This window comes from Dendropsophus ebraccatus, chromosome 3, assembly GCF_027789765.1.
Source record: "Dendropsophus ebraccatus isolate aDenEbr1 chromosome 3, aDenEbr1.pat, whole genome shotgun sequence".
Classification (NCBI taxonomy): Eukaryota; Metazoa; Chordata; class Amphibia; order Anura; family Hylidae; genus Dendropsophus; species Dendropsophus ebraccatus.
Genome location: NC_091456.1, coordinates 11,107,751 through 11,383,949, shown reverse-complemented (window position 1 = coordinate 11,383,949; position 276,199 = coordinate 11,107,751). Strand labels below are relative to the sequence as shown.

The window sequence follows — 276,199 nt, the reverse complement described above, 5'->3', positions numbered from 1 at the left end:
AGTCATAGTAACCCAACTGGTTACACCCTATACATAGGATAGGGAATGACTATCTGGTCAGGTCTGACCCTCAGGACTCCTCCACAAATGTCCAGAACAAGAACCCATGCGTCTTGCAGGACACACGCCTACACTTCCTACTAGTGACAGCAATCCGGCCAGTTCCCCAGCTCCTGCAGAACATTGCATAACACTAGCAGCTGTATTCTGCTCCTCTGCCAACACATCTCATTCTTCCCTAAATGCCCCCCTACCTATGTATAGGGTGGGGATCCTTGGCTTTCCAGCTGTTGCAAAACAGCAACTCCCAACTTTGGCTGTCCAGACATGATGGGAGTTGTAGTTTTGCAACAGCTGGAGAGCCAAGGTTCCCTACCCCTGAGCGAAAGATATCGATGACCAACAGCAGGCAGACGAGAATTAAGTTGCAATTTCTATAGCTAAAAGCAGACCGTGCTTTGAAAGCTTTGGCTGTGCAGGCATGATGGGAGTTGTAGTTTTGCAACAGTTGGAGGGCCAAGGTTTGCTTTGAAACATCATGCAAATCCCTAGAGGCGACGCCTTGGGTCTGACTACAGCTGCGGTTATGCAACAAGACTGCAACTGGGCTCCTCTGGAATACTGATCAGCATCGGCTCTCTGCCGCTGAGCACAGGTTACCAGCTTACATAGTCAGGATTAGGGCAAGACGGCCAGGCCGCTCAGATATGAACATGAAAAGCTCATCAGGCTTCTATAGGTTTAAAATTCTTCTCTGCCACGTGAACGCAGAGCATCGCACCGATGGGTACACGGCAAACATACAAAACATATTCAATTCCAGCTTACCCTGCAGCACATACAGAAAAAGCTCATCTTGGGGGGGGGGGGGGGGGGGGAAGGGGTTCTTTTCTATTCTGACAAAGAGCATCTCATTTCTACTTAGGATTCAGCGAGAGATGGAAGCAGAAATTGCCCATTCATCCATGACTCGCTTAACAAGGCGAAGCACCACAGGCGCTCCTGACTGGCGAGATGATGAAGGCTGAAGTCTCTTATCCTGCCAGAGGAACACGATGTCTCGCTCACATTCAAGGTGACATTGATAAAGCAAGCAAAATGTTACCGTCATGCTCCTGCCACATAAAACCGTAAGAAACGTCTGTATTACCACGGCATAAGAGTCTACTGATACACTGCTCAACAGAACAGCACAACCGAACCACTTGTAATGGGGTTAAAGGGGTATTCCACTGAAACATAACTTTTGATATGTTGCTGCCCATGGTGAGACTAACACTTCATTCCATACTTATCTATTCAGTCTTCTTCCACAAGTTCTGAGCTGCTGCTTTCTGTTTAAGACACAAGAATCTGTGTGTGAGCTTTTCTCTGTCTCCCCCCTACCTAGAAACGGCTGTTGTAAACAAGTCCCTGGCAGGCTTTATCTGTAACATTGCAGCTTCTTTGTTATGCTGGTAGATATAATCACAGTAAGTTCATTAACAACTTAACCTCGGATCAACCCTCCTCGCATTACAAAGAAGCTACAATGTTGCAGATACAGACTGCCAGGGACTTGTTTACATCAGCTGTCTCAGAAAGGAGGGGGGAGGAAGGAGAGACAGGGAAAAAGCTCTCACAGATTTGTGTCTTCAGCAGAAAGTCGCAGCTCAGAACTGGGGGAAGGAGACTTCATAGATAACAAGTAGGGAAGGAATCGTTAGTCTCACCATGGGCAGCAATATATTAAAAGTTATGTATAATTAGAAGGCTCCCTAGCAATACCCCCCCCCCTTTTTTTCTTTTTTTTTTTTTTATATATAGTTGTGAATTGATGAATTTAACACTAAATGAAGGAATAATGTATATAATGTAAATATCGTAATATAAATGAGTCAGTTATACATAGAAAACACTTTTTATAAGATGGTTAAAATTCATAAACACATATGCAGCTGTAAACATATACTTCCTAAGACAAACGTGAGTTTGTATGTTATAGTTCTTAATGCAGACAGGGTAAGTTTGTACTTCATAAAGTAGGACTTTGGTCCGTATGCGACTTTGCAGGGCCCTTGCAAGTCGCTATGATTTATGACCGCTCTGCTTGCTAGTTCTGACCACTGTGTTTGCATTATAATGGTAACGAGGAATGATTACCATTATAACGCAAGCACAGTGGTCAGAACTAGTATAACCTAAGCAGAGCGGTCATAAATCATAGCGACTTGCAAGGGCCCTGCAAAGTCGCATACGGACCAAAGTCCTACTTTATGAAGTACAAACTTACCCTGTCTGCATTAAGAACTATAACATACAAACTCACGTTTGTCTTAGGAAGTATATGTTTACAGCTGCATATGTGTTTATGAATTTTAACCATCTTATAAAAAGTGTTTTCTATGTATAACTGACTCATTTATATTACGATATTTACATTATTCCTTCATTTAGTTTTAAATTAATCAATTCACAACTATATCTAAAAAAAAAAAGAAAGGGGGGGGGGGGGGTATTGCTAGAGAGCCTACTAATTATACATTTACCTATTATTTTCGGTTTGGTGCCAACCAAGTAGTGCACTCGCCATACACCACCACCATAACTGTACTATTAGGTCAAGTTCCTACACTAGAATTTGTATATTAAAAGTTATGTTTGAGTGGAATACCCCTTTAAAGGTGTATTTGCTGGGACTACATGCAGATTCTGGCTGTGAGTTGCATAAATAAAGATCATCGTTCTGCACTGTATCACAGACGAGGAAAGTCAGGTGTCACACACACACACACACACACACAAAGTGGCAGCAAACACAACCTGACAGTCACAGGAAATCCAAGATGGAAGTAACAGTCGTGGCCAGTCGCAATGTGACCCTATTCACAGACATTAGGTGTGACACTATGCAAACAAAGTGCAAAAGGATAATCTCTGGTCACACAAACCCTATAACAAAATTGCTATAGCGCCATTCTAACTCCATCTTAAAGGGGCACCCCATTTTCAATGAACATGTGATGATACTTGCTTTGTCACCTCTCCATTAAAATCAATCGTATTCTAGAAATTCTGTGATCTCATTTGCTCCCTTTAAGACTTATATTTCTACAGCACAGCTAGCACCACAACTTCTTAAAGGGGTACAAGGAAATTTTTTTTTTTTCATATTAACTGGTGCCAGAAAGTTACACAGATTTGTAATTTACTTCTGTTTAAAAACCTCCAGACTTCTAGTACTTATCAGCTGCTGTATGTCCTGCAGGAAGTGGTGTATTCTCTCCAGTCTCACACAGTGCTCTCTGCTGACACCTCTGTCCATGTCAGGAACTGTCCAGAGCAGGAGAGGTTTTCTATGGGGATTTGCTGCTGCTCTGGACAGTTCCTGACATGGACAGAGGTGGCAGCAGAGAGCACTGTCTGAGACCGGACATACAGCAGCTGATAAGTACTTAAAGAGTCACTGTCGTATTTTATTTTTTTGCAGAAATCAATAGTCCAGGCGATTTTAAGAAACTTTGTAATTGGGTTTATTAGCCAAATCTGCCATTATCTGCATGTAAAAAGCCTTTTCCCAGGTCCCCCCCCTCCTTCCTCTTTTTCATCCACTCTGAAAAATCTGAAAATTGTGACTTGTTGCAGGAGACGTCCCCTGTCTGCTCTAGGGAGAGGGGAGGGGGGAGGAGGAAGGAGGGAGTTAGCCGGCAGCAGAAAGCAGATAACAGAGGATTACAGGCACGGAGCTGGGTGACAGCTGTAATCCGAGCTCAGACAGGTCACTGGTGACTGTCACAGGAGATATCCCGTGAGGGATTTGTAGATTAACTCTTTGTTGTCCTGTTTTGGTCTTTTCTTTAGCTCTCTCCATAGGAGAACAATGAAGACAGGGGGGAGAGCTTCAAACTGCTTTTTCATGATAAAAATGCATTTTTCGGATAATAAACCCAATTACAAAGTTTCTTAAAATCGCCTGGACTATTGATTTCTGCAAAAAAAATAAAAAAATTCACGACAGTGACACTTTAAAGACTTCAGATTTTAAATAGAAGTCATTTACAAAATCTATGTAAACTTTCTGAAACCAGTTGATCTGAAATAATAACTTAAAAAAAAAAATCACTGGAGTACCCCTTTAAGTCTCAGCCATTATCTTAACACATCCATCAATTCAGAGCTATTTTTGTAAAAGCCCCTTCTACTTTACTGATCACTGAACACATTTCCTCAAAGGTAAAAGGATGATGTGGTTTCTTACCCTACAGACTGACATCTGGTTAGTGGTTAGGGTACCGGTCTTGTCGGAGCAGATAACCGATGTACAGCCCAATGTTTCCACTGACGGCAAGCTCCTGACTATTGCATTTTTCTTTGCCATTCTTCTTGTACCCAAAGCCAAACAAGTGGTGATAACCGCAGGCAAACCCTCCGGAATAGCAGCAACGGCCAAGGCAACAGCAATTTTAAAATAGTATATGGCTCCTCTTATCCAGGAGCCCCCGTGCACAGGATCATTGAAGTGTCCGATGTTTATGATCCACACAGCGATGCAAATCAAGGAGATGACTTTAGAGAGCTGCTCCCCAAACTCATCCAGCTTCTGCTGCAGAGGAGTCCTCTCCTGTTCTGTAGCCACCATTTCATCACGAATCTTGCCAATTTCGGTGTTGACGCCAGTCGCCACTACTACACCGATGGCTTTACCAGCAGCAATATTTGTACCCTGATAGTGGGGGAAAAATAAAATCATTAGGAACTAGTACACAGGATTAAAAAGGGAACTCCAGCTAAATATTTTTTCTTTCAAATGAACTGTCATTTATACAGATTTGTAATTTACTTCTAATTCAAAAATTTCAAGTTTTCTAGTACTTATCAGCTGCTGTATGTCCTGCACAAAGTGGTGTATTCGTTCCAGTCTGACATGGTGCTCTCTACTGCCACCTCTGTCCATGTCAGGAACTGTCCAGAGCAGCAGCAAATCCACATAAAAAAAAAATCTCTTGCTCTGGACAGTTCCTGACATGGACAGAGGTGGCAGCAAAGAGCACTGTGTCAGACTGGAATGAATACACCACTTCCTGCAGGACATACAGCAGCTGATAACTACTGGAAGACAGGATATTTTTTAATGGAATTACACTGGTAACTTTCTGAAACCAGTTGATCTGAAAGTAAAAAAGTTTCGCCGGAGTACCCCTTTAAGGATTTTAGGACTGAACCATGTAAAAGGTTTACTTACAGAAAACAGCATGTTCTTTTTATCCTGATTTACAGCTCGAGGATCAGGAACCGGGTCAGTGTGCTTGATGACGGACACAGACTCCCCTAAAAAATAACCAGCGGGCATTGGACCAAGATTACACCATATAACTAAATATATAAAATACTAAAGGAGCTGCATTTATCATTAAAAGGGGTCACCCCACTTCTGGTATAAGTGGCGTTTTCTGCCTGTATTTACAGTAACCCCACAAATCTACCACAATGTCACACTGTTTCCATTGACTTTCTTATATCATGGACAGCTGCCTAACAAATTTTCCCTTGAAGGGGTGGTGTCACGAAACAAAGAAGCTAAAATTACATGTGTACCACATACATATATGTAAAAGGAGAACAAGCATGCTGTTTTTAGTAAAGTAACTTGCATCTCTGTACCATTTTTCTTCCCCATGGATCTATTCAGTCCCTGGTTTCCTCTCTGTAAAGTGAAAACCAACAGCCAGTACTAATGGGACAGATGATGTGACTGCGATTGAATTGGGCATGAGTTACCCAAGACAGTCGATGCCTGGCAGGACGTTACCAAGGGCAATGGGTAATTAAACAAAGCAGCACATGGGGGATTAGCAACTCTATCAACAAATACATTTTAAGAAATGCTTCTAAAATCGGATATATGTTTCACTTTAAACAGTATCTTATTTTTGTACCACGTAACCCATTTACACTGTATGATACATACCGGTGAGGATTGACTGGTCTACTCTCAGGGTTGTAGACTTGATAGAAGTTAGCCGGATGTCTGCTGGGACTTTGTCTCCAACTAGAACAACATAATAACACATTAATAACACAAAGTAAAGGGACTGCAACATCTAAACACAGATTGAAAGTGAATTTTAATACTGCAATTACGGTGGTATGCAAGCATAAAAAATAAAATTAATAAAAATAATAATAAAAATATTAATAATAAATTATATATATATACATACACACATACACATATATACATGCAGCCCAGTCTCTGTACAGACCAGGGGTAGGGAACCATGGCCCTCCAACTGTTGCGAAACTACAACTCCCATTATGCCTGGATGATGAGAGCTAAAGCTTTGGCTGTCCAGGCATGATGGGAGTTGTAGTTTTGCAACAGCTGGAGAGCCATGGTTCCCTACCCCTGGTCTATACAATACTGTTAGACTCAACCTCATATTAGCAAGGACACTCACACAGCTTAAAGTTCCAGTGAACGTTTCAGGGCCATCACATTTTAAAGCGAACATGTCACCTAAATTTCATTTTACCGATTGGAATCAGATACTAAAAATTGTTCTTTTATTCTAATCTGTTTCTATTTTATGACTAACTTTTATTTATTTCACATTTTGTACATTGTTATGGGGACTGCCATATGGCCTGCTTTACAGTAAGACTCATGGACATAGATGACAATAGAGACTGTCCCCTGAATGTGAAACATTACTGAGCACGCTCTGTGACCTGTGAAGAAGTCATTCCACAGGGAGCTGCTATTATCTACTGGTGTCACATGACTGCAATGCTGTCTCAGCTTAGTTTTAGCACCAGTGGTGAAAAGAAAAATGCAAGATTTCAGGATTATTTTATACTACAGCAGAAAAATGGAAAATTAGAAAAAAAACATTACCAACAATTCTTAAAAATAATATGCCTAACATAAAAACTTTATTTAAACAAAAAGTCATTTTCTAATGACACTGTCCCTTTAAGGGCCATTGGTTTCTGACGTTTGCCTGTATGCAGAAACTGATGGGTCACCCATTACCTATGTCACTGGTCCATTAATTAGCAATGGCAAGTCTGGGGTCCTTTGTTATCGCCACAGACTAAAGCACCTTAAGGGTTAAACCAAGAGCGGCACCCTCTCCAGTCACAGCCAGGCTCCGGTGTGATCGCTGTATACAGCTACGTTGTGCAGTCAGAGTGATGTACGTGCATGGTTTTCCTCAATGTGGGGGGGGGGGGGGGGGGCATTTATCACAATTACTGGAATATTAACCTTTCATCTTTACACAACTTTCCCTCCAGTTTTAACTGTGCGGCAGAAACAAAAAGGCTGGCATGGTGAATGTAAGGCGGCTGCACCATAGGGAGCTGCCTGTGCTGGCGGTCCCTGCTGGGAGTCCTTATGCAATTAGAAGTAATAGCTTGTTTTCAGGTTTACCTTCTTACCAGGTTAAATAAAACACCTACGAGGCAACTAGATGACAGTGGATCTTGTATAAATATTCAGAGGGAAAACAAACGTCAGCCGGGGTCATGTGACCGACAAGGCGACTTTAAGGGTCCATCCACGCGTACAGGATCCGCTGCAGATAGCAATGTAACTAAATGATGGAACACAGAATCAGATCGGCTGCGGATCCTGGACAATGTGAATGAACTCCAAAGGGTTAAAGAATACAAGTCCTCAGAATCAATAGAACAGTGCGATCTTATTCTGGAATATGCGCTGTACTGAGGTCACCGGGTAAAAGGCAAGAACATCTCCAAGGGCGTGCAAGGACTGACGTCTTTCCATATGCAAGATTTTACAACATACAGAACATTAAAACCACCAAATTAAAATGGTGTGGGACCACTTGATGTCACCAAACAGCTCTAACCTGTTAAAGGGGAACTCTGGTTAAGAAAGATTCAACCCTGTTCAATCCCAACCCGTAATCTAAGCTTGTGTGTAATAGGTTTTTATTACATGAATTAATCTGTGTCTGCAGCACATCCTGACTCACTTCCCGGTTCACTCTGTCTCCACTCCTCTGTCTTCCCCCTCCCTTCTGAGACAGAGGTCACATGATCTTCTGTTACCAGGACAGCTGTAACACATCTGTAATCCCTCAGAGTGATCACCTGGCCAATGGCAGGGAAACAACAGCCTCTCCTGAGTAGTATAGGGGAAAGGAGATACTTTATCTATGTAGATAGATCCAAAGATAGATAGAGATACTGTGTAAAGCAGAGGCAAATGGAGACAGTGTTGAGCAGATACTACAAGACGTGGGGGGGGGGGGATAAAGGCTGAAGGTTTCAAGCAATTGGTGGAGGATAGTTGAGTGCACTTTTTAGTGCATTTTTTTAATGGTATCACTGGAATAAGGCTAGGTCCACCCTACGTTTTTGCAATCCATTTTTTTTATCCATTTTTGGAGAAAAAAATGAAGGGCTGAAAAACAGATGCAGTTGTGTGCATGAGTTTTTCCATTGACTTCAAGTATAAAAAAAAATTGATCAAAACGTTTTTTTTTTTTTTTAAATGTACACAAAAGTATGGTCAGCCACGCTTTTGTGTAATTAAAAAAAAAACCATCTGTTTTTTTATTTTTTTATAATGGAAGTCAATAGAAAAACGGATGCACACAACTGCATCAGTTTTTTCCATCGGTTTGCAAAAACGTAGTGTGGACCCAGCCTAACCCTTTAAAAAGGTATGGAGTAAAAATATATTAAAAAAAATAATTATATCTATATATCATGGGTTCTATGGCACCAAAATGTTAGCCTGTAAGTTGTGAGATGCCACCTCAATAGATCAGATTGGTTTCTCTAACTTATCTCACAGATACTGGACTAGGTTGAATTGGGCCAAGTCATATTGCTCTCCCACTCCAGAGTCCTCTCTGCAGCGTGGCAGGACACATTATCCGCTGCCATGAAAGGATGCATTTTGTTGGCAACAATGTTCAGGTGGGTGGTAAGTAATTTCCACATGAGTGAATGCCAGGACCCAAGGTTCCTTAGCAGAATATTTCCCAGAGAATGACAATGTCTCTGCCTGCCCAGTGACGCAGATGCACCTGGATCTTCAAATAAGGTTAAATGAAAGGTGATTCACCAGGTTAGGTTACCGCTGCTCTATGGGCCAGTTCTGAGGCTCATATGCCCATCGTAGGCAACATCGCTAAAATTGTGATATAGTAATAGGTCAGTGAGGGTGGACCAGATGGGCAAAGCTTCCCAGTAGCTGCTCTGCCAGCTGTCCTTCCTCTTGGTAGGTTGCAGCCAGAGTATTCTAAAAACACCCCACAAGATTTGCCATTTTGGAGATACAGTAAATAGCTGTCGCCATCACTATTTTTAACTCTACACATCCCCTTTTTCCCAGCACATCAACTTTAAATTGGTACTCCAGCAAAAAAAAATTTCCCTATAAATCTACTGGTGCCAGAAATTTGTAATTTACTTCCGTTAAAAATAATCTCCAGCCTTCCAGTACTTATCAGCTGCTGTATGTCCTGCAGGAAGTGGTGTATTCTTTCCAGTCTGACACAGTGCTCTCTGCTACCACCTCTGTCCATGTCAGGAACTGTCTAGAGTTGCAGCAAGTCCCCATAATCTCTCCTGCTCTCCAGACAGGAAAGAATACACAACTTCCTGCAGGACATTCAGCAGCTGATAAGTAAAGGAAGACTTGAGACTTTAAAATTACAAATCTCTGGCGCTTTCTGCTACCAGTTGATTTGAATGATTTTTTTTTTGTAAACTACCCTGTACTGGGAGACGAGATTTTTTTAATAGAAGTAAATTACAAATCTCTGGCACGTAGTGGTGTCAATTGATCTGAATTTTTTAATGTATTTTTTTTTTGCTGGAGTACGCCTTTAATAATAATAATTCATGTTTGCTTCACCTCTCAGAGTGTTTTTAATGTTATGGCTGATGTTTGAAAGTGATCGGTTTATGAAGTTTGTTTGAAATGTTAAAAAAAATAAATTCACACAAAAGACCCAACAATGTAACAATTGTAGAAACATCCAAGGCAACAAGGACTTCACATTTATGTAAATGGTAACAGGGTCCAGGATGGTCGGCAGAATGGACATGGCAGGAGCCATCTATCACAGTCAGTCAGTTTCATCGCTGTCACAAAAGGCAAACTTGTTTCGACACACAAATGTCATTGGCATAGGGCCTAGAATTCCATTTGGAGATATGCATCCCGGTGTGAAGTGCTCCAACTCCCTACATGGACATCTCTCTACAAATTCTATGGCAAAGTCCATACAATACTAAACAGGAGGGATGTAAGGAACAGGCTCCGCATACATCAGCTACGTAACATGAGTGCTGTAGACCTACCATAAACTGCTCCTAAAAGCTATCTGACATTTATAGACACATAAAACCTTGTAACACAGCAAAATCATCAATGGAAAACATACGCTGCATGCTCTGCCCCGAGCCAATAATCACGGCTACAGATGGGACGATGCAAACAACGGCCATTTCACTGGACTGAAACCCATCACATCAGTATTAACGGGGTAGTTAACCAAAATGTTTTTTTCTTTCAAATCTGGTGCCAGAAATTTGTAATTTACTTCTATTTAAAAAAAATCTCCATGTTTCCAGTACTTATCAGCTGCTGTATGTCCTGCAGGAAGAGGTGTATTCTTTCCAGTCTGACACAGTGCTCTCTGCTGCCCCTTCTGTCCATGTCAGGAACTGTCCAGAGCAGCAGCAAATCCCCATAGAAAACCTCTCCAGCTCTGGACAGTTATTGACATGGACAGAGGTGTCAGCAGAGGCAACTGTGCCAGACTGGAAAGAATACACCACTTACTGCAGGACATACAGCAGCTTTTAAGTACTGGAAGATTTACTAGAATTACAAATTTCTGACTTTCTGGCACCAGTTGATTTGAAGGAAAAAAAACAAAAAAGGTGGACTACCCCCCTTTGTCAAGTCAAACAACTGTAAATCACTTTGTTTACGAAAAAAGAAATCTTAACCCTAGAGGTGGGGAGAGAGAGAACACTAATTTTGTCCACGCTGCATCCTACATCTCTGCTATATACTGTGTGTGTGTTACTAGGCCAATTCTGTCTCCAGTAACAGGCAGGACACAGGTGGGTGCAGGGCTTACCCACTGCCAAGTATGAGACTGGGCTGAGTACATGTAAGCTGCAAATTTGCTTGCCTTCTCCAAAAGAACTACACTTTCACTGAAAGGTAAATCAAGGCTTCCCTCTCATCTTGGCAGCAGTTCAAGCCTTGCTATAATCCCTTCCCTGCTTTGATGCTGCCGTATCATTTGTGCTCACACAGCACCCTGCAAACCAGTTTGTGTTTAACACGTACATCTATACCATTGTACTGTAAATCACATCCACTGTGACAGCACTTTCACCAACACTAAGCCACAGCATAGAGAGGTTCAAGTGCTGTGCTTTAATTGGCCAGACAACTAAAGGAAATGAAGCACCTGTGCAAGCACTACAGGCACAAAGACCAGCTCTGAAGTCACCCCTGAAATGGCGAGAATACAAAAATACCTGTGCACCATGGACAGTAACAGTAAAAAGAGAGCACCTTGTTCCCTTAGGCGGCATGCCCATATCTGTAATATACGGGCCGCAAGCTGACTGTATATCACGGACTGCACTCTTCACCTCTAATGGAACTCTCAGCAGGAGGATTTATTATGATGCCGGGAGCTCCAAGCTCCTGTACTGACACAGCCCCATCAGTTCAGCAGCACAGCACTATTGCTGTTACTCTAAATAAATCATGATGCAGAGAGTTCCATAAGAGGTCTAGAACGCAGTCCGTGACATACAGTCAGCTTGCAGGTTCTGGTAAAATGACAGGTACAGGTGAACAGATGACAAACAACCAACTTACCGGCAACTTCCACAATGTCACCAGGGACAATATCTCTGGCTTTAATCCTCTGGACACTTTTCCGGTCCTGTCGGTAAACTTTGCCCATTTCGGGCTCATACTCTTTGAGCGCTTCTATGGCATTTTCAGCATTTCTTTCCTGTTAAGGAAAAAAACAGATGACTGCAGCAAAGTGACATTTTAAAGTGAAAGATTTTTTAAGATTTAGCCTAAAAATAACCACTGTAAAACTAAACTATCCTCTTCTTTTCCTTCTTGAATGCAGGATTTCCTCCTTCGAGGGAAGGTATTCTCAGTAACACATTCTTACATACCTAAAACATCTACTAAACCCTTATCTTTCCTGGATTTAAATTGCTTGTGCATTACTACAGTCTAATGGTTTTGTACTGGGAGATTTAAAGGGGTACTCTGGAAAATTCCCCCACCCCAAATTTACTGGTGTAAGAAAGTTAGACAGATTTTTAAATTACTTCTATTTAAAAAATCTACAGTCTTCCAGTACTCATCAGCTGCTGTATGTCCTGCATGAAGTTGTGTGGCAGCAGAGAGCACTGTGTCAGACTGGACAGCATTCTACTGCTCCACTACTACTGCACCACTTCCTGCAAGACATACAGTAGCTGATAAGTACTGGAAGACTGGAGATCTTAAGGCTAAATTCACACAGGCGGATCCACCGGGAGTCTCACGTACGAAATCCGCAATACACGTATTAATAATAAGAAGAAGAATAAGTGTACGGCGGATTTTGTGTGTGAGACTCCCTGCGGATCCGCCCATGTGAATTTACTCTTAAAGGGGTTATCCAACGCTACAAAAACATGGTCACTTTCCCCCTACTGTTGTCTCCAGTTTGGGTGGGGTTTTGAAACTCAGTTCCATTGAAGTAAATGGAGCTTAAGTGCAAACCGCACCTGAACTGGAGACAACAGTAGGGGGAAAAGTGGCCATGATTTTGTAGCGCTGGATAACCTCTTTAAATAGAAGTAATTTACAAGCCTCACTGACAAATATACCATACTGTCAACAGAATATTTTTTATTTTTTTAACACCAAGGCAGACAGGCTTTAGTCACAGTCGCAATAATTTTGGCATGACCTACATCCAAAGACTTTAGGTAAACCTCTGCTATAGAACCCAGTGTAAAGCACTTATGACTAATGGATGACAGTATATTGGTAGAAGAAAAAAAAAATCTTTAAAAAAAGAAAAATTATAAGCTGGTTTGTGTACACCAAGGATGGGGAACCTCATCCCTCCAACCTGGAAAGCCACAAGCATGATGGGAATTATAGTTGTGCAACAGCTGGAGGGCAGAAGGTTCCCAATCCCTGGTGCACACAAACCCAGTAGCCTCTTACCTCCTTTTACTGGTGCCGGTCTTGTTACACCTTTAAGTTTCGCCATTTTTAAGAATATTCAAACTTATAAAATTAGGAGTGCAATCCCCCCCCCCCAGAGCTCCGTTTAGCCCGCACCCCAGTTCAGATGCTCACACCTACTTATCCATAAGCAGCAGGCTGTAATATGCTTGAGGGCCATCGGGTACTCTGGGGGGTCAAGGAACGGTCCCAGTGATCCCAACCAGTTAATTTGCACATTTTTATAAGATTCAATATCCCTAAACAGCAGCACGTATAAATATAAGACGAACGATGCCAGAAAAAGGTGATTAAGCGGCCACAGGGTTCATATACGTGAACCTGCTGATTTCAACAGTGTGTGAACATAGGCTTTCTGTGTTTGCAATCCACTCCTGGTTTTGGTAAAAAATACTGTGTGGGAACATAGGCTTACAGCAAAGATGGAAGAGAAGAAATGATTGCAAGAGAAGAAACAGGAACACGCTATACTGAAAACTCCAGATCTGCTGAGTCAGCATCAAGCACCATCTGTCACAACATTATGGCAGGATTCAGTCACTCCAATGTGAGAGATAACAAACCCAAGTCATGATTTTTTTATTCCCAATTCACATGTCGGGTTATTTGGGGTTACTGGTACTTAAAGAAAAAAATATATATATAAATTTCAGTATATAAGTTGCAAATCATAGTTTCATTTAGAATGGCCTGACAAATGCCAGAAATACAGAGGCATCTATGAATTAGGGCACATCATATAACCCTATATACTGCATATTAATTAAGAAGTAGTTACGGTTTATACCTGCATGTAGTGCAGCATATGGACTTGTGCAATCTCTCTAGGATAGGGATTACTTTCTATACATACTTTAATAAAAGAATTGTCTATGTGAAATCTACCGCTGCCATTCAGCATTATTCACTCCAATAAGGATGGAGTTGCAATATTGGACAAAGGAAGTGGTGGGGATTTGGCATTAAAATGCACACCACATTGCGTAATGGAACAGAATATACAGTATAATAACCTTGTTTAAGACACCAGGGATCATGGATATGTTGGCTGATTGCAAAACTAAGACTTGTGCAATAGGAAATTGCAGCAATTGCCACAAGGCACTCGGTACACTGACCAGCTTTACTGCACTTTATACCGGTGTAGAATAGATTCCCAGGAAAAGAGACAAGCATACAAACATACATACGTCAGTGTGCTGAAAGTAGTGCAGACCTGTATCCGCTACAGACCTGTTTAGTTAAAGTGTACCCATCATATGGAAATCTGCACAGATCAGTGTGCAGCAGATATTAGAACATGGCATTGCTGTGGATATGTCCCACGCCAACCGAGTTCCGTGCATGAGACACCTCAATCAGAATAAGGCTCATGCACAGGACTCCTCCAGTACTTATCACCTGCTGTAAGTCCTGCAGGAAGTGGTATATTCTTTCTAGTCTGACTCAGTGCTCTCTGCTGCCTCCTCTGTCCATGTCAGGAACTGCCCAGGGCAGGAGAGTGTTTTCTATGGGGATTTGCTACTGTTCTGGACAGTTCCTGACATGGACAGAGGTGGCAGCAAAGAGCACCGTGTCAGACGGGAAAGAAAACATCACTTCCTACAGGGCATACAGCTGCTGATAAGTACTGGAAGACTGGAGATTTTTAAATAGAAGTAAATGACAAATCTTTATAAGTTTCTGACAAAGCTTGATATGAAAAGAAAAAGATTTTCGCCGGATAACCCCTTAAACACGGTCGTCAGATTTGTGTTATGAGGAGTAGAGATGAGTGAATCTCGAGCATGAACCCGAATGCTCTGCATTTGATTACTGGTAGCTGAAGTAGTTGGATGCCACTCTAAGGAATCCTGGAAAACATGGATACAACCTATGACTGTGTTCAAGTTTACCAGGCTGCATCCAACTTGTTCAGCCGCTGGTTACTAAAATGCAAAAACGTTTGGGTCTGGACGAACCAGAGCATGCTGGAGACTGGCTCATGTCTAGTTAGAAGTAAAGGTTCATCCAAATATTAAGTATGGAAATGCAAAGAACTATGGGAAAAAATGCAAAGAGTTTCTGCTGCACAGTACTGTGCCCTGTAAGAGAGCTTGTGTATGTAGCATCCCAAGACTGTAAGCCTGCCACATGTACTAATGAAGCAAATGGTACAGAAAGGTGACCACCACTAGCCCACACATTCACTTACCTGCCACACACCCACAATGGCGTTGGCTACTAATATAAGGAGAATTACAAAAGGCTCTACAAAGGCTGTGATTGTTTCTTCACCTTCCTCAAACCAAGCCAATACCTGCAAAAAAAGAGGAAAATTCATGGTAAACAATGCCCAGACAGTCATCATAAGTCATCTCATACTTCTGCAGTTAAAGGGGTATCCCAGAGACTTTTTTTTCTCAAATCAACTGGTAACAGAAAGTTATACAGACCTGTACATTACTTGTATTAAAAAAACACAATCCACCCTTCCAGTACTTATTAGCTGCTGTATGTCCTGCAGGAAATGGTGTATTCTTTCCAGTCTGACAGTGCTCTCTGCTGCCACCTCTGTCCATGTCAGGAACTGTCCAGAACAGGAGAGGATTTCTATGGGGATTTGCTGCTGCTCTGGACAGTTCCTGACATGGACAGAGGTGGCAGCAGAGAGCACTATGTCAGACTGGAAAAAATACACCATTTCCTGCAGGACATACAGCAGCTGTTAAATACTGTAAGACCTAAGATTTTTAAATAGAAGTGATTTACAAATCTTGACACCAATTAATTTGACAACAATTTTCCCCCCCTCCAGTGTACCCCTTTAAGCGTCTCGGTTCATTAACTAATACATGAGACCACAGGGACAACTAAACTCAGAGGCAAACATGGGAAAAATCGTTATGGCCGGGCCAATATGGAGGGTGGAATAAATAAATTAGCGCTCTACAGTAAGTGGTCTGCCCTTCGGGGAGAGACAGCTGCAAAGGGCTCCAAAATATAGGAGCTGTAACAATGCAGGAATGGAGCTGTGTTATGTACACAAGATCATAACAAACATGTCCTCAAGTATAAAGTAACTGTGCTTCCCGACGTACAACGCTCCGCTACAGCAAACATTATCAAGGGTTATGGAGGAACTGGAGAAGAAATGCTAAACATGAGAGTGGCGTGCCAAAGGCATCCCCCCCCCCCCCCCCCGCATCTCATCTAGCGGGGACGGAATCCTCACACAGGCCTATGAGAACATGAGCCGGGACGGACTAAACAAGCCAACAACATCCTATAAATTATCCTAGACAGGACGACAGGCCGCACTTCTGTCTATACACAAGGATGAGATACATACATTTCACAGAGTTCCCATGTCCACAATCCATACGTTCCCACCATTAACTAAGCAAGAACACTATAGGTTCCCTGGGGGAAGACAAATATATAAGAGGAAACACAATGTGCCTCGTTGCTCCGGCTCCATGTTTCCGGAATTCTCAAGGACAACGATCTCTAGAAAAGACGACAGCTAAAGGATCCCCATATACTTTGGGCTTTGATTGGCAAAACCCGTCGGTCACGGCTGATTCGGCTGTTAATATAAGGTGTATGGGGCCCATCTAGAACCAACATGTCAGTGGTGATGGGGGTCATCCGTGACGGAAAAATTATCGCTGACCCCCTTAGTTAACAGCTACTTAATGGAAAGGGCTGCATGAAGCTCTGACCACTGGATTATTGAGGCATGTAGTCTATCAGATCGGCACTCGTTTACAGTGTGGATTGAGCCATATAATCCGGCCTTAAAGGAGAAGTTGACCAAAAATTAGTTTCTTTAAAATCCACTAGTGCCAGAGATTAGTGTTTTACTACTATTTAAAAAAAAAAATCTCAAGTTTTTCTAGTAGTTATCAGCTGCTGTATGTCCTGCAGGAAGTGGTCTATTCCTTCCAGTCTTGAGAGCATTAAGGGTTTTCTATGGGGATTTTCTTCTGCTCTGAACACAGATTGGACAGAATACACCACTTCCTGGAGGACATACAGCAGCTGATAAGTACTGGAAGACTGGAGATTTTTTTTTTTTAGAAGAAGTAAATTCCAATCATCTGGAGCTTTATGGTACCAGTTGATTTAGAAGGAAAAAAATATGGTGAACTACCCCTTTAAAGGACACAGATAAATAACTAGCTGAATACGGTCAGGTGTGCAGAACTGATCACATATAGAGGAAGGAAGGGGAGACACTGGCAGACATCTCCAGCACTGTGCATTGAGTGAGATATAATGAAGATCTACTGAGGAATCAAAAGACAATGGAATAAAACACAATGGGGTCAATCCTCTTTTGTCCCAAGAATGGACAGCTGGTGATCTTGACCCCATCCCCCCCCCTACAGATGGCTAACAAAAGCCCCGCACCCCCATCAGGAGCATCTATGCTGACTGCCTAAGGTACTGTACAGAAATAATCCAGGATACTGGCTATCTCCATGGATTAGGAATACCCTCACAATAACCATGTGGCAATTCATCCCACTTTTAGTCTTATCCTGTAAGAGTCACTGACTTCTAAGAACAGGTCGTAGCACCGGTTACACTGTATGCATGAGCTCAAACCGTGTCTGATATGCTGTGGGGTCCCTGCCCAATGGTGATCATGTGTCATTTTTTAGAAAAAGGAATAAAGCTCCTTCCTTTACAAGTGCTGGATCCCCCTGAAATACGAGGGCACCGTGGGACATACAACTTCTCAGGTTATCCATAGTATGCACTAGACATAGCTGGATGGAAAGTTAAAGGGGTTTAAACCATGGCCACTTTCTTCCAGGGACAGCACTGCTTTTGTCTCCAGTTCAGGTCTGATTTGCAATTAAGCTTCAATGGAACGAAGTTGCAAAACCTGCACCCAAACTAGAGACAAAAGTGATGCTGTCTCTGGAAGAAAGTGGCTACGTTTTTCCAAAGCTGGATAACCGCTTTAAAAACTGCAACTGTGATGCGAGATATCCCCTCGTCCATCCTACAGAACAGGCAGCATGTTACAGTCGGCATCCAGGGAGCCTTGCATCTGCTCGGGCTATTCCTCTAGATCCTGCGGCCACAGAGTAACAGGAATACAAATACTGCAGCTTCCATCCAGAGTGCAGAAGCATCCAGAAATATTTGTGCCCGTCACAGCACAACCAAACAAGGCCCCACATCAGGAATAAGTAACTAGTGCTGCTCCACCACTACAGCTACTTATCCATTTTGGTAAGAAAATAAAACTGCAATGAAGAAGAAACGCATGCTGTCCTGTTCATAGGAGGCAGACGCAACGTTCCTCTCTGTGTGCTAAATTTCTTGAGAAGTTGCTTATTGCTCAAAGCCATTTCATTTCCAATGGGCAGGGATACATTACAGAATACCATATTATTGGGGGGAATGATCAGAGGCAATGTGAGTAAATATGACTTTACTAAAAGAGTAGTAGATACTTGGAAGAAACTCCCAGCAGATGTGGTTGGTAAATCTACAATAACAGAATGTAACCTGCCTGGTATATACATATATCTATCCTAAAATAATAATAATAATAATAATAAGGGAAATACTAACAGGGCGACTAGATGGAGCAGGGTTTTTTTTAAAATATTGTATGTTTCTAGGTGTTTCCAAACAATCTGTCATCCTGCTGATTGGGGATAACTTTCAAGTTGGGGGATAGCCCTTTCAATGGAAGGTAAAGTTAACACTAGATCTATTGTTCCCCACGAACAATTCCCTCTGGGTAAATAAGAGCTGCAGCAAGTGATCCTCAGGCGTGCTGCAAAGCATAGTAAGTATATCCTTAGACAACCATAAAGCAGTACCGATCCAGAAAGCCAATATGCAGTATCTGAAGATGCCTGAAATCTACAAGAACTGAAGCACTGTACACAATCCGATCACAAACTATTGTGAAATCTTTTAAGCAATGTGCTCGAACAACAACTAGGAACTTTTACACTCCGCACTCCTGCCCTGTCAGTAAGATGTATAACTGTTTACATTACAACACAAGCCGACCTGTTTGCCTAGTGTGACCCGGCTGCATGCTGCGCGCTCTGTTGGGGCAGCCTGCAGGTAGCTACAGCCGTTGGGACGGAGGGATAAAAGCCTTACATGACTGCAGCATATTATCCGTGCCATGTCTGGTAACAGATGCTATCTCTTCTGGGCCCAGGAGGAATATATTATTCCAAATCTCCCCTTCATTAAAGGTCAGTTACTAAATTTGGTCAAGAACTGAGTCACCTCTGCCACCAATTGTCATTCGACTTGGAGCCACTGGGAAAAGAGTATTACGTAGAGAAAGGACAAGAGAGTCAGGGTCACATTAGTTCTCCATGCTTTCACAGCTGGCCTTAAAGGGGTACTCCGTTTTTTTTTCTTCTTTCAAATCAACTGGTGTCAGAAAATATAGATTTGTAAAATGCTTCTATTTATCTTCCAGTACTTATCAGCTACTGTATATCCTGCAGGAAGTGGTGTATTCTTTCCAGTCTGACATAGTGCTCTCTGCTGCCACCTCTGTCCATGTCAGGAACTGTCCAGAGCTGCAGCAAATCCGCATAGAAATCCTTTCCTGCTCTGGACAGTTACTGACATCGACAGAGGTGGCAGCAGAGAGCACTGCGTCAGACTGGAAAGAATACACTACTTCCTGCAGGACATACAGCAGCTGATAAGTACTTGAAGGCTTGAGATTTTTTTAAGTAAATTACAAATCCATAACACTCTCTGACACCAGTTGCTTCAAAAGGAGGCACGCAACTTCTAGATCAGGGTTGTCAAACTTGGGCCCTCCAGCTGTCGCTAAACTACGATTCCCATCATGCCTGGAAAACCAAAGCTTTAGCTGTCCAAGCATGATGGGAATTGTAGGTTTGACACATTTGTTCTAGATCAATAGTGACCACCAACTGATGTATTCTGCCCATCCTTCCACATACAGATTATCTGCACTATCCACACTTCATCTACACAATATATACTAAACCGGCTTTAGATGTGCAGTACATCTTCTATCAGTCACTTCAGGCTGTAGTAACATTCAACATAATAAAATCCCTGGTCCCTATCTTATATCTCCATCTTTAGTGTAAAGTTGCAAAACTACAACTCTCATCATGCCTGCACAGCCAAAGCTAAAGCTTTGGCTGTCCAGGCATGATGGGAGTTGTAGTTTTGGAACAGTTAAAGAGCCAAGGTTCCCTACCCCTGGTGTAAAGGATAACAACTCTAAAACATGTACTGTATATACACCGCTCTATAAATGTCCCAAATACAAGACTAATAATAGGATTCAGTATATACTTACAAATGATATACAGGCAGCAAGTAACAAGATTCTAACTAGTAAGTCTTCAAACTGTTCAATCACCAATTCCCATAGTGTTTTCCCTAAGGAAAGAGAAAGGAAAACTTGTCACATTGAGTGGCACAAATACAGGGAGGTCTGGTCGGACATCACAAGGGGCACGTACCTTCTTCTGCAGGTAATTCTGATGTGGTCGGTGATCCAGGAGCATGTGCGGAGAGAGGAGGGAGGGAGAGAAGAGGAAACCATTAGTATCAAATGTTTATATAAAACACAAGACAGTTGTGTAAATATTCCAAGGTAGGGAAGCGATCCTGACAGCGCCGCGCCAAAGAAATCCACTCCCATGACTCAGCGCCGGCCTACAACTACAAGCAGCACTGCTGCCATGCTGGATGGATCCTGCTGCCCTGCACTTACTCTACATGCCCGGCTCTAGAGACGCAGTCCAGGGATGTTAGTCATAGGGACAGGCTGACGCCAGGGATGGATTCTGTATGTCAGATCTGCTGATCTCTTTAGGGGTAACACACACACCACTGGGATCAGTATGATCAGCCAGAACAGGAATGGGTCAAAGACACAGAAAAGGGGGAGATTTTTCCACTACATTCCTGGCGCAGTCTCTCCTGGTTTTGGTTAATGCTACAGACCAAACCCTGTGTGTGAGAACCCCAAACTACAGCCCGAGCCGTGTGCGAGAACCCAAACTACAGCCCGAGCCGTGTGCGAGAACCCCAAACTACAGCCCGAGCCGTGTGTGTGTGTGTGTGTGTACCCCAAACTACAGCCCGAGCAGTGTGTGTGTGTGTGTGTACCCCAAACTACAGCCCGAGCAGTGTGTGTGTACCCCAAACTACAGCCCGAGCCCTGTGTGTGTGTGTACCCCAAACTACAGCCCGAGCCCTGTGTGTGTGTACCCCAAACTACAGCCCGAGCCCTGTGTGTGTGAACCCCAAACTACAGCCCGAGCCCTGTGTGTGAACCCCAAACTACAGCCCGAGCCCTGTGTGTGTGTACCCCAAACTACAGCCCGAGCCCTGTGTGTGTGTACCCCAAACTACAGCCCGAGCCCTGTGTGTGTGTACCCCAAACTACAGCCCGAGCCCTGTGTGTGTGTACCCCAAACTACAGCCCGAGCCCTGTGTGTGTGTGTACCCCAAACTACAGCCCGAGCCCTGTGTGTGTGTGTACCCCAAACTACAGCCCGAGCCCTGTGTGTGTGTACCCCAAACTACAGCCCGAGCCCTGTGTGTGTGTACCCCAAACTACAGCCCGAGCCCTGTGTGTGTGTACCCCAAACTACAGCCCGAGCCCTGTGTGTGTACCCCAAGCTACAGCCCGAGCCCTGTGTGTGTACCCCAAACTACAGCCCGAGCCCTGTGTGTGTGTACCCCAAACTACAGCCCGAGCCCTGTGTGTGTACCCCAAACTACAGCCCGAGCCCTGTGTGTGAACCCCAAACTACAGAAAAAACCCTGCACATGAACCCCAAACTACAGTCCGAGCCTTGCATGTGAACCCCAAACTACAGCCAGAGCCCTGCGTGTGAACCCCAAACTACAGACCAAACCCTGTGCGTGAACCCCAGCATAATAAAACGACAGACCAAACCTTGTCCGTCTGTGAACCCCAACTTAAGGGCTTGTTAAACAAACAACAAAAATTTATATTTGACACTTCCCAAATCCACAGTTTCACCTAAAGTCATCACCCCTGTATATTCTCCAATGTTTAGTAAAACAAAGTCGCAACATCTGACTACACTGCAATTCCACATTGTCAATCGAAGCCTCATAAAAATCAGCACCAAAATCCCCTCTGGTTTCCGTGCTGGTTTTGAGGTGTTTTTTCCTGCTCTTACCTATAAGTGATGGAGCCGTCTCCTGTCCATACCAGGATTACATCGGCCCCCTCTGTCTGTCTCTCTTGTACATCTACTTTGCACCCACCCCGCAGAACGCAGTCTTTACTTCAGGTTAAAAATCAGATACTAAACTCCTACAACCACCCCAAAAATTCATTTAAAGGGAATCTGTCACCATGAAAACATGTAATCACCATCATGTTATAGAGCAGGAACTACTGAACGCATAGATATATATCATTATGCGAAAATATTGAGTCTAACTTATAATTTATTCCTTGAAAAAGTCTAGTCCATGAGTGACTCCGCCCACTGGACTCTTAAGGCCCTATTACACCAACAGATCTGACGACAGATTATCTGCCAAAGATTTGAAGCCAAATCCAGGAACAGACTATAAACAGAGAACAGATCATAAAGGAAAGACTGGATTTCGCCTTTTTTTCAAATCCACTCCTGGCTTTGGCTTCAAATCTTTGGCAGATAATCTGTCGTCAGATCTGTTGGTGGAATAGGGCCTTTAAATACACAATGATCAGGGATTTTAATTAAGTTATACTGAATCTTTTCCTATGATATATATCAACAAGCTCAGCTCTTCCCGCTCTATAACATGACGGCGATAACTTGTGCGTTTACACGAAACGATCATCATTCAAATTTTGGCAATAACTATGGCATCTGAGCGATAATCGGCCAACGATCAAGCAAAAAAGCGTTCATTGTGATCTTTCATCACGTTCTCAAATAGTCGTTGGTTGTTCGCTAAAAATTCGCAGATCGCTTTGTGTAAACAGTCTTTCAACGATTCCCCCCATGTGCGAGATGGGCTTAACGGGGTACTCTGGGCCGGGGGGGGGATCGCCGGGGGAGGGGGTGAAAATTGAAGCCGGAGGTCACTTACCTCCCCGGTTCCAGCACCTACCCGGATCGTGCCGCCCCGTACTCTCATCCTGCGGCCGCTACCTGGTTAGAGCTGCGGCATGAGACGTGACGTCTCAAGGCAGCTCTTCCATTCAGCGGCCGAGGCTACGACCGCTGAATGGCAGAGCTGCCTTGAGACGTCACGTCCTATGCCGCAGCCTTAACCAGGAAGTGGCCGCGGGATGGGAGTACAGTGCGGCACGATCCGGGACCAGGTCCTGGAACCCCAATATACCCTTGGCCCGGAGTACCCCTTTAAGCGATCTTAAAAACGATCGCAATAATGTCTTTTCTAACAATTTATTCTTATTCGTTCTAAAATCGATTAAACGATCAAATGGGCGAATTATCGCTTTGTGTAAACGGACCGTTAGACAACACTGTCTTGGCGAGAGTAACAAAAATGGCGCATAGAAGAGAACGTAACATGCCGCCATACAACAAAACGTATGATTTACTAAGGCTGACGGACTATAACTCCCAGCAAGCCCTAAGAGGCTTTGGTCGTCACCCTCAACCTGTTGCATAGCTACAAGCATAATAGGGGCTGTAGTTGTGGAAAAGGTGGGAATAACCCAGGGATAGGGAACCTTTGGCTCTCCAGTTGATGCAAAACTACAACTCCCATCATGCCTGGACAGCCTTCGGCTGTCCAGGCATGATGGGAATTGTAGTTTTGCAACAGCTGTAAGGCCGAAGGTTCCCCATCCCTGGTCTATATAAGTAGATGGCCAAACATAAGTAACCCCCGGTGTGAGGTGTGGATGAGGCAGCACACGCGGTTGCCTCCGGGCCGCCATCTTCTGCGGGCCCCCGTGCTGCCGGCTAGGCTCAGGCCCTGACAGGAAGTGGCGCCTTCCCGGGCACATACCGTTGGGGCCCCATCGCTCCTTCTGCTTCTTGACCTGCTCCAGGCCCAGCCCCGTGCTCTCGTTCACGTTGAAGTGCGCCAGCACCTCCTCCACCGTCTTGGTGTGTGCGTTCTCCATGGCGGCCGGGTCGGTGCCCCCGTCGTCGTCGTCGTCGCTCGCTCAGTGCAGTCAGAGCGCACAATAGGCCGGCGGTGTCCCCCCTCACAGCAGCTCTCTGCCCATACGGGTGTCTGTCAGCAGCCGGGCGGGGATGATGGCCGCTTATTCTTCATCCGCCGCTGCCGGTTCCCTGATATCGATCGCTGGCCGGCCGGGGCTGTTTGTGGAGTGTTCCTCCGGTGTGTGTGCTCAGTCCCGGGCCGGTTCCCTTAGTGCGGCCTCCCTTTTGTTGTGTATATGGCTTCCTCCCTTGTGTCCGCCGCCGCCCGGGCTGCTGTGTTCCCGTATCTCCTCCGCCGCCGCTTCTAGTGGCAGAGCCGTCCAGCCGCTATAGCATTTTATTCTGAGGCTGCTCCGGGCTCGCGATCGCTGCATGTGGACGACTCTGATTGGTCGAGCTCCGCGTCATCACGCCACGCCCCGTCTCCCCTCCTCCTCCTCCCCGGCAGGATCCCGGATCATGATGACGTAGCGCGAAGTGTCCCAGTGGGGGAGCTCGGCCTGCGCTCAGCTGAGGTTGTAGTGGGCGGAGCTCTCACTGGGCGCCTCGTGTGTCCCGGCCCCGGCTACACTGCTACTGATGGGTGACCTAACCGGGGTGTAATGTAGTGTGCCGCACTCCGTAACCCGGGAATACAGCAAGCGGATGAGGGAGGAACAGGCCAAGAAATAATACTGCCATCTCATGAGAATTATCTGACTGGTATATACCCCTATATATAATACTGCCATCTCATGAGAATTATCTGACTGGTATATACCCCTATATATAATACTGCCATCTCATGAGAATTATCTGACTGGTATATACCCCTATATATAATACTGCCATCTCATGAGAATTATCTGACTGGTATATACCTATATATAATAATTATCTGACTGGTATATACCCCTATATATAATACTGCCATCTCATGAGAATTATCTGACTGGTATATACCCCTATATATAATACTGCCATCTCATGAGAATTATCTGACTGGTATATACCCCTATATATAATAATTATCTGACTGGTATATACCCCTATATATAATACTGCCATCTCATGAGAATTATCTGACTGGTATATACCTATATATATAATAATTATCTGACTGGTATATACCCCTATATATAATAATTATCTGACTGGTATATACCCCTATATATAATAATTATCTGACTGGTATATACCCCTATATATAATACTGCCATCTCATGATAATTATCTGACTGGTATATACCTATATATAATACTGCCATCTCATGATAATTATCTGACTGGTATATACCTATATATAATACTGCCATCTCATGATAATTATCTGACTGGTATATACCCCTATATATAATACTGCCATCTCATGATAATTATCTGACTGGTATATACCCCTATATATAATACTGCCATCTCATGATAATTATCTGACTGGTATATACCCCTATATATAATACTGCCATCTCATGATAATTATCTGACTGGTATATACCTATATATAATACTGCCATCTCATGATAATTATCTGACTGGTATATACCTATATATAATACTGCCATCTCATGATAATTATCTGACTGGTATATACCCCTATATATAATACTGCCATCTCATGATAATTATCTGACTGGTATATACCTATATATAATACTGCCATCTCATGATAATTATCTGACTGGTATATACCCAGTGGCGGTCTTTGGCACCAAGCACCCCAAGCGATCGCTTGGGGCCCCCAACATCCAAGGGGGCCCCCATGCCCCGCTCTTGTGCTCAAGACGGCTGGACAGGGCCGCTGCCCCGCTCGCTCATAGTTACATGCTGCAGCACTGACAGGGCGGGAACCATTGGCTCCCTTCCTGTCAGTCACTCTTGTGGCCGCAGGAAGGGTTTTCCCTGCGGTCACAAGTGGCAGCTTTGTCCTTGTGGTGTCGGTGCTCCAGTGACATCACTGGAGCATCGGTGCCAGGACAACGGGAGTGCGGCATCTTGTGATCACAGGGAAAACCCTTCCTGCGGCCACAAGAGTGAAGAGAAGAGGAGACGCCCGGACCCAGGTGAGTATAAGTGTTTGTTTTATTGTGTTATATACTATATGGGAGGGGGAGCACACAGGGGGGCTATATAACAGGTGGAGCACACAGGGGGGGCTATATATAACTGGGGGAGCACACAGAGGGGCTATAGACTACTAGGGCTTCACAGAGGGGTCTATATACTACTGGGAGCAGCACACAGGGGGTCTATATACTACTTGGGGCAGCAGAATGGGGTCTATATACAACTTGGAGAGCACACAGGAGGTCTATATTCAAGTGGGGGAGCACACGGGGGGCTATATACTACTGGGGGAGAACACAGGGGGTCTATATACTACTGGGGGAGCACACAGGGGGTCTATATACTACTGGGGGAGCACACAGGGGGTCTATATACTACTGGTGGGGCACACAGGGGGTCTATATACTACTGGGGGAACATACAGTGGGTCTATATACTGCTGGGGGCAGCACACGGGGTCTATATATAACTGGGGGAGTACACAGGGGTCTGTATACTACTGAGGCAGGACTCAAGGGGTCTATATAATACTGGTGGGGCACACAGGGGGTCTATATACTACTGGGGGAACCACACAGAGGGTTTATATACAACTGGAGGAGCACACAGGGGTCTATATCCAAGTGGGGGAGCACATAGGAGGTCTATATCCAAGTGGGGGAGCACACAAGGGGGCTAAATACCCCTGAGGGAGCACACAGGGGGGCTATATACTAGTGGGGGAGAACACAGGGGGTATATACACAACTGGGGGCAGCACACAGTGGGTATATACGACTGGGGGCAGCACACAGGGGGTCTATATACAACTGGGGCAGCACACAGAAGGTCTATATACTTCTGGGGGAGCACACGGGGGGGGCCATATATAAATAAGTGAACACACAGGGGTCTATATACTACTGGGGGAAGCACACAAGGGGTATATACTACTGGGGGCAGGATACAAGGGGTATATACTATTGGGGGGCTGCACACGAGGAGTATATATTACTGGCGGTAGTGCACGAGGGGTATATACTACTGGGGGCAGCACACAGCGGTCTATTGTTGTGGAGCGTGTGTTGAGGGGGGGGGGGGGGGGGAGGCCAGACATAACTTCGCTTGGGGCCCCAGAAATGCCAAGACCGCCCCTGTATATACCTATATATAATACTGCCATCTCATGATAATTATCTGACTGGTATATACCCCTATATATAATAATTATCTGACTGGTATATACCTATATATAATACTGCCATCCAGGGCCGTAGCTAGGGGTTCAGCCTAGGGGGGGTGAGTGAGTCTGAGTCGGCCCCCAACCAACCTTACCCATAGGGAACCTCAGCAGGTGACAAGGCTTCTGAATAATAAAGGGAATATTCTTCTACATTCCTCATAGTGGATATAGAGCAGTGTAAGAAGCTTCTGTACATTTCATATATAGAACCACAAAAAAATCTAAAGTGCTTAAGATTAGAAAAATATAGCTGCCTTCTTCCACAGACGGCACCGCTCTTGTCCTCAGTTTGTGTGGTTTTCAACTGAAGTGAATAGTGCCAAGCTGTGATACCACACACAACCTAAGAGCAGGGGTGGCGCTGTTTTGGACGAAAGAAACTATGTTTTTTTTTTCTTAATTCTGGAGAACCCTTTTAACCAGATTATCTTTGCCTAAAAATAATAGTGGTATAGGTAATAAGTTTTTAGACATTAAGGCTATGTTCACACTGCGTATGAGTCCGGCCGCATTTCGTACGCCGGCGTACATGTGCTGCTGAAACTACGGGCGCGGGAAAAATCGACATGCGACAGATACGTACGAACCGCGAACATACGCCCGCAGTACAGTTATGCTTCCCTAGCTTGTTTCGAAGCGATCTGAGGCAGGTCATTTACTTGGAAATCTTCGCCCAGCCCAATAAACCACACAGAACCTTTTGGATCGAAAAATCAAGTTCAATTTGGCTGAAATAAGTTCTCCGTACGGGACCGCATGGAAATCCACGGCCGTGAGTACAAACATTTCCGTCCTCAAACAATGGTCTTGTTCATTTTTCACGGCGCCGTATACGATCCAGCCGTAAGCTCATACGTAGTGTGCACTGTGCGGGCGTATATCGTATACTTTCAAGCGAACGCATCAACCTCAAAACTACGTGCAGAAACATATGCAGTGTGAACATAGCCTCAAAGGGGTGAGCTGGTTGTGATCATACATGTACAATCCAAGATATGTGATGAGCTGCTAGATATCCATTTCCTATCTATCTATCTATCTATCTATCTATCTATCTATTAATCTATCTATCTATCTATCTATCTATCTCCTATCTATCTATCTATCTATCTATCTATCTATCTATCTATCTATCTATCTATCTATCTATCTATCACCTATATATTATCTATATTATCTATCTATCTATATATCTATCTACTATCTCCTATCTATCTATCTATCTATCTATCTATCTATCTATCTATCTATCTATCTATCTCCTATCTATCTCCTATCTATCTATCTCCTATCTATCTATCTCCTATCTATCTATCTCCTATCTATCTATCTCCTATCTATCTATCTCCTATCTATCTATCTCCTATCTATCTATCTCCTATCTATCTATCTATCTATCTATCTCCTATCTATCTATCTATCTATCTATCTATCTCCTATCTATCTATCTCCTATCTATCTATCTATCTATCTATCTATCTATCTATCTATCTATCTATCTATCTATCACATTACAGGAGATATAAGAGGACAATGATCACATGTCCTTCATGCATCAGCATCTTCTCAGCCCCGCCCCCTCATGACGTCACCACAGGTCTTTCCTCACTCTGCAGGCTGTCTGCAAAAGAAATAGCTTTTGCAGACAGCATTAAGCCTCTGAGACCTCAGTGGGCCCCTGCCAGTGTGGGCCCAGGAGCCACTGCCCCCCCCAAATTTCGCTTATGCTGCCATCTCATGATAATTATCTGACTGGTATATAACTATATATATATATATATATATATATATATATATATATATATATATATAATCTGCCATCTCATGATAATTATCTGACTGGTATATAACTATATATATATATATATAATCTGCCATCTCATGACAATTATGTGACTGATATACAGTGGCGGTCTTTGGCACCAAGCAACCCAAGCGATCGCTTGGGGCCCCCAACGTCCAGGGGGGCCCCCAAGCCCCGCTCTTATGCTCAAGACCGCTGGACAGGGCCTCTGCCCCGCTCGCTGCTGCCATCTCAACTGTAACTATGAGCACTCGTAATGAGCGCTCATAGTTACATGCAGCAGCAGCACTGACAGGGCGGGAGACATTGGCTCCCTTCCTGTCAGTCACTCTTGTGGCCGCAGGAAGGGTTTTCCCTGTGGTCACAAGTGGCCGCTCTGTCCTTGTGGTGTCGGTGCTCCAGTGACATCACTGGAGCATCGGCGCCAGGACAAGGGGAGTGCGGCCTCTTGTGATCGCAGGGAAAACCCTTCCTGCGGCCACAAGAGTGAAGAGAAGAGGAGACGCCCGGACCCAGGTGAGTATAAGTGTTTGTTTTATTGTTATATACTATATGGGAGGGGGAGCACACAGGGGTCTGTTTAACTGGGGGAGCGCACATCGGGGGTCTATATAAATGGGGGCATCACTCAGGGGGGCTATATAACAGGGGGAGCACACAGGGGGGCTATAGACTACTGGGGCTTCACAGAGGGGTCTATATACTACTGGGGGCAGCACACAGGGGGTCTATATACTACTTGGGGCAGCAGAATGGGGTCTATATACAACTTGGAGAGCAAACAGGAGGTGTATATCCAAGTGGGAGAGCACACAGGGGGGCTATATTCTACTGGGGGAGCACACAGGGGTCTATATACTACTGGCGGGGCACACAGGGGGTCTATATACTACTAAGGCAACAAACAGGGGGTCTATATGCTACTTGTGAGGCACACAGGTGGTCTATATATAACTGGGGGAGCACACAGGGGTCTGTATACAAATGGGGCAGCACACAGGGGGTCTATATACTACTGGGGAAACCACACAGGGGGTTTATATACTACTGGAGGAGCACACAGGGGTCTATATCCAAGTGGGGGAGTACACAGGAGGTCTATATCCAAGTGGGGGAGCACACAGGGGGGCTAAATACCCCTGAGAGAGCACACAGGGGGCCTATATACTAGTGGGGGAGCACACAGGGGGTATATACAACTGGGGGCAGCACACAGGGGGTCTATATACAACTGGGGCAGCACACAGGAGGTCTATATACTTCTGGGGGAGCACAAGGGGGGCTATATATAACTGGGGGAACACACAGGGGTCTATATACTACTGGGGGAAGCAAACAAGGGGTATATACTACTGGGGGCAGCACACAAGGAGTATATATTACTGGCGGTAGCGCACAAGGGGTATATACTACTGGGGGCAACACACAGCGGTCTATTGTTTTGGAACGTGTGTCGCGGGGGGGGGCCCAGACATAACTTCGCTTGGGGCCCCAGAAATGCCAAGACCGCCCCTGCTGATATATACCTTTATTTAATTCAGGCATCTCATAATAATTATCTGACTAATATATATATATATACAGTGGTACCTTGGTTTAAGAGTAACTTGGTTTAAGAGCTCACAGTTTTTTTAAAATTGTGACTTGGTGTAAGAGCATTGCTTTGGTGTAAGAGCTCCCTGTTCTGGGTGGGAGAGGGAGTGGGGGAGGGGGATGGTCTGCATAGTGTGGTCTACAGCCCTGTACTCTGGCCCAGGAAGTCTCCCTCACCTTCCAAATCATAGCAGATCCCCTTCAAGCTGGGGCTTACATCAGGGGACAGGACTGTGGAGGTAATCTCTCCATAGCTGTAACCCCTCTCTCCCCGGACAGAGAGCGCTGCATGTATGTGCCCACATATGTACTGCTCACTCTTTCATACTCCCTGCAGTCTCTGTCGGCCCTTGTGTTTCCCATCCCCTCCATTACTGTACAGTAACTTATAATATCACAGATTCTGCTGTTTCTGAATGTTTGTTTCATCTGTTTTACATGTTATTCAGAATAATAAATCATTATTTTGGGGGGGTGGAACCAGTTGTTTGCATTTCTATGATTTCTTATAGGAACATTTGCTTTGGTTTAAGAGTGGATTTGTATTACAAGCACAGTGCTGGAACGAATTATGTTAGTAATCCAAGGCACCACTATATATATATATATATATATATATATATATATATATATATATATATATATAATACTGCCATCTCATTCTATGTGACTGGTATATACCTCTATATATAAATAATACTGCCATCTCATGATAATTATGTGACTGGTATACTTCTCTCTCTCTAATACTGCCTTCTCATTACACTTATGTGACTGGTATGTACCTACATATAAATAATAGTGCCATCTCATTGTACTTATATGACTGGTATACCCCTTTCTCTCTATCTATCTAGCAAATAGATAATCCACGGCACTCACAGGGTTAAACGGTGAAAAAAGTAAGTGATTTATTGCAGCATTCCAAAACAAGGCACAACGTTTCGGTAACCTCACGTTACCATCCTCAAGTGTGACACTTGAGGATGGTAACGTGAGGTTACCGAAACGTTGTGCCTTGTTTTGGAATGCTGCAATAAATCACTTACTTTTTTCACCGTTTAACCCTGTGAGTGCCGTGGATTATCTATTTGCTATTTGGGAACGATCTGTGGTCAGGATCCAGGACCGCTGGCACCCGAATATTTTTGAGCAGTGCTGGTTAGATTTTCTGTTACATATCTATCTATCTATTTATGCAGATCCCCATAATGCAGTAGCGTAGTACAACAGGCTAGAATAGAGAAGCAGGGCTGCTGTCAGAGGTCTGTGTGGTCACATGACAGCAATGGGGGAGGGGTGTGTGTTCAGCATGGACCAATCAGGAAGTGAGATTCACCGAGCTCTGCTGGAGGACAGAGACAGAAACTTTATATACAGCAGTGTGTATAGCTGAGTGTAAGTGCAGGATCATTATAGCAGCAGTGTGTATAGCTGAGTGTAAGTGCAGGATCATTATAGCAGCAGTGTGTATAGCTGAGTGTAAGTGCAGGATCATTATAGCAGCAGTGTGTATAGCTGAGTGTAAGTGCAGGATCATTATAGCATCAGTGTGTATAGCTGAGTGTAAGTGCAGGCACTTTGTAGCAGGGATAGAGAGGATGGAAAACACAAGGACTGACAGAGACTGCAGGGAGCATGAAGGAATGAGCAGGACAGATGTGGGCACAGTATAACAGCACTGTCTGTCCGGGGAGAGAGGGGTTACAGCTATGGAGAGATTACCTCCACAGTCCTGTCCCCTGATGTAAGCCCCAGCCTGAAGTGAATCTGCTATGATTTGGAAGGTGAGGGAGACTTCCTGGGTCAGAGTACAGGGCTGTAGACCCTGCTATACAGACCATGCCCCTCCCCCTCCCACACAGTACAGGGAGCTCTTACACCAAAGCAATGCTCTTAATCCAAGTTACAATTTTGAAAAACTGTGAGCTCTTCTGGCAAAACGCTCTTGATCCAGGTTACTCTTAAACCAAGGTACCAGTGTATATATAAGCCAAAATACATCCCATATTTGCAGCACGGATCCATATTGTCAATGAAGGGGTTTGTGCTAGCACGGACAGGTTACGGACAGCTATAGATGTGTGAATCTGGCCATACTTTATATATAAATAATATTGCCATCTAAAGGTAACTATGTCAATTGAATAACCTGATGTATAAATAATACTGCCATCTCATGATAAAGAAGCATATGGCAGGATAATTAGGTAGATAACATAACTGTAAATATAAAAAAAATACTGCCATCTCTTGATAATAAAGAGTATAACACACGTTTATATAAATATTATTGCCATCTGACAAAAAAAATTGGTGTACACCATACTACGGTATATAAATAATACCACCATCTCATGATATGTGTGTGCAAGCACGATTTCTCCTCTCCAAGAAGACACAAGGGTTATAGGAGCAGGTTAAAAATAGGAGGATCAAGTAATACTAAAACAGATTTATGCATAAAAATACGTATAAAAACAGTACATGTTACTCATCTGACAGACAAAATTTTAGGCTCCTTACTCCAGCGTCATCATTATCCTCCACATCTGTATTGCCCTTCAGTACCCTCATATAGTAGTTAGGCCACTCTGTTTCTCCATATACTAGTGAGGCTCTCTCTGCCCCCATATAGTAGTTAGGCCACTCTGTTTCTCCATATACTAGTTAGGCTTTCTCTGCCCCCATATAATAGTTAGGCCACTCCTCCATATACTAGTTAGGCCCTCTCTGCCCCCATATAGTAGTTAGGCCACTCAGTTTCTCCATATACTAGTTAGGCCCTCTCTGCCCCCATATAGTAGTTAGGGCACTCTGTTTCTTCATATACTAGTTAGGCCTTCTCTGCACCCATATAGTAGTTAGGCCACTCTGTTTCTCCATATACTAGTTAGGCCTTCCATGCACCCATATAGTAGTTAGGCCAATCCTCCATATACTAGTTAGGCCCTCTCTGCCCCCATATAGTAGTTAGGCCACTCTGTTTCTTCATATACTAGTTAGGCTTTCTCTGCCCCCATATAATAGTTAGGCCACTCCTCCATATACTAGTTAGGCCCTCTCTGCCCCCATATAGTAGTTAGGCCACTCAGTTTCTCCATATACTAGTTAGGCCCTCTCTGCACCCATATAGTAGTTAGGCCACTCAGTTTCTCCATATACTAGTTAGGCCCTCTCTGCATCCATATAGTAGTTAGGCGACTCTGTTTCTCCATATACTAGTTACGCCCTCCCTGCCCCCATATAGTAGCTAGGCCACTCTGTTTCTCCATATACTAGTTAGGGTCACTCTGCCCTCATATAGTAGTTAGGCCACTCTGTTTCTCTATATACTAGTTAGGCCCTCTCTTATATATAGTAGTTATATTAGTTATATAGTAGTTAAGCCTCTCTGCATTTATATTACAGTTATGCCTCAGTACAGGTAGGCCTCCAAGTAGTCAGTATCTTACCAAGCACCCCCCCCCCCCCCCCCCCCCCGCCAGTCAGGTTGGCACTCCCCCACCCCCAGTAGGCATCCCCCTGTGGTAGCTATCAGTCCTGTTACTCTCTGTGTTGCCTAACTCCCTGAAATCCCTTATCAGTTGCTGTATGTTATGGAGGAAGTGGTGTATTCTTTCCTGCCTGGAGAGCAGGAGGAGATTTCTATGGGGATTTGCTGCTGCTCTGGGCAATTCCTGACATGGACAGAGGTGGCAGCAGAGAGCACTGTGTCAGACTGGAAAGAATACACCACTTCCTGAAGGACATACAGCAGGTGATAAGTACTGGGAGATTTTTTTATTAGAAATAAATTACAAACCTCTGGCAATTCATAGCACCAGTTGATTTGAAAGAATTGTTTTTGTGAACTACCCCTTTAAATGTGGTTTCATTAGGTTCGTCCTAATAGTCACTAGAACGGTGATCCTTGTGAATGGAAACGTACACAACCTCCCGCTTTGTCATAATGGTTTCGCAGAGATTTGTCGCCTTTAAAGAATGGAGAGACATGACACCTCCCGCTCTCACCTGTAGGATAAGGTTGGGCACCCCTGGGCTTCCCCTGCAGACTCTCCTGCACTTTTCAAAATTTTTTGTCAGATACATCACACTTTTTCTAAGAATGAATACTTTTCCAATTCTTTGAGGCATCTGTGAAAACATGTAAGGGCCATGTTCACACCAGGGCTGTGGAATAGGTAAGCCGCAGCTCCTAAATTTTATCAGGACCGACTCCGACTCCTGCTCCTTCATAAATGGCCGGTCATATACCAGGGGAGTTATTTATCACACTGGCTCAGCAGCTTCTCCCTAATCTCCTACATGATCCTGGGGCGACTTCTGAGGGAATAAAGGAATACTGTATATACAGCAGCTTCTCCTGTGTGTGCAGTGGATGCAGCCAGTCTCCAGCCTCCATGTCCTGAACTACTCACAACTAGACTAAAAGGAGCAGGTGGTCATTTCCTGCTGACAGTCTTCTATGTTTCTAACTAAATATTCACCATACACACAGAAACACTGCTAACAATGCCAGATACCTGTAATATAGATGTCAGCCATAGTGATATAGAAGGGTCACACATAGTGATACAGAGAAGTCACACGTAGTGATATAGAGGGGTCACACATAGTGATAGAGAGGTCACTGTGGGGGCATGCGATAGCACACACACACAGCCTGCTGCAGATATAGTACACTCACACACACAGCCTGCTGCAGCCATAGCACACTCACCGCCTGCTGCAGCCATAGCACACACACACACACACACCACCTGCTGCAGCCATAGCATACACACACACACACACACAGCCTGCTGCAGCGATAGCACGCGCAGGGCCGGCCTTAGGGGTGTGCGAGCAGTGCGGCCGCACAGGGCGCTGTGCACTCCCGGCAGGAGGGGGGCGCCACCTGCATCCCTGAGGCCATATATCCGTCCCCTGCCTCAGCACAGCAGCCGAGGAAGCCCTTCTCCCTGGACATGTGACTGCAGCCTGGCCCCCATCCCCCGCCCCCCACAGCGTCTCCCAGCTCACAGAGGCCCATAACCCCGCCCCCTCCCCCGACGGAGACATCAGCAGTGTGATCCTCGGCTCTACCTGCTTCTCCTCATGGGCAGAGACATCCTCCACTACTACTGCAGTGTGACTGTGAGTATATCTATCTATCTCTGTCTGTGTGTGTTAGTGGAGTTTGTGTGTGCTCTGTGTGGTAGGACAACATCTCCCAGCATGCCCCTGTGTGGTAGGACAACAACTCCCAGCATACTCCTATGTGGCTCTGTGTGGTAGGACAACTCCCAGCATACTCCTATGTGGCTCTGTGTGGTAGGACAACAACTCCCAGCATACTCCTATGTGGCTCTGTGTGGTAGGACAACAACTCCCAGCATACTCCTGTGTGGCTCTGTGTGGTGGGACAACAACTCCCAGCATACTCCTATGTGGCTCTCTGTGGTGAGACAACTCCCAGCATACTCCTATGTGGCTCTGTGTGGTAGGACAACAACTCCCAGCATACTCCTATGTGGCTCTGTGTGGTAGGACAACAACTCCCAGCATACTCCTGTGTGGCTCTGTGTGGTGGGACAACAACTCCCAGCATACTCCTATGTGGCTCTCTGTGGTGAGACAACTCCCAGCATACTCCTATGTGGCTCTGTGTGGTAGGACAACAACTCCCAGCATACTCCTATGTGGCTCTGTGTGGTAGGACAACAACTCCCAGCATACTCCTATGTGGCTCTGTGTGGTAGGACAACAACTCCCAGCATACTCCTGTGTGGCTCTGTGTGGTAGGACAACAACTCCCAACATGATCCTGTGTGGCTCTGTGTGGTGGGACAACAACTCCCAGCATACTCCTATGTGGCTCTGTGTGGTAGGACAACAACTCCCAGCATACTCCTATGTGGCTCTGTGTGGTAGGACAACAACTCCCAGCATACTCCTGTGTGGCTCTGTGTGGTAGGACAACAACTCCCAGCATACTCCTATGTGGCTCTGTGTGGTAGGACAACAACTCCCAGCATACTCCTGTGTGGCTCTGTGTGGTAGGACAACAACTCCCAGAATACTCTTATGTAGCTCTGTGTGGTAGGACATCTCCCAGCATACTCCTATGTGGTAGGACAACAACTCCCAGCATACTCCTATATGGCTCTGTGTGGTGGGACAACAACTCCCAGCATACTCCTGTGTGGCTCTGAGTGGTAGGAAATCTCCCAGCATGCCCCTGTGTGGCTCTGTGTGGTAGGACAACAACTCCCAGCATACTCCTGTGTGGCTCTGTGTGGTGGGACAACAACTCCCAGCATACTCCTATGTGGCTCTGTGTGGTAGGACAACAACTCCCAGAATACTCTTATGTAGCTCTGTGTGGTAGGACATCTCCCAGCATGCCCCTGTGTGGTAGGACAACAACTCCCAGCATACTCCTATATGGCTCTGTGTGGTGGGACAACAACTCCCAGCATACTCCTGTGTGGCTCTGAGTGGTAGGAAATCTCTTAGCATGCCCCTGTGTGGCTCTGTGTGGTAGGACAACAACTCCCAGCATACTCCTGTGTGGCTCTGTGTGGTGGGACAACAACTCCCAGCATACTCCTGTGTGGTGGGACAACAACTCCCAGCATACTCCTATGTGGCTCTCTGTGGTGGGAGAACAACTCCCAGCATACTCCTATGTGGCTCTGTGCGGTAGGACAACAACTCCCAGTATACTCCTGTGTGGCTCTGTGTGGTAGGACAACAACTCCCAGCATACTCCTATGTGGCTCTGTGTGGTAGGACAACAACTCCCAGCATACTCCTGTGTGGCTTTGTGTGGTAGGACAACAACTCCCAGCATACTCTTATGTGGCTCTGTGTGGTAGGACAACAACTCCCAGCATACTCCTATGTGGCTCTGTGTGGTAGGACAACAACTCCCAGCATACTCCTGTGTGGCTCTGTGTGGTAGGACAACTCCCAGCATACTCCTGTGTGGCTCTGTGTGGTAGGACAACAACTCCCAGCATAATCCTGTGTGGCTCTGAGTGGTAGGACATCTCCCAGCATGCCCCTGTGTGGTAGGACAACAACTCCCAGCATACTCCTATGTGGCTCTGTGTGGTGGGACAACAACTCCCAGCATACTCCTGTGTGGCTCTGTGTGGTGGGACAACAACTCCCAGCATACTCCTATGTGGCTCTGTGTGGTGGGACAACAACTCCCAGCATACTCCTCTGTGGCTCTGTGTGGTGGGACAACAACTCCCAGCATACTCCTGTGTGGTAGGACATCTTCCAGCATGCCCCTGTGTGGCTCTATGTGGTAGGACAACAACTCCCAGCATGCTCCTGTGTGGCTCTGTGTGGTAGGACAACAACTCCCAGCATGCTCCTGTGTGGCTCTGTGTGGTAGGAGAACAACAACTCCCAGTGGTGGGTATGTGTGGTGTGTATGTGTATATGTGACTGTATGTGTGTCTGTGTTTGCAGGATATATATACTGTGCGTCTGTGTAAGCAGTATAAACACTGTGGGAGAGGTTCATCAAACATGGTGTAAAGTGAAACTGGCTCAGTTGCCCCTAGCAACCAAAGAGTCTGTGAGGAATGAAAGGTGGAATCTGATTGGTTGCTAGGGGCAACTGAGCCAGTTTCACTTTACACCATGTTTGATGAACCTCCCCCGTGCGTCTGTATGTGTATATGTGACTGTATCTGTCCGTGTAAGCAGTATATACAGTGTGTGTCTCCAAGAGATAGGCTTGGGATGGGCTACAATCAGCCGGGGGGGGGGGGGGGGCGCCAAAAGAGTATTCTGCACAGGGCGCCATCTACCCTAAGGCCGGCCCTGAGCACGCGCACACAGCCTGCTGCAGCCATAACACACACACACACAGCTGCTGCCATAGAACACTGAAGAAAAATGCACAATCTTCTCCCAGAGAGAAAACACCACGCTGAGGACAGAGGTTACAGCTACACTACTTATGTCTTCTCCTCCTCCTCTATATTACACAGGATATCTTCATATTACACTGCTGCTCATATACAGTCATCCAGCATCCAGGAAGAGAACAGCACAGATCTCCCCCCACACAATGGACTCTTCCAGCTCAGAAACAAGCTTCCAAATAGTGAACAACAACTTTTCCCCGACCACCCTTACCTAATAGGGCCAGTGTCCTATTACTGATATATTCTCCGACCACCCTTATGTAATAGGGCCAGTGTCCTATTACTGATATATTCCCCGACCACCCTTATGTAATAGGGCAAGTGTCCTATTACTGATATATTTCCCGACCACACTTATGTAATAGGGCCAGTGTCCTATTACTGATATATTCCCCGACCACCCTTATGTAATAGGGCCAGTGTCCTATTACTGATATATTCCCCGACCACACTTATGTAATAGGGCTGGTGTCTTATTACTGATCTATTCCCCGGCCACCCTTATGTAATAGGGCCAGTGTCCTATTAGAATGTTACTCATAATATATATTAATGAGCAAAACTTATAAAATTCATATCAAAATTCAATTCTACATTTTTTAAAGATTTTTTTAAAGCTGGAGTCAAAGTGGGTAAATTTTTTCTGACTCCGACTACAGCCAAAACTAGTTCCGACTCCACAGCCCTGGTTCACACAACGTATGTCTCCGTCGGGACTCCGAAATATATAGCGATGGCACTCCATATACCCCTACTACAAATAACGAGTATTTTATTGGCCCTCAATAAATAGCAGAACAAAGCGGTGCGCAGGTCATGAAATTTATCGCTCACTGATTAGTCCTCTCAAAATACGAGCACCCCCGGTTGGAGGACAGAATGGTGTCTGCTGTCTGTGCTTTTTATTTGGGGGGCAATAATATTGGCACTTTAAATTGGGCGAGGTGCAATGGCATTTTACTGCACTTTCTTTACATTTTTAATAATTTTAAATGTCCTTAAAGCGAATGTACCACTTTACAGGCTATATCAAGTGCTACATACCATCGGATGCGCAGTCAGCCGCCATACTGTATGTCCCTCTGCTGTTAGGCCCCTATACTGTAAGTTCCCCTGTAGTTAGGCCTCCATATTGTGTACCCCCCCTCTGTATATATCCCCCTCTGCAGTAAGGCCACCCATACTGTATATCTCCCTCCCCCCAATGTAGTTGCTTCCCACCCATACTGTATACCTCCCCCCTCTGCAGGTAGTTCCCATACTATATACCTCCCCCCCCCTATGTAGTTCTTCCCCCATACTGTATACATCCCTCCTCTGCAGGTAGTCCCCATGTGTTGTCTTACCACAGGTGTTGCTGTTATATACACCCTTTGTAAAAGCCTGTACTAATTGTACTTGTGTGCTGATGAAAGTAGTGATAAAGTTTTGCCACTAGATGTTGCTGTTATAGAAGTATGTGTTCAGGTGCTGCACAGCTGAAGTGTGTAAAGGGTTATTATTTGTTTGTATGTCACATGGATCTGTGAGCCTAAGAGAATCTTGTTTTCTTCTGTCCTATCACCTCTCCCTCTACTTCTATTGCACTCTTCACCCACTCACAGAGCACATTAGTTATGCTGAGGGAGGAAGTCACGTGGGAGACAGAAAGAGTAGGTCAGTCTTAGTCAGAACCTCGTATGGGTAGGATGTCAGACAGGACACCCCTAACAGTTTTCTTCTCAGTAACACTATACAACACTATACAGTGTCAATCCCCTTTCAAGAGAGGACAAGTTAGAGACAACCTCAACCCACACCGTGGACTAGGAGTGTCAGAGAGCAGGACAGTATCAACAGACAGCAGTAAGCTAGGAACTGATCCGGATAGAGCAAAGTTGTGCAAAGCCTAGGAACTCTATCTCGCAGCGCGGTTGTCAGCAGGGAACCATCAGCATTCCCCTCACCCCAGGTAACAAGGTCTGGGGCCTGTGTCACCCTCTAGGATGGTTCAGCCAAATCTAGGGAAAAGGGTACAACCAGCCTTTATAAAATAAAAGCAGGCGTGCCATCACATTATTGGAGTAGGGCTTATTATTGGAGTAGGGCTTATATTTCAAGTCTACTCCAAAAAGCCTGCAGAATGAAGCCAGGTCTTATCTTTGGAGAAACACAGTAGCAACGCTCCTGGCCGATAATCAGCCTGTGTAAAAGGCCCTATACATTGATGCTCTATATATCATCTGCGGAATAAGGGCAATGCGGATTAGGGAAACAGAGAAATCTAATTCTTGTAGTATGTGCCGTGCGCTGTAAGTGCATTATACAACCCAGATGTCTCTGAGCAGCCTTTTTAATTTCCCTTTAATCCTCCCACAATAGTAGACGGAAGAGCAGGAGCCATTATTATTATTCACAGCGCAGCAGTTATGCAACCCCGACAAAGAGGAAACCTTTGCACTCACTAAACTGAAGCTATGCAGAGTGCTGCCCCGAGCGGAAAGGTCACATGGAACTAAGTAATGGAGGACGAGGACTCTGCCACACAATAGTAATGGCTACTCGTCCAATGTAAAACAGGAAATAAGTATACGGCTATACAAAGCTATGATGCACTTAAGAAAAAAAGCTGTGACATAGTCATATATAATACAAAGAGTACAATGCATGGGCTGTATGGTGGATCCACGTGGTACAGATCTCTATAGGTAACTGTAGTGCTCTATGGTGGGTACATATGGCACCTCAGATTTTATCTGTTTATTCTATAAGGATCTTTGACAGAATATGGCTAGGTTCACACTTTGTAAAAATGGGGTCCATCTTTCATAATAACGGTCGATAATGTGCAAATAACGACAGTGTTTTAAAAAACTAACGGTTGTTATTTACCCAATGACAGACGTTATTTTGAAAGACGGACGTCACTTTTACACACCGTGAACCCACAAATGTTTATGTTTACACAAAGTATCTTTTGTAATAATCATGACCGTGATTAATACTAAAGATACATTGCATAGAAGTCAGGAATCCTGCCCAGAGTTTATGTTTAAAAACATTAGGGCATACTGGGCATCAATACAGACACCTGAGAAACAAGGTAAGGTCACATCTGGGTCTATTGCTGCCCAGTATGTCCAAATGTTTTTAAAAATGCACGAAATTGGCTCAGTCGCCCCTAGCAACCAATCAGATTCCACCTTTTATTCCTCACAGATTCTTTGGAAAATGAAAGGTGGAATCTGATTGGTTGCTAGGGGCAACTGAGCCAGTTTCACTTTACACCATGTTTGATAAATCTCCCTCATAGTATACGATCCGGCCAACCGGCTGCACAAAAAACTGACATGTTAGTTTTCTGCGGCTGCTATTCATTGAATATCCGCCGCACAGACATGTCAGTCCACACAATGGAGAATTGGGATGCGGACACACGCAGGTGCACCCACATCCCAATTCAACATAAGATTAAGATTTGACCAGTACTGCAGTATCGGCGGGGATGATCTTCACTGACACGGCCAGTGTCTTACGTAGTGTGGACCCGGCCTTCTCGGGAGGTCTGGTGCTTGCTGCCTAGGGAGATCACGGGGTTGTCTGGGATGGGCCAATATGGCGATTTGGACACAAGCCGAGCAGAGTTAGTGATTACGAGGGCGCGCGCTCCTTTGCTGTATGTCACTTCTTTGAGCGGAGAGCGGCGGCTGCGGAGGAGCGCACGCTCACCCATAGACTGGCTTTGGGACACTGAGACAGGCGGGATTCTGCGGCGGAAAGTTCTGGTACAGGACACTGCACTGATTGGCTGAGCGAGATGTCCAGACGCTGGGATTCCCCCAGAAGCAAGCCAGAATGCGTACCCAGTAATGTATCTACCAGGCCGCAGGGGGTTAAGGGGTGGGGAGCCACAGTGACTAGTCACAACTCTTTGCCTGTCATATGCAGTGTGGGGATGATTGACAGGCAGAGAGCCATGACTAGTCACAGACAGCTCCCCACCCAGATGACTAGTTGCTGGCCCTCTCCCGACCTCGCACAGTGTAATAAAACATCTTTTTCCCCTTTTTAAAGCTACTGCTGCAGCCGCGGCCAGATACTCCATGAGCTGCCCAGTAAATCTATACTCTGCTGCTGGGAACCATATCAATCCCTTTAAATGTTTTTGCCAATAGTTTAGCAAACTTGTATCCTTCTTCTGATATGCTGCTCTTCTCCTCCCATTGTTTACAGCTTGCTGTCTAGGTTACTGACCACCACTCTGCTCTATACTATGATAGTATACTTATATACCCTATACTGTATATGTATACATCTTTATTATAGCTATATATACACCAGCCAGGCCACTGCTTTTAGAGAAGGGTGGTGGTCAGTAACCTAGACAGCAAGCTGTCCACAATGGGAGGAAAAGAACAGATTTAAAGATTTTTAAATAGAAGTAAATTACAAATCTATATAACTTTGTGAAACCAGTTCATTTGAAAGAAAAATATTTTTGCTGAAGTACCTCTTTAAATGGAAACTTTAAATAAAATGGTTTGGTGCACTGGGGGCAGGAAGGGGTTGGCAGGGAAGATCGGTGTACTGGGGGCAGGAAGGGGTTGGCAGGGAAGATCGTGCACTGGGGGCAGGAAGGGGTTGGCAGGGAAGATCGGTGCACTGGGGGCAGGAAGGGGTTGGCAGGGCAGATCGGTGCACTGGGGGCAGGAAGGGGTTGGCAGGGAAGATCGGTGTACTGGGGGCAGGAAGGGGTTGGCAGGGAAGATCGGTGTACTGGGGGCAGGAAGGGGTTGGCAGGGAAGATCGGTGTACTGGGGCAGGAAGGGGTTGGCAGGGAAGATCGGTGCACTGGGGGCAGGAAGGGGTTGGCAGGGAAGATCGGTGTACTGGGGGCAGGAAGGGGTTGGCAGGGAAGATCGGTGTACTGGGGGCAGGAAGGGGTTGGCAGGGAAGATCGGTGCACTGGGGGCAGGAAGGGGTTGGCAGGGCAGATCGGTGCACAAGGGGGGGGGGGGAAGAAGAGGTTGGCAGGGCAGATTGGTTCACTGGGGGCAGAAAGGGGTTGGCAGGGCAGATCGGTGCACTGGGGGCAGGAAGGGGTTGGCAGGGCAGATCGGTGCACAAAGGGGGGGGGGCAGGAAGGGGTTGGCAGGGCAGATCGGTGCACAAGGGGGGGCAGGAAAAGATTGGCAAGGCAGATCGGTGCACTGGTGGCAGGAAGGGGTTGGCAGGGCAGATCGGTGCACAAGGGGGGGACAGGAAGAGGTTGGCAGGGCAAATCGGTGCACTGGGGACAGGAAGGGGTTGGCAGGGCAGATCGGTGCACTGGGGACGGGAAGAGGTTGGCAGGGCAGATCGGTGCACTGGGGGCAGGAAGGGGTTGGCAGGGCAGATCGGTACACTGGGGGCAGGAAGGGGTTGGCAGGGCAGATCGGTGCACTGGGGGCAGGAAGGGGTTGGCAGGGCAGATCGGTGCACACGGGGGGCAGGAAGAGGTTGGCAGGGCAGATTGGTGCACTGGGGGCAGGAAGGGGTTGGCAGGGCAGATCGGTGCACAAGGGGGGGGCAGGAAGGGGTTGGCAGGACAGATCAGTGCACAAGGGGGGGGCAGGAAGGAGTTGGCAGGGCAGATCAGTGCACAAGGGGGGGCAGGAAGAGGTTGGCAGGGCAGATCGGTGTACTGGGGGCAGGAAGGGGGTATGCAGGGCAGATTGGTGCACTGGGGGCAGTAGTCCCACACCCAGTGCACCAAACCACCTTATTAGCATAGCAATTTAACTTCATAGTGCATGGAAATGGTGCGGAGGATGAAGGAAAGAAGCTTATCCTCATCCTCAGCGCCCTATGTGCTGTAGGGAGATATCAGCAGGTTAGATTTATCTAACCTGCTGATAGTTTCCCTTTAGATATGTTAGTTGAGATGGGAGTACACCTTTAAATGCTTTGTTCCAAGGGATCATTTAGGGGGTCGTGTTCTGTGCCATATGACATTGCGAGTTACATAATACATAGGGATTCTAGTGATAATGTTACACTCCAGTAATCCCTGAAAGGAATAAAAAATAAATCCACAAGTCTTCTCCTTTCCACTATGCCGCACATTCACAGTGACTTTTAGTGTAGATGACACTATCCAGGGATATGGATATATAAGATGTGGGCGGCAAGAACAACACTTGCATTTACTTGGCAGATTGTAGAAGGAGAGAACAGAGCAGATTTAACCAAATAAGGATAAGACAAACTCTGTCAATGCTGTTTCATCATAGACTGGAAGATTGAACTGCTCATCCATTGATAACATCCGTCACATAAGATAAAGGAAAATAAAGTAATATTAAAGGGGAACTATCAGCAGGTTAGACGACTCTAACCTGCTGATATGTCCTTATTGCACAGAAGATGCAGAGGAGAAGGGTATGTCTCTTACCTTCATCCTCGGTGTCATTCGGGTGCAGTTAGGGTTCTATTACACAGAGCCATTTTTAACGACTAACGATCGCAAATGAGATTGTTTATCGTTAACCTAAAATCGTTCACCATATTACACAGAACGATGGCCGTTAGCTATGATCATTTACTCCTTCTGATCCCAGCAAAACAATGCACAATGTGCAATTACACTGAACGAATAGTGAACAAATGCGGAACTTGAGTGAACGAATGTGGAATTACAGCAAACGATTAACGATAAATTTAGGTTCAGATCTAAATCAACGACACACAAACAATTTTTCGATAGTTGTCTGCAGTTCCACAGAACGATTATCGTTTAAATTCGAACGATATAACGATTTTTCACATGAAAATTGGCCCATGTAATAAGGCCCTTAGGGCCCTATTCCACGGGGCGATTATCGTTCGGATAATCGTTAAATCGTTCGGAACAAATCGATAATCGTTCAGTTGAATAGCAGTTAACGATTAAACGGCGAACGAGAAATCTTTCATCGGTTAATAAGACCTGGACCTATTTTTATCGCTGCTCATTCGCAAATCATAAAAAAGACGTCATTTGGTTGTTCGCAGTATCGACAAACGCAATAGCGACGACAAGGCGACCGCACAAACGATCCTAAGTAACTATAATTGTTCCGTGTAAATGGGTGAACGATTTAAGGTTGTTCGCAATTGCGGTCGTTTGAGATCGTTTATCGTTAATGATTAGGCGATAATCGCGTGGAATAGGGCCCTTAGTCTTTTGCTCCATGGTCTGGACCGTTACAAGCACTGCCCGCCCCCCCATAGCGCCAATCTGGCTCACCCCCATCCGGCCTGCTCCATTCATCAACATTAGAAAGGGGCGGGCCGGCTAGGGGCAGGGCAGTGCTCCTTAGGGTACTATTACACCAAGCGATTTTTCGACGATTACCAATAAACAATGTCAAATGACCACTATGGTGAATGGCCTCAAACTGTTCACCCTATTACACGGAACGATCATAGTTACTTATGATTGTTCTTGCGGTCGTCCTGTTGTCGCTATGACGACCCAATGAGGTCTTATTACACTGAACGATGTGCAAACGTTTCGCAAACGATAAACCATTAAAATAAGTCTAAATTCTTTCAAACGATCAACGAATTCTCATTGGTCGTTCAATCCTTGCCTGCCGTTGCACAAAATGATTATCGTTCTTTTCCGAACGATTTAACGGTTTTTCAAACGATAATCGTCCTGTGTAATACGGCCCAATCAGTCTCACCGGACCGTGGAGCAAACGACTAACTGCACCAGAGGAGGAAGGTGAGCGACATATCTTCCTCCTCAGCGTCTCCTGCGCAATAGGGACATATGGGATGGTTAGATTTGTCTAATCTGCTGATAGTTCCCCTTTAAGAAACTATAATCAAGAAGGACTAGAGTGAGACAACAGAGAATTTTGGAAACTATGGGGGAGATTTATAAAAACATGGGGGGAGATTTATCAAACATGGTGTAAAGTGAAACTGGCTCAGTTGCCCCTAGCAACCAATCAGATTCCACCTTTCATTCCTCACAGACTCTTTGAAAAATAAAAGGTGGACTCTGATTGGTTGCTAGGGGCAACTGAGCCAGTTTCACTTTACACCATGTTTGATAAATCTCCCCCATGGTGTAAAGTGAAACTGGCTCAGTTGCCCCTAGCAACCAATCAGATTCCACCTTTCATTTCCAAAGAGTCTGTGAGGAATGATAGGTGGAATCTGATTGGTTGCTAGGGGCAACTGAGCCAGTTTCACTTTACACCATGTTTGATAAATCTCCCCCTATGTTCTTTGCTATCCCGGCAGATACTTAGTATGCCACAAGGATGACAATGTGTTTGCTCGAAATAAGAGCCTAATTCCTCCCCGAGAAATGAAAGTACGCCTTCTGCTATTGTTGCAAGCGGTAAATGACTGAAATTGACTGTTTTCTTCATCCTCATCTCGGAGCAGTCACACTTGAGGGAGTCGGTAAAGAGGATAATTATAAAACAATGACAAAGCCCTACTTGGATGTACCATGTCGTAATAAGTTATCAGTTTTCATTTATTGCTTTAAAAGGACTTGAATCTGTTCATATTAGTATTTGATCTGTTACATAGCACAACCTGCTCAGTGCTTACAGTGCTAATAAGGTCCCTTTACGTGCGACAAATTGGCGGCCACAAACAAACATCGCCACTCGGTTGCAGTGTCTTTACATGGCACAACAAATCGAGCGGCTGGGCTGCATGAATGATCCTGGTATCTCTCATGCAGTTATGGAAACTGACAGCACAGATATACATATATCTGCGCTGTCAGTTTCCGGATCACACAGCAGTACATACTTACCTAGGGCACTGCTGCTATGATCCAGCATCCTTTTCTCCAACTCTCCCGTGTAGCTGCTTTGTCTTCAGACTCGCATCCTCCAGCTGTCAATCATTCTGGAGGAGGCGGGGTCTGGAGACACAGCAGCTGGATGGGAATGCCAGATCAAAGCAGTAGCACACTAGGTAAGTATGTAATGGTGTGTGATCTGCAAACTGAGAGCACGGATATATGTATAATTTATACATATAATTCCAATATCAAGGACAAGGAAAACTTTATAAAGTTTATGACAAATCTTACATTAGCTGGTCATCTTCTGGATGGATACATGTTTCATTACAGTGCCAGCAAGCAAATATCTAGAAAATGAGAGGCAAACAGGTCATGTAACAGGGCTGGATTAGGGGAACAGGTCATGGAACAGGGCTGGATTAGGGGAACAGGTCATGTAACAGGGCTGAATTAGGGAAACAGGTCATGTAACAGGTCCGGATTAGGAGAACGGGTCATGTAACAGGGCTGGATTAGGGGAACGGGTCATGTAGCAGGGCTGGATTAGGGGAACGGGTCATGTAGCAGGGCTGGATTAGGGGAACGGGTCATGTAGCAGGGCTGGATTAGGGGAACAGGTCATGTAACAGGGCTGGATTAGGAGAACGGGTCATGTAACAGGGCTGGATTAGGGGAACGGGTCATGTAGCAGGGCTGGATTAGGGGAACGGGTCATGTAGCAGGGCTGGATTAGGGAAACGGGTCATGTAGCAGGGCTGGATTAGGGGAACAGGTCATGTAACAGGGCTGGATTAGGGGGACAGGTCATGTAGCAGGGCTGGATTAGGGGAACAGGTCATGTAACAGGGCTGGATTAGGGGAACAGGTCATGTAACAGGTCCGGATTAGGGGAACAGGTCATGTAAACAGGTCCGGACTAGGGGAACAGGTCATGTAACAGGGCTGGATTAGGGGAACAGGTCATGTAACAGGTCCGGATTAGGGGAACAGGTCATGTCACAGGGCTGGATTAGGGGAACAGGTCATGTAGCAGGGCTGGATTAGGGGAACAGGTCATGTAGCAGGGCTGGATTAGGGGAACAGGTCATGTAACAGGGCTGGATTAGGGGAACAGGTCATGGAACAGGGCTGGATTAGGGAAACAGGTCATGTAGGAACAGGAGTGTTAGAGACCCCACCCCCCAAATAATTTCTTTTAAAGCAACCATACCAGGCTATATTAAAATCGCTGTTTCTCCAACTTGGAAGCCACAGTCAGTCCTATTGGTGGCTGAGTAAGAGACGTGGGTGCACAGTGATGAAGCCAGCCGCATTCTCTCCTGTACTTAATCTGTACTTCCGTCTGTTCAGCGCTCTTCTTCTCTGTAGGCTGAATAGCTGCCCCTCTGGTGTGATGTGCTTCAGTGATGAAAAAATAATGGTGCTGCACGTACTATAACGGTGCTGCACATACTATACCGGTGCTGCACATACTATACCGGTGCTGCACGTACTATACCGGTGCTGCACGTACTATACCGGTGCTGCACATGCTATAATGGTGCTGCACATACTATACCGGTGCTGCACATACTATAACGGTGCTGCACATACTATAATGGTGCTGCACATACTATACCGGTGCTGCACATACTATAATGGTGCCGCACATACTATATTGGTGCCGCACATACTATAATGGTGCCGCACATACTATAATGGTGCTGTACATACTATAATGATGCTGTACATACTATAATGGTGCTGCACATACTATACCGGTGCTGCACATACTATACCGGTGCTGCACATACTATAACGGTGCTGCACATACTATAATGGTGCTGCACATACTATACCGGTGCTGCACATACTATAATGGTGCTGCACATACTATATTGGTGCCGCACATACTATAATGGTGCCGCACATACTATAATGGTGCTGTACATACTATAATGATGCTGTACATACTATACCGGTGCTGCACATACTATACCGGTGCTGCACATACTATAACGGTGCTGCACATACTATAATGGTGCTGCACATACTATACCGGTGCTGCACATACTATAATGGTGCCGCACATACTATATTGGTGCCGCACATACTATAATGGTGCCGCACATACTATAATGGTGCTGTACATACTATAATGATGCTGTACATACTATAATGGTGCTGCACATACTATACCGGTGCTGCACGTACTATAACGGTGCTGCACATACTATACCGGTTCTGCACATACTATAATGGTGCCGCACATACTATAATGGTGCCGCACATACTATAATGGTGCCGCACATACTATAATGATGCTGTACATACTATAATGGTGCTGCACATACTATAATGGTGCTGCACATACTATACCGGTGCTGCACGTACTATAACGGTGCTGCACATACTATACCGGTTCTGCACATACTATAATGGTGCTGTACATACTATACCGGTGCTGCACATACTATAATGGTGCCGCACATACTATAATGGTGCCGCACATACTATAATGGTGCCGCACATACTATAATGGTGCTATACATACTATAATGGTGCTGCACATACTATAATGGTGCTGCACATACTATAACGGTGCTGCACATACTATAATGGTGCCGCACATACTATAATGGTGCTGTACATACTATAATGGTGCTGCACATACTATAATGGTGCTGCACATACTATACCGGTGCTGCACGTACTATAACGGTGCTGCACATACTATACCGGTTCTGCACATACTATAATGGTGCTGTACATACTATACCGGTGCTGCACATACTATAATGGTGCCGCACATACTATAATGGTGCCGCACATACTATAATGGTGCCGCACATACTATAATGGTGCTATACATACTATAATGGTGCTGCACATACTATAATGGTGCTGCACATACTATAACGGTGCTGCACATACTATAATGGTGCCGCACATACTATAATGGTGCCGCACATACTATAATGGTGCTGTACATACTATAATGGTGCTGCACATACTATAATGGTGCTGCACATACTATAATGGTGCCGCACATACTATAATGGTGCTGCACATACTATAATGGTGCTGCACATACTATAATGGTGCCGCACATACTATAATGGTGCTATACATACTATAATGGTGCTGCACATACTATAATGGTGCTGTACATACTATAATGGTGCCGCACATACTATAATGGTGCTGTACATACTATAATGGTGCTGCACATACTATAATGGTGCCGCACATACTATAATGGTGCTATACATACTATAATGGTGCCGCACATACTATAATGGTGCTGTACATACTATAATGGTGCTGCACATACTATAATGGTGCTGCACATACTATAAGGGTGCTATACCTACTATAACGGTGCTATACATACTATAATGGTGCTGCACATACTATAATGGTGCTGCACATACTATAATGGTGCTGCACATACTATAATGGTGCCGCACATACTATAATGGTGCTGTACATACTATAATGGTGCTGCACATACTATAATGGTGCCGCACATACTATAATGGTGCTATACATACTATAATGGTGCCGCACATACTATAATGGTGCTGTACATACTATAATGGTGCTGCACATACTATAATGGTGCTGCACATACTATAAGGGTGCTGTACATACTATAATGGTGCTGCACATACTATAATGGTGCTGCACATACTATAATGGTGCTGCACATGCTATAATGGTGCTGTACATACTATAATGGTGCTGCACATACTATAATGGTGCTGCACATACTATAATGGTGCTGCACATACTATAATGGTGCTGCACATGCTATAATGGTGCTGTACATACTATAATGGTGCTGCACATACTATAATGGTGCCGTTCATACTATAACGGTGCTGCACATACTATAATGGTGCTGCACATACTATAATAAAATATATAATTATATAATAAATAAAAGAATAAAATGTATAATTTTTGGGGGACAAAGGGACCATATAACGGAATGTTATTTCGGGATTTTGCGATGGAGAGCTCAGTCGTGGAATTCCGCCAATTTTACTCTGTGTGAACTGACCCTAAAAGTGTAAAATAATAAACTTTATACTTACCTGCCCAAGCTCCCTGGTGTCCTTATAACTTCTGAACGCTCCTCACAACCGCCGCTGGCCCTTCTGGGCCGGCCTCTGAAATGACAGGCCAATCACTGGCCGAGGAGGGACAGTGCCACAGCCAGTGTTTGGCTTAGCTGCCATCCCTTCAGAGACCGGCTCAGAAGTGCCAGCGGCGGCTGTGGCGAGTGGCCAGAAGCTAGAAGGACACCGGGTAGAATGGATATTTAAGTATAAAGTTTATTTTATCATCAGTGGCAGATGATTTTTAAGCTAGTTTAAAGCTGACCAGCTGTTGATCATCTCTTTGACTGATTGTTGTCTTTTAGAGATGAGCGAACCGGGTTCGGGTTTGAGTCCATCCGAACCCGAACGTTGGGTATTTGATTAGCTGGGGCTGCTGAACTTGGATAAAGCTCTAAGGTTGTCTGGAAAACATGGATACAGCCAATGACTATATCCATGATTTCCACATAGCCTTAGGACTTTATCCAACTTCAGCAGCCACCGCTAATCAAATGCCGAAAGTTCGGGTTCGGATCGACTCGAGCATGCTCCAGGTTCTCTCATCTCTATTGTCTTTAATACACAGCTAAAGTTTTGGCTGTCCAGGCATGATGGGAGTTGTAGTTTTGCAACAGCTGGAGGGTCCCTACCCCTGATATAGGGCAATCAGATTCCAAATCATTTCATTATCTTTAGTAATTTAGGAACTTCTGACCAATTTTTAGGGTCCTATTACACTGAGCGATTTTTAACGATTAACGATCGCAAACGAGATTGTTTATAGTTAACCTGAAATCGTTCACCATATTACACAGAACGATAATCGTTAGTTACGATCGTTACTACAATCGTTATTGCGATCGTTATTATGATCGTTTATTCCTTCTGATCCCCGAAAAACAATGAACAATGTGCGATTACACTGAACGATTAGTGAACAAAGGCGGAACTTGAGCGAACAAATGTGGAATTACAGCGAACGATTAACGACAATTTTAGTTTCAGATCTAAATCAACGATCAACGACATACGAACGATTTTTCGATCGTTGCCTGCAATTACACAGAACGATTATCGTTTAAATTCGAACGATTTAACGATTTTTCGCACGATAATTGTCCTGTGTAATAGGGCCCTTACGGCTGCTATTTATTATGTCCAAGCAGACACTTACCAGGCGTATGAGCTTTGTGTCTTCTCACTGGCCATGAACGGTCTTTTATCATTGACATTTTTCCCATCTGTGTACTGCGCCTTTGTACGTCGCTCTAGCCTGGTCTGACCCCACAGTTAACATCAAATGCTCCGGCCTAGCTTGTGGAAAATAAATCTATATGCAAATAAGGGCCATGCCATCCGCTTTGTTACCAACCTGAAGGGGACGTGTATATTCTATAGACTTTTATTACACAAGCTGACCCGCCCTTTGCAACTTTTGTGTCTTCAAAGTTCTTTCCACTTAAGTGTTGTTTTCATTTGCTAATGAATGGCTATCATGGCTCCAAACGCTTCAGGGTCCAGGTATGCAGGGATCTGAACACTTCTATTGAAATTGATTGTACAGCCACCTGTATAAACAGTGACCATTGGTATTAGCTAGGCACAAAACAATGGCACGCTGCCTACTTGAAAGGACTAGCAGTGTGAATGGATTATTCTACTGAAAACTAAAGGCCCTATTACACGGGGCAATTATGTGGCAATCAGGCCGACTCACCTTGTGTACCAATCAGGCTGACTCACCTTGTGTACCAATCAGGCCGACTCACCTTGTGTACCAATCAGGCCGACTCACCTTGTGTACCAATCAGGCCGACTCACCTTGTGTACCAATCAGGCCGACTCACCTTGTGTACCAATCAGGCCGACTCACCTTGTGTACCAATCAGGCCGACTTACCTTGTGTACCAATCAGGCCAACTTACCTTGTGTACCAATCAGACCGACTCACCTTGTGTACCAATCAGGCCGACTCACCTTGTGTACCAATCAGGCCGACTCACCTTGTGTACCAATCAGGCCGACTCACCTTGGGTACCAATCAGGCCGACTTACCTTGTGTACCAATCAGGCCGACTTACCTTGTGTACCAATCAGGCCAACTTACCTTGTGTACCAATCAGACCGACTCACCTTGTGTACCAATCAGGCCGACTCACCTTGTGTACCAATCAGGCCGACTAATGGTGCGTTTACACAAAACGATAATTGGCCCGATCGTACGATTAACGATGTCGGAGTAACAATTTTTTTTTCATAACTATCAGCGTTTATACGGTACAATATATCGTACGGAAAATTCGTTTTGCGATCGCTTAAGCCTATCTCACACATTGGTTAAGTCGGCGAACGACTGTTCACACGGAACGATCTGCGAATTTTTTGCGAATGACGAACGACGATTTGATAACATGTTGAAAGATCAAAATGAACGATTTCTCGTTCGTCGCTTGATCGTTCGCTGCGTTTGCACGTACGATTATCGTTCAAATTCGATCGTTATCGCGCAAATTCACGCGATAATCGTTATGTGTAAACGCACCTTTATAAGGCTGGGTTCACACTATGTATATTTCAGGCAGTATTTGGTCCTCATGTCAGGTCCTCATAGCAACCAAAACCAGGAGTGGATTGAAAACACAGAAAGGATCTGTTCACATAATGTTGAAATTGAGTGGATGGCCGTCATATAACGGTAAATAACTGCCATTATTTCAATATAACAGCCGTTGTTTTAAAATGACAGCAAAAATTTGCCATTAAATGACGGCCATCCACTCAATTACAACATTATGTGAACATAGCCTTTCTGTGTTTTCAATCCACTCCTGGTTTTGGTTGCTATACAGCCTCACAAATACAGCCTCAAATATACATAGTGTGAACCCAGCCTAATTACCTTGTGTACCAATCAGGCCGACTCACCTTGTGTACCAATCAGGCCGACTCACCTTGTCTACCAATCAGGCCGACTCACCTTGTGTACCAATCAGGCCGACTCACCTTGTGTACCAATCAGACCGACTCACCTTGTGTACCAATCAGGCCGACTCACCTTGTGTAAAAAAGACAACAATAGGCTTCTCGGCTGATCGTTGTCTATCAACATGTTGCACATAGCTACGTGTAATAGGAGGTGAGCTGTCAGCAGCCGATTAAAGTATATAGTAAATAGTAAACGTATATACTTACCTGCCCTCCCCGATGTCCACTTGTCTCTTCCCAGCAGACCTGGTTTGCAGTAGCAAGTCCCACCATTGAAAATCTCTCTGGACAGTTCCTGACATGGACAGAGGTGGCAGCAAAGAGCACTGCTACTAATAGTAATTTGCAAATCTCTGGCACTTTCTGACACCAGTTGATTTGAAAGATGTTTTTTTTTATTGCTGGAGTAGCCTTTTAACTATACAGCATTGGATACTGTGGAGGTGTCTAATAATCAGCAAAATAATGGATTTACTGGGAGTGCCACTTAAAAGTGCCACCCAAAAATTTTTTTGTGAAACTCAATATTCAAAGAAAACATTTTTTTCTTAATCTTTTTTTATAGCCAATAATGCATCCTGGAAAGTGGCAAAATGTATATTGGGGGTCTGGGAGGGTTTTTTCTGGATGTATACATTGTTCTCTGTTAGTAGCCATTATCACAGCCTGTCCGGTATAGGCATACAAACTCAGGTTTCCAAGAGAAGGTTTTTCACAAAAGTACTTAAAGTAGAAGTCCAGTGAAAATTTTTGAAGTATTGTATTGTCCCCCCAAACACAAATCCCCAATATACACTTATTACTGGAAATGCTTATAAAGTGCTTTTTTCCCTGCACTTACTACTGCATCAAGGCTTCACTTCCTGGATAACATGGTGATGTCACTTCCTGGATAACATGGTGATGTCACTTCCTGGATAACATGGTGATGTCACTTCCTGGATAACATGGTGATGTCACTTCCTGGATAACACGGGGACGCCACTTTCTGGATAGCATGGTGATGTCACTTCCTGGATAACATGGTGATGTCACTTCCTGGATAACATGGTCATGTCACCTCCTGGATAACATGATGATGTCACTTCCTGGATAACATGGGGATGTCACGCCCTGACTCCCAGAGCTGTGCGAGCTGTGGCTGCTGGAGAGGATGATGGCAGGGGGATGCTCAGTGACCCTCCAGTGCTCTGTGTCCCTCTGCCATCATCCTCTCCAGCAGCCACAGCCCGCACAGCTCTGGGAGTCGGGTTTTGACATCACCATGTTATCCAGGAAGTGACATCACCATGTTATCCAGGAAGTGACATTGCCATGTTATCCAGGAAGTGACATCACCATGTTATCCAGGAAGTGACATCACCGTGTTATCCAGGAAGTGACATTACCATGTTATCCAGGAAGTGACCTCACCATGTTATTCAGGAAGTGACATCACCATGTTATCCAGGAAGTGACATCAACGTGTTATCCAGGAAGTGACATCACCGTGTTATCCAGGAAGTGACATCACCATGTTATCCAGGAAGTGAAGCCTTGATGCAGTAGGAAGTGCAGGGAAAAAAACACTTCATGTGCATTTCCTGTAATAAGTGTATATTGGTGATTTTGTATAACTTTTTGGGGCAATACAATACTTAAATAAAACTTTTCGCTGGACTTCTCCTATAAAGTTTGCATCCAGCTTCCCCTGGCATAAGGCTGGGTTCACACTACGTTTTTTCTAATCCATTTTCTCATCTGTTTTAATAAAAAAACGGATGCATTTGTGTGCATCAGTTTTGATCATTTTTTTTACATTGTCTTTCATTATAAAAAAAAAATGGGATCAACCACATTTTTGTGTACAATAAAAAAACAGATGCGTGTTATATAATTGAAGCCAATGGAAAAATGGATTAAAATGGATGCACACAAATGCATCCGTTTTCCATCCGTTTTTTGTAAAAACGAATGGAAAAAAGAAAAGGAAGGAAAAAAACGTAGTGTGAACCCAGCCTAAGGGCCCTATTCCACTGGACGATTATCATTCAGATTATCGTTAAATCGTTCAAATCTAAACCATAATCATTTGGTTGAAATGCAGTTAACGATTAATGACAGAACCAGAAATCGTTGATGGCTTTATAAGACCTGGTTCTATTTTTATCGTTGCTTGTTCGCAAAACGTTCGCCAATCGTTTGCATTATATAAGATGTCTTTCGGTCGTTCGCAGTAGATACGAACGCAATTGCAAAGAAATAGCGAAGAAAAAACTATCGCAAATACGATCATAAGTAACGATTATCGTTCCATGGAAATGAGTGAACGTTTTCAGGTCTTTCGCAATAGCGGTCGTTTGAGATCATTAATCGTTAACGATTATGTGAACGATAATCGTCCGGTGGAATAGGGCCCTAACCCAATAAATTACCACCTCCCTTATTTGCTCCTCCCTCTGCTTCTTCTCTGCCATCTTTTGTTCCTGGATGTGTTCCCGTTGCAATCCTCCTGGGCCTGGTGGTATTCTCGGTCAGGGAAGAAACAGACAGTGGACTCTGCACTTGTCCTGGCACACTTGCCTCAATCAGCCCTAAATGGCTGCGGACAACCACGGTGACGGTCCCTAACTTATATAGGGTGATACACAAAACGTAGACAAGACAGACAAACACATGATCCAACGAGAAGTCCAAAAATGAGATCCAACAAGAATAGTCAAGTCACAGCACAAGTCACAAGTCAAGATCAGGGCAGGCGGAAAACCAGGATAGTCCGGGTACAGGTGCAGGTGTTAGCTAGCCAAAGTAAAGGGCCTATTACATGGAGCAATTATTGTTTCAAAATTTTGTATAACGATCGAAAATGAGCAAGCTAAAAATCATTCACTTTTGTCTTTCAACATGTTCATATATTATCGTTGTTAGTTCGCCGATTGTTCGCATATCTGTTTGTGTAATAAGTCGTTCACCAATAAAACATGTTGTGTGGGTTGTCCTGAGGAACGATTAGCGACCATATAACGACGTAAAAACGGTCGTCCATAACAGTAATCGGTGAAAGTGATAACCTCACAATCGCCCAGTAGATCTATACTCTGCTGCCGGGAACCGTATCAGCACAATCATTCTGATTGGTTCCCTTTAAAGTGGAAGTCCGGCCGGGGGGGGGGGGGGATAATTTATTACAGGCAGTGGGAGTTCACCTTTAAGGCAAATTTCATGGCTCAAATAGGGTTAAAGGGGTTGTCCAGCGAAAATCTTTTTCCTTCAAATCAACTGATATCAGAAAGTTATATAAATTTGTAATTAACGTGTATTAAAAAAATCGCAAGTCTTCCCATACTTATCAGCTGCTGTATGTCCTGCAGGAAATTTTCTTTTCTTTTTAGTCTGACACAGTGCTCTCTGCTGACATCTCTGGCCGAGACAGGAACTCTGTCTCGGTTTTCTATGAATCCCCATAGAAAACCTCTCCTGCTCTGGACAGTTCCTGTCTCGGCCAGAGATGTCAGCAGAGAGCAGTGTGTCAGATTGAAAATAAAACAACACATCCTGCAAGACATACAGCAGTTGATAAGTATGGGAAGACTTGAGATTTTTAAATAAAAATAAATTACCAATCTATATAACTTTCTCACCCCAGTTGATTTGAAAGTAAAAGATTTTCGCTGGACAACCCCTTTAATCTGGCGCTTTCCTGTCCAGCTTTGTTTTTTTTTTATTATCAGAGGACCATTTTGTCCTTAGGGCCATGTACACAAAATCTCATTAAATAATAGAAGTAATGAGTTATAGCATATTCATTATCATTTTTATTGCTACTTGAAGTTTAGCCAATCGGAGTTACCATAGCAGCAGTATCTTATATTGGCACTGACGGGCATGGCTCCAAATGAAAGCTCTTTGGTGGAATTTGGGGTCAGACACCCTTGAGTCACAATGATTACTTTAGTATTGAGAGTACGGTACAGTGCCAGGATAATGCAGAGCTGCCTAGACTCTAAATACTGCGCCCATTATAGCATACAGTCTTCTAGGTTGCGGCTAGCATACAGTAACATTACAGATATATAATTGTGTTTACTCCACAGTCACTATTATGTGTAGTTAAAGGGGAACTCCAATGCCCCCCACCACCCCCCAAATTAACTGGTGTCACAAAGTTATATAGATTTGGAATTTACTTCTATTAAAAATATCTCCAGTCTTCCAGTACTTATCAGCTGCTGTATGTCCTGCAGGAAGTGGTGTATTCTTTCCACAGTCTTACACAGTGCTCTCTGCTGCCACCTCTGTCCATGTCAGGAACTGTCCAGAGGAGGAGAGGTTTTCTATAGGAACTTGTTAATGCCCTGGACAGTTCCAGACATGGACAGAGGTGGCAGCAGAGAGAACGGTGTTAAACAGAAAATTTCTTGCAGGACATACAGCAGCTGATAAGTATGTGAATTTTTTTTAAATAGAATTGAATTACAAATCTATATAACTTTCTAAAACCAGCTGATTTGAAAGAAAAAGTTTTTTTTGCTGGAGTACCCCTTTAAGCTATTGAGAGCTACTGAGTGTATGCAGCACCTCTGCTCTTGATTCGTCCTTGCTACGCTGCATTCACACACATCATTTGTTCTACATCCTGTTATAAAAATGGCAGAAATTGTATACCGTATAATGGAGATATTTGTATTATGGAGATATATTAGCTCCGCATTGAAGCAGTTTTTTTTTTTCCTGGAAGCTTTATACAGAATTGAACAATCCAGATTCCTCGGGTAAGATCCTAGCTATGTTGTAATCAGCCGTATTTATAATATTTAGATGATTAAAGGGATTTTAGAGCGTATACAGTAGATAGCAGGAATCTGTATGTACATAATCGCCAGATGGTGCCACCATAGTTCACAAGTAGTTGATTTGCATTTTCATTATCTTGCTCAGGTCTGTGCAGCTGTTGACTTGCTGAGAGTTTAATAAACCGCTGTTATCTGTTCTGGTAAGTAATACATGACAATGCAATAACCATGGGGGCACAACCTGCAGCTCACCACCCAGATGTGCCTGTCTGCCTATGCCCGCTGCAGGCCTGGCGGAGGGGGGAAGGGTTGTATGACAGATTATCAGATTTTCTTGCAAAAATAGCGCCACACCTGTCCTGTTTGGGGTATTACAGTTCAGCTTCATTCACTTTAATTGAACTGAGCTGCAAAAACTACATCCAAACTGACTAAAAGAGCGGTGCTGTTTCCGAAAGAATGTGGCCAAGTCTGGAAAACCCCTTTAAAGGGTAGGTTTACACATAATGTATCGGCTGCGAATCCTGGTACTGTAAACTTCAATAGAATTACATACCCAAAGTGGAATTTTCATTCCGCTGCGAGTATGTAACTCGGCCCCCTGCAGCATACATTACCTGCTCAGGGCTGTGGCTGCATGTGAGGTTCCCGGTGGTCCCGGTCAGCCAATCGGTGACTGCGGCGGGGCCGTGCACTGACTGGCTGGCCGCGGCACTGAGCAGGTAATGTATGCTGCAGGGGTTAAAGGGGCCGGGTTACATACTCGCAGCGGAATGAAAATTCCACTATGGGTATGGAACCCTATTCGCAGTACCAGGATTCGCAGTGGATTTCGCTGCAAATTTGCAGTGTGAAATCCGCTGCAAATCCGGTATGTGTGAAGCTAACCTTAAGAAACTTCCAAACTTTACTTGAAAGAGGGTTCTTAGTGCAAAACAGTTACAAACAGTGCTCAGGTACTTAGTGCAAAAATAATAATGTAATAATAAGGTGGTTAAGTGTCTCTTTAGTGTTTGAAGAATCACACCTAACCGCCTTCTGCCCCACAGTGTTGGGTTTCCGTCCTATTGGGGTAGTACGAGTCCTAGGTCTCTGCTCTGGGTGGAGCTGTCTTGTAGTGTCCTTCCTACAAAACTGAGCGTCTTGTCAGTAGAGAACGGCTTACTGGCACTGTGCTCTACTGCAGGTCCAGTCTTGAGTTATCTGTCCCTTTTCTATAAGGGTGCTGACTGTCCTGTTTTAGCAAGTAAGATTCACGGCAAAGGCAAGGGTTTCCCTCGGGGGTCTAGTCTAGCAACACATAGTAGTTGGGTAACTAGTGCAGGAACAAACTATATACATGTCCTACCTGGCTTGTAGCCAGGCACTAACTAACAACTAACAACTAAAAGGAAGTGTTTGTGCTAGACCTAGTGTTAGCTGCAGTAGTGCTGTGAGAGTGTGACATCTAGTGGTTGGAGTAAGGAACAACGGCCTCCTGTCCTAACCTGTGACTTTAGAGTGAAACACATAGTGGGACACTACAATAGATTCTTACAATGTAATTTGACCCCAAAGAGACCTCTATAATGTAATAGCCTGCAGATCAGAGTCCCATAATGTAATATAACCCCCCATAATGTAATACAAAACCTAGACCAGAGTCACAAAATGTAATACAGACCCCAGATTAGAGTCCCATAATGTAATATAAACCCCCATAATGTAATATAGACCCCCATAATGTAATACAAAACCTAGACCAGAGTCCCATAATGTAATATAGACCCCCATAATGTAATACAAAACCTAGACCAGAGTCCCAAAATGTAATATAAACCCCCATAATGTAATATAAACCCCCATAATGTAATATAGACCCCCATAATGTAATACAAACCCTAGACCAGAGTCCTAAAATGTAATACAGACCCCAGACAGACCCCCATAATGTAATACAGACCCCAGACAGACCCCCATAATGTAATACAGACCCCAGACAGACCCCCATAATGTAATACAGACCCCAGACCTTATATTAACAAATGAAAAGATAAGGAAATACTGATGTCTAATTTTTTGGTCATTTATCTTTTTAGTGTTGTGCTTCTCACTGGAATCTAAGGAATCTCTTATTATTTCCTCCTATTATTTCCGCATGGAGGTATGAAGGTTCCTGGTACTATTCATACTTTTTGTTTCCAGAATGGTCACAGGTGAGTGAAGTCAGGAATGGAGTCAGGGGTCACCAATGCCTCAGCAGTCTGAATGCAGCATCCAGAATTATAGTCAGACGGCTGTGACTCAATACCTGGAGCGGAGCCACAACAACCAGGCATATAATGCAGGAACAGAGGCCAAGTATAATATGTACCTTCATCTGTAGGCAAAGAGGCAAAACTTAAAGGGACTGTCCCCCTTTTTGCATTCTGACTTCTCTATACAGGTGTAAAGGGTAAATTTAACAGTTTTCATTCCTTATTTTATATCATACATCATGGTGCTTGTAAAAAGTCATCTTTTATCACCTGCGGATTGTGCTATCTGCGCTGGGCTTCATGGGCGAAGCGCCACCCACAATGCCCCCCATTGGTCCCGCCCCGTAACAGCATCTGCGCATAGGTCCCGCCCTTCAACCTCCATTGGAACAGGCCAGCCTAAAGATCTTGGCCCCACCCCCTCTAGGTCGCCCCATACCAATTTCCGCTGAGGGGGCGTGGCCTACATGACAAAGATGCCACAGGGGCGGGGCAAACTGGGGGGGGGGGACACGTATGATATAAGATAAGGTATGAAAACTGCAAAAGTTACCTTTTACACTTGTGTAGAGAAGTTATAATACAAAAAGAGGGGGACAGTGTCACTTTAAGTCTCCATTAAATGAGCTGCCAGGGAAATGCCAGTAGAAGGCGGCATTGGATGTTATGGCAGGGAGCAGGAGAGCTGTGGCCGTATCAGATAGTCAGCGGAGAAGCGGCTGGCAGGAGGTAAATAGCCCGCTGTGCACGGCATGGCGTCCAGTTGCCTGGCAACCCTGGCGCAGGGGCGATTAGAGGTGAGTAACAGCGAGAAGTTCCTCAGGCTAAAATTTGCACTGCAAGAATTTATATGATTGACCTGATTTATAGATATATTAATGGGAGAACAAATAAGGTGTTTAATGTTCGGTTTCCTTTAGATAATTGCAATGTCAAATACTTTATACAAATCCTTGTCAATTATTTCCAATGCCTCGTGTCTCAGTAGTGTACAGAGATTTATAATTCACATGGAATGACAATCATTTGCGTGCTGGGGCGGGAAGTGTTGCTGTAGCGACCAACAATTGCTCTGACTTAAAAAATAATAATGTAATACATGAGCTGGAGATAGTAGTATACGCATAGTATTGGTATGTTACTTATCTGTGAGTGCAAAGTCCCATCATTGTAATCACCACAGACCTGTGTTAGTAGGAAGGCCAAAAATGTATAGGCCTTAATAGTCCTAACGTGTACTTATCAGCTGCTGTATGTGCTGCAGGAAGTGGTGGATTCTCTCTAGTCTGACACAGTGCTCTCTGCTGCCACCTCTGTCCATGTCAGGAACTGTCCAGAGCAGCAGCAAATCCCTATAGAAAACCTCTCCTGCTCTGGACAGTTCCTGACATGGACAGAGGTGGCCAGATTGGGGTGCACTGCAACTAAACTGTTCCATGCCGCCTTCTGCTTCCTATTCAGCTTCCTGCAAAATGAACTTTGCTCCATGACCTTCTTGATGTGCGGTCCCTGCGAAGACACCAGCTTTGACTTTTGCTTCGGACAGCTTAGGAAAAAGATCTTGAAGATTAAAAGCTGTGACAAATAGCTTTATGAGCCCTAACGTGATGTGCAGTGGTGGCATCAGCACCTCGCAGGGTTCCACAAGTGGCTCCTACTTTACAACTCCTCAGATTGGGAACATTTTGGCAGAACTTTTTTTTTTTCTCCATAGACCTATTAATTAGGAGGGAATAGAAGCCAGACTGTAACTTCTATATTTCTAGGTCATTGCCCGATTACAAAAGCGGAGGGAGCATCCGCACAGTGGGGAGGACTGGTGTGTATTTAAATGAGAAGGTCACAAGTCAATCCAAGCGAAAAGCAGGAGTCAGATTAAAGGGATCATGTCACTAGGTTTTTGTTGTCTTAAATGAGGGCAGCATAAACTGGTGACAGAAATACTGAACAGATCAGTGTATTACTTCCATCATTCTGCTCAGCCGTTCTCCTAATATGCAGGAGAATAGGATACTTGACACACCCCTCCCCCCGCCCTCCAGCTGCTGATTGACAGGTGACTGCTTATACACAGCATGGATAGATAACTGCCAATCAGCAGCTGGAGGGCGGAGTTTCTGCTTCTCATGAATATCCAGGACTACTGAGCTCATGCATATAATGGAGAGGACTTATTATTGTTCATGTTATTTAGGAGGAGATCTCTGGATCAGCTGCACAGAACAATGTAAGTGATACATCATTCTGTTCAGCTTCTCTGTCACTAGTTTGTGCTCCCCTGAGATAGGACGACATAAGGCTACTGACCTACTGAGTCTCTTTGAATCCGTATTTTGGCTCCTTTTTAATCAATCCTGTTGACTGCACATGAAATCATCTGTCTGACTATCCTACATATGATGACAATCCAGTGGTAGGGGTAAGAGGGGCTATGCCCAGACATTAGTTTTCTGCCTGTATCCCTGACATTAATTTATTATAAGTAAGGACCCCCCCCCCCCCTCCCCCCCCCCTAAAAGGGCCACCCAAAAGATGAAAAGGATGTAACCAGGAGCTTCCCGCATAATAAGCTGTTCTACCAGCTGTATAGAGAATTATCACAGATGAGTCATTAACTTTCATCCAAAGTACTGGAGACATTGTTCAATCAGAACGAATACATTCCCCTTAATATGTGAACAATCAGTGGGCGTGTACATCCTCAGATCGGGAACATGTGGGCAGAACACCCTTTTCTCCCCATAGACATATCAATTAGCAGGGAATAGAAGCCAGACTGTAACTTCTATATTTCTAGGTCTGACTGTCCTTCCCCGAGTACAAACCTCTCTAAAAAATCTGGGTAACCATTTGAGGACATGGGGTTGTTATTGATGTAGATTTACCTACCACATCTGCTGGAAGTTTGTTCTAAGCATCTACTACTCTAAGGGCCCTATTCCACTGGACGATTATCGTTCAGATTATCGTTAAATCGTTCGAATCTAAACGATAATCGTTCGGTTGAAATGCAGTAACGATTAACGACCGAACGAGAAATCGTTGATCGCTTTATAAGACCTGGACCTATTTTTATCGTTGCTCGTTCGCAAAACGTTCGCAAATCGTTCGCATTGAATAAGACATCGTTCGGTCGTTAGCAATAGATACGAACGCAATAGCGAATAAATACGGAAGAAGAAACGATCGCAATTACGATCATAAGTAACGATTATCGTTCCATGGAAATGAGTGAACGTTTTCAGGTCTTTCGCAATAGCGGTCGTTTGAGATCGTTAATCGTTAACGATTATGCTAACGATAATCGTCCGGTGGAATAGGGCCCTAAAAGTAATATTTTTTCCATGTTGCTTTTAATCTTTTCCCCAACTGACCTCAGATTGTGTCCTCTTGTTCTTTTTTTTTTTTTTTTTGGTCTCAGCAAGTGCCAGAAATTAGTAATTTACTTCTATTCAAAAATCTCTAGTCTTCCAGTACTTATCAACTGCTGCATGTCCTGCAGGAAGTGGTGTATTCTTTCCAGTCTGAAACAGTGCTCTCTGCTGCCACCTCTGTCCATGTCAGGAACTGTCCAGAGCAGCAGCAAATCCCCATAGAAAACCTCTCCTGCTCTCTAATTGCAGTAAATAACAAATCTCTGGGACTTTCTGGCGCCAGATGATTTGAAAGAATTTTTTGGGTGAACTCCCCTTTAAGTCGTTCCTGATATGTTTTATATGCCACACCTTCCACCATTTTCATAGTCCATCTTTGGACCCGTTCTATTACATCAGTATCCTTCTGTATGTGAGGTCTCTAGAATTGGACACAGTATTCCAGATGTGATGTCACTACAGCTGTATACAGCTGGATCACAATCTCCCTCTTCCTACTGGTCATACCTCTAGCTATACAGCCCAGCATACTATTATATATACAGCCCAGGATACTATTATATATATATATATATATATATACAGCCCAGCATACCATTATATATACAGCCCAGTGTACCATTATATATATACGTATATATATATTAAATATATACAGCCCAGCATACTATTATATACAGCCCAGCTTACTAATATATATATATATATATATATATATATATATATATAAATATATATATATATATATATACATATATACATATATATATATATGTATATATACAGCCCAGCATAACATTTTATATATACAGTTGTACCTTGGTTTAAGAGTAACTTGGTTTAAGAGCGTTTTGGTTTAAGAGCTCACAGTTTTTCGAAATTGTGACTTGGTGTAAGAGCATTGTTTTTTTTAAGAGCTCCCTGTACTGGGGGGGGGGGGGGGGTGGGAGGGGGAGTGGAGGAGGTGTATGGTCTGCATAGCGGGGTCTACAGCCCTGTACTCTGACCCAGAAAGTCTCCCTCACCTTCCAAATTATAGCAGATCCACTTCAGGCTGGGGCTTACATCAGGGGACAGGACTGTGGAGGTAATCTCTCCATAGCTGTAACCCCTCTCTCCCCGGACAGAGAGTGCTGCATGTATGTGCCCACATCTGCCCTGCTCATTCCTTCATGCTCCCTGCAGTCTCTGTCCGCCCTTGTGTTTCCCATCCTCTCCATTACTGTACAGTAACTTATAATATCACAGATTCTGCTGTTTATAAGTGTTTGTTTTATCTGTTTTACATCTTATTCAGAATAATAAATCATTATTTTTGGGGTGTGGAACCAACTGTCTGCATTTCTATGATTTCTTATGGAAAAATTTGCTTTGGTTTAAGGGTGCCTTCACACCTACCGACTCGCAGCGTTAATAACGCTGCGAGTCGGCTAGGTCCTGGCAGATCACTGTCAGTACATACACGCAGCAGTCTGATCGACCGCTGCGTGTATGTAAATCTGCCGGCTGCTTAACCCCTTCTGATGCCGGCTGGCCGCCTCCGCTCAGCTCTGTATACATTACCTACTCGCTCCACGGGGTCCCGGCATCCTGCTCTCGCGCCCGGCCAATCAGTGTTTTGCCCTGCCGCAGCCACTGATTGGCCAGGCGGGAGAGTAGGACGCCGGGACCCCGTGGAGCGAGGAGGTAATGTATACAGAGCTGAGCGGGAGGCGGCCGGCCGGCATCAGAAGGGGTTAAGCAGCCGGCAGATTTACATACACGCAGCGGTCGTTCAGACTGCTGCGTGTATGTACTGACAGTGATCTGCCAGGACCTAGCCGACTTGCAGCGTTATTAACGCTGCGAGTCGGTAGGTGTGAAGGCACCCTAAGAGTGAATTTGGATTACAAGCGCGGTCCCAGAACGAATTATACTCATAATCCAAGGCACCTCTATATATATATATATATACACCACTATATATCTTAAACCAAGTTACTCTTAAACCAAGGTACCACTGCATATATATATATATAAATATATATACAGCCCAGCATACCAATATATATACAGCCCAGCATACAATTATATATATATATATATAATGGTGTGCTGGGCTGTATATATATAATGGTATGCTGGGCTGTATATATAGTGGTATGCTGGGTATATATATATATATATATATATATATATACATATATATATATATATATATATACTGTACATATATATATATATACTGTATATACACAGTCACCTGCCACTTTATTAGGTACACCATGCTAGTAACGGGTTGGACCCCCTTTTGCCTTCAGAACTGCCTCAATTCTTGGTGGCATAGATACAACAAGGTGCTGGAAGCTTCCTCAGAGATTTTGGTCCATACTGACATGATGGCATCACACAGTTGCCGCAGATTTGTCGGCTGCACATCCATGATGCCAATCTCCCGTTCCACCACATCCCAAAGATGCTCTATTGGATGGAGATCTGGTGACTGTGGAGGCCATTGGAGTACAGTGAACTCATTGTCATGTTCAAGCAGAAATCGAGACTCATCAGACCAGGCAACGTTTTTCCAATCTTCTACTGTCCAATTTCGATGAGCTTGTGCAAATTGTAGCCTCAGTTTCCTGTTCTTAGCTGAGCGGAGTGGCACCCGGTGTGGTCTTCTGCTGCTGTAGCCCATACTGTGTACTGTGCATTCAGAGATGCTCTTCTGCCTACCTTGGTTGTAACGGTTGGCTATTTGAGTCACTGTTGCCTTTCTATCAGCTTGAACCAGTCTGCCCATTCTCCTCTGACCTCTGGCATCAACAAGGCATTTCCGCCCACAGAACTGCCGCTCACTGGATGGTTTTTCTTTTTCGGACCATTCTCTGTAAACCCTAGAGATGGTTGTGCGTGAAAATCCCAGTAGATCAGCAGTTTCTGAAATACTCAGACCAGCCCTTCTGGCACCAACAACCATGCCACGTTCATAGGCCCTCACATCACCTTTCTTCCCCATACTGATGCTCGGTTTGAACTGCAGGAGATTGTCTTGACCATGTGTACATGCCTAAATGCACTGAGATGCCACCATGTGATTGGCTGATTAGAAATTAAGTGGTAACGTGCAGTTGGACAGGTGTACCTAATAAAGTGGCCGGTGAGTGTATGTATGTATATATATATATATATATATATATATATAATGGTATGCTGAGCTGGTGTATGGTATGGTGTGCTGGTATGCTGATATACAGCCCAGCATATAATAGTATGCTGGGCTGTATATATAATGGTATGTTGGGCTGTATATATATATATAATGGTATTCTGGGCTGTATAAATATATATATATATATATATATAATGGTATGCTGGGCTGTATATATATTAGTATGCTGGGCTGTATATATATATTGGTATGCTGGGCTGTATATATATATTGGTATGCTGGGCTGTATGTATTTATAATGGTATGCTGGGCTGTATATATATATAATAGTATGCTGGGCTGTATATATAAATAATAGTATGCTGGGCTGTATATATATATAAATAATGGTATGCTGGGCTGTATATATATATATATATATATATATATATATATATAATGGTATGCTGGGCTGTGTATATATAAGGGTATGCTGGGCTGTGTGTGTATATATATATATATATATATATATATATAAATATATATAATGGTAAACTGGGCTGTATATATAATGGTATGCTTGGCTGTATGTATATATATATATATATATATATAGTGGTGCCTTGGATTACGAGCATAATTCGTTCTGGGACCATGCTTGTAATCCAAATCTACTCTTAAACCAAAGCAAATTTTGGGTCAGAGTACAGGGCTGTAGACCCCGCTATGCAGGCCTTGCCCCTCCCCACTTGCGCTCCCACCCAGTACAGGGAGCTCTTAAACCAAAGCAATACTCTTAAACCAAGTCACAGTTTTGAAAAAATGTGAGCTCTTAAACCAAAACGCTCTTAAACCAAGGTACCACTGTATATATATATATATATATATATATATATATACACAAAAACACAGAAAAGTGCAACAGCTCACCGCAACAGCAAGATACAGACCCACCATAGACATGAAAATAATTAAAAGCAGCCCCCCCAACTGCCCAAAAAATTCCCACAAAAATAATGAGTCTCTTGGTTACTATTTGCAAACAGCGTAAACTGCCTCACCACGATAAGGTGGACTCATATCGAGGCAGACCCTACACTGTATGTACACTATGGCCTCTCCATGGCGTATAATACGCCTATGCTCTGGGCATGCAAGATCCGTCTAATACCTGCAAAAATAATTGCATCACCTGGGTGAGACAGGTGGAGTGCACGACCAAATAGAGGCAGCCACTCCCCCAACTGGAAAACTGAAAAAAAAGGCAACGTGCAGCCATGGCAACGTGCTCCTGCCTAGTGTGAACAGTGTTCTAGGAGAGCTGACCAATTTTTTCCTTTTTTTTCAGTTTTCCAGTTGGGGGAGTGGCTGCCTCTATTTGGTCGTGCACTCCACCTGTCTCACCCAGGTGATGCAATTATTTTTGCAGGTATTAGACGGATCTTGCATGCCCAGAGCATAGGCGTATTATACGCCATGGAGAGGCCATAGTGTACATACAGTGTAGGGTCTGCCTCGATATGAGTCCACCTTATCGTGGTGAGGCAGTTTACGCTGTTTGCAAATAGTAACCAAGAGACTCATTATTTTTGTGGGAATTTTTTGGGCAGTTGGGGGGGCTGCTTTTAATTATTTTCATGTCTATGGTGGGTCTGTATCTTGCTGTTGCGGTGAGCTGTTGCACTTTTCTGTGTTTTTGTGTGTTTGCTATTTCAGCCATGGCAACGTGCTCCTGCCTAGTGTGAACAGTGTTCTAGGAGAGCTGACCAATTTTTTCCTTTTTTTTCTGTTTTCCTATATATATATATATATATATATATATATATATATATATATATACAGCCCAGCATACTATTATATATACAGCCCAGCATACCATTATATATATATATATATATATATATATATACAGCCCAGCATACCATTATATATATATATATACAGCCTAGCATACCATTCTTTCTTTTTTTTAAACTGCTCTGAATTTGTGATGACCTCTGAGCCTTTTGATCAAATTTTTGCAGTCGGTGTTCATTTTTGCACATGATTTCACCTGTGCAACAAAAATGCAGATGATAAATCCCTCCCCCCCCCCCTCTTGGAGGTCATATCTATACTCTAATAATGTGTCTATTGTCCATGGTGCTCTCACAGGTTCACAGGGAATATATGACTATATCATTACATTTATTGGTCATCGGTTTTCTGTGACAGCACTGACTTGTCTAATTTGTTTTCACTAATATGTTTGCAAGCGTTATATTTATATTTATATTTATATTTATATATATATATATATATATATATATATATATAAACCAACAAAACACAACAATCACTGAACTCAGGGAGAACAGTGAAAAATTCCAATGGAGTACTCATTTACGAGTCTCCATTGATTGTCCCATACAAAATTTGAATATGCAAAAAAGGGGTCCGTGGAGCCTCAGTTACGAGTCTCAAAACACGGGAATAGCCAGTAATCCCTCTCTCCAGAGAAGGAAGCCCATCGCTAAGGGGTGCCTCCTAGTGGGGAGAGCACCAAACCACCCTGAAACTGCAGTCTGTGGATGGATGCCTAGCCTTGGTAACCCTTGTCTTATGTGGTTATACTCGCCACAGAGTTAGACTTTGACTCACAGGGGCCACCCTGGTGTTTCCCTATTTAGGTCCCAAAGCTCGCAACAGAGTGAGGACCTGAGGGACTACGTATCAGGGTGGTTTGGTGCTCTCCCCACTAGGAGGCACCCCTTGGCGATGGGCTTCCTTCTCTGGAGAGAGAGATATCTGGCTATTCCCGTGTTTTGAGGCTCGTAACTGAGGCTCCACGGACCCCTTTTTTGCATATTCAAATTTTGTATGGGACAATCAATGGAGACTCGTAAATGAGTACTCCATTGGAATTTTTCACTGTTCTCCCTGAGTTCAGTGATTGTTGTGTTTTGTTGGTCTATTTATCATTGCCCCAGTAGCCAGAATCCTGCTCCACACTGACGAGGGGCAAATACCCCGAAACTGCAGTCTGTGGATGGATGCCTAGCCTTGGTAACCCTTGTCTTATGTTGTTATACTCACCACAGAGTTAGACTTTGATTCGCAGGGGCCACCCTGGTGTTTCCCTATTTAGGTCCCAAAGCTCGCAACAGAGTGAGGACCTGAGGGACTACGTATCAGGGTGGTTTGGTGCTCTCCCCACTAGGAGGCACCCCTTGGCGATGGGCTTCCTTCTCTGGAGAGAGGGATATCTGGCTATTCCCATGTTTTGAGACTCGTAACTGAGGCTCCACGGACTCCTTTTTTGCATATATATATATATATATATATATATATATATATATGTATGTATGTATACAGATATATTTAAACGTTTACCAAATGTGGTTGGGAAATCTACAGTATGTGCACATATATGGGTAAACATATAAGTATCCTAACATCAAATAAAAAGGATATATTATAAGGGCAGGATAGATGGATCGCGTCTTTCTCCTCTGTCAGTCAACCTTCTGTTGGGATTACCCATTGTGTTCCCGACCCCATGGCTGATCATATACCTGGTTATGTGCATTATAGTAGAGAAAAGCTTCAGTAATTAATAATTAACCTAACAATAAATAATTGACACTATTCCAGCTGGGATGTCCTCTCCTAGGTCATGGGAAATGTCTCAAACTCTTCATTATTGATAGTGACCTCCCCCCCCCCCCCCCCGTCACTCTCACTGTTGTCTATATAGACCAATCTTTCCAACTTAAGGGCCGTATTACACGGGACGATTATCGTTCGAAAAATCGTTAGATTGTTCGGATTTAAACGATAATCCTTTTGTGCAATAGCAGACAACAACTAAATGACCAACGAAAATCGTTTGATCGAATCAGGACCTATTTTCATCGTTGATGCTCACAAATTGTTCAAACATCATTCGGAGTAATAACGCATCGTTCGTTTGTTCCCTGGTCTATCAGCCAGGAACGGACGAACGTCCTGTGTAATAGGATGAACAATTAAGGTCGTTCGTCATAGCGGTCATTTGAGTTCGTTTATTGTTAATCGACGAAAAACCGTCCAGTATAATACCACCTACGAGTATGTTCCCACTACGGAAAACGTGCAGAGACTTCAAGCAGATTCCACCGTGCGCCCTCCGCTTGAAGTTCCGCCCGTCCTATAGGCTCAAAATCCGCCCTAACAATTGACATGTCAATGCTTCGCAAATATCATTGAGTCTTTGGGACGGGCGAAACTTTAAGCGGAGGCCACGCTGTGGAATCCGCTTGGAGTCTCTGCACGTTTTCCTTAGTGCGAACATACCCAAACGTAAAGGAAAGTGCAGGATGTACTGTATGTGGCCGAGTAACTCGACTGACTAAACATACAGTGGACCCCAGCGGGGAGGCTCTCTGACCAGAATCTATTTTCCATCTTTGCAGTCCAGGTAATTCAGCAACATGGTGGAAACGGACAAGGAGGAGCTTGGGGCGCTTCACGCCTGGCATGGATGAAACATTGCATTCAGATATTAACTGGGTGGCAATACAAAAATCTAATGAAATGCTCTTTGTGCGACTTTTTAAAAATTCTCAAATGATAAATTGGGCGTTAATCCCGGATTATCCGAATTTTTGGGTGAAGATTCAACACAGGCAGATTAAAAAAAAAGTCGCATCTAAAAAATATTCACCTGGATCATAAATAGAACTTAGACCAAAAATCTGTGAAAAAATCTAATTATTCACCAAAGCCCTTGATAAATTTCCCCCGTTGTGTTTTCATTGGAATTTTTGGTCAGTAACAATCAAAAAGTCAGCATACTGTAGCTATGGCATTTTTTCATTTTACCTAGCAGTGTTTTTTTCTCCTATAGATCTCCATTGGTTAAAAAATAATACGCTTAAAATATACGTGTGTAAATGTATGTGCATGTTTTACTGTTTTCACTTCTCACATTCTTAAATAGAATTCCTTGAATAACATGATCAAAGAATCACATGACTTGTAAGGAGCTGGAGAGAAAAAAAAAAAAACACCACCAGAAAACTGCAGATACTTCACATGCAATGTATGTGAGTTTAGTCAAACGTCAACGTCCAACCCATTGAGTTTGGCAGAACCCGTGTAATAATGAGTAAGAACAGGTAAAAAGGCGTTTATAGGGAAATTAAAATGCTTTATTAATCACAAAAAATGATTTTAAAAAATCCCAAGAATGGGTCTGTACAGCACCAAAATACATAAAAAACATGGACAAATCACATAAGCATAGATTTGTGATGCGGTAGGTATTGGGTTTTTATTTTTTTATTTCCCCGCACCCCCTGCCCATAGTAGATTTTTACTCTCCTGCCTGAGTTCTCCTTTAAAGGGGTACTCCAGCAAAAATTATTATTTTTTTTTTTTCCAAATCAAGTTATATATATTAAAAAATTACTTCTATTTAAAAATCTCAAGTCTTCCCATACTTATTGTTGCAACAGCCGTGATTAGTGCGGAACTTACGTTGGGCTGAAGGCTGAGGGAATCCGGCCGAGAGAAGTAAAACGGATCGAAACGGATGTGTTTTCTTTTAACAGACACAAAAGTAGTGTTGTTGAACGGATTGCAAAAACGCAGTGTAAACCTAGCCTAATATATATATATATTTATTTTTCAGATTTGCAGATATTACAGAAAATTACAGATCCGCAAAAATGACAAACGCTTCTATAGACTTCTATAGGAGAATTCCGGACCGTACTAGAGCTTGTCATGAAATTTTTGTGGATAATGGATCTATAAAATTACGGACAATGTGGACAGCCCAGTTGAAATCAATGGGCCCTGAATTTGTCACAATTACAGAAAAAAATTTGGAACCGGTGAATGTAGCCTTAGTTCTCATGTGCAAGTTCCCGTATGTTCTGTGTGCGGTGGGTCTCAGGAACAGCACAATGCTGGGAGAAAAAATAAATAAATAAAAAAAATAAAAATAAAATCGGGCCTAATGGAATAGCCAATGTCTCAATCTCTTTGGAACGTGAATCACCATAGGTATATTTATTTATATATTTGTTTATTTATTTATTTATTTATATATTTATTTATATATTTGTTTATTAATTTGTTTGATTATTTATTTGTTTTTCTTTTATTATTATTATTTATTTATTTTCTTCATTTAAGCAGCTGGTGATATAAAAATATAAATCTATGATCAGCATCACGGCCTGGGCACACACTCTTACAGAATGATATCAAATGTATACAGATGTATCAAAAATAAACATGCTATATTTGCTCGAAGTATAGTATTTTAAAGGGAAAAAAGAATTTTTAAATAAATGAACTGGTGTCGAAAAGTTATAAAGATTTGTCATTTACATCTGTTTAAAAATCTCCAGCCTTCCAGTGCTTAACAGCTGCTGTATGTCCTGCAGGAAGTGGTGTATTCTTTCCAGTCTGATACAGGGCTCTCTGCTGCCACCTCTGTCCATGTCAGGAACTGTCCAGAGCAGGAGAGGTTTTCTATGGGGATTTGCTGCTGCTCTGGACAGTTCCTGACATGGACAGAGGTGGCAGCAGAGAGCACTGTGTCAGACTGGAAAGAATACACCACTTCCTGCAGCTGATAAGTACTGGAAGACTGGAGATTTTTATATAGAAGTAAATTACACATCTGCTAAACTTTCTGGCACCAGTTGAACTGAAAAAAAAAAAAAAAAAATATATATATATATATATATATATATATATATATTTTTTTTTTCTCGAGTAACCCTTTAAATTAGGTATTTTTTATTTATATATATTTTATATATATATATATATATATATATATATATATATATATATATATATATATATATTAAGTCACTGTACCCAATATTTGCCACCCAGGGAAGCATATATGATGGCAATGCTGCATTTAGCATATGAAATAGTGACTGCACACGTGACCTGTATTAACCCTATGGCTGTCTCATCGCTCGCTTCCCCTCCTGCTTTATTTAGCATTAATCATAGGAAAGACAAATTATCACTTGCCAAACTTCATCCAGTCATAAAAAGAAAGAGCGCGCTTTCCTAGTGCTCTGATCTTTAATTTCACGTTTTCCTAATGAGAAAGCGGCAGTCAATCTAAAAATATACGATAATCCGGCAAGAATACTTTAGCAGGGCATTCAGTCCCCGAAAGGGAACAACTGGGAGAATGAACTTGTTTTAGAAAAATATTAACTTTCAGCTACTGCTATTACCATGTGATATAGATAGCCTGTGGTTGTATGCTTAAAGGGGTATTCCCAAATCGCAAACTGGTGTCCTCTTCACAGGGATGGGCAGGGGTAGAAAACCTTGTCTCTTCAGCTGTTGCAAAACTACAACTCCCATCATGCTTGATGGGAGTTGTAGTTTTGTTAAGGGAACGTGTCATCAGCAAATTACTTATTGTTTAAATAATGTTTTTATGAATTTTTAATGAATTTTTTGTAACATTTTTTCTCATTTTCAATCTTTCTATCTATATTATAAAATAGTCGTGAGATCTTGCAGTTTCCATTCTCACCACTGGAGCTAAAACTAAGCTGAGACTTCCTGTTGTGTCTGTGGGGATAAGAGGAGGCTGCTGTAAAGTGATCTGTACAGCATTGTAGCGTCATGTGACCCCAGTAGATAAAGTAGACAATAGCAGCTCCCTGTGGAATGACCTCTTCACAGGTCACAGAGCGCGCTCAGTAATGTTTCACATTCATCCCAAGGGGGCAGAGTCTGTCTATTGTCATCTATGTCCATGAGGCTTACTGTAAAGTATGTCACCAAATGCTGTTAACAACAGCCCAGGAAAGATGGCCGCCCCTATAATAGTGTACAAAAAGTGAAATAAAAAAAAATTACAGTCAGAAAATTGAAACAGATTAGAATAAAAGAACAAGTTTTCTATCTGATTCCAATCAGTGAAAGAAAATTTAGGTGACACATTCCCTTTAAATAAGCCAGTATGTATAGTCATTCAGAGAATAGATGAAACAAGAAGACTGTGAAGCTTTCAGCAGTCGGTGCTGCAATGTAACTGTATGGATAAAGCTTTTCCCAGTTGTTTCCTGCGCACTATTACACTGTGTACCGGCACAGCTGAGTTTGCTGACAGGAGGTGTAACCAAAGGCAGCAAGGAGCCGACTATACACATCCGAAAAGTCTATTTCTGTCCCGCCGTAGACAAGCCGACAACTCCGATTCATCTACCTGTTCTCAAGAAATCACAAAATGCTCCTTCTCTCAATAATCTGCAGTGAGATTTACTGGAAGGGAGTAAGGTTACTCTGCCCCAGAGAAGTAATAGCAAAATCTGCCGGTGAGATTGCTTAAAAGGTGCTACAAAAACACTACATGCAACAAGCAACACAACCAATAATAAGCCTATAGTCATGTTGCTTCCATCTGTAGTATGAATAAGCACCAGGCTTTTACCTAGAGTGAAAGATTTTGGATAATAGAAGAGCATAATACTACATACTTAAAGAGGAACTCTGGCAAAAAAAAAAGAAAAAGAAAAAAGGATATATATATATATATATATATATATGAAATGACTAAAAGTTCTATAGATTTGTAATTTATTTCTTTTTAAACATCTTCATTCTTCCAGTACTTATCAGCTGCTGTATGTCCTGCAGGAAGTGGTGTATTTTTTCCAGTCTGACACAGTGCTCTCTGCTGCCACCTCTGTCCATGTCAGGAACTGTCCAGAGCAGCAGCGAATCCCCATAAAAAACCTCTCCTGCTCTGGACAGTTCCTGACATGGACAGAGGTGGCAGCAGAGAGCACTGTGTCAGACTGGAGAGAATACACCACTTTGTGCGGGACATACAGCAACTGATAAGTACTGGAAGGCTTAGAGGGAATCTGTTACAGGTGTGATGGCACGCCTGCTTTTATTTGACAAGGCCGCTTGTACCTTTTTCCCCTGTGGTCAGTGTCCTGCCGGGTTGTTACGGGGTCCCTTGGGTTTAAGTGATCACGGATGGCCATAGTGATTTAGTTACCCTCCCGGATTATCGGAACAGAAAGGGGAAGTGTCCCAAGGTTGCGGCGTGTGCTGTGTCGGTAGAAGCGAAAAATCACTTAAATAATCTTGGGTTTTTACTATAAAGTGCTTGGTTGCAGTAGGTTGCAAGTTTATCATGTATCTCTTGATAAAGCACCAGGTAATGCGCTTGACAATAGTTCCAGACAAACACTTGACAATAGTAGAAAATGCAGTGTAGGATATAGTCGTGCCGACTGGGTAGTGTGCTGAGTGATACAAGGAAGCAGAGTAGCAGAGAGGAGGATGCAGTGAGAGTCCCAACCCAGGTATTACTGTGCTTTGCCGGGATGTTGGAGGATGAGGTAGAATACTTAGAAGAAGAACACCTGTGCCCAAATATTGATTTGGAATTAGTCTTCACACCACCTTATGCCCACTAGGCTCGGCTAAACCTTCCTAGAGGGTGACACAGGCCCCAGACCTTGTTACCTGGGATGAGGGGAATGCTGAGGGTTCCCTGCTCACACCTGCGCTGCAAGATTCCTAGGCTTTTCGCAACTTTGCTCTATCCGGATCAGTTCCTAGCATCTGTGGCTTTTGTGGATACTGTCCTGCTCTGTTACTTCTCCACGGCGTGGTTAGAGGTTGTCTCTGGCTTGTCCTCTCCTAAGAGGAGTTTAACGGTGCATAGTGCTGTGTAGCGTTACTAGTAAGAAAGTTGTTAGAGGTGAGCTGTCTTGCGTCCTTCCCATATGGGGATCTAGCTAAGACTGACTTGAGGGTACAGGGACCTGGCAGAGGGCCAGGGCCCAGATAGGAGCTAGAGCTTGTTTCCTTCCTCCACAATGCCTAACACGAAAGACCTTTGCACCTCCTCCACCCATGTGACTTACTTCCCTAGCGTAACTAATATGCGCTGTGAGTGGATGAAGAGTGCAACAGAGTAAATAAGGAGAGAGGTGATAGGAGAGAAGAAAAACAGGTTCCTACTGGTCTGCAGATTCAGGTTACACATAAAGAAACAATAATCCTTTACATCCTTCAGCTGTGCAGCTTCCAAATACACATATACAATACAGCGACATCTAGTGGCGAACTTTAGTACTACTTAAATCACCACACAAGTACAATAAGTACAGACTTTTGCGAACGGTGTATACAACTGTAACACCCGTGGTAGGACACCACAGTCTATCTTTAGGATCGGCCATAATTATATGATCAGTGGTGTTTTACGATAACCTGATCAGCTGTTCAGCAGAGCCACTGCACCTAAATGTACAATCAGCTCCATTTATTGTATAATGACTATATATATTGTATAAAGAACATACGGGGTTACTGCAGCTCAGCCAATCACTGACTGAGACAGGACAGCACAGTGGTCACTGATTGGCTGAGCAGGCAGTCACTCCTGAGACCAGTTCATCTCAGTAGTGGTGGCAGCTGCAGTCAGAGGGGACACGGGGAGCGCAGAGAGGTAAGCATAAGATCTTTGTTTCCAAGAGGGCAGCGCTATATAACAATTTTCCTAATGTCGGATATCCCCTTTAAAAGGGGTTGTCCAGCGAAAATCTTTTTCTTTCAAATAAACTGGTGTCAGAAAGTTATATAGATTTGTAATTTACTTCTATAAAAAAAATCTCAAGTCTTCCCATACTTATTAGCTGCTGTTTGTCCTGCAGGAAATGTTGTTTTATTTTCAGTCTGACACACTGCTCTCTGCTGACATCTCTGGCCAAGACAGGAACTGTCCAGAGCAGAAGAGGTTTACTATGGGGATTCATAGAAAACTTAGACAGAGTTCCTGTCTCGACCAGAGATGTCAGCAGAGAGCACTGTGTCAGACTGAAAATAAAACAACATTTCCTGCAGGACATACAGCAGCTAATAAGTATGGGAAGACTTGAGATTTTTTTAATAGAAGTAAATTACAAATCTATATAACTTTCTGATAGTTGATTTGAAAGAAAAAAGATTTTCGCTGGACAACCCCTTTAAGTTCAGTGGATGCATAGAGGTAAGCATAACATGATTATTATGCTTTCCAACAGGACAGCATTATACATTTTTTTTGCTAACACCAGATGACCCCGTTGATGCATATGTACATGAAGTAGAGTTTGGGTTTTTTATTTTGTTTGTTTGTTTTGTTTTTAACATTTCTACCCAGCAGATTGTGTTCTAAATTTAAAATCCCAATCATTCTATATCCAGAACAAAGCAGGATATATTCCGTCTAGTGGATGTGCTGAAGTTAAAGTGAGAGCACAGAATCGGACGTGGAATTATAATGAAAGGTTTCTTTAGAAGGTAAAATTGGCCGTGAATTAGTACATCAGATATGTGATCTTTTCTCCCCATAGCAAAATGTCACTGAATGCTAGCACAGTAATTCAAAGGTGATATGAACAGAGAAATCATAATCATATTAAAGGGTTATTCCTATAACATAACTTTTGATATGTTGCTGCCCATGATGAGACTAACAATTCCTTCCATACTTATCTATCCGTTCTCCTTGCCCCAATTCTCAGCTGCTGCTTTTTGCTGAAGACATAAAAATCTGTGTGTGAGCTTTTCTCTCTGTATCCCCCTCCTCCCCCCTCCCTTCTGAAACGGCTGATGTAAACAAGTCCCTGGCAGGCTTTATCTGCAACATTGAAGCTTCTTTGTAATGCTGGGAGGATTAATCACAGTGAGTTCATCAGCAACTTGACCTCAGAATAACCCTCCCAGGATTACAAAGAAGCTACATTGTTGCAGATAAAGCCTGCCAGAGACTTGTTTACATCAGCTGTCTCAGAAGGGAGGGGGAAGGAGAGGAAGATAGAGAAAAGCTCACACACAGTTTTCTGTGTCTGCAGCAGCTCAGAACTGGGGGAAGGAGACTAAATAGATAATAACAAGTATGGAATGAAGTGTTAGTCTCACAATGGGCAGCAACATATCAAAAGTTATGTTTGAGTGGAATACCCCTTTATGGCTATGTTCCTTAACAGCACATTTAACAGCAAAAGGCGGCCGTCTATTGCTAATGACGGATGCAAATATTGTTCATGATCATTATTTGCGGCCATCATTATCAATAGACGGACGTAATTTCACGCTAAAACCCTTTAGTGGGAAGATTTTCTCATGGCGTCTTTTTCTGGCAGTTTAATTTTTTGGGCCAAATGAAAACCATTATTTATAATGACGGCCATTATGTGAATACTCACGGCCATCAGTGTAAAATAATCCCCGTTATTTAGCCTTAAAAATCACGGCAGTCCGAAAATACAGCTGTCAATCAAAAAAAATGGACTTAAAGGGAAACTAGTAGCAGGATCATACATGTGAACCTGTATGTGTATACCAGTAAGCATGTTGATGCAGGTGGTGCTGGTGCCCCAGTCTGTGCCGCCTAATTATGTATGTTAATGTGTGCGTGATGTAGTGATGTCTTCTAATTTAATGATTTGGATTTTTATAAATTATACAAACCAGCTAAATGGATCGCCAAGGAACAGTAATCTGTTTTAGGCTATGTTACTTCTTAAAAAAAAAACGGCCATTGTTTTCCATTAAAACAACGGCCGTTCTTTTCATACTGCAATGATATGCATTAAGTCAATAGAAAAATGCCTGTTGTTTTCACACAATGTATTGAACAACGAACAACTCAGCCAATCACAGGCCGCGGCGGTCCCGGCCTGTGATTGGCTGAGCGCTCCGTCAGCTGACAGGCCACTCTAAAGCCAGAGCGTGCGAGATGCGGGGAGGAAGAAAGCGGAGGAGAAGCCCTGCAGGTAATTTATGGTGCCTCTCAAATCGTCAGTCGTCAGTCGCCGCTATTCCACCGTAGAGATGCGCGTGGGGGAACGATGTTTTTAGGTCTGGCCCTAAATGAACGATCAGCTGATGACACGATCATCGGCTGATCGTTCTCTCTATTCCACCGAGCGATAATCGGCCGAATCGGGCCGAATGGGGCCGATTCGGCCGATTATCGTTCCTGTGGAATAGGTCCCTTAGGCTAAGTTCACACATTGTATGGCAGCAGCCATTTTGTGACACAGCCGCTGTCTGTGAAGTTCAACCTGGCTGGTACAGTACTACCGGCCTTTCTTTCCAGTTGGGATGCGGGCACATTCGGGTGTACATTTTGGTGCGCCCACATTCCAATTAGCCATTGCAGACAATGTAAAGTCCAGCCGGAGCCGCACTTTAGTCAGTTTGTGTGGCTGCTATACAATGAATAGCTGCCACACAAAACATGTCAGTATTCTGGGCGGCCTCAAGGAATCCTGGTCAGAGTGTATACAGCATGTACACACTCCGGCCGGGATGCCATAGAAAGCAATGCAATGTGTTTTTTCAATAAATAGTGGCCGGTATTGCAATTTTTGCTTTTTTTTCCCCCAAAAAAAGTTGTTTGTTTGTTTTTAAAGTGGGCTACATCAAAAACTCGTTTTTTGTTTGTTTGTTTGTTAGTTTTTTTAAATCCACATCTAAAATTCTAGAGTTTCTCCATATAATCAAAGGAGAAGTCCCAGGTTTTTTATTTTTATTAAAACATCTGGAGAGGAGGTGGCTGAACAATATACAGGTACTTACCTCCCCGGCACCGGAGCTGGGATCTGCTTTCCTCCGCTCTGGTTCCCGGTCCCCCAGCCTCTTCCTGGTCTGGGCGGTGACCCGGGATGGGACGTGTCAGATCCCCTCAGCCAGTTAGTGGCCATAGCAGGTCTCACCTCGGCTGACACATGACGACCCAGGTCCCCGCTCAGACCAGGAGGCAGTCGGGGGATCGGGAGCCTCGGAAAACCGCCCCCAGCTTTGGAGCCTGTGAGGTAAGGGCCTGTTGTTATGTCCGGCCTCCTCCTCTACGGCTGTTTATTTTTTTTAAATGATAGACCCCGGAGCTCTACTTTAAGATTTTCTTGCAAAAACTTTTCCATTTTTTATTTTTCATTTTAAAGCCCTAAATCTAAATGTCTCGGAGTCCTGCTTCCCTCCATTAAGTGGTGCTGCCAAATAAAGAAGTCCTGTGCATGGCACTATGGCTGATATTCTCGCCCATATAATACATTTTCCATAAGAATTTTCCATGAAGCGAGCGCGCAGAAATAGACGACCACTTTGTCTGAATGCAGAGGTGTCTATTTATAAGCCCCCTTACCGGTGTAGAGGGAGTGGGTTTGTGGGTAATGGACCATCCCATGGTTTGCCGTCCACATTCTTTCACTCGGATAATGTAGAATGTAGATCATTCCAGCAAGATGCGTCATGGTCAATCAGAACGTTTAATAATAGACACGCTGAAAGAAACGGCGGCCTTGTGCCATGGAGTTATTGCTGATGAATAATGGCAGGAGCCATCCGCACAATGTATAGACAAGAACAAGCAGCTCTCATCTTACCGGAGTAGCGGGAAGAGGCGACTCTATGTACCGAACATCTCATACATGGTCAGACAATGGTAAGTATGAAAAGCCTTTGAGTCCTTTGTATCGGGCGTGGGTGTATGATGTCACGGTTATATGCCTGATACATGTATTAAGCAAATTCGAGTTTATTTAAAAGCAAAATCCCTAAAAGTAATAAATGTCCATTCATTTACACTAGCAAAAAAAATTGTCCTGTGTAAAGGGCCCTATTATACAGGATTATCGTCCTGATCATGCTGGTTTGGGCAGATATCGTCCGTGTAATAAAGACAACAATCAGCAACTGATTTGAAAAACATTGTCCGCCAACTGCGCATCACTACGGGTAATAAGAGGTGCTGGCTCAGCGGCCAATGAAACAGTATATAGGAAATAATAAACATGTATACTTACCTGTCCACGTTCCCTGTTGTCCTCCTGCCTCTTCCCAGCTGGCTGAAGCTTCTATACCCGTCTGTGAAGTGACAGGCGGCTCAGCCAATCACTGGCCACGGCACTGTCCCATCTGAGTTGAGTGATTGGCTAAACCGTCTGTCAAGTCAGAGACAGTTGAAGTTACAGCAGCAACTCCAGGCAGCTGGGAAGAGGCAGGAGGACAACAGGGAGCATGGACAGGTAAGTATACATGCTTATAATTTAGTATATAAAGCAAGGGCTGCATGGACATCGGTAACAATGTGTAATAGGCTCTGTAATACGGTTCTTTGTTTTCAAAAATAATTTGCAGACATGCAAATCAGTTTCAGCTATAAGTCTTTACTTACAAGCTCTTTACAAAAAAAAAACAAGCTCTTTACAAAAAAAAAAACTGTGTTGTTCAATGATCTGCAACTTTTTTACACTAGTTTTTTGTAAAAGCATTGATAAATCCCCTCCAAGGTCTCCACACTCCTCAAGCCGGATATTGTTATGGTCACGGCCACTTACGTGGCTCCCCAGCTCCCCTGCCTGTGTTCCGTGTATCGGGGTGCAGGTGCACTAACAGGCCCGGCCTCCAGCTACTCCACTTACCTCCCAACGCTCCTTTCTCTGTCTCTTCTGACCAGCGTGCGTGTCCCCACCTCCTTTAAAGGGCCAGTGTACCAGTATTTAATTATTTCTGGATGCTGACCCTATATCTCTACAGCCTCTTCCTGTCTTCCTTGCTGGATCTTTAGTGCCTAGCCCTTGAGCCCTTTGACCATTACTTTTGTGTTTTATGTTTTATGTTTACCATGTGAGCTTGCAGTCCTTGGTAGTTGGTGCCCACCTTCATTTGTGTTTTCTAGAAAGTTTTTGACAGGGACAGTTAAAGGGAAACGCTGGAAGTGGTGTATTACTTTCAGTCTGACTCAGTGCTGCCACCTCTGTCCATGTCAGGAACTGTGCAGAGCAGGAGAGGTTTTCTATGGGGATTTGCTGCTGCTCTGGACAGTTCCTGACATGGACAGAGGTGGCAGCAGAGAGCACTGTGTCAGACTGGAGAAAATACACCACTTCCTTTAGGACATACAGCAGCTGATAAATACTGGAAGACTGGAGATTTTTAAATAGTAAATTACAAGTCTGTATAAATTTCTGAAACCAGTTGATTTTTTCCCCAGAGTATCTTTTTTATCAGGTTTCTGCAACCCTATCTGAGGACATCATATGAGGGCAGGAACTGGTTCAGTCGCCTTGTGTCCTTTCATATTGCAGTAATTTTCCTAAAACCCCTGTTTATGAGCTTCAGACTAATGCGTTTACACAGACAGATTTATCTGCCAGATCTTTGAAGCCACAGCCTGGAATGGATTTGAAAAGACCTGACCTGTTCCCTGTTTATAGTCTGTTTCAGGCTTTGGCTTCAAAGATCTGTCAGATAAATCTGTCTGTCTAAACGCACCATTAGGTTCACATACAGGCCCTGCAGTCCGCAGCTAATAAACAGAGATTTTAGGAAAACTACAGCAAAAATGCAATTGACCCGGCACCTGACTTAGGATATCTGCGACTACTTTGTGCTCGGTGACAGATTCCCTTTAACATCCGTCGCTTTTAGAGTCTCTTAAATGTTTATGATGTCATATAATTTTATTACGATTACCACCTTACCCGTGGCCTACATACCATGCTAGCCATAATACATGGCCTCGTTCCGCCTGTTGCCTCAGGTGCACCAACATTATATATATATATATATATATATATATATATATATATATATATATATATATACATATAATCCTTCTGCATTGTACACAGTGACCACTATCCGCACCCAATAAGCCGGCAGAGGTGGCAGAGCCATGGGCAGTGTTCTGCTGGGAAGTTATCCTGGCATATTATGTTACCCTGATATATAACAAGGTTGAGCGCATTTCTAAAAATATATCCAAAACCCTATAATTTCATAGACAGGTGAAAGTAATATAAAATAAATGTCCGGACTTTCTTGGAGGCGCACATGTAAGGGCTGTACATGTCATCTGCAGTCAAGAAAACAGTATATATATATATATAACAGATCTACAAGTATAAACAGATATGCCAGACTACACATTCACGTTCCAATGGTTGTAATACTATTCCAGGAAACTCCGTCAGACCAGAATTGACCATCTTTTTCAGGTCTTCCTTAAAGGGAATGTGTCATCAGAAAATGACTTAAAGTATAAATAATGTTTTTATTTTAAACATTTTTTTTAAAGAATTTTTGTTGAAATTTTTACAAAATTTTCAGTTTTTTTTTATCTATATTATAAAATCATCCTGAGATCTTGCAGTCTTCATACTCACTACTAGGACTAAAAATAGGTTGAGATTTCCTGTTGTGTCTGTAGTGATAAGAGGAGGCTGCTGTAAAGTGATCTGTACAGCATTGCAGCATCATGTGACACCAGTAGATAGAGGAGACAATAGCCGCTTCCTGTGGAATGACCTCTTACCAGGTCACTCAGAGTGTGTTTAGTAATGTCTCACATTCATCACAAGGGGACAGGGTCCGTCTATTGTTGTCTATGTCCATGAGGCTTGCTGTAAAGCATGTCACTAAATGTTGTTAAAAACAGCTCAGGCAAGATGGCCGCCCCCATAACAATGTATGCAAAAGTGGAAAAAAAATAACAGTCAGAAAATAGAAACAGATTAGAATAAACACATTTTAGTATCTGACTCTGATCAGTAAAATAAATTTTAGGTGACACATTCCCTTTAAAGTTATTTTTTTTTCAAGCCAAACTTTTAAAAGACATTTATTTCCCCTAGTCTCCTTGCAAATAGATGATCTGAATACTTCTGTCCATATAGATTTCCCTGTTGATGATCATCTCTCTGCCCCAGTAAGCACTTGTATGTTTACAATTGGCTTTCAGTCCCAGTTACCAGTCCCAGCGTCAAGTGCTCCTAGCTCTGGCATTATAGTTACCGACACTCCCAGCATGCACTTCATAGTCCACGTAACATGTGTGAGGGGATCCTGGGTTATATGTGTAGCCAGAAGACCCAATGAATGTAATGTCTCTTGAACTTGCACCTTCGAGGCCGGACAGAATCCTATGATGCAATGGTTTTGGTAACGCCATTAGAAAAGTGTAATATTTTAGGAAAGTGTATATTTAAAAAAGACACTATGCTTACCATTCCCAGACCCCGCCAGCTGTAATTTTCTCCCCGGTTCTGGGTATGTCAGCAGTGTCCGTCAGGTATGTCAGGGACATCCTTCAGCCGGTTGTGATGTAGCCGGCTGGGAGCTCAAAAGACAGCCGGCAGGGTCCAGGAGCAGGACGCGGCTCTGCGCGGTCACCAGGACAGGTGACTATAACTTGTTTTTTTTTATTTTCCCTCAGTCCCTGCCCGTAATGATTTTTTAGTTCCCCCTGGACTTCTCCTTTAACAAAAATGACAGCAGTCAGGGCCCCTCTCACCTGTATCCACACATCCCGCCGCCCACACTTACCGCCTTCCCCACGTATCACCGGGACCAACAGTACAGTTGGTCTCTGAACGTCGCTCCTGAGGAACAGACCACCCTGCACTTTGGTGAGTATAATAGATGGGGTTGATGGGGGTCATGCAGGGGGTGGGGGCGAGCGGTGATCAGGTGGTTATCGGTTAGCTTGTTGTAAGAGAGGGTGGGCGCCGAAGGGAAAGATCGTAGGGGGGCATGATGGGGTGGTGTGGGCCCTGGGGGGTGGACGCCATTTCAGTTTGCCTCAGTAGACTTAGAATCGGCCCTGAACCCAATGTAACGTCCTGATGGATGTGAAGCTCCTGTGGTATGTTACCGGTTTCACATGGGCAAAACTCGGGAGTAGAGTCTAAGTATGCTCTAGGATTTCACCCAACATCCCTCTCCAGGATGTGGAAGCTGGCCTTCTGATGCTCGAGGATACCAGGCCACCTGCACAAAAAGGGTCCTGGTAAAGGTAATGGCCGGCTAGGCAGACTGGGAAGCCCTGGGGACACCGGGGGTACAGGCAGAGGTTACACTGGCACTGTAGGCCAAAAGCCTGGTAGTAACAGCAGGAGACACAGAACAGTGCAGTATGGGTAAAGATAGCAGATCAGGAGCATGCAGATTTGCTATGGTGAAACCACAATATTGATCAGGCACATGTCCATGGGCAGAGCAGCTTTAAAGAGGTAATGTCATGACAGGATAGGTGAAGGACACATTACAGATGCACGTACTGGCCCTTTAAGTTAGTCAATGTGCAGGTGCCACAGCAATCGTCCAGACCAGGAACTGGAGCCACGGCGGTGGAAGGACCTTTGTGTGGTTCTGCTGCACAATAATGGGTCACACAGCACAATAATCGGTCACACAGCACAATAATGGGTCACACAGCACACTACTATTACAGATGAACCAAGTGTTAGGCCTCCTTTATACAACAGTATTTTCAGGTCGCCGTATCAGCTGCAATTACCGACGGTATAGGACCCATTGAGTTCCATGGCTTCGTGCACATGTCCATGTTTTTTCACTGATCCGTGTCGGGGCCACAATCTGTTTCACAAAAAATAAGAACTTGCACCCAAACGGTCTGTATTGGTGACAGAAGTAAATGGGTTTGTGAAAAATACAGACGACATAAGGATTCCCATCCGCATTTGTGGATGGATTGATATGTAACGGGTTAATGACTACAGATTACCAGCGGGAAGCATGCTGCTATGAAACATAACCCAGGCACTTTGAGCGCATGGCTGTATTATAATCTACTGGCTCCATACTGTACAGTTTACATTTTTCATTGTCGCTGTTGATGTTCAGCAGCTTCATATAATGCGAGTAAAACGTCCCGGCCGTGAGTGTAAATCTGTGTGTTGTGCACTTTATCATTATTATATTAATGTAATAATAATAAGTCTAGATGCTCATTCCGATTTAGAGGGCACTTTGTTAAGATCGATGCTTCACATGCTTTTTAATACATTTTGGATGTATGTGGACTGCCTGGGCGCCTTAGCACTGAGATCTCTGGCAGCTGTGGGTGGGCCTGGATTATAGCTAGAATTATGCCCCCCCAGGAAGGACACCCACTTTAATACAAACTGGCAAGAGTCGTTCAAAGGTGAAAAAAAAATCTGTAATTTCCGTACAACAAAAAACTGAAGCAAAAATAATTTCCCCAATGAAATGTTTTTATTGGGTAAATGGGAATGAACCACTTCCAGACTTTTCTGTTTACAGCTAATCTCCTGCAAGAACCAAGGATCTGTATCCTTAAATCCAAAAATCCAATATGCCCAACCCTTCCTCCTGCCTCTATGGATGTTGTATGTGTTTGAAGATTTACCAACGCGTACAGAAAATGTTAACCAAAGATAGTGTAAAAAAAAATCACCATATTACTTAAAGGGAGCCAATCACAGCCAAAACGTCAAGTGAGGTACGCCCCCCCCCCCCCCCCTACACACACACACAAAACAAAAAGCAAAAAAATGTCCAGCACTTTAATGGGGGAGGGAAGGCGGTGGCTACCTTGATCCTTCATGCCCAGTTTTGTAGACATAGAGCCCAAGCGAGTCCAGTGTTAGTGTGGTGTCCCACCACAAGTGTTCTTTCCCTTGCACAACTGTCACAAAAGCTCCTTACTACAGGTTAAGTGGTGGAGGTATTTTACAGTTTTGTCAGTATTCTATATGTATGCTCTTATGTATTGCACAGCTGAAGCCAACAAAGGGTTACTGTTTTATTTGTACCATGTGTTTTTCCTTACCCTATAGGAGATGCTTTTTCTTTCTAGCCTATGACTCTTTTTCTTGCACACATTCCTTTCCCCCACTCACATGATTCTTTACATAGCCCCTGTAGGAAGTTATTTGGTGGGAGAAGGTGTAGCATCAGTCTTACCCAGATTCTCATGAGAGAAGGGCACAAAGAGCAGATGTCCCTGCTGTAGCCAAGTCATGGCTTGGCTCTGTCAAGACCCTAGCCCGGGACAAGTTCAGTTCAGACTGTTAGCTAGTAGAGTTGGTTGAGACACGTGTATGCAGAAGCAACCAGAGACACGCAGTTCTTCTAGTCTATCTACTCTATCTATTTTGCAGTGCTAGACATTACCAAGGGAGAAGAGACAGGGGATCATCCTAGCCCACACCGTGAACCAGTCTAAAAAGTGCAGGGCAGTATCCTGATATACAAGAGGAACTAGCCTGGTTAGAACAAAGTTACCAAGAAGGTCTACATATCCTATCTTGTAGTGGAGGTAACCGGGAAGACTCAGACACTTAGCTTCACCCAGATAACCACAGCTGGGGCTTGTATCACCCTATTAGGACAGGGAGCTCGACACTGTAGGGCAGAAGATGGTCAGACTATAGTCTGTACATGGGTACAAGTAAACTTCTCACTCTCAAGTGTCTCTTCAAGTTCCGGCAGAGCACAGTACTACATTGGGTTGGGACTCCCTTGACAAACTGCTCTCCTCTACACTGCTCTACTCTGTTTCCAGCTTTTCAAGCACTGCTAAAACTAGTTCTACTCTATTCCATGCCTTCAAACATTTCCGCAGCACAAACGAATTGAAGTCCGTGTAAAGATTTATCTATTTGCTGCCAAAGTGTTTTGTGCTATCAAGAGACTGTACAGTAAAGCTGTTATTTTTTTTATATCACTGGGACTTTTCTCCGCACCAGCACCTACAAACACTAGTCGCACAACTTGTTTTATTTTCCCCATTTCTGTGGGTGGCAGTACGGATAGTCCGGGTGGGTCAATTGCCACTAGAGACTATTGTGACAAGAGCCCAAGGGACCCATCACAACCCGGCAGGTCACCAACCATTTGGGGAACACTACAGACCAGCCACACCATCACTGGTCGAGTACTGCAGAGACATACTACCACTAAAATAAACCACCATATTAAGAACCATCTTTCTAAAGGTCACCTCAATGTGGTGAGATGGTACACTCTGATTGCAGACTCTGATTAATCAAATGGTTTGCTAAGATCCTCATTTAAAAAAAATCTTTAGAACAAAAATCAACTTGTTGTTAAAGGAATATTCCAAGAAAAACACCTTTAAGCTATGTACTACATCCCATCCTAAAACATTTTTTTATATGACTTGGTTGACGCTGGCACAGATCCCGATGGCACCATCCATTTTTCAAAGTGCCTGCCATCTGCCTTGGTTTCTCAATATGCAAATAGGGCCTCTCGGTGCACTGGATGCCCCCTGTGGTGTCCCACCACGGGAGTTGCTATTAGTTACACCCTTCGTAAAAGTCTGTACTTATTGTGAGTCAGTGGTGATGAAAGTAGTGATAAAGTTTCGTCACTAGATATCGCTGTTATAGGTATGTGTACTTAGATACTGCACGGCTGAAGTATAGAACAGGTTATTGTTAGAGATGAGCGAACCTGGAGCATGCTGGAGTCCATCCGAACCCGAACGTTCGGCATTTGATTAGCAGTGGCTGCTGAAGTTGGATAAAGCACTAAGGCTATGTGGAAATCATGGATATAGTCATTGGCTGTAACCATGTTTTCCAGACAACCTTAGAGCTTTATCCAAGTTCAGCAGCCCCAGCTAATCAAATACCGAACGTTCGGGTTCGGATCGACTCGAACCCGGTTTGCTCATCTCTAGTCATTGTTTATTTGTGTGTCACATGGATCTGTCAACCTATGGGAATGTCTTCTTCCTCTATCCTATCATCTCTCACTTTACTTTTTCTAATACACTCTTCACCCACTCACAGCGCACCTTAGATACGCCGAGGAAGGAGGTCACATGGGTAGAGTAAGTGTATGAGTCTTTTGTGTTGGATGTTGTGTTGGGGAAGGACGCAAGCTAGAAAGCTCCCTACGGTGGTTCACTTGGGCCCTGGCCCTCTGCCAGGTCCCCTTACCCTAAAGGGTATACTTACATTGTTCTGTGCAGCTGAATAACATTGACAATAAGTAGTCCTCTCCATTATGTGCATGAGCTCAGTAATCCTGGATATTCATGAGAAGCAGAAAACTCCACCCACCAGCTGCCGATTGGCAGTTATGTATCCATGTTGTGTATAGGCAGTCAGCTGTCAATCAGCAGCTGGAGGGCGGGGGAGGTGTGCGGCAAGAATCTATTCTCCTGCATATTAGGAGAACGGCAGAATGATGGAAGTAATACACCCATCTGTTCAGCATTTCTGTCACTAGTTTATGCTGCCCTCAATTAAGGTGGAATAAACCTAGTGACAGATTCCCTTTAAGGTCGAGGTGGAGCTGACAAAATTTTGAGGGCCCAGAAGAGGGACTGACCACTTGCCTGGACCAGATCCTAGGACTTCCCTCAGCCTTGCTAGACCCTGATAAAGGAATCCTAGCTATCTATGTGCCACTGGGGGTTCTTCATTTTTTTTTTTTTTTTTTTTTTCTGTTGTTTATGGCCTATTAACTATTAAAGATTAAAAATGACATTTTAATAGACTTTGGTAGCGATTGTAGTGATGTATAATTAATTGATTTATAGTGGAGCATCTAGACGCAACACCGTGTAATGCGATATCCCTTCCTAGAGTCACAGGCATCAGGAGGCTGCAGATGTTAGTATTCACAGCAAAACCCGAGTAAGTTTGTATTCCGCCATCATACTGCAGCACGACATGTAACAATAGGTTTTCTTTGAAGGTTACAGCGTTTGTAATCACAGGTCCAATCGCTTCCAGTGCAAACTCAATCTACAGCTCCCACACTTCTACAGCTCTCAATGACGTTTCTTCTTTTTCAATATTTTTATTATTATTATTTTTTTGAAATCAACAATACAAGAAGAATAAACAATAGGAAACAATAGACAGAATGTTTACAATTTCCTATTATTTTTTCTTTAATCAGTTGTTATCATCCATCGCAGCCACAGGCATAAAGAACACCGGATTTTACAACGTTACAAATAGCAGAATTTATTCTATTATTGATAAATATGTAATTTTTTTTATATAGCAGACAATGAAACGGCAAGGTTACACGTACATTTTACTATGTGACTTTGGAGGTAACATTGTCTCCTATGGGACGCTGTCCGTTCTTTCTTTTCTGCAACATCAGGACGAGGTGATGAGTGTTATCATCTTTACATGCTGCTAAGTGGAAGTGCTTGTGTGAAGCTCGCACATGTACTTATCAGAGAAGACCTGGCAGCCAGTGATTACACATACACGTCAGGAATCACACAAGTCCTAGAGGAGGATGACAGGCGGAGGAAGGGGTTGATAGCGTACGCTGCCTATATAAGGAGGTTTGAAGTGGGACGTGTGGTGCATAATAACTGCAGGACTTTGCTGTGCATACTGCAAGGTCAGGGAAGGATGAGACGCAGACAGGGACGGAGGATGGGACTTATAAATGACATATGTATAGAACACCCCTCCAGGAGAATCCGTGCAATAAGACACATGATGACGCAATAGAAAGGGCCATAAATCATACACCGCAGTATAATAAACATCTTATTCTATGTGTAACATGAAACGACGTTTACTGTAGAAAAAAATATATTAAAGGGAACCTGTCACCAAGACAATGCTATCTAATCTACAGTATAAGCATCATGTTATAGAGCAGGAAGAGCTGAGCAGATTGATATATAACTATGTGGGAAATGATTCAGTATAACTTGTAACATGTTGATTGAAATCCCTGCTCATTCTGTGATAAGGAGTCCAGTGGGCGGAGTCACTCAATAGACTGGACTCTTTAGCCTGGAAACATCAGAGATTCCAATCAATAAACTACAAATTATACTGAATCTTCTACTATAAAAGATGTATATCAGCTCCTTTTTCTCTATAATGTTGTGGATGGCTTAGGGAGCATTTTCATGGTGACATGTTCCCTTTAAAGCAAATGTACAGTACCATGTAATAATTTTTTAAATATATGACCTGGTGGTCTGTGTCTAGATCCAGGTGGCGCTGTCCATTTTTCACACTGCTGCAGGGTTTCCGCCATCCGTGCCAGTTTTTTGATATGCAAATAGGGCCAGTCGATACACTGAAGACTTGCCCAGTGCCCCCAGGGAACCGAGATTTTATTTCTATATTATAACATGAAATGGGAGGCATAGGGTGATGTAGTAGGACGACCTCTATGGGGCCCTTGGACTTAGTGTGGAGTCAGATATTGGTTGTGTGTGGGAGCCCTAAGTATGTACAAGAACCGCCCTCTCACCCCCACCGGCACGCAGTACAAGCAATGCTCGGCACAGAGCTTTTACTGCATTATACATGGATAGGCAGCATAGTTTATTTTAGGCTAGGTTCACACTGTGTTTTCCTTTCTGTTTAATGTGTACATTTTATACGATTAACCCCTTAACGACCAAGGGTGTAAATGTACGCCCTTGCGTCCTTAAAGGGGTAGTGCGGCTCTAAGAAATTATTCGCAAAATAACACACATTACAAAGATATACAACTTTGTAATGTATGTTATGTATGTGAATGGCCCCCTTCCCCGTGTTCCCCGACCCCCACCCGTGTACCCGGAAGTGTAGTGCATTATACATACCTGATACGTGTCGACCCCCGTCCGCCGTCTTCTGACAGTGATGTAATCTTCGGGAGGCCGGCCGACCCGCTCCTGCCGTCGCTCATGCCGGCCCCACTCAGCCGCGATTGGGTGAGCATAACTGTTCATAGAGTTCATGAGAAGCTAGCCAATCGGCTTTCGAATCCCGTTCCATGGAGACAGCCTGAGGATTGCCTGGAAAACATGGATATGGACATAAGCTGTATCCATGATTTCCAGGCAATCCTCAGGCTCTCTCCACGGAACTGGATTCAAAAGCTGATTGGCTAGCTTCTCATGAACTCTAATGAAGCCTACTTCACTCATCTTTAACTACAATGTAAAACATTTTTATCCACTGTTACAGGAACAGAGACTAAAATACAGTGTGAACCCAGACTAATAAACTAAACAGTTTATTGGTATATGGATACAAAGGCAGATGTGTTATCTGTATAGTCTTACCTTTCATTTATTACCTTTCTTGCTAAATTATTAAGTAGTAAAAAGTTTTAAAAGCTTAATCAAACATTGATTCTTAATGGGCATGTGGTTTAATGGGCATGAATTCTCTTTACCTGCAAAAGCACATTGAAGAGACTCTGTCAGTAGGTGACAGAGAAGCTGAACAGAATGATGTGTCACTTACATTGTTCTGTGCAGCTGATCCAGAGAGATCTTTCTGAATAACCTGGACAATAAGTAGTCCTCTCCATTATGTGCATGAGCTCAGTAGTCTTGGATATTCATGAGAAGCAGAAAACTCCGCCCACCAGCTGCTGATTGGCAGTTATCTATCCATGCTGTGTATAGGCAGTCAACTGTCAATCAGCAGCTGGAGGGCTGGGGGGGGGGTGAGTGAAGCCTAAGATATATATATATATATATATATATATATATATATATATATATATGACTGTTGATGATTTGTGACTTGCAGTGTCATGTATAATGTTCATTCATCAGTATTGTATCCTCTGATTTGGTGATGTATTTCTGTGAGGCTGTGGTCCATGTAATTTCCTCTTCATCTAATTTTTACCAATTCTATTGTTTGTTCATCTATGAATTAAAAAAGATTTGCCTTAAAAGATTGTCCTCCATGGGCCGTGTCTGGTAACACTACTCAGCAGCAGCCGGATTACTTAGCAAACAGCAGGACATAACAATTATTCTTCCAAATCTCCTAATGAATAATTATAGAGGGAAACGCTTTCTTATTCTTTTCCCTCCTCTTTGGTTGTCAAATTTTTTTTAATTAAACATTTCCCAGTAAATAACAATGATGGTAATCATACAGAAGGAACCAACACAGCGCCTTCAATATCAGCCACTGAACGAGATAAAAATCAACAAATATAACCAAGTGAAGTGAATAAAAAAACAATGCAACACATCATAAACCCAACACTGATATGGAACATAAGGAGATTGGAACTCGGCTAAAGAAGGTCTCCAGAATCAAAAGAGAAGAGGGAAGGCCAAAAGATATCCAAAGGGAGAAGAAGGGTAGAAGGAAAGAAAAAAAAAATACGGAATACGGATAGGGGGTCACCTATGGAGCCTGCGTGAAGTAATCCAGCCAAGGTTGTTAAAGGAGAAGTCTGGCGAAAATTTTTATTAAAGTATTATATTTCCCCCCAAAAGTCATACAAATCCCCAATATACACATATTATGGGAAATGCTTATAAAGTGCTTTTTTTCCTGGACTTACTACTGCATCAATGCTTCACTTCCTGGATAAAATGGTGATGTCACTTCCTGGATAACATGGTGATGTCACTTCCTGGATAAGATGGTGATGTCACTTCCTGGATAAGATGGTGATGTCACTTCCTGGATAACATGGTGATGTCACTTCCTGGATAACATGGTGATGTCACTTCCTGGATAACATGGGGATGTCACTTCCTGGATAACATGGTGATGTCACTTCCTAGATAACATGGTGATGTCACGAACCGACTCCCAGAGCTGTGCGGGCTGTGGCTGCTGGAGAGGATGATGGCAGGGGGATGCTCAGTGTCCCTCCAGTGCCCTGTGTCCCTCAGTGTCCCCCTGCCCTCAGCCTCTCCAGCAGTCACAGCCCGCACAGCTCTGGGAGTCGGGTCGTGACATCACCATGTTATCTAGGAAGTGACATCACCATTTTATCCAGGAAGTGAAGCCTTGATGTAGTAGTAAGTGCAGGGAAAAAAAGCCCTTTATAAGCATTTCCCGTAATAAGTGTATATTGGTGACTTTTGGTATATTGTATAACTTTTTGGGTGGCAAAACAGTACTTTAATAAAAATTTTCGCAGGACTTCTCCTTTAAACCATCAAGAAAACATCATCCTTATCATTGAAAATACTGCAGGTGATCACTGACCACCATCCAATTCAGTCAGTTTTCGTGAGCTCCGAAAGAATTGCCGTCTTCTTTCAAGAGGTCACTAGGGCAATTTTAGCTGCCAGAAAAAGGAAAGTAGCAAATCTATGGATATGTTAAGATATGGCAGGGATCCTTTCATTTAAAGGATAAGTCCGGTCAAGTACTTTTTTTTTTTATTAAAGGCTTTACACTGGAAAGTGGCAGGAGTGCTGTGGGAGAGGAGTAGGCAGGGTGGGAGGACTGTGATGGACAGCTGAGGGAAAGCAATGCACTCTGACGTTTGTAGTACCAAGCAACTGGTTAAGTAGGAAGTACAGAACTGAGGCAGACAGGTAAGAAATGTCTCACGCTTCCCACAGCATGTTTATTTTTCTACATGATGTCGGAGTACCCCTTTTAATGCTCTTACACTTACTGCTACCGAAGAGATCCGGTCAGGATCACATGATGAAATTCTCCGATGCATAGGATGTCATGTTTACAGCGTTTGAAGCGATTGTTCATAGACTGTGCACTTCAATGACTTTAATACATGAAGCACATTATTGGGTAACCTATATGTCACATATGTTTAACAAATTGTATATATAACAAGGTCAATCGTGTTTATCCATCGAATACATGAAAACACATCATGATATATTTCCTGTAGCTGTCAGATTAAAGCTGCCAATGTGAAGATTCCAAATTACAAAACGTGAGCAAAAAGCTAAAAAAAGTATAATGCAATATAGCTGAGGTTATAAGATGTAGCATGTCGGCTGCAGCTTCCACCAATGTCTCCTATGCAAGTATGTGATCACAGCCATGCCATAAAACCCCTTCAAACCCTTCTCCTTACCTTACCAGTAAAAATCTTTTTCTTCCAAATCAACTGGTTTCAGAAAGTTATATAGATTTGTAATTTACTTCTATTTAAAAATCTCCAGTCTTCCAGTACTTATCAGCTGCTGTATGTCCTGCAGGAAGCGGAGTATACTCTCCAGTCTGACACAGTGCTCTCTGCTGCCACCTCTGTCCATGTCAGTAACTGTCCAGAGCAGAAGAGGTTTTCTATGGGGATTTGATGCTGCTCTGGACAGTTCCTGACATGGACAGAGGTGGCAGCAGAGAGCACTGTGTCAGACTGGAAAGAATACACCACTTCCTGCAGGACATACAGCAGATGATAAGTACTGGAAGACTGGAGATTCTTAAATAGAAGTAATTTACACATCTAATATTCTAAAGCGTAAATTCAATCTCTTGCAGCATACAGATATTAATATGTTAGTCAGTCTCATTATTCATAATATTTTTGAAAGAAGTTAAAACCAGAAACGACAGAGTTAAACTGTTTTGGGGACCTCCCAGGGCGGTGACTATGGAACACAAATTGTTGCTGCAATTTTTTTTTAATTTCAAATGATAGTAACTAGTGATGAGCGAGCATGCTGGTCCGAGCTTGGTACTCGATCGAGTATTACGGTACTCGATGGTACTTGTTACTCGGACGAGCATCTCGCGATACTCGAGAAAATCTCATCATCCGTTTCCTGTAAGTTTGGGCGCTATTTCTCAGCCAATAAACATGCAGGAGAGTCTTTGGTACATCCTGCGATGACGTAGGACCCATACATGTCGATAGCAGCGATTGGTTGGCCAGATCAGATGACCCTGCCATATAAAACGCGCAGCCGGCAGTGCTCGCTTCAGACGCATGCTGTGAGAGATCAGGGACAGAGCTGCTGCTGGTCAGGGAGAGCGTCAGTGTAGGATATAGCGTTCCAGTAGGCAGGGTATATACTAGCAATACAAACAAACAGACCTTGTAAGGGCTTCAAAGCGTTTTTAAATTATATTACTACAGACTGCTGGCTGGGACTTGCAGTGCAGCTACCACAATTTCACCAGCACACTGTGGTGATCGGCTGCTGGCAGAAAGGGGGCATTAGGTGTTGCATACACACCCCTAAGAAGTGCTCAGTACTATTTTATAATTTTGTGCCTGATGGTGCTGCTGCACGACATTGCATTGCTGTGATTTGTAGTACACCTGCATAGAACTTCACTGCTCATTGTATGGGGTCTCATGGTAGACCGATATTGAAACCGCAGCAGTGTGAACAGGTAATCACGTGGATAGCGGATAATGTGTCCAGTAACTTATCCACCACCCAGTCTTCCACGCAGTCCACCCACGCTACCCAAGAGGGTGGAACCTTTGCTCCATTAGCTCAGCCATCAGATTCAGATCCACCACCACCACCATGCTCCCAGGAACTTTTTTCTGGGCCCTTCTCTGAGTCAGAGCAACCAGAGCAGTCGATCTGTCCCGATGCCCAAACTATGCAGCGCACGCAGTCAGTGGGTGATAAGAGTGGGGACTTGCAAGCGGGGTTTGAAGAGGTGTCTGATGATGACGATGAGACCCGGTTGTCAGACAGTGAGGTTGTTGTCATGGATGTAACTCAAAGTGGGGAGGAGAGTGAGGAGCTGGTGGATGTGGACGAGGTGACTGACCCGAGCTGGGTGGATAAGCCTAGTGAAGACCGTGCTTCTGAGGGGGAGGCAAGTTCACCCGCAGGACTGGTTGGAAGAGGGGTGGGCAGAGGGAGAGGCAGGGGCAGAGCGAGTAGATCAGCAACTGTTTCACAGAGTCAAACTCCCGTGGCCAGGGCTAGATGTTCCCAAGTCTGGAGTATCTTTTTTAAGAAAGTGTGGATGACCGACGGACTGTAGTGTGCAACGTGTGCCACACCAGGATCAGCACTGGAGCCACCACTACCAGCCTAACCACTACCAGCATGCGCAGGCATATGAGTGCTAAACACCCCATTCAGTGGAACCAAGGCTGTTCAGTAACTGCAAGTCGCACCCCTGCTCCTTCCCCTGTGTCATGTACTGTCTCTGTCAGTCCCCCGCCCAGGCCCCAGGCACGAGGGCCTCCCACCCTACACGCACCCCTTCACCTCCACTATGCTCCACACCCTCCAGCAAGGTGTCAAAGCGCAGCGTTCAACTGTCCCTGCAGCAGACCTTTGAATGCACAAGCCCTAAATGTGCACATAGGCAAACTGCTGAGCTTGGAGATGCTGCCCTATCGGCTGGTAGAGACAGAGGCTTTTAGGAACCTCATGGAGGTGGCTGTCCCTCGGTACTCTGTCCCCAGCTGCCACTACTTTTCACGGTGTGCCATCCCAGCCCTGCACCAGCACGTGTCAGATAACATCATCCGTGCCCTGACCAACGCGGTAAGTTGCACTTGCAACTGCCGGCTCATAGACTGCTGTGCGACGTGCCCACGAGGTGGAATTCCACCTTCCAGATGGTAGCCAGGGTTTACCTGCAACGCAGAGCCATTGTGGAATGTCAGATGTCAACCTCGGTAAGAAGTGGTAGTCAGGTCAGTCAGCTACCTCAAATCTACAACGAGGAGTGGACGAGGATGTCTGCTATCTGTCAGGTACTGGGCCCCTTTGAGGAGTCAACACAGATGGTCAGCGGCGATGCCGCCATCACCAGCCTCGCCATCCCGCTGCTGTGCCTGAAGTCTGACACTTTGCCTTCGTCTCAGGAGACGAGCCTCTGCTAGATAGCCAGACCACCCTGACGTCAGTTTCTCACCACGGAGTAGAGGATGAGGAGGATGAAGAAGAGGAGGAAGAGGAGCAGACTGCTGTTGTGACTGAAGAGGGTACCCATGCTCAATCCTTAGTTGTTGAGCGTGTATGGCCTGAAGAAGAGGAATTGGTGGAGGAGGAGGAGGAAATAGAGGCTAGTGAGGAGAGGGAGTTCTTGCATGTTGGGACCCTGGCGCACATGGCTGACTTTATGTTATGCTGTCTTTCCCGTGACCCTCGGGTTAAAATATGTTTTGACAACAACAATTACTGGGTGTCCACCCTCCTGGACCCTCGGTACAAACAGAACTTTGCCACTCTCATTCCTGCCGAGGAACGCAGTATGAGAGTGAATCAATATCAACAGGCCCTGGTGCAGAAGCTGAAAATGTACCTCCCATCTGACACCACTAGTGCCAGAGGACGTAGTTCTGTGGTCCAAAGAACGGGGGAGAGGAAGGGTGGAGCAGGCAGCTTGTCAAGGGGCAGGGGGACACTCTCCAAGGCCTTTGACAGTTTCATGGCACCCCAGCAAGACTATGTCAACCGTCCCCAGTCTAGACAGAGTAGGGGGGAAGCCTTCAGAAAGATGGTGAGGGAGTACCTTGCTGACCATACCACCGTCCTTCCCGATCACTCTGCTTCCTACAACTACTGGGTTGCAAAACTGGATATGTGGCCCGAACTGGCACTTTACACCTTGGAGGTGCTGGGCTGCCCTGCCGCTAGCGTGTTGTCAGAGCGGGTCTTCAGTGCAGCTGGTGCCATCATCACTGACAGCTCACCCGCCTGTCAACTGACAGCACTGACAGGCTGACGTTTATAAAAAGGAACAAAGCCTGGATTTCACCTGAATTCAACTGTCCACCCGGGGAAAGCAGCTCAACATGAAGATTCTTAGTATCTCCTCTCCTCCTCCTCCTTCAATTCTCAACCAACAGCCAAGTCTTCTTCCGCCATGCTGTGTCTAGCCTAATTTTTTGGGAGGCTCACTTGCTTCCTCACTCACTTTTAATAGTTCTCTGTGTGCTCACTGCCATGCTGTGTCTGGCCTAATTTTTGGGAGGCTCCCTTGCTTCCTCACTCACTTTTAATAGTTCTCTGTGTGCTTAATGCCATGCAGTGTCTGGCATAATTTTTGGGAAGCTCACTGACTACCGCTTCTACCTTGGTCACTCTGTCCTCACCCCCATGCTGTGTCAGGCTAAATTTTGGGGTGGTTCATATGCTACCTCTGTTTTTAATGGTTCTCTGTGTCCTCACCGCCATGCTGTGTCAGGCAAAATTTTTGGGTGGTTCATCATATGCTACCTCTGTTTTAATGGTTCCCTGTGTTCTCATTGCTATGCTTTGTCAGGTTGAGTTTTTGGGTGGTTCATATGCCCACCTCTGTTTTTGCCTAGAATTTGGCATAATGGTGCGATTAGGCAGCCTCAGAGGCATGCATACATGCTGCCCCTGCTGTTTCCTGCCCATTTCCGTTGTGTTTCCATCAATTTCCGAGGTTGACAGGTTTTCACACGACCTTCCCTCTACCGAACTTGGGTCCCCTGCAAAAATGCTTGAGTTTCCCATTGACTTCAATGGGGTTCATTACTCGAAACGAGCACCCGAGTATCAGGAGATATTCGTCTCGAGTAACGAGCACCCGAGCATTTTAGCACTCGCTCATCATTAATAGTAACCAATAGTCAAAATTCTAGAACAGTCTGAGGAGTTACATATAGGGTGTATACTCTCTACACTTCCTGTCTCATCTCAACTAATAGAGTTATACATGTACATACTATGGGGGAGATTTATCAAACATGGTGTAAAGTGAAACTGGCTCAGTTGCCCCAGCAACCAATTAGATTCCGCCTTTCATTCCTCACAGACTCTTTGGAAAAAGAAAGGCGGAATCATTTACAAAGGGGAACATTTACAAAGGCTGGTGCACACCAGGGAGAAGAGTTGAGATTAGTTGAGATGAGAATCACCCTTAAAGCGACTCTGTACCCACAATCTGACCCCCCCAAACCACTTGTACCTTTGGATAGCTGCTTTTACTCCAAGATCTGTCATGGGGTCTGTTCGGCAAGGGATGCAGTTATTGTCACAAAAACAACTTTTAATCAAGCAGCGCTGTGTCTAACGGCCGGGGCTTACATTTGTATATGTATTAGGCTGGCACACCCTCTCTGTCCTTTCTCCCCACCCTCCTCATCATTAGGAACGCTCCAGGCAGATTGCTTCCTATTCCCCACTTGTGTGTATATTGAACATGGGCTGGATCGTTAATATACCTGTGCAAAGCTCAAACAGCAGTAAATGTTCCTGGATCATTCCTAATGATGAGGAGGGTGGGGAGGAAGGACAGAGAGGTTGTGCCAGCCTAATGCATATACAAATGTAAGCCCCGGCCGTTAGACACAGCGCTGAAGGATTAAAAGTTGTTTTTGTGACAATAACTGCATCCCCTGCCGAACGGACCAGAGGACAGATCTTTGATTAAAAGCAGCTATGAGAAGGTACAAGTGGTTTGGGGGGGGGGGGACAGATTGTGGGTACGGAGTCGCTTTAACCCTAGTAAGGATATAAGTGAGGAGACAGTTGTATTATTCTATGAGGGGCCTTCATCAATACCATGGGAACAAGTAAGTAAGCAATGCTTTAAAAAATCTTGAGGGTGAACAGAAGATTACTCATCACCAGGCTGGCAGACACCCACACTGAAATAACACCAGGCCTGGATTACAGTGCACTTTGTCCCATGTTCTTCTCTATCCACATCACACAGGATTGTAAGACAAGATCTTAATAATTAACTTTAGTGCCTGGAGTAGTAGAGGCAGATGTTAGTAATCACCAAGGTAATACCGTCAGCAAAAAGAGGGGAGAAAATCTGTGGCTAGAATATATCCGTTTAGGTCGCAACATTAAAATAAATAGATATTAACTCCTCGATGTCAAATTTTTTTGTCATCTTCCAAATGCCATAACCTTATTTTTTTAGTTGACATATCTAAAATGTGGGGTTTTTTTTGCGAGACAAGTTGTAATTTCTATTTGCACCATTTTTAGGTACATATGATGTTTTGATTGCTTTCTTTTCCTTTTTTTTTTTGGAGACAGATTAACAAAATACAGCAAATCTGGTGTCATTTTTGAATTTTTATAACGTTCACCATGTGAGATGAGATAATGAGATAATATGAATGTTTTTATTTTTTTATGTCATAATAAGGCAAAACTGTAGTTCTATCATTTTTTTTTTTTTTTTGGGGGGGGGGGGGGGGGGGGTTGTCAAAATTAGTATATTAAAATAATATTTTCCAAAACTTCACTTTTTATTAGTACCACAAAGTGACTTCGAAATGCAATCTTCTGATCGCTAATATAATACACTGTACTACTAGTATACTGTATAATAACGTAACTAGGCATCCTAACTGGCCTTGCTGGAGGCAAAACTGAGTAGGCACAAATACATGGTATACAGGGGCCTACATTAGACCCCCTCTTGCTATAGAAATGTATCTGCATCCCAGAGATTGCCTCATGCCGATGCTGCCAAGAAACCACTTAGATGCTGCGGTCAAATTGTGATTGTTGCTTTTAAGGGGTTAAACTACAAGGATGGAAGGTTTCTCTGCTCTGTGTAGTTCATACCTCCCAACTGTCCCGGATTCCGCGGGACAGTCCCGTTTCCGGGGTGCTGTCCCGCGGTCCCGGAACGGCACCCAGTGTCCCGCATTATACTGTATGTGGCCCCAGCGAAAAAAACAATAAACCAGTAACTCACCTGTCGGCCGGTCCCAGCAGCTCCTCTCCCGGCAAAGCACGCACTCCTGTCATCCTCCGGGGCGGGCAGCGGGGTATACAGACACTGACTGTGCCAGAAGTGACCTGTAGCCTCTATCATGAATTACTTCCGGTACAGTCAGTGACTTTGTACCCCGCTGCCCGCCCCGGAGGATGACGGGAGTGCGCGCCCTGCCGGGAGAGGAGCTGCTGGGACTGGCGGACAGGTGAGTTACTGGTTTATTGTTTTTTTTGCTGGGGCCACACAAATGGGAGGATTGGCTACTATGTTGGGCGCTATATGGGGGCATTCGCTACTATGTGGGGCACTATATGGGGGGATTGGCTACTATGTGGGGCACTATATGGGGGCATTGGCTACTATGTGGGGCACTATATGAGGATTGGCTACTATGTGGGGCATATATGGGGCATTGGCTACTATGGGAGGCACTATATGGGGGATTGGCTACCATGGGGGGCACTATATGGGGATTGGATAATATGTGGGGCACTATATGGGGGGCATTGGATACTATGTGGGGCATATATGGGGGCATTGGCTAATATGAGGGGCATTGGCTACTATGTGGGGCACTATATGGGGGCATTGGCTACTATGTGGGGCATATTTAGGGGCATTGGCTATTATGTAGGCACTATATGGGGGATTGGCTGCTATGTGGGGCATATATGGGGGCATTGGCTACTATGTGGGCACTATATGGGGCATTGGCTACTATGTGGGGCACTCTATGGGGGATTGGCTACTATGTGGGGCATATATGGGGGCATTGGCTACTATGTGGGGCATATATGGGGGCATTGGCTACTATGTGGGTCACTATGGGGGATTGGCTACTATGTGGGGCACTCTATGGGGGATTGGCTACTATGTGGGGCACTATATGGAGGGATTGGCTACTATGTGGGGCACTATATGGGGATTGGCTACTATGTGGGGCACTATATGGGGATTGGCTACTATGTGGGGCACTATATGGGGGCATTGGCTGCTATGTGGGGCACTATATGGGGGCATTGGCTGCTATGTGGGGCACTATATGGGGGGATTGGCTACTATGTGGGGCACTATATGGGGGCATTGGCTGCTATGTGGGGCACTATATGGGGGGATTGGCTACTATGTGGGGCACTATAGTGGGGGATTGGATACTATATAGGGCATTTTTGGGGGGATTGGATACTATATCGGGCACTATTCAGTCAGCAGCATGTGGTGACTGTAGGGGAGTGGCTATGGAGGGTTGCTATGGGGGCGTGGCTATAGAGGGTCGCTATGGGGGCGTGGCTATGGGGACCGCGACGCACATGTCCTCTTTGCTCTTTGCAAAAGTTGGGAGGTATGGTGTAGTTAGGCCCTGCTGTCATGCAACATCCAATTTTCCGTGATATTCTGCACAGGAGATCCGGCTACTGTTGCCCCACTGACTAAAAAAAAAAAAAAGTATTGTGGCCATTTACATCTTTAAAAAAAATGTATAAAAAGTAATCTGTATACCAATGGTTCCATCATCACACACCTTCTCATCCACAGTGGACAACTTTATTTTTACTATCGGAAATGGTTATTTGACTGGTATATGTATATTAACTGTATATGTTCTTGATAAGGAGCCAGGCTCCGGATATGTATCTAGAGCTGTCAGGGATTCCAGATGCCTCAATAGGCTTCTATGGGGCATCCGCGCTGGAATCTCAGACACAAATTGGACAGGACCTATAATTTCCTATTATCTATTACTATTATCTATTGGCAGCCCCGATGTAAGTACATAAGTAGATTATGGGGGTGTCAGTCAGCACCAGGACAGGAGCAGCACCTGTAACATAATTCTCTAAATGTTTCAGCTACTATATACAACAGCACCTAGAGAGTTAACAAAGTTCCTGAGGGGCTCCATACTTTTCCAGCTGACCTATGCCATAAATGAGAAAGGAGAAGTCAGGCGAAAATTTGTATTAAAGCAGTGATTTTCAACCTTTTTTGAGCCGCGGCACACTTTTTATAGTTAAAAAATCCCGGGGCACACCACCAACCAAAATGGCACAAAATGACACTAAAACAGTACATATTATACATATAGTTCACGGAGTTCACTCTTGGGGGGTTTTAAATCAGCTTCTTATTACCACAAGAGCTGCTTTTTAAAACCTCAAGAGTGAAATATGCCGGGCAGAGATCCTTTCAATAAAATATTTATTTTAAAAAAGTGAAATAAAAAAAAGGATAACCCCCTCATATATACAGTCCCATGTAACCTCATACATACAGTCCCATGTATTCCCATATATATATATATATATATATATATATATATACAGTCCCATGTAAACCCATACATACAGTCCCACGTATATGAGCACATAATTATCAGCACCATATAATGCCCCCTGCAGTATGCCCCATATATTAATAATGCCCCCTGCAGTATGCCCCATATATTAATAATGCCCCCTGCAGTATGCCCCATATATTAATAATGCCCCCTGCAGTATGCCCCCATATAATAATGCCCCCTGCAGTATGCCCCCATATATTAATAATGCCCCCTGCAGTATGCCCCCATATAATAATGCCCCCTGCAGTATGCCCCCATATAATAATAATGCCCCCTGCAGTATTCCCCCATATAATAATGCCCCCTGCAGTATGCCCCCATATAATAATGCCCCCTGCAGTATGCCCCCATATAATAATAATAATGCCCCCATATATTAATAATTTCCCCTGTAGTATGCCCCCATATATTAATAATGCCCCCTGCAGTATGCCCCTAATATATTAATAATGCCCCCTGCAGTATGCCAATATGCACCAATAGTTTTTTTTAAAAAAAAACCCATCATACTCACCTAATCTGCGCTGTGTGGCTGCAGGCACCAGCTCTCCCTCCTCTTCAGGCTCCATCCTGTGAGCCGCGGGGACTGAACCTCCGGCAGACGTGATGACGTCACATCATCACGCCTGCCGAAAAAGTCACGTCCCAGCGTCCCATAGGCTGCTGACATGAAGTGCCGCGACCTATGGGAGTGAATGTCAGAGCAGGACGCTGACAGGTCCTGCTCCGACATTCTGCTCGATTGAATGTTTCGCCCGCTCACTGTGTGAGCGGGCGGAACATCAAACCGATCGACATATCCCTAGAAGCTGCGCAGCCGCAGCTTCTAGGGATATTAAAGGGACAGTGTCGTATTTCCCACCGGGGTCCCGCGGCACCCCTGGCGGGTTCTCACAGCACACCAGTGTGCCACGGCACCCCGATTGGGAAACGCTGTATTAAAGTATTGTATTGCCCCCAGGGGCGGATTAACTTTACCATAGGCCCCGGGCTGTTCACCAAGCCTGGGCCCCCCCACCCCACTGTAACTATGGCGGCACTAGCCTGGCGTTCATAGTACAGTATAGATAATGTCATGATGTCCTGATTTGTGCAAAATTGCCATTAAAAAACTGTGATTTTTTGCAAATCATGGCGGAAGTGTAGCCTGGAGACAGTACACCACTGAAAGTATAAGTCTTTTTGGGTGGTCATGGGCCCCCCAGGAGCTCAGGGCCCGGGCTGCCGCCCGGAACGCCCCTGTTATAATCCACTACTGATTGCCCCCCAAAAGTTTTACAAATCCCCAATATACACTTATTACAGGAAATGCTTATAAAGTGCTTTTTTCCCTGCACTTACTACTGCATCAAGGCTTCACTTCCTGGATAACATGGTGATGTCACTTCCTGGATAACATGGCGAGGTCACTTCCTGGATAACATGGTGATGTCACTTCCTGGATAACATGATGATGTCACTTCCTGGATAACATGGTGATGTCACTTCCTGGATAACCTGGTAATGTCACTTCCTGGATAACCTGGTGATGTCACTTCCTGGATAACCTGGTGATGTCACTTCCTGGATAACATGGTGATGTCACTTCCTGGACAACATGGTAATGTCACTTCCTGGATAACATGGTGATGTCACTTCCTGGATAACATGGTGATGTCACTTCCTGGAAAACATGGTGATGTCACGACTCCCAGAGCTGTGCGGCTGTGGCTGCTGGAGAGGATGATGGCAGAGGGATGCTCAGTGTCCCTCCAGTGCCCTGTGTCCATCAGTGTCCCCCTGCAATCATCCTCTCCAGCAGCCACAGCCCGCACAGCTCTGGGAGTCGTGACATCACCACGTTATCCAGGAAGTGACATCACCATGTTATCCAGGAAGTGACAACCCCATGTTATCCAGGAAGTGAAGCCTTGATGCAGTAGTAAGTGCAGGGAAAAAAGCACTTTATAAGCATTTCCCGTAATAAGTGTATATTGGTGATTTTGTATCTTTTGGGGGGCAATACAATACTTTAATAAAAATTTTAGCCAAACTTCTCAAGTGTTTAACCCATTTACCCCACTTTATGCTTCTATATTGCAGCTTTGTCCCTCTGGGACACAGATCCGAAACCATCACTACAATTTTAAGTATATATTATAGTGAATTTCAGGGGGTATTGTGTGCATTATAATTAGGTTTAGGGAGTCCCCCAAATTACCTAGAGACTGCCCTGGCTTATCATGTAAGAGATACCGGCGGCTCTGGGTGGTGTTGACCTGCTAGAAATGTTTTACCACTGAACTAACAAGTGGAATAAATCTCATCCACACCCAGGTGATTTACTATTACACACATATGCAATAAATTCCGGTTCTCCCTTACAGGAAAATTACAAGTTACCAGGGAGTTTTGTCCCAATATAAAAGCATAAAGCCACAGGCCAGTTTCATTTATACAGTTCACAGAAGTCTAAGTACTATGTATAGAGGCCTAGGTCAATAGGGGTCACTGTACAGGGGGGTGGGGGGTATAAGTGCTTGGGAGGAGGGCAGGATTCCTTCCCTGTATTCATGCTTACTGCTGGGTAAAATGTGCGGTGCACACAACTGTATTTCATCTATTACTGAATAGATTGCACAAAATGCACTGGAGGCCACAGTCACGTGATGCAATGTTTTATGAAGGTCACATTATTGTGCATCCTACAAAAATAAAAGAGGAACAGACTAAAAGGAATAGTCCCCCCCCCCCCCAAAAAAAAACAAACAAAAAACTTTCTTTTTTTTTTAATAATGAACAACCCCTTTAAAAAGGCATTTGTTGCAATTTATTTATTTTTAGGAAATCAACAGGGCTTGTGATTGCAAACAGTTTTGTAATATACTGTCTTTTTTTAGGGTTTAAAACAATGTTATAGATATGGCCACTAGATATATCTCTTCACTGCGCATATTTACAGCTGCTGCACATCCACATTCAGTAGGAGAGAATCCTGGGGGTGCTTGCATTGTATGGTCGGCAACAGTAGCACTTAGCCCTGCCCACATTTCCACCAGAGGCCCGCCCTGGTGCTCTAGACCACGCCTCTTTGACACGGCTAGACCCAATAAAAGTTTTCGCCCTCAGGAAAGCATCACCAGTGTCTGTAAAGAGACCACCAGAGAGGACTTCTCTTCAGCTACACGAAGGTTTAAGTAGTTGGGGGGGCTGCACGATGGGAACAGAGTCACTTTAAAGGCCAAAATAGGCTTAATGCCTTAAATGAGGGCACCATAAACAACTGATAGAAATGCTGAACATATCGGTGTATAACTTACATGATCCTGTTCAGCCATTCTCCTAATATGCAGGAGAATAGAATTCTTGCCGCACCCCTCCCCCCAGCTGCTGATTGACAGTTGCTGCCTATACACAGCATGGATAGATAACTGCCAATTAGCAGCTGGTGGGTGGAGATTTCTGCTTCTCATGAATATCCAGGACTACTGAGCTCATGCACATAATGGCGAGGACTACTTATTGTCAATGTTATTCAGGAGGAGATCTCTGGATCAGCTGCACAGAACAATGTAAGTGATACATCATTCTGTTCAGCTTCTCTGTCACTAGTTTATGCTACCCTGAGAGAGGACACCATAAACCTACAGACAGTCTCTGCAAAGCAGGGATGGGGAACCTTCGGCCCTCCAGCTGTTGCAAAACTACAATTCCCATCATGCCTGGACAGCTGAAGCTTTAGGGAATGATAGGAATTGTAGTTTTGCAACAGCTGGAGGGCTGAAGGTTCCCCATCTCTGCTTTAAAGGGTTAAATGACCTTTGGGTCAATATCCCACCATCAGGTAAAATAGGCCTTTACAGGTTCTTAAAAAAAGAAGAGAACCAACCAGGCCTCTTCTCCCTGCAAAGGTCCCATAGCAGCTTCCTTATACACCATTATGGCATGAATACTTCCGATGCAATGAGGTCCTTGAATAGTGCATCTTACTGGTATTGTAGATGGTACTGGTATTGAGTAGAGGGTACTCCGAGCCGGCCTCACATTGTTAAACCTGTGAGCTTTTTTCTTTACTGTAAAGACATTTCTACTTTAAAAATATCTGCCCTGGACAGGTGGCAATCGCAGGAATCCGGCCAGATTTTCTCTGTCCTCATTTAGACCGTACACGGCTCACTGTGCCTTGGCGTGGAATCAAAACTTTTCAGTCTGCAACAAATGTTAAAAGCATCATTATTATTTAGTTTCTTCCTTATCGCTCGTTCGTACCGCAAAAGGGAAATGTTCTGCAGGCTGAAAATAAACTAGGAATGTGAATAGGCAAAAAAACAAACAAAAAAAATTTTGTAATTTTTTTTTTTATAATCACAAAGTCTAGCTTTTTTTTTTTTTTTTGTAACAGATTGTACGCATTCATTCACCAAAGGTATCAATCTATTGTTCTAACGTTGTCTAATACACACACACATACGTGCACATATACGTATCACAATGGAACCACAAAACTCCTAAATTGGAAAAGCAGCTGAGACCAAGGTCGCTGGTGGTGTTTCCAAAAATAATCCTGAAACAAAAGGCAGGAGCACCGCTTTGAATGTTATCTAGACATATATAGTTTCAATCAAATTCTTCAAGAAGTGTCAGTCTAAAATTTGCTTGACATTGCCAAACCACCAGCGAGTGGATCCCTTTAAAAGGCCAAGGAGAGCTGCCTGGCACATATAATAAAGAGCCATGTTTTCCTGATGGAAACAAGATGTGCTTTGTAGATGCCAATTGTTTCAAGTAGATTGGGTTTCACAAGCGCAGGCTGCATAATGATTTTCTTTGTGTAATTTTTTTTTAAAGAAACGGGTAAAGGAGGGGGATGTTTAATACAGATGACTGTGATATGTGGATTACAAAGAGGGAATTCTGCCTGCACATCATCCGTTGCTCTCACAACACGGCAGATACAATTACCTACGTCAATAATAGGATTCTTAATAACAACCTGGGCTGCTTCCAGTTCTGCACGGCAGCTGGTGGCTATTCTATCCCTATATAGATTCTGCTGTATAAAAACCACACAAAGGCCCATGTGTTGGGAGACTGGCACGGGTGGCATGGATATTTTTGGAAGTATTCACAATTAATAAATAAATATAGGCAACATTGTCTATTGGCGAGAATCCTGTGTATTCCAAAGAATGTCTCCCTGCATCCAGGTTTCCATTCATGGTGGGTGGATTCCTACAGGATACAAGATGCTATTAATTTAATTACCTACTTGTCATACAGTACAGTGTTATAGAAGGTGAGCCTTAAAGGGACAGGGTCATCAGGAAAGCACATATTGTTTCAATCAATCCGGTTTTTTTCCTTTAACATATATTTAAATAATATTTAGTGATTTTTTTCCCTAATATTTTTTTTCAATAAAATTATTCTGAAATTTAGCAGTTTTCATTATTACTACTAGGCTAAAAACTAAGCTGAGATTTACTGATCTGTACAGATTATTTCCCAGCAGCGTCCTTCTTATCAACACAAACAGGAATACAGTGACAGGTGACACCAGTATATAGATAACACAGACAGGAGTACAGTGACAGGTGACAGCAGTATATAGATGACACAGACGGGAGTACAATGACAGGTGACAGCAGTATATAGATGACACAGACGGAAGTACATTGACAAGTGACAACAATACATAGATAACACAGACAGGAGTACAATGACAGGTGACAGCAGTATATAGATGACACAGACGGAAGTACATTGACAAGTGACAACAATACATAGATAACACAGACAGGAGTACAGTGACAGGTGACACCAGTATATAGATAACACAGACAGGAGTACAGTGACAGGTTACACCAGTATATAGATAAAACAGGAGTACAGTGACATGTGACATCAGTATATAGATGACACAGACAGGAGTACAGTGACAGGTGACACCAGTGTAGAGATAACACAGACAGGAGTACAGTGACAGGTGACACCAGTATATAGATAACCCAGGAGTACAGTGACAGGTGACACCAGTATATAGATAACACAGGAGTACGGTGACAGGTGACACCAGTATATAGATAACACAGGAGTACAGTGACAGGTGACACCAGTATATAGGTAACACAGGAGTAAAGTGACAGGTGACACCAGTGTATAGATAACACAGGAGTACAGTGACAGGTGACATCAGTATATAGATAACACAGACAGGAGTACAGTGACAGGTGACACCAGTATATAGATAACCCAGGAGTACAGTGACAGGTGACACCAGTATATAGATAACACAGGAGTACAGTGACAGGTGACACCAGTATATAGATAACACAGGAGTACAGTGACAGGTGACATCAGTATATAGATAACACAGACAGGAGAACAGTGACAGCAAACACCAGTGTATAGATAACACAGACAGGAGTACAGTGACAGGTGACACCAGTATATAGTTAACACAGGAGTACAGTGACAGGTGACACCAGTATATAGATAACACAGACAGGAGTACAGTGACAGGTGACATCAGTATATAGATAACCCAGGAGTACAGTGACAGGTGACACCAGTATATAGATAACACAGGAGTACAGTGACAGGTGACACCAGTATATAGGTAACACAGGAGTACAGTGACAGTTGACACCAGTATATAGTTAACACAGGAGTACAGTGACAGGTGACACCAGTATATAGGTAACACAGGAGTACAGTGACAGTTGACACCAGTATATAGTTAACACAGGAGAACAGTGACAGGTGACACCAGTGTATAGATAACATATGCACAGTAGCTTCTGTTGATAACTCAGTGACCCCAAGCCCTGAAGAATGACCTCCATAAAGGTCACTGTGCATGCCCAGAAGTCTTTCCCATTCACCTGAATAGGACAAGTCCTGTCTATTGTCGCTTTTAGAGATGAGAGAACCGCCAGTCTAAACTAAGCAAATCGCTTTGTTTGATCGCCAAACGGCTTCCAACGCTGTTCCGCTCTCTGCCGCTCCACCCCTGGTGTTGGGAAAAGCTGGATTCAGTCCTGGAATTCTTTTAGACGGGCGATTCGCTCATCTCTAGTGCCTATGGTCTATGAGGCTTGCTGTAAAACGGGATTAGATGCTGCTACAACAGGTCAGACAAGATGGCAGCCCCATAATTATGTACAAAAAATGTAATTAAAAAAAAAAGACAATTGGAAGATTAAACTGATGATAAAAATAGAACATGTTTCAGTATCTGGCTCCAATCAGTGTAAAAGATCCAGGAAATTAATTCCCTTTAAAAAGCAATCAATAGAAAATCTATAACATCCCATAAAGTGCTGGCCAGGATATTCTATCACAGATAGTAGCTGGGGGTGATGGGAGGGGTGGCCGCCACTACCTCTCTGAGACAGCTCCTCTTGGCAAGGAATACGCTTTCCTATTATTTTTTATTCATGTTGCTTATATAGTAAAAACATATTCTGCAGCTGTATACAGAGACGGTAATTACATATATATACAGCCTTACCTCCAATGTGTATACAGAGACGGTAATTACATATATATACGGCCTTACCTCCAATGTGTATACAGAGACGGTAATCACATATATATACGGCCTTACCTCCAATGTGTATACAGAGACGGTAATTACATATATACGGCCTTACCTCCAATGTGTATACAGAGACGGTAATTACATATATATACGGCCTTACCTCCAATGTGTATACAGAGACGGTAATTACATATATATACGGCCTTACCTCCAAAGTGTATACAGAGAAGGTAATCACATACATACGGCCTTACCTCCAATGTGTATACAGAGACGGTAATTACATATATATACGGCCTTACCTCCAATGTGTATACAGAGACGGTAATTACATATATATACGGCCTTACCTCCAATGTGTATACAGAGACGGTAATTACATATATATACGGCCTTACCTCCAATGTGTATACAGAGACGTAATTACATATATATACGGCCTTACCTCCAATGTGTATACAGAGACGGTAATTACATATATATACGGCCTTACCTCCAATGTGTATACAGAGACGGTAATTACATATATATACGGCCTTACCTCCAATGTGTATACAGAGACGGTAATTACATATATATACGGCCTTACCTCCAATGTGTATACAGAGAACGTAATCACATATATATACGGCCTTACCTCCAAAGTGTATACAGAGAAGGTAATTACATATAGATACGGCCTTACCTCCAATGTGTATACAGAGACGGTAATTACATATATACGGCCTTACCTCCAAAGTGTATACAGAGAAGGTAATCACATACATACGGCCTTACCTCCAATGTGTATACAGAGACGGTAATTAGATATATACGGCCTTACCTCCAATGTGTATACAGAGACGGTAATTACATATATACGGCCTTACCTCCAAAGTGTATACAGAGAAGGTAATCACATACATACGGCCTTACCTCCAATGTGTATACAGAGACGGTAATTACATATATATACGGCCTTACCTCCAATGTGTATACAGAGACGGTAATTACATATATATACGGCCTTACCTCCAATGTGTATACAGAGACGGTAATTACATATATATACGGCCTTACCTCCAATGTGTATACAGAGACGTAATTACATATATATACGGCCTTACCTCCAATGTGTATACAGAGACGGTAATTACATATATATACGGCCTTACCTCCAATGTGTATACAGAGACGGTAATTACATATATATACGGCCTTACCTCCAATGTGTATACAGAGACGGTAATTACATATATATACGGCCTTACCTCCAATGTGTATACAGAGAACGTAATCACATATATATACGGCCTTACCTCCAAAGTGTATACAGAGAAGGTAATTACATATAGATACGGCCTTACCTCCAATGTGTATACAGAGACGGTAATTACATACATACGGCCTTACCTCCAAAGTGTATACAGAGAAGGTAATCACATACATACGGCCTTACCTCCAATGTGTATACAGAGACGGTAATTAGATATATACGGCCTTACCTCCAATGTGTATACAGAGAAGGTAATCACATATATATACGGCCTTACCTCCAATGTGTATACAGAGAAGGTAATTACATATATACAGCCTTACCTCCAATGTGTATACAGAGAAGGTAATCACATATATACGGCCACATATATACGGCCTCCAATGGGGTTCATAATGTAATTTCCCCCATCTCAGACAACTCAGAAATTCAAATTTGTGTTCAGATTATCAGAAATTAAAGGAAAGGTAAAAACAGGAACTTTAGCCACAGATACATTTACGCATTGCGGGGAGCAGGCTTGGTAGCTAGATTTAATGGGTTTCAGAAAGTTATATAGATATGTAATTTATTTCTATTTAAAAATCTCCAGTCTTCCCATACTTATCAGCTGCTGTATGTCCTGCAGGAAGTGGTGTATTCTTTCCAGTCTGACACAGTGCTCTCTGCTGCCACCTCTGTCCATGTCAGGAACTGCCCAGAGTAATAGCAAATCCCTACTGAAAACCTCTCCTGCTCTGGACAGTTCCTGACATGGACAAAGGTGGCAGCAGAGAGCACTGTGTCAGACTGGAAAGAACACACCACTTCCTGCAGGACATACAGCATCTGATAAGTATGGCAAGACTTGAGATTTTTAAATAGAAGTAAATTACAAATCTATATAACTTTCTGACACCAACTGATTTGAAAAAAAAAATATTTTCGCAAGATAACCCCTTTAACTTTGGTGAAAATCTGAGCCTGAATGCCCAGCACAAGTTACTTCCCTTTCCCAGTTATGTCATCACCAGATTACATTGCTCATCCATCCTAGCTGCCAAGTAGATCACTGGGGAGCTCTCAATATTGCTCTAATGTATTAAAGTGATGGTGGCTCTGCAGAATAAGCATGCCATCGCTATTTACTGCCTCCACGGCCGGAGAATCACATGTCTGGGACGTGTACAGTCATTTCTGGTGATGGCAGCTGACACTGGGATTGTTCCATTTACATTAAATAACGATTGATCAATAATCTGAAAACTTATTGCATATGTTTCATTAGAATAATCACAATGTCTGGCAATGTCATGGTTGTCTACCAAGGACTTTCAGAAGAGCCATACACTAGGCATGCCACTACAAGCACCACTTACCAGTATGGCCACTACAAGCACCTCTTACCAGTATGGCGACTACAAGCACCACTTACCAGTATGGCGACTACAAGCACCACTTACCAGTATGGCCACTATTTATATTTTGGGCCGTGCACAAAATTCTAACCTCATGTCCAGGTTGTGGTCCTGTACTAAACTGGTTGTTGTCATCCAATGCTTGTGGCTTGGATACAAAAGCTGTCAAAAAAGTGTTCAAGGAAACCCAGCGGCCTAGATACATATTCAATTCATACTTAAATAGTCACTGTTGTTATCCGGGTTTAAAGCAACGTTATAGATATGGCCACTAGGTGTCTCCCTTTACTGGGCATGTGTACAGCTGCTGGGTGTGCACATTCAGTACCAGAGAATTCTGGGGGTGCTCGCATTGTATGGTCAGCTCTCCTGTCACACTGCACCAAAACCACTGTAACCGCACAGTGACATTATACTGACTGAATTGTTATATAACAAACAACATTGTCTCCTGGCAAGCTGCAGAGCTGGTAATAGAATTAGCAATTGTAAATAATATAATAAGCCTAAGTTAATTGCCCTCAGTTGATATACCACCTGCAGGATGAGCAGGTGTCTCTCCTTGTGCGAGCGGCTAAGGACAGGGACTTCCTGTGTTCAGCTCTTTTTCTGAGCAGAAAAAAGACCAAATATCTGTCCATAGGGAGCATGGACTAAAGTTTGGCCGTATGTAGAACGTTGATTTAAACATAGAAAACTTAAATAAATAAAGTGAGTATATTGCCAAACTGCTAGCAATCCCAACCCTTGTTGATTTCTTATTTTTTATTTTTTGCGATAGGTACACTTTAATATAAAGAAGTCAAAAGCACTGGGGTTTCATTCTAAATCATATATACAACTGTAACTGTTTTTATTTTAAGGACGTAAAAAATATTTTTACTGATCAGAAAACACAAATCTAACTTCAAATACAATTTACACTAAAGTAAAAGCAAAAAGACTAAGAAGATATTTCTGACAAAAATATATAGTGGTCTCTCTCTTTCCATGGTTTTCTAGCCATAGATGCTCTGTTAGTATAAGTGTTAGGCTGGGTTCACACTACGTTTTTGGAATCCATTTTTTTCATCAGTTTTTTTTAAAGAAAACAGATGAAGAAATGGGTGGAAAAATGTATGCATATGGTTGCATCCGTTTTGATCTGTTTTTCCATTGAATTCAATAAAAAAAAAAAAAAAACGGGTCAAAATGGATTTTTAACGTACACAAAAACATAGTCCACCTTATTTTTGTGTCTGTTAAAAAAAAGGATGTTTTGATCCGTTTTACTTATAATGCAATTCAATGAAAAAACAGATCAAAATGGATGCCATCTGTTTTTCTTCCGTTTTTTTTTTTGTGCGCAAAAAACGGATAAAAAAACGGATTCCAAAAACGTAGTGTGAACCCAGCCTTATTGCTTGACGCATCTTTGTCTGACACGACGTGACGGTAGCAGTTTTCTCATTGCCCCAAGGGCTCCTACTCAAGAAGCCGTCATGCTCCTGTCACATCTGTGTTCACAATTTGAAAAACTTCTTCCAGACAAACCTGCTCTACGAAGAGTTGGCCAGATCATGTATACAGCATGGCCTATCCATAGTAGTTTGTGGATGGGCCATGCTGTATACATGATCTGGCCAACTCTGTCTATATGAAATACTTGATAAGCCCTATAAACAACAAGGGACATCACTATGGTAGGGAGAGCGAAGAACATGACACACTAGTCCCAGGTCTGATTAACATATGTTTCAAGTTAATATTTATCACACCCAGTTACACACATACATCTGAAATTATATATATATATATATATATATATATATATATATATATATATACACATACACACAACATTGCCGCCAGGTGACGGCAATGTTTCAGCCGTTAAGATTGCTCTGCAAGAGAGCTGAAACCTAGCTGTCACCTTTTGGATGGATAATGTCTGATAGATGCCGATCCCACACACCTACCTTGAGATCGAGGCCCCCATCCCCTCTAGCCGGATGTGGCTGCCAGAGGTGGTGAGGAAGCGGAGAACAGTCTGGTGTGTTATTTAGGCAGCTTATTTACCTAATAAAATAAATAAATAAAATAGGTAACCAATCCTCAAAGGTGCATAATGATAAGGTGGGTATACATTTATTCACAATGAGATAAGGAAATAGTAATATATTCAGTGGTCTAAAATGAATAAAAACATACAAAATATAAAATATATAGAATCAGCAATTGGAACCTAAAATTAAGAGACACTGGGCCCAGTGGTTACACCAATTATATGTCTCTTAATTTTAGGTTCCAATTGCTGATTCTATTTTAGACCACTGAATATATTACTATTTCCTTATCTCATTGTGAATAAATGTATACCCACCTTATCATTAGGCACCTTTGAGGATTGGTTACCTATTTTATTTATTTATTTTATTAGTTTTCTACCCTTGGCACAGAGTCGACCTTTGACCTCAGGTGCATTTTTTATAGAGAGCTCCACTATTTTTTTCTTTTTCCAGCTTATTTACCTCCCATTAAAGTGCTGCCTTTTTTTTTTTTTTTTTTTTTACAACTTTCATTAACGTCAATAGGAGTTGTGCAAACTGTGCAAAACTCCTCTGTATTTAGCTTTCTGTCCACCACCATTAGTCACACTAAAACCAGAGGGGACAAGGAAGCCCTCAATCGTTGTCCCTTCTCTGGGACCTGTATCTATCAGACACTTATGGTATACGTCCTATGGACATGAGAATACCCATCGATGACTTCTGTAAATGTAGGGAGTGTTTATAAGACGAGGCGGTCTTCTCCTGCTTCCTGGATAATGCGCTCAGTCGGCGACTGGTTTTGTTGTTTCAGGATACACATCTTCTTACATTCCATAAGTTGTTCAAAATCTTTCCACATCTTCACTTGTTTCATGTTAGGACCGTGGCTTTCTCGAATCGATTTCTGCTTCTCTCTTAATTTCTGTCATTCAAAATATTAATAAAAAATAATAAGACATATGTTCTAGAATGGGATGCTCTTTAATGTGTGTGCAATTATTAGCTGTACATGGATCTAGCCAATGCATAATCACTGGACGACATCCAGTTTGTTCACCCCTTAAAGGGAACCTGTCACCATGAAAATGCTACACAAGCTATCGCCATCTTTTTATAGAGCAGAAGGAGCTGAGCAGATTGATATATATCTTTATGGGAAAAGATTCAGTGTAACTTGTAATTTATTGATTGGAATCTCTGTTTCCAAGCTAAAGAGCCCAGTCTATTGAGTGACTCCGCCCACTGGACTCCTTAACACAGAATAAGCAGGGATTTCGCTCAACATATTACAAGTTATACTGAATCTTTTCCCACAAAGTTATATATCAATCTGCTCAGCTCTTCCTGCTATATAACATGATGCCGATAGATTAGATAGCATTGTCATGGTGACAGGTTCCCGTTTAGGTGCTAAAGTCATTTATCTAAACTAATCACGTGTCCTCCACAGATGTCAAAATTTGCACTGCATTTCAGTCCTGAGACCTGCCGTGATCGCTAGTTACAAGTGGGTGAAGCACGCTCCACTCAACTTCAACCACAGAATCCGATTCATTCACTCTATATAAGATAATGAAGCGAATGAGTTGGAATACATGGCCGGGTGGGTGTCTGGAGGTGACTGTCATAGCTGGACAATGCATTCAATAAAGGAAGGCTTCCGGCCTGCTAGCTGATCACTGATAGTAATTCCCGCTAGCATCTGTGGGTTGCCACATACTTCTCATAAAAAATTACGATGCCATCAAGTGCCGAACCTGTGGCTCTCCTTTATGAATAACAGAGCGGTGACCTTAAAGGGATTATATCATGAAGTCAAGTTGGTAAAATCAGATGTGTACCATATACATATATGTAAAGGAGTACAAATTAAGTAACTTATAACCCTGTACTGTTTTTCTCCCCCATGGATTTAATTGTTTCCTGGTTTCCTCTCTGAAACACGACCAATTGCCTATATCTGTCATACAGTACAGTTTCAGAAATGCTTAGACTCAATCTTTTTAGTGACACAACCCCTTTAAGACCAATTATTCTGTGATTATTTAATCTGTTTAATGATTTAAAACAAACAGCTAAAGCTGATCAGATAAAACACGCCAAACACCCAGATAAAACATTCTGATGTGACAAATAACTGAAAATGACAGTCTCCCCTTATCGGTAGTTTGGGAGGCAATGAAATTAGGTTAAAGTTCATTTTCTGTACAAAACTTCAATGGGAAAATCCTTGTTGTGTTTGTACAAAAACAAAATAGAGATCTAGCGTCATGCTGCTTTAGCTTTTTGTTTGAGGGAAGTAACCGACTACTGCCAAGTGTGAACTAAGAGTGGTATTATATGGGACGATTTTTCGGTGATTAGCGATCGCAAACAACGACTATGACAAACTATCTTAAATCCTTTACCCTGTTAGGCTATGTTCACAGTACGTATATATTTTCATAAAACTACGATTGCAACAATGGCCGTGCGCCGTGCTTGTGCACCGGTCTTCGTAATTACCCCCCTATGTGTATGCACTCCGGCTGGGATTCCATAGACGACAGTGTAGCGTACTTGTACGCCGGTCTTATATTAGGGCTCGGCCCCTTTTCTCCGGCAGGATTCACTAAAAGGTATACGCCTCTCAGTGAATCCGGCCGGCGGGGCGCACGAACTGCGCCCGGCGTACCAAATCTACACCTGCTTTCAGCAGGTGTAGATTTGCGCCATAATTTGCGACTGCGAGCAGGGGTAAATCATGACTCATCAAACTCCGCCAGCCCGCCCACCGGGTGAGCCGGGCGTACGCCAGGGAGAAGGGAAGAATTTGCACCTTCTCCCTGGTGTACACAGTGGCGGTCTTTGGCACCAAGCATCCCAAGCGATCGCTTGGGGCCCCCAACATCCAGGGGGGCCCCCACGCCCCGCTCTTGTGCTCAAGACCGCTGGACAGGGCCGCTGCCCCGCTCGTTGCTGCCATCTGAACTGTAACTATGAGCACTCGTAATGAGCGCTCATAGTTACATGCAACAGCACTGACAGGGCGGGGGACATTGTCCCCCTTCCTGTCAGTCACTCTTGTGGCTGCAGGAAGGGTTTTCCCTGCGGTCACAAGTGGCAGCTTTGTCCTTGTGGTGTCGGTGCTCGAGTGATCGGCGCCAGGACAAGGGGAGTGCAGCCTCTTGTGATCGCAGGGAAAACCCTTCCTGCGGCCACAAGAGTGAAGAGAAGAGGAGACACCCGGACCCAGGTGAGTATAAGTGTTTGTTTTATTGTGTTATATACTATATAAGAGGGGGAGCACACAGGGGTCTGTTTAGCTGGGTCGAGCGCACATCGGGGGTCTATATAAATGGGGGGAGCACACAAGGGGGCTATAGACTACTGGGCCTTCACATAGGCGTCTCTATACTACTGGCGCAGCACACAGGGGGTCTATATACTACTTGGGGCAGCAGAATGGGGTCTATATACAACTTGGAGAGCACACAGGAGGTCTATATCCAAGTGGGGGAGCAAACAGGGGGGCTATATACTACTGGGGGGACACACAGGGGTCTATATACTACTGGGGGAACATACAGGGGGTCTATATACTACTTGTGACGCACACAGGTGGTCTATATATAACTGGGGGAGCACACAGGGGTCTGTATACTACTGGGGCAGTACACAAGGGGTCTATATAATACTGGTGGGGCACACAGGGGGTCTATATACTACTGGGGGAACCACACAGGGGGTTATATACTACTGGAGGAGCACACAGGGGTTTATATCCAAGTGGGGGAGCACATAGGAGGTCTATATCCAAGTGGGGGAGCACACAGGGGGGCTAAATACCCCTGAGGGAGCACACAGGGGGCCTATATACTAGTGGGGGAGCACACAGGGGGTATATACAACTGGGGGCAGCACACAGGGGGTCTATATACAACTGGGGCAGCACACAGGAGGTCTATATACTTTTGGGGGAACACACGGGGGGCTATATATAACTGGGGGAACACACATGGGTCTATATACTACTGGGGGAAGCAAACAAGGGGTATATACTACTGGGGACAGGACACAAGGGGTATATACTATTGGGGGCAGCACACAAGGAGTATATATTACTGGCAGTAGCGCACACACAGCGGTCTATTGTTTTGGAACGCGTGTCGAGGGGGGGGGGCCCCAGACATAACTTCGCTTGGGGCCCCAGAAATGCCAAGACCGCCCCTGGGTGTACATTTAATAAATGTCCCCCATAGTATACACTCCGGCCGGGATCTCTATGTCAGTTTTCTGCAGATGCTATTCATTGAATAGCGGACGCAGAAAACCCTGTCAGTGCACACTGTGGAACGAGTAGCTCTGGCCGTACGCTCCATAGTGTGCAGTGGAGAATTCTGATGCGGTCGCACACGGATGTGCCCGCATCAGAACTCAGAGGCGCTAAAGATCATCCGGCCGGTACTGCAGGACCGTCTGGGATGATCTTTTCTGAGGCCAGCCGTCACAGAACAGCCAGTCTCTTGCAAGGTCTGAACATGGCCTTACACAGGTGATGATGGTTCCTCTGATAGTTCTTGCGTTCATCCTTTCCTGGCTCATACACCAGGGACCTAAAAAAAAACGTGTTATTTACACCGAACGATGATCGAACAAACTGTGAATGATCATTGATGAAAATAGGTTCAGATTCTATCAAACGATCAACCATTTCTCGTTGGACGTTTAATCATTGCCTGCTACAACACAAAATGATTGTCGATTAAATCTGAACGATCTAACGATTTTTTTGAAGGATAAAGGTCCCATGTAATACGGCCCTAAGCCTTATGAGGGCATCTGTGAGATGTAAAAAGCTTAAAGGGGTATTCCAGGGGTATCCACAGGTTATGAGAAAAGTAGGAGATTGCAGGGGGTCCGAGCTCTGTCCCCCCTCCCCCGCGCTGATCTCCGTATAGGGCCTTGGCTTCTGTATTATCAAGAGCTGCAGGTACGACATTTGACCCAAGGCTATAGTCATTCCTATGGAACGACGGAAAGAGCTGAGTATGCCGGTAGAGCGATGTACTTGGCTCTTTCCTTTGGCTCCATGGGAATCAATAGAACTCTATTCATTACACAGAAGTCGGGCCCGATACGGAGATTGGCAGGGGGACCCCTATCCCCCTATCCACTGCAAATTTTTCCTGCAATACCTCTTTAGGCCACGTTCACACAACGTATGTGTTGCATAAATCACGGCCATTGTTGCAATTTGAAACAACGGCCATGATTTATACAACACATACGTTGTATGGGAATGAACGTGTCAGTTCACACAATGGTTCTGGCCGCACGCTCCATTGTGTGCAGCGGGTGCGCCTGCATCCGAATTCACCAGAAGTGAAGATCACCCGGGCAATACTGCAGTACCGGCCGTTCTGTGAAAATATATATAGTGGTGCCTTGGATTAGGAGCATAATTTGTTCCGGGGCGGTGCTTGTAATCCAAATCCATTCTTAAACCAAAGCAAATTTTCCCATAAGAAATCACTGAAATGCAGACAATTGGTTCCACACCCCAAAAATAATGATTTATTATTCTGAATAACATGTAGAACAGATGAAACAAACATTCAGAAACAGCAGAATCTGTGATATTATAAGTTACTGTACAGTATAGCAATCAGCATGTGGTGTATAATGTATAGTAACTGTATAACCCTAAAAACAGCAGCAGCTTGTAGATACAGGATGGAGCTGAAGATCCCCATAATGCAGTAGTGTAGTACAACAGGCTAGAATAGAGAAGCAGGGCTGCTGTCAGAGGTCTGTGTGGTCACATGACAGCATTGGGGAAGGGGGGGTGTTCAGCATGGACCAATCAGGACTGACAGACTGCAGGAAGCATGAAGGAATGAGCAGGGCAGATGTGGGCACAGACTCTCTGTCCGGGGAGAGAGGGGTTACAGCTATGTAGAGATGACCTCCACAGTCCTGTCCCCTGATGTAAGCCCCAGCCTGAAGTAGATCTGCTATGATTTGAAGGGTGAGGGAGACTTCCTGGGTCAGAGTACAGGGCTGTAGACCCCACTATGCAGACCATGCCCCTACCCCACTTGCACTCCCACTCAGTACAGGGAGCTCTTACACCAAAGCAATGCTCTTAAACAAAGTCACAATTTTGAAAAACTGTGAGCTCTTAAACCAAAACGCTCTTAAACCAAGGTATCCCTGTACATACATACATACATATATATATATATATATATATATATATATATTATTTTTTGGGGGGAAGTTGCACCATGATATAATTAATTCAACATATAAAGAAACACATCCGCACACTTTCCTTAACAATCTCACACCAGCCCAGGCCTGCATAACTCCTGCTATATATAGTGATCTTACAACCAAAGATATATTTATGAATGTGTTTATTCATACTATTTGGAAGGCCGGTGTTCCTATTCATTTGTGCATAACAATGTGGGATAGTATGTTCCAACCACAGGCACATACATAGAAGCTTAACACTGCCAGAACCTGCCTTTCCCTAATAGGATTACAGCGCTGTCTGAAGAACAGGTGTGACTTATAATTGGGATGATGAAAAAGGTGTTGTGTGTGCACAACATCTCCATGGAGAGTGACTTTCCATTATTTAGATGAAATGCGACCGACCAGGATCACGTTACATTTGATGAATCATTGCAGGAACCTCTGCAGACGTCACCAGCCTGTGCCTCAACCCCAAAGCCGGCACTAGGCCTGGTTCTCACAGTCTGCGCTGGAGGACTGGGGGGTTCCTACAACAATCATATGGCTTTAGACTTGAGAAGTGCTGGTTTATCCAACAGAGGGCATGGGAAACGGACACTATCTGCAGAGCACAGCCCGTCCTCGGCTTAGCTGGAGCAGCTCTGGGTTACGATAAAAGCCTGGCCACTATAAATAGTCACAGGAAAATACACTCCCGCCCTGTCATTTTTACATTTCTCCCTGTCTTAAGAGGGAAACGTTTTTCAGACTATGTGAACTAAGAAGTTGTGTGTAGTTGTTTCTATACAAGTTTAAAGGTTTAAGTGACATAACAGCATGGAGTTTGGAGTGACGTTAACTATTTACTTAAAGTGTCACTGTCGCTTACATTTTTTTTTTCTTCAGAAATCAATAGTCCAGGCGATTTTAAGAAACTTTGTAATTGGGTTTATTAGCTGAAAAAAGCATTTTTATCATGAAAAAGCAGTGTGAAGCTCTCCCCCTGTCTTCATGGTTTTCTATGGAGAGGGGAGGGGGTGTAGGGAGATGAGACACCAAAACAGGACAACAAAGAGTTAATTTACAGCTACATCTCCTCTGAAGTCAGCACTGACCTCTCTGACCTCTGAATACCAGCTTTCATACACCTCTCACTGTGTAATCCTTTGTTCTCTGCTGGTGACTAATCTCCCTCCTCCCCCCTCCCCTCTCCATAGGTTACACTGGGCTCAACTGATGTAAAAGAGTCAAGATTTCCTGATAATGAGCAGTGAATGAGAGAGGAGGGCGGGACCTGGGGAAAGTCTTTTTGAATGTAGATAATGGCAGATTTGCCTAATAAACCTAATAACAAAGTTTCTTAAAATCGCCTGGACTAACTGCAAAAACAAACAAACAAAAAAAAAAAGAGAGTGACATTTTAAATAATAAAACCTTCAAAAGATGCAAAAAAGAAAAACACACACACACACTAGTAAGTTTATTCACTTATATTCCCTCCCGAATATAATTACATGCTACAATCTCAGTCATAAATATTATTACTAGAAAAGTATGGCAAGTGAATTTCTGGCAAAACACATTAGAGTTTTATACGTATAAAGTCCTGTGGTTTCTTTCACATACACATAGGTGAATATAGCCACATGCCATATGAATGGACCCATAACGCCTGACATTTTGTTTTTTTTTTGTTTGCTCCAGTAAGTATTTTGGCTACATTGAAAGAGAAATTTAAAATTTTTATTTTGGTATCCTAGTAGCGGGGTTTTTTTTTGGTGTGAGTTTTTGCTGAAACAGAAGCTATGAAATATTTGGTCCCAAATGTGATAATAAGAGCTCCTGTTGATGTAGACGCTGCTCTACACATGCACATGTTGACCTATTATACTTTTGTATGTTTTTTTTTTTTTTTTGCTTGTATACGATTACAACTGTGTATATTAGATGCAATTGCAAGATGTAATGCATTTCTATAAAATTCCTCTGTTAGAAAGTTAAAGAAGCATTCCATTTTTTTTTTATTGTTCCCCCGGCTGCATGCTGCCACATATACTTACCAATGAGGATCGGTGTCCTGTGGCGCAGCTTCGTTCCGGTCCTGTGGCGCCGCTCGCATCCCGCTGGATGACGTCACCGCTCTTCTGACCCCTCTTCTATCTATAGGTCTGTTAGAGGCCGGAAGTCAGGGCCTCCTATGCATCTCTATGACAGCGCTCTGATAGAAATGCTCCTGACTTCTGGCCTTCTGAGCTGCAGAGCTGAAGAGGCCACGTGGGCGCAGTGTGATCCAAGCGGCGGCATAGGATGGGAACAAAGCTACACCTGCAGCCCTATATATATATATATATATATATATATATATATATATATATATATATATATATATAATAAAAAAAACAACAATGCTTCTTTAACCCCTACTGTGCGTCCTGGTGTCGCTAGGGGTGTTCAGAAGGGGGCTGTGCAGTGACCCCGCTCTGAAGCACCGCGATCCCAGGTGCTATCTGCAGCCCGGGACCGCGGCTATTAGCGGGCATGGTCCAATCGCCGTGCCCACTAATTAGCCATTTAGATGCAGCTGTCAAAGTTGACAGCTGCATTTAAATAGCTGTTTTCCCCATTCCTGGTGGTTTAAGGGGGATCCCCCCGCGATGCTATCGTGGAGGAGCAATCCCTCCATCTGAGCCGGCTGGGTGTCTGCGCTGTAATGGCACTGATCCCAGCTCGGCAATCTATTGCTCTCGGCTGCAGCAGCTGAGAGCAATAGAACACTGATCTCATGGAATAACCCTAACCCCAGGGGGAATAACCCCAACCCTAGAGGGACTTCTAGTTAGCATGTAAAGAAAGAAAAAAAAAAAATTGATTAATAAAAAAATACACTCCCCAAATAAACATCTAGATCACCCCCCTTTTCCCATTTTATAAATAAAAAAAATAAAATAAACAAACATATTTGGTATCGCCGCGTGCGTAATCATCCAAACTATTAAATTATCTTATACCTGATTTCTCACGGTAAACAGTGTAAGCGCAAAAAAAATCCAAAATGCAAAATTATGCCTTTTTGGTAGCATCAAATCCAGAAAAATTGTAATAGAAAGTGATCAAAAAGTCGTATATACTCAAACAAGATACCGATAGAAAGTATAGATCATGGCGCAGAAAATGACAGCTCACACAGCCCCATAGACCAAAGGATAAAAGCGCTCTAAGCATGGTAATAGAGTGATTTTAAAGGACAAGTGCCATGAAAAACTTTTTACCAGTAATTGAAGCACATTACAAAGTTATATAACTGTGTAATATGCTTCAATCACCTATCTGCCTCCCTTCCCTGTCTTTTCCCCCCTCCACCCCCCACCAGGAAGTGTCCTAACTCACACAAGCTCTTCTCTCAGCTCCTTCTCCTGTTAGACCAGCCTCCCCCTCCCCTGCCTTGTCAGGTGACTCAGCTTGCTCAGCTCCCATTGGCTGAACAACTGCAAGCCATCACTTGGACTGGGGAGGGGGGGCTGCTGTAACAGGACCTAGAGCAGCGCTCCTGATGATGACTCATCCTCACAAGAAGGAGCTGCCTGGTGACGGCAGTAATTAGGTCTGTGTGAATTAGGACACTTCCTGGTGAGGGGGGAAAGACAGGGAAGGAGGACAGACAGGTGATTGAAGCATATTACAGAGTTATATAACTTTGTAATGTGCTTCAATTACTGGGAAAAAGTTTTTCATGGCACTTGTCCTTTAAGGAACATTTATTTTTTTTAAAAAGGTTTTAATTTTTATTTAAAAAAATAAAATAAAAGTTACAGAAGTTACATATTGTTGTAATCGTAATAACTTGTGGAACATGTATAACAAGTCTGTTTTACCCCAGGGCGAACAGCGTAAACACAAACCTCCCTAAATAAAAAAAATGCGTTTGATTTTCAATTTCACCACACATTTAATTTTTTTCTGGTTTCGCATTGTACTTTAGGAAAAAATTAAGCCTGTCGTTGCAAAGTACAATTAGTGGCGCAAAAAATAAGGGCTCATGTGGGTTTCTAGGTGAAAAAATGCAAGTGCTATGGCCTTTTAAGCACAAGGAGGAAAAAATGAAAGAGCAAAAATGGAAATTGGCCCGGTCCTTAAAGTGACTCTGTACCCACAATCTGTCCCCCCCAAACCACTTGTACCGTCAGATAGCTGCTTTTAATCCATGATCTGTCCTGGGGTCCGTTCGGCAGGTGATGCGGTTATTGTCCTAGAAAACAACTTTTAAACTTGCAGCCCTGTGTCAAACTGGCGTAGCCTAGAGTGTCTGTGCATTAGGCTGGCACACACTCTCTGTCCCTCCTCCCCGCCCTCCTCATCATTAGGAATGCTCCAGGCAGATTATCTCCTATTGATCAGCTGTGTGAGCACGGCACACGGGCGGGATCGTTAAGGCACCTGTGCAGTGTTGACTACAGAGGAATAGGAAAAATCCTGCCAGTGGCGTTCCTAATGATGAAGAGGGTGGGGAGGAGGGACGGAGGGGCGGTGCAAGGTTAGGGCACAGATACTCTAGGCCACGCCAATTTGACACAGGGCTGCAAGTTTAAAAGTTGTTTTTTAGGACAATAACAATCACCTACTGAACGGACCCCAGGACAGATCTTGGATTAAAATTAGCTATCCGAAGGTACAAGTGGTTTGTGGGTACAGAGTCACTTTAAGGTTACAAACACACTTGGCCGGTCTGCAGCGAGTCTCCATGCTGTGTTTTTGCAGCGAGACTCGCTGCAGATCCCGGCCCTATACTTTTAATGGCAGACAAACACGCAGCAGGGATGTACATCCCTGCTGCGAGTTTGTCTGCAGCCCACCCCATTAACCCCCCGGCCGCCGGAGCTGATACTTCACCTGATCCCGGCTCCGGCGGTTCTCGATGTCTTCAGCAAGCCGGAGCGGGGACCAGGTGAAGTATATGCTCCAGCCAGCCGCCCGCAGCCCCGGCCGCCCGATCGCACGCCCCCCCCCGCAGCACCGATCGCACGCCCCCCCCCCCCAATGGCCCCCCCCCGCAGCACCGATCGCTCGACCCCCCCCCGCAGCACCGATCGCTCGCACGCCCCCCTGCAGCCACAGCCGCCCGATCGCCCCCCCCCCCCCCGATGGTGCGATGCAGGTGGGCGATCGGTGCTGCCGGGGGGGCGATCGAGCGGCCGGGGCTGCGGGGGCGGGGGGGGGGGTGGGCGATTGGGGGGGGGGGGGGCGTGCGATCGGTGCTGCGGGGAGGCGATCGGGCGCCCGGGGCTGCGGGCGGCTGGCTGGAGCATATACTTCACCTGGTCCCTGCTCCGGCTTGCTGAAGACATCGGGAACCGCCGGAGCCAGGATCAGGTGAAGTATCAGCTCCCGCGGCCGGGGGGTTAATGGGGTGGGCTGCAAACAAACTCGCAGCAAGGATGTACGTGTTTGTCTGCCATTAAAAGTATAGGGCCGGGATCTGCAGTGAGTCTCGCTGCAAAAACGCAGCATGAAGGCTCGCTGCAGACCCGCCAAGTGTGTTTGTAACCTAAGGGGTTAATGTGAAAAATATATATATATATATATGGCTGTTAGACGCACGTCAAGACAACTGCAATTGTAATTGTCCATTCTTAGAAATTATATAGGGTTTGGGGGCCATATTTTATAGGTTTTTAAAGTTTAAAATTTTCCAGAATAAAACAAGATTTTTCCGTCCTGGTGAGTGATATGTGCAGGTAGACATGGTAGTCTGTATGAACTGCTATTTCTGTTGGGTCCAGTGGTTTATGGTGACCAAGGGCAATAGCTGCATAAAGCAGAGCAATGGATGCTCTGTCCTTTCCTCTCTCCCCATTCCGCTCTCATAGGACAAAAGAAAACCAGTGAAAGAGAAACTAACTTAAGCATTTAAATGGTTAACCTGAGCCCTAACAATGTGCGCCATTTTTCATCTCCAGCTTTCCTTACTGACACGGAGAGGTTAACAATGTAACCATAGGTTTTTAAATAAATGAACCGCGATTTTCCTTTGCAACGGCGTATCTGTAACTAAAGGAACACTTCTGTCAATCACACGACATCTTGTCAAACCAAAGACGTATACAAGGGAACTAGAACCACTCGTATTTTTACTGTAAAAGGAAATGTTTGACATCTATTTTAGTCTCTCGCCGTCATTGTACTATAGGAAAAAAATAGCTAAAAGGTTTACAATTTCTAGCAAAGGGAAAATACACTGCAGCTTTATCCATAAACCCTGTATTCTTAATAATCATTTATTATAGCGCAAACCATCCCAATTCACAAGATTAAAAAACTATTCAGCTTTACTGGACACACGCAGTCATCTAAACGCCATGCAGGCCACCATGGGGATGGATCATGTTACACAAGGGCGCTACATAACAACACTAGTCATAGCTTTTGAAAAAGCGAAATCTATTAAATAAATCCAAATATTTTCAGATGAACAATTTTTTTTTACAGTCGTTTTAATTACATTTTTAGGATTTTTAGAAATCCTAGGTGTCCAGTTTGGTAACATGGCACCATCTACTTAAAGGAGAAGTCCGGCAATTTTTTTTAATAAAAGTATAGTATTACTTCCCAAAAGTTATACAAATCCCCAATATACACTTACTACGGGAAATGCTTATAAAGTGCTTTTTTTCCCTGCACTTACTACTGCATCAAGGCTTTACTTCATGGATAACATGGTGATGTCACTTCCTGGATAACATGGTGATGTCACTTCCTGGATAACATGGTGATGTCACTTCCTGGAAAACATGGTGATGTCACTTCCTGGATAACATGGTGATGTCACTTCCTGGATAACATGGTGATGTCACTTCCTGGATAACATGGTGATGTCACTTCCTGGATAACAGGGTGATGTCACTTCCTGGATAACAGGGTGATGTCACTTCCTGGATAACATGGTGATGTCACTTCCTGGATAACAGGGTGATGTCACTTCCTGGATAACATGGTGATGTCACGACCCGACTCACAGAGCTGTGCGGGCTGTGGCTGCTGGAGAGGATGATGGCAGAGGGATGTTCAGTGTCCCTCCAGTGCCCTGTGTCCCTCAGGGTCCCCCTGGCATCATCCTCTCCAGCAGCCCGCACAGCTCTGGGAGTCGGGTCGTGACATCACCATGTTATCCAGGAAGTGACATCACCGTGTTATCCAGGAAGTGACATCACCATGTTATCCTGGAAGTGAAGCCTTAATGCAGTAGTAAGTTAAGGGAAAAGCGCATTGGTGTATATTGGTGATTTGTATAACTTTTTTTTTTTTTTTTTGAGGGGGGGGGGGGGGGGCAATACAATACTTTAATAAAAATGTTCTTCTTTAAATGGGGGGGGGGTTATTAGAGGCCTAGAGGAGAAGAGGGATCAAGCAAAGTGTTTCAGATATGAACAATTCTAAGACTAGGATACACCAGACCTGTGCTGTAGAACACATGGAAAAGGCCTAACACCACCAGTCTGTAGAAGTTAGTATACTCTAGTTACACCAACCCTGGACCATGCACAAACAGCAGAGAGTCTCTATACCAGGGAGAAAAAGTAATTTATAACAAAGAGCATAATGGGAGATAGAGAGAAACAAAACCAGCCAAATACTATACTCCATCCCATACCTGAGAAGGGTAATAAATAACATGATTGTTAATATGAGAGCTGGATGGCTGCAGGGCACAGAACACACATACGGAAAACATTAGTCATAAGGCTGTATTAAAGTGTTTAAGGTAAAAAAAAAAAAAAAAAAAGAAGAAAAGAAAAATGTTAAAAATAAGATAGAATTGCCTACCTGTCCGCCCAGTTCAGATACCACAAAAATCTACTTGTTATGGTGGTTCTCTATTTCTTGGCTGTGCTTTCTGGTTGAACAATTGCTTAGTACTACATTTTCCAGAAATCCATCTGTAGCAGAACATCTAATTTCACTACAGATAACTGCACTGGGGTTACAGCACCTGCTGCATTCATTCCATGTGTGCTCTATAGCATAATTCATACCTCACTCTCCCTAAATGTCAGATATATATATATATATATATATATATATATATATATATATATATATATTTATATAAACACACACACACACACAGTGATAACGCTATTAGTATTAATAGAAATATGTTCTATATTTATATAAATATTCTAATACAATTTTTTAATGCCGAAATCCCCCTTTAAGAGCTTTTTTAAATTTGGAAGCTGCTAAAACAAAAAGGCAAAATAAAATTAGAGGGGTTGTCCAGGGTAATCACATAAATTGCTATGCTGTTGGGGCTGCGAGGATATGACGGTGCGGTATACTTACCTGTCCCGCTCCCCCCGCAGTATAGCCATTTATGTGATTATCCCAGACAACCCCTATAAACTATGCATTACACTGCACCATACAGCCACACAATGTATTTCTTACCTTTCCCAAATTTTCTTGCTCTTGGATATTCTTTGAATATTGGTCCCTAAGGGTTAAAAAACAAATATTTTAAAGGCTTTACATTGGATTCGAAGACATAACGGTCCGTATATATAGCAAAGAGTTTCGGCAAATACAGCTTATTGATTGTATAATAAAATATAATTATTATATAGTAGAACATAATGTAACAGTTTATCATCAGAAGATGAAAGCATCTGGTCTTGTCCAGTCTTGTTTCTTTATTATTCCTGTAGCAGTAGAAAGTGTTTTAATGTATTTATTTTCATAGACAGATGGGAACAGAGTATAATAATATAAAATGCTTCTATGTAGGTATCCATGGCAACTGGAAAATACAAGTCGATCTACTTTTGAATGTTTTTAACAAAGAAACAAGTGATTTGAACAGTTTATTACTATACTATGTTATATGCACAAGTATATAATGGATGGGGAGAATCATATTTTTACTAATTTCATCTGTCTATTGCAGCCACTAGGGGGCTGATCTGTATGCAGCTGCTATTCAGGGCTAATGCATATACTGTATAAAGCATATGTAGTGCTGGCAAGGAAGCAGAGCATCATGGACTTAGATGCATGTTAGAAAAACAGTGTCATTCCTTTATGTTGCCAGTTACATAAAAGAAATTGTAAGGTTAGAAAACAATATAATGTGGAATCATATAAAACCGAGACAGGGTCAATAAGAGAAAATACACAAAGAATTCCGCAGATCACAATGATAGAGCGATTTACGTCTTCATGTGGGCAAACTTCTCTGCAGGAAGTTGTCATGGAAACCTTCTGTCATTTTCACGTCTCGAACAGAAGTTCACATTAGTCCACTGCTCAATCCCAGAGAAATGACCACAGTATACGGCGTATACTGCACATAGGTTTTATGCTTTGTTCCATCCTTTCATGTATCAATAAAGTTTTAAATAATACAGAATAATAATAATAATATAGTACTTAACCATTAAAGGGTTTATTCTGCCTTAAATGAGGGCAGCATAAACTAGTGACAGAAATGCTGAACAGATCGGTGAATTACTGACATCATTCTGTTCAGCCGTTCTCCTAATATGCAGGAGAATGGGCTTTGTGCAGCGCCACTCCCTCCATCCTCCAGATGTTGATTGACAGATGTCTGCCTATACACAGCATGGATAGATAACTGCCAATCTGCAGCTGGTGGGCAGAGTGTGCTGGTGCTCATAAATATCAAGGACCACTAAACACACACAACCAATGAAGAGGACTAGTTATTGTCCATGTTATTCAGGAGGATAATAGACAAGGATAGTTAAGAGGGTATTCCCATCTCCACTAACACATTTAAACTTGTAAAATATTTTTTAAAATCCATTCATTTAGGAAATCACTTTTTTATGTGATTTTTGTGCATGTCACATCGCAAAAAAAATTAAACTATAAAAAAAAAGGAACATCTTGACAAAGATGTCACCATATATAATTAATCACAGTAAGTTCATTAGCAAGTTGACCTCAGAATAACCCTCCCAGCATTAAGGCCCTATTCCATGGAACGATTTTCGGCCGTTACGGCCCATAATCGTCCCGTGGAATAGAAAGCAACGATCAGCCGACATCATTCATGACGGCTGATCGTTGGAGTCGTTTGTTTTTCAAACATGTTGAAAAACAAGCGACTGATATAGCAGCGATCTGCTGCCGTCGCTCCGTGGAATAGGAGCGGCAGCAGTGGACCGCCACTATCCCCTATAGGCTGCCCGGACAATCTAGCGATCAATCGAGCTCTTGTTCGCTTATCACTGTCGGCCGGTGGAATAGGGCCTTTACAAAAAAGCTACAATGTTTAAGGTAACATCTGCCAGGGACTTGTTTACATCTGCTGTCTCAGAAGGGAGGGGGAGACCGAGAGAAAAGCTCACACACAGATTTTTGTGTCTTCAGCAGTAAGCAGCAGCTGAAAACTGGGGGAAGGAGACTGAATAGATAATAACAAGTAACAAGGAATTGTTAGTCTCACCATGGGCAGCAACAAGTCAAGAGTTATGTTTGAGTGGAATACCCCTTTATGGTGCGTTCACACCTACAGGATCTGCAGCAGATTTTCTGCAGCAGATTTCATTTAAATAACTGAACACAGCATCAAATCTGCTGCAGATCTGCTGCAGATCCTGTAGGTGTGAACGCACCCTTAATAAATAAAAGCTTCTGGTTAACTGTTCATAAATGAACACACATAGAATTGTTACTTTGATATAAAGGAAAGATTTGCCAATTCTCTAACCCTGGGTATGTGCATGTAAATATCTATTATAGCTTTACAATTATTATTATCTCCTCACAGGCTGTTCTTTTAGATCAGCGACATGCTCCTTCTACTAAGCAGATCACACAGCTTAGAAATGAATAAATGAAGGGATAATGGCTTTATCCGTCTGTATCATCATTGTTAGTAATGAGTGCGGAGTAATGAGGACGGCAAAGCTCTTTTACCTTACATGGTGGTCAGATCCACATCATGGGCATTTCCAATGTCATTTCCTCTAGAGCTGAAAATAGCAAATCTCCAGTCATGCAAACTAACAGGCTGTGTATCTGCGAGGTACGCTGAAGCTAATTACCTGATATGTGAGAAATAAGTCGAGGAACTTCACAGAAAATCTGCCCTCAATGTAAACATTTTTATTTTTTAATTCCATGCCAGGCCAGGCAAAATGAGTTTCATTTGTCAGATGGAAATTTCATCAGATGAAGATGGTTAAAACAAACAGACATATGACTGCTATGTGAATGACCAGGACCTGAAATGTGCACCTTCTCAGCATTATGATATCTTATTAAAGAGACTGTCAGTAGGTTTATGGCGTCCTATCTCACGGTAGCATAAACTAGTGACAGAGAAGCTGAGCAGAATGATGTATCACTTACATTGTTCTGTGCAGCTAATCCAGAGACCTTCTGCTGAATAACATGGACAATAATTAGTCCTCCCCATTATGTGCATGAGCTCAGTAGTCCTGGATATTCATGAGAAGCAGAAAACTCCGCCCACCAGCTGCTGAATGGCAGTTATTTATCCATGCTGTGTATAGTCAGTCACCTGTCAATCAGCAGCTGGAGGGCGGGGGGAATTCTCCTGCATATTAGGAGAACGGCTGAACACAATGATTTAAGTAATATACAATTTGTTCAGCATTTCTGTAAGTAGTTTATGGTGCCCTCATTTAAGGCGGCATAAACAAAGTGACAGATTCCCTTTCACAAGCTGCTGTCTGTCCCTTCCCCACTTCAGCTTGTTTGCTGATAGATCTGCACACTTGTATGATTGTACCCCATACCTCTTCTGTACAGATCACTAAGTTTCACAGGTTCACTGGGTGTTTTTCTGCAAATACATTAGTTCCTATTATGCACCAAAATAACCGCCAATGAATATGTGCAATGCTCAGGGTTTTGGTTTTATTGGGAATATGCCATTAAGACCACTGCCTCCTCCAGAATGATTGACAGCTGGAGGACATGGGGCCTGAAGACACAGCAGCTGCATGGGACAGTCTGAGAACAGGATGCCGGATTACAGAAGCAGCACACTAGGTAAGTATGTACTGCTGTGTGACCTGGAAATTGGCGGCATGGATATATGTATATCCTTGCTGTCAGTTTTCATGGCTGCACAAATGATACATGGATTGTTTGGGCAGCCTGGCCACTCGATATTTTTGTGCCATTTAAAGGCCCTGCAAACAAGCACCGATCTCGCTGATCAGTGCACGCTTGTGGTGGCCCGTGGGCGTGAAATTGGCTAATGTAAAAGGACCCTACAATAGAAGCTTTCATTTTACCAGAGCTGGAAGCTGAGCTGTGATTGGTTGTAATGGGCAGTTTACACCAGTTCCTATTTTACACACATTTTAAAATGCGGAACTGCAGGATGTGGATTAGCGTCACTGAAAGGTGAAAATCTGTGCCCAAAGCAGTGGCTAAAGATGCAGTTAGAGCTGCATATTTTTCCGTTAGCAGATTTTCGTTAGACAATCCCTTTAAAATGTGTCCAATCCTGGTGCTGGTCCACATGATTATTTAAAGGGATTGTCTAGCGAAAATCTTTTTCTTTCAAATCAACTGATATCAGAAAGTTATATAGATTTGTAATTTACTTCTATTAAAAATTATCAAGTCTTCCCATACTTATTAGCTGCTGTATGTCCTGCAGGAAATGGTTTATTTTCAGTATGACAGTGCTTTCTGCTGACGTCTTTGGCCGAGACAGGAACTCTGTCTCGGTTTTCTATGAATCCCCATAGAAAACCTCTCCTGCTCTGGACAGTTCCTGTCTTGGCCAGAGATGTCAGCAGAGAGCACTGTGTCAGACTGAAAATAAAACACTTCCTGCAGGACATACAGCAGCTAATAAGTATGGGAAGACTTAAGATTTTTTAATAGAAGTAAATTACAAATCTATAAAACTTTCTGACACCAGTTAATTTGAAAGTAAAAGATTTTTGCTGGACAACCCCTTTAATTTAGATTTTTGTTCTCTAATTATAGAAGTAGTTACTGGTAGTTCCTAGTAACGTTTCTGTACACACTGCATGATAGCAGCAGACTTTTCCCTACTACAATCAATAAAGCAAAAAAATTACCATAAATGACTAAGCCATGCTAAGGTTTGAGAGTAAAAAAAAGTTTTTGTTTTTTTTCTTTTACAAAATTTACGGCATCTCCTTCCTCCAAATCAATAATACCATTAAAAGATTGTATGTAGACCCCCCCTGTATTGGTAATTGCAGATTCTGCTACTAAACCTCCGGCACCGCTTCAGTCTCTACAACATCTATATTGGTATCAGTGACTGCAGGGGTCCAGGCAGTTGGGACACAGGGCTGTGGTATTATTTAGATTTCTTCTATTGCTATTTATAATTCTGACCTCGGAAAGAATGTCTGATCCCAAAACCTTCTAAATTTAGATACCAAAATACACAGTTCAGATTTTGTCAGCGCTCATATGATGGATGCGTTTAATCATGGAAAATGTGAACGCAAGAGATCAGGTTGATTTTAATCTTATCACAATAGAAGATCTTTCCTTAAGGATGCTTACCGACTAAATTAAGAACATACATAAACAAGGAGAAGAAAGTGTTGAGCGGACGTGCTGAACTGTTCGGGTTCAGCAATGTTCTCTGAACCCGAACGCTCAGCATTTGACTCCCAGCGTCTATCCTGGCAGCCCTATAGTGGCAATTCTCCAGCCGCCGAGGATCAAATGCTGAGTGTTCAGGTTCAAAGAACGTTGGCGAACCCGAACAGTCAGGCAAGTCCGCTCAACACTAGTGTCCAGCTTAGTGTTCTTACCTAATGACTGTTGACCCCAAGCAATTTTGTAACAATGACATCATCAAGAGGGAGGCGGGTCTAAGCCCTGTTAGGCCAGCTTCCCATTTTCAGGTGACACAGGTTGCTCAGCTCTGATTGGCTGAACAAGCTGTAAGTGATCTAACAGTTCTAAAGAGTCAGTAAATGAATCTCCTTCTCTTTTCTCAGCAGTTACAGGGACCCCCCCCCCCACTCCCTTCTCCTCTCTCCTGGTGTTCAGTGCTGTCAGTGAGTAAGGGTTCTATTACACGGAGCGATTTTTAGCGATTAATGACTAACGATAAACGATCGCAAGCAAGATTGTTTACCGTTAACCTAAAAATCATTCACCATATTACACAGAACGATGTTCGTTAGTTACTATGATCGTTTATTCCTTCTGATCCCAGTAAAGCAATGAACAATGTGCAATTACACTGAACGATTAGTGAACAAATGTGGAACTATCAGCGAACGAATGTGGAATTACAGCGAGCTATAAGCGAACGATTAACGATAATTTTAGGTTCAGATCTAAATCAACGATCAACGAGATACGAACGATTTTTTAAATTGTTGCCTGCAATTACACAGCACGATGATTATTTAGATTCGAACGATATAATGATTTTTTGCACAATAATCGTTCCGTATAATAGGGCCCTAAATGAATCCTGTTATCTCCTCGTTCCTAGAGCTGATAAGCAGTTACATGGGACCCCTTTTCCCCCTCTCTCCTGGAGCTCAGGCAGTGAATGAGTCATTTGTTCCTCTGTCACTGCTGCCAGTCTCCCCCAGAACTACAGCCCTGACTTAACGGCAATCAAGTTTCACTTTTTGTGTGTGTGTGTTGGGGAAGGGGGGGCAACATCACAGGAGATGAAGTGCATCATGGAAAAAGCCCAAACCAGGAAGTAAAGAAGAAATAAAGACACCAACTGGAGCTTCATGGACCTGCAAATAGCTGGAAATTCAAACAGGGACAGACTCAGGAGGGATGGTAAGTGTGAAAACTATGTTTATAATTGATTTTTTTTTTTTTTTTTAAATAAACGCCAGAGTTGTCCTTTAGTATAAGTTTTAAAGGGGTTGACCACAAGGCTTTTTTATGATAATGTATGAACTAAAATCCACTTTAAGAGAATAGTGGAAATTCAAGTTGTTCCGTTTTGACAATTTCATAATTCATCCGTGCATTGTACACAGGCTAGTTTTACATGCACACTGTTTTTTAATGGAGACTGCTGATGGACTAGTATAGACTCATGCTCTCCTTAGCAGCGGCCATGTTCAGGATGATACCAGCATCTTGTCCGTGCTTCTCAGAGGAAGGAATTGTAACAATTTGATATTAACCCCCTCCCACCACTGCACAATTAATCACTGTCTCTGCAGCCTATGCTTGGTGCTGCAGCAATGGTAACTAATGTACACAGGATGGCACAGGCACAGAAACAGTGACCGTGCCATCTGCAGCGATGATCACACTGATAGCCAAGTGAGCCCGGATGGTGGCCATGACAATCTAAAGCCTCCGATGTCCTCACTACGGAAGCTGATTAGGCTCTGCCCTGAGGCCGAGTTTGATCAGCTATGCCTGCCAGCTTAGGCATAATACACTGCAGGACTGAATGGTACTGCAGTGCATTATAACGGCCATCAGTAGATGGCACAGTCAAGTTCCCAAATGTGACAGTAAAAAAAATGTAAAATTAAGAAAAACACTTATTTTATTTGATGGCTCTTAAAAAACTAAAACCTTTTAAAGAAAATACATGTTCCTTAAAATTGCTCTATTCCCATGCTTATAGCGCTTTTATCCTTTGGTCTATGGGGCTGATTGAGGTGTCATTTTTTTTAAAAGCTAGAAAAATGCAAATTTTGCTATTTTTTCATGTAATGAGGGAATTTTTTTCATATGCAAATTGTAAGGATATGGGCCAAAATTCACAACTAACCTAAAGGGCAATACAGTATGTCAGTAAAAAACAATCACAGAATCGCTTGGATAAGTTAAAGCATCAGGGAGTTATAACCACATAAGGTAAGACAGGTCAGATCTGAAAAATGGGCCTTGGTCCTTAACCTCCTCCTGCCGCTGCACTGAAAATTAACGTTGCTGCAGCCTATGCCCGATGCTGCAGCAATGATAATTCACGCCGCAGGATGACACAGGCGCAGGAGCTGCCCCTGTGTCATCCGCGGTGACACCCAGCGCAACTCTCAGCACCAGAGCCGCGCTCCACTGCTGAGAGTTAACCCTAGAGATACTGTGGTCAGCACGACCGCAGAATCTATAGGGCTTCTGACAGAGAATTCTCCCTCTACAGAGGGAGAATTCTCTGTCCGCTGTCCATCGGGGCTCTGGGAAGTGATCGCAGAGCCACAATGGTAGCCATGAAAACCGGAAGCCTCAGGCTTCCGCTTTCCTGGCTACGGAGGCCAGCGGGGGGAGGGAGGGGCACGTGGGGCGCGCATCCGTGAGCTCTGCCCCCTACCCTCTCTCTCTTGCCTCTGTCACAAGATAGTAACAGCAGCAGGGGACAGAGGAGAGGGGGCAAACATACGGACATCAGCTTATGGGATCATTATGATCTCATAAGCCGATATCCTAAAACAACCTGGGCATTGATGCATTAATGACCCCAGGTCATGAAAGGGTTAAGGCCAAAATTTAGCGCGCTCCTGAAAAGATTAATAAGTGGCAGACAATGCTATTTAGGTTCATTTTAAAATATGTTATTTGCTATGTTCCCACAATGTAAAAATAAGGGCAGATAACAGCCATTGTTGCAAAACAACGGCCAGTATTATTAGTCAAGTTCATTAATAAGGACCATAATTTTTACATTGCAGGAACATAGCCATAAAGTGTACAGCCTAAGGTAAAGTCATATATGATAATTTAGAACACCATAGGCAACATAAAGGCCTATTTCCTGCCACATGTACTGCATACAATGTACTGGAACCTGATCATTACATTTCCTGTAATTCCCAACTTATAAATAAGCAGTTATAAATGAGCAGTTATACTTTCCATACCAACAGCACAATCTGCATAGCGTACAGAGAACCTACCGGAGAGCTTTCCTCCTTTCCTGAGAGTCCGGAGAGACGTACGCTTTCATCTCATCTGCTGCTCGCTGGATCTGGACTTCAGCAATCTAACAAAGAATATAGAGTGACTACTTCTGTCCAAAACCACAAAAAAAGGTTAAGAAACAAATCTGCATAGTCTAACCTTTTTCATCAGGTTGATGTAATGGTACTGCGTCTCAGCTTGGCCGCACTCGTCCTGGAGCCCTCGGACTTCCTGAGTTACACATAAATAATTACATAATTATTCTGGAGTAAAAATAGAACAAGCACAGAAAAGACACCAGGAAAGTACACCGCCAAAAGTACATAAGCAAATATTCAGCAGTGTTTTACATGCAAAGCACTAATAAAAATATAGGCGCTAGAAGGATATGTTCACACTGAGTAACAGTGAGTGGAATTCCGCGGCGGGGGCATCTGACCTGCCTCAGTGTGTCAATGGGAGGCCAGGCGCACCTCCACTCTCCGAGCCATGCGGCATCCTACTGACACCCTGAGACACTGGGTGTCACCATTTAGAGCCTTTTTTGAATGATGCCTTTGGGGGCCAACACTTTCTTAAAGGGGTTACCCAGTGCTACAAAAACATGGCCACTTTTCCCCCTCTCTTGTCTCCAGATTGGGTGGGGTTTCAAACTCAGTTCCATTGAAGTAAATGGAGACAAGAGATGGGGAAAAGTGGCCATGTTTTTTTTTAGCACTGGATAACCCCTTTAACACGGACACCTACATTGATGTAAAGGGCACTATGCTGATGTATGTTAAAGTGTGACTCTTACTTTCATCCTTGGCACCATTCCAGTGGAGTTAGTAGTTTCCTCCATGGTCTGGTAAGACCGTTAGGAGCACTGGGGCACCTGATAGGAGGATAGCCCGTCCCCATAGCACCGCTCCGCCCCCAGCCGCTCTGTCCCTTTCTAATGATAATCCATTGAGAGGGCCCGCCATGGGCGGGCTGGATCGCCAATATGAGGAGGGCAGTGCTCCTAACAGTCTAAGGCTGGGTTCACACAACATTTTTGCAATCCGTTTTTTTTTCATCAGTTTTTTGCAAAAAACAGTGTGTGTATCTGTTTTCCTATTGAATTCCATTATAAAAGAAAACTGGACTAAAATGGATCCTATTTTTGTAACAAAAATAAGGTTGACTACGTTTTTGTGTCCATTAAAAAAAACGGATCAATTTTTTTAAATAATGGAATTCAATAAAAACACAGATCAAAAAGGATGCACAAGATCAATGGAATCAAGGTCTGTATGCAAATATATACACTGTACTATTCCAACATCATCTGCTCATAGTATGAGCAGATGATGGGGAAGTAGTACCAGGGCACATGTGGCTCCAGGATCAGGTGCAGTGGCAGGCTCGGCATCGGCGGCGATGGGAATAGCCCTGGTACTACTCCCTCATCATCTGCTCATACTATGAGCAGATAATGGGGTAGTAGTACAGTGTATATGTTTGCATACAAACCTTGATTCCATTGATCTTGACAGCCAGTGATTCCATAGAGTGTCCAGAAGGGGCGCACCATATATAGAAGTCAATGGTACTTATTGAATTTTATATATAGTGCGCCCCCTGCTGGACACTTCATTGGAATTACACCTGATTTGTGACGTCACAGTATTTTAGAGAATTTGAAGTCTCCTTGATCTACGAAATTAAGGCAAATAGCAGTATATGTGCATTTCCCGTAACTAATGTACATTAGGAATTTGTTTAACTTTCCATAAGTAATAACATATTAAAAAAAAACTTTTGGCCGGCGTTGTCCTTTAAATAAAAGTAATTTACAAATGTATATAACTTTCTGACAGCAGTTGACTTGAAAGAAAAATATTTTCTGCTGGAGTACCCCTTTAAATAAATGTCTAAAAAATACCTCTACTAGCTATAACATTTATCATAGAGAACATAAATAAAAAAAAAAATCAATGGAACAACTAAGGTTTTGGTTACACTGCATCAAATAAATCCAAAGGCCGAAGTAGTGTCCTTCTGGTATCTGTCTGCAAGTATAGAAGTGTACAGTGAAACTTCTATATGCAAAGACATCCTGCAAAAACACATGCCCTTGCAAAAACGAATATTGTAACGTTTCGTCCAGCATTAAACATAAAAAGGCTATAACAAAGCTCTGTAGCGGCCATCTAAATATTGCTTTGGTTATGTGATCCTTGCAGCCAATGCATAACATCCATAGAAATTCCATGTATGCTTCCCATTGTGTATTAGACGAGGTTATGATACCTGCTCTAGCGTGGAACAGTTACTCTCCAGGCCGGCCGCACAGCTGTCATACAGCGCTTTCTTTTCATCATACTCCTGGGTCAGCTCCTAATGTGAAAAGGGCAGAGATTCATGTCAGCACGTACTGTGATACCTCAAGCACATGGCACAGAGAAATGGACGTTCCTGTCAGTCAGCAGCTTGAGCCTGTCATCCTGGCACACACAGTGTTGCTTACTTAAACTCAGCAGATGTGTATCATTCCACTTGCACACATGGCGGGGGAGTATGTGTGCTGTCTGATACTTTAGACAGACGCATTGCTTCTAAACCAAACTGTTCTCAAGCAACTAGTATTATGACCTGTTACCATGCATAGAGAACGGTGCCCCCCAAAGCCTAGGTCTGAATTCACACCTGCCAGACTGGCTGCAGAGGGAAAACCTGCAGCAGATTACAGGATCGAGCAGAGGGCCGATACCAGTCTCCTTTTACTGTAAGGCCATGTTCACATAATGTAAGTTCCGTTCTAATCACAGCCGTTGTTTGAACGGCTGTGATTGGTACAGAACTCACGTTGTGCTGCAGGCCGAGGGAATCCTGGCCGGAGTGAATGCACACGGTATACACTCCGGCTGGCATCCCTAGTGGAGCCTTGGAAAACGGAAATGTCAGTTTTCTGCGTCCGCTATTCATTGAATAGCGACCTCAGAAAACCCTGTCAGTGTTCACTATGGTGCGAGCGGCTCCGACCGCATACTTCATAACGTGCAGTGAGTTCTGATGCAGGCGCGCACGGAAAGGCTGGTCTCATACCGTCTCTCTTAGTATATTGGAGATACCGGGCCGGGTTTGGCGCCAACAGGAATCCAACGCTTTTTCCTTTACTTGGTGAAGTTCTATTTAGGATATATTGTAGAATTACATCAAATTACTGAGGTCTTGGGGCGCTATATATATATATATATATATATATATATATATAATCTTCTAATTGCAGGTATAATACACTGCAGTACAGATTTGTACTGCATTGGGTTATATCTGTCAGTGCTTTAGTCATAGGCATGGTTGATCAGACTGTCTGGCTTCTGAGTTCATTCTGAGGCTTAGTGGGGTGCTGGTGAAGAACAGCGAGAGCGAGAGCCTGGCAATACATGGCAGCCACCCCTGTCACAGATGCCATCAGCACAGCAGGCGGTGTTGGCTTAGCAGAATGCTGTACTAGGAGCAGTCCAAGTAAAATGTAAAAAGGAGAAAATAATGTGTATACAGCGGTCAGCAGCTGAAGAAGATAAATATTTCTCACGCCTCCCACAGTCCAGCCCAGGATAAGCCAACCCATGTCCTCCTACTTACCACCCCTATGTCTGCGGACATACACCTACCCCCTTTGATTGATGGAAGTGCTATCTGCCCATGTGCTTGGGTTTGGCTTGTTTCGCTGCTGACAGGTCCGCTTGAATGTATTGGTACAAACCTGGCATTTCTGGCGTAAAGGCCGCAGCTCTTTTATGACCGGGGCCAGGGCTGATTTTTTATCTTCTATCATGGAGTTTAACTTCTTTACCTAAATAAAAATACAAACATAGTAAATTGGTCAATACTTTTTTTTTTATTATTAATGAAAAGATGAATCCATGACCAATGAATTATTTCATCCATTCTCAAAACATCTTTTTTTTTTAAAAAGAAGTCCCAAGAAAATTAAAAAAAAAAAAAAAAATCGCAGGCAGGCAGGGGTGTGTGGGAACATAATAAAGTGTACTTACCCATCCCTGTGACCCCTCTGAGCTGTCCTACAGATCTTTGACAGCCGTCAGTTTCCTGTAGCTCCTGCAACATCACATACTCGGCTGATGGATTTCCCGTTCAGCTAGTGACTGGGGCGGGACACTGTTGCAGTCACTGACTGGCTGAACGGGCAGTCCATCAGTGGGGCTGTGCCGTTGCAGCAGCAGGAGTCGGGGCCGTGACATACCAGGAAGCCAAAAATGACATTCAGAGGCTGTCCGAGAGCGGTGCTATGGGAGCTATTTTCTTTAGTATCCCCCTGCCTGTCTTTGATTTTTTTTATTGTTTCGGTACTTCTCCTTTACGTTTATCAACTATGCAAAGATGAATTACATGTTTGTTACATAATAAAGTGAACCACTATATGGTGTGATAACCCTGCCTGCTCATCCATTTTCTTTACTGGATGGTTTTCTGTTATTTTTCTTTCACCACCGTCACGTTATTCTCCCAATACATGTCAGTATTGATTTTCCTTCCCCTTCAGGTGGAAAGGAATACAATAATTTAGGAGCTCTCCCTGTGATCTGACACATTCTACAACCTTTAGAATATACTTGTTTATACCTATAAGATATACTTGTTTAGTGCTAACTAGAGATGAGCGAATCGGGTTCGGATTCGAGTCCATCCGAACCAGAACGTTCGGTATTTGATTAGCGGTGGCTGCTGAACTTGGATAAAGCTCTAAGGTTGTCTGGAAAACATGGATACAGCCAATGACTATATCCATGATTTCCACATAGCCTTAGGGCTTCATCCAACTTCAGCCGCCACCGCTAATCAAATGCCGAAAGTTCGGGTTCGGATCGACTCTAATCCGAACCCGGGATTGAGTCCATGCTCGAGGTTTACTCATCTCTAGTGCTAACTAAACAAGTATACTAAATAAGACTAATAAGGCTAAACCACTGTTGGTCAAGAGTAGTTAAACTCTCTCTCTTTTTTTTTTTTTTGCATAAATCAATAGTCCAGTCGATTTAAAGAAAACTTGTAATTGGGTTTATTAGGCAAATATTCCATTATCTGCATTCAAAAAGCCTTTCCCCAGGTCCCCCCTCCTCTCTCTCATTTACTGCTCATTATCAGGAAATCTCAGTCGAGCCCTGTGTAACCTATGGAGAGGGGAGGGGGGAGGAGAGAGATTAGTCCCCAGCAGAGAACAAAGGATTACACAGTGGCAGCTGTATGAAAGCCGGTGTTCAGAGGTCAGTGCTGACTTCAGAGGACATAGCCCGATGATGTAGCTGTAAATTAACTCTTTGTTGTCCTGTTTTGGTGCCTCATCTCCCGACTATGAAGTCGGGGGGGAGAGCTTCAAACTGCTTTTTCATGATAAAAATGCATTTTTCGGCTAATAAACCAAATTACAGAGTTTCTTAAAATCGCCTGTACTTATGATTTCTGCAAAAAAAAAAAAAAACTTAAACGACAGTGACACTTTAATGAAACTTTATCAATACACATGACTGTATTATGTAATGCTATAGATGTGCATATTGTCCTCTCTGTCTATTCATATGTTATATATAGATGTTATAAAGTGACAGGTTTACCTATAGATGTCCTTATTGTTCATACACCGCCACCTTCCCTATAAAGTTTGAATTTCAATATCCAATCTTTCCTAGAATCACCCAATGGAGTAAGACGGCTAAATGAATGCTGTTTTAAGCCTTTAGGAAGAACTCTGAGTGGTCACGATTAAATGTCCTTAAATAGAAGTGAAGACAAAGACTAAAAGCTGGCCTGTGCTATCTATAGTTATAGAAATAAGGCAATCTATAAATAAGTGTTCCCTGCCTACAGAATGGAACTAGCATAATACCTAACAAAAATAGCAAACTGGCCCATATGTTTCAATAGTAAAATGTATCCATTCAATGGTAAGAAAATCCACTGTGCTTTATAATAATAATAATATCTATTTATAAAGCGCTAACATATTCTGCTGGGTACATATACAGACCAGCAGCCCTGATAGCAAGGGGTCATAATGTATGAGAACTAGGGTTAAAACAGAAAATGCTTTATCTACTCATTATTCCGACCACCTATAAGATACAACACATAGAGGTGGTTGAACCCATCACCGGCCATCTATCTCTGAATTTCCAAAGTGCATAGAGCAAAGGGGGGCACTGCTAAATGAGAACTGGGGGGAACGTGGTAATAGGGATTGCTATATTGCCTGAAAAGATTTAACCCTTTAAAGTGTCCCTGTGGTTATAACTTTCAAAGTCTAAATCAACAGGATATAAGAAATAAAGCAAGTTTGCAATATATTACATGGTATTTTTTGTTACCATGCTGTAAAATAAAGCTATACACAGGAAGTGCCATCTTTCCCATGATAAAAATAATGAATGTAAATAGCAAACTTTCTTTATCTATTGTTGATTTAGGTTTAGTAAGTTATAACAGGTACACTTTAAGGACCCCTGACGTACCAGTACGCCTCTTAGTGAGGTGAAATTGAAGAATAAGAAAGTTTAAACTAAATAAAACTAATAGGACAGTCTAATAACAACTAATAACTAACTAAACAGTCTCCCACAGAGTAGTCAATGAAACATTATCAGTAGTCTGGGATAATTCAAATGTCTAAAAATCATTAAAAAAATATCTACAAAGAAAGAAAGCTGAAGAAACTGTGGGTGTACTGGGACAGCCACTGCTTTAAAAACATGTTGGTTAATGGCAAAAACAAATAATGCACTTGGGGAGGTGAAAACCTCTGTCCGAGTATCATATCGGTAATTCTGTGTTGGTAAAGACTGCAAAAGAGAAGGATTTAGGGGTAGTGATCTCGGACACCTCACAATGAGTCACCAGTGCAGTCAGGCGGTGAGGAAAGCAAATCATATGCTGTATATATATAATGGTACGCTGGGCTGTATATATATATATATATATATATATATATATATATATATAAAAATAATGGTATGCTGGGCTGTATATAAATATATATATTATATAATGGTATACAATGATATACATGGTTGTATATATACACTGCTCTCATTGAATACTTTGTTCTGTACAAAGTTAAATTGCTGACAACAAATCACACAAACATCATCAATGGAAAACAATATATATATATAATATATATATATATATATATATATATATATATTATATATATATATATATAAATATGTGTGTGCTGGGCTGTATATATATGATGGTATGTATATATAATGGTATGCTAGGCTGTATATATATATATATATATATATATATATATATATATATATATATATATATAGGCTGTATATATAATGGTATGCTAGGCTGTATATATATATATATATATATATATATATATATATATATATATATATTGGTATGTTGGGCTGTATATATAATGGAATGCTAGGCTGTGTGTGTATATATATATATATATATATATATATATGTATTCCGGGCTGTATAACTAGAGGTACAGTATAACCAGTAGGAAGAGGGAGATTGTGATCCTGCTGTATAGAGCTCTAGTGACATCACATCTGGAATACTGTGTCCAGTTCTGGAGATCTCACCTACAGAAAGATACTGATAAAATAGAACGGGCCCAAAGACGGACTACAAAAATGATGGAGGGTGTCAGGCATAAAACATATCAGGAAAGACTTAAGGGTTTGAATCTGTATAGTCTGGAGGAAAGAAGAGATAGGGGGGACATGATGGGAACCTTTATATATGTAACAGGACTAAATAAGGTTCAGGAGGGAAGTGTTATTAGAGAAAGACTGAACTCAAGAACAACAGGACACAGTGAGAGGTTATTGGGGGAAAGATTAGAAGTAACACAAGAAAATATTACTTTACTGAAAGAGTAGTAGATGCTTGGAAATAACTTTCAGCAAATCCTAAGATAATGAGGGAAATACTAATAGGGCGACTAGATGGAGCGAGGGGATTTTTCTGCCGACAATCTTCTATGTTTCTATGTAATTCCGTAATAAATAAAACAGGTTTTTCTATTCTCTTTCCATTATGAAAATAATTACCATGTTTGACATGTCATCTAGTGTTCGTCCTTTCATTTCATCCACTTCGCTCTTTATGGCAGACACTCTTTCCAATTCTTCCTGGGTGTCAGTGTATCCGGATATTCCCCTTTTCTGTTCTATAGTTTGCTTTAAAGAAAGAAAAGAATGAATTAATTCACTTTTACATATTATCTATACCAATATTATCATAACAGGAATAGAATACTTATGCTATACAGAATTGGTTTAAAGGAAATGTGTCACCTAAATTTTCTTTTACTGATTAGAGTCAGATACTTAAACTTGTTGTTTTCTAATCTGTTTCTATTTTCTCACAGTAATTCCCCCCCCCCACACACACTTTTTGTACATTGTTATGGGGGCAGCCATATTGCCTGGTATTTTCTTAACAACATTTAGTGACATGTTGTAAAGCAAGCCCCATGGACATAGACAGCAATAGACAGACTCTGTCCCCTTGAGGTAAATGTAAAACATTACTGAGCGCGCCCTATGACCTTTGAAAAGGGAATTCCACAGGGAGCTGCTATTGTCTTGTATTGATTCTATCTACCTACATGACGCTGCAATGCTGTACAGATCACTTTACAGCAGCTCCTGCTACCACCACAGACACAACAGGAAGTCTCAGCTTAGTTTTATCCCCAGTGGTGAGAATGAAAACTGTAAGGTATCAGGATTATTTTATAATATATACAAAGAAAAATTGAAGATTAGAAACAATGTCACCAAAAATTGTTAAAATATATGTTTAACATAAAAACATTTTTTAAACATTAACTCATTTTCTGAGTATCTGATTCTCCTGCATATTAGGAGAACGGCTAAACAGAATGATGTAAGTAATACACAGATCTGTTCAGCATTGCTGTCACTAGTTTATGCTGCCCTCATTTAAGGCACCATAAACCTAGTGACAAATTCCCTTTAACAACAGCAGTTACCTGTGGAATAACCTTTGTTTTTGAAATAACGTCCGTCAATTAAAACTTTAATACCTCAATGATATGCATCGAATTCAATGCAGAAAATGCACTGACTTTGATGCATATCATTGAGGTATGAAAAGAACGGCCATTGTTTTAATGGAAAACAATGGCCGTTCTTTTCATAAAAAGTACGTTGTCTGAACATAGACCTATACAGTTTTACTTGCCCATGTTTTATATGGATTTGTAATGATAATATAATAAATATAATATACAATGTACTTAGAAAACTAGGACTTGTAATCCGGTATATAATATATATATATATAAAATGTACTGGATTACAAGTCCTAGTTTTCTAAGTACATATGCACTGGGATATAATAAATTATATATATGTATATATATATATATATATATATATATATATATATATATTTTTATATCCCAGTGCATTATACTTGTGAAGATTATACACACTAAAGTATTTAGGCCTACAAAAGCCATAGATAGAGACCAGTGCCATCTATGGCTCGCTCTTAGCAAATCTCCCATACAGCTGGCTCTGAGTTTTAGCCCCAGCAGGGAGTAGGTAAAATTAGAGGCAGAAAAGTAATAAAACCATATGAAGAGGCTTCCCCCTTGGCAGCCCCCGAGTACTGGCACAGCCTCTCCCCACCAGCGCCCTGGGTAGAAAATAAACATGACATAAGAGGCTGGCTTTACTGAAAGGACAGACATAATCCTGCTGGTTGCAGCCTGTGGAGGATGCTGTTGGGGCAGGGCTGAGAGGTTGTAGGAGTTGAAGGTGATGTAAGTCATCTACCCCTTTTTAAAGGTGAGTATTTAATGGAATGGTGTCACGAAGCAAAGAAGGCAGAATCGGATGTGTACCACATACATATATGTAAAGGAGAACAAAACTGGCGTTGTTAGTAAAGTAGCTTACATCACTGGACCATTTTTCTACCCCATGGATCTTATTTATTTCCTCTCTGAACTAGGACCCTGCTGTTAACAGGCAACAGTGCAGACACTTTCCCACAATCCCCCTTGCTTCGATGTGAAGTGAAAACCAACTGCCAGTACTAATTGGACAGGTCATGTGACCTAACTTAGTGGGTCCCCGTCAGGTTATCAAACTGAGCAGCACATGGGGGGATTAGTTAGTATATATATTCCTATATACATTTGAAGAAATGCTTTTACATTAGGAATATGTTTCATTTAACATGATGCATCACTATAGACTAGTATTCTTCGTGACACTGCCCCTTTAAGTTATTTATGGAGCTGCAAGAGACTGTAGTAAAATGGAAACAGGAGCAGAGGCAATGGCCAACGTATATGTAGGTGTCTGACGGATAGCAGTCCAACAAGGCAACCGTGATTGTGGCCAAACACAGCACAATTGTCCGTCAGTAGTGAGCAGCTTTCTATTTGGGAAAGTCTTTGCTATTACTACTGAGGCTTTACTATGTGTGGTGGCTATAAATCCTCTCAGACCACCATCTAGGAGAAAAGAGACTAGAGGCCCGAGTCACTGTACTCCTGTGTTATCTATATACTGGTGTCACCTGTCACTGTACTCCTGTGTTATCTATATACTAGTGTCATCTGTCACTGTACTCCTGTGTTATCTATATACTGGTGTCATCTGTCACTGTACTCCTGTGTTATCTATATACTGGTGTCATGTGTCACTGTACTCCTGTGTTATATATATACTGGTTTCATGTGTCACTGTACTCCTGTGTTATATATATACTGGTTTCATTTGTCACTGTACTCCTGTGTTATCTATATACTGGTGTCATCTGTCACTGTACTCCTGTGTTATCTATATACTGGTGTCATCTGTCACTGTACTCCTGTGTTATCTATATACTGGTGTCATGTGTCACTGTACTCCTGTGTTATCTATATACTGGTTTCATTTGTCACTGTACTCCTGTGTTATCTATATACTGATGTCACCTGTGACTGTACTCCTGTGTTATCTATATACTGGTGTCATCTGTCACTGTACTCCTGTTTTATCTATATACTGGTGTCACCTGTCACTGTACTCCTGTGTTATCTATATACTAATGTCACCTGTCACTGTACTCCTGTGTTATCTATATACTGATGTCACCTGTTACTGTACTCCTGTGTTATCTATATACTGATGTCACCTGTCACTGTACTCCTGTGTTCTATATACTGATGTCCCTGTCACTGTATTCCTGTGTTATCTATATACTACTGTCACCCATCACTGTACTCCTGTGTTATCTATACACTGGTGTCACCTGTGACTATGCTCCTGTCTGTGTTATCTATATACTGGTGTCACCTGTCACTGTACTCCTGTCTGTGTTATCTGTACACTGGTGTCACCTGTGACTATGCTCCTGTCTGTGTTATCTATATACTGGTGTCACCTGTCACTGTACTCCTGTCTGTGTTATCTATATACTGGTGTCACCTGTCACTGTACTCCTGTGTTATCTACATACTGGTGTCCCCCATCACTGTACTCCTGTCTGTGTTATCTATATACTGGTGTAACCTGTCACTGTACTCCTGTCTGTGTTATCTATATACTGGTGTCACCTGTCACTGTAATCCTGTTTGTGTTGATAAGGAGGACACTTCTAGGAATCTGTACAGATCAGAAGGTCTCAGCTTAGTTTTAGGCCTAGTGGCCACAATGACAACTGCAAGATTACAGGATTGTATTATAATATAGACCAGGGATACATTGGCTGTCCAGGCATGATGGGAATTGTAGTTTTGCATCAGCTGGAGGGCCGCAGGTTCCCCATCCCTGATATAGACAGTTAAGTGGAAACAACAGGCCATTTTCGGATGACAAAATCCCTTTAAAATAAGCGTAAAAATAGTACAGATGCAGCAGACTGATCAAGCAGCCTGGAGCACTGTGATACATCCGGCACATCTGTAGTCTGCCAATCTACCATTGTCCTAAGATTTAGGCCGGGAATGTTTCAGGAGAGATTTTATTGTTTTGTCTACGAAGGCCGATCCTTCCAGCAAGTCACAGAATGTTCTAAAAACTTTTCTACTAAAATGTTACCATAAATATATCTGTATACTTTGCTTAGTATAGCCCAAATCCTCAAGTTTCCACTCTAAAAATAGTTGTAAAATCCAGTTATTAGCGGCTGACAAGCAGCTCTTTCTTCTTTCTGGAGGCTGCACTTACTCGGCCTGGGAAATCCTCAGTATCTGGAGTCAGCTTTGGCTTCTTGTCAACTCTGGAGTGATATACTTTGTCTAACCCGCCCTACAAGTTACCAAGTCATCGAGACCCATGTAAATCCTCTCCGACATATCGCAGAGTCCCTTACCCATAGGAAGCCCTTGGGATTAGTTCTTTGTTATCTCCACCTTTCATGGCAGCCGTCTGCATATACTGGGCTGCTCAATGTAATCAGTAACCTCTGCAATTCAGGCCTATCTGGAGCGGACTGGCCAATAGCACAGTGTTATTTACTCAGGATCTCATTTCTCTTTGCCCAGAGAATAATAACTATATTAAGTCTGTCCGGAGAGAGATGTAAAGCCTTTTCAATCCTGATGCAACATATGCTTGCTGCCATGGGGTTTCCCACACAGTCCATTACCAATCCCCGTCAGTGCTCATCTCTGCAGCTCAGTGTAATGATCGCTGGTTGAATAAATATATTTTATATGCTCGGCAGAAAATAAATTGTGTACAAAAAAATGTTCTATGTGTCAGCTATGAATTTCAGTATGTATTTTACAATGTTTCTTCAAAATTAACCCCTTCAAGACAGAGCCCTTTGATGCCCAGATGTCCGGGTCAAATTAATGCAGTGTTCCTCCCCTCCTTCTAAGAACCATAGCACTTTTATTTTTCCACCTACATGGCTGGTTGGGGTGTCATTTTTTGTGCCATGATCTCTTGTTTTTATTAATATCATATTGGTGTAACAAAAAAACTTTGATCGCTTTTTAATAATTTCTTTCTGATATATAATTTCAAAAAATCTGCAATCCTGGTGTTCACCGTGCAGGAACAATAATGTAATATAGATAGATCGGACAATTCCGCATGCTACAATATATAATATGTTTATTTTATTTTTTAAATATTTTTATTTTTATAATGGCCAAGGGGGTGTTTTTCAAACTTTTATTGGGGGGGGGGGGGGCCATAAGGTTTTTTAAATATTTTTAAAAACTTTATTTTACTATTTTAAAAAAAAAAAAAAACTTTTTTTCACAGTAAAATATATGCAATTAATAGATTGCACTTACTGATCTATGCTATGCCATAGCATAGCATAGATCAGTGTTATCGGGGATCTATGCATAAAAATTGCACAAATATATTCACCTGGTACTGACCAGACTTAGGCCCCTACCAGTTCGTGCGACTTTTTAAAAAATTGCAAATAACAAATTTAGTGTGGATTATGCAAATTTTTGGCTGAATATTCAAAACAGGGTTTTTTTTTTTTATAAAAACGTCACATCTAAAAATATTCTCCCGTTGAATACTGGTTCGTAAATAAAACGTAGACCAAAAGTGGGTGAAAAATCTAATTGTTCACCAAAAAATAGGTGCAAAACCCTTAAAAATGTCCCCTATAACCCACAATCTACACTGATCACCTATTTTCAGATCACTAGCGATCACCATTTTGCATACTGTGTTAACCCCTTCACAACCAATGGACATTGGTGCCTCAATGCCCTGGTCGTTTTAGGACTTCAGCTTATAGGCTAATGATCCCATAAGCTCAAGTCCGTTGCCCTGCCCCCTCTTCTCTGTCCCCTGCTGCTATTAGAAGCCTGTAACAGCGGCAGGGGAAAGAAGAGGCACAGCTCTCAGCTGGGTGCCGCGAGGGGCCTTGCGCCGGCCTCCCCTCCCTTCCCTTCCCTCCCCACTGCGATTCGTAGCCAGGAAACCAGAACAAAATTTTGAACACCAAAAATGTGATCCAGTCTAAGGCTATGTTCTTACTCAATATTTTAGTCTGCTTTTTAAGCTTTTTAAACAGACCAAATATGGACAAGGTGTTTTATGGCTCTAAAATAAATTCTAAAAAGCTATTTTTTTATGGGAAACAATTGAACTCAATAGGAAAATAACCAGTGAAATTATGTGCAAGGTCCTGTTTTATCTGTGCCCTTGTCTAATCTATGGAGAGGGGAGGGGGGAGATTAGTTTCCAGCAGAGAACAAAGGATTACACAGCGGAAGCTGTGTGAAAGCCAGTATTCAGAGGTCAGAGATGTGAGTGCTGACTTCAGAGGAGATAGCCAGTGATGTAGCTGTAAATTAACTTTTTGTTGTCCTGTTTTGGTGCCTCATCTCCCCTCTCCATAGAAAACTATGAAGACAGGGGGGAGAGCTTCAAACTGCTTTTTCATGATAAAAATGCATTTTTCAGCTAATAAACTCAAGTTTCTTAAAATCTGTACTTTTGATTTTTTTTTTTTTAAATTAACCGACAGTGACACTTTAAAAAATTAAATATCGTAAATATTTGTAGGGAAATAAAAAACTAACAAAACAGTTGAAAAATACCTAAAATTAAAATCTTCTAAAAAAAAAACCCAAAACCTAAAAAGTGTTTACAACCCTCTACAAAAAAAACCTAAATAAATTAAAAAAATTTATAGAATTAATTCAAAGATAGCCAGGTCTCTGAAATGATACTTGTACTGTAGAGAACCAGCAGCTTACCAGCTGTTGCTGCATACTTTCATGGCGCTGCTTTAGGATCTGCTCTGTTCTTTGGAGAACCCCATATTCTGCAGTCAGCTCTGCTATTTCTTGCCTTTTTTTCTTGAAAACCAAGCTTTTCCCTCGAAGTTTGCCAACATATCGTTTAAACTATAAAAGGAGAGAACGTCCAAAGTTAGAAAGAATCACCTTCCTGGAGTTTTTTTGCATATTACTTTTGTAAAACAAGAAATCATGTCATTTAAATTACAAATATACCGCTGCAGGCTATATTCATGCAACATACTTTTTATGAAAACAACGGCCGTGGAAATGATCATGTCAATTGTTCCCGGCCATTGACCATAGACTTCAAAGCAATTCTCATTTTCAATTTTCAATTAAAACAACAACCGTTTTTTGATACTTAAAACAATGGCCGTTGTTTGAGTGATAAATAGCGGCCGTTGTTTACACATTGTTTGTTTAGTGAACGACAAGCAATAATTTTTTCTTTAACACGATAGTTTTTCAAATGAGAAGATAAATCGATACGAAAAGGCGTTAGTAAGATTGTAACTGTATATACCGTAAATGATGGTAATTGCGATCGTATACTGTATATACCATAAATGATAGTAATTGCGATCGTATACTGCATATACCATAAATGATGGTAATTGCGATCGTATACTGTATATACCATAAATTATGGTAATTGCGATCGTATACTGTATATACCATAAATTATGGTAACTGCAATCGTATACTGCATATACCATAAATGATGGTAATTACGGTCGTATACTGTATATACCGTAAATGATGGTAATTGTGGTCGTATACTGTATATACCGTAAATGATGGTAATTGCGATCGTATACTGCATATACCATAAATTATGGAAATTGCAATCGTATACTGCATATACCATAAATGATGGTAATTGTGGTCGTATACTGTATATACCGTAAATGATGGTAATTGCGATCGTATACTGTATATACCATAAATGATGGTAATTGAAATCGTATACTGCATATACCATAAATGATGGTAATTGCAATCGTATACTGCATATACCATAAATGATGGTAATTGCGGTTGTATACTGTATATACCGTAAATGATGGTAATTGTGGTCGTATACTGTATAAATGATGGTAATTGCGTTCTTATCTATATACTGTGAGTGATGAGTGTTTATACTGAAAGACTTGGGAACGATTAACAAAGATTTTGAGGTCGGCTCAAAAGATGTGATCAATGACATCCGAGCAAATTTTCATTTATCATTTGATCGTTGTCGTGTTTACACCTAAAGATTATCGCTTAAATTCGGACAATTTAACAATTTTTTTGGCACAACAATCGTCCTGTGTAAAAGGCCCTTTAAAGGGAACCTGTCACCCCCCGTGCCGGGGTGACAGGCTCCCGACCCCCCGTTAGAGCCCCATATACTTACCTAATCCCGCCGGGTCCCGCTTCTGGAGGTGGTCGGGTGACGGAGATCTCAGCCGCTGCAGCCCGGCGCGCGCGCTGAGAGATGAGTCCAACACCCATAGAGAATGACAGGAGAGTCCAGCGCTCCGTCATTCTCTATGAGCGTTGGACTCATCTCTCAGCGCGCGCGCCGGGCTGCAGCGGCTGAGATCTTCATCACCCGACCGGATCCAGAAGCGGGACCCGGCGGGATTAGGTAAGTATATGGGGCTCTAACGGGGGTCGGGAGCCTGTCACCCTGGCACGGGGGGGTGACAGGTTCCCTTTAAAGGCTGACCAAGTATTAGTGTCCATAGTGGGCATATACACTATACTGAATGGACAAAAGACTGGGGCACCTACACCTATTAAGATATCCCATGCTAAATCCAGAGGCATGGATATGGAGGTGGACCAAAAAGTTGTAAGCATACAATGGCCACTTTCTTCCGGAGACGGTGCCGCTCTTGTCTCCACTTTGGGAGCAGGTTTGCAACTTAGTTCCATTGAAGTGAATGGAGCCTAATTGCAAACAACACTTGAACTGGAGACGAGAGCGATGCTGTCTCTGAAAGAAAGTGGCCATGATTTTGTAGCACTGAATAACCCCTTCCAGATTTCCCTTTACTTAAACTATGGCACCTGGGCCAACCCCTGAAGACAACCCCAAAGCATTATCCCTATATACCAGTGTATGTTGGCATCAATAAGCAATACATTTTAAAAATCAGGTTGAATAACAAAGAAAAAATGGAAAAAAAAAACCTCATTCTGCTCTTATCTCCAGATGATATTCGTTCCCACTTAAAGTGCTGGCATAATTATAATAATAGATCTTATTAACAGGAATCCTCTTCTCCTGCTGCTGAGTTGGAGCAGGACAGAATGTACATAGAGCTGTCGCTGCTTATTCACGGGTCTTTTTTATAAATGATATCAGGCAATATAAATAGACAGCAGGACGGCCCCTCTTATAAATAGTCATCTAGGGATAAAATAAATAAACACCATTCTGTATGAAGTAACTCTATGTTCTATTAATGTTCTATGAAAGAGGTTGGGCCGGTAGCCTAAAACACAATGTAACTTCTCCCGCCCCGTGCTGGGAAGAGTTCTGCTCTGAGGTCTTTGGGGTAAACATCACCGGAAAAAGAAACAAAATAACACAATTCTGACACTTGCAAACAAGTACCGTTTTCCCGAAAATAAGAATATTAATTTTTGTTCCCCGAGATGATCTAGGTCTTATTTTCAGGGGATGTCTTATTTTTCCGTAAAGAAGAATTCACATTTATTTTTGAACAAATAAAATAAACATTTATTATATACTGTACAGATTAAAAATCTGAGACCCAATACCTCAAGTACCCTGCGATACAATAAGCCAACACATCCCCATCCACCCTATTGTTGCAGAATCTACAAAACATTAGCTTTATTTAGCTTACGTTCAACCACTGTTAGGCTATGTTCCCACAGCATACTAAGGGCCAGTTCACACGGAGTAAAACTGGTGGAATTCCGCATGGGAAATCTCCGCCGCAGAATCCCGCCAAACTGAGTGTAATATAGGCTGTCTATGGGAGGGCTCGCACGCCTCCTCACTCTACTCGGAACGTGCCCTCTATGCGAGGGCACGTTCAGAGCAAAGTGAGGCTATATTACAATGGGTTTGGCGGGATTCCGCACCGGAGAGTTACGTTGCGGAATTCCACCGGTTTTACTCCGTGTGAACTGTCCCCAAAGATTGCAAAGAATGGCTGTTGTTGTTAAAGGGGTACTCTGGCAAAAATCTTTTTCTTTCAAATCAACTGGTTTCCAAAAGTTCTACAGATTTGTAATTTATTTCTATTTAAAAATCTCCAGTCCTCCAGTACTTATCAACTGCTGTATGTCCCACAGGAAGTGGTGTATTATATTCAGTCTGACACAGTGCTCTCTGCTGCCACCTCTGTCCATGTCAGGAACTGTCCAGAGCAGGAGAGGAGACATGGACAGAGGTGGCAGCAGAGAGCACCGTGTCAGACTGGAAAGAATACCCCACTTCCCACAGGACATACAGCAGCTGATAAGTACTGGGAGAGTGGAGATTTTTAAATAGAAGTAAATAACAAATAGATAAAACTTTCTGAAACCAGTTTATTTGAAAGAAAAAATAATTCGCTGGATAACCCCTTTAAAAAACAACCAGAAATAATGTTAAAGGGGTACTCTAGCGTGGGGGCACTTTTTTGCTGGGACCGGGGAGGAGGTGGCCGAGGGAAAAGACGTCCACTCACCTCCCCGGGTCCAGTGGCGGGTCCCGCATCGCGGCGCTTTGGTGCCTGGCTCCTGGCCACTTCCGGGTGTCTGACGCAGGCCCGAGATGTGACGTCTCAGGTCCGCTCAGCCACTCAGTGAAGGAGGCGAGATCTGTTTCAAGTCCGTTCAGGTCCCGCCTCCTTCACAGAGTGGCTGAGCGGACCTGTGACGTCACGTATCGGGCCCGCGTCAGACACCTGGAAGCGGCCGGAAACCGGGCACCGAAGCGCAGCGATGCGGGACCCGCTGCTGGAACCGGGGAGGTGAGAGGACGTCTTTTCCCTCGGCCACCAAGCAAAAAAGTGCCCCGCCCCTGGAGTACCCCTTTAATGAAAAATGTTCTTTTTAATCTTTAGTATATCGTGGGAACATAGCCTCATATTTCTTCTAAACAGTTACAGAAGCTACAGAAGTATGAACTCAGTCTTTTAGTGTTTCATCAGCATGCATCACCATCACCCATGTTAGCGTTATTCCTAGTCTGCTTATATAGTTATCACATTCCAGGTTCATCATCATAAATCATAAGAAGAAATGGAATATTCTCCTCTGGATTGTTTTACCTGCAATTAGATGATGTTTAGGAACCTAAAGGGAGATGTAACCTTTTTCCTCCTGACGTCGTCTCCATTTACCAGGAGACAAAGCCTTTATTCTAGGAGCTTTGTTTCAACTGACCAGGGTGGATAATTTATTCCTGGAAACAATTTAAACTATCTGCAGTCTACTAATAGCCGCATGATGGAATGAGAGTCACAACGGACAGAATGCGACTCTTAGCTAGTGCTCTGGGTCACATCTGCCCCTTTCCTTCTCTTCCTGTCATCAACCAATATATATTCACAATATGAGGATGCGTATGCTGATGGAGAATGTGGATGAACAATGATGGAGAATGTGGACCCACAATCTGACCCCCCACCAAACCTTTTGTACCATCAGATAGCTGCTTTTAATCCAAGATCTGTCCTGGGGTCTGTTCAGCAGGTGATGCAGTTATTGTCCTAAAAGACAACTTTTAAACTTGCAGCCCTGTGCCCAATGGCCGGGGCTTTGATTGTGTATGCATTAGGCTAGTACACCCTCTGTGTCCCTGCTCCCCACCCTCCTTATCATTAGGAATGCTCCAGGCAGATTGCTTCCTATTCATCACCTGTTCCAGTGGCATTCCTAATGATGAAGAGGGTAGGGAGGAGGGATGGAGGGGTGGTGCAAAGTTAGGGGGCAGATATTTTAAGCCCCGCCCATTGGACACAGGGCTGCAAGTTTAAAAGCTGTTTTTTTAGGACAATAACTGCATCACCTGCCGAACGGACCCCAGGATAGATCTTGGATTAAAATCAGCTATCTGAAGGTACAAGTGGTTTGGGGGGTCAGACGTTACGTAACGTTTTCAGACCCTTGCACTCAACGGCCCATAATGAGAAAGTGTAAAATTTAGAATTTTTAGACTTTTTTTTTTTTTTGCTATTTTATTTGCTATGAAACTTGAAATGTAGCTTTTGAGGCCCCTCATTTCTCTTGATCATCTTTGAAATGTTTCTGCAGCTTGAGAAGGAGTCCATCTGCAGTAAATCAAGTTTATTGACATGATTTGGAAAGACACCCAGACACACAGGAGTGGCTACGAGAGAACTATCCTTGAGTGGCCCGGCCAAAGCCCTGACTCTAACCTAATTGAAAATCTCTGGAGAGACAGAATGGCTGCACTGACCGTCCCCATCCAACCTGGCAGAGTGTGAGAGGATCTGCATAGAAGAGCACCAGAAAATGCCCAAATCCACTTGTGCAAAGTTTGTGGCCTTAAACCCAAGAAGACAGACGGCTGGAATCACTGCCAAGTGTGCTTCAACTAAGCATTGGGTAAAGGGTCTGAAGACTTCCATCAAGATTTTAGTTTTTTCTTTTCAATGCACAGGTCCCAGTTAGTTAAGCACAGGTACAACCAGCTTAACTAAAAAGTGTGCGCCTCTCAGTAAATTGGACTGGGAAATTAGGGGGCAGGGTTTTAAGACTGGCGTACCACACTTTGCTTCTTTTTTTATATTTAAAGGGGTAGTACACCCGAAAACATTTCTTTCAAATCAACTGGTGCCAGAAAGGTATACAGATGTGTAAATTACCTCTAATAAAAATATCCACTACTTGTCAGCTGCTGTATGTCCTGGAAAAAGTGGTGTATTATTTCCAGTCTGACAAGGTGCTCTCTGCTGCCACCTCTGTCTATATCAGGATGCAAATCCCAATGAAAAGTAAATTACAAATATCTGGCACTTTCTGGCAACAGTTGATTTGAAAGAAAACATCTTTTGGGGAAAAACCCCTTTAAAACGAATGTACTATCACTTTAAGTTTTATACATAAATAGACTGGCACCAGCTTGAAGCACCGGAGGTGGGCCCACTGGCCCCCAGTGTGACGAAACCCCTTTCCTCTGTGACGCGACTCCATTGATTCTAAAAGAGCCACTTCATAGAGGGGAGGAGACCCACCTCCAGTGCTTCTGGTCAGGCTGGTGCCTGGGAATAGACCAGTGCCATGTGCAGGAACAAGGCGGCAGTTCAAAAAAAGGACTGGGCCACTGACATCCCTGTGCCTGTGCTGTTCTGATCATGTAAAAAACGATGTACCTAATGGTACACTCACTTTAAAGGATAATTTTATTAAAGAAGTATATTGCCTCACAAAAGTTATACAAATCACCAATATACACTTATTACGGGAAATGCTTATAAAGTGCTTTTTTCCCTGCACTTACTTCTGCATCAAGGCTTCACTTCCTGGATAACATGGTGATGTCACTTCCTGGATAACATGGTGATGTCATGACCCGACTCCCAGAGCTGTGCGGGCTGTGGCTGCTGGAGAGGATGATGGCAGAGGGGTGGTCAGTGTCCCTCCAGTGCCCTGTGTCCCTCAGTGTCCCCCTGCCATCATCCTCTCCAGCAGCCACAGCCCGCACAGCTCTGGGAGTCGGGTCATGACATCACCATGTAAACCAGGAAATGACATCACCATGTTATCTAGGAAGTGACATCACCATGTTATCAAGGAAGTGACATCACCATGTTATCAAGGAAGTGACATCACCATGTTATCAAGGAAGTGACATCACCATGTTATCCAGGAAGTGACATCACCCTGTTATCAAGGAAGTGACATCACCATGTTATCCAGGAACTGACATCACCATGTTATCCAGGAAGTGAAGCCTTGATGCAGTAGTGAGTGCAGGGAAAAAAGCACTTTATAACCATTTCCCATAATAAGTGTATATTGGGGATTTGTATAACTTTTGGGAGACAATACAATAGTTTAAAAATTTTCGCTTGACTTCTCCTTTAATTAAAAGTCAAGTTAAGATTCCCTTGCAGGGTGGCAAGGAAATGGACAGACGAAGAAACCAACTTACCACAGACATAGAGGAGCTAAAGGGAATCAATATTATAACCTGTATACCTCACTCTATAATATTAGACATTTGCTAACTCTCATGCTAAAGTCTGACATCTTTCCTCAGGTACCTTGTACAGTCAGTTTCTCACCTCATCGCCTCTTAACATTTCAGAACCATCGCTGTCTCTGGCCTGGTTAGATTTTTGTGCTATTTCTCGCTCCAAATTGGCAATTTCTTCTTTGGCTTCCTGTAACTCTTCAGCTTTTGTTTCTTTCTTCCGTGAGATGATAGCAGCCTGAGTGAACAGTCAAAAATGAGTATACTCAATACTAAATAAGTTGTGTCTTCGATATACATCCCATAATCAGCGCACAGAAGGATACAACCTTATTCTACCAGAATGGCCATAAAAGCTGAACACGATCACAGAACTAATATAAAGTGGCACAAGAAGCAGGCTGGTAAGGTCTATAGTATGTATAGTAAGTAAGATACACACCTGCTGCCTAAAAAGAGTCAACTTGTCATCCACCGGATCACTTCTCATCCTCTTTTCAATCAAATGATTGATCTCCGCATTCACTTCCTGAATCTAGAACAAGAGTATTAAGTAATTTTTATCTTGTATCAAAAGCAAATAAAAAGTAAAAATGTTTGACCCTTTGAATTAATTGGAGACCTGTTATAAAAGATTATACTTATATGGACACTATCATCAGGTTGGAAGTATCTCCCTATAGTGCAGGGAGCACTGAGGATGGATCTAAGTTACTTACTTTCATCCTTGGCAATGTTTTTGTGCTGTTAGCAGATTAATGCTTATTCTAACTGGGCGTTTTGGTGCATTTAGGGTGTAACTACCTCCCCTAGTGCACGGATCCGCCCCCAGCCAGCCCCTTGTAAGGAATATCAGTATCCAGGGGGTGGGGCGTAGCAGTGTACTGGAAGAATCAGTCCCACCCCCAGTGCACCAAAGTTGATTAGCAAGTTGATTAAACTGCTAATAACAAGAAAACGGCACAGAGGATGAAGAAAAGCCACTTACCTTCATTCTCAGCGCCCCATGCACTATAGGGACATATCAGCAGGTTACATTCTTCTAGCCTGCTGATAGTTTTACTTTAAAAGTAGAAGTAGATTAAAAAACATTAAAGGGGTAGTTCACAAAAAAAAATCTTTCAAATCAACTGGACCCAGAAAGTGCCAGAGATTTGTCATGTACTTCTATTAAAAAATCTCAAGTCTTTCAGTACTTATCAGTTGCTTTATGTCCTGCAGGAAGTGGTGAATTCTCTCCAGTCTGACACAGTGCTCTTTGCTGCCACCTCTGTCCATGTCAGGAACTTTCCAGAGCAGTAGCAAATCCCCATAGAAAACCTCTCCTTCTCTCCAGACTGGAAAGAATACACCACTTCCTGTAGGACATACAGCAGCTGATAAGTACGGGAAGACTTGATATTTTTTATTAGAAGTAAATTACAAATCTGACACTTTCTTGCACCAGTTAAAAGATTTTTTTTGTGCAGTACCCCTTTATTAAAGATAATGTAACAAATATTTTCATTTTACAGTCTCATCACTATGTACTCAGTGTATTGCAAATTCTGCATCCTCAGTACTGAGCACAGAAACTTTTTACTGCTGCCACACAACATGTAAAAATAAATAGAAAAAAAATTTACTTATTAAATAAAGTTAGATTATAAAGTAATAACAAATAATAATAAATAAATAAATAAATAAAGTAATTTACTATTTTTTTCCCTTCGGTTAGAACATAACCCCCGTGGGATATAGGGGGCAGCGTTTAGATACTCGCATGGGAATGAAAATTCTGCTGCGAGTATGCAACCCTATTCAAAATGTTAGTGCCTGGTGCCTGGAATCTCAGCAGATCTTGCTGCAAACTTGCTGAGTGAAAACCTTACATTAATACTTCCATATGACACAGTGAACACTTGTACAGTCAAACAGTAATGGCCGCAAATAACCAGGAGTCGGCAAAAGAAAACATGTTGCATCATTGTCTCCAGTCAAACTATAAAGGAATTGCTCAGATCCTACAGAGAAAAAATCTATACCTAAACACTGTACAATTCCCATAATGATCACAGACTGAATAAGATAGAGATATCACTAAATTTAGTGGAAAAAAAAATTCCAATGAAGTACTCAATCAAGAGTCTCTACTGCTGCCTCAAAAAATTTAAATATGCAAAACAAGTAGCCTCTTAAGTCTCACTCGGTTGCAAGGGAAACAACAGGGTGGCCTCAATTAGCCAGAATACTGCTGCACACTGACGAGGGGCAAATACCCAGAAACAGCTGTCTGTGGATGGATGCCTGCCATGGCAAGCCTTGTCATGTCACAATACTCGCACCTTGAGTTAGACTTTGACCAAAAGGGGCCACCTTGTTGTTTCCCTATTTATGTTCCAATACTCACAACAGAGTGGGACTTAAGGGGTTACCTATCACGGTGGTGTGGTGCTCTTCCCATCATGGAGGCACCCCGTGGCAACAGGCTAGAGATATCTGGCTATTCCCGTGTTTTGAGACTCGCAACCGAGGCTCCATGGACTCTTGTTTTGTATATATATATATGTTCACACAATGTACTATTTTTGAAAAAAACAGCTATTGTTTTCCGTTCTTTTCATACTGTATTGAAATCAATGGAACAACGGCCGTTGTTTTCACACAATGCACTGAACAACTGCCATTGTTTGGCACTCAAAACAGCGGCTGTTGTTCAATGCATTGTGTGAAACCAACAGCTGTTGTCTCATTGACTTCAATGCAGTATGAAAAGAACTGCCATTGTTTTAATAGAAAACAATGAACGTTCTTATAAAGAATAGTACGTTGTGTGAACATAGCCTTATGATGCAAGAAAGTTCTATTTTGCTTAAAAAAAAAGACATTCTGATATCATGTTTTTGAGTACAATGGTGAGAACCGTGTAGAAAGAGATTGAATGTCTACCTTGGCTTCCAGCTCGGAGAGATCAGACTGGTCAATGACTTGCTCATTCATGACTCTCTGCATGAAGCTCAGGGCCAGACGCTTGTTCTCCAGCTCTTTTGGAAGCTTTTCAGAAACCATATAGGAATTAAATTTTATTTCTTCTTCCATTCTTTTCATAAGTCCTAAAAAATATATATATATATATTAAAAATATACGTCTAAAATAAAGATGTTATATGAAACCTTTCTGCAATTTAGTAGACAATGGCCATAGCTGCTGGGACATAATGCAAAAAATCTGCAGTCATATAATAAACAGGTTGAAAAAATATATTTATTTACTTATGTAACTTGATGAGAATGATGGAGATCACAAAGGGGTACAACAGCAATTTTCTTTTTCTTTATTCAAATCAACTGGTGTCAGAAAGTTATATAGATTTGTAATTTACTTCTATTTAAAAAACTTGAGAACGCTATGGATCTTGCAATGTGGCGACAGTTTTTGTTAGGAAGATAGTTTCTATTGCGCCAAAGCGGTAATAGTTAAAAAAAAACTATACAAATGTGGTATCGCCGTAACCGTAGCGACCCAGAGAATACATGTATTATGTTATTAGTGACTGCCGATACGGATTTTTACGGCGATCACTAATGGGCTCTATTCTGCTGCCATCAGCTCTTTATGGCAATGGTGCAGAATAGTGCAGCCCCCTCCTCTCAGCTATCGGAGGTCGCTGAGGGGTTGCGGCAGAGTGTGGGGTCAGTCCCGGCAAGTCCCCTCACCGGCGATCGCCGTTATCAGTATAACGGCGGCCACCGGTAACAGACATTGCCAGTGCAGCTGAACGCTTTCATCTCTTCTTACCGTAAATCCACAGACTCCACAGACTCTGTTCACAGTGATGGATTCCTAAAAATGATCAAAGCTTCATTCTCTCCACCACCGGAGGTGGCGGAGAGCATGGGGCAATAATCGGTGACCACCCGGTGTGGTCCCAGTACAAGTGATCAGCGGTATATACTATATACCACTGATCGCTTGTTCCAAATGGTGCCGGCACTTTTTTACGCCTGTCACCAAAGTCAAGTGCCCTGGATTACCCGTAACCACCCTGGATTACCTGTAACCACCCCAGATTACCTGTAACCACCCCAGATTGCCCGTCACCACCCCAGATTGCCCGTCACCACCCCAGATTCCCCGTAATGACCCCAGATTGCCTGTAACCACCCCAGATTGCCTGTAATCTCCCCAGATTGTCCGTCACCACCCCAGATTGCCCGTATCCACCCAAGACAGCCCATAACCATCCCAGACAGCCCATAAGCACCCCAGATTGCCCGTCACTACCCCAGATTGCCTGTCACTACCCAAAATTGCCCGTAATCTCCCCAGATTGCCCGTAATCTGCCCAGATTGCCCGTAATCTCCCCAGATTGCCCGTAATCTCCCCAGATTGCCCGTAATCTCCCCAGATTGCCCGTATCCCCCCCTAATAGCCCATAACCATTCCAGATTACCACAGACTGCCTGTAACTACCCCAAATTGCCTGTAACCACCACAGATTGCCCGTTGCAAACCCCAGATAGTCAGTGAACACCACCAGATTGCCCATCACCACCCCAGATAGCCAGTAACCACCCCTAGATAGCCAGTAAACACCCAAAGATTGCCAATAACCACCCCATACAGCCAGTAAACACCCCAGATTGCCCGTAACCACCCCAGATTGCCTGTGACCACCCCAGATTGGCACAAACTGCTCGTAACCACCCCAGATTGCCCATAACCCCACCAGATTGCCTGTTGCCACCTCAGATAGCCAGTAAACACCCCGAGATTGTCTATTACCACCCCAGATAACCAGTAAACACCCACATATTGCCTGTAACTAAAATGACACTCCTTCTCTTCTGAGCCCTGCTGTGTGCCCATACAGTGGTTTATGCCCACATATGGGGTACCATTGTACTCAGGAGAACCTGCGTTATAAATTTTGGGGTGCTTTTTCTCCCCTGTTCCTAGTGAAATTGAGAAATTTCAAACTAAACAAACATGTTATTGGAAAAATTCAATTTTTTTTTCATTTTTACGGTCTAGTTTTGAATACTTTCCTCCAATACCTGTGGGGTCAAAATGCTCACCACACCCCAAGATGAATTCCTTGAGGGGTGTACTTTCCAAAATGTAGTGACTTTTTTTTGGGGGGGGGGGTTCTATTCTGTAGACATTACAGGGTCACTGCAAACGCACCTGGCACTCAGAAACTTCTTCAGAAAAATCATGCACTGAAAATGCTTGGCGCTCCCTTCCTTCTGAGGCCCGCTTTATGCCCACATATGGGGTATCGTTCTACTCAGGAGTACCTGCGTTACATATATTGGGGTGAGTTTTCTCCCCTGTTCCTCGTGAAATTGAGAAATTTCAAACTAAACAAACATATTATTGAAAAAATTCTATTTTTCCATTTTTACTGTCTTCTTTTGAATACTTTCCTCTAATACCTGTGGGGTCAAAATGGTCACCACACCCCAAGATGAATTCTTTTAAGGGGTGTACTTTCGAAAATGGGGTGACTTTGGGGGGGATTCTATTCTGCTGACACTACAGGGGCACTGCAAACGCACCTGGCGCTCAGAAACTTCAAAATCTGAACTGGAAATGCTAATAGGCGCTCCTTCCGCCCACATAAGGGGTACCATTGTACTCAGGAGAACCTGCGTTACAAAATTTGGGGTGCATTTTCTCTCATGTTTATTATGAAAATGAGATACTTTAATCTTAACAAATATATTATCGGAAAATGTCTATTTTCCATTTTTTTCCGGCCTAATTGTGAATACTTTCCTCCAGCCCCTGTAGGGTTAAAATGCTCATTATACCCCTAGATTAATTCTTTAAGGTGTCTAGTTTCCAAATTGGGGTCACTTATGGGGGTTTCCAGTATACAAGCCTCCTAAATCAACTTAAAAAAAGAACTGGTCCCTAAAAAAATCAGTTTTGGAAATTCATGAAAATTTGATAATTTGCTGATACATTTCTAAGCCCCGTAACACCCTAAAAAAGTGAAATATGTTTACGAAATGAAGCCAGAATAAAGAGGACATATTGATAATGTGACTTACTAACAAATTTTTGTCATGTGCCTATTTTTTTTTTTTAGAAGCAAAGAATTTCAAAGTTCGTAAAGTGCAAAATTTTCAAATTTTTCACTAAATTTTGATGTTTTTCACAAAAAACACACAAGACAGTGACCAAATTTTGCCACTAACATAAAGTACCATATGTTAAGAAAAAAACTATCTCAGAATCGCTACCATACGTTAAAGCATCACTGAGCTATAAGCGCATAAAGTGAGACAGGTCAGATTTTGAAAAATGAGCCTGGTCATTAAGGCCCAAACAGGCTTGGTCCCTAAGGGGTTAAAAAAAAATGGCAAAAGCCATGCGGAGTCTTATAGGCAATGCAATGATCCACTAGGAAAATCAAGCCTTTTGGAGGGAATTCTGACTTGGCAAAAATCCCCAGTTATGTTTGAAGGTTCTTCCAACAGGCTGAGTAGTGACGTTACCTCTATAGCAGGGGTACGGAACCTTCGGCCCTCCAGCTGCTGCAAAACCTACCCATCCTGCCTGGACAGCCTCTGAATACATATCCATATACATATTTAGTTTGGTATACGATCCCTTCAGTGTCAGCACCCCCAGTGCATCCATCACACTGGCTGCTATGGCTATATATATGGCCATGTTATGTGACTTCACAATAGTCATGTACAAAAACTGAAAATAGATGGGAGCTGCTATCTGCAAACACAGAACATATGCAAGTGACAAATCCCTCCCAAAAGTAACAATACATCAGAATGGTCTGCGAGTAAAGGATTCACTATTCCCAGACCTTTCTGTAACATTGCGTAGGCACTTGAAGTCTTTCCATGACATATAACCACTTTGTTTTCGGGGTGTACATAGCCACGGCTTGCAGAATGTGCAGACATACAGCGCACAGGAAGGATTTTGGCCGGATGCCCTGAGATTTTCTTCCAAGTAATAACTTCCCAACCAAGTGCTTCCATCTCCATGGGTAGAAAACAGATTACGCTGGAATGAAGGAACTAAGGCGGCTCAATATAGAAACCAGGATCCCAAAGAACATGGAAATGATGGGAAGTTACAGCACGGACGTTCTATCTTCAGAACTGGCGACAATCTGATTTAAGGCTCCCACACATAGAATCCCTAATCCCTAGATGAACTGTGACTCCTAGGTAAAAGGGCAGCACTGTGGTGGAAACACTTCCAGCAACTATAACACGCTGTTCTGTAGCTATTCTGGTTTCTTCTGGGCCTTGTAAAGTCTTTCTCCAGTATAAATTCTATAGCTCCCCCTCCGGGCCTTGTTATATACAGTATAGTAGCTATGGAAGGACCTGATAGGGCCTTTAACATCCCAACCTACAGCACATACAGACAGCAAAGGTGATCTGTGCATGAGGCCCATAGGCTGTGTATAAGGGAACTGCTGAAGCTGGTGTTTCCCATTCTGTGGCCCCTTCTGCATGGAGGAGATCCTGAAGACACTTCAGTAATAACTCGGTGTTCGAACACTTCTGAATTTGAACCATTCGTTGTTCGAACTAAAATTTACCTGGAAGTAACATTCAGAATTTGAACTTTGCTCGCCATCCAAACGTTTTTGCGAGCGTGGATTGTGGGCTATACATGGTGAGTTTAGCACTGGTGAGGCTTCACATACATTACAGCACTGTATTATACTGCTAGAGCACATATGCAGTACAGTAGTAGTACAGGCAGTGCACCACCATCTCCCATCCTGTACTGTACTGCATGAATTGCTGGAGTGCATATACAGTACAGTAGTAGTACAGTCAGCGCACCACCATCTCCCATCCTGTACTGTATAAGACTGCTGGAGTGCATATAGTATAGTAGTAGTACAGTCAGTGCACCACCATCTCCCATCCTGAACAGTACTATATAAGATTGCTGGAGTGCATATACAGTACAGTAGTAGTACAGTCAGTGCACCACCATCTCCCATCCTGTACAGTACTGTATGAATTTCTGGAGTGTATATATAGTACAGTAGTAGAACAGTTAGTGCACCACCATCTCCCATCTGTTACAGTGATGGGATGGGGGAGACTCTATACAGTAAAGGATGAGTCAGGAGTTGGTGACTACTGTACTATAATTGCTGGTTTTGCTGACTATTTCTTGTTTAAATGTACAGTAGAGTATTGTTCTGTTTAGTAGGATTTAAAGGGAACCAATCAGCCCAATTGGGCTGGTTTAGTTCCCTGGAACACTGTATAAAGCTCCTATGCAGCTCGCAGCATGTACCAGCCGCGGCTGCAGCAGCTTTATACCCCAGGAAATATTCTTTAATTCCCACCGTGCGCAGCAGGGAGCGATGCAGCAGGTAGTCATCTGGGCGGATCCCTGCCCGCAGCTAGTCACCACTCTTTCCTAGTCAGTGCACTTGGCGGGGATGATCGACAGGCAGAAAGGCCTGTTACTGGGGCCTCTCCCTGTCAATCATTAATAATAAGCTGATTAAAGGGGTTATCAAGCATTGATAAAACCCTGGCCCCTTTCTTTCAGAGACAGCACCGCTCATCTCCAGATCAGGTGCAGTTTGCAATTAAGCTCCATTCACTTCAAGGGAACGGAGTTGCAAAACCTGCACCCAAACTGGAGAAAAGAGAGGTGCTGTCTCTGGAAGAAAGTGGCCATGTTTTTCTAACGCTGGATACCTCTTTAGGCCGGGTTCACACGTACCGTATCCGCAGTGGATTTTGTGCTGCGAGTTTGCAGTGAAATCCACTGCGGATACTTTTCCATTAACTTCAATGGGATGACATACTCACGGCGAGATTTTCTTCCTGCTACAAGTAAGTCAAAGTAAGCTCCCTTAACCCCCGCAGCCCGGGCACATACTTTACCGGGTCCCTGCTCCGGCTTGCTTTGGGGGCTCCTGGCATCTCCCAGTGCTCAGCCAATCAGTGGGCTGCCCCGCTGTCATCCCGTTGAAGTGAATGGGAAGGTATCCGCAGCTGATTTCACAGTGAACTCCCAGTGTGAAATCTGCTGTGAATAGGGTTCCCTGTGATCATCTGCATTCGGTGGGGAGTCTGGCAGTGAGTCCGCTCCACTGCATGTACATGATTTTGAAGGGTTGATTGAATATAAAAAGCAGAAAAAGTTTTACCTTTAAGTAGGAAAAAACTACTGTACCCATATTGCCATCAACTGAAAAAAATACTACACCACATAAAACTCTCCAGCACTAAGACCTATGTTTATAGGCAAGGAGGATTATGAAAATAAATCATGATCATTTTCCTAGTAAAGTGCTGCACGAATATAATGGAAACAAGACGTCAAAACTGAGGAGAAACTCCAGGATAAGGTTCGCTGCTCATAATCTACTGGGGCGCTTACGGTAATAATACGGTTCATGTAAAGCTCATACAGGACACATGGTTCTACAATAGATTTCTCACAATGTAATCAACTATTTCTATAGACGAAACCTACACTGAACTCCCTTACACCACTGTATGGTATATGAAGAGGGATACGAATGTTTACTAAATTCTTAGTGACGTGCAGGGGCTCCACACATTTCTAAGGATACAGACGGGGGAATGTGTGTGGGCCTCAGGGTGGGACTGATACACTTACCATGCCCTATTTTCATGTCTCCTACATTGGTCTTCCATGACTACTTTATGGGTCCTGCCAGACTGAGGAAGGTATATTTCTCTGGTTTTAACTATATTTAAAATAAGCCTGTTTTAAACTCTATTCATTCTCTATGGAGCCGGCGGAAAGAGCCAAGTGTACTTGGCTTATTCCAGAGACTTCATAGACAATGAATAGAGCTACAGGTCATGTGCCGTACCCACAACTGTATTCATAACAAAGGAGCCCGGGGCTGATCTGGAAATCAATGGAGGGGACAGAGGTCAAACTCCCTGCAATCTCTTACTTATCCCCTATCCTAGCCAGTCAGGCTTTATCTTGTTTACATCAGCCGTCTCAGAATGGAGGGGGAGACAGAGGGGGGGGGGGGGGGGGAAATCGCACATAGATTTGTGCGTTTTCAATAGAAAGCAGCAGCTGAGAACTGGGGGAGGAAGACTGAATAGATAATAACAAGTATGGAAGGAATTGTTAGTCTCACCATGGGCAACAACATATCAAAAGTTTTATTTAGGTGGAAATAACTATAAAGACCGGGACCCCAGTGCTGCAAAGTAACAACGTTAACAATACTGTAAATGTGCTCAAACCTTAAAAAAAAAAAAATTAAAAACACAGCACAGAAGCTCTTTATTTATAATGGGGTTAGGTTTCCCGATGCAGTACGACACCACACATACATACATACATACATATATGTTTATCAGTTTCCTTTACCTTCTGGTTTGGCATCTGCTGCTGCATGTCGCATATTCTTCAGCTGTTGCTGGGCTCTTTGCAGCTTCTGCTCTGCACTAAAAAGCTGTTGAGATCAATGTAGTCAGCCTACTCACAATGATAAAACCTCTATTTACAGGTGTAATAAAATAAGGAGCAAAATACTAATACAAAGAATGTATGTGTGAACAGTGCAGCAAAATACAACTGGTTCTGTATTTGAGACCCCCAATATACACAGTGGCAACGTTTCCTCCCATTAGGCCTTTATCAAGACCGTCTGACGTGCGTCCCATTTCTTCTACAGTAAGAGGCATTCTCTTCACACTTCTTCTGTGACTGGTGCTGTTGGAGATTTCATTTTATAGTATGTCTCTCTGACAAGTCAAAAGCTTTTTTTACTAGCCCTTCTATAGCACAGTGTTTATAGTGATTAAAAGTGATACCCTCTCTATTACATGTACCACTGTGTAGCGGATGTATCTTTATTGTAAACCAAATGTACTCTATTAGAAGATGCAGTTAAATTACTGAATAATGTTTCTTTGAAAAAAAAAATGGATATATATATATATATAACAGCTATGATTTAAAGGGGTAGTTCCACAAAAAAAAAGGTGAGTAGCCAACAATATTGCTGGCATCTAAGTAATAAAGTGTTTTCTACTGAGGTCACTTCACAGATATGTTTCGAGAAATTAAAGGGTCAGCTCAGAAAAAATAAAAAATCTTTCAAATCAACTGGTGCCAGAGAATTGTAATTTACTTCTATTAAAAAAAATAGAATTCTTGCAGTGCTTATCAGCTGCTGTATGTCCTGCAGGAAGTGATGTATCCTATCCAGTCTGGAGAGCAGGAGAGATTTTCTACTGCTCTGGATGCACAGTTACTGACATGGACAGCAGAGAGCACTGTGCCAGACTAGAGCGAAAACATCACTTCCTGCAGGACATCCAGCAGCTGATAAGTATTGGAAGAATTCGGATTATTTTTTTTTTTTATAGAAGTAAATTACAAATTCCTGGAACTTTATGGCACCAATTGATTTGAAAGAAAATAATTATTGGTGAACAATATAGTAGTTGAGTAGTTGATAATGTAGTTGAGATGTATCTAAAGGTAATGGCTTGTATATAATGTAAGGTTACGGTTCTGCAGTGACATTATAATAACTTCATGTTACGTAATAACTTTGGAGACTTGTACCTGGTTTCTCTGCTCCTGCTTCTGCTGGGCCAGAGACTCTTCTCTCTCTTTCTCCACCCGCAGCTGACTTGCTATCTCAAGCATCCGCTGATGGTTCTGCACCGTCTCCACCTACAGTAAATAATGAAGTAGTGCAAATGGCTGTGAGTGTCTTAAGAAAATAAGTAGCCGGATCAAGTGTAACACACATGCCTCTTAGCGTTTCCTTTTCATGTCCATTACTCCGAGCAGCTGACAGAAAGCCATTGCCTTCGAGTTCCTTAAAAGCTCTGGCCCTCAGCCCAAGGAGATCCCCTTTCTGTCACTTGCATTTGTATCTTCATTACTAAAGCGGCAACATGCGGCTCCTAATCCCTGTTTGCATTCCCTCCGCCAACAGCTCTGACCCCGAGACGTTACAGTATCAGATGGATACTCACCCTTTTCCTGAGACGCTCGACTCTCTTCATCAGCTGGTCTTTCTCTTCTTCCATTGCACTGATGTCCTAAGGAAGGAGGCATAGTTTATAAGTTATACAGCTTGGTACTGCTAACAGGTCTGGCCTGTCGGAGCAGGGTGACAATGTTATACAGCAGCCTGTACTAAACATCAATGGTATCTTGGATTCCCCATCACACTATATCTTATATTCATAAGTCGGCTAAAAACGGTTTTCAAATCAACTGGTGCCAGAAAGTTATGTAGATTTGTAAATTACTTCGATTTAAAAATCTAAAGTCTTCTAGTACTTATCAGCTGCTGTATGTCCTGCAGGAAGTGGTGTATTCTCTCCAGCCTGGCAAAGTGCTCTCTGCTGCCACCTCTGTCCATGTCAGCAGGAGCAGGAGAACTGTCCAGAGCAGGAGAGGTTTTCTATGGGGATTTGCTACTACTCTGGACAGTTCCTGACATGGACAGGGGTGGCAGCAGAGAGCACTGTGTCAGACTGGAGAGAATACACCACTTCCTGCAGGACATACAGCAGCTGATAAGTACTGGAAAACTTGAGATTTTTAAATAGAACTTCCTGACATCTGTTCATCTGAAAACATTTTTTTCACCAGAGTAACCCCTTTAAGATTAATGGCTGTCTAAATAATAAAAGGATACACACACTGCTGTTGGCACTTTGGATTGTTCGGTGGTGCCCGTGGATACTTTTGCATATAAGAAGAAAAGTTCCTGGCACTCACCATTCCATCAACTGAGGTAGGCTATGTCGAAACGCGTCCTGTCTGTGGAGTGCGATGTTTGCCGACGTAAATAAATCCAATTGACTATAGAATGGTGAGTGGCAGGAACTTCTTTTTTTTCTTATAAATAATACAAGGATGGCTTAAGTGTAACAATAGGTAGTTGTACAGAGCAGCTCTCCCTTCTGGCTCATAGTGGCAGGGCCCAATATGTATAAATATGATGTACCATAAGCACAATCATATGTACCAATATCATGTTCATAAGCCCTGCCTTAAAGTGTCACTGTCGTGAATTTTTTTTTTGCAGAAATCAATAGTCCAGGCGATTTTAAGAAACTTTGTAATTGGGTTTATTATCCGAAAAATGCATTTTTATCATGAAAAAGCAGTTTGAAGCTCTCCCCCGTCTTCATTGTTCTCCTATGGAGAGAGCTAAAGAAAAGACCAAAACAGGACAACAAAGAGTTAATCTACAAATCCCTCACGGGATATCTCATGTGACCATCACCAGTGACCTGTCTGAGCTCGGATTACAGCTGTCACCCAGCTCCGTGCCTGTAATCCTCTGTTATCTGCTTTCTGCTGCCGGCTAACTCTCTCCTTCCTCCTCCCCCCTCCCCTCTCCCTAGAACAGACAGGGGACGTCTCCTGCAACAAGTCACAATTTTCAGATTTTTCAGAGTGGATGAAAAAGAGGAAGGAGGGGGGGACCTGGGAAAAGGCTTTTTACATGCAGATAATGGCAGATTTGGCTAATAAACCCAATTACAAAGTTTCTTAAAATCGCCTGGACTATTGATTTCTGCAAAAAAAAAAAAATACGACAGTGACTCTTTAAAGAAGAAGTCCGGCAGAAGTTTTTATTAAAGTATTGTATTGCTCCCCAAAAGTTATACAAATCCCCAATATACACTTATTACGGGAAATGCTTATAAAGTGCTTTTTTCCCCCCTGCACTTACTACTGCATCAAGGCTTCACTTCCTGGATAACATGGTGATGTCACTTCCTGGATAACATGGTGATGTCACTTCCTGGATAACATGGTGATGTCACTTCCTGGATAACATGGTGATGTCACTTCCTGGATAACATGGTGATGTCACTTCCTTGATAACATGGTGATGCCAATTCCTGGATAACATGTGATGTCAGGACTCCCAGAGCTGTGCGGGCTGTGGCTGCTGAAGAGGATGATGGCAGAGGGATGCTCAGTGTTCCTCCAGTGCCCTGTGTCCATCAGTGTCCCCCTGCCATCTTCCTTTTCCAGCAGCCACAGCCCGCACAGCTCTGGGAGTCGGGTCGTGACATCACCATGTTATCCAGGAAGTGAAGCCTTGATGCAGTAGTAAGTGCAGGGAAAAAAGCCCTTTATAAGCATTTCCAGCAATGAGTGTATATTGGTGATTTGTATAATTTTTGGGGGGGCAATACAATACTGTAACAAAAATTTTTGCTGGACTTCACCTTTAATGAGACAACCCTTTTAACATATGTGTGCCCGAGCATGTGTCATTTGGCTGGCTTAAGAAGTTGGATGGCTTAAGAAGTTAACAGTTACTGACTGTTCTGGGTGATAATCGTTTGGTGTAACAGCAGACCACGATCAGCTGACATATTATTGGCTAATAGTGGTCTTTCAACAGGTTAAAAAATCCCCCACTCTCTTCAATGGGCAGCCCAGACAATTTAAAGATCGTCTGGGCCACCCCCCACTGCGCCCCCCCCCCCCTCCCACACACACTCTTACTTTCTCCTCTACATCACTATGTGTAATACGGCCCTTAGAGCTGCATCCAACTTCTGCATCCGCCAGTTAGGCTGAGTTCACACTGCGTTTTTGCAGTCAGTTTAACATATGCGTTTTCAGAAAGAAAAAAAAAGGATAAAAAAAAAAAAAAAAAAGGAAAAAAACGGATTCAACTGTGCGATTCAATCCGTTTGGATCCAAGTTTTTCCATTGACTTCCATTATAAACGGATCAAAACTGATGCTTGGGTTCGGAAGTACATGAGCATGCTCAAGATTGTCTCATCTTTAATAGGCAACAGATACTATAATCTAGTCCATGACTTCTGTGTCTGATAAACAAAATGCTCCAAAACTAAATTTCAGGTACGAAAAAAAAATGTCCTGAAGTTTCGCACATTAAAGAACGTAAGATCTTCACCGCTAGAACGACTGAGACAGAAAGCAAAGAAAGCCGACATTACCCGTCTGATCTCGGCGGTAGAGAAGCCCGATGTCTTCAGCTGCTCACACTCCTTATGAAGTGTTTTGAAGTTCTCCATCAGATCTTCATACTGTCAGGACAAATATACAGTTTACAGCAGAAAAAACAACTTTGGAAGCAGAAAAAATAACAGAATTAACCTGATGACATTTATGACGGCACTAAATCTATGTGGATTATTTCCAACCAGACCAAATCTGATATGGGATATGCCTTGTAATGTGCGATCTACCAGGTACCACATCTGCATGCACAGGATCTATCAGGTACCACATCTGCATGCACAGGATCTATCAGGTACTACATCTGCATGCACGGGATCTATCAGGTACCACATCTGCATGCACGGGCTCTATCAGGTACCACATCTGCACGCACAGGATCAGGTACCACATCTGCATGCGCGGGATCTATCAGGTACCACATCTGCATGCACGGGATCTATCAGGTACCACATTTGCACGCACAGGATCTATCAGGTACCACATTTGCACGCACGGGATCTACCAGGTACTACATCTGCATGCACGGGATCTATCAGGTACCACAACTGCATGCACGGGATCTATCAGGTACCACAACTGCATGCACGGGATCTATCAGGTACCACAACTGCATGCACGGGATCTACCAGGTACTACATCGGCATGCACGGGATCTATCAGGTACCACAACTGCATGCACGGGATCTATCAGGTACCACAACTGCATGCACGGGATCTATCAGGTACCACAACTGCATGCATGGGATCTACCAGGTACTACATCGGCATGCACGGGATCTATCAGGTACTACATCGGCATGCACGGGATCTATCAGGTACTACATCTGCATGCACGGGATCTATCAGGTACTACATCTGCATGCACGGGATCTATCAGGTACTACATTGGCATGCACGGGATCTATCAGGTACTACATCGGCATGCACGGGATCTATCAGGTACTACATCGGCATGCACGGGATCTATCAGGTACTACATCTGCATGCACGGGCTCTATCAAGTACCACATCTGCATGCACGGGCTCTATCAGGTACCACATCTGCATGCACGGGCTCTATCAGGTACCACATCTGCACGCACAGGATCAGGTACCACATCTGCATGCACGGGATCTATCAGGTACCACATCTGCATGCACGGGATCTATCAGGTACCACATCTTCACGCACAGGATCTATCAGGTACCACATCTGCATGCACGGGATCTATCAGGTACCACATCGGCATGCACGGGATCTATCAGGTACCACATCTGCACGCACGGGATCTATCAGGTACCACAACTGCATGCACGGGATCTATGAGGTACTACATCTCTAAGTAAATGAAGCTGATAAGTGTCTCTCTCAGCAGATAGATTCACACCAATCACACATGGAGGTTGGTCATCAATGCCCATGTAACACCTTTAAATTTCATACCTGTTTGTTTCACATCAAAATTAAAGGGGAACTCAGATTTGTAATTTACTTCTATTTCAAAATCTCCAGTCTTCCAGTACTTATCAGCTGCTGTATGTCCTGCAGGAAGTAGTGTATTCTTTCCAGTCTGACACAGTGTTTTCTGCTGCCACCTCTGTCCATGTCAGGAACTGTCCAGAGCAGTAGCAAATCCCCATAGAAAACCTCTCCTACTCTGGACAGTTCCTGACATGGACAGAGGTGGCAGCAGAGAGCACTGTGTCAGACTGGAAAGAATACATCATATCCTGCAGGACATACAGCAGCTGATAAGTACTGGAAGACTGGAGATTATTAAATAGAAGTAAATTACAAAATCTGTATAACTTTCTGACACCAGTTGACCTGAAAGAGAAAAGAAAATCTCTGGAGTTCCCCTTTAAATGGGTTCTTCCATTACTGACACTTATACATTATCTATGGTATAGGGTATCAAGGGTTCTAACTAATGGGTTCTCCCCAATCTTGAGAACAAAGACCAAAGTCTCTTTCTGGACTGGAGCTATGGTCAAGAAAGTAATCCGTAATCCATCAGCGGCTCCCCTAGATGTGACCACCACTTTTATTTTTGAGAACCAATTTTGCCAGAGTTCGCATTTAAATCTGTATGCCACCCTGAATAATCACATTCCGCCATAGACTACCAATGTAAAGTGAATACTAGGAGTGAATATAATCCCAATTAGAATGGATATAGCTACTCATTCTTCCTCTAAATCTGGTAAATAACTGTGTCTCATATAAATATCATTGCTGAGGAGGTTTGTGGCATTTAGCTACATCTTGTACTAGGCATTCGTGCTGGAGACTGCCATGTAAACAGCATGCTGGGCAGTCTTCCAGGGATCTTGATAACATTCTGTAGATGATAAAACTGAGGAAAACACTCCAAATTTCATTTCCTGGTAAATGTAAGTCATCGGCAGAGAAGGCTGCTGAGCCGCTTACTAATGTGTGTAATTGCAGCAGCTCAGTACAGAAAAGCACACATTAAAGGGGTACCAGCCAAAATATTTCTTTCAAGTCAACTGGTTTCAGAAAGTGATAAAGGTTTGTTATTAACTTCTATTTAAAAATCTCCAGTCTTTCAGTACTTATCATCTGCTGTATGTGCTGCAGTATATGTTGTTTTGTTTTCAGTCTAACACAGCACTCTCTGCTGCCACCTCTGTCCATGGCAGGAACTGTCCAGAGCAGCAGCAAATCCCCATTAAAAAAAAAACTTTTCCTGCTCTGGACAGTTCCTGACATGGACAGAGGTGGCAGCAGAGAGCACTGTGTCAGACTGGAAAGAAGTCATTACATCCTGCAGGACATACAGCAGCTGATAAGTACTGAAAGACTGGAGTTTTTTAAATAGAAGTAAATTACAAATCTATATAACTTTCTGAAACCAGTTGATTTAAAAAGAAAAAGATTTCCGCTGGAGAACCCCTTACTCTGTACCCACAATCTGCCCCCTCCTGACCGCTTGTACCTTAGGATAGCTGCTTTCAATCCAAGATCTTTCCTGGGGTCCGTTCTGAAGGTGATGCAGTTATTGTCCTAAAAAAACTTGCAGCCCTGTGTCAAATTGGCGTGGCCTAAAGTGTCTGTGTCCTAGGCTTGCACCGCCTCTCTGTCCCTCCTCCCCGCCCTCTTCACCATTGTTAATGCCCCTGGGTAGGTTTTTTCTATACATCCCGTCTGAACATTGCACAGGTGCCTTAACAATCCAGCCCATGTGCCGTGTTCACACAGCTGATGAATAGGAGAACAAACTGCCTGGAGCATTCCTAATGATGAGGAGGGCAGGGAGGAGGGACGGAGGGGTGGTGCAAGTCTAATGCACAGACACTGTAGGCCACGTCCATTGGGCACAGGGCTGCATTAAACGTTTTTTAGTACAATAACTGCATCACCTGGCGAACGGACCACAGGACAGATCTTGGAATAAAAGCAGCTATCCGAAGGTACAAGTGGTTTGGGGGGGGGGGATCAGATTGTGGGTACAGAGTCACTTTAAGTCACTTGTGGAGTATCGAGCCAAATCTAATATAAATTATATAGGTATGATGTAATGACGTCGGCCAATAGCATATTTTCCCATATTGATCCGTCTAATTTTTCTGCACATATTTGGCAATAATCCTGCCGTTGAATTCCCATAATAAATGGACACAATAATGCTAATTATGGTAAGCGGCATATCTAAAGTCTGTTCTGTAACTCCGAAGTGAGCAGGAAAACATTCTGCTCGGCACAGCCTGTCACTTCAGAGCGCACGCCTGAATTGGCTGCAGCAGAAACAGATAGAGGACCCTTGTGGTGGCGTGTAGGCGGAGGGAGGTGGGGGAGTGATACAATGCCTCTCCATTGCAGCCTGTACTTTCTGTCCACTGTAGAACATTCTCCTGTTGTTCTTAAAGATCAGGTATATGAAAACCGTTCCTCTAAAATACCCCGGTTCCCTCCAGCTGTGTTTTCAGCGCTTTTATAGCCGTTCCAATTACGCTTTCCCATACAGATTAACCCTGTTCATATATCAGACGGCTAAACTGTTCCTGCAAAGTGAGAAGATAATGAAATGACGAACGATACAAAATAAATGTATCCAAAGGGGTGTATGCTAAAAGGAGAAAATGATAGCTCAAGAGAACACAGAACCGAGCAGATCGAGAACAGAGCTGTGTGTTCCCATAGGGAACAATGTAAATGTATTTTATTGTTTTTTACACTCCATGGTTTAGATACAGAGGGTCCGGCCCAAAGAACGTAAAGAGTTAAGTGGTGACGCACTAGCATCACCACTTACCTCCTCTGGACTATGAGTAATAAGCGGAGCATCGTGCACCACAACTTACTGCAATGGAGCGGGGATTGCCGTCGTAATTATGGAAATCCCCGCTCTAAACTGATGGGTGGCAGCCATCTCCTGCACAGTGCCAGTGTGCTCAGCCCCATAGGAGACATAGCGGCCGCTGGGGAGGGAGGACATAAGTGTGCACATAGTTTGGGTTACCCCTAATACACAAACAGCCTTCCCCTTCATACTACCGGCAGTACAGCAGTCTTGAGAAGGAGGAGAATGAGAGCAGCCCCAGAGCTCCTGCACAGTGACATCCTCCCTCTACAGGTGGCCGCCATGCCTCCTATGTAGCTGAGTAAGCCAGCTGCCGAAGTATTACTGTACTGGCAAGACAAACTAAAATAAGATTTCTGCTTCCTGCCAGTACTGAAAAGTGCAGCATACCACCCGATTTCACATGACAATACAGTGGTGCCTTGGATTATGAGCATAATTTGTTCCGGGACCGTGCTTGTAATCCAAATCCGCTCTTAAACCAAAGCAAAATTTCCCATAAGAAATTATAGAAATGCAAACAATTGGTTCCACACCCCAAAAATAATGATTTATTATTCTGAATAACAGGTAAATCTAATGAAACAAACATTCAGAAACAGCAGAATCTGTGATATTATAAGTTACTGTACAGTAATGGAGAGGATGGGAAACACAAGGGCCGACAGAGACTGCAGGGAGCATGAAGGAATGAGCAGGACAGATGCGAGCACAGTATAACAGCACTCTCTGTCCAGAGAGAGAGGGGTTACAGCTATGAAGAGATTACCCCCCACAGTCCTGTCCCCTGATGTAAGCCCCAGCCTGGAGTGGATCTGCTATGATTTGGAAGGTGAGGGAGACTTTCTGGGTTGGAGTACAGTGCTGTAGACCCCGCTATGCAGACCATGCCCCTCCCCCATTCGCGCTTCCACCCAGTACAGGGAGCTCTTACACCAAAGCAATGCTCTTAAACCAAGTCACAATTTTGAAAAACTGTGAGCTCTTAAACCAAAACGCTCTTAAACCAAGTTACTTTTAAACCAAGGTACCTGTGTGTGTGTGTGTGTGTATATATATATATATATATATATATATATACACACACACACACAGGGGGAGATGGGCATGGTCTGCATAGCGGGGTCTCCAGCCCTGTACTCCGACCATGGAAGTCTCCCTCACCTTCCAAATCATGTCAGACCCACTTCAGGCTGGGGCTTACATCAGGGGACAGGACTGTGGAGGTAATCTCTCCATAGCTGTAACCCCTCTCTCCCCGGACAGAGAGTGCTGCATGTATTTGCCCCCATCTGCCCTGCTCATTCCTTCATGCTCCCTGCAGTCTCTGTCCGCCCTTGTGTTTCCCATCCTCTCCATTACTGTACAGTAACTTATAATATCACATATTCTGCTGTTTCTGAATGTTTGTTCATCTATTTTACATGTTATTCAGAATAATAAATCATTATTTTTGGGGTGTGGAACCAATTGTCTGCATTTCTATGATTTCTTATAGGAAAATTTGCTTTGGTTTAAGAGTGGATTTGTATCACAAGCGCGGTCCTGGAACAAATTATGCTCGTAATCCAAGGCACCATTGGGATAACTGCTATAAGGTTCACACTGTGTTTTTGCTTTCTGTTTAATGGGTCTGCTTTTAACTGTTTAAAGGGGTACTCCTGCCAAAATCTTTTCCATTCAAATCAACTGGTTTCAAAAAGTTCTATAGATTTGTAATTTACTTTCTTCTGACCAGAGCAGTAGCAAATCCCCATAGAAAACCTCTCCTGCTCTGGACAGTTCCTGACATGGACAGAGGAGGCAGCAGAGAGAACTGTGTCAGACTGGAAAGAATACACCACTTCCTGCAGGACATACAGCAGCTGATAATCACTGGAAGACTTAAAGTGTCCCTGTCGTGTTGTGTTTTTTTTTTTTTCCAGAAATCAATAGTATAGGCGATTTTAAGAAACGTTGTAATTGGATTTATTAGGCAAATATGCCATTATCTGCATTCAAAAACAACTCTTTGAAGTGACCTCAGTAGGAAACACTCTATTACATAGATGCCAACGATATTATCTGTAGATAAATCCATAACGAATCTTATAATAAAGATATGACTCTGGCTCTGTTAACACGGGCGTCATGGGTCACTTCTGTTAGGTCTCTAGTACTCCTGCACGACAGTCAGTCTGCTGTGTCTGATAAATCCATTATAAGTCAATGAGATACATTAGAATTCATTATAAAAGGGATCAACGCAGAACCGCCATATCAGTCACGGCTGCTGGGAAAATTGGAAACTATGACATCAGTCTGAACACAAACGCCATCCTACCTGCTTATAAGTCTCAAAAACAATGTCATCTTGGAGGAACTCCGCAGGGACTTCCATTTTCACCAGAAATCGCGCCAAATAGGCTCTCTTCTTTAACTCTTTTGTCTTCTGGAGCAGCCAGTATAATAACGGGTGAATGATGGGCTTACTTCCCACAACCAGACCTTGGCGAAAAGCGCTCCTAGGGATGAAAGCAATTAAAGATTAATACATTTAAATGGGTCGCAAAAAACCCTGTTCAGCCATAAAGCCATCAGAGATTTATAGGTTTCAATAAAATCAATGCCAATATTCTAATGGTGAGCGCACATTAAATCACTACATTAACTGTGGACCAAATAATATTTTTTTTTAAATCTTGCGTTAATGATATGTTACCTCCCATGCAACCCTTCAAATCAGAAGATTCAGCAAGTGTATGGCAGCCACTATGCAATCCTTATTAAAGGGGTTGTTCACCAAAGAATGTTTTCTTTCAAATCAACTGATGCCTGAAAGTGCCAGAGATTTGTCATTTACTTCTATTTAAAAAATTTGAGTACTTATCAGCTGCTGTATGTCCTGCAGGAAGTGGTTTATTTTCTCCAGTCTGACCCCGTGCTCTTTCCTGCCACCTCTGTCCATGTCAGGAACTGTCCAGAGCAGGAGAGGTTTTCTATGGGGATTTGCTACTGCTCTGGACAGTTCCTGTCATGGACAGAGGTGGCAGCAAAGAGCACTGTGTCAGACTGGAGAGAATACACCACTTCTTGCAGGGCATACAGCAGCTGATAAGTACTGGAAGACTTGAGATTTTTTTAATAGAAATAAATTACAAATCTCTGGCACTTTCTGTCACCAGTTGATTTGAAAGAAAAAATATTTTGGTGAATAACCCCTTTAATAACCTGTCATTGATATCAGATGAGAGCACTGCTGACACCCGGCACGGCATATATATAGTAAAAAAACCAGCAGGAAGCAAACAGCTCCATAACTTGTGTGGTGGCCATGCTGGGTTACTGCAGCTCAGCTCCCTTTTAAGTGAATGAGAACCGAGTTGCAACCCAAAGCGCCCAATGCACAATGTATGGAGGCACCTGCTTCTAGTTCTGTTTAACCCCTTAATGACAATGGACGTAAATGTATGCTGTAAAAATCATGGCCCAGGTGGCGTATAGCATACATTTACGTCTGCACTTGACACCATCATGCAGTGATGCAGTCATCAGATCCCTTCAAAAGACACAAGCTTATTAGAATCAATGGAGCCGCGTCATAGAGGGACCAGGGTTTCCTCCCACTGGGAGCAGGTCGGACCACCTCCAGTACTACACCCCCAGCCGGTGATAGGTAATAGACGGGCGCCATGCGGGGGAACCGGGCCGCGGTTCAGAGGACTGTGGAACCAGCTTCCCCGTGCCGGCGCCGTTCTATTTATATGCAAAACTTAAAGCAAATGTACTGATGATACTGTACAGTACTGATGATTCATTTGCTTTAACTTTTCTTTTTTTTTTAAATTGTAAATTTTTTATTAATTTTTCCAACAATATATACAAACAGTCAAACAGACTAGACAGGTCATAAAGATTTCCATATAACAATTGTAGTAGGACCAATTTTAAAAGGCACTTAACAGAGCCCAACTAGAGTACCTGAGCGAGGGAGAGATAGACATTTTCTAACAGCATTACCTGTCCCCTAGCGCTCGATCAGTACACAGATCGGTAATTGTCGCCTAAGGAACATCTAAGGCTAAAATGGAACAAAAGGAGCTACTTAGCAATCCAGTCATTTACACGGACATAGGACATACAAAGACATAACATTGAAGGGGGAAAGAGGAAACAGTGGGAAAGAAAGGTAGAGGGAGGGAGGAGGATCTAGGATGTACCGCTGGAGGATGTTGAAGGAGAACTATAGGAGTCCCAAGGAGCCCAAATCTGGTCGAAGGCTTCTATTTTATTGTTCAAAGATGCCGTAAGACGCTCCAGGGAGCGTAGCTCCCCAATCCTCGCTCTGAAGTGCTGGATAGAGGGGGGGGAGGACTGTTTCCAGCATTTGGCGATCAGAGATTTTGCAGCCGTTAGTAAGACTAGTAATAACTTGGCTCTCTTTTTACGAAGGGTCTTAGGGAATAAGTTGAGCAAGCAAAGGCTTGGCTCACAGGGGATATTCATACCGAGGACCACCGACGATATAGCACAAACCTCAGTCCAGAAGGGCTTCACAAGCTCACACTCCCAGAAAATATGAAATTGGGAGCCTCGCTCTCTGGTACACCCCCAGCATAGTGGGGAGACTGAGGCATTAAGCTTATGGAGCAGCTCTGGAGTGTGGTACCAAAACATCATCACCTTGTAATGGGACTCTTTATATGTGGTACATATCGAGGAAGTGGCAGCACGATCCCAAATGACAGTCCAACATTCCGGAGGCAGTGTCCGTCCCAGCCAGGATTCCCACTTAGCCATATACGAGTGCCTCACCTGGGTGTCCCCATCGGGCGAACCTAGAATGCGATAGATATCGGAGATAAGACCAGAGGTCGAAGTTCCCCTTCTGACTAGTTGCTCAAAAGCAGACGGCTTAGAGACCGTAGGGGACCCCAGGCGAGACACCATGAAATGACGAAGCTGGAGATATGTGAAACTCTCCGATGATGGGAGGGCGTGTTTGTCCATGAGCTTGGCAAATGGAAAGAGAGTACGAGTCAGGGGATCGACAATGTCAGCAAATTGGAAGAGATTCTTTGAACCCCATAGTTTGACAGTTGGAGATTGGAGTCCCGGAGGGAAGTCAGGGAAAAGTAAAAAGGAGTTTAGAGGGGAGGCTGGGGAGGTCAACCCAAACCTGGCATTACACGTAGACCATATATGGAGAGAGAAACGTATAGGGCCCAGTAGAGAAAGATGAGTGAAACTAGGCGGCATGGCGTGCCATAAAAAAGAATTAGGGTGATATGGAGCTAGCCATATCTTTTCTATTTCCGTCCATTTCTTATAAGCCAAATATCTGGACCATGCTGGGATTTGACGTAGGTGGGAGGCCCAGTAATAATGGAGGAGATTTGGGACCGCCAGACCCCCTTGGGATTTGCTACTCATCATGACCGAGCTGGGTATACGGTGTCTCTTAGAGGCCCAAATAAACTTAAATATGGCTCTTTGAAGGCTTCTAAGTTCGGAAAGGGGGATACGGACTGGAAGTGTTTCAAAATGGTATAGAAGTTTAGGCAAGATAGTCATTTTCACAGCCGCCACCCTTCCGACCAAAGAAATATAATGTGCTGTCCACTTGGACATAAGAGCCCGTATTTCCCGAAAGAGTGTGGGGAAGTTGGCAGAATACAATGTGGAATATTTGGGGGTGAGGCGAACACCTAAGTATTTAATAGAGGACAGAGTCCACTTAAATTTAAAGTTTTGCTTTAACTTTTCAATAGGTATTTGCAGTAGACAATAAAGTTTCACTGTTAAAGTGTCACTGTCATTTAATTTTATTTTATTTATTTATTTTAGTACAGGCGATTTTAAGAAACTTTGTAATTGGGTTTATTAGCCAAAAATGCATTTTTATCATGAAAAAGCAGTTTGAAGCTCTCCCACCTGTCTTTATTGTTTTCTATGGAGAGGGGAGGGGTGGAGGGAGATGAGACACCAAAACAGGACAACAAAGAGTTAATTTACAGCTACATCACCAGGCTATCGCCTCTGAAGTCAGCACTGACCTCTCTGACCTCTGAATAGAGGATTCTACACAGGTCCTGCTGTGTAATCCTTTGTTCTCTGTTGGTGACTAATCTCCCTCCTCCCCCCTCCCCTCTCCATAGGTTACACAAGGCTCCACTGACTTAAAAGAGTCGAGATTTCCTGATAATGAGCAGTGAATGAAAGAGAGGAGGGGGGAGGGACCTGGGGAAAGTCTTTTTGAATGCAGATAATGGCAGATTTGCCTAATAAACCCAATTACAAAGTTTATTAAAATCGCCTGGACTATTGATATCTGCAAAAAAATAAAAAAATATTACAGTGACACTTTAAGAGTCTACTAGACTCCAGCTTTCCATAGTATCACAGAGATGCATTACAGTTACTATTTGTTCTGACATTTTCTGCTAGGTTAAATTCGAAACTAAAAAACCCCTCTGAGTTATAAAGAAGGTCGGGAAGGGCTGCATGAACTATTGCTGGATTGGGCAATAACGATGATTTAAAAGGCCGTATAAAAAATGGGATTAGCTAACATACAAGCACGTTTTTCTTCTTCAGTCGATCACTGGCCCTTTTACAAGATACGGTTATCCAGGTTTAGAAAAACATAAAAACATGGCTGCTGTTTTCTAGTAAAAGAACAACTCTTGTCTTCCCTTTGGGTGCAGGTTTTGCAACTCAGTTCTATTTTAGTGAATGAAGCTTAATTGCAAAACCTGCATCCAAACTGGAGACAGGAGTGGTGCTGATTCTGGAAGAAAGCAGCCAAGTTTTTCTAAGCCTGGATAACTCCTTTAAGGACGAATACAGATGTCCGCAGAAGCCTGTCCGTGCATGGGAAGTGTTCTGCGGAGTGGACCTTGGCGTTCTCAACATTATAATTAATCATGCAGCTGGGAGATTCAAGGTCCAGTCTGCAGGACACCGTGGATGGGACGTGTGCATTAGCCCTTATTCTGCAAAGGACCCCTGATAAACATGGATGAAAGTCTGCTAAGATCTAATATCCCACTACTGGAGATCTAATATCCCACTACTGGAGATCTAATATCCCACTACTGGAGATATCATTCTGTTGGATACACAGCATGCAAATTCTCTCAGCTATTTAGATGATTAGAGACCATAGTCTCTTGTCCCTCCCCGTCTGCCCATTACCCGTCCGCCCATTACCCGGCAGATCACCCTGTTAGCTTGTGCAATATTCGTTCCATTTACTGAGGGCAAAACCGTCTTTTTCCTACAATTCTTAACTGGATGCCGATCAACTGGCTTCCTCCTCTTTGCTCCACAGATGCCGCACATGCAAAAGTTGTCAAGGTGGCATTAGTGCCAGGTCCAAGGAACACCGGCAGAGATGCTAACATTTTAGGATTAAATTATACAGCCAAGTAAAAGCAGTAGACAGAGAAAACTAAATCTGTGACTGAGAATAAAAGCAATTATACCAGCACATTGTGTTACTGAGGAGGTGGAACACTTCCATTGATAAAAAAAAAAAAATCAAAAGGCAAAGCTTAAAAACACAAATTGTTTCAATGTGGAGAGGTGGATAAATAACAGTTCATTTAAAGGGGTACTCCATTGGGAAAAAAAAAAATTCTACTGGTGTCAGGAAGTTATATAGATTTGTAATTTACTTCTAAAAATCTCGAATCTCCCAGCTGCTGCATGTCCTGCAGGAAGTGGTGTATTCTCTCCAGTCTGACACAGTGCTCTCTGCTGCCACCTCTGTCCATGTCAGGAACTGTCCAGAGCAGGAGAGATTTTCTATGGGGATTTGCTACTGCTCTGGACAGTTCCTGACATGGACAGAGGTGGCAGCAGAGAGCACTGTGTCAGACTGGAGAGAATACACCACTTCCTGCAGGGCATACAGCAGCTGATAAATATTGGAAAGCTTGAGATTTGTAAACAATTTAAATTATAAATCAATATTACTTTTTGACACCAGCTGATTTTGAAGAAAAACGAAATTACCGGAGTACCCCTTTAAGGCTTTGTTCACATTTTATTCTGGCTCATCTTACATTTTTTTTCTCCTTCTGTTGGCGCTATACGTTATGTAAGAACCCCCAATCTCTACCTTCCAGCGAAGGCTGCAACGTATGACCCTGTATAGACATACACTGTAAAAATATTCTATTTTATATTTAATTATTGTATCCATCAGTAAAGAAAAGGTGATGCAAAACTCCAATGCAGGGTACAGGGCCCTATGGATACATTCAGTGTATGTGTGGGAGCAATCCCCATGTGTAAGGCGGACATGACCAGAGGCTTTCCCTGTCTCTTGCACATATTCTCTGATTCAGACATTATAGACTATGTAGAAGCATTTGATTCTGTCACTTTCACACAAGGGTCCATGCTATGCTCCACCATACATTTTCTCCAGCTCTATAATGTCTACACTCCTTGTTCTCTAACTATATCTTTTATCAGACTGACAGCTACATATTTCCACTTACAATACATTGACCACCGTATAAGCCTGCAGACCAGACCAGTATAAGCCTGCAGCCTTGCTGAGCTGTAGACTGTATCCCAGTAAATCATTGCAGTGTTTAGGCGACATCTATTCACGTAAACTGTCAGGAGAGAATCTGATGATCCAATGTCTGGACGTCAAAGCTGTAAAGAACAAAATTGCCAAAGTGCGGCATCTCCTCCAAGGTAGAAAGTCTACAATATCTGGTCTGGAACAAAAAAAAAATCTCATCTGATCCTGCTTTATCATTAGAGATGAGCGAACCTGGAGCATGCTCAAGTCGATCCGAACCCGATCGTTCAGCATTTGATTAGTGGTGGCTGCTGAACTTGGATAAAGCCCTAAGGCTATGTGGAAATCATGGATATAGTCATTGGCTGTATCCATGTTTTCCAGACAACCTTAGAGCTTTATCCAAGTTCAGCAGCCACCGCTAATCAAATGCCGAACGCTTGGGTTCAGATCGACTTCAATCCGAACCTGGTTCGCTCATCTCTATTATCATTAACCACTGGGCAATAACCAATAGGTCCTTTACCCAAAAGGGTCTTCTTTGGGCAAAAAGTACAGTAATCCTTGACTGCTTGGAAAGGATGTAATTATATGCGCCTTCTTAGTAGCTATGGTGTTTCTCTGAAAATAAGACAGGGTCTTATATTATTTATTTCTCTGACAAAAAGGGCTAGGACTTATTTTCGGAAAAACACAGTATACCTCTATAATGTAGTCCCACTCTATATGGAAGTCAGCCGCCATACTGTATGACCCTTTGCCGTTAGGTTGCTATACTGTAAGTTCCCCTGTAGTTTGGCCTCCATGCTGTATACCCTCTTCCCCATACTGTGTACACGCCACCTCTGCAGGTAGCCCCCATACTGTATACCTCCCTACCCCCTTTACAGGTAGTCCCCATACTGTATACCTTCTTCCCCATACTGTGTACATCTCACCTCTGTAGTAAGGTCCCCATAATGTATACCTCCCTCCCCCTCTGTAGTAAGGTCCCCATACTGTATATCTCCCTCCCCTCTGTAGTTGTTCCCCCATACTGTATACAGCCTCCTCTGTAGTTGTTCCCCCATACTGTATACCTCCCTCCCCTCTGTAGTTGTTCCCCCATACTGTATACATCCTCCTCTGTAGTTGTTCCCCCATACTGTATACATCCTCCTCTGTAGTTGTTCCCCCATACTGTATACCTCCCTCCCCCTCTGTAGTTGTTCCCCCATACTGTATACCTCCCTCCCCCTCTGTAGTTGTTCCCCCATACTGTATACCTCCCTCCCAATCTGTAGTAAGGTCCCCATACTGTATACCTCCCTCCCCCTCTGTAGTTGTTCCCCATACTGTATACATCCTCCTCTGTAGTTGTTCCCCCATACTGTATACATCCTCCTCTGTAGTTGTTCCCCCATACTGTATACCTCCCTCCCCCTCTGTAGTTGTTCCCCCATACTGTATACCTCCCTCCCCTCTGTAGTTGTTCCCCCCCATACTGTATACCTCCCTCCCCTCTGTAGTTGTTCCCCCCCATACTGTATACCTCCCTCCCCCTCTGTAGTTATTCCCCCCCATATTGCATACCTCCCTCCCCTCTGTAGTTGTTCCCCCATACTGTATACATCCTCCTCTGTAGTTGTTCCCCCATACTGTATACATCCTCCTCTGTAGTTGTTCCCCCATACTGTATACCTCCCCCCTCTGTAGTTGTTCCCCCATACTGTATACCTCCCTCCCCCTCTGTAGTTGTTCCCCCATACTGTATACAGCCTCCTCTGTAGTTGTTCCCACCATACTGTATACCTCCCTCCCAATCTGTAGTAAGGTCCCCATACTGAATACCTCCCTCCCCTCTGTAGTTGTTCCCCCATACTGTATACATCCTCCTCTGTAGTTGTTCCCCCATACTGTATACATCCTCCTCTGTAGTTGTTCCCCCATACTGTATACCTCCCCCCTCTGTAGTTGTTCCCCCATACTGTATACCTCCCTCCCCCTCTGTAGTTGTTCCCCCATACTGTATACATCCTCCTCTGTAGTTGTTCCGCCATACATTATACCTCCCTCCCCCTCTGTAGTTGTTCCTCCATACTGTATACCTCCCCCCTCTGCAGGTAGTCCCCATACTGTATACCTCCCTCCCCCTCTGTAGTTGTTCCTCCATACTGTATACCTCCCCCCTCTGCAGGTAGTCCCCATACTGTATACCTGCCTCCCCCTCTGTAGTTGTTCCCCATACTGTATACCCCCTCCCCCCTCTGTAGTTGTTCCCCCATACTGTATACCTCCCTCCCCCTCTGTAGTTCTTCCCCCTCATACTGTATACCTCCCTCCTCCTCTGTAGTTGTTCCCCCATATTGTATACCTCCCTCCCCCTCTGTAGTTCTTCCCCCATACTGTATACATCCCCCCTCTGCAGGTGGTCCCCATACTGTATACCTCCCTCCCCCTCTGTAGTCCCCCCCCCCATACTGTAAACATCCCCCTATGCGGTAAGGTCCCCCATACTATATACCTCCCTCTCCCTCTGTAGTTGGTCCCCTATACTGTATACATCCCCCTCTGCAGGTAGTCCCCATACTGTATACATCACCCTCTGTAGCTGTTCCCCTATACTGTATACCTCCCTCCCCCCTCTGTAGTTCTTTCCCCATACTGTATACCTCCCCCTCTGCAGGTAGTCCCCATACTTTATAATTCCCCCCTCTTCACCCCATATTGAGTGTCCCCTATTGTGCATCTTCTTACCCCTCCTGCCTCCCCGGCAGCTTGTGTTAATCAGGGGCAAAATAACAATCTCTGTCAGCTCAGAGATACAAATGAATAATAGTGCCATGTACGATGCCGGTGTAAGAGCTAAGTAATACTTTATAGTTTAGTATCACCTGCAGGTCATACATGGTATAAAGCACATCTACACATAAGCATGGTAATATGTATTCTGGTCTCGGGTACAGAGCAGCACTTCATCAGTCACATACCGCACTCTTCTGGCTGACCTGGGAAACAACACAGACCGGATCCTAACAGTGAGGTTTCCAGTTTGTGTTTTATGCCAAACAGTTACATAATAAAATAAAAGAGTGCAGAGAATGATTATCGTATATTACACCAAATGACGTCCCTTTTCCTGTACTTATCACTGCTATAAGTGTGAGACCATTCTGGACAAACAGCGTGTAGAGCAGTTCGTAGTAGGACACTGTTCAGATAACCGCCAAATGTCCACTGGTCCAAAAATCACAGATTACTTCCCAAAAACAAATGTATACTCTTTGGCCGTGATCTTTATTAAGAATGCCAAAAACATAAAAATTTACTGGGGGAGATAATAAAAACTGACCTATAAAAAAAACAGCATTGAATAAATTGAATGACAGGTGCCACACTTGTCAGGTGATTAATCAGCACCCCTGCAACATGATTGTGGGGTGCCAATGGGTTACTTAGCAAGCGGAGGGTCCATACTTACCTTCCAATGCTGCCAAACAGTCTCCGCTGATGGAGTGGATGGCCGTAATTTAATGGCAAATAACGGCCATTTTTTCAAAACAACGGCTTCTGTTTTAAAATAATGGTAATTGTTTGACAAATAAAGGACGGCCATCCACTCAATTTCAGCAGTGTGTGAACATAGTCTTTCTGTGTTTAAATTCACTCCTAGTTTTGGTTGAAAAATACCAAGCAAAAATACTGGGGGAGCATAGCTTAAAAATGCACCAGATTTATTAAAGGGAAACTGACAGAACGGAATTGCTAATAACAGTGCAGCCTGTGCTCAGTTAGGTAATAAACAAGGCGTCTGTTAGAAGCTTTATATCCTTACTCGCTCTATTCTTATATATAAAAAAAACTTTTATAGTTCAGGGACAGCGTTTCAGAGGTGTTTCTGTAACACTGCAGGTACCTGCCCTCCTCTGCCACCCGCTGTTCATCTGGTCCCCACCGCCTCCTCAGTGAATGACTGACAGCCTGGTCTGCTGCGGGACAGATGAAACCCCATGAAGATACCACCCTCTATGTTCTCGCTTCATCTTTGGTGGTGGCATCTGAGACCTGCCACGATCGCAGACACTGACAGGCCGAACACTAGAGAGAGAGGAGCTCTAGCAGTAAGCTTGTTAGTATTGGCCAAGCATGGTTGGACTCGGAGGTTGCCATGTTTTTTTACAAAACTGAAAAAATGGCGCAAGTATATAAAGGTACAAACAGATTCCCTGCATAGAAAATAATAGACATCCTATTTTTACCTAACCGCGCTCCCCCAGGGTCCTTCTTCTGGGCCCCTGCTACTTCCGAAACTCAGCTCGTCTCAGCAGAGAAAGTTCGCTCAGCCAATCAGTGGCCACGGTGCTGTCCCGCTTCAGTCAGTGGTGTCGCTACCTAGATGAAGCCATCTCAGAAGTAGTAGCCGGAGTGTTTAGCAGGGGACACAATGACACCACAGAAGGACCCCCAGGGGAGCATGGTTAGGTAAGAATAGAATGTCTATTATTTTCTATGCAGATCAAGCACAATATCAAACCTTTTAAATGGTCTCAGTACCCCTTTAAAGGGATTTTTCCACTGTTCTTCCAATAAGTCTGCATTAACAGGACAGTTTACAAACTTTAACAATTATCGGTACCTACATGTCTCCTGGAGGTTTATATTTCAGGATACTTAAAATGTTCAACATCCTCTTTGCGGTTTGATCTGGCATTTCTTCACGAATATCAAGGGAATGCTACAAAGGAAATTATATAACAGAGAATAAATAACCTATTAAAGATGTATATAGAAAATGGTAAAGAAGCTGTTTACCTCTCTGTGCTCCCCCTGTGTCCCTGGCAGAACAATTCCGCCTCCATTTCAGAGACGGGCCCGTCTCAGCGGTGACAGCTCGCTCAGCCAATCACTGAAAGACAGGACACCACCAGTGATTGGCTGAGTGGGCTTTCACTGCCGAGTCCATCTTTGAAGTGGAGGTGGGATTGTTCAGCAGAACACACCAGAGACCCATAGGAGGACATCATGGAGAGGCAAGCATAGCTTCTTTATTGCTTGCAACAATATATATATAAATGCAAATAAATATATATGCACACATACAAGTAGTGCGGTTTGGTGTACAATAAGTGGGTAGAAAAGGGGGAGTGTAGCGGCCATTACACAAGTTGGTTGGGGTTGAATGGGGGAGGTGTGGGAAGGGGACAAAACTGCCAAGGGGGGAGGGGGATGGGAACAGTATTGCTGCCACTGGTGAGTGCCGCACTATGGTTTGGTACTGTTGGGGAGGTATATTGTACCGCGTTTTGTGCTGCTAGGGGATATTGTGTACATGGTGTGCTAGTATTTGGTCAAGGCTGTGGGAGCTACAATCTAGTGATAAGAACACAGTGACTAAGACACGCACAGCAATATTGGCATACGGTTATGTGGTTATTCCTGGTGCCCACGGTTTCCTTTTAATTAAATGGAGAGCTGGATGTGCAAGTGCTTGGGTGTCACTCAAACCTAATGGTGCGTTTACACAGAGAGATTTATCTGACCAATTTGGGAACCCAAAACCAGGAATGGATTTGAAAAGAGGAGAAATCTCAGTCTTTCCTTTATGGCCTGTTCTCTGTTTATAGTCTGCTCCTGGTTTTGGCTTCAAAAATCTGTCAGATAAATCTGCCTGTGTAAACGCACCATAAGAAACTTTTGGAATCTTGTGAAATTTACAATTAACCCTTTAAATGAACAGTTGCACAAAAAAAAACATTTATCCACAGTATAGGTGGTAAATGGATGATGCGTTTGGACCCACCACTGGGACCTCTACTTAATCACGAGGGCCTACAGTCCCCTATCTGAATGGAGCAGTATTGAAGAGAAGCAAGTACAGAGATGAATGGGAGCAGAAACACATGTCCATTCAAATCAGGGATTCAGGACGCCCATTCTCATTGAATGAAAGATGACTCAATGGTTGGACCATGTACAATGTACATTGTCCAACCACTTTAGTGTTAATCTGGCCCTTCAAATAACAACAGAATGGTGATAAACCATAAAACTAGTGAGTCACCACACATACAATAACATTTAGAATAACATTTAGGGCATAGATCCCATTTTTGTTCAGGACTAAATCTATGCAGTGCACATTACCTTAGTGTCAATTTCTGCAAGAACATCATTCAGGACTTGTAACAGCTGCATAGGCTCCAGCGAGTCGAACGTTATTAGGTTCAGGTTCTTCTTGAACGGCTCCTTGTTTAGTTTTTCCACAATGAATTTTAGTTGGTCACTCATCTTTAATTGTGAGGCTGATATCTGTACAAAGAGAGAAGGAGATTCTGTTACTAATCTGTTATGTGAAGGGTTAATACTTTGCAACAAGGTCAGATTAACACTGGAGAAGGACACTGGGTATATTACTTAATAGAAACAATGTAGACAACAGCCATGAGGTATATCATGACATACTCTGGTAATAAACAATAATTGTCAGCAGATCCACACAGCATGACAAGATCTGGTGGTGATGTGTAATAGGGTACAAACTGGTTGGATTTAAAATGAACCTGTTACAGGGTTTTAGTTTGTTAAAGGGGAACTATCACCAGGTTAGACTAATCCATGGGTCTCCAAACTGCGGCCCTCCAGCTGTTGTAAAACTACATTTCCCATCATGCCTGGGCAGCCAAATCCAAAGCTTTAGCTGTCCAGGCATGATGGGAGTTGTAGTTTCACAACACCTGGAGGGCCGCAGTTTGGAGACCCATGGACTAATCTAACCTGCTGATATGTCCCTATTGTGCACTTGGTGCCAAGGAGGAAAGTATATCTCTTACCTTCCTCCTTGGTGCCGTTCCCGTGCTGTTAGTAGTGTAAACCTTGGTCCGGAGCACCATAAGGAGCACTGCCCCGCTCAATCGCGAAAGCCAGCCCGCCCCTTCAAATGAATCAATGAAGTGGGCGGGCCGTATCAGCGTTCTAGGGACGGGGCAGTGCTCCTAACGGTGCTCCAGACCAAGGATTACACTGTTAGAGCCTCAGCTGCAGTTTTCCAGTAAGTGTGTGACGACCGGTGGTCAATATAGAAATCAGGCTAGAAAAATAAATGAATTAAACTGAAAAGATGAAGTATACGACCTCCCCCACTCATTTAACATTATTTATTGGTACTGACAGTGTCCATTTAAACTAATAGCATGGTGCTATAGAGCTCAATCTGATTTACGGAATACCTTGCTTTTACAGATTAAGCCCTCCTGTGCTGAGATAGCAGCGTGTTTATAATTATGGAAATGAGCTCAGGAAACCTATGGGGTGTTCCCCTGGAGGCAAAAGCCCAGTTATGTCTATACTACCGCTTGCCTGCAACACCCCTGTGCTTGCTTCCATCAGCCTCCAGTTGCTTGATTGACATTTACTAGGCTTTATAGTCCTTTTACACAGAGCAATAGGTCATTTTTTTTTTAGATCAAAATAGTTTTTATTGAACATTTTTCAAAAACACATTTTCTCCCAAAACAAAGATCCCCCAGAGGGCATACCCTCCGACCCACATCCACCCTAACCCCCCCACCCCCAACTTTCCAATTCCACCATCCATACAACTATACAAAAAGTACAGATGTTCCACAGTTCCACAGATCATAACGTTACTTTGACAATACGAGTGTTCGCGAGCTGCAACCTTGAGCAATAAGATCTGATAGGCTAAATAAGCCCACATGTATCATATGTCTACTGGCAAGTAATGAAAACAGCGCAAAAATGAAAAATCCAGTCATTCTACATACTTATGTGTATCGCATCCCAGCTCATGTGCGGGAATCCGGGGGCGCCAGCTCTGGAGTAGCCATCCATCGTCCCCACAACTTTTCAAATTTCTTTTAGCTTTTCTTTTCTCATACGCATATCTTTCTATACCGATCAACCAATTTACCTTCCCCACAAATTCAGACACCGAGGGGGGGGGTCTCGTCCAGCCAGTGCTGTGCAATAAGCTTACGTGCCATGAACAAAATGCGCGCCACAGCTGTCTGTTCCACCACATTCAAAGCCAAGTCATCCACATACCCTAAAATATAAACCAGGGGAGAGTGCTGCAGTTCCACCTCATAGGCTTTATGTATAGCTGACCCCACCCCTCTCCAGTAGCGGAACAGCTTGGGACAACGCCAGAACATATGTAGGAGACCCCCTTCATGGACATGGCATCGAGGACACATGGGTGTATCCCTGGCTTGAATACGGAAAAGGAAGTGCGGCGTGCGGTATACACGGTGCAATAGATATAAATGCGAGAGACGATGCTGCTCTCCCAGGGATAATTTGGGTGTCATCTCTAGTATCTCCTTCCATTGACTTTCTTCTATGGGACCAATATCCGCCTCCCATTTTTCCCTTAACGTGAGCGGGAATCTGTCTAAGAATTTAGACACGATATGTCTATAAAGGCAGGAAATAAGACCCGTAGTGGATTCAGAGTCCCCCACAATATTCATGGGTGGCAGGTATTGCACCCCTGACACCAGCAATTCCCCCTTCGCTTCACATGCATGACGCAATTGTAAGTACTTATAAAACTGAGTGTGAGAGAGAACATATTGACTTTGCAGTTGGTCAAACCGTTTCAACTGACCGCCATCATACAGCTGCATTATTTTCCTAAGTCCCGCATCTCTCCAGGTGGAAAACCCCTCCAGGAAATAAAAATCCCCTAACCATGGAGTGTCCCAGATAGACGTGTATGGTGTGTATCCCTTTATGCCATATAAATCCCTTATTTTCCACCACATCTTGTGGATAAGCAGTATTGTCGGTACTTGTGGGGTGAGCGATACTATCCGTTTGGCCTCCAAAAGTTCAAATAGATAGTCAGTCCGTAAGTGGTGTCCAATCAGTGTCTTGTTCTGGTCCCCCCCCCCCCGTCATCTATTTCCCACCCCTTTAGGTGTTGCAGTTGGGCCGCTAGAAAGTACATGGCTGCGTTAGGGACTGCCAGACCTCCATCATCCTTGGATCTCTGCAGGGTTTCTAATTTAATGCGCGGATGTTGGGAGCCCCATATCAGTGCACGGAAAAGAGCATGGATCTTATGAAAGAGACGAGAAGGAAGCCACACAGGAGAGTTATGCAGGATATATAATAATTGTGGCATCCAAATCATCTTCACCAGATTTGCTCTGCCCACCACCGACAGAGATAATTTGCGCCAGATAGCTAGCTTTTGTTGGAATTTACCTATCAGGGGTGTCATGTTCAATCTTTCATAAGCTCTGACATCTCTAGATCCCAATCGGTCATTTAACGATTTTGAGGCACCGATTTAGTTTTTATAACGATCAGTGTTTAGACGGAAAGATAAATCGTTTGAAAAATCGTTATTGCGATAGTTTTAAGAATTTTCTGTGAACTTTTAAGAATTTTGCGAATTTTCAGTGAACGACCAACGATGATTTGAGAACATGTTGAAAGATCACAATGAACGATTTCTCGCTCGTCGCTTGATCGTTCCCTGTGTTTACAAAAGACGATTATCGCTCAAATGCCATCGTTATTGCAAATTGTTCACCGATAATCGCTTCATCTAAATGCGCCATTAATTTCAACTTCACCTACTGAGAGCTGAGCTTCTTCCAACAGCAACAATTTCAGGACAGGTACACTTTAAAGTGGTTCTGTAACTCCCTTATCCTTAATTTCATCTTTCATCCCTTATAGCTTAATTTCATCTGTGGACACCTAGGTGGAGCTGTGTCACCTAGGTGGGGCTTCACAGCAATTGTGCCCAGGGAGAGGGAGCCCCAAATGTCCTGAAGCTCCGCCTAGGTGACACTGTCCACAGATGAAATGAAGCTATTTTAGAGCAGGAAGAAGACACAGACAAGTGTTATACAGGTATATATCATATGTGCAGCATCTAAGCTTGTGAATGGTGCGGAGAACCCCACATAGAATAAGGGGGGGGGGGGGTGACTATCACTTTAAGGCTATGGTCACACACAGTATTTTGCAACCACACAGAAAGGATTTCCACTATGTGTGAACATAGCCTTTCTGTGTTTTCAATCCACTCCTAGTTTTGGTTTCAAAATACTGTGTGCGAACATAGCCTAAGGGTACAAACACACTGGGCGTATCCGCAGCGGATTTCTCTCTGCAAATTCGCAGAAAGACCCGCTGTGGATCGCAGCCCTGTACATTCTATGGGCAGAAAAACTCACAGCGGGATGTCAGCAGCCGGGCCCGTTAACCCCCCGCCCGCCGGAGCCTATACATCACCTGGTACCCGGGGGGTTCCTGGCATGTCCCGCTCAACGAATCAGTGCGCTGCCCCACCGCAGTACACTGGCTGAGCGGGACGTGAAGACACCAGGAGTCCTGAAGCAAGCCGGAGCGGGGACCAGGTGATGTATACGCTACGGCGGCCAGGGGGTTAACGGGGTGGGCTGCTAACATTCCGCTGCCAGTTTGTCTGCCCATAGAGTGTACAGGGCAGGGATACGGGTTTCGCTGGGAATTCACAACGAGAAAAACCGCTGTGGATAAGCCCAGTGTGTTTGTACCCTAAGGTTATGTTCACACAATGTATTTTTTATGACAAGAACGGCCATTGTTTGCAATTAAAAACAACGCCTGTTCTTGTCATAAAAAAATGCATTGCGTTGAAGTCAAGGCAAACGGCGGCCGTTGTTCACACAGCCGTAGAAATTATCGACCTGGTGATTATATCCGGCCACTGTGCACTGAAATCGGTGCCGTTTTCAGGGCAACAACGGACATTGTTTGACAGTTACTACAACGGCCACTGTTTTTGAGTGCCAAAAAACAGCCGTTGTCCTTAAAATGGATGAACATAGCTAAAAGGGGAATAATCCCTACAAATCAGGTGTCAAACTTGGGCCCTTTAGTTGTTGCAAAACTACAATTCCCATCATGCCTGGACAGCCAAAGATAAAGCTTTGGCTGTCCAGGCATGATGGGAAATGTAGTTTTACAATTAGTGGAGGGCTACAGGCTGACACCGGTGGACTAGGTGATGGAGGCCCCTAGACAACTGCCCCTTTACCCTCTCTCTGCTCTGTTACACACTGAGGATATAACAGGCCACATATCATCCCTGCTGTCTATAGGTAATGCTGTATATGCACCAATGTCCGACAACTGCGAACTATTAAAGTTACAGTATTCAAATCATGAACCAACAGGAGCAGAATATGAACGAAGACCCAGATAACATTACCTGACACAGTGAAGCCCGCTTCTCTGACGATGATCGTAGTTTGTGGCTGTTGCCTAGGTGACAGCTTCCCAGGCGTAACGTCACTTCCGGGAATGACAGGAAGTCCGGGAGACAAAGCGAACACGTGTCCCTCCTGCTGCTGCACGAGAGCGCGGCTTTCTCCTCTACCCGACGCCTTGTCTCGTGCTGCCCCCTCGCGGCGATGTGCGGCAGAAGTGACAGTTTGCTTAGGATTCCTATAACTGACTGCAGCGAGTAAGAAGAGAGTCCACCAGCTGAGTAGCAGCATGAAGATCATTGGTATAAGGCAAAACCCCCATGCAATTAAATAGTACATGTAGCAGTCAGTGTTCATCATGTGACCTTATTTGTTTTTCAGAATATGAGAGGTGAATGAACCAGTTAGGACTCACAGAATCAGTATACTGACTATAGTAATCATGGAGAACGCAGGACTAAGGGCCAATTCACACAGCTCGAGCAGTACATGGATCCGGGACACCTATGGATGTGTGTATGAGCGTCATGAAAATGACTGCGTCAGCTAGTGACAGAAAAGCTGAACAGAACGATGTATCACTTCCATTGTTCTGTGCAGCTGATCCAGAGATCTCCTCCTTAATAACATGGACAATAAGTAGTCCTCTCCATTATGTGCATGAGCTCAGCAGTCCTGGATATTCATGAGAAGCAGAAAACTCTGCCCACCAACTGCTGATTGGCAGTTATCTATCCGCGCTGTGTATAGTCAGTCAACTGTCAATCAGCAGCTGGAGGGCGGAGGGAGGGGTGCGGCAAGAATCCTATTCTCCTGCATATTAGGAGAACGGCTGAACAGAATGATGTAAGTAATACACCGATCTGTTGAGCATTTCTATCACTAGTTTTTGCTGCCCTCATAAACCTAGTGACAGATTCCCTTTAAAGCTATGCTCACATAATGTTTTTAACTTTCTGTTTGTTATTTTTTTTAAATTATGTCCATCATTTCGCTGTTTGGCCGTCTGTCAGTGTAATGACGGCTGTTGGTGCATTATTATAGGTCAGGTGGACTGATTGGCCTTTGGATATGTCTTTATTAAAAAGTCCATTGAATTTAATAGTAAGGACTGTGAAAAAAGAAACAATGTGTGTGAACAACAAAGAAATTGTGGCTGTTGTTTGCAAAAGACGTCCGCAAATAATTGCCATGATCATTATTTAGACGTTCGCACAGAGAACACCTGTCATTTTATACACTACGTGCGTTGCATAGCCGTCATCCCATTGAGATAAATTAAGATGCAGTAATATAAACGTCTTTTTGTTGATTTTTTAATTTTATTTAGTATGAAAAATAGCCTAAAGTGTGTTTCTCAGTGGCCGTTTTTTGATACTGAAAATAACGGTCGTTGTTTAACATACTTTGGCAGCCGTCATTACAATGACGGCGTTGGTACATTATTTAAAGTTAGGTTTAACCCCGCTGGGACCCTGCTTTGAACAGCACGCTCCGGATGTGCAGCCGGGCAGTGCCTCTATTAGCCGGCGCGGGTCCCGTTGCCGCGCCGACTAATTAAGCACTTCAATGCAGCTGTCAAACCTGACAGCTGCATTGAAGTGCTTTATACACAACATCCCTGATGTCTAGTGGGTCAGATCTCCCCCCCCCCCCCCCGCAATGCGATCGTGGGGGGATAGATCCGTTCTTCTGTCCGTGCCGGGCCTCAGCGTCGCAATGACGCTGATCCCGGCTCGGCAATACATTGCTATGGCCTGCAGCAGGCCAAAGCAATGTATGACCGATCTAATCTAATCGGTCTAATTGAATTTTTTAAAAGCAATCACATAAAATAAAAGTTATACATGTTATTTATCGTTGTAATCGTAACGAATTATTACTAAAGAAATAATAAGACAATAGACCAGCTGACAATATAAAACCATATTAGATGCAAATTCATAACCAACAAAACACAACTCACCACATAGGACATGAGTCACTTGTTTTGTCTGGTCTCTACAGTGCACGAACAGGAAGACCATAGACAATACATGGCTTTCCAGTACACATCTACACACCAGTCCTTAGCTGTTCTGCAGGGTAATACAAAGCATAGCCCGGAGCTGGCGTACATTGTGTGTGGTGCAGGCCTGAGTCATTAAAGGGAGTCTCCAGGGAAAAGTTTTTTATTTGAAATCAACTGGTGTCAAAAATGTATACAGATTTGTAATTTACTACTATTTAAAATTCTCCAGTTTCACAGTACTTCTCAGCTGCTGTATGTCCTGCAGGAAGTGGTGTATTCTTTCCAGTCTGACACAGTGCTCCCTGCTGCCACCTCTGTCCATGTCAGGAACTGTCCAGAGCAGGAGAGGTTTTCTATGGGGATTTGCTGCTGCTCTAGACAGTTCCTGACATGGACAGAGGTGGCAGCAGAGAGCACTGTGTCAGACTGGAGAGAATACACCACTTCCTGCAGGACATACAGCAGCTGGTAACGACAGAAAGATTGGACTTTTTGAATAGAAGTAAATTACAAATTTGTATAACTTTCTCACACTAGCTGATCTGAAAGAAAAAAAAACCTTTGCAGGTGTTACACATGGCTCTCAGCCAACTACACTTCTTACTTCTCCTGTTCCCTGTATAGCCCCACCAATGGGAAGTTAGACCCGGTCACCCCTATATAAGCCGAATTAGTTCCTGGTGGGAAGTCTTTTGTCAGTAGATGGTGAGAAAGAGAGAAAGACAAGAGAGAGAGTCCCTGCTGCAGTGAAGCCGGGCCTGGCCCAGGCCAGGGCCCCTGTCAGGGACCACACAGACAAAGAGACAGATTTCTTAATAGAAAGACCTTGCCTAAAGATGCAGTGCTAAAACCCACAGGAGGGGTAACCGTCCTCTAGGAAACACCTTGTCCACGCAAGGGATCCCAGTCAGGACAGTCCAAAAGGACTGTTCCTCAGTAAGAGAAAGCGGAGTTAAGCCGACATATCTTACTGGTTTCACATGGCTATCCTGGGGGGTCTCTGGACCTCTGCTATGCCCAGTGGTAAAGGCCTGGAACTCCTATTACCCAACCTGGCACTCACTAATCTGGTTGGTCAGATGGACAACTATCTATACATGAGTACAAGTATTCTTCCCTTATCTACTACTACACTGTTCTTCACCCAGTTCTGGGCAGAGTACACGTCTATATTGGACAAGGCCCCAAGACGGTCCCTACACCTGCACTGTACTACTACCTTACAGTACCATCACCTGCACCTCTCCAGACCTGTGATTTTCTACTGTATTGCCCTGAAGTCTTACAGTAAGTTGCCTTTTGGTTACTTGCTGGGCCCTGGCCCATTTTTGTCGCTGCACCTACACCTTGTGCTAACCCTTCAGGCATAGTGACCATGTGTCTGTGGGTGGGTAACGCCAGTCCTGGCCACCGTGACAAGTGTCCCAGCTACAAAACACCAGAGCCCACCTGCTGCACCCGGGCCACGGCATTATGGCTTATGTTATAAGGGGTTCTATGACCCATTGCCTACAACAAGTTGTATTGTCCCTCATTTACTTTGATTATTTAGTTATTATTGTGCATTTTTGTATACATTTATCCTATAACCGGCCCCCATTGCGGATGTATTTGATCCCTGTTCAGTGGGGTGTACACCCTTTATCCCAGGGTGTTGTTTGGCATGTTTTTAAATGTTTTTAGTGTTTTTTGGTTGAGCTCTATCCCTAATGAAGTACATACATTTTTTGCTACTAATTTTAGTGTAAATATTTTTTATGTTCTTCTCTGTTCTTTGTTCTTCTCTTTTACAATATTGCTTGCTTAAAGCGACTCTGTACCCACAATCTGACCCGCCCCCAAACTATTTGTTACTTCAGATAGCTGCTTTTAATCCAAGATCTGTCCTGGGGTCCGTTCAGCAGGTGATCAAGTTTTTGTCCTAAAAAACAACTTTTAAACTTGCAGCCCTGTGTCAAACGGCCATGACCTAGAGTGTCTGTGCATTAGGCTGGCACACCCTCTGTCCCTTCTCCCCGCCCCTTTCCTCATTAGTAATGCTCCAGGCAGTTATTTTCCTATTCATCAGCTGTGTGAGCACGGCACATGGGTTGGATTGTTAAGGCACCTGTGCAGTGTTCACTGCAGAGGAATAGCAAATATCCTGCCAGTGGCATTCCTAATGATGAAGAGGGACGGAGGGGTGGTACAAAGTTAGGGCACAGATACTCTAGGCCACGGCCGTTTGGCACAGGGCTGCAAGTTTAAAAGTAGTTTTTTTAGGACAATAACTGCATCACCTGCCGAACGGACAGATATTGGAGTAAAAGCAGCTATCCGAAGGTACAAGCAGTTTGGGGGGGACAGATTATGGAAACAGCATCCCTTTATGTATGTGTGTTGCACCCGATTGCTGTATTGTTTGGTAGAGTGGTGCCCGCTTTCTCTATACTTCACATTTCTGTGTTTTCAATCCACTCCTGGTTTTGATTGCAAAATACTAAGCAAAAATACTGTGTGGGAGCATAGCCTTAAAGTGAAAGTAAAAGTTAAGTAAAGTACTTTAATAAGTATATGAAATAAAACATACGGAAGACCTATTTTTTACATGGAAGGTGACTATAAAATAGTCAACAGATAAATACTAGAAAAAAACATCATAAACGTTTATGGGGCTGTTATTAGAGGTTGTTATCATGTCTGTGCAATAATGAAAGTGTAAGTAAGTCAAAGAAATTGTTATATATCTTATCTTCTTAGCTGTTACTTTGCCAAACGGTCAATAATAGATTTTATTCAGATACATTTTCTCTGTGTTGATTTTATTGTTGGCAATTCTCTTTATAGCCGCTACCAGGCCGCTCCCCTGGATTGTCAGATAATTGGCCTTCCCGTAGGCCGGGGTCACAGATTAAAGGGGTTATCCTACAAAAAATATTCTGTGTATTTCAATAGTATATATGAAAATAAACATTTCATCCATAACAGTTGATTGAAACTACTGTATATCTTATGAGAAATCTTACTTTAGTCTCTCGGTCTACCAGTCTACCTTCCAGTGGAGCCATGAGTTATGTTGCTGGGCTCCTCACCGGACACACTGATACCTTAGTACATCTGTATATCATATACTGTCTTTTAGCACTTCTATAAGCCTGTATATATCAGGAGAAAGCAGTGGGGTGACTAGTGTTTCCTGCACCCAGAGCAAAGATTTAGTTTGGCACAAACATGTTTTACTTTTTGCCAATGCACAACCTCAGATGAGCCAGGGCGGGCACAGACTACTCCTGCACCCTATCATGGAGCTACTGGTGGAAACGATGGCAGCCTCAGATGTGCTGGATTTATTGAGAGCCGTGCATCTGTTACATCCAGTCTGCTCAGGAGCGAGTATGGAATATTTTAATTATATTTCTTGAATTCATTTGTGCAACTTTCTTCTTAACAACGGCTGTGGTTATTATGAAAATATACGTTACCTTTCCGTCTATGGGATCCCGGTCAGAGTGTATACACATGGTCCGGGATGATCTTTAATGAGACCGGCTGGGTCACGGAATGGCCAGTCCCATACGCAGTCTGAGCATAGCCTTAGTACGTGTACTCACTGTATATACTGACGGCAGCTCCTTGTGTACCTCATAGACTCCCCTCCAGGCTGGGCTGCCCTGCTCTGTTTTGTATCTGTCCATAAGTTCTTTCAAATCAACTGGTTCAAGCAAGTGCCTGACGTTTGTAATTTACTCCTATTAAAAAATCTCAAGTCTTCCAGTACTTATCAGCTGCTGTGTGTGCTGCAGGAAGTGGTGTATTCTTTCCAGTCCAACACAGTGCTCTCTGCTGCCACCTCTGTCCATGTCAGGAACTGTCCAGAGCAGTAGCAAATCCCCATAAAAAAACCTCTCCTGTTCTGGACAGTTCCTGACATGGACAGAGGTGGCAGCAGAGAGCACTGTGTCAGACTGGAAAGAATATGCCACTTCCTGCAGGACACACAGCAGCTGATAAGTACTGGAAGACTAAAAAATATATTTAAATGAAGTCAATTACAAATCCCTGGCACTTGCTGGGACCACTTAATTTGAAAGAAAAAAAAATAGTTGAACAATCCAGTGTAATCAGTCTTCACCACTACAATAATTCTGTAACGTCTAATTTTGCATCCTATGTTAATTTGTATCTGATCGCGCTCCTCAGTTGTATCGCTGTATTCACATTGGTAGTGAAGCGATCTTAGATGACAACAAGTTGATATATTCCTATACACATGGTCACTCTGAGCACTCTGGTAATGAGCTGCACCAGCTGTAAGCCGGAGTGTGTTGATGGCAACAATATGTCCTGTTCACATTCACTCACTGGCCTCCTGCAGCTTTAAAACTATTGTTCAGAGCACTCTGTTATGGTCCTTTTAGACGGAGCGATAATTCGCACGATTAACGATTTTGATTGAACGATGTGTTTTCTATAACTATCAGCGTTTAGACGGAACGATACATCGTACGGAAAGATCGTTTTGTGATCCTTTTGCGATCGCTTAAGCCTATCACACATAGGTGAGATCGTTGAAAGAATGTTTACATGGAACGATCTGCGATTTTTTTTGCTAACGATCAACAACGATTTGAAAACATGAAAGATCAAAACGAACGATTTCTCGCTCGTCGTTTGATCGTTCGCCGTGCTTACACGGAACGATTATCGTTCGAATCCGATCGTTATCGTGCAAATTCGAACTATAATCGTTCCGTGTAAAAGGACCATTAGCTGCACCACCTGTAAACTGCAGTGTGTTAATGGCAACAGTTGATCAACTGTTGCCATTAATGCTACGTTTACACGAAACGATAATTTGCCCGATCGTACGATTAACCATGTCGGAGTAACGTTTTTTTTTCCATAACGATCAGCGTTTAGACGGTACGATATATTGTACCGAAATTTGTTTTGCGATCGCTTAAAGCCTATCTCACACATTGGTTAAATCGGCGAACAACTGTTCACACGGAACGATCTGCGATTTTTCTTGCGAACGATCAACGCCGATTTGAGAGCATGTTGTAAGATCAAAATGAACGATTTCTCGCTCGTCGTTTGATCGTTCGCTGCATTTACATGTACGATTATCATTCGAATTCGATCGTTATCGTGCGAATTGTTCCGTGTAAACGCAGCATTACACACTGCAGTTTACAGGTGGTGCAGCTAACTAATAGAGTGCTCTGAACAATAGTTTTTTTGCATCCTGTCTAACGATCCCCATGCTGGTTTATGTACAGGATATAGAATACAGGTCTGTCCAATGAGGTTTCTGTAACATAACCTAATATACATAACTTTCTGCTTTATAGTGCTACTATATCTGATGATGCTGGTGCCGCACCTCTTGTTTCCTGTTGTATCTTGTCCACGTAAATTACTTCACTCACCTAATTAGTATAATTATACTACATGTAATACTAGTTTTGTACACTGAATATTTACATATATCTTATATTTCTTATTACATTTTTCTTAATGAGCATACACATCAGAGAAAAATGCACTGATCATGGCTGGACTGGAAACAAATATTATGCGACTGTCCAGCAAACATGATCTTAAAGGAGTTATCCCTTACTTCTATTAAAAATCTCAAGTCTTCCTATACTTATCAGCTGCTGTATGTACTGCAGGAAGTAGTGTATTCTTTCCAGTCTGACACAGTGCTCTCTGCTGCCACCTCTGTCCATGTCAGGAACTGTCCAGAGCAGGAGAGGTTTTCTATGGGCATGTGCTACGAGAATGGGACAAGCGATTCAAATAAAGACTACGTCAGCTGATTCAGTGCAGCGGCGCAGATCCGGTGGTATGTTACACTTATTATTGGCGGTAAGGTGAAACATTCACTTTAACTGTTCCAGCATAATCTGCAGTGTAGTAAACAGGCTGTCATCACTTGTTATCTTTTTATGTGTTTTTCAACCACTTTCCATGCCTGGGGCCTAAACAAGTCTATGCACTATGTAGAGGCAATGTCATGTATAGCAGATAGGACTTATTCTGGATACTTCTGTTCATGTGGCTTAAAGGGGAACTATAAGCAAGTTAGATGAATCTATCCTGCTGATATGTCCCTGTTGTGCAAAAGATGCCGAGGAGGAAGGTATGTCTGTTACCTTCATCCTCCTCCCCGTCCCTGTGCACTTAGTTGTTTGTTCCACGGTCGGGTAAACCCATTAGGAGCACTGCCCGGCCCCATAGGGCCCATCCAGCCTGCTCCATTGGTTATCATTAGAAAGGAGTGGATTGGTGCTATGAGGGGGGCAGTGCTCTTCATGGTCTTATCATACCATGGAGCAAATGACTAACTGCACCAGAACACTGCAAGAGGATGAAGGAAAGAGACATATCTTACTCCTCTTCTTCTCCGAGTCCTCTCCCGGCTCTATGTCACATGATCAGTCAGACTTCTAATGGAGCCCAACTGATCAGCGTGTCTTCTCCTGCCTCTATCTCCCGATCAATATGGGTCTAAGCACTCAGACCTAGACTGACTAAAACTTTTGACATGTCTCTATGTCACGCCAAAGTTTTTTGAAGTGACAGTTGTGGTGGAGTACTCGGTGCTGATTGATGGTTATCAGTGTCGCTGTACAGCTCAGCCAGAGAGGGTCTAGTTGTGATGTTGGTACCTGCTTTGTGTTGTGACTGGCTGTAATCCCCAAAATGGTCAGTGATCTGCCAGGTTGTAATGGGTCCCTTGGGCTCTTGTCATGGCAGTCCTGAGTGGCAATTGACCCACCTGGACTGTCGGTACCACCACCCACAGAAAGGGGAAAAATGACCCAATGTGTGTGACTAGTGTGTATAGGTGCTGGTGCGGAGAAAAGGATGACTGAGTCCCAGTGATATAAAAATATAACAGCTTTAGGGTACAAACCCACTTGACGTATTTGCTGCGTGAATCAGTCTTAAAAATAAGCAGGCAAAACGCAGGTTGGCTTTATACGATTGTTCTGCGTTAAAATACGCAATTGCGTATTTTTGAAGCGTGAAGCTTGTTGTTAGCAAAGCATCAGTTGTTAAAATACGCAATTGCGTATTTTTGAAGCGTGAAGCTACATGCGTTTTTCGCACAGGTTAACAACTGATGCTTTGCTAACAACAAGCTTCACACTTCAAAAATACACAATTGCGTATTTTAACGCAGAACAATCGTATAAAGCCAACCTGCGGGTACAAACCCACTTGACGTATTTGCTGCGTGAATCAGTCTTAAAAATAAGCAGGCAAACGCTGTAAGACGCACACAGGGGCGGGGTTTTATGTCATCCAGCCTTTACTGTACAGTCTCTGGATAGTACAAAACACTTTGGCAGAATAGATAAATCTTTGCATTAATTTTAGTGCTTCAAATTGTTTGTACTTGAGGAGGTGCTGGAGAAGTAGAAGAGAAGAGAGGTAGTTGTAGTGGTGCTTGGAGAGTTGACAGTAGAGTAAAGGAGTTTGTCGAGGGAGTCCCAACCCAATGTAGCAATGGACTCTGCCGGAACTTGAGAAAATACTTTAGAGTGAGGAGTCACTTATACCTGTGTATAGACTTGGGTCTGACCACCTTCTGCCCTACAGTGTCAAGTGTCCCATCCTAATAGGATGATACAAGCCCCAGTCGAGGTTATCTGGTTGAAGCTAAGCTCCCGGGGTGTCCCAGTTACCCGCACTGCGAGATAGGATACGTAGACCTTCCTCAGTAGCTTTGTCCTATCCAGGCTAGTTCCTCTTGTGTCTCAGGATACTGCCCTGCACTTTTTAGACTGGTTCACGGCGTGGGCTAGGATGTTCTCAGACCCTTCTCTCTTTGTTGTGTGTATAGCACTGCATAGTAGATATAGTAGAAATACTGAAAGAACTGGTTATCTCAAGCTGCATCTGTATACACGTGCCTTAGACTCTACCAACTAAATAAAACTCTGGCCCAGAACAGGGGTCCTGGCAAGAGCCAGGCCCTGGCTTGGCTACAGCAGGGTCGTTTGTTCTGTGTGTCCTTCTCCCACGAGAATCTGGGTAAAGATTCCCCACCAAGTAACAACTTCCTCCACCTCTGAGTGGTTGAAAGGAGTGTGTGCAAGAGAAAGAAGAAGAATGATAGGCTAGGAAAGAGCACCTCCTATAGGTCAGCGCTGACTACATTGTACACATTGTACATTGAAAACAGTAACCCATTGCTAACTTCAGCTGTGCAATACATAAGAATATGCATATAAAAAACACTGACAGTTGCGAAACATTAGAGCACACTTCATCACCACTTAACCTGGAGTAAGAAGCTTTATTGAGAGGTGCAAAGGAGAGACATAAAACACCCGTGGTGGTACACCACAACAGTGACACTTTAATATTTGACTAGAAACTAATATGTGTCCACAATGTTTATATGGGCACCTTCATCAGGGAAAACTTTTGACATGTCAAAAGTTTTGATCGGCCAAGGGTCTCACTGCTGAGACTCCCACAAGGCGGGAGAAGGTCTGAAGATGTTCATTGTGTCTATGTCCATGAGGCTTGCCATAAAAAATAATAATTGATAATAATTTTCACCATTTCTCTGCTCAGAGGAAATGCTGGCAATGTTTTTTTAGACACGCAAACCTTATGATCTTTATTCTAAATTATGGTTTTCAAAAAAAAAATTCTGTCCATGATTTTTTTTAATAAGTTGTCCTGCAAAAAAAGTTCAGGCTGACAGCAATGCTCTTTATAGCACTCAGCAGAAAGTGCCAGCGACTGTGCAGAGATCTTCACTAAACAGTGTGACATACCAGCCAGGAGGATAAGAGAGCAGCCAGTGAGGGCAGAGCTTCACATTAAAGAGAAAGGAAAGCCAGTGACAGAGCATTGCTGTTTATTCAGGAAGATGAGAAGCCAGTGACTGCAGAGCACTAAGAAGAGACAGAGCAGAGAGAACAGCTGGGGACAGAGCTCACAGAGCAGCCAGTGACTGCAGAGCACTAAGAAGAGACAGAGCAGCCAGTGATTGCAGAGCACTAAGAAGAGACAGAGCAGAGAGAACAGCTGGTGACAGAGCTCACAGAGCAGCCAGAGACTGCAGAGCACTAAGAAGAGACAGAGCAGCCAGTGACTGCAGAGCACTAAGAAGAGACAGAGCAGAGAGAACAGCTGGGGACAGAGCTCACAGAGCAGCCAGAGACTGCAGAGCACTAAGAAGAGACAGAGCAGCCAGTGACTGCAGAGCACTAAGAAGAGACAGAGCAGCCAGTGACTGCAGAGCACTAAGAAGAGAGAGCAGCCAGTGACTGCAGAGCACTAAGAAGAGACAGCAGAGAGAACAGCTGGTGACAGAGCTCACAGAGCAGCCAGAGACTGCAGAGCACTAAGAAGAGACAGAGCAGAGAGAACAGCTGGGGACAGAGCTCACAGAGCAGCCAGTGACTGCAGAGCACTAAGAAGAGACAGAGCAAAGAGAACAGCTGGTGACAGAGCTCACAGAGCAGCCAGTGACTGCAGAGCACTAAGAAGAGACAGAGCAGCCAGTGACTGCAGAGCACTAAGAAGAGACAGAGCAGCCAGTGACTGCAGAGCACTAAGAAGAGACAGAGCAGCCAGTGACTGCAGAGCACTAAGAAGAGACAGAGCAGCCAGTGATTGCAGAGCACTAAGAAGAGACAGAGCAGAGAGAACAGCTGGGGACAGAGCTCACAGAGCAGCCAGTGACTGCAGAGCACTAAGAAGAGACAGAGCAGCCAGTGACTGCAGAGCACTAAGAAGAGACAGAGCAGCCAGTGACTGCAGAGCTCCCCACAGAGCAGCCAGTGACAGGACATTGATGTCAGGCTGTGGAAGTTGTTCTTGGTTTCAGCAGCTACAAGTTGCCCAGGGCAGCACTCTGCAGAGCTCTTCCCCCCAGCAGTCATGTCTTGCTGTGAGTACAGCACTGATAAAGAGCTCCGCATAAGGAGTGTACCACTGGGCACCCTGAGGTGGGTGATCTCTGCAGGAGTGTTCCTCTACATGTGGTGAGTACTCAGAAGCTTTTACCTGCTTGTTTGTTTATAGATAGAAACTTCTTATTTGTAAACAATGTAGAATAGTCAGTAAACAATATGTCACCTCCAGAGATCCTGCAGTACTCAGCAAGGAGGAGAAACTGGATGGCAGCGGCAGAACATGGCTGATGAATAGTTTCCACACTTTCTTCCAGCTGTCAGTGTTGCAGTTTGTCTGAGCTATTAGTTGTGTATGTGCATGGGGAATTATATGGGAAGACGTATGGCAATAAGTAGAGATGAGCAAATTTACAGTAGGAACGAAGCAAAACGCTTTATTCCTATCAGGATTCTGCTCATCGGGCTGCGGGATTTGCGTGCCGCAAATTTTTCATTCATTTTATTAAAAAAAAGCATGAAAAACTGATGTATTTGTGTGCATCCATTTTTCTATTGACTTCCATTAAAAAAAAAAAAGGATCAAAACCGTTGCACACAAATACATCCGTTTTTTCATCTTATTGCATAGGAAATATCTTATAATGGTGAAACTATATAAAAAGGGATGACCTTGTATTTAAAGTGATATTGTCACCCCTCCCCCTTACGCTATGTGCAGTTCTCTGCACCATCCACAAGCTTTGATGCTGCTCATTCAATATATACCTGTATACCAGTGTCACCTAGGTGGGTCTTCACATCAGTTGGATCCCCTCTCCTATATGGACAGTGTCACCTAGGCGGGGCTTCATGTCAGTTGGATCCCCTCTCCTATATGGACAGTGTCACCTAGGCGGGGCTTCATGTCAGTTGGATCCCCTCTCCTATATGCACAGTGTCACCTAGGCGGGGCTTCATATCAGTTGGATCCCCTCTCCTATATGGACAGTGTCACCTAGGCGGGGCTTCACAGCACTTGGGCCCTCTCCCCTATATGAACAGTGTCATTTAGGCGGGGCTTCATGGCAGTTGGGCCCCCTCTCCTATATGGGCAATGTCACCTAGGCGGGGCTTCACAGCACTTGGGCCCTCTCCCCTATATGGACAATGTCACCTAGGCGGAGCTTCACAGCAGGGAGATGGGTCCAGCTGCTGTGAAATTCCCCTTAGGTGACACTGTCCACTGATTATATGAAGCGAGAGTAAAGGGGGTGACAGTATTTCTTTAAATAGGCACTGTCATGTAAAAATACCTGTTAGGCTGGGTTCACATTGCGTTTTTGCAATCCGTTTTTTTTGCAAAAAACGGATGAAAAAAAACGGATGCATTTGTGTGCATCCGTTTTGATCCATTTTTCCATTGAATTCCATTGTAAAAAAACCGGATTAAAACGGATCCGTTTTTTTTTAACGGACACAAAAATAGTGTCAGCTACGTTTTTGTGTCCGTCAAAAAAAGGGATCCGTTTTGATCCGTTTTTTTTACAATGGAAGTCAATGGAAAAAGGGACCAAAACGGATGCACACAAATGCATCTGTTTTTTTCAACCGTTTTATGCAAAAAAAAACGGATGAAAAAAACGGATTGCAAAAATGCAGTGTGAACCCAGCCTAACATCTACCAAAAAAAATCAAGTTTTTTTCTGTTAAACAAATTGTTAATACCTTTTGGTGATGTTTTTACTAATTTTCCATTTTACTGTCTATATTGTAAAGTAATACTGAAATTTAGCAGTTTTCGGTCTGACCACGAAGCCTAATAATAAACTGACTTCCCGTTCTGTACAGAAAAGTCTGCAGCAGTCTCCTCACTTTCATCTCAGACAGGATTAAAAGGAGTGTCCAGGAATAGAAAAACAGGGCTGATTTCTTTCAAAAACAGCGCCACCCCTGTCCTCAGGTTGTATGTGGTATTACAGCTCAGCCCTGATCACTTCATGGACAAGAACTGCAGTATCACCCACAGACTGACAAGAGTGATGTTGTTTATGGAAGAAATCAGCAGGATGGCTGTGCCCGTAATAATTTGATGGAAAAATAAACATAAAAAATTATTAAAATACAGCGACACGAAAATATATTTTTTCATATTTTTTTTGTATAAAAATACTAAAATATGGACAAACTGATGCCGAGAATTTATATTGCATGGTAAAATGCAGGGAAAAGCGGAAAAAAAGACGGGGCTTATATATATATATTTTTTAGATTTCCCCCTGCAAAGAATAAATGAAAGTTATTAGATCAAGGGTATGTTCACACAAGGAAAATATGGCCGCATGCTCATTATTTACAGCCGTAATTATTATTAAAATATTTGTGCCTCAAAATGATGGATGGTGAAAAATACGGCCACAAATAAAAAACAACACACAAAACTATGTGTGAACATAGTCTAACACTTAGCTTTTTATAGCTTTTTTGTCCTCATTTTATCCTGTATGGACCAACACACCTCTGCTCGCACCACCTACAGTAGGGGTAGGGAACCTTGGCTCTCCAGCTGTTGCAAAACAACTCCTATCATGGCTGTTCAGGCATGATGGGGGTTGTAGTTTTGCAACAGCTGTAGAGCCAAGGTTCCCTACCCCTGTCCTATAGTGACATTTCCAGCATGGTGGAGATAATATTATGGAGAGACAGATGGAAATGTTGAAGCTTGTTCACACTGTTATTGCAGAGTACAGGATTTAGAGTAGAGACCGGTGACAGGTACATTGTGCTTTCGACTCCTACAGATTCCAACACTGTATACACTCCTAGGAAGCAGAGCGGGTGTTTTTATAAGTTCTTCTATGTATAAGAATTTGTAGAATTTGGAAGAAACACTTTTACATCTCAGTGGAAATAGATGCACTTGTGATTGTAACATTACTTCTTATATTATATACAGAATTACTGTATATAAAGACTTAGAGGGTCTATTGAGGACAGGCACCCTGTGTGTAGTCCAGAGGGATACACTGTGTGTGATGAGGAGACTGGCAGATATCTGGGCTGTGGATGTGTGTAGGTGTTGGCTGCCTAATCTAATAGGGAACAGGAGCAAAGGAGATAAAAAAAAGCAGGAGAGCGAGTAAACATTATATACGCAATGTGCAACAATGTAGCAGTATGAGTCAGTGTAGCAGTATAAGGGCCCTATTCCACAGGGCAATTATGGTTCAGATTATCGTTAAATCGTTCGAATCTAAGCGATAATCGTTCGGTTGAATAGCAGTTAGGGTCCATTTACACAGAAAGATTCTCTGACAGATTATCTGCCAAAGATTTGAAGCCAAAGCCAGGAATGGATTTGAAAACAGGAGAAATTTCAGTCTTTCCTTTATGACCTGTTCCCTGTTTATAGTCTGTTCCTGGCTTTGGCTTCAAAAATCTGTCAGATAAATCTGTCTGTGTAAATGCATCCTAAGGTTCTGTCCCTCACACCCACAAGCGTGTGTACACACATACAATCTGGTCACTTGTTGTACAGGCAGAGGTCACCGACTGATCAGCGGAAGCTCCATTCTCTGATGCTGAGTGCAGAACTCCTCTGTGTATCAGTGATCAGTGAGATGGAAGTAGAACAGAGAAGCTGTGATTCAACAGCTGGTGCTTCCTGTGATAGAAGCTGCTTCCTCTTCTGAGAACAGAATGAGCAGGTAAGCGGAAGAAAGTGCAACAGAATATTAGTTTTTCAATTATATTAATTTAACATGAAAACTATTTGAAGGGGAACTATCAGCAGTTAGATGAACCTACCCTGCTGAATTCTCCCTATTACACCCAGGGTGCTGAGGAGGACAGTATGTCTCTTACCTTCCTCCTCTGCGCTGTTCCTGTGCTGTTAGCAGTGTAATCCTCAATCTGGAGCACCGTTAGGCGCACTGCCCCGCCCCCAGAGTGTGAGCTGGCCTTCTCTTTCTAATAAGTTAGTGGAGTGGGCGGGCCAGATTGTTGATCTGGGGGCGGGGCAGTGCTCCTAACGGTGCTCTGGACTGAGGATTACACTGCTAACAGCACAAGAACGGTGCCAAGGTGGAAGGTAAGAGACATACCCAACTTTTTGGTACCCGGGCACTGTAGGGGGCTATCAGCAGGTTCAATTTGTCTAACCTGCTGATAGTTCCCCTTCAGGATTTTGGGAAAAGCCATTTACAAGGTGCTATTTGCAATGGTGAAGTCTGGTGCAGGTTTTGTTCTATATTGGAACTCTGTGTTTTGGTGTCCCCTGTTAATGTATGAATAAATAAGGATGTAATGGAGCACAATGCGCAAATGTTCAGAGTCCTCATAGGGAATGAATGGAGTGCAGCATGTGTGGCACACCCCATTCATTTGGAGGACAACTTTCCTCTGTTCTTTGGATCAGGCGGGGGGGGGGGGGGAGGTGTCCAGACAGTGACGTAGTGTTGGGGGGCACTTAGCAAGCACAAGATTCTTAGGGTCACATAAATCTCTCCATTGAGTTGTGAATTTTTGTCAATCGTTTTCTCCATTGCTTCCAGTGCTATATTGGTTACTGAAAAACGTTACCAGAAAAAGGAACCGGTTATCAGTTCGGTGCACACAAAGGTGAAAGGGGTTTTGGAAGCCAATTCCACCATCTGGGACCCTGCTGAATACACATTGCCATCTCCAGTAAGTATATATATATATATACATGTTGTCCCATATGGAGAAGAAAAGCCAAGGGCACTCACCCATCTGTAGTGTAGAATCTTTATTTCATAGTGCAGTAAAACCTCCGGACTGTATCACTATGTATACGTGCATTCATGAGGAGCACCCCCATTCTTAACAAGCATTAGGCTGGGTTCACACTACGTATATTTGAGTCAGTATTTGGTCCTCATATTGCAACCAAAACCAGGAGTGGATTAAAAACACAGAAAGGCTCTGTTCACACAATGTTGAAATTGAGTGGATGGGCGCCATTTAATGGCAAATATTTGCTGTTATTTTAAAACAACGGCTGTTATATTGAAATAATGGCCGTTATTTACTGTTATATGGCGGCCATCCACTCAATTTCAACATTGTGTGAACAGAGCCTTTCTGTGTTTTTAATCCATTTTCATCACATGCAAGGAGTACACGCAAGGAGTATACATGTTCCTTCTGATTTACAGGTGGCAGTAATAACCTTAGGATTGTGTGCCGTACTCCGACCCTCCTCCCCTAGAGCCAGGGTCATTGCTAGAGATGAGTGAAGCTACAGTCAATTCGGTTTTCCAACTGATTAGCTGAGTGGGCAATTACTCAGCCGGGGGTCATGATGTTTCAGCTAGCAGAGCTGCAGAGACCCCGGCTGCTGTGAACAGGACCTGGAGCACGAGGCACGGCTGCATCTGAGGCTCCCAACTCCCATTGGTCCTGCTCAGCCAATCAGTGACTGCGGCTGGGCCGTGCACTGATTGGCTGAGCAGGACCTATGGGTGCCGGCAGCCAGAGTGCGGACCAGGTACTCATTTCATACTCGCAGTAGAATGAAAATTCCGCGGCGGGTACGTAACCCCATTGAACATCACACTATCAGGATTCGCAGCGGAATTCACTGCAAACTCGCAACGGTTCGGGTACGTGTGGAGCTACCCTTATGGTATATACAATGGTATAGGTCATGTATCTGTATCTTCTTTGTATCAAGAACGTGGATATAACTTCTCCAACAAAGTACACAGGTACTGAACAAGTATGCGCTAAGTTCCTGCATTGTTGGTTCTCCAGGAACTGGGAATACCCATGTGACAGAGCTCTTTGTCTTGTCATTGTGTTTGATTATTTATGATGCGTCCTTCCTTGGCTCACTACTACCACTGCTCAAACAATCCTGCAGCTTATTGTTTCTTCTTTTTTTTGGTGTTCCTTTTTATAACACAAACATTTTTTTATGTGGTTTTTAAAGGGAACCTGTCACCATGACAATGCTATCTATTCTATCCTTATCATGTTATAGAGCAGGAAGAGCTGAGCAGATTGATATATAACTATGTGGGAAAAGATTCAGTATAACTTGTAATATGTTGATGGAAATCCCTGTTCACTCTGTGATAAGGAGTCCAGTGGGCGGAGTCAATCAATGGACTGGACTCTTTAGCCTGGAAACATCAGAGATTTGAATCAATAAATTACAAGTTATACTGAATCTTTTCCCATAAATATATACCGTATTTTCTGGCGTATAAGACGACTGGGTATATAAGATGCCCGCCTTATACGCTGGAAAATAATAACCCCTGCCTGACCGCAGCCCTGGGGCACTATTCCCGCCTCCCATACCGTACCCGGCACAGGCAGTGTGACGTAGACTACCTGCGCCGGAGATCGCCAAACCTCCTCTAGGCAGCCGAGAGTCTCAGCCGAGACGCTCAGCTGCCGGGAGAGCTTCAGGACAATGAGAGAGAAGTTCCCGAAGCCTCTCTAATTTTCCCGGAGGTCTCCCGGCAGCCGAGCGTCTCCGAGCCTCTCCGAGGAGAAGCTCGGCTGCCCAGGAGAGGTTTGGCAATCTCCAGCGCGGGTAGTGTACGTCACACTGCCTGCGCCGGGTATGGGAGGCGCGACGAAGCCAGGAACGGGCGGTACTGCAGCTTCTGGCCACCAGGGGGAGCTCATCACAGCAAACTCGTACAGAACAGCAGAGACAGAGCGTACCGTATGGCGGCTTCCGGTCACCAGGGGGGGCTCACCTCAGCACACCTGGCGGCAGGGAACAATGGGGACGGTGGCAGGCGACGATTTTCTTGATGCCTTGCCTGCTCTTTTACAATTGACTTCCACGGAAGGAAACATTGGGGTTAGCAGTAAATGACGGTCTTCATGTCCTGCATGCAGCTGCTCTGCAACAGACAGTCATAGTAGGGAACAATGGAGGTGGGATAAAGAGAATCCCAGCTTGTTCTTTTCATTGAAGATTTCCTTTGTTTGTTCTCTTTGTTACAGGACGGTTCCTCATTTTTCGTGATAACTAATGTAATAAAAACAGAAAATCAGAAACAAGCCATTTGTCCGGAGGTAAGGTTACCCGCTGATCCCTTATCCTAATACCTCCGCTGGTTTCGTTTGGCCGCAGTTTGGATAGAGAATTAGGAATGAGTTATTTTTGGACATCAAATTTTATACATATTACTTGTTATTACCTGCGGCTTGTGCTGACCGGGGGTCGCTTGCTTTGTGGCTTCTTGGCAGTTTGCTGGTAATAAAACAATTGTGCAGGTTTCTGTTGTACTTTGTATTCTCTGTACACATCTCAGTAGTGTCTCACAGGCTTCAGAACCTATGGTTAAAGGGGAACTATCCACAGGTTACACGACTCTAACCTGCTGATAGCCCCCTAGTGGGCACCGAGGATGAAGGTATGTCTCTTACCTCCATCCTTAGCGCTGTTACCTTGCTGTTAGTTGTGCCGGGTAGGCCAGTAGGAGCACTGGGGGCGTGGCTACCACCCCGATGAGCACCGATCTGATCCGCCCCTGGCCGGCCCCTCCATTGATAATCAGTAATGGAGGCGGGCCGGCCATAGCCCCACCCCCATGCATTAATCCCTTACCCCCCATTAAGCATTATCAATGAATGGGGCCAGCTGGGGGCGGATCGCCTGCTGTATTGTGCTTTATATTGCTTTGTACTTTATACTGCAATATATCTTGATTTCCTCCTTTGTTACCAGGCAAGGCTGCATGCTGTAAAAAGGTTTTAAAAAAATAAATAAATAAATTCATGTCCCCAGGGCCTTTACATTGAGTGGCAGCAGTAAGAGGCAACAGGGCCCCTCTGCTGCCACAAATGACTGCAACAGGAACTACAGGGCTGCCCAAGCCTTGGTCCCAGAACAGAACATCTGAACAGTGTTGCTGCATTCAGCGCTACTGAACCTTACTAGTGTCTATTCTTATACATGTCAGCATCAGAATACATCTTACACTTGGGGAAGCAGACTGTGTGAGCAACTGTGCAGGCAGAGCTCCGTGTAGCAGAGTGAGCGGGATTTACATTTACCCTGTTCACTCGGCCACATTGTTGCGTAGTTGCAGCACTAGCGCTGCTTTCCCAAGTGTCTGTTCTTACGCTAATATACATTATACCAGACATCTGGGAATATTGCTAGTGCTGTGTGCAAGAGATATGTAACTTTGCCACAACCAGGGCTTGTGCAACCCTGCAGTTCCAGACACAGTCATTGGTAGCAGCAGAGGGGCTGTGTTGCCCATTACTGCTGTCATTCAATGTAAACATGTAAAAAATAAAATATATATATATATATATATATATATATATATATATATATATATAGTCTTTAATAACATCATATTACAAAGTTAAACAAATTAAAAAATATATATATGTTAGCTGGAATACCCCTTTAACATGCAAGTAAATGTTGGAACTGAATGCTATTTTGTTAATATAGAAACCATTAATTCCACAGCTACTCATACTTTCCCCTTCTTTATAGTATCCACACCGGAAAACTATTTGTTCTCAAGACAGTATGTGTAAGAAGGGTTATGCTGACACGCACAGCAATGGTATGTTCTTCATTGTTACTTTGACAAAGGGACTGACTCCCCTGGCAAACAGCTGTTATTTCCAGGGAACTCTGCAGCCGGCTATAGATTTCTCTTGCAGCGAGATGTAATAAATACAGCTATTCAGATAAATGGCCGACCTTGTAATACATGGACGGAGTGGGTCTGCCATGTCAGGAACTGTCCAGAGCAGGAGAGGTTTTCTATGGGGATTTGCTTCTGCTCTGGACAGTTCCTGACATGGACAGAGGTGGCAGCAGAGAGCACTGTGTCAGACTGATGTAAGTGGTTGGTCAGACTATGATCGATACTATAATGGTAAATGTCTACAGTATTATTTCCATTCAGTAAATGTTGTAGCAAGAAACACTGTATGACTACACTACATAGGTGCAAAAAGGTTTATTACAAAAATATATATTGTGACAGACACAAGTACAAACATACACAAATATATATACAGAATGATCTACAGTATCCCTACCTATGCTAAACAGGGTGCCCCCAGATTCCAGGTGCAGAGAAACTATCCCTGCACTATAGCAGTTACACATATACAAATTCATGCGATATATGTCTCACATGTGCCAACAAATTAAGTCGATAGCAGTGATAAGTAGCACGTAGTTAAAATAGCAACGATATGTTCTCGCAGTGGCAGGAGTAGATAAATGATACAATGCACTGAATGGCATCTAGGGCTCTCGTTGCTTAGCCAGTATATGCCTATTCATATATGATTATATCAAACCTAGCTGTCATAGGTAGATACAAGAGACGTCACACTTCTTCCAACGCGTTTCCCCCTGCTGTTACAAGTTAGGCGGGTTCATCAGGGAAATGTGTGGGTCACGTGTAAGGGTGTCAGTATTACTTGATTTGGTCGTCAGAGTGGATATCCTGACAGTAGAGGTGTTATTTCTCACAGAAAATATCTAGTCAGTCGAGCCTTGGAGCCCACGAGGATGGAGGGTATTCCAGAGACTTGTGACAATAAGTAGTGGGGTACACTGAGGATGGTATATGTCGGCGTCCAGGATATCTGGATTGCCGTAATGGAGTCTTGGTAATGATTCCCCGGAGGTCCGGGGTGAGCCAGAATACGTCCGTTATGATAGCCCTTAAGTGTTTGTGACATGAGAGGAAAAATGTCCCAAATGAATTTATGATGTCGGCGTCCGTGGTAGCTGGCTTGTCATCTTGTGCATGTCCATGATGCGGAAGCACGTGTCCGGGCTTAATAGGCATATACTGGCTAAGCAACGAGAGCCCTAGATGCCATTCAGTGCATTGTATCATTTATCTACTCCTGCCACTGCGAGAACATATCGTTGCTATTTTAACTACGTGCTACTTATCACTGCTATCGACTTAATTTGTTGGCACATGTGAGACATATATCGCATGAATTTGTATATGTGTAACTGCTATAGTGCTGGGATAGTTTCTCTGCACCTGGAATCTGGGGACGCCCATACCAGGGGGCACCCTGTTTAGCATAGGTAGGGATACTGTAGATCATTCTGTATATATATTTGTGTATGTTTGTACTTGTGTCTGTCACAATATATATTTTTGTAATAAACCTTTTTGCACCTATGTAGTGTAGTCATACAGTGTTTCTTGCTACAACATTTACTGTGTCAGACTGGAAAGAATACACCACTTCTTGTTTAAGAAATTTAAAAATTAAAATTCTGATTTACTTCTATTTAAAGAATATCCACTCTTCCAGTACTTATCAGCGGCTGTATGTTCTGCAGGAATTGGTGTATTCTCTCCAGTCTGACACAGTGCTCTCTGCTGCCACCTCTGTCCATGTCAGGAACTGTCCAGAGCAGCAGCAAATTTCCATAGAAAACCTCTCCTGCTCTGGACAGTTTCTGACATGGACAGAGGTGGCAGCAGAGAGCACTGTGTCAGACTGGAAAGAATACACAACTTCCTGCAAGACATACGGCAGCTGATACATACTGGAAGACTGAAGATTGTTAAATAGAAGTGAATTACAAATCTATATAACTTTCTGAAACTGGTTGAGTTGAAAGCAAAAAAAATTTGGCCGGAGTACCCCTTTAAGGATTGAGCATGTTGAAAATCAACATTTACAATATTTAGTTTCTGATGAACAATTGTCCACCAGATGCCCCGACACATTACATGGCTTCACATCCTGATGAAATCTTTGGGATCGGTGTTAGTTTTATTTATACGGCCGCTTTAACCTTCCCTGATCTTTACCTCTACAACACATAAATTGCGGGATCTTTGTGTAAGTGCAGGTGGTTTGTTGAACCTGTTATTATGTGTATTCCAGGAATCCAGACCGGCCGCTGTGTCGCCTACAACTCATCGCACAAAACGTGTGAGGTCAGCGCCTGGTGTCCCGTGGAGTCCGGGAACACTCCAGAGTAAGTCCTCCACTTTAACCATCCGCTCGCCTGATAGGAAAAGATGACATTTCAGCTGCATGATAGGCCTGACCACTCACAATGCTACATTGTGTATACTGTACGTCGGACAATAGCCCCATTGTCTCTGTGATGTCATGAAATGCCACCATTCTCCTGTTTATATGTTGTAGCATCGATCAAAGAATGAACACATCACATATTGTAAGATTCATATCTGGAAGTTACTATTCTGACTTTTTCAGACTTTTTCTTTTCATTCAAATAATTACTGCATATGTCCTTGTTAAAGGGGTACTCCGGCGAAAATCATTTTTATTTTGAATCAACTGGTTTTAGAAAGTTATATAGATTTGTAATTGACTTCTATTTAAAAATCTCAAGTCTTCCAGTACTTATCAGCTGCTTTATGTCCTGCAGGAAGTGGTGTATTCTTTATAGTCTGACACAGTGCTCTCTGCTGCCACCTCTGTCCATGTCAGGTGAGGTTTTCTATGGAGATTTGCTACTGCTCTGGACAGTTCCTGACATGGACAGAGGTGGCACTGTGTCAGACTGGAAAGAATACATCACTTCCTGCAGGACATACAGCAGCTGATAAGTACTGGAAGACTGGAGATTTTTAAATAAAAGTAAATTACAAATCTATATAACTTTCTAAAACCAGTTGATTTAAAAGAAAAATATTTTCACGGAGTATCCCTTTAAAGTCCCTGCTGTATACTCAAGACCAGAACATATACGCAGGACTTGTGTGCCTCCATGACCGGCAGATATGTGCACTGCATTTTCTCTTCAGAAAGAAGCGATTTTATGAGTTGACAGGAAATTAAACTGATGAAAAAAATTATTCTGCTTAATAGGACTTTGTGATTTTCTTATTTCCAATTCACCAAAGCGTAAAAAGAATAAAAGGTCAGATGAGCGCTGGCTTTTGATTTTGGAGAAGCTTCCATATTTCTTTACTTCATTCTATTTCTTAATATAGTAATAGTAAGGATTATAAAATGTGCGGCCAGGGAGCCGGATCCCCCGCAGAGATGGCAGGAGCAGTTTATAAGGCTTTTATGTTCCCTTTTATGTTGGTTTGACACATTGGCAGTTTTTGAGCCCAAAAATCTGGCGGACAGGAGACATATAAGCACTTTCTTTATTTTACCCGTCTTCGTTGAATCCACTTCTGGTTTTGGCATGAAAGCTGCTATGGTAGTGTTCATAAAAGCTACCATGTGTGATCCCAGCATTACAGCACACATAGGGGGACATTTATGAAGTTTATGAAAATTTTGAAACCTACGTCAGCTCAGAGCTGGCATAGGTTTCAGTAAAAATATTCGCAAAAATACCATTTGCGAATATTTTTACGCCGATCTGCCCCATCTGCGCCTAAAAAAACCATTTACGCCTTTTCATACAGTCCTCCATAGCACCTAATAAACACTATACAGCAAGTAGACCCAGCAGCATTACTTAGTAGAGGAGGAGCCCTAAGATTTCCTTCTAGCACTGTATTTATTTTGGCTTAAAAGAATATGTATTTTGGGGCCAAAGCCAAAAATAGATTAAAGGGGTATTCCACTCACACATAACTTTTCATATGTTGCTGCCCATGGTGAGACAGTTCCTTTCATGCATAATTCCTTCCCCCAGTTCTAAGATGCTGCTTTCTGCTGAAGACAGAAAAATCTGAGTATGAGCTTTTCTCTCTGTCTCCCCCACCTCCCCCCTCCCTTCTGAGACAGCTGATGTAGACAAGTCCCTGACAGGCTTTATCTACAACATTGTAACTTCTTTGTAATGCTGGGAGTGTTATTCTGAGGTCAAGTTGCTAATGAACTCACTGTAATTAATCCTCCTAGCATTACAAAGACACATTTGCAGATACAGCCTGCCAGGGACTTGTTTACATCAGCTCTCTCAGAAGGGAGGAGGAGGGGAAGACAGAGAGAAAAGCTCACACACAGATTTTTGTGTCCTCAGCAGAAAGCAGCAGCTCAGAACTGGGGGAAGGAGACTGAATATATAATAACAAGTATGGAAGGAATTGTTAGCCTCACCATGGCCAGCAATATTTCAGAAGTTGTGTTTGTGCTGAATACCCCTTCAAAAAGGAATGGGAAATAAAAAGGAAGGATCCCTACTTCTTGCTGCAACCACTTGTGGCTTTGGCTGAAAAGAACTTACAAAACACTGTGTGAGAACCCCCTTTAGAAAAATTACACTTTTCGTACATAAATGTAGTGTGCCTGTGCTCTAGGAGGTTTACTTAAATTGAATATGTCGGGTCCATATCAGGTAGAGAGCTGCAGATACAGGCAAATAGGTTATATAACAGATGATGCCTTTGTCTTTGCTGATGGCCATTTGCAGAGTTATAAAATTGCATTTTTTCTTGGAAGGTGAAGTGCCACAGAGGTGATGCTGAGCCGTAGCATGCATGACTACTCCCCCTCCTCTCCTTTGCTAGACTAATTGACATACAAGGCTAAAGGCTCAACCCTGTAGTTCAATCAGTCAACACAGGGGCATGCATGCTATGGCTCAGGATCACTTCTGTGGCACTTTACCTTCCAAGAAAAAATGCAATTTTATAACTCTGCAATTGGCCATCAGAAAAAAAGACTGCATCTTAATCCGTTTTTTTGATCCTTTTTTTCATAATGCAAACCACACAAAACACACAAATGCATCAACTGTTTTTGTATAAAATGCATGGAAAAAAAAAACGGATTGCAAAAACGCGTTGTGAACCCAGCCTTACCAGTTATTTTGTGTGCAATCTTGTCTCATTTGTTCACTTTCAGACCCGCCATTTTGGCAGGTGCAGAAAATTTCACAGTTTTGATAAAGAACACAATCCACTTTGCTGCATTTGGTTTTACAAGGTAAGTCGGAGTTAGCAAAGGGTGATAGCAGGTAAGCGGGTGTAATTTTTGGTTTATATGGACATTTCAGCGTGATTATGACTAAATCAGGTTCTAAACAGGTTGACAGTTTTAGGCTTTGTTCACACACAGTTTTTCTAACTATCTTCTGTACCAAAAATGATAGTTATTTGACCATTTTAGACTATGTTAAAATGGTGTGTGAACATAGCCCAACAGTGCATAAGGAGGCCATAATTTGCTATCTTTTTTAATTATTAAAGGAGTCCTCAGCTGATTTGGTTACTATTGATATGTCCCACACCGGGCGGGATCTGTGCATGCATACACCCCTATCCCTATGTACTCCCATGTATAGTCCTGTAACTCTATCCCTATGTACCTCCTGTATAGTAATACACCCCTATCTATCCCCCTCCATATAGTCATACACACCTATTCACCCCCCCCCCCCCATATAGACGCCCTAATAATGGCAAATAATAATAATAATGATAATAGACTAAGCACGGGTTGCTGCTTAGTAAGTTCTTTTTTTACTTTTTTTTATCAAAATATCGCCAGTTTGGCATGGCAAGTGGGTGTGGTTTTCAAAAAGGGGCGTGCCAGAATTATAGTTGAATTATCGTTACTGCAGCTACATGTGCGATAAACCGCAATATTGATTTAGGCCATTATCGCCCAGCCCTAATGTATAGATAGATATATGTATAGATAGATGTATGTATGGATAGATGTATGTATGGATAGATGTATGTATAGCTAGATAGATGTATGTATGGATAGATGTATGTATAGATAGATAGATGTATGTATATATAGATAGATGTATGTATAGATAGATGTATGTATAGATAGATAGATGTATGTATAGATAGATAGATGTATGCATGGATAGATGTATGTATGGATAGATGTATGTATAGCTAGATAGATGTATGTATGGATAGATGTATGTATAGATAGATAGATGTATGTATATATAGATAGATGTATGTATAGATAGATGTATGTATAGATAGATAGATGTATGTATAGATAGATAGATGTATGCATGGATAGATGTATGTATGGATAGATGTATGTATAGCTAGATAGATGTATGTATGGATAGATGTATGTATAGATAGATAGATGTATGTATATATAGATAGATGTATGTATAGATAGATGTATGTATAGATAGATAGATGTATGTATAGATAGATAGATGTATGCATGGATAGATGTATGTATGGATAGATGTATGTATAGATAGATGTATGTATAGATAGATGTATGCATAGATAGATGTATGTATGGATAGATGTATGTATAGATAGATGTATGTATAGATAGATGTATGCATAGATAGATGTATGTATGGATAGATGTATGTATAGATAGATGTATGTATAGATAGATGTATGCATAGATAGATGTATGTATGGATAGATGTATGCATAGATAGATGTATGTATGGATAGATGTATGTATAGATAGATGTATGTATGGATAGATGTATGTATAGATAGATAGATGTATGCATGGATAGATGTATGTATAGATAGATGTATGTATAGATAGATGTATGCATGGATAGATGTATGTATAGATAGATAGATGTATGCATGGATAGATGTATATATAGATAGATGTATGTATGGATAGATGTATGTATAGATAGATGTATGTATAGATAGATGTATGTATAGATAGATGTATGCATAGATAGATGTATGTATGGATAGATGTATGTATAGATAGATGTATGTATGGATAGATGCATGCATAGATAGATATATGTATGTATAGATTCATGCCTCAGGTATAAATGTTTTTTATTGTCATCATAATATTATTGTTTTCCACTCCAGGAAGAACATCCTCCCAGAATACAATGTAACCTGCAAATATAACAAGGTGACGGCTCCTCGATGTCCCATATTCAGACTCGGAGATATTTTAACAGAAGCCGGGGAGACATTTTCTCAAGTTGCCGTTCTGGTAGAGTCTGATAATATTAGAAAGTTACATAGAGTATTCTAGTAAATAAAAACAAACTGTGAGTGTGTGTATGCGGGGGCCAATAATTACGATATTTGGTGTGAACATAATTTTATATAGGTTACACCTTACAAAATTGCAAATCCTTCATTTGATCTCCTCTAACATTTCTGGTAATCTCCTCTGTTTCCATAGGGGGGCATCATGGGAATTGAAATCCACTGGAATTGTGATCTGGATCCTTGGGCTTTCAATTGCAATCCGCAGTATAGCTTTCGGCGTTTGGATGATAAGGCTGTTGATGAGAGTTTGTTTCCTGGCTTAAGTTTTAGGTAAAGTGACGGCACGGTCCGAAAAGTAAGAACGAGAAGAGGGCTGCTTGCCAGTAGTGCCACATAGTTACCTCCTTAGTTGTCTGGTTAATGGCAGCACAGCAACGTATATAGTCCTTTTTGCTATGCAGTGATATAGTGCTGGAAACAGTGCAACAGACACACACAGGCTTGTACGGTGCTGGGCTGTTGGTTAAAGGAGATGTATGTTGAAAATGTTTATTAAAGTATTGTATTGCCCCCCAAAAGTTATACAAATCCCCAATATACACTTATTACGGGAAATGCTTATAAATTGCTTTTTTTCACCTGCACTTACTACTGCATCAAGGCTTTACTTCCTGGATAACATGGTGATGTCACTTCCTGGATAACGTGGTGATGTCACTTCCTGGATAACATGGGGATTTCACTTCCTGGATAAAATGGTGATGTCACTTCCTGGATAAACATGGTGATGTCACTTCCTGGATAACATGGTGATGTCACTTCCTGGATAACATGGTGATGTTACTTCCTGGATAACATGGTGATGTCACTTCCTGGATAACATGGTGATGTCACTTCCTGGATAACATAGTGATGTCACTTCCTGGATAAAATGCTGATGTCATTTCCTGGATAACGTGGTGATGTCACTTCCTGGATAAAATGGGGATGTCACTTCCTGGATAACATGGTGATGTCCCTTCCTGGATAACATGGTGATGTCACTTCCTGGATAAAATGGTGATGTCCCGACCCGACTTCCAGAGCTGTGCGGGCTTTGGCTGCTAGAGAGGATGATGGCAGAGGGATGCTCAGTGTCCCTCCAGTGCCCTGTGTCCCTCAGTGTCCCCCTGCCATCATCCTCTCCAGCAGCCACAGCCCCCACAGCTCTGGGAGTCGGGTCGGGACATCACCATTTTATCCAAGAAGTGACATCACCATGTTATCCAGGAAGTGACATCACCATGTTATCCAGAAAGTGACATCACCCTGTTATCCAGGAAGTGACATCACCATGTTATCCAGGAAGTGACATCACCATGTTATCCAGGAAGTGACATCACCATGTTATCCAGGAAGTGACATCACCATGTTATCCAGGAAGTGAGGCCTTGGTGCAGTAGTAAGGGCAGGGGAAAAAAAAACATTTTATAAGCATTTCCCGTAATAAGTGTATATTGGGGATTTGTATAACTTTTAAGGGGCAATACAATACTTTAATACAAATTCGATACACTTCTCCTTTAAGGGACCTTTTACATAAATGAGCACTTGTTTGTAGTGCCTTTACATGTTACAAGAAATCGAGTGGCCGGGCTGCCCAAACAATTCATGTATCATTCGTGTAGCCATGGAAACTAACAGCAGGGATATATATGTATCCATGTTGTCAGTTTCCAGATAACACAGTTGTGCATACCTACCTAGTGCTGTGCTGCTGTGATCCAACATTCTCTTCTTTGATTCTCCTTTCCAGCCGCTGTGTCTTTAGGCCCCGCTTCCTCTGGCTGTAATCATTCTGGAGGAGGCAGCGACCTGATGATAGAGCGGCTGGACGGGAGAGCTGGAGAACAGGATGCAGTATTGCAGCAGCGCACTAGGTGAGTATGCACTGCTGTGTTATCTGGAAACTAACAGCACGGATATACTGTATGTATATCTCTGCTGTCAGTTTGCCTTTATCATCACTTTCCCTACAGGTTCATATGTACAAACCTGCTGTTAGTTTCCCTTTAACTATTATAATTACTGCAATGTAGAATTTTCCTATAATATCTTTTCACTATGTTCTTCCTAAACTAAAAAAAAATTACCTGTCTACAGATTTGCAAGACACTACAAGGGTCCAGATCAGACTGAGCGGAGGACTCTGATAAAGGCGTACGGGATACGATTTGACATCCAAGTCTATGGCACAGTAAGGATTGCAGTTCCTAGGTTAGAACACCATGCTGTAACCCAGCATCTCTGACAAGCCAGGACAGGACTGCTTTATTGTATAATGTTGTGTGTGATTATTCAGGATATAAACCCCATATTAAATCACAGGTGTTGCCTCCGTTCTATCATTATATGTATGTAGGTCAGTGAACATCATAGCCTCATAGAAGGGAGTCCTGATACTGCGGAACCATTGTTACTTACTTATACCTTAGGGTTATTCCGCTTAAACATAACTCTTGATATGTTTCTGCCCATGGAAAGACTAACAATTCCCTCCATACTTGTTATTAGCATTTCCTTTATCAGTCTCCTCCCCCTAGTTCTGAGCTGCTGCTTTCTGCTGAAGACACAAAAAACTGAGAGTGATCTTTTCTCTCTGTCTGCCCCTCCTCCCCCCTCCCTTCCAAGACAGCTGATGTAAACGAGTCCCTGCCTGCAACTTTATAATGCAGGGAGGATTAATCGCAGTGAGTTCATCATCAACTTGACCTCAGACTAACCCTCTCAGCATTACAAAGAAGTTACAATGTTACAGATAAAGCCTGCCAGGGACTTGTGTACATCAGCTGTCTAAGAAGGGAGGGGGGAGGAGGGGGTGACAGGGAGAAAAGCTAACACACAGATTTTTGTATCTTTAGCAGAAAGCAGCAGCTAAGAACTGGTGGAAGAAGACTGAATAGATAATACCCCTTCAAAAAAGGAATGGGTCATCTAGATTTGTTTTATACTGATTAGACCCATATGCTGAAACTTTTTCTGCTGTATTGCAGAGCTGTATTGTACTGTACAAAAACAGAGTATCATGGGGGCAGCAACGCTGCCCAGGTTTCTGATCTACTTAACTAAAAGCATTAAAAGGGAATCTGTCAGCTCCCAGGCCCTACCTGAGGTGCTGCCAGTGTGCTGTAGCTGTCAGTCCCCTAGTGAGCATGGTGCCTTTTGGTAATATGTCCGTGAAGTGGATTATGTACAATCTCAGGTCTCCTACTGTAATGAAGAGTCAATGAGGAGTTGTGGCTCAGCGTTTGTGCTGCTCTCTGGCCGCCTCACCAATTCTTCCTCCTCCCTCTTCTTTAGAATAATCTCTTCTGCTTGGCCTCCTGCTCGCTCAGCTGTCAATCAGTATCTGCCAACAGAGGACTGATCTGCAATCAGATACAGTTGAATCTCCTAGTCTGTGTTGGAGCTGTGGTCTAGGGGTTAGTCTGAGAAGGGAAGGGGAGGACAGAGGAGTGGAGACAGAGTGGAGCAGCCAGTGAGGATATTCAGCAGCTTCAGGGTGTGAGTCAGGATGTGCTACAGACAAACCAACCAATTCATGTAATAGAAACCCAATAGAAACCTATTACACACAGGTTTAAATCTTTCTTAACTGGAGTTCCCCTTTAGGTTTTCTGATACTTTTTCTGTTCAACATGTTTGGTGTGAACAAGTGATATATTAGACTTATGTCTCTGTGCAGGGAGGACAACTCCGCTTCTTAGAGTTGGTGATATTCATTGGTGCCTATCTTTCTTACTTTGGATTGGTGAGTTTAACATAGTAGATCTTTGAGAATGTAATGTAAACTATAGTCAGCTAAGTCATTCATCTTCTGTTCTTGTTGTTACACGCAGGCCACAGTGGTGATTGATTTCCTGGTCAGCCAATATTATACAAGTTTCTGCAGTCCGAAGTCAGGACAGAAGTACTACGATGAGCAGAAGTACAAAGAGATAAAAGGCCCCAGTATCCTCACAGTAATGACTTTATTTTATTAGTAATTAGAGTTAATGTTCTAGTGTGATATGTCCTCAGCCTATATATATATATATATATATATATATATATATATATATATATATATAGCTTGAATGTCAGGTCTCGTGGTAGAATCCCATGCAGTGGTACCCAGTAAGTTCATTGGTGGACAGTGTCACCTGGCCGGGGCTACTTGCCAGTTTGGCCACCTCTTCCCTAAGAGGACAAATTGCCTTGAAGCCCCCTCTAGATGACACTCTCCATAAAGGAGAGGGGGGCAAACTGCCATGAAGCCCCGCCTAGATGACACTGTCCATAAAGGAGAGGGGGACAAACTGCCATAAAGCCCCGCCTAGCTGACACTGTCCATAAAGCAGAGGGGGACAAACTGCCATGAAGCCCCGCCTAGGTGACACTGTCCATAAAGGAAAGGGGGACAAACTGCCATAAAGCTCCGCCTAGGTGACACTGTCCATAAAGGAGAGGGGGACAAACTGCCATGAAGCCCCCTCTAGATGACACTGTCCATAAAGGAGAGGGGGGCAAACTGCCATGAAGCCCCGCCTAGATGACACTGTCCATAAAGGAGAGGGGGACAAACTGCCATGAAGCCCCGCCTAGGTGACACTGTCCATAAAGGAAAGGGGGACAAACTGCCATAAAGCCCCGCCTAGGTGACACTGTCCATAAAGGAGAGGGGGACAAACTGCCACGAAGCCCCGCCTAGGTGACACTGTCCATAAAGGAGATTGGGACAAACTGCCATGAAGCCCCGCCTAGGTGACACTGTCTATAAAGGAGAGGGGGACAAACTGCCATGAAGCCCCACCCAGGTGACACTGTCCATAAAGAAGAGGGGGGCAAACTGCCATGAAGCCCCGCCTAGGTGATACTGTCCATAAAGGAGAGGGGGACAAACTGCTATGAAGCCCCGCCTAGGTGACACTGTCCATAAAGGAGAGGGGGACAAACTGCCATGAAGCCCCGCCTAGGTGACACTGTCCATAAAGGAAAGGGGACCCTTGCACTCTGATTCTGCCTCATTTAGTGCCCAAAGTGTAACAATCATTTGTAAAAACGTCTGACATGTCATATCAGAAGTGCATATCGGTGGGGGTCCAGGTGCTGAGACCCCCACCGATATTTGTAGAATGAAGGAGCAGGAGCGCTCAGCAGCACACGCTCTGCCCCTTCATCACCATTATACAGAGATGACTTCCATAGACTGCTAATAGGAGCGGCTATGGAATTATCATGGCTGGAAGTTCCATAGGCTTCCTTATAATTCAGTAGAAGAAGGGGAAGAGTGCACACTGCTGAGCGCTTCTGCCTCTTAATTCTAGCCATAGGTGGAGGTCTCAGCACCCGGACCCCCACCGATACAGACCTCTAACATGTCGCTATGACGGCCCGGTTACATATCTTGCATTGGAGCCCTGGAGCTTCTAGTTACGCCTTCGGTTGCACAATCAATATTAACTATAGAATATCTTTTTTTTTGTTCTTAGTCATGTTCAGATCTGCGGTTTGTGTCCTTTGTGGATCAAAATTATATTATTATGGTGGATAAAAAGCTGAGGAAAAGTTTGCAAGAAACAAAGGGTCAAAATATCCAGGTATGTGCTGCTTACAAAACAGGTGAAATAAACTACGGTGCAATATGGGAAAAAAATTTAAGGGATTCTCTGGCAAAATAGTTTTTCTTTCAGATCAAAAAGGTATACAGATTTGTAATTTACTTCTATTTAAAATTATCAAGTCTTCCAGTACTTATCAGCTGCTGTATGTCCTGCAGGAAGTGGTGTATTCTTTCCAGTCTGACATAGTGCTCTCTGCTGCCACCTCTGTCCATGTCAGGAACTGTCCAGAGCAGGAGAAGTTTTCTATAGGGATTTGCTGCTGCTCTGGACAGTTCCGGACATGGACAGAGGCGGCAGCAGAGAGCACTGTGTCGGATTTGAAAGAATACACTACTTTCTGCAGGACATACAGCAGCTGATAAGTACTGGAAGACTGGAGATTTTTACATAGAAGTCATTTACACATCTGTATAACTTTCTGACACCAGTTGATTTAAAAACATTTTTTTTTGCCTTTATGTTCCCCTTTAAATGGTAATAGAATAAATTACACTTTTATTTATTATCTCCTTTTACATTTCAGAGAAGGAAATTCGCTTCCAGTAAATTCCTTAGACGGACGGAAGATGGCGCAGACGTTGAAATCGAGCTCTTACCTCCTACGGCAAAAGGCCAGAGTAAAGCCTCGGCCGTTCCTTCATGGTGTCGATGTCTGAAATGTCAGAAGGAGAGCCGGCTGGAGGATGAGCTGTGCTGCCGGTCTAGCAGAGGGGAGTGCGTTACCAGCTCACGTATGTTTAGGAGACTGGTCCTGGACAGGCACGCTCTGGTCTACGCCCTTCAGTACAACGACCCATTGTTACCGCTACACTCTATAGATGGGGAGAAACTTGTCGGCTGCGCAGAGGAGCGGTATATAGAGTGGCGATTTGGCTCCAATAAGGATATTATGGGCTTCGCCAAAGTCCCGAGCTGCTGTAAGTTAGAGATTAGAAATGTATTGGAGGGTGATATTCATGAAACCGCGATAGATGAAAAAGCCCAATTGTTACCCGATGCTTCCCAGAAAGCCTTGCTGCAGCATCATCTGTGACCGGTATATAGCAGGAGCTAATCCCATCGCTAATGTACCAGGGACGGGTCCTTTAAAACGTCCTCAGATCATATCAGGCATGAAAATAATCGAAACGTTGCTGCGGTGTATAGAACTCGCTGTTACATGGCGCCCCCTACTGTTATTAGGATTCCACTACCTAACCTGTTCTGTGCCGGAGAGCAGAAGTTATTGCTAATATGAGAATTATTATTATTGGGTGATCTGTGAAAAAGCAGGAGGCACTCAGTCACCCGAATAGAGGAGGTGTGACCACAAACACTGGACATGAGGGAGGTCGAAAGGTGTATGTCTGTTTTTTGAAACTTTTTGTTTCTACTTGTTTCTAAATCAGAATAGAAGCGTCTTTTTTTTTTTTTTTTTATAGATGGTGAGTGACGCTGGGTATCTATGGATACATGATGTCTGCGTTTTTTTAAAGGGACTTGTATCATTAGGCTTTAAGGGGTATTCCAAGAAAAATAAACTTGTCCTCTATTCACTTGTCCCCCTATACAGGAGGGGGGCGGGGGACTGTCGGAGGCCGGACCCCCCATGATCTCTTACTTAACCCCTACTTACTTTTCTTGGAGTACCCCTTTAATACTGGTGAATGCCTTTTAATCCATATTTTTGGTCTTTGATTCTATATTAATACACACTTTTTGTTTACTGAACTTTTTATTTTTATTTGTATCTAATAAATATATAATAAATATCTAATGTGTGTATTCATATTCCTTTCCCATGATGGTGACTTCCAGTGATGATGCCAGGAATGTATGTCCTGCAAGAAATGTTTTACTCCTTCCCAGTCTGGCACAGTGCTCTCTGCTGCCACCTCTGTCCATGTCAGGAACTGTCCAGAGCAGGAGAGGTTTTCTATGGGGATTTGCTGCTGCTCTGGACAGTTCCTGACATGGATAGAGGGGCAGCAGAGAGCATGGTGTCAGACTAGAAAGAATACACCACTTCCTACAGGACATGCAGCAGCTGATAAGTATGGGAAGACTTCAGATTTTTAGATAGAAGGAAATTACAAAGCTGAGTAACTTTCTGAAACCAGTTGATTTCAAAGAAAAATATTTTCATAGGAGTACCCCTTTAATCCCCAACCATAATGTAAATCAGCTCCTGCATCACAGGTGAAGCATTTTTCTTACAGATTTTATTAAATAATCCACTGATTTGATCATATAATGCTGCGTTTACACGGAGCGATAATTCCCCCGATCATACGATTAACGATTTTGAAATAACGATTTGTTTTTTCTAACGATCAGCATTTAGACGGAACGATATATTGTATGGAAAAATCGTATTGCGATCGCTTAAGCCAATCTCGCACATAGGTTAAATCGGTGAATGACTGTTTACACGGAACGATCTGCGAATTTTTTGCGAACGACGATTTAAGAACATGTTCTAAGATCAAAGAGAACGATTTCTCGCTCGCCGTTTGATCGTTCGTTGTGTTTACACGGAACAATTATCGCTCTAATGCCAATCGTTATCGTGCAAATTCGAACGATATTCGTTCTGTGTAAACTCAGCATAACTCCAGTTACCCAGATAGGTGACAACCACATTTACAGATAACTCCCCCCCCCCTGCATTAGGCTTTGCTGTTTAGTTCCACAAAGTTAATGCTTCTATAGAAGTCCATGGAGCCCACCTCCTGCAATGAGACAGATTAAAGGGGTTATCCAGCGCTACAAAAACATGGCCACTTTCCCCCCTCTCTTGTCTCCAGTTTGGGTGGGGTTTTGAAACTCAGTTCCATTGAAGTAAATGGAGCTTAAGTGCAAATCGCACCTGAACTGGAGACAACAGTAGGGGGAAAAGTGGCCATGTTTTTGTAGCGCTGGATAACCCCTTTAAAGGGGTTGCCCACTTTCTTTTAACTATTAACCTTTCTGTCTGAAAGGGTTAATACTTACCAATATAGCGTCTTCATCAATCCATGGTTGTTCTGTGTCTTCTGGAAAGCTGCCGCAGACGTACTTACCTATGAGTGTATCCCCCTGCACATCTCTGCCGTCCACTGGGGGAGCATGTGACAGGCCGTCCTCTTCACAATCCCAGAATGCAATGCACCAACGTCCTCCAGCACCAAGTTGTTGGGGGGGGCTTGTGTACACGTGGCTTGCAAGCCCTGTCCACACATGACAAGCCCCACCCATATCTATGAAGCCACACCCACAGAAAGATCAAGAAAGTGTTGGGAATACAATCTGGACCCCAAAGGGGCTGTAAGACCAAACAGTTCAAAGTTAGATAGGTGCTGGCCAACCCCTTTAAGTGGCAGCCTGGGGAGTGGAGCGCTCAGCCGCACACCCTGACTCATCATAACAGGCCTGGAAAAACTTTTTTGTTTTAAATTGACAGTAATTCTATAAGGTGACATTGTTCCAGTGAACTTAAACAAATCCCCTCAGAAATAATATCATCCTGTGCTCTGGTTCTTGCCCTCCTGCTCTCCTGGATGGATCCATGCTGTAATGGAACTGATCTGCTGTGTATCCTACTCATCATTGTTCAGTTATTTTCTACTATTTATTTGCAGTGTTCTTGTGGCTAAAATCCATCCTGAAAATTGCGCCTCAAGGCTATGTTCACACTACGTAAAACAACGGTTGTTTTGAGGTTTATAAACTTGGCTGCAATATATACGAACTACGGTCGTACAATGCACACTACGTATCAGATAACGGCCGTTGTTTATACGGCCCCGTGAAAAATGAACATGTCAATTATTTCCGGCCGGTAATGCTCCAACGACGTCCGTGGATTTCAATGCGGCCGCGAACGTAAAACTTATATCTGCCGAATTAAACTTGATTTTAATGTAAAAAATGTTCTGAGTGGTTTCCCTGGCTGGGCGCAGTATTTAAAGTAAATTACCTGTGTCAGCCCGCTAGGAAGCAAATTTAAAGAACGGCCGTAGTTTCACGACTAGCCTGTATACTCGTATTTTCAGACGTACGTGTCCGGCCGGTTGAAAACAACGGCCGTTAATTTACGCTGTGTGAACAGAGCCCAAAGCGTAACCATTATCCGCTATGTGGATTTCAAATGAATCTCTATTTATTTACATAGATATACAGAACAACATACTCCATATATAATCCTACGTACAACAGAAGAAAAAACTAATACACAGACTTGTAGGAAAGCATTAAAAATTCCTTCCCGTACCCATTCTAAAATTTTTACTGTTTTTTGCTTTCTCCCCTGTCCTGAAATTACAGTGCGGCCAGTAGATGTCCCAGTAGATGTCGCCTTTATACTGGATGATATAATTTCTGGAAGTACAGATACCATGTTTCCACAAAAATAAGACGGTGCCCCCCCCAAAAAAAAACAACAAAAAAACAAAAAAAAACAGCCACTATGTCTTATTTTCAGGGGATGAAAAACAAGACTTCTCCCTGGACATCCCCACAATACTCACAGTCGGCGTCTGGCCTGGTGTCTGTTGGGCTTGGGCCAGGTGTGTGTCGGGGTTGGGCCTAGTGTGTGTCGGGGTTGGGCCAGGTGTGTGTCAGGGTTGGGCCAGGTGTGTGTCGGGGTTGGGCCTGGTGTGTGTCAGGGTTGGGCCAGGTGTGTGTCGGGGTTGGGCCAGGTGTGTGTCGGGGTTGGGCCTGGTGTGTGTTGGGGTTCGGTCAGGCGTGTGGCGGCGTCAGGTGGCGTGACGTTCGGTATCAGGACGTGCAAAGGACGTTGGGGCCATGGACCAGGCTGCCTGCGGTGTCAATATCAGTCATCACTTTATACACTTCTAGGATTTTTCCACCATATGTGGAGCACGGTTCTCCTCCCGCTACCACCACAGTGTCAACACGCCTTGGATATATAGAGTGTAATAAGGCAGGGCATCTGTGCTACCATCATAGTAACATGACGGTCATCTTATAGGATAATAGGAACGCTTCCACCTGGCCTCCTGTATCTCTCTTTGCCATGACCCCAAATATAAGGGAAAACCTGGGGCAACAGCATCAAGGAGAAGAGAATAAATCAAATAAGTATGGGGGTAGAGGAGAAACAAGAATGAAGGCCTTTTCCGTTTTAGTTGGAGACAATGCTCTGAGGCTTCTTATATTTGGAAAGTTAAAGAGGAAGTCCTAAGAGATTGAACAAAAGACAGGTAGGGAGGTGTAAGAAAATAATAAACAAAGTAAAAATACCCATCCTCAGGCCTCTGTTAAGCTGCTCTCAGGTTCTGTTGGCAGCTGTCAACTTCGACTGGAATTCGGGCACGTCATGTACCCACCTCTTCCAGCTGCAACGTCACAGTTCAGCTGAGCGATTGCCCACTCAGCAAGTCAGGGATTGCAGTGGTGTCCCGCCCCAGTCACTGATTGGCTGATTGGGCAATCACTCAACCGGGCCGTGACATTACAGCTAGAACAGCCGCAGGACACTGGCGGCTGTCAGCTGGACCCAGGAGTAGCACTACGGGGCATGAGGATAGGTAAGTATAATTTGTTTATTATTTTCAAACACTTGACTCACCAGGACCGTCAGTACCGCCACCCACAGGAAGGGGAGAGTGACCCAAGGAGTGTATAGCTGAGAGGTGTAGGCGCTGGTGATCACTGAGTCCCAGTAAAATAAATAAAAATGGCTTTACTAATAGTCTCTTGTGATACAGGATACACTGGTAATAGAGAACCTCTTTGGTACAGACTTGTCTTCACTGGATCTGTGCTGGGATAGAATAGCTGTACTTGTGTTGTTGAGCTTAGTGTTAAGCAGTGAAGAGAAAAGGAGAGGAGTTTGTCGTGAGAGCCCCAACCCAGGGTAGTAGTGTGCTCTGCTGGAACTTGAGAGAGATACTTGAGAGAAGAGAAGAATACTTGTGACATACTTGTTTCATCTAATCACCTTCTGTCATGCAGTGTCAGGGGAACCCGTTCTATCAGGGTTACATAAGCCCCACTCTTGGTTACCTGAGATTAGCTAAGTGTCCGAAATTATACGGTGTAACCTGCGCTGCGAGTACGTAGACCTTCGTTACGCTTACTTTGCTCTATCTGGGTCAGTTCCTCTTTCTAGGATACCGCCCTGCACTGTTTCGAGAGGTTCACGGCGTGGGCTGGGGTGATCTCCTCCTTTTGGGGTCTAACACTGTATGGGGTATATAGTTATACTGTTAGAAGTGAAAGTGTCTGGCTGCTCCATACACATGTGTCTTCATTCTACTAACACAACTCAACCCGAGTGTCCCGGACAGGGATCCTGGCAGAGCAGGGATGCCTATTCTGTGTGTGTCCTACTCCCCAGAGAATCAGAGGGAAACTGACGCTACACTTCCTCTTACCAAGTGACTACTTCCTACCAGGGTGTGTAAGAGCCCCTGTGAGTGGTGGAGAAGAGAGTGTGCAAAGAAAGAAGTATAGAGTTAGGTAGAAAGAAAAGAAGTATCTGCATTGGACCACAAGATCAAAGAATACAAAAAAAAACAAAAAACAGAAACCCTATGTTAACTACAGCTGTGCAACATATATATATATATATATATATATATATATATATATATATATATATATATATACAAGCTCATACACAAAATATTTACATCTGGTGGTGAAACCATTAAATATCTTCATCACCTTACTTTTGCTTGGGAATAGACCGGTGCCATGAACAGGAATAGGGCCACAATTCAAAACGCATCCCCGAATCGGTCTATTCCTGTTAAAAAACAAATATACAATATACAGTAACGTTCGTATCATGTAAGGCTACATGGTGATTCCTAGTCAAGCGACTCCATCACTCAGACAATTGAACAGGGTGGAGTTGCAATTCACAATTGCCCACAACTGCAATCCCACAGAAACAAAAAAAAATCCCTCCTAGACGTACGTGTGTATGGAGCGCATTTACTTTACTGGAGTCATGTGACGCGGTGTCTCCTGGCCATGTGCCCGGTCATTGCTCTATAGCTCCACCATTATTGACTTGATCCTCACACTTGAACCTTCACTTCTTTTAATCTGTTTCCCGTCAAACAAGTTGCTTCTGTTTTCAGAAAAAAACAATAAAATAAATTTATAACAACTTCTAGTTTATGTCTATTTGTTCACAGTTACCTACGGGTTTTTTTTGTTTGTTTTTTTACAGGAGAGAAGACTGAGAATTGGGACTAGGTCTATGCCTAGAACAGTGTTAGCTTTTATTCAACGGGTTTCTGTAAATGCTATGTGTTCTACAGGAAGTCAGCCGCCTAAATACAGAGAATACTAACAGCCGTATTACACAGGATCAGTATTCGCCTACTGAGCCTATTACACAGATCAATGATCATGCAGCAAGGGCTGTGTGTATATATATATATACACACACACACACTACCGTTCAAAAGTTTGGGGTCACATTGAAATGTCCTTATTTTTGAAGGAAAAGCTCTGTACTTTTCAATGAAGATAACTTTAAACTAGTCCTAACTTTAATACAAATACACTCTATACATTGCTAATGTGGTAAATGACTATTCTAGCTGCAAATGTCTGGTTTTTGGTGCAATATCTACATAGGTGTATAGGGGCCCATTTCCAGCAACTATCACTCCAGTCTTCTAATGGTACAATGTGTTTGCTTATTGGCTCAGAAGACTAATTGATGATTAGAAAACCCTTGTGCAATCATGTTCACACATCTGAAAAGAGTCTAGCTCGTTACAGAAGCTACAAAACTGACCTTCCTTTGAGCAGATTGTGTTTCTGGAGCATCACATTTGTGGGGTCAATTAAACACTCAAAATGGCCAGAAAAAGAGAACTTTCATCTGAAACTCGACAGTCTATTCTTGTTCTTAGAAATGAAGAAGAAGATTTTCCTACAACGGTGTGTACTATTCCCTTCAGAGGACAGCACAAACAGGCTCTAACCAGAGTAGAAAAAGAAGTGGGAGGCCGCGTTGCACAACTAAGCAAGAAGATAAGCACATTAGAGTCTCTAGTTTGAGAAACAGAAGCCTCACAGGTCCCCAACTGGCATCTTCATTACATAGTACCCGCAAAACACCAGTGTCACCATCTACAGTGAAGAGGCGGCTGCCGGATTTTGGGCTTCAGGGCAGCGTGGCAAAGAAAAAGCCATATCTGAGACTGGCCAATAAAAGAAAAAGATTAGATGGGCAAAAGAACACAGACATTGGACAGAGGAAGACTGGAAAAAAGTGTTGTGGACGGATGAATCCAAGTTTGAGGTGTTTGGATCACAAAGAAGAACGTTTGTGAGATGTAGAACAAATGAGAAGATGCTGGAAGAATGCCTGACGCCATCTGTTAAGCATGGTGGAGGTAATGTGATGGTCTGGGGTTGGTGCTGGTAAGGTGGGAGATTTGTACAGGGTAAAAGGGATTGTGAATAAGGAAGGCTATCACTCTGCACCGCCATGCCATACCCAGGGGACAGCGCCTGATTGGAGCCAATTTCCTCCTACAACAGGACAATGACCCTAAACACCTCCGAATTGTGCAAGAACTATTTCCAGCAGAAGCAGCAGCTGGTATTCTATCATAGGTAATGGAGTGGCCAGCGCAGTCACCAGATCACCACCCCATTGAGCTGTTGTGGGAGCAGCTGGACCGTATGGTACGCCAGAAGTGCCCATCCAACCAATCCAAATTGTGGGAGCTGCTTCTAGAAGCGTGGGGGGCAATTTCTCCAGCTTACCCCAACAGATTAATAGCTAGAATGCCAAAGGTGGGCAATGCTGGAATTGCTGCAAAAGGAGGATTCTTTGACGAAAGCAAAGTGTGATGTAAGAACAATGTTATTTCAAATACAAATCATTATTTCTAACCTTGTCAATGTCTTGACTCTATTTTCTATTCATTTCACAACGTATGGTGGTGAAGAAGTGGGACTTTTCATGGAAAACACAAAATTGTTTGGGTGACCCGAAACTTTTGAACGGTAGTGTATATATATATATATATATATATATATATATATATATATATATATATATTAGTGATGTCTGCAGCCATTGCTGCATATATAGAAAATAAAGTTATACTTACCTGTCCTCACTCCCCAGTGTCCTCCTGCCTGTTACCCATTTACCGCAGCCGCGGCTGAAGCTTCTAAACACGTCTGTACAGTGACAGGCCACTCAGCCCATTGCTGTGATTGGCCAGTGACTGGCTGAGCATCCTGTCATTTCAAAGACAACTTCAGAAGCTTCAATGGTGGCTGTAGTGAGTGGGGAACATACAGGAGAACACCAGAGTGCGTGGACAGGTAAGTAGAACTTTATATATTTTTTTTACACACTTTAATTAGCTGCCGACCACACACTTTCTATTACACGTAGTGATGTGCAGTCAGTGGCAGACGATTTTTAAACTTGCTGATCTGCTCCTCAGCTGATTGTTGTGTTTATTACACAGGGCAATATCCGTCTGATTCGGCCTCATTGGGCAGATAAATACCCCGTGTTTTAGCGCCATAAGGAACATACTGTACAAAAAAATTACAGCCTACAAGGATTATAAAAAAAACTAAATACAGCAATACTCACCTGTTTAATGCTTCATTCTAATGCTTCTGCTCTAGTCCTCACTTCTGCCTCTGACTTTTTGAACACAATGCAGCCAATTACTGGCCCAGTAGTAGGCTGCCCGACACGATTGAGACCAGTGATTGGCTGCAAGATGCAATCTAAGGATTGGGTAGGTAAGTATGCTTCAGGTTATGTTCACACCTTGTGGATTTGCTGCAGATATTTTTTTATATTTACTTCAATTAAAAAACTTGTAACATGTTAGAGACACAACAAAAGTTTTGATCGGTCCAGATCTGAGTGTCCAGACCCATACCGATCATGAGATTGAGTTGGATGAGGACTGAGCACTGTCCTCTCCTGGCTCTGTGTAACGTGATGAGTCGGGCCCATAATGTAAATCTATGGAGCCTGACTCCTGTCACTGTGCGATTGGAACCCCTGCAGTGTGACTGAGGGGGGCCGATCAGTTTCCCTGACTGCTGGAGGTATAATACTTGTGTTACGGGTGTTACTAGTATGTTACAACCCTCGCAAAACCCTTGGAGTCTGTACTCCAAGTAACTGTGGTAGTGAAGTAGTACCTAGGTTCTGCCACAAGATGTCGCTATTGTATGTAACTGTACTTTTGCACAGCTGCAGGAAACAAAAGGGTTATTGTTTTTTGAAGTCTGTACACTAATGAGGACATTCTCTTCTCTCTACGATCTTTTCTTTCTATGCTTTCTTCTCCACCACTCACAGGGGACATTACACCTCCTTTAGGAAGTTGTCACGTACACTCACTCCTAGTCAGTCTTAGTCTGGTTGCAGTACAGAGAGGACACAAGACAAGTTGGTCCCTGCCGTGGTCCAGCTGGGCCCTGGCTTTGCCAGTTCCCACTCCATAACTAGTCAGCAGTATTAGTCTTAGTCAGGTTGCTGTGTAGAGCAGACGCACATGGGAGAGTGAGACACCAGTTTCTTGAAAGCTAAATAGAGCAAAGTTGCTAGGAGCCTACGTACTCTATCTCGTAGCACAGGTGTAACCAGGTAAATTGGCCACCTTGCTCAACTCAGGTAGCAAGGTCTGGGGCTTGGGTCACCCTCATAGGATGGGTCACCTGGCACTCGTGGACAAACAGGTGGTACACGACAGATAAGGTCGAAACATGGGCACAAGTAAAAGTCTATGTTCAAGTCTTCAGTATTCTACTTCTTCTAAAGTTCCAGCAGAGCCCGCTTCTACCCTGGGTTGGGACACACTCCTCTCCGCTACTCTGGACTCTCAGTACAATCTCCTCTCTACTACTCTCAGCTCTACTACTCTAAGGGTCCTCAGTACAGCTCCTGTCTTGTCAGGTCTACAGTCCGCTATCAGCTATTGTACAAAGTATTTCTATAGTAAAGAAGATTTATTTATGTTAATGGGACTCCGGAGCAGGATAGGTTTTCTATGGGGATTTACTAATACTCTGGACAGTTCCTGACATGGACAGAGGTGGCAGCAGAGAGCACTGTGTCAGACTGGAAAGAATACACCACTTCCTGCAGGACATACAGCAGCTGATAAGTACTGAAAGACTTGATAGAAGTAATTTACAAATCTGTTTAACTCAGTTGAGTCCAGCATGACCCAAAGTGTTTGTGGGTGTAAAAGCTCAGCTGGCATCAATAAAAGTGCCCACTATGATGCCAGTTTTTACACCCAGAACCACTTTGGGCCAGGCTGGATTCTTTTATGTGTAATTGCAGGGCACCCCTCCCTCTGTGTGCTCGCAGTGTGAGATCAATATAAAAAGTGGTAAAAAAAATTATAAATCCTGTGAATAAGAAACCAACTTCATCAGAGCATCAAGTCTCCAGCCCATCTCCGGGAGGGTGCGCTGCCACTGCCGACCACTAGATGGCGATGCGGAGGGAAGCCCCGCCCCGCCCCGCCCCTCGGTGTGGAGCTCTCCCGGAGGGTCGGTCATATGACCGGCTGGAGTTCAGGAGTCCGCGGTCCCGGTTCCCCCGCAGTCATGTCCTGCCGCCCCTGCTGTGCTGAGCTCTACAGCTGTATATTCGACTACAACACCCCGCGTATCGCGCTTATCAAGAGCCGCAAGGTCGGACTGCTGAACAGGGTGATCCAGCTCCTCATCCTCGCCTATGTGATTGGGTAGGATAGACTGTATATACTGTATCCAGGTGTATATACTATGTGACTGGGTAGGATAGACTGTATATACTGTATCCAGGTGTATATACTATGTGATTGGGTAGGATAGACTGTATATACTGTATCCAGGTGTATATACTATGTGACTGGGTAGGATAGACTGTATATACTGTATCCAGGTGTATATACTATGTGACTGGGTAGGATAGACTGTATATACTGTATCCAGGTGTATATACTATGTGATTGGGTAGGATAGACTGTATATACTGTATCCAGGTGTATATACTATGTGACTGGGTAGGATAGACTGTATATACTGTATCCAGGTGTATATACTATGTGATTGGATAGGATAGACTGTATATACTGTATCCAGGTGTATATACTATGTGATTGGATAGGAGTCTCTATAGACTATATATACTGTATCCAGGTGTATATACATTACGTGGAGGTGTATATACTGTATCCAGGTGTATATACACTACGTGGAGGTGTATATACTGTATCCAGGTGTATATACTACGTGGAGGTGTATATACTTTATCCAGGTGTATATACTACGTGGAGGTGTATATACTGTATCCAGGTGTATATACTATGTGGAGGTGTATATACTGTATCCAGGTGTATATACTACGTGGAGGTGTATATACTGTATCCAGGTGTATATACTATGTGGAGGTGTATATACTGTATCCAGATGTATATACTGTATCCATGTGTATATACTATGTGATTGGGTAGGAGGCTCCATAGACTATATATACTGTATCCAGGTGTATATACTATGTACAGGTGTATATATATACTTTGTGATTGGATAGGAGTCTCCATAGACTATATACTGTATCCAGGTGTATATACTGTGTACAGGTGTATATACTGTGTGATTGGGTAGGAGTCTCCATACACAATAGCTGAGCTGTCTGTGCTGGGAGAGGATTACATGCTTGGCTGCTGCCATATGTCCAGGTGTATATATTGTGTATAGGTGTATATATTGTGTATAGATGTATATACTATAACCAGGTGTGTATATATTGTGTGCAGGAGTGTATACTATAACCAGGTGTTTATATTGTGTACAGGTGTATATAGTGTATCCAGGTGTGTATACTGTGTTCAGGTGTATATACCGTGTGCAGGTGTGTATATACTATGTGATTGGGTAGGATTCTCCATAGACTATAGCTGGGCTGTCTGTGAGGGGATCACACGTCATGTCCAGGTGTATATACTATGGACAGGTGTATATACTATGTGATTGGGTAGGACGTCTCCATAGACAATAGCTGTGTGTGCTGTGAGAGGATAACACGCCATGTGCTTCACTGCTGCCATATGTCCAGGTGTATGTACTATATCCAGGTGTATATACTGTGTGCAGGTGTATGTACTATATCCAGGTGTATATACTGTGTGCAGGTGTATGTACTATATCCAGGTGTATATACTGTGTGCAGGTGTATGTACTATATCCAGGTGTATATACTGTGTGCAGGTGTATGTACTATATCCAGGTGTATATACTGTGTGCAGGTGTATGTACTATATCCAGGTGTATATACTGTGTGCAGGTGTATGTACTATATCCAGGTGTATATACTGTGTGCAGGTGTATGTACTATATCCAGGTGTATATACTGTGTGCAGGTGTATGTACTATATCCAGGTGTATATACTGTGTGCAGGTGTATGTACTATATCCAGGTGTATATACTGTGTGCAGGTGTATGTACTATATCCAGGTGTATATACTGTGTGCAGGTGTATGTACTATATCCAGGTGTATGTACTATATCCAGGTGTATATACTGTGTGCAGGTGTATGTACTATATCCAGGTGTATATACTGTGTGCAGGTGTATGTACTATATCCAGGTGTATATACTGTGTGCAGGTGTATGTACTATATCCAGGTGTATATACTGTGTGCAGGTGTATGTACTATATCCAGGTGTATGTACTATATCCAGGTGTATGTACTATATCCAGGTGTATATACTGTGTCCAGGTGTATATACTGTGTCCAGGTTTATATACTGTGTGCAGCTGTATATACTATTGGGTAGGGGTTCTCCATAGACTATAGCTGGGCTGTCTGTGCTGGGAGAGGATTATAGCCCTATGCTTCACTGCTGCCATGTGTCCAGGTGTATATATTGTATTCAGGTGTATATGCTATGTGTAGGAGTATATACTATATCCAGGTGTATGTACATCTGTCTGCGCCTGTATCTTCACCTGACACTTGTAGTATTACATCTCCCAGCATTGGACTGTCCGGGTATGCTGGTAGTTGTAGTACTTGTGCAGGATGTAATGATCTGTTATATAGTGCCCCCCGGCCCCCCTACTATACTGCAGGTCTATCACGATGCATCCAGCTTACAGTGATTAGTATAGGCTGCTGAGATGCCCAGAAATCATTGAGACTGGGACTATTGTAGTTAATGGGACCTGGCAGGAGACTCACCCGGTATCAGACATCGCCCCGCCATCTGGAGCACTCTGTGTCAGGTCAGACAGGGGTACACCTGAGTGACATCATCATCATCATCATCATCATGACACCTGAGTGACATCATCATCATCATGACACCTGAGTGACATCATCATCATCATGACACCTGAGTGACATCATCATCATCATGACACCTGAGTGACATCATCATCATCATGACACCTGAGTGACATCATCATCATCATGACACCTGAGTGACATCATCATCATCATGACACCTGAGTGACATCATCATCATGACACCTGAGTGACATCATCATCATCATGACACCTGAGTGACATCATCATCATCATGACACCTGAGTGACATCATCATCATCATGACACCTGAGTGACATCATCATCATCATGACACCTGAGTGACATCATCATCATCATGACACCTGAGTGACATCATCATCATCATGACACCTGAGTGACATCATCATCATCATGACACCTGAGTGACATCATCATCATCATGACACCTGAGTGACATCATCATCATCATGACACCTGAGTGACATCATCATCATCATGACACCTGAGTGACATCATCATCATCATGACACCTGAGTGACATCATCATCATCATGACACCTGAGTGACATCATCATCATCATGACACCTGAGTGACATCATCATCATCATGACACCTGAGTGACATCATCATCATCATGACACCTGAGTGACATCATCATCATCATGACACCTGAGTGACATCATCATCATCATGACACCTGAGTGACATCATCATCATCATGACACCTGAGTGACATCATCATCATCATGACACCTGAGTGACATCATCATCATCATGACACCTGAGTGACATCATCATCATCATGACACCTGAGTGACATCATCATCATCATGACACCTGAGTGACATCATCATCATCATGACACCTGAGTGACATCATCATCATCATGACACCTGAGTGACATCATCATCATCATGACACCTGAGTGACATCATCATCATCATGACACCTGAGTGACATCATCATCATCATGACACCTGAGTGACATCATCATCATCATGACACCTGAGTGACATCATCATCATCATCATGACACCTGAGTGTCATGACACCTGAGTGACATCATCATCATCATCATGACACCTGAGTGACATCATCATCATGACACCTGAGTGACATCATCATCATCATCATGACACCTGAGTGACATCATCATCATCATCATGACACCTGAGTGTCATGACACCTGAGTGACATCATCATCATCATCATGACACCTGAGTGACATCATCATCATCATCATGACACCTGAGTGACATCATCATCATCATCATCATCATGACACCTGAGTGACGACATCAGAGACCATTGATATATTCTTGTATTATCACAGGGTTCAGCTGGTATACAGCTGCTTTTTATGTCCCGCTCTGACTGCACCTCCGCTGTATTTCTTGTAGTTCTCTACTTTCTTCCATTGGACGCCAAGAGACCCCACACAGCCTGGGGACAGAGATTTGTAGTGAGGTGGAATCTTAGTCTTTTCTTAGTGTTCGTTCTGCTGTATAATGCCGAGCTCAGTCAGAGAGATGTGATGTGTGACTCTTATGTCTGATCTGTAAGAACCTTAATCTCTTGTTGGATTATTTATTCAGTATAGTCTGGCGGTATTTACCAGTCACTAGATATCCGGACACGTTACTCCGCTATGTGAGCTGGAGCGCTGCGGAGCATTAGGCCGTGTATCACCAAGGATCTCACAGGATGGAGCATGAGCCTGACTGTATGGGGGCTGGGGACTGATAAGAAGTATGGAAGGAATTGTTAAAGGGGTTATCCAGCGGTACAAAAACATGGCCACTTTCCCCCTACTCTTGTCTCCATTTTGGGTGCAGGTTTTGAAACTCCGTTCCATTGAAGTAAATGGAGCTTAATTGCAAACCGCACCTGACCTGGAGACAACAGTAGGGGAAAGTGGCCATGTTTTTGTACCGCTGGATAACCCCTTTAATCTCTAGGAGGAGGGGATGATTCAGGATGTATTTTACCTGAGCGGAATACTCCTTTAATGCCACTCCTGCTAAGTTCTGTTTGTTTTGCTTCACCAGGTGGGTGTTTGTATGGGAGAAAGGCTACCAGGAGTTTGACACTGTAGTCAGTTCTGTAACGTCAAAAGTGAAAGGGGTCGCATCAACAAATACTTCGGATCTTGGATTCAGGATCTGGGATGTTGCCGATTACATTATTCCCCCTCAGGTGAGTTTTGTGTAGTATGCGGTTATAATATCGCAGATGGGATTTGTCCTGAACAAACGGTTATCTGCCCTTAAAGGAGAAGTCTGGCGAAAATTTTTATGAAAGTATTGTATTGCCCCTAAAAAGTTATACAAATCCCCAATATACACTTATTACGGGAAATGCATCAAGGCTTCACTTCCTGGATAACATGGTGAGGTCACTTCCTGGATAACATGGTGAGGTCACTTCCTGGATAACATGGTGAGGTCACTTCCTGGATAACAGGGTGTCGTCACGACCCGACTCCCAGAGCTGTGCGAGCTGTGGCTGCTGGAGAGGATGATGGCAGAGGGACACTGAGGGACACAGGGCACTGGAGGGACACTGAGCCTCCCTCTGCCATCATCCTCTCCAGCAGCCACAGCCTGCACAGCTCTGGGAGTCGAGTTGTGATATCACCACGTTATCCAGGAAGTGACATCACCACGTTATCCAGGAAGTGACATCACCACGTTATCCAGGAAGTGACATCACCACGTTATCCAGGAAGTGACATCACCGTGTTATCCAGGAAGTGAAGCATTGATGCAGTAGTAAGTGCTTTATAAGCATTTCCCGTAATAAGTGTATATTGGGGATTTGTATAACTTTTGGGGGGCAATACAATACAATAATAAAAAATTTTTGCCGTACTTCTCCTTTAAAATCATCATCTAAAATCATCACTCCTCAGTATTTTTTTGCGGATCAGCATTTTTTTTTTTTTTTTGCGGACCTCACTGAGGTAATGTCTGTAAACAACCATAAAAAATGCGGATCCTATAGACTTCTATTGTTCTGTTCTACAGTTACATCCACACTATGTAACACACAATGTTTTTTTTGTTTTTGGTTTTTTTTTTTCCCCCAGATGCGCGTTTTTGCAGTCCGCTTAACGGATCAGTTTTTTTAATGGTTACTTCTAACGTACGCAGAAATGTGGTCAACCGTGATCTGTTTTTTTTTTTAAATAATGGAAGTCAATGGAAAAATGTCAGTTATTTTTTTTCCTCTATAAAACACATGCGTTAAATGGACTGCAAAAACACAGTGTGAACCCAGCCTAACGGAGTGTCATAATTCCTGTATATATTGGTACCAATGAATCTAACCTGCTGATAGCTCCCTAGTGGGCACTGAGGATGGGGATATGTCTCTTACTTTCCTCCTCTGTACCGTTCCCGTGCTCCCTATGGTAAGGGCATTAGGAGCACTGCCCCGCCCCCAGAGCGCCAATCTGGCCCGCTTCATTGATAACCATTAGTAGGGACAGGCTGGCTGGGGACGGTGCCGAGGATGAAGGTAACAGACATACAGGTTGAGAGAAACGTAGAGAAAGCAGTCGGCACTACATAGGTATTAGGACGGGATACTAACCAAGATTTATGCAGGTTCTGGGAAAATCGGTATGTGATATATATAGTTTCGGTGGTGCAAGCAACTCAAATAGACACAGCTTATCCAACATTCGTGATAGAAGAAAAGTTTGAGAGTGCACTCACCATAAAAAACTTTCTTTATTGGTTCCTTTTAAAATCGCAACTCATGGTGGTTCATAGCAGACGACGGCAAGACAAACCAGCACCTTCCACTGAAACGTTACAGCTGTTTCATGCTAATCACAGCACTTCCTCTGACGTCACTCCTTCAGCTGTGTCCGCGGCTTAAAGGGCCAAGTCGCCGACGTCAGCAGAAGGGGTGTTACATTAAAAAGAGTATATAGAAATAGATAAAAACATATAGTATCAATATCCAGGGACAATTAAAGAAACATAGAAAGGTCAATTCTTTCATTTAGACCACAAAGTCCTTGTGCATTAGTGGAGAGAATCCATCGCGCTTCTTTCTGTAGCAATACCTTATTTTGGTCTCTGCCTTTTTTCTTTAGAACCCGTTCAAGACCCATAAATTTTAAAGCTGCAATATCGTTATCATGTACTTCTCTCATATGCTGAATTAAGCGAGGTACCCCTTTTCCTGTGCGCAATGATCTTATATGCTCATAGAATCTCCTATTCAACCGCCTTACTGTTTTACCAATATAGAACAGCCCGCAATTACATTGCAGAGCATATACTACCCCACTCGTGCGACAACAGATCATATCCGACACATTTGCCGTAACACCTCCTATTGTAACGGACTTACCGGGGAGGAAACTATCGCACCATGAACAGGATCCGCACTTAAAGTTACCTGACGGGGCCCTACCAGAGAGCCACTTGCTATCATTATTAGACGGTAATTTGCTATGCACTAAAGCATCTCTAATGTTTTTTGCTCTTTTAAACGTGATCAAGGGTACATCAGCAAAACATTTAGAAAGTATAGGATCCCTTTTTATTATGAACCAATCATCCTTTATTACCTGTTTAATTTTTTCCGCTAGTGGGGAAAACTTAAAAGAAAACGCAAAACGTGTCTTCACACTCTGCGTTTTTTCTGTTTGCAATTTCCGTGCGTTTTTTCTAGTTTTTTGTAATAGAGATGCTCGTTGTTGAATAAAAGCGTCATGTCTAGCTTTTTCTAATTCTTTTTCGGGATAACCTCTTTGGATCAGGCGCTGCATAAGTTCATCAGATTTTTTAAGATAGTTGTCATCATCACTATTAATTCGTCTTAATCTTAGGAACTGTCCATATGGGACAGCTCTTTTAGTATGATTAGGGTGATAACTACTATAATGCAGGAAGGCATTCGTAGCCGTCGGCTTGCGATAGCTTGTAGTATGTAACATATCATCCTTAATGGTAACCAAAACATCTAAGAACTCGATCTCATGAGTGCTGCTCTTGCTAGTGAATCTCATATTCATAGGATTAATGTTCATATACTTAACGAACTCTTCAAATTCGTATGTTGTTCCACTCCAAATTACGAAAACATCGTCCACAAATCTGTGGTATCTCACGATGTATTTCGCAAAAGGATTCTGAGGGGAAAACACCATCATTTTTTCCAGGACAGCCAGGTAAAGGTTTGCGAAGGTACATGCGACGGGCGTACCCATCGCAGTAACTTCTTTCTGAGCAAACCACTTACCGTTAAACTGAAATACATTATTTTGTAAAATTAGCATTAAAGCATCACAAATAAAGTCTATACAAGCTGCACTTTTATCGGTAAGTTCAAGAAGATCTCTAATAGCCTGAACTCCCATGTATGTTGAATGCAACCGAGCCCCGAGAGGCCTCAGGAGCTACAAGGAAATTTCACAATTCACAGATGATACTAATTTTGCTAAAGAATGGGATGAATTACATCAAACCCACGCTATGAATTTGGTTAAACTCGTACTGAAACAAAATGAATTGGAGTATGGAAAAATAACAGATGAGATTTATAAAGTAAAAGCAGAATTGCAAAACCGAATGGAGGAACCAATGTATCTAGAACTTCTAAAAAAGCTTGATGAGAAAATGATAAAAGTACAAAAGGATATAAAAGAGCAAAAAAAGGATAAATTCATCAGGGACAAAATGGACTATGAGACAGGAAAAGCTTTCGTAGGAAAAAAACCGTTCAGGAAGAACAAAAGATATTTTCCAAAAGGTAATAAACAAGCTAACACAGTTAATATTAAAACCAAAAATAATAAAAAATCATCTGACTTTTGGACCACGGAGTCCGATTCCTCATCATCCGAAGGGACCGCGAGTACTTATGGAAAAGATAAACATCAAGGTAATGGTAAAATACCGGCCTTAGTGGAAACAAAAAGAGCAGATGGAAAAATCGCAGAGGAAGTGGTCCCTTTAGGAAAAGGAAAACACGGAGAAGCAAAAGAAAGAAAAAAGACGGAAAGTGTGAAACGAAAGCAGGTAGCCTGGAAGGACTAAGCAAGATAAATGAAAGTAAGAACTTAGATGACCCTCCGTTGGTAGTGAACTTGACTGACATTACACTCAGTGATAGTGCTCTATCTGTGTTAAATAAGGGTTTGAACTATTGCATCACAGAGAATTTCGACATGGTGGGGTTTGAAGTTGATTTGTATAAGGCCATACGCAAACTTAACCTTAAAAAATATTTTTCCACAGCTGTTGGTGATCACTCTGGCGACAACAAGGATGGTGATGTCCCGGTCAATACCGGGAACCTGGGTTTTATCTTGGCGGGTGCAGAGAATGCTGATGACATAGCTTGTCTTAGGGCATTATTAGATTTACCTGAAGATATTAATTTTGATAATAATAGTGAAAAATTTTTCACAGGTGGTATTAAATCTAATTTTTCCCCTCCACTGCAACCAGGTGGGAGCCTAGATTTGTTCCAAAACCGTGTTTTGGAACAAATCAGGGCTCTGATTTACCCCTCGGATCCCCCAAACCTCACTAATGAGGAATATAAAGCCTTGAAGTGGCTTAAAAATAATAAAAATATTATCATAAAAAAGGCGGATAAGGGGGGTAATACCGTGTTGATGAATAGAGATGATTACTTGCAGGAAGCGTATCGGCAGTTGCATGATAAAAACACCTACGACGAACTCACTGACGACCCTATGATAAGAGTCCATGGACGGGTACAGAGTTTTTTGAGACAACAGGTGGAGAAGGGCGTTCTGTCTAAAAATAGAGCAGAGAAGTTACTACCATTACATCCAAAACCCCCCACCTGGTATCATATACCGAAGATACACAAAAGTATGAAAAAACCCCCGGGGCGTCCGATTGTCTCCGGAATCGGTTCTCCCACCGAGCCTCTATCCAAGTATTTAGACTGGCTGTTGAGACCTATATTGCTAAGTGTCCCAGCCTTAATAAAAGACACTAATGAATTTTTACTTGCTTTGGAGGATGTCGGCTCGATGGGGGGCCTGATTCTGGGGACAATCGACGTGGAAAGTTTGTACACGAAGATCCCCCATGATTTGGGAGTTCAGGCTATTAGAGATCTTCTTGAACTTACCGATAAAAGTGCAGCTTGTATAGACTTTATTTGTGATGCTTTAATGCTAATTTTACAAAATAATGTATTTCAGTTTAACGGTAAGTGGTTTGCTCAGAAAGAAGGTACTGCGATGGGTACGCCCGTCGCATGTACCTTCGCAAACCTTTACCTGGCTGTCCTGGAAAAAATGATGGTGTTTTCCCCTCAGAATCCTTTTGCGAAATACATCGTGAGATACCACAGATTTGTGGACGATGTTTTCGTAATTTGGAGTGGAACAACATACGAATTTGAAGAGTTCGTTAAGTATATGAACATTAATCCTATGAATATGAGATTCACTAGCAAGAGCAGCACTCATGAGATCGAGTTCTTAGATGTTTTGGTTACCATTAAGGATGATATGTTACATACTACAAGCTATCGCAAGCCGACGGCTACGAATGCCTTCCTGCATTATAGTAGTTATCACCCTAATCATACTAAAAGAGCTGTCCCATATGGACAGTTCCTAAGATTAAGACGAATTAATAGTGATGATGACAACTATCTTAAAAAATCTGATGAACTTATGCAGCGCCTGATCCAAAGAGGTTATCCCGAAAAAGAATTAGAAAAAGCTAGACATGACGCTTTTATTCAACAACGAGCATCTCTATTACAAAAAACTAGAAAAAACGCACGGAAATTGCAAACAGAAAAAACGCAGAGTGTGAAGACACGTTTTGCGTTTTCTTTTAAGTTTTCCCCACTAGCGGAAAAAATTAAACAGGTAATAAAGGATAATTGGTTCATAATAAAAAGGGATCCTATACTTTCTAAATGTTTTGCTGATGTACCCTTGATCACGTTTAAAAGAGCAAAAAACATTAGAGATGCTTTAGTGCATAGCAAATTACCGTCTAATAATGATAGCAAGTGGCTCTCTGGTAGGGCCCCGTCAGGTAACTTTAAGTGCGGATCCTGTTCATGGTGCGATAGTTTCCTCCCCGGTAAGTCCGTTACAATAGGAGGTGTTACGGCAAATGTGTCGGATATGATCTGTTGTCGCACGAGTGGGGTAGTATATGCTCTGCAATGTAATTGCGGGCTGTTCTATATTGGTAAAACAGTAAGGCGGTTGAATAGGAGATTCTATGAGCATATAAGATCATTGCGCACAGGAAAAGGGGTACCTCGCTTAATTCAGCATATGAGAGAAGTACATGATAACGATATTGCAGCTTTAAAATTTATGGGTCTTGAACGGGTTCTAAAGAAAAAAGGCAGAGACCAAAATAAGGTATTGCTACAGAAAGAAGCGCGATGGATTCTCTCCACTAATGCACAAGGACTTTGTGGTCTAAATGAAAGAATTGACCTTTCTATGTTTCTTTAATTGTCCCTGGATATTGATACTATATGTTTTTATCTATTTCTATATACTCTTTTTAATGTAACACCCCTTCTGCTGACGTCGGCGACTTGGCCCTTTAAGCCGCGGACACAGCTGAAGGAGTGACGTCAGAGGAAGTGCTGTGATTAGCATGAAACAGCTGTAACGTTTCAGTGGAAGGTGCTGGTTTGTCTTGCCGTCGTCTGCTATGAACCACCATGAGTTGCGATTTTAAAAGGAACCAATAAAGAAAGTTTTTTATGGTGAGTGCACTCTCAAACTTTTCTTCTATCACGAATGTTAGACATACAGGTTGGATTCGTCTTTACCATAGGAAGACATTCATTGAACGTTTTCAGAAGATAACCTCCATGCTTGGAGTAGGAGGGGTCATCCACTGGGTGGTAATGTGGTGTATATACATATATATGTGGTATATACATGGAGTACGTCATCCACAGCACCATATTTTCTTTGTCCATTATGTATCTATTTCAGGAGGAAAACGCCTTCTTTGTGATGACAAATCTTATTCTGACACCAAATCAAACCCAGCGCCATTGTGCGGAGGTGAGATACTATCCCCCAGACGTCCATTCATCCCTGTATTATGATAAAAAGCGCGATCAGGGCAGAAACGTTGCGCTGTACGGTGGATTGATTTTTTTTTTTTTTTTTTTTTTTGTCTTTATTCTGTTAGATTAAGATTGTCAATTTTTCAGTCTGTTGTTTTTTTTTTTTTTTTTTTTTGTAAGGACTCACTGAAAATAAGCTACTCAAAAGTGTGTCCTGCTGCTGTCCCCCTGAGCAATCACCTGTAGTCCCAGCAGCACATGCTTCTTTCCTCTGCCGCTCACCAACAGGAGAATTAAAGGGGAAGTTTACCCCAAAAAATTATTTCAAATCAACTAATGCCAGTGGTTTGTAATTTACTTCTATTAAAAAAAAAATCTCTAGTCTTCCAGTACTTATCAGCTGCTGTATGTCCTGCAGGAAGTGGTGTATTCTCTCCAGTATGACACAGTGCTCTCTGCTGCCACCTCTGTCCATATCACTAAGGGCTAGTTCACACTGAGCAAGATCGTCAGAATTCCGCAGCAGAGATTTCCGCCGCGCTCAGTGTGCTGCTGTAAGTGAATGAGAGGGCGCGCGCTAGTCCGCTGCCGCCGCTCTCCGCTCGTAGAAGTAACATGTTAGTTCTATGAGCGGAGAGCGGCGGCAGCGGACTCGCATCCACTTACAGCAGCACACTGAGCATGGCGGGATTCCAACGATCTTGCTCAGTGTGAACTAGCCCTAACTGTCCAGAACAACAGCAAGTCCCCATAGAAAACCTCTCCTGCTCTGGACAGTTCCTGACATGGACAGAGGTGGTAGCAGAGAGCGCTGTGTCAGACTGGAAAAAATACACCACTTCCTGCAGCAGCTGATAAGTACTGAAAGACTGGTGATTTTTTAATAGAAGTAAATTACAAATGTCTGGCACCAGGTAATTTTGAAAAACATTTTTTTGGGCATCTACCCCTTTAAAGCATTACTCTATATCCGATTATCAATTTAAAGACCAACTTTTCTGGTACTTGAGAAATCTTATCCTTGTGCTTTGAATTTGGCTCTTTTTTTTTTTTTTTTTTCCTCCCCAGCTACCGGATGCTTCTACGATATGCAGCTCTAGCCGTAACTGTACCGCGGGTTACGTGGGAACGCACAGCAATGGTATGGCCTCATAATAAATCCGCTTAAAATTCTAAGATAATTTTTACAGCCTGTCACTCTGATAAAGTGGCCAAAAGTTTTTATCCGTCTTAGTGTTTTGGGTAGACGCACTGCCACGCGCTCCTCCTCCTGTTCTGTGTGACCTAGAGGGCCCCATAGATTTGCATACGGAGTTTGTCCTGGTCATGTAACACATTGAACACATTGGTTAAAGCGGTTATCCAGTGATACAAAAACATGACTCTTGTCTCCAGTTCAGGTGCAGTTTGCAATTAAGCTCCATTAACTTCAATGGAACTGAGCAGCAAAACCCCGCCCAAGCTGGAGACAAGAGCGGTGCTATCCCCCCCCCCACACACACACTCCCCACACTCCCCTCATACTCTCTCCTGCTGCCGAGTGGACTCGGTGAGTGAAGGAGTCATGTCACTAGGGAAGACAAGTGACATGACTCTGATGGCTTGCAGTTCTTCAGCCAATCGGAGCTGAGCAAGCTGAGTCACCTGACAAGGCAGGGGAGGGGGAGGCTTGTGTAACAGGAGCTAGAGCAGCCCTCCTGCTGATGACTCATCGTCACAAGAAAAAGCCGAGAGAAGAGCTTGGTGATGATTAGGTGTGTGTGAGTTTCCTACACTTCCTGGTGGGGGGGTTGAGGGGGGAAAAGACAGGAAAGGGAGGCAGATAGGTGATTGAAGCATATTACAGAGTTATATAATTTTGTAATGTGCCTCAATTACTGGGAAAAAGTTTTTCATGGCACTTGTCCTTTAATACCAAAAAAAAAAAAAAAAAAAAGGATGAAAAACCAGATGTTTTCTGTTCACCCGTTTTGATCCATTTTTCCATTGACTTGTATTTAAAAATAGCACACACAGCGTACACAAAAATGTGGTTCCATGCTTTTTGGTTGACAAAACAGATGCGTTTTGATCCTTTTTTTTTTTTTCCCCTAATGAAAGTCAATAAAAAAACAGATGCACACAAATACATCACATACCCCCCCCCTATAAAATGGAATGCAAAAACGCAGTGTGAACCCATCCGGACTCAGGTGTCACTAACTTATCCGTTTGTCATGAACTATTTGTAATTGGTTTGAGAAGATTTGTTGCGATCTTGTGTCACACAGGGGTGCAGACCGGGCGCTGCGTGCCTTATAACGAATCCGTCAGGACCTGTCAGGTGGATGCATGGTGTCCAGTGGAGAACGACATCGCGGTTCCCAAGTGAGTGCTGCATTCAGATTATTCTTTATTGAATTTAAAGCGCCAATTATGCGCAGGTGCAACGTATGACAGGCGATCAAATACACGTGATGTAACAAAAACCAACCACAATGTAGATAGTTAGGAACTTCTGTACTGGTATATACCGTAATTTTCGCTTTATAAGACGCACCCCTGGTTTAGACATGCTAATTAGGTGGTCTATAATGCTGCGATTACACGGAACGATTATCGTGCGAATTCGCACGATAACGATCGAATTCGAACGATAATCGTACGTGTAAACGCTGCGAACGATCAAACGACGAGCGAGAAATCGTTCATTTTGATCTTTCAACAACTTCTCAAATCGTCGTTGATCGTTCGCAAAAAATTCGCAGATCGTTCCGTGTGATCAGTCGTTCGCCGATTTAACCAATGTGTGAGATAGGCTTAAGCGATCGCAAAACGAATTTTTCCGTACGATATATCGTACCGTCTAAACACTGATCGTTATGAACAAAAAAAACGTTACTCCGACATCGTTAATCGTACGATCGGGCGAATTATTGTTCCGTGTAAACGTAGCATAAGGCAGTGAAGGGGTCAAAGTTTATTGAAATGACAGGGTCACTTTAACACTCTCCATGACGGAGCATTATACCCCCACATACACAGCTCAGTAGCATGCACAATACACACCCAGCTTTGCTATGTCATACACACAAACAGCTCTGCTACAAAAACATACCCACAGGGACACACACCCCTCTGCTACATCACCATACACAAACAGCTCTGCTACATCAAAACACGCACACAGCTCTGCTACAAACACATACTGACAGAGACAGACACATACCCCTGCTACATCACCATACACAAACAGCTCTGCTTCATAGATACATGCAGACAAATTAGTCAGGGTTATCTGACAGCGTTGCGCCGTCTTGTTTGCGAAATGTAAGACTTAATACATAATGCGTCTTAGAAAACAAAAAGTACAGCAAATCTGACATCATGGGTCTTTCCATGACTGAAGAATACAAAGTACTGTACACTAATCTCACTTTATTTTGTCACCCGGGGGATTTCCACATGTCTTATCTGAGCTCAGTCTTCTGCTTTTCTGCGATATCAGATTTCAGTTTCCTTTTTGTTATTGATAAAGTTTTTTGTTTTTTTTTGTTTTTTTTTTCAGGCCGGCTTTTCTTGGGGCTGCTGAAAACTTCACTGTGCTGATAAAGAATAACATCTGGTATCCAAAATTCAACTTCTCCAAGTACGTACTAGAAATAACAGTACAAGGGAGGGGCAGACGTTATGTTATTCAGCACAAAATGTTATTGTTTTTATATATATTTTTAACCCTTCGAGGACAGGGCCAATTTCAATTTTTGCGTTTTTCATTTTTCCCTTCTCGTGCTTAAAGAGGATGTACCACCAGGTACATCCTCTTAATCTGAACCGATGGATCGAACGGCGCCGTCACGTGGAAGCCGGTGCCGTGGTCCGTTTTTTGGACCGCGGCCCAGTTCCCGTGCACTGCGCCGTTCTATGCACCGGAACCGGCCGGTGCTCAAGCACTGGAGGTAGGCTGGGCCGCCCCCAGTGGGAGGGAATTTCCATTCATTCTACGGCTTCCCGGTGACGGCGCCATTCGATCCGTCGGTTCAGATTAAAGAGGATGTACCTGGTGGTACATCCTCTTTCAAAGGCCATAGCACTTGCATTTTTCCAGCTAGAGACCCACATGAGTCCTTATTTTTTGCGCCACTAATTGTACTTTGCAATGACAGGCTGAATTCAATGTGTGGTGAAATTGAAAAAAAGTACCATTGACTTCTATATATAGTGCGCCCCTGCTGGACACTCCATTGGAATTACAATGGATGTGTATGTAAATGTAGTACAGTGTTTTTGATTGAATACATTTATGAAATACTTTGGGGAGCAAGTGTCCTTGCTCCCCAAAGTAGTCCATAAATGTAAGCAATCAGTACATAACAGTAAGCCCGCCGAATTGCCGCCGCCCGCCCGCCGCTACCGAACGCCCGCCGCTCTGGACTACTGAACTACTACTCTCCCCACCTGCTCATAGCATGCACAGGTGATGGGAGAGTAGTAGCCGGATTATATCTCTGAGATCGCCGCCGCTGATGCCGCGCAGGGGAGCCGCTAATCACGGCAGCCATCACCCCTCTCCTGCTGCTTCCTTAGGGTACTATTACACGGAATGATAATCGCCCGAATTGGCCCGATTCGGCCGATTATCGATCCGTGTAATAAATGCAACGATCAGCCGATGACAACGATCATCGGCTGATCGTTGATATAGGTTAGACCCTATTTTCGTCGGGCGCCGACCGCGCACCGCTGCGTGTAATAGCGGTGCGTGGCCGGCGACTAACGATATACATTACCCATCCACGTTCCAGGGCTGCTCCTGCCGTCCGCTTCTCCCGGGGTCCCGCACGCGCTCTAGCTTCACAGAGGCCTGTCAGCTGATAGGCCGCTCAGCCAATCACAGGCCGCGGCGGTCCCGGCCTGTGATTGGCTGAGCGGCCTACTAGCTGACAGGCCGCTGTGAAGCTAGAGCGCGCACGGGACCCCGGGAGAAGCGGCCGGCAGGAGCAGCCCTGGAACGTGGATGGGTAATGTATGCCAATTTAGCAAGGGCTGCAAGGACATCGGTAACGATGTCCTCGCAACTCTTGTCAAACGATTATCGGGCCGTGTAATAGGCCCAGTAAACGAGCAACGATCTAGCAGATCGCTGCTCGTTTACAGGTATTATCGTGCCCTGCTCGGCCCGTGTAATACCACCCTTACTCTCTCAGAGATATAATCCGGCTACTACTCTCCCATCACCTGCGCATGCTATGAGCAGGTGAGGAGAGTAGTAGTTCGCCGCCGCCACTGATGCTGCCGTGCAGGGGGAGCCGCACGTCACTGCAGCCATGATCCCCCTCCGCTCCCCCCTCCTGCTGCTTCCTTACACTCCTTCCTTCCTGATGGCTGACTCCCCGCCCGGCCGCCGCTCCCCGATCACACGTGCCGGCGGCCGGGCGGGAAGTCAGCCATCAGATAGTGTAAGGAAGCAGCAGGAGGGGGGAACGGAGGGGGATGATGGCTGCAGTGATGAGCGGCTCCCCTGCACGGCAGCATCAGCGGCGGCGGCGAACTACTACTCTCCCCACCTGCTCATAGCATGCGCAGGTGATGGGAGAGTAGTAGCCGGATTATATCTCTGAGATAGAGTAAGGAAGCAGCAGGAGAGGGGTGATGGCTGCAGTGAATAGCGGGTCCCCTGCGCGGCATCAGCGGCGGCGATCTCAGCGATATAACCCAGCTACTACTCTCCCATCACCTGTGCATGCTATGAGCAGGTGGGGAGAGTAGTAGTTCAGTAGTCCAGAGCGGCGGGCGTTCGGTAGCGGCGGGCGGCGGCGATTCGGCGGGCTTACTGTTATGTACTGATTGCTTACATTTATGGAATACTTTGGGGAGCAAGGACACTTGCTCCCCAAAGTATTTCATAAATGTATTCAATCAAAAATACTGTATACTACATTTACATACACATCCATTGTAATTCCAATGGAGTGTCCAGCAGGGGCGCACTATATATAGAAGTCAATGGTACTCATTGACTTCTATATATAGTGCGCCCCCTGCTGGACACTCCATAGGAATTACACCTTTCGTCGTGACGTCACTGCTTCAGAGATAATTCTAACACTTCCTGATGCAATAAATTAAGGGAAACAGCCCTATTTGAGCATTTCCCATAATTAATGTACATTAGAAAATTATATAACTTTCCATCAGTAATAACATATAAAAAATAAATTTTGGCCGGACTTCTCCTTTTAAAATCGCTCTATTCCCAGGCTTATAACGCTTTTATCCTTTGGTCTATGGGGCTGTGTGAGGTGTAATTTTTTGCGCCATGAAGTGTTCTTTCTATCGGTACCTTGATTGCGCATATGCGACTTGTTGATCGCTTTTTATTACAATTTTTCTGGATTTGATGCGACTAACAATGCGCAATATAGCATTTTGGGATTTTTTTGCGCTGACGCCGTTTACCGTACGAGATCAGGAATGTGATCAATTAATAGTTCGGGCGATTACGCATGCGGCAATACCAAACATGTTTGTTTATTTATAACATGGAAAAAGGGAGGTGATTCCAACTTTTATTAGGGAAGGGGGCTTTTTATTATTATTAACAACACTTTTTTTTTTTTTTTTCTTTTACACTTATACTAGAAGCCCCCCTGGGGTGAGGGTTATTCCCCTCTGGGGTGAGGGTTATTCACCGAGTGCCGAGTCGGGGTAAGATGTGTGGATCGCTCCTCCGGGACAACTAGACACCATGGAACGGCTGCATCAAGTAATCGGATGCAGCTGTCGACTTTGACAGGTGCATCTGATTACTTTATTAGTGGGCACGCTGATCGGACCGTGCCCGCTAATAGCCGCGGTCCCGGACTGCGAGCGGCATCCGGGACCGCGGCGGTTCAGAGCGCGGCCCCGCTCTGAACACACGGAGGCGGCCCTGGACGTACGGGTACGTCAAGGGTCGCCTAGGGGTTAATCCACATTTACACATTGTGCGTGAAAATGCGAGCGGAAGTGATCTCTGTGCTTCAATGAGCTCCCGTGCTGCTACGAGAGAGGATAATGGGCCGTCTCAAACAAGTAATAAGTCTACAAAAAGTAATAAAAGCACCAAAAATAATAAGGCAGCTAAAGAAAGCAAAATAAATTCTTCAAAGGAGGAGTCCGGTGAAAATTGTTATTAAAGTATTGTTTTGCCCCCCAAAAGTTATACAAATCCCCAATATACACTTATTACGGGAAATGCACATAAAGTGTTTTTTCCCTGCACTTACTACTGCATCAAGGCTTCACTTCCTGGATAACATGGTGATGTCACTTCCTGGACAACGTGGTGATGTCACTTCCTGGACAACGTGGTGATGTCACTTCCTGGACAACGTGGTGATGTCACGCCCTGACTCTCAGAGCTGTGCGGGCTGTGGCTGCTGGAGAGGATGATGGCAGGGGGATGGTCAGATATGTGACTAGTTATGGTTGGTTAATTCACTCTTATTACATTTACAGGAGAAACATTTTACCTAATATCAGTGCAGAATATCTGAAAAGCTGCTTGTATGATCGGCATAATCACCCGTTCTGTCCCATATTCCGCTTGGGAAGCCTGGTGGAGGAGGCCGGAGAATCTTTCCAGGAAATGGCTTTATTGGTATGGGCCAATGATTATGTAGTTAGACGCATTATATCCAGTCATTTATGATAGAAGGAGCATAATATTTACTCCTAGAATCGGGACTGTGCCCGATTGGGAGAGGCGGGACTGTGCCCGATTGGGAGAGGCGGGACTGTGCCCGATTGGGAGAGGCGGGACTGTGCCCAATTGGGAGAGGCGGGACTGTGCCCGATTGGGAGAGGCGGGACTGTGCCCGATTGGGAGAGGCAGGAGACAGAGATTTACACACCCTGATTTTTATTGGCCCCTAGCAACCAATCAGATTCCACCTTTTCATTTTCCAAAGAATCTGTAAGGTGGAATCTGATTGGTGACTAGGGGCAACTAAGACCATTCTACTTTCCACCAGTTTGATAAATCCCCCCCTAAATGTTTTGCATCACAAATATGCAGCTATAAAACTGTGCCTGTGAATGGGCTCTTAAAGTGAATGTACCAGTTCCATCCACATATTAAGCTTTTTATACGACTTTATGGGTGCCGCTGTGCTGATTCTTTTTTCAATCCGCCATCTGGTTCTCGCAGTCCGCACCATATTCTAAATATGGAGATAAGGTCGCTCGGTGCACTGGAGGGCGGTCCAACACCCCCCCAGTGCACCGATATCACCTCTCCTTGGTGATGCGCTGAGGCAGAGCCTGATCGGGGCTGGACGTGATTCAGGAGCCCATGCATCACCCAGGGGAGGGGAAATCTGTGCACTGGGGGCATTGGGCCCGCCTTTAGTGCACCGAGCGACCTCATTTGCATATTTACACAATGGTGCAGATTGAAAAAATGACCACACCAGCGGGATCAGTGCAGCAGTGTGAGTTGAACTGGTGCATTCACATCAAACATTTCGTTTAAAAAATCTGCAGCATGTTTATTCCTTCAGAATTTTCCCTCAGATACTGTAGCGGATTTAGGATCAGCACATATAAGCCGTTCCCACAGTCTCACTCTGTATTGTAACGCTACAATGCTGTGTTTTTATAGGGTGGAGTCATGGGAATTCAGATTAGTTGGAACTGTGACCTGGACAAAAAGCATACATACTGCGTTCCAAAGTACTCATTCCGACGTCTGGACAATAGAGAATTGGATCACAACGTGTCTCCCGGATATAATTTCAGGTAAACCAACAAAGCAAACAGGTAATTTCAGATAAACACACAAAGTTTTAGTATGTATGACTTCTAATGTCCTTCTATTAACCCATTTGTATAAGGGGCTATTGAGACGTTCCTGCTCAGAATAAACTATAACCGGATCCGGTCTCATGTTTGTTTTTTGTTGTAATAAGTCGCTGATGCTTAACAGGTGGGAATTGGGATATTGGACAAGTAATAATTTTTTTGAGGCTGAAGAGACTTAAAATGTGAACAAGGACTATATTGTAGTGGGTTAGTATTCTCTATAGTATGCCTCAGTTTCTATGTCCTGATACATAAGTGCATGACGCTAATATATAATACATTCGGAAAATCACACCATAATGAAGGATGAAAGACTTTAGAATTTTTTGCAAACTTTTTTTTTTTTTTTTTTTAAAGGAAAAACAAACATTTTGCAAGGACATAAGTATTCAGGCCATTTGTTCTGACACCTGTAATTTAGCTCGGATTTCTCTTTATTATCTGTTAGATGTTTCTCCACCTGGATTAGAGTCGCATGTGGTAAATTCACTTTATTAGACATGACAATGTGTATCAGAGAGAAAACCAAGCCACGAGGGGGAAAAGCTGCCTGTAGAGCTCAGAGACAGGGTTGTGTGGAGGCTCAGGTGTGGAGAAGGGAGCAAAAAAAAGTCTGCAAGCGAAAACATAACGTAGATTGTTAATACTAGTTAATAATAGCTGATTTATTTGTACTTCTTGCCCGGTGTATAATAGAACTGATGCATCCACACACGGGAACTTACAGAGCACATTCTGATATTAAGTTGAGTCAGTAAGGGTACTATTACACCAAGCAATTTTTCGACGACTAACGATTAGCGATAAACGATCTTAAACGACCGCTAAGGCAAACAACCTGAAATCGTTCGCCCAATTACATGGAACGATGTTTGTTATTTATGATAGTTCTTGCGGTTGTTTAGTCGTCGGTGTTGCGTACATTTCAGCTGCGAATTCTTATTCCACCGAACGATGTGCGAACGATCAAACAATAAAAATAGGTCCGGATCCTATTAAATGATCAACGATTTCTCGTTGGTCGTTTAATCGTTGCCTGCTATTACATGAAACGATTATCGTTCAAATCCGACGATTTAACGAACGATAATCGCTCCGTGTAATACCAGCCTAACAGGACCCCGATACTGTAAGAAATGGCAATAGCATACAGCAGTCAGATAACACAGGTCTGCGTGCAGGTAGTTTCGGGGGAGGGGGGGGCACTGCATAGCTTGGAGTATATAACACATTAGTTACCATCCTGCACTTCTGTATTTCTATTTGAGCTGTACTTTTTTCCTCATTTATATCCATCAAAACAGTTTTCCAGAACTAGAAGGAAGTTACCGTCCTTAAAGCTTGCTTTCACTTGTATTTCCTTTTTTTTTTTTTTCTCCTAAGCACCATTCTGGTTTTAAAGGGAAACTTACAGCAGGTTAGACTGTAACCCATAGTGCCAAGGACAGATTTCATTAAAGGGAACCAATCACGCTAAAAACGGCCATAAAGCTAAGAAGAGGTGCTGGTACAACATACCCCTGTACCCTGCGTACCATGTACATATAAACCGCAAAGTTAGTTTAATTACCTCCCGCACTGTATGTAACTTACCTGCTAAATAGTCATGGTGGGCGGGTGGCTTGTTCATCTAGTCACGGTCCCGGGCGGGCCCCAGCGCTATAATCACGCCCCCCTGGGCGTGTTGAAAGGAACTGCGTGGCGTAGTACAGCAATGTCTCTTCCTGCTGTACTGCGCATGCGCAGCATAGTAAAGCCATTGGCGCGGCTGATGTGCAATGTGGCCCCCCCCCCCTCCCCCCAGGTGATGTCAGCGTTCTTTTCAACACGCCCAGAGGAGCAAGATTACAGCGTCGGGGCCCGCCCAGGACTGTGACTAGATGAACAAGCCACCCGCCCACCATGACTACTTAGCAGGTAATTTACATACAGCGCAGGAGATAATTTAACTCTGTGGTTTATATGTACATGGTACGCAGGGTACAGGGGTATGTTTGGGAAGCGTGCTGGGTGATGTACCAGCACATTTCCTTAGCTTTATGGTCGTTTTTAGCTTGATTGGTTCCCTTTAAATCCTTTTCTTTATTAATATATAAGTGGGGGACTGTACTGCAGCCACCAATGCATCAATCTGTCTGCTGTCTTTTAAAGGAGACGTCTGGGGAACATTTTTATTAAAGTATTTTATTGCCCCCCAAAAATTATACAAATCCACAATTTAGACTTATTATGGGAAATGCTTATAAAGTGCTTTTTTCCTGCACTTACTACTTCATCAAGGCTTCACTTCCTGCATAACGTGGTGACGTCACTTCCTGCATAACGTGGTGATGTCACGACCCACATCCCAGAGCTGTGCGGGCTGTTGCTGCTGGAAAGGATGATGGCAGAGGGATGCTCAGTGTCCCTCAGTGTCCCCCTGCCATCATCCTCTCCAGCAGCCACAGCTCGCACAGCTCTGGGAGTCGGGTCGTGACATCACCATGTTATCCAGGAAGTGACATCACCATGTTATCCAGGAAGTGACATCACCATGTTATCCAGGAAGTGACATCACCACGTTATCCAGGAAGTGACATCACCACGTTATCCAGGAAGTGAAGCCTTGATGCAGTAGTAAGTGCAGAGAAAAAAGCACTTTATAAGCATTTCCTGTAATAAGTGTATATTGGGGATTTGTATAACTTTTGGGGGGAAATACAATACAATAATAATTTTTGCCGAACTTTAATGAATATTAACCTCTTAACGACGCATGACGGGTATACCCGTCATGCGGCCGTTAAGAGTAAACAGAGAGGGCTCCCGGCGTGAGCCCTCTCTGCAGCGCGCGGTCCCCGGTTGCTAAGTGCAGCCAGGGACCGCGTGTATTAGCCGCCGCGGCCGGCTAATTAACTATTCAAATGCCGCTGTCAAAGCTGACAGCTGCATTTGAATAGCAGCTGTGCCCCCTCTCCCTGGTGTCCAGTGGGGGATCTCCCCCCCGCGATGCGATCGCGGAGGGGAGATCCGTTCTAATGAGCCGGCCGGGGCTCAGCGTCGGAATGACGCTGATCCCGTCTCGGCAATCTATTCAGATGGTCTGCAGCAGACCCTTATAATAGAGCACCGATCTGATGGATCATTGCTCTATTATATACACAGGATTGATCTAAATGGGAGATCAGTTATGTGTATATACAAGTCCCCCAGGGGGCTTCATATTACTGTAAGGGAAAGTTAAAAAAAGTGTTTTTATTAATAAAAAATCCCCTCCACTAATAAGTCTGAATCACCCCCCTTTTCCCATTTTACAAATAAAAATAAATAAATAAATAAGCATGTTTGCTATCGCCGCGTGCGTAATTGCCCGAACTATTAATTAATCACATTCCTGATCTCGCACGGTAAACGGTGTAAGCGCAAAAAAATCCCAAAGTGCAAAATTGCGCATTTTTGGTCGCATCAAATCCAGAAAAAATGTAATATAAAGCGATCAAAAAGTCATATATGCGCAATCAAGGTACCGATAGAAAGAACACATCATGGCGCAAAAAATGACACCTGACACAGCCCCATAGACCCAATAATAAAAGCGCTATAAGCCTGGGAATAGAGCGATTTTAAGGAACGTATATTTGTTAACAATGGTTTTAATTTTTTACGGGCCATCAGATACAATATAAGTTATACATGTTATATATCGTTTTAATCGTAATGACTTGAGGAACATATATAACAACTAAGTTTTTCCATAGGACACAGGGCGTAAAAATGAAGCCCCCCCCCAAAGAAAAATAATTGCGTTTTTTTTTTTCAATTTCACTGCGCATATAATTTTTTTCTGGTTTCGCAGCATATTTTATGGAAAAATTCAGTCTGTCATTGCAAAGTACAATTAGTGACGCAAATAATAAGGGCTCATGTGGGTCTGTAGGTGTAAAATGCAAGTGCTATGGCCTTTTAAGCACATGGAGGAAAAAACGAAAACGCAAAAACGAAAGTTAGCACGGTCCTTAAAGGGTTAAAGGAGAACTCCTTTTAATATGCAGCTCTGCAGTGATGTCACTTGGGCCACTTATCTCAGCAGAGCACAGGATGAATATTCATAAGTAGTGACGAGTGAACATCGGAAAAATGTCTTTGTTCGGGCGCGTGGCCAAATACAAACACTCAGCATTCAACTCCCGGTGTCTAGAGAAATTGGCCGCCAGGAAAACATGGATACAACCCCTTTAACCACTTCAGCAGAAGGCAATATGCAATTGTAGCAATAAAGTTGCTGGTTCCCTAGCACTGGTGCCTTCATTGATCAGGAGCTCCGTAGTCCTGCTAGTATGAGCTCCACAATTCCTGCTACTTTTATTTCTTAGTCATGTTCTCCTGGTATCATTACAGTAGTAAAGTCTGTGCTGTATTTTACAGGTTTGCCAAATATTATAAGGATACCAACAATGTGGAGTCGAGGACACTCATGAAAATTTACGGAATTCGTTTTGATATTCTGGTTTTCGGAACTGTGAGTTGATACTTCCCTGTATGTAAAGGTCCTAGTCCTACAATTTCTAATACAAAGCAGTGTCCAGCAGAAGAAAATTCTGCACTTTTAAAAGTGGAGAAAGGACCCAAAATATGTGTGTGTGTGTGTATATGTATATATATATATATATATATATATATATATATATATATATATATATATATATATATATAATATACACATACACATACACATACACATACACATACACACACACACACACACACACACACACACACCGGGACCGCGCTTGTAATCCAAATCCACTATTAAACCAAAGTAAATTTTCCCATAAGAAAAATCATAGAAATGCAGACAGTTGGTTCCACCCCCCCAAAATAATTTATTATTCTGAATAACATGTAAAACAAAAGAAACAGCAGAATCTGTGATATTATAAGTTACTGTACAGTAATGGAGAGGATGGGAAACACAAGGGCGGACAGAGACTGCAGGGAGCATGAAGGAATGAGCAGGGCAGATGTGGGCACATACATGCAGCACTCTCTGTCCGGGGAGAGAGGGGTTACAGCTATGGAGAGATTACCTCCACAGTCCTGTCCCCTGATGTAAGCCCCAGCCTGAAGTGGATCTGCTATGATTTGGAAGGTGAAGGAGACTTCCTGGGTCAGAGTACAGTGCTGTAGACCCCGCTATACAGACCATCCCCCTCCCACCCAGTACAGGGAGCTCTTAAACCAAAGCAACGCTCTTACACCAAGTCATAATTTCGAAAAACTGTGAGCTCTTAAACCAAAATGCTCTTAAACCAAGTTACTCTTAAACCAAGGTACCAGTGTGTGTGTGTGTGTGTGTGTGTGTGTATGTATATATATATATATATATATATATATATATATACATATATATATATATATATATATATATATATATATATATATATATATATATATATATATATATATATATATATTTATTTTATTATTATTATTATTATTATTTAGCACAAACATATTTGGCAGAACTTTACAATTCTGGGCTTACTGAACACTGTTGAACCTTTCCGAGCTGTAATTTGGGCATTTCCTAGTATCATTAGTATTTTATTATTACTATTTCTTGTATTATTTCAGTGCTTCCTGATCCCATTATAACATTCAGGGAAAATGTCCAGTTGTATAAGTGATAATAGTGTGTGGATTAAACCAATATGTCATGCTCACAGTAGATCATTGTCTGTGTTGCCTTTAACAATTGTTTATCTTCATAGGCAGGAAAGTTTGACATAATTCCAACCATGATTAACATTGGATCTGGTGTTGCGTTGCTTGGGGTGGTGAGTAAACAAAATCTACATTGTAAAAAAATAAAGTTCAGTATATAATAGATTTTTTTTTGTAAAAACAAACAAACTAAAATTAAAGGGGAAAGAAAAAAAAGGCAGGCTGCCTTTTAAAATAACATTTATTATCACTTGCCTATATTACACTTTTCTGTAGAGAGGAGATACTAGACACTCACACAACAGGACATGTAGTAGGACATTGTACTGTAGAGAGGAGATACCAGATACACACAGCAGTACAGGACATGTAGTATCACACTGTACGGTAGAGAGGAGATACTAGACACACACAGCAGTACAGGACATGTAGTATCACACTATACTGTAGAGAGGAGATACCAGACACACACAGCAGTACAGGACATGTAGTATCACACTATACTGTAGAGAGGAGATACCAGACACACACAGCAGTACAGGACATGTAGTATCACACTATACTGTAGAAAGATTATATCAGACACACACACTGGTACAGGACATGTAGTATCACACTATACTGTAGAGAGGAGATACCAGACACACAGCAGTACAGGACATGTAGTATCACACTGTACTGTAGAGAGGAGATACCAGACACACACAGCAGTACAGGACATGTAGCATCACACTGTACGGTAGAGAGGAGATACCAGACACACACAGCAGTACAGGACATGTAGTATCACACTATATTGTAGAGAGGAGATACTAGACACATACAGCAGTACAGGACATGTAGTATCACACTATACTGTAGGGAGGGGAGAAACTAGACACACGGCAGTACAGGACATGTAGTATCACACTATACTGTAGGGAGGGGAGACTAGACGGCAATTACTACATGCACTTCAGTAAAATGTAGAATGGACTCCTTTTATTGGTTCATCATTTAGCTATTCACATATCTTGTTTGTAGCGTTGTATGTTGTGTCTGGTTTCAAGTTACAGCAGTCCAGAAATGACCATTGTATGTTGAAAATATGTAATCCTTTGATTAGTAACATTACCTGTATAACTCTGGTTTCATTCTGGTCCCATTCATTCTTCTCCTTTCTGATCTTTAGGCCACGGTCCTCTGTGACATCATTATATTTCATTTCTTCAAGAAAAGACATTATTACAGAGAAAAGAAATATAAGCATGTGGAGGATTATGAGGAGTTGGTAAGTTTTTTTTGATGTATTGCCCCTTTAAAAATTCAAAAAATCCACCATCCACAAAAATCAGAAAGTGGCGGCTATGGGAACTGAACGGATCACTTAGTAATTTGCATTGTTTATGCTAGACAGAGGACTGTACGGACACCGCAAGGGGCATTATATTACTCTATCATGCGGCTTTAATTAATTAGATAGATATACACACATACACAGGAGTGTGTGTATATATATATATATATATATATATATATATATATATATATATATTAGTTTTTCTTCTTGTAAATGCTCCTTATATTTGCTTGGTCTGTTTCTTCCATTACAGCAGTGCCTATATTTGTGTAATGTGAGAGAGATAAAGCAGTGACAGCGCTCCGCCATCCATCGTGGTGTCCTGCCCCTCCCCCATACTGTAGATAGGTTGTGTTTGCTTCTAGTAGTCGTATTATTAAGCATGTGACTATTTATGGATCTATAAACAGACCTTGGTTTTCATTGCAGGGTGGTGATAATGGAACATATGGATCAAACCCTTAACCCAAGGAGCAATAAGCCATATTTAGTTAGTCCTTTTCAAATACAACATCAGGGAGGTGTCTCTTCTCAATATTGACTTTGAGTGTTGGATCAGCGGCCTCCGAAATCTTCACCATAACTTCTGTCATCTTGTTTCTTTCTGTGCAGGCGGGGTGACGCTGCTATCATGTTGTGACTCAAGGACCGATCATTTTCATCTCATTTTTTCTTGTTTTTCTCTAAGTTGCCTTATTTTTATTGGTGATTTAAAGGGAATCTGTCGGCTCTATATCCTGCTCGGAGCCCAAGTTTCATGAAGGTGCTGCAGAGCCGCAGCATGCACGCCTCCTCTCTCCCCCACCCTTCCTTGCTGTGACTGATTGACGCACAAAGTCCAGTGCTGGAAGCTGAGCCTGTACATCAGTCATGCAGGGAGGGGTGAGGAGGGTCTGAAGGTTCACCGGTTATTGCACATGTAGTTACTATATTGTGGTGAGGATTTTTTGATCAGTAGTAGTGAGTAGGTAGTCACATAATTTTGGGCATTTTTTTGCTGCTTGTCGCATAGCACTTTTTTTTTTTTTTTTTTTTAAACTAGGGAAATGTCACATAATTACATGAGTGATATTGTCCCCCCCCCCCCCCCCCCCCTTTCTGTATGAGTTCTCAGCATCCTTCTTAAACTTATATTTTGGACATTTCATATCTTACCGTATAAAGCATCTCTTGGTGCTCTCTCCAGTTCAAAATGCATGTTGTTGTTGTTGGTGGACGGTGCCATCTGGGCGAGGCTTCACGACAGTCGTGCTCCCATCTCCCCACCCACATTGGCACCATAGTCCCGCTCACTCTGTGACATGGAGGGGACGGGGACTAGGCCTCCCAGATCGGCCCATTCCAATGATGTTACTGAGGGGCGGGGATTACTGCACCGATGTTGGTGGGGAGATGGGGCACAACAACAGAGAAGCCCCACCCAGATGGCACTGTCCACCAACCATAACATGCATTTTTGTGGGTGGGTGAACATGCACTTACCTCCCTGGCTCCAGCACTGGGGGCCGCTGTACTCCACTCCAG

The 276,199-nt window shown here is 43.3% G+C and overlaps 3 protein-coding genes across 5 annotated transcripts in view; 1 reads left to right on the top strand and 2 right to left on the bottom strand.

Annotated features, from left to right (window-relative positions):
* The window catches only part of ATP2A2 (ATPase sarcoplasmic/endoplasmic reticulum Ca2+ transporting 2), a 51,224-nt gene extending 26,446 nt beyond the window's left edge, over positions 1–24,778 (bottom strand). For both annotated transcript variants that reach the window (XM_069960913.1, XM_069960912.1), the window contains exons 1-8: positions 24,236–24,778; positions 20,740–20,757; positions 20,574–20,656; positions 15,450–15,554; positions 11,870–12,008; positions 5,948–6,028; positions 5,222–5,307; positions 4,238–4,702 (exon numbers count right to left, since the gene is read on the bottom strand). In XM_069960913.1, the coding sequence (XP_069817014.1) occupies positions 4,238–4,702; positions 5,222–5,307; positions 5,948–6,028; positions 11,870–12,008; positions 15,450–15,554; positions 20,574–20,656; positions 20,740–20,757; positions 24,236–24,353 (1,095 nt within the window). In that variant the 5' untranslated portion in view covers positions 24,354–24,778. The remainder of the gene's footprint in view (positions 1–4,237; positions 4,703–5,221; positions 5,308–5,947; positions 6,029–11,869; positions 12,009–15,449; positions 15,555–20,573; positions 20,657–20,739; positions 20,758–24,235) is intronic.
* Positions 24,779–109,660: 84,882 nt separating this feature from the next.
* IFT81 (intraflagellar transport 81) lies at positions 109,661–202,254 on the bottom strand. Of its 2 annotated transcripts, none has more exons than XM_069960910.1 (21): positions 202,150–202,254; positions 197,061–197,225; positions 195,557–195,651; positions 184,740–184,920; positions 178,088–178,177; positions 175,119–175,184; positions 174,700–174,810; positions 173,494–173,578; positions 166,058–166,221; positions 163,572–163,664; positions 163,221–163,367; positions 155,914–156,063; positions 149,258–149,386; positions 144,925–145,014; positions 143,466–143,552; positions 141,351–141,422; positions 141,188–141,273; positions 132,750–132,795; positions 118,899–119,004; positions 116,144–116,214; positions 109,661–110,161 (listed from the first exon to the last, which is right to left on the bottom strand). In XM_069960910.1, the coding sequence occupies exons 2-21, from the start codon at positions 197,202–197,204 to the stop codon at positions 110,015–110,017; spliced, it is 2,160 nt and encodes a 719-aa protein (XP_069817011.1). In that variant the 5' UTR covers positions 197,205–197,225; positions 202,150–202,254; the 3' UTR covers positions 109,661–110,014. The 2 variants fall into 2 exon arrangements, with proteins under 2 accessions (XP_069817011.1, XP_069817012.1); XM_069960911.1 differs by having other exon boundaries at positions 109,661–110,066.
* A 578-nt stretch (positions 202,255–202,832) lies between these two features.
* Positions 202,833–275,708, top strand: LOC138786403 (uncharacterized). Its single transcript, XM_069963394.1, has 25 exons — positions 202,833–202,993; positions 218,557–218,689; positions 220,991–221,062; positions 222,504–222,576; positions 224,894–224,987; positions 227,792–227,872; positions 229,729–229,858; positions 230,054–230,190; positions 232,003–232,096; positions 233,585–233,650; positions 233,739–233,861; positions 235,371–235,478; positions 236,026–236,531; positions 246,869–247,198; positions 251,799–251,946; positions 258,734–258,805; positions 259,879–259,951; positions 261,081–261,177; positions 262,358–262,438; positions 266,290–266,431; positions 267,434–267,570; positions 272,038–272,131; positions 273,384–273,449; positions 274,508–274,606; positions 275,105–275,708. Exons 1-25 carry the CDS (start codon positions 202,833–202,835, stop codon positions 275,138–275,140), a joined length of 3,153 nt encoding a protein of 1,050 aa, XP_069819495.1. The 3' UTR covers positions 275,141–275,708.
* Positions 275,709–276,199: the final 491 nt, after the last annotated feature.

Coding starts and splice junctions, on each gene's coding strand:
- IFT81 (XM_069960910.1), bottom strand. CDS start 197,204: ATGAGTGACCAACTAAAATTCATTGTGGAAAAACTAAACAAGGAGCCG. Junction 149,387..155,913: donor AAAGTATGCAGCAACAGCTG/GTAAGCTGCTGG, acceptor CTTTCTTTAAAG/CAAACTATAGAACAGAAAAG. Junction 141,274..141,350: donor ACATCAACCTGATGAAAAAG/GTTAGACTATGC, acceptor ATTCTTTGTTAG/ATTGCTGAAGTCCAGATCCA.
- LOC138786403 (XM_069963394.1), top strand. CDS start 202,833: ATGAGAAGCAGAAAACTCTGCCCACCAACTGCTGATTGGCAGTTATCT. Junction 258,806..259,878: donor CCCAGCGCCATTGTGCGGAG/GTGAGATACTAT, acceptor TTTCCTCCCCAG/CTACCGGATGCTTCTACGAT. Junction 267,571..272,037: donor TCTCCCGGATATAATTTCAG/GTAAACCAACAA, acceptor TGTATTTTACAG/GTTTGCCAAATATTATAAGG.